This window comes from Pristiophorus japonicus, chromosome 13 (genome assembly GCF_044704955.1).
Source record: "Pristiophorus japonicus isolate sPriJap1 chromosome 13, sPriJap1.hap1, whole genome shotgun sequence".
In the NCBI taxonomy this organism is placed as follows: domain Eukaryota; kingdom Metazoa; phylum Chordata; class Chondrichthyes; family Pristiophoridae; genus Pristiophorus; species Pristiophorus japonicus.
This window is the reverse complement of record NC_091989.1, coordinates 123,580,351-123,868,708: the sequence shown is the minus strand read 5'-3', so window position 1 is coordinate 123,868,708 and position 288,358 is coordinate 123,580,351. Positions and strand designations below refer to the sequence as shown.

At 45.3% G+C, this 288,358-nt stretch overlaps 3 protein-coding genes across 3 annotated transcripts; 2 read left to right on the top strand and 1 right to left on the bottom strand.

Annotated features, from left to right (window-relative positions):
* Positions 1–45,805: 45,805 nt before the first annotated feature.
* On the top strand, positions 45,806–96,321 carry galr1b (galanin receptor 1b). Its single transcript, XM_070896923.1, has 3 exons — positions 45,806–46,998; positions 47,622–47,687; positions 95,519–96,321. Exons 1-3 carry the CDS (start codon positions 46,339–46,341, stop codon positions 95,834–95,836), a joined length of 1,044 nt encoding a protein of 347 aa, XP_070753024.1. The 5' UTR covers positions 45,806–46,338; the 3' UTR covers positions 95,837–96,321.
* A 25,499-nt stretch (positions 96,322–121,820) lies between these two features.
* On the bottom strand, positions 121,821–123,796 carry ddx28 (DEAD (Asp-Glu-Ala-Asp) box polypeptide 28). Its single transcript, XM_070897984.1, has one exon. The coding sequence runs from the start codon at positions 123,610–123,612 to the stop codon at positions 121,912–121,914; it is 1,701 nt and encodes a 566-aa protein (XP_070754085.1). The 5' UTR covers positions 123,613–123,796; the 3' UTR covers positions 121,821–121,911.
* On the top strand, positions 123,793–276,325 carry dus2 (dihydrouridine synthase 2). Its single transcript, XM_070897985.1, is given in 17 exon segments — positions 123,793–123,881; positions 135,912–136,055; positions 147,587–147,632; positions 149,804–149,895; positions 151,952–151,995; positions 155,800–155,860; positions 168,532–168,579; positions 218,661–218,726; positions 222,190–222,260; positions 229,149–229,235; positions 232,434–232,602; positions 233,663–233,784; positions 252,981–253,136; positions 255,450–255,537; positions 260,118–260,191; positions 272,186–272,364; positions 272,367–276,325. Coding segments are annotated over 16 exon segments (1,485 nt in total). The 5' UTR covers positions 123,793–123,881; positions 135,912–135,926; the 3' UTR covers positions 272,420–276,325.
* Positions 276,326–288,358: the final 12,033 nt, after the last annotated feature.

Genomic DNA, 288,358 nt, shown 5'->3' with positions numbered 1-288,358 from the left:
GGATGAGGCATTAAACTGAATCCCCGTCTGCCCTCTCAGGTGGACGTAAAAGAATCTTTGGCACTGTGTCAAAGAAGATCAGGAAAGTTCTCCCTGGTGTCCTGGCCAAAATTCAGCCCTCAACCAACATCGCTAAAAAATCATTTAATACAGATAATCATCATCATTATCATAGGCAGACCCTCGGAATCGAGGAAGACTTGCTTCTACTCTTAGCATGAGTTCTTAGGTGGCTGTACAGTCCAATACGAGAACCACAGTCTCTGTCACAGGTGGGACAGATAATCATTGAGGGAAAGGGTGGGCAGGGAGCCTGGTTTGCCGCACGCTCCTTCCGCTGCCTGCGCTTGATTTCTGCATGCTCTCGGCGACGATACTCGAGGAGCTCAGTGTCCTCCCGAATGCACTTCCTCCACTTAAGGCGGTCTATGGCCAAGGACTCACAGGTGTTAGTGGGGATGTCGCACTTTATCAGGGAGGCTTTGAGGGTGTCCTTGTAACATTTCTTTTGCCCGCCTTTGGCTCGTTTGCCATGGACGAGTTCCGAGTAGAGCGCTTGCTTTGGGAGTCTCGTGCCTGGCATGCGAACTATGTGGCCTGACCAGCGGAGCTGATCAAGTGTGGTCAGTGCTTCAATGCTGGGGATGTTGGCCTGGATGAGGACGCTAATGTTTGTGCATCTGCCCTCCTGGGGATTTACAGGATCTTGCGGAGACATCGCTGGTGGTATTTCTCCAGCAACTTGAAGTGTCTACTGTACATGGTCCACGTCTCTGAGCCATACAGGAGGGCGGGTATTACTACGGCCCTGTAGACCATGAGCTTGGTGACAGTCTTGAGGGACTGGTCTTCAAACACTCTTTTCCTCGGGCGGCCGAAGGCTGCACTGGTGCACTGGAGACGGTGTTGGATCTCATCGTCAATGCCTGCTCTTGTTGATAGGAGGCTCCCGAGATAAGGGAAGTGGTTCACGTTGTCCAGGGCCACGCCGTGGATCTTGATGTCTGGGGGGCAGAGCTGTGCAGCGAGGACAAGCTGGTGGAGGACCTTTGTCTTACTAATGTTTCGCGTAAGGCCCATGCTTTCACACACCTCGGTAAATACGTCGACTATGTCCTGGAGTTCAGCCTCTGTGTGCGCACAGACGCAGGCATCGTCCACGTACTGTAGCTCGACGACAGAGTTGGAGTGGTCCCCAAGCCCCAGCTCTAGCCCTAATAGACCCCAATAGGGGGTCTTAAAGACTTAAATCCCCACCCTAACCCCAACCCCGCGAATCGCAAAAGTTCGTGCCTACCTCAGGCCTCCTGCCACACCACACATCGGCGGCTCCCGGCTGGTCCTCCTGCGGCGACTCCTGCGGCTTGGGCCTCCCAGCTGGACCTCCTGCAGCAGCTGGATGATTCGATGCGACCTGGACCTTTCGGCTGGACCTCCTGTGGCGACTCGGCATGTCCTGGGCCTCCCGGCTGGACCTCCTGCAGCGGCTGGACGACTCCCCGCGATCTGGACCTCTCGGCTGGATCTCCTGTGGTGACTCGGCAGGTCCTGGGCCTCCCGGCTGGACCTCCTGCAGCGGCTGGACAGCTCTCCGCGATCTGGACCTCTTGGCTGGACCTCCTGTGGCGACTGGGCTGCTGGAACTGGCTATCGGGCCTCCACCTCCTCCCCCGCCCCCATCTGGAACTCTCCTTCCCCACTGATGGCCTGGTCTCCTCTCCAGCATGTGGTGAGTGCAATGGCTGTGACCCCCTTGCCCCCCCCCCATTCTGAACCCCAGTGCACCGCTGGCCCCCCCCAATGCCTGCCCGCAACCAAGCCTTGGACCACCTACCATCAAGGGTGCTACCCAGCGCCAAGCCTGCAGCCAACACCTTACTGTAGGCAATTGGGCCCATATATAGATAATAGTAGCATTGTGTATGCCATGCAAGGTTCTGAATTTAACACTATTGAGTGAGAAAATGACCTAGGTGTTATAGTGCATGAATCTCTTAAGGTTCCCTTCCTGTGCGAAAACTTTCTGCCATTTTTCATACATTGCAACAGTGACTACATTTCAAAAAGTGTGTCGTTGACTGTAAAGCGCTTTGGGACATCCTGAGATTGTGATAGATGCTATATAAATCCAAGTCATTTTTTTAAAGTAGCTAACTGGTCATGTGGTCAGATTTAAACAAAAACACTTTTACAGACTAAAACAAAATAGTTCTCAGGAGAACAGGGATATGTATCAAGCTCAGCTGACCGCAACAAAAGCTGCTATCATAGAACTAAAATGTAATTGGAGTAGATGATGTGGAATCTGTATGGGTAGACCGCGGGACAACATCAAACAAGAAATTAGGGATGCGTGCAATAAAGGTGGCTCAACCGTGGCTAACGAGGGAAATTAGGGATGGTGTTGAATCCAAGGAAGAGGCATATAAATTGGGCAGAAAAAGCAGCAAACCTGAGGACTGGGAGAAATTTAGAATTCAGCAGAGGAGGACAAAGGGTTTAATTAGGAGGGGGAAAATAGAGTATGAGAGGAAGCTTGCTGGGAACATAAAAACTGACTGCAAAAGCTTCTATAGATATGTGAAGAGAAAAAGATTAATGAAGACAAATGTAGGTCCCTTGCAGTCAGAATCAGGAGAATTTATAATGGGGAACAAAAAAATGGCAGACCAATTGAACAAATATTTGGTTCTGTCTTCACGAAGGAAGATACATATAACCTTTCGCAAATACTAGGGGACCGAGGGTCTAGCGAGAAGGAGGAACTGAAGGAAATCCTTATTAGTTGGGAAATTGTGTTAGGGAAATTGATGGGATTGAAGGCCGATAAATCCCCAGGGCCTGATAGTCTGCATCCCAAAGTACTTAAGGAAGTGGCCCTAGAAATGGTGGATGCTGTGGTGATCATTTTCCAACAGTCTATCAACTCTGGATCAATTCCTATGGACTGGAGGGTAGCTAATGTCACATCACTTTTAAAAAAAGGAGGGAGAGAAAAAACGGGGAATTATAGACCGGTTAGCCTGATATCAGTAGTGGGGAAAATGTTGAAATCAATTATTAAAGATGAAATAGCAGTGCATTTGGAAAGCAGTGACAAGATCGGTCCGAGTTAGCATGGATTTATGAAAGGGAAATCATGCTTGACAAATCTTCTACAATTTTTTGAAGATGTAACTAATAGAGTGGACAAGGGAGAACCAGTGGATGTGATGTATTTGGAATTTCAAAAGGCTTTTGACAAGGTCCCACACAAGAGATTAGTGTGCAAAATTAAAACACATGGTATTGGGGGTAATGTACTGACGTGGATAGAGAACTGGTTGGCAGACAGGAAGCAGAGAGTAGGGATAAACGGGTCCTTCTCAGAATGGCAGACAGTGACTAGTGCGGTGCCGCAGGGCTCAGTGCTGGGACCCCAGCTATTTACAATATACATCAATGATTTAGATGAAGGAATTGAGTGTAATATCTCCAAGTTTGCAGACGACACTAAGCTGGGTGGCGGTGTGAACTGTGAGGAGGATGCTAAGAGGCTGCAGGGTGACATGGACAGGTTAGGTGAGTGGGCAAACACATGGCAGATGCAGTATAATGTGGATAAATGTGAGGTTATCCACTTTGGCAGCAAAAACATGAAGGCAGAACATTATCTGAATGGCGGCAGATTTGGAGGAGGGGAGGTGCAATGAGACCTGGGTGTCATGTTATATCAGTCATTGAAAGTTGGCATGCAGGTGCAGCAGGCGGTGAAGAAGGCAAATGGCATGTTGGCCTTCATAGCTAGGGGATTTGAGTATAGGAGCAGGGAGGTCTTAATCAGTTGTACAGGGCCTTGGTGAGGCCTTACCTGGAATATTGTGTTCAGTTTTGGTGTCCTAATCTGAGGAAGGATGTTCTTGTTATTGAGGGAGTGCTGTGAAGGTTCACCAGACTGATTCCTGGGATGGCAGGACTGATTTATGAGGAGAGACTGGATCAACTTGGCCTGTAGTCACTGGAGTTTAGAAGAATGAGAGGGGATCTCATAGAAACATATAAAATTCTGATGGGACTGGACAGGTTAGATGCAGGAAGAATGTTCCCAATGTTGGGGAAGTCCAGAATCAGGGATCACAGTCTAAGGATAAATGGTAAACCATTTAGGACTGAGATGAGGAGAAACTTCTTCACTCAGAGAGTTGTTACCCTGTGGAATTCTCTACCACAGAGAGTCGTTGATGCCAGTTTGTTAGATATATTCAAGAGGGAGTTGGTTATGGCCCTGATGGCTAAAGGGATCAAGCGGTATGGAGAGAAAGCAGGAAAGGGGGACTGAGGTGAATGATCAGCCATGATCTTATTGAATGGTGGTGCAGGCTTGAAAGGCCGAATGGCCTACTCCTGCACCTATTTTCTATGTTTCTATGTTTCTATAATAGTGGATAACTGCAGTAACAATAGTAAAAGAGCCATTATGGACTGCAAAGGGCTGTTGAAGGATTCCTCAGGACAGATTGACGTGGACTCCCAGGATGTGGAAGTGGTTTTGAATGATGACCTTCCATGGGTCTTCACTCCAGTAGACAATGCGCAGGTACCAATAAGACAGTGTACAGCGACTTTAAAGTTTAAATTGTAAACGTGGATGCGGAATTATCCTGGATATAAGGCAGGTGGATGGAGTTAAGATACAGATTAGCCATGATCCCATTGAATGGTGGAACAGGCTCAAGCGGCTGAGTGGCCTACTCCTGTTCCTATGCTTCTCTGTTCCTAAGACAGAATAAGAGGACTCAAAACAGATTAGGCTGCTGGTCCTGCTGACATTCACCAAGGGTACTCAAAGAAATGGGAACTGTGCTCAGGTAGCCCTTTGCTTATATATTTAACAGCTCACTACGTCTAGAACTGTTGTCATGGAGGGAGGGAGGCCTATGTGGTGACAATATTCAAAAAGGTCAACAAGGCAGAACTTGGAAATTATAGACCCAGTAGCTTGGCTTGGTTGAAGGAAAGTTGCTCGAAGGGAACATTAGAGATCCTCTGTATGACCTTGACTGAGATGGGGTTATTATAGACTTTCAATGTGGCTTCTGGAAATGAAGTTCATGTCTTACCAACCTGACTGAATTTTTTCAGGTAGTTAGCAGGTTGATGAGTGTATGTAGTCTGGTTGAGGTATACCTGGATTTTCAAAAACCTTTTTAAAGATGCCATATAATAAGCTACTTAAGAGTCCTGTGGGATTGGTGTGCAGGTAAAAAAATTGGTTGCATTCTCGTAGACTGAGAGTTGTTATTGATGGTAGTGGTTCTGCGTGAAGACCAATTACTAGTAGATTCCTGCGATCATTGCTCTTCACAATCTTAATAAATGATTTGGACAAAAGCATTGAGGGAACTGGCTACAAGTTTACAGATACAAAGAATATTGCAAGTATTAGAACCTTAGATGAATAAAAATAATTACAATCAGATCTAGATGCAATAAGCCCATTTCTTGCAGTGTCATTTTAATATTAGCATTATGCAGGCCATTCAAGGTTCTGAGCTTAACACTATTAAATGTGAAAGTGATCTAGGTGTTATAGTACTTGAATCTCTTAAGGCTCATGATCGATGCCGTGAGGCTGCAGCAAAAGCAAATAAACTATTAGGATTAATATAAAGCATTGTATAATCATTGTATAAAAGCTTGGTTGGGCCTCATCTAGAATATTTTGTTTGGTGTTGGTTCCCCGCATACACTAAGTGATGTAGAAGCCATGAAAAAGGTTCAGAGGAAAGCCAGTAGACTAATACTTAGCTTAAAAAGCTCAGTTACCACTTTTGGCTTAAAGTGCTAAATAAATGCAAGTACTTCTTTGTTTTCAAAGAGCTCAATCAAATCAAATCAAAAGTCTAGAACCATTGTCATGGACGGAGGGAGGCCTATGTGGTGACAATATTCACCGGATGTCCCAAAGTGCTTTATAGCCAATGAAGTACTTTTTGAGGTGTCGTCGCTGTTGTAATGTAGGAAATAGTGAAAGGATTAAACTATCCATGTGGGTACACTATTTGAGTTGGATAGGTTGGCCAGGACATGTATGAAAGTTATGTAAGCATAGAACTAGGTTAGATGTCTGGAAGTTTTTCTTTTGATAGAGGGTCATCGACCTCTGGAACAAATTGCCAGCTAGGGCAATGAATATGGATCCACAGCAAGGGTTCAAAAGAGAGCTGAGTGAGTTACTAATTATATTCAATATTGCAGCTTAACAAAAGGAAGATGGGGCATTGGACGATGTGTTTCATTGATGTGAGACTCCTGGAGCAGGAGATGCCATTAACTTGTACGAATGATGTCATGGTTATTAACCCTACAGGATGAATGCAGCCTTCCATCAAAAATGCGGAACTGCACAGTATGTATAGATAATCAATATCCACTCTGACAGCTGCTGCCACCAAGGCAAGTACAGAACACAACAAAAACGCTCATAAACTACCATAATATGTATTATAAGTAGCAGATGCCATGTTGTGACTTCAAAGCTGCAATGTTGTCTTGTTTTTGAACAAAGACTTTAAATTGATGAACTGTAATCCATCTGTAGTTGTTCTTGATCACTGCACATAATAGTGTCCTAGGAATCACAAAAGGGTAAAAATAATGCTGTTTTTCAATTGGGAGCAAAAATAGAGGACTGCTGTGACCATTATGAAGCTTTTCTGCATTAGCATTATTTGCCCTTTGAAATCTTCCACGTTAAAAAGACAGCTTTTTCCTGCTCTAACAATACGCACACAAAATATATAAATATATCCACTTTATTATTCTGCAGAAACAACACAAAGAATTCATGCGGTTATATCCCAAATATATTCTTGGACACGTTGCCTCTTCTTTCCCCTCTTGAACCATCTTATTATCTATTATTTTGACAGGTTTCAAAAACATAACCAGATTTTGTTTTATTGGGCATAAAAATAAAATCTCTCCCTCTGAATGGCTTCCAATCATCCCCTCAGCCTGTTTTCTATCTACTATTATTTTCTTGTCCAATGCAGCCTGTTTCCTTCAGCAACATTTCTTACTGACAGGCATGGAATGCACTATTTGTATTATAATTGAATCAGAACAAAATAGGTCCAAAACAGACTTGAAGGAAAAGTCACATTAAAAGTGTGCCAAGATGCCACTGACACGAATTACTTTTGCAAAATACAGTTTAATATAGCCATTCTAGGAGAATACAAAGAAGCTGAACGTTCTCTGTTGTTTGATAGGGAGCTGCCTTTATAGGATTGACCCGAAGTTCCCTGGAGTCTTGCACCATTCTACGGCACGGGATTCCTTGAATGGCACTAAAGAAAGAGGAAATTATGGAGTAAGTAACTTAATAATACTCCATAATTTCTGGGACTTTTGCGCCTCTCCGCCATTACGTCCGCCAAAAATCGTTAGAAAGTAATTATCATAAAGCCCCCTCTCCACATTGAAATTAGTGGTGATGGCCATTTTCCTCCATTTAAGCCAGTTTTCACACCACTGCTATTTGACTTAAAAATGGCAGCGGCAATATTGACTTTACAACGTGTTCATTGAATCAGACTTTTACTCTCAAATGACGCTGCAATAATTTTAAGCTCCTCAGGAATGTTCTTCCTTTCAGAATACAAATAACAACACCCTCTGAGCCAAAGGCATTGCCAAGAAAGATGTTTCAGTAAAATACCTGAAGCTGGAGCAATTAGTTTGTGTGGTTCTAATAAACATCCACTAAAACACCAGAAATCCATTTTCATTAACTGGTGTATGTTTATCAGCCCTTTTAGAGTTCAAACTAGAACCAGCTTCAGAGAACATCATTTAATGGCCATTCTGTATAAGCTTGCTTTTTAGAAAAAAATGAGATTTCAATAGACCTTACAGCTCAAATGAATCATGAAATTATTCAATTAAAATAAAGTCAAATAAAAGAAATGCCACACTAGCAGCATTCCTACTTTTATATTTTTTGTTATCATTGTAAAAAATGAAGCAGTTTAATGAGAATTACAATCTAAAGTAACTTTTATTAAAAAATGTACCCGGCGATCAATTCATTCAACTTCCAATGTAAACCTACAGATTCTGACCTAGCTTCAGTATAATTCTGCACACATGATATTAAAAAAATCAAGTCCAATTGAAGAAAAATGAAGATGGTCGTTATCAGTTGTCTACCATAAACCTAAATCCGTTTATTGGCCATTGGCCACAAACTTCTGATCTGCCACTATTCGTTGTAGCGTTTCAAATCAATTTTCCAGTATAATTTGCGTCAATTCACGATTGGAGGATCAAGATCTAACTTATGGCACCAAAATCGCCGATGCAGGAAAATCTGAGATTTGGTTCTGAGTTCAGTAAAACCATCGTTGCTGCTTGCTCCTCATGGGGCGATCAATCAGTTTCTGGCTGTATATGCATTTCAAATTTAGTGGAATTAAATGTTATAATATTGTAGAGACATAAATGCAAAAGTTATCTTTTAATTTATTTTTAACCCATTGAATCTCAAAAAGACCAGCAGGATTAAAGTGGAAGAATAAGTGATGTATGCAGAGAAAAGTTACAGACTTTATAGAAAATAACACAAGAAAAATTGGCACACATTGCTTATATGTGTCCAGTTGATATTTTCTGATTTAGATAGTGGCACTGCAGTGCCCACACAGAAGGTATGAACACCATAAGTGAAGCTTAATGGACCAGCTGGTCTTTTCCTGCCCATCGTTTTCAAATCTATAGGCCCTTCTGACAGCTGGCTGTAAGGTTTTTACCTCAAATGATTACAGACATCTCAACCTTTTAAAAAAAATTGTTCCGGGATGTGGGTGTCGCTGGCAAGGCCAGCATTTATTGCCCATCCCTAATTGTCCCAGAGAAGGTGGTGGTGAGCCGCCTTCTTGAACCGCTGCAGTCCGTGTGGTGAAGCTACTCCTGCAGTGCTTTTGAGAGGGTGTTTCATGATTTTGACGCAGTGACGATGAAGAATCAGTGATATATTTCCAAGTCAGAATGGTGTGTGACTTGGAAGGGAACTTGCAGCTGATGGTACTCCCATGTGCCTGCTGCCCTTGTCCTTCTAGGTGGTAGAGGTCGCGGGTTTGGGAGGTACTGCCGAAGAAGCCTTGGCAAGTTGCTGCACTGTATCTTATAGATGGTACACACTGCAGCCACGGTGTGCTGGTGGTGGAGGGAGTGAATGTTTAGGGTGGTGGATGGGATGCCAATCACGCAAGCTGTATGGTGTCGAGTTTCTTGAGTGTTGTTGGAGCTGCACTCAACATAATGCCTACTGGACATGAGGCAAAAGCACAATACTGGCAGTAGCTGTCAATCGCAGACAGAGAGACCATAAGGAAGGTTAATGCAAGAAGTGGAGGGGAGATTACACCAGTGCTCTACTGAGGCTGATTGTTGAGACAGAGAAAGATTTAGTCTACATCTAAATCATGCTAACCCTCAGCTAAAAGTGCTTGCTGTAGAAACTGTGGCCTGAATTTTTATGGGGAAGTCGGGTTGGGAGTGGGAGTGCTCCGAAGTGGTGGGGAAACCTGGGAGAACAGCAATTTCCTATGCAAATCAGGCCCTGCCGATAAATTCGGCAGAGCCTGCGGGAAACCACCCTCAGCCAGTCAGATTGAGAGGGCACTAGACTGCAGAGAGGAGGGAGCAATTCTGTGGGGGGTCCAGAGGTGGGGGCGGCCAGAGGAGCAGGGAAGGGGCAGGGGGGTTTGATAAGGTTCTGGGCAGGACCAGCACAGGGAGAGGTGGTCAGGCAAGGATTGGGGGCCGGAGGAGCGGGAGTGGGGGGGAGGAGGCCACATAGGGGGATTGGAGGCCTGGGGGGGAGGGGGGGAGGGATTCTGATTGCAGGAATTTGGTTAGGTAGTGATGCTGGATCCAGAAGGTAAGTGTAAAGGCATTTATCTACTGGATGCAGTAGTCCTTGCCTTACTTTAGCTGGCAGGTTTCACGAGGCCTGCAAAACCCGACCAGATACAGTTAAATTCCAAATGGAGGTTAAAGCAGAGGCTTGCCAGCCTCATTATAATATTATGACCCACCTCCTGGGAGCGGGTTGGCTGCTCGGCCATTCCCGCCTCCGTTAAAACCGGAAGTGGGCGGGTTAGAGGTGGATTCTGGTCGGGATTCAGATTTTTAACACTTTAACTACCTCCATGCCCCCAACCCACCTGATTTTTTAAGTTTTAAATTCCCCCCATAGTAAAGTACTAATATTTCTCACTTTGAGCACAATTTTTTTTAATCTTAAAAACAAATGATTAAGACTTCCCCCAGGAATTTCCTCAGGGATTATTCTCCTGAACTTTGGCAGAAATCTCAGATAAATTGAATAAATGGGGTCTGGGCTGAATTTCCATTGAGGTTGCGGCGGGCGATCGGAAGGAACTTCTCGGTGATATGTTTTACATAGGCTGCGCTAAGTTGTGAACCCTATGACATTCATCAATTCGTTTTATAGTATTTACGTTGCTTTTAGCAAACATCGATCATTGTACAAAGTCCTCCGGATTTGGGTGGATTTTCAGTTTCTATGCAGCCGGTGCAAAACATACAATCATAACTGTGATGAGCTGCTCCTATTTTTTAAAATAGAAATTACGATTGTAGCTCCTCTATCAAGGAAAAGGCTAATTAATTCTTATGTGTTGCGTCATGTGTTAAAGATAATCAAAAAAAGAAGCACAGTGTTTCAATTATAGATTTAGGTAAGAAAAATACAATGGAGAACAGAAATAATTACTTTCCATCTATCTGAAGCTAATAATAATGAATCCTCTTAAATGTTTTCACATTTAAATGAAATGTTAAATTATGCAAAATCTGTGAAGCAAGACCACTACCAATGCAGTTCTGCAAATTTTGTGAATGACGCCTTAATGAATGTAAAATTTTACAGCAGATATTCTTTCTGAAATAGCAGGTAATTAATTCACCATGAGCAATGTTTAAAAAAAACTATACTAAGCCGTAATCATATATGTGTAGTATTTAATAACCACGTCATAACTCTTCAAAGCACTGTTAAAAACACTTTGCTGTTGTTTTCTATGCGTCACCAGCTGTTATTCTGCTTGATAGATATCATAGTCAGTTGCTTAATCCTTTCATCAGCATCAATGATACACAGTTAACTGCTATTAATGCTCTCTTAGTGGTCAAGACCATTCGATACAAATGGTGTTCTCAAGCCTTCTAGTGGCAGAGAAATGAGCCCTGTTATATAGAATGATCAGCTTCCGAACTCATTGAAAAATGAAATATTACTGTTAGCAGACCTTGAACAGTTCCTACACAGGAGGTGAGGAGGTCTGATGGGATTGACCACAAATGGAGCTGGTGTAGAAGCTAACTAGTAATAATTTTCCCCAAAGCTTTTTTTTTGGCGTATTTGAAGATTTACTCCCGTTTTTTGGGGGCCGAAGTACGCCAAAAAAAAAGTTCTAAGTTTCCCCACTGGATTTCTTCATTTTAGCGCGGCCTAACCTGTCTTTAGTTTTGGGATGGAGCCTTGATCTGTGCCAAAAAGATCGGGTTGCCATGGTAACTAGGGACACAATGCGAGCTGAGGCTGCAAAGTGAAACATACAGCCAGCTCTCAACACATTAAAACACATTGCATCAATTTAAAAACACGTTAAGATATATTGCAGCAACTTACCTGCCGGTCCATTCCCCCAACCGCTATATAAATCTCTCTCTCTCTCTCTCTCCTGCACTTACCTGCACTTACCTGTACCGATTTCCTTACCTGCGCCAGTTTCTTTAACTCTCCAGAAGGTTTTTCTGCAGAAGCCACATACACTGGCCTAAGCAGAATTGGAGTAACTCTCAGCTGGCCAAACTTGCTTAAATGGCCAGAATTGGTGCGGGTGGCAGGTTACGCCCCTTTTGGCTGAAAAAAAAACATAGCTAAAAAAAATTGTATCTAACTGAGTTACGCTGGTGCAAATTGATTGGGAAAACTGTGATTTTTTTAACTTAGGCCAAAAAAAGCAGCCTGCTCACAAAAAACAGCCCAAATCACTGGGGAAAATTGAGCCCAATGAGACGTGCCTCCTGAAATTAGATAAAATGACAGACTTTGTCTGCCTGAACAGTGGGAAGAATCTCCTTTAGAAAACATTCTTAAAGATGCTTAGAGGGAAGAAAGACTTGCATTATTCTGAATGGTTAAATGGAACTCCTCTTACATTTCTTCATGCAATTTCTGCTTAACTGTAATTCCCTTTAGGTTACAGAATATTTTAGCATGATTCAAAAGAAAAGAACTCTCAAGTCTCAGTAAGATTTTTCATCATCATCATTTAGATGTTATATTATGGGGAGAATTTAGTTTGAAGAGACTATTATATCTTGGTTACACTTGTTTCTGGTGTGCAGAGAACAGAACAGTTCTGGGTTGAGCAGAAGCAGAGACATAAATTTCCTAATGGCTTCTTCCGTTCCACTGTTGTAACTTTAGGAGAAGTTTGGCGGGAGAAGTCCAGAGGAAATTCCTGACCATGCTTTAAGCTAGTTATACTGACCCTTCTAAACATAAGACACTACTACATCAACAGCTGCAACAGAAACAACCAACATGCATCTTAATGTAGAATATCAGCGCAAAGTGCTTCACAGAGGCACAATCAAAAAAAAAGATGCCAAGTAGGAGATATTAGGAAGGGTGATCAAAAGCTGGGTCAAAGTGCTGGGTTTTAAAGAGGATCAAAGAAGGAGAGGGACATAGAGATACAATGGGCTTTAAGGAGAAATTCCTGAGCATGGGTCGAGGCAGCTGGAGGTATGGCCTCCAATGTACTTCCTTGGCTGTAAATATTTTGAGACATCCGGTGGTTGTGAAAGGCGCTATAGCAACATAGAAACATAGAAAATAGGTGCAGGAGTAGGTCATTCGGCCCTTCGAGCCTGCACCACCATTCAATAGGAGCATGGCTGATCATGCAACTTCAGTATCCCATTCCTGCTTTCGCTCCATACCCCTTGATCACTTTAGCCGTAAGGGCCACATCTAACTCCCTTTTGAATATATCTAACGAACTGGCCTCAACAACTTTCTGTGATAGAGAATTCCACAGGTTCACAATTCTCTGAGTGAAGAAGTTTCTCCTCATCGCGGTCTTAAATGGCTTACCCCTTATCCTTAGACTGTGACCCCTGGTTCTGGACTTACCCAACATCGGGAACATTCTTCCTGCATCTAACCTGTCCAATCCCATCAGAATTTTATATGTTTCTATGAGATCCCCTCTCATTCTTCTAAATTCCAGTGAATATAAGCCTAGTCGATCCAGTCTTTCTTCATATGTCAGTCCTGCCAACTTGGGAATCAGTCTGATGAACCTTCTCTGCTCTCTCTCAATAGCAAGAATGTCCTTCCTCAGATTAGGAGACCAAAACTGTACACAATATTCAAGGTGTGGCCTCACTAAGGCCCTGTACAACTTCCCTGCTCCTATACTCAATTCCTCTTGTTATGAAGGCAAACATGCCATTTGCCTTTTCACCACCTGCTGTACCTGCATGCCAACTTTCAATGACTGATGTACCATGACACCCAGGTCTCGTTGCACCTCCCCTTTTCCTAATCTGTCACCATTCAGACAATATTCTCCCTTCCTGTTTTTGTCACCAAAGTGGATAACCTCACATTTATCTACATTATACTGCATCTGCCATGTATTTGCCCACTCACCTAACCTGTCCAAGTCACCCTGCAACCTCTTAGCATCCTCCTCACAGCTCACACCACCACCCAGCTTAGTATCATCTGCAAACTTGGAGATATTGCATTCAATTCCTTCGTCCAAATCATTAATGTATATTGTAAATAGCTGGGGGCCCAGCACTGAACCTTGCGGTACCCCACTAATCACTGTCAGCCATTCTGAAAAGGACCCATTTATTCCTACTCTTTGCTTCCTGTCTGCCAACCAGTTCTCTATCCACATCAATACATTACCCCAATACCATGTGCTTTAATTTTGCACACTAATCTCTTGTGTGTGACCTTGTCAAAGGCCTTTTAAAATCCAAATACACCACCTCCACTGGTTCTCCCTTGTCCACTCTAGTTACATCCTCAAAAAATTCCAGAAGATTTGTCAAGCATGATTTCCCTTTCATAAATCCATGCTGACTTGGATCGATCCTGTCACTGCTTTCCACATGCGCTGCTATTACATCTTTAATAATTGATTCCAACATTTTCCCCACTACCGATGTCAGGCTAACTGGTCTATAATTCTCTGTTTGCTCTCTCCCTCCTTTTTTAAAAAGTGGTGTTACATTAGCTACCCTCCAATCCATAGGAACTGATCCAGAGTCTATAGAATGTTGGAAAATGACCACCAATGCATCCACTATTTCAATGCAAGTCTTTCTTTCTTTCTTTTAATGGAGGGGCAAAGGGATCGAGAAATGCACAAGAGGTAAGAACCAGAGGAATGGAAAGTTTGGTGGAAGGGTTTATAGGGCTCGAGGAGGTTACAGTAAAAAGGAGGGATTTAAATATGAAGATGGGAATCTTAAATTTGAGACATTGGGGGAAAAGGAGCCAATATAGGTCAGTGAGAACAGTGGGAGTTGATGCCAATTAGGATGGGGGCAGCAGAGGTTCGAATAGGCTGAAGTTTACCGGAGGTGGAGGATGGGAGTCTGGCCAAGAGAGCATTGGAATAGTTTAGTCTGGAGGTGTGTGTGTGGACTTTGGAGAGGAAAGGGAGATTAGAAATGGGCTGATTGTCTGCTAAGATAGAGGGGTCAAGGGTGGGGTTTATGAGGAGGTGGTTAATGATGGTGATTTTGAAAGAGAGGAAGACAGTGACTGAGGAGAAGTAGCCACATACCATGTCAGCTAACAGCTGGATGGTATACAAGACACAAAATAATGTTTGCTTCTGCCGTTTACACCACATTTATTTGTAAAGTCCCCATCTAGATCACAGTACAAGCCCCTCCTCATAAACCCCACCCTTGACCCCTTTATCGTTGCAGCCGACCACCCCATTTCTAATCTCCCTTTCCTCTCCAAAGTCCACGCACACACCTCCAGACTAAACTATTCCAATGCTGTCTTGGCCAGTCTCCCATCCTCCATCACCGGTAAGAACGTGGCGGCCCCGACCTGCGAGGAAAAAACAGTGGCAGGTCGGGGCCATAAAAGGCGAGCGGCCCCTGGACAGTGGTGGCATACCACTTCAGCGAGCAGCGCGAGCTGGTGCAAGAGGGTGAAACGGCAGTGAAGAGGGCGACTGGATTAGACGTCACCAAGGTCCAAGTCGTTGATTGGAGCATGGGCAGGTGAGGTCGGGCGAGGGAGCGGCGAGGTCGGAGCAAAGGAGCGACAAATGATCTTGGAACGACGAGATCGAGGCCCAGGATAGATGTGAGTTCAGGGCCCAGCAAAGGCGTGGGCCCAGGGGCAGCACGGCCAGCTCTCACTGTGATATGTGTTTGCACTCGGTCCGGGCAGCAGAGCTGGCCTCCAGTCGTCTTGGGTAACCCTTGCCACTGGACCAAGACCTAGCTCTGTCAAGCACGTGTGGTGGCTGGTGTGCAATGGCCATCACACGTTAAAAAAAATTCACGCACAGGCATCTTCCACTCGTCAACATTTAGTTCGGGACCTGGAATATTAGGTCCTTCATTGAAACACCTGTGAACTCATCACTATTTGGTGTGGAAGCAAGTCATCCTTGATACGAGGGACCGCCTAAGAGGGAAGAATATTTAGTTCTATAGGAACAAGGTGAAAACTGCATCTATATACACATGTACTCACTTTAGAATTGAGTCATTTGTGTTTTTTATGTCGTTTAAATGGTATTTCCAGCTGTAAAATCTTACCTGAATTAGAAAGAAAGACAATGCACAAAGTTTTGTGGTACTTTCAGCTTAGTAAATGGTAACTTTTAAAAAACTGACTGATTTGATTGTTCAGTTTTCTTGTTCCTCATTAGTAGTTACTGATTCAATTGAACTGCTTTTGAATTGTTCAAGTTTGGTCAATCAGGTATTTGATTGGTGGTTTAACAGATACGTCCTCATTTTGGCAATTTCACAAATGTTGCCTTATGATGTGTGACACCTTGAAGTGTGACACAACTCATGAAAGCCTTATAAAAATCCAAATTATACAGGTTGGACCTCTGTGGTCTGGCACCCTCGGGACCTGACCGGTGCCGAAACAGATAAATTTCCGGACCACGGGAGGTCACGTCGAGCCTAGTCTTACTGGTACCTGTTGACAGCGCCTGGGCTCCTGTGTCTGTGTGTGTGTGCGTGCTGGCAGCCTGTGGGTGGCTCCCTCAGCAACCGCGCACACACTCACTGATTGACAGTCGCTCCAGCCAATCGCCGCACACACTCACTGACAACTGCACCCAGCGGTGATTAATGCACTGGTTTTGTAGTGTATGGAGAAAGAGTCAGGCTGAACACTGTGAGCTCAAAATAAAGTGTGACCTTAATCTTTTATTGCAGGTCTCCAGAGTGCCTCTCCAACCTGTGAAGCACTCTTAAATACCTGTCCTCCCAAGGGATTATGAGATCCCTTGGGACTCCGGAAATGAGCCCTCTGGTGGCTATACAGAGTATATACAAGTCCACAAATATAACAACACTCCACCCCAAAGTCAGTAGTGTAACTATTTACAATGTGAGTCGATCTGGGGCCCTTCTTGCCCTGGTTGATCGTCTCGGTGTGAAGGCTGGTGTTGTTGAGTCATTTGTTGGGCCCTCGCTTGGATGCTGTGCAGCTGGCCTTGCTGGGCTGCCTGGGGGTTGGGCTCTGCAGGGCTGCTGTGGATGATGGGTTCTGCTTCATAGTCAACCGTGGTGTCAGTTGCCACTGGTGTGTGTGTTGGGGATCAAAAAAGGTAGGGTCCAAAAGGTGGGTTGCTCAGGGCAGTCCGTGAATCTGAGTTTGATTTGGTCCAAGTGTTTCCGGTGAATGAGTCCATTTGAAAGTTTGACCCGAAACACCCTTCTCCCCTCTTTGGCCACGACAGTGCCGGGAAGCCACTTGGGACCTTGCCCATAATTTAATACAAATACAAGATCATTGACTTCAATCTCACGTGACACATTTGCGCTATCATGGTATGCACTTTGTTGAAGCCGCCTGCTCTCTACCTGTTCATGTAGATCAGGGTGAGCTAACGAGAGCGTTGTCTTAAGTGCTCTTTTCATGAGCAGTTCAGCAGGTGGGATCCCAGTGAGTGAGTGTGGTCTTGTGCGGTAGCTAAGTAGGACTCGGGATAGGCGAGTCTGCAGTGAGCCTTCAGTTACCCTCTTCAAGCCTTGCTTGATGGTTTGCACTGGTCTCTCTGCCTGACCATTGGATGCTGGTTTAAACGGGGCAGATGTGACATGTTTGATCCCGTTATGGGTCATAAATTCTTTGAACTCAGCACTGGTAAAACATGGCCCATTGTCGCTCACCAGGACATCGGGTAAGCCATGTGTGACAAACATGGCCCGCAGGCTTTCAGTGGTGGCAGCGGACGTGCTGGCCAACATTATCTCACATTCAAGCCACTTGTAGTACACGTCTACAACCACAAGGAACATTTTACCCAAGAACGGGCCTGCATAGTCGACATGTACCCTAGACCACGGTTTGGAGGGCCAAGACCATAAACATAGCGGCGCCTCCCTGGGTACATTGCCTAACTGCGAGCCTGTATTACATCTGTGAATGCAAGACTCTAAGTCCGCATCGATGCCGGGCCACCACACATGGGATCTGGCTATCGCTTTCATCATTAGGGTGCCTGGGTGGATACTGTGGAGGTCATTGATGAAGGTGTCTCTGCCCTTCATAGGGACCACTACTCGATTGCCCCACAGAAGGCAGTCTGCCTATATAGACATTTCATCTTTGCGCTGTTGGAACGGCTTTATCTCTTCCTGCATTTCCACTGGGACACTGGACCAGCTCTCATGAAGCACACAGCTTTTGACTAGAGATAATGAGGGGTCCTGGCTTGTCCAGGTTTTGATCTGCCGGGCAGTGACGGGTGATTGCTCACTCTCAAATGCTTCCATAACCATGGCTAGATCTGTGGGCTGTGCCATTTCCACCCCCGTGGTGGGCAATGGCAGCCTACTGAGAGCATCGGCGCAGTTTTCTGTGCCTGGCTTGTGGCGGATGGGGTAGTTGTATGTGGACAATGTGAGCGCCAATCTCTGGAGCGGGCCGATGCATTGGTATTTATCCTTTGCTCTTGGAAAACAGGGATATAAGTGGCTTATGGTCAGTTTCCAATTCAAATTTTAGCCCAAACAGGTATTGATGCATTTTCTTTACCCCATAGACACACGCTAACGCTTCTTTTTCAATCATGCTGTAGGCTCTCTCGGCCTTAGACAGACTCCTGGATGCATAAGCAACCGATTGCAGTTTCCTGAAATCATTGGCCTGTTGCAATACACACCCGATGCCATATGACGACACATCACATGCTAGTACCAAACGCCTACATGGATCATACAACACAAGCAATTTGTTTGAGCATAACAATTTCCTCACTTTTACAAAGGCATTTTAATTGGCTTTTGCCCCAAACCCATTCGTTCCCTTTTCGTAGTAAGACATGTAGTGGTTCTAGCAGGGTGTTGAGACCCAGTAAGAAGTTACCAAAGTAGTTCAAGAGTCCCAGGAATGACCGCAGCTCTGACACATTCTGTGGCCTCGGTGCATTCTCGATTGCCTCAGTCTTCGCGTTGGTAGGCCTGATGCCGTCTGCCGCATTCCTCCTTCCCAAGAACCCCACTTCAGGCACCAGGAAAACGCACTTTGAGCGTTTTAACCTGAGTCCCACGCAGTTGAGCCGACTAAGAACCTCCTCCAGGTTCTGCAGAAGCTCGACTGTGTTCCGACCTGTGACCAAGATGTCGTCCTGGAAGACCACAGTGTGCGGGACCGACTTCAGTAAACTTTCCATGTTTCTCTGGAATATCGCCGCCACTGATCAGATTCCAAACGGGCATCTGTTATAAACAAAAAGACCTTTGTGCGTGTTGATGCAGGTGTGGGCCTTTGATGATTCCTCCAGTTCCTGCGTCATGTAGGCTGAAATGAGATCCAGCTTCGTGAACGTCTTTCCTCACGTTGCAAAGAGGTCGTCGGCTTTTGGAAGTGGATATTGGTCCTGCAGGAAGAAATAATTGATAGTTACTTTGCAATCGCCAGAGATTCTGACGGTGCCGTCTCCCTTGAGGACTGGGGCAATAGGACTGGCCCACTCGCTGAACTCAATCGGTGAGATGATGCCCTCTCTTTGTAGCCGGTCGAGCTCGATTTCTACCCTTTCTCTCATCACGTACGGTACTGCTCTCACCTTGTGATGCATGGGTCGCGCCCCCGGAATTAGGTGGATCTGCACTTTTGCTCCTTGGAATTTCCCGATGCCTGGTTCGAACAGCAGGAAATTTGTTTAAAACCTGAGCACACGAAGTGTCGTCAACGGGCGATAGCACTCGGATGTCATCCCAGTTCCAGCGTATCTTTCCCGGCCAGCTCCTGCCGAGCAGCGTGGGACCATCGCCCGGTACCACCCAGAGTGGTAGCTTGTGCACCACTCCATCGCAAGAGACCTTTACGGTAGCTCTGCCGATTACAGGAATCAGTTCTTTCGTGTAAGTTCTTAGTTTTGTGCGAATTGGAGTTAAGACTGGCCTTGAGGCCTTGTTGCACCGCAACCTTTCGAAAGTCTTTTTGCCCATGATGGACTGGCTCGCGCCCGTGTCCAGCTCCATTGACACCGGGAGTCCTTTTAGTTCAACCTTCAGCATTATCAGGGGACAATTCGTGGTGAATGTGTGCACCCCATGTACCTCTGCCTCTTCTATCAGAGGTTCTGTTTCGTCATGCTCCTCCGTGGATCTGTCCTCCTCTGGAACGTGGTGGTTTGCAGGTTTAGCAGGCCTAGCAGCTCGCCTGCACACTTGTTGGAGGTGTCCCATTGTTCCACAGCCCTTGCAAACATATCCTTTGAATCGGCATTAATGGAAACAATGATCACCCCCGCAGCACCAACAAGATGTTAATGGCCTTGCATTCATCACCCTTGATGGTGGACTCTGAGACATCTGCGGACGTGTAGCTGCAGATATGTGACCTGTCCTGTCCATTACGATTCGAAAGCAACATCACTTTGTTCACAGTACTTGTAGGAGCACTTGTGTGCTGAGAGATTTGCTTAGTATTGTCACTGGTGGCAATGAATGCCTGGCCTTACTCAAGGTTGTAGACTCTACTGTCAAAAGTACAAAAAAGTCTCTGAGCATGTGCTCCAAATGTCCTTCAAATTCACAATGTCCTGCAAGGTGTCTTAGCTCGGCGACATAACTCGCCACTTCCTGGCCTTCAGATCTTTTGTAGGTGTAGAACCGGTACCTCACCATCAGAACGCTTTCCTTCAGGTTCAAATGCTCTCGGACCAGTGTGCACAAATTGTCGTATGATTTCTCCGTGGGTTTCGCTGGAGTGAGCAGATTCTTCATGGGGCCATACATTGGTGCCCCACAGACGGTGAGGAGGATCGCTCTACGTTTAGCAGTGCTCTCTTCTCCATCTAGCTCGTTGGCCATGAAGTATTGGTCGAGTCGCTCCACAAAAGTTTCCCAATCATCTCCCTCTGAGAATTTTTCCAGAATGCCCAGTTTTCTGCATCTTTGGGTTTGCTATCTGTGTCTCGTCGCCAGTTGTAGTGTATGGAGAAAGAGTCAGACTGAACACTGTGAGCTCAAAATAACGTGTGACCGTAGTCTTTTGTTGCAGGTTTCCAGAGTGCCTCTCCAACCTTTGAAGCACTCTTAAATACCTTTGCTCCCAAGGGATTATGAGATCCCTTGAGACTCTGGGGAATGAGCCCTCTGGTGGCTGTACAGAGTATATACAAGTCCAGATACATAACAGGTTTGGTAATCTTTTATTTAACTGAGTGTTTCCAGACAACAACTAAATGCTGTGCAGTGGCTTTCTGTGCAGCGCATGTGCAGAATGCTTACGGGTCATTGCCCACAACCATGTATAAACCCCCCTCTCCCTCAGACCCAACTAATGCCGAACCATGGATGTTGCCGGACCAGAAAGTCCCGGACCAGAGAGGTCCAACCTGTATTTAGATTTTCAGAAGGCATTCAAGAAGGTGCCACCTAAGAGGTTGTTACACAAGATTAGCACTCATGGGATTGGGGGCAATATGTTAGCATGGATTGAGGATTGGTTAACAGACAGCAAACAGGGAGTTGGAATAAACGGGTGATTTTTGGGTTGGCAGTGTGTAACTGGTCAGTTAGCGCATGGATCAGTGTTTGGGCATCAGCTATTTACAATCTATATCAATGACATTTTAGGTAAAGGGACCGAGTCTAATAGATCCAAGTTTGTTGACGGTACAAAACTTGGTGGGAAAGTAAGCTGTGAGGAGGACGTAAAGTGGCTGCAAAGGGATATAGACCGGTTAAGTGATTGGACAGGAAGGTGGCAGATGGTGTATAATGTGGGAAAGTGGGAAATGATCCACTTTGGTAGGAAAAATGGAAAAGCAGAATATTTTTTAAAAGGTGAGAGACTAGTAAATGTTGATACTCAAAGGGATTTGGGTGTCTTTGTGCACAAATTACGGAAAACTAACATGCACATACAGCAAGCAATTAGGAAGGCAAATGGGATGTTAGCCTTTATGGCAAAGGGTTGGAGTATAAGGGTAAGGAAATCTTGGTGCAATTATATAGGGCTTTGGTGAGACCACACCTGGAGTACTATGTACAGCTTTGGTCTCCTTACCTAAGAAAGGATATACTTGCCTTCGAGGAGGTGCAACAAAGGTTCACTGGATTGATTCCTGGGATGAGAGGGTTGTCCTGTGAAGGGAGATTGAGTAGAATGGGCCTATATTCTTTGGAGGTTAAAAGAATGAGAGGTGATTTAATTGAAACGTATAAAATTCTTAGAGGGTTTGATAGGGTAGATTTATGGGAAGAGACTATTGATGAACATCAATTTATATTTGTAAACTAAAGTAAGACAGGTTAGATAATTTCAACTGTTTGGGTTTATTCATGAATACCCAAACAAAAACTTAAATTTATGATGCTTTTGCACCTTTTTTAAAAAAAAGGCATAAATTTCAGGAGCAGAAAATATCATAATATCACAGAGTCTACAAAGATGAACACAGGCCAGTTTCATTCACTGTAGGGTTTCCGATATTCTAATGATGACAAATGTTTCTATTTTCTTGCTTTCCATTGAAGTTTGAGATTTATTGTAATTGCTTACTTCTGTTCAGGCTATAATCTCATTAATATTGCAGGTCTGGCACATTCCCAAGAACTATGTACATGTCTTTGACTTTTATTTTATTAAGCGTCAAAGGGACAAGAGATTCTTCTTTAAAAAAAATAGAGAGGTTGGGAAATAAGTGATGCAGTTGAACCTGATAATACACACTCAAGGACACTCAAGGGAATGGATGAATGAAGAGTCAGTGAAGCATTGAAATAATTCATTTGTAACATATTAGAGACAGAGAAGTAACTGAAAGATTGGGAACTAGCTGATAAGATGTTGCTGATGCAATAATACTGAAGCATACCTCTTGAATCTATCATACTTAATCCTATAAGGAAATTTATGCCACTGGTAAGGAGTTACAGTCAAAGAGTCATCTTATATGCAAGTATAAAATCTAACAGGAGTACTTTGTAAAGAAAGTGCTCCCACAGTTATCGATGCCATCTTCTTTAATTTTTGCTTAAAAACAAAAGGGAACGTGGAAGAAGGAAGATTGTCCGCTTCTGTTGCAGGTTGATTTTCGTGCAAACTTATCATATTTATGAGGCTGTAGCTGGCTCCATTTTGGCCAAATAGTCTGCAAGGTCTCTTGCAAGGTGCTAGTGATTCACTGTGCTGTGGTGGCACAGATGATTTTGTCTTTGTGCTGATGCCTGGTATAGAACTGGTGGTTCTGTATCTTCTGGTACGGTGCTCCGAAGTCCAAAGGGTTTTGTTTCCCTTATGAAGAAAAGAAAGGGTAGATATTAGTAAAATAGCATTCATGGCATGTTTCAGTCAAAAGCAAATTCAGAAATACATATACTATAGTGCAGGTGGGATAGCGTCTGATGTAAAGGCTCGTTGCATTCTTAGTATAGTAGATTATGTTCGTAACAGTAAGGTAATGTAGACAACATCACAGAAGAAAAGGCACTTACTGAAGTCACTAGAGCATCAACCGACCTTTTCATCTTCTGTCATCCCGACAGTTCTCAAAGCTAAAGCATTTGACAACTCCATATTCTGGTTCACTCGGTTTATTTACCTCCTGTGATCTACCTCTTTCCTGGTGTGCCAGATGATATTGTAACATTTTTCATGTTATGGAACTATTAGCAGATTTGCTAATTTGTTCCTTGGATGGTGGACCTTATGTTGAACAAGCTAATGATGTTTTCCCCTGGATCTTTCCCTGCCTGTGGATCAACATAAGAACATAAGAATTAGAAGCAGGAGTAGGCCATTCGGCCCCTCAAGCCTGATCCGCTATTCAATGAGATCATTGCTGATCTTTGACCTCAACTACACTTTCCTGCACTATCCCCATATCCCTTGATTCCTTTAATATCCAAAAATCTATCGATCCCTGTGGTGAATATACACAAAGACTGAGCCTCCACAGTCCTCTGGGGTAGAGAATTCCAAAGATTCACCACCCTCTGAGTGAATAGGTTTCTCCTCATCTCAGTCCTAAATGGCCAATCCCTTATTCTGAGTCTGTGACCCCTGGTTCCAGACTCCTCAGCCGGAGGAAACATCCTCCCTGCATCTACCCTGTCAAACTCTAAGAATGTTATGTTTCAATGAGATCACCTCTCATTCTTCTAAACTCTAAAGAAAATAGGCTTAGTCGACTCAATCTCTCCTCATTGGACAATCCCCCATCCCAGGGATCAGACTGGTGAACTTTCATTGCACTCCTTAAATGGCAAGTATATCCTTCCTTAGGTAAGGAGACCAAAATTGTACACAATACTCCAGGTGCGGTCTCACCAGGGCCCTATACAATTTCAGTAAGAATTCTTTACTCATACTCAAATCCTCTTGTAATAAAGACCAACATACCATAGTCAGGTCCCTCTGAACACCAACATTTCACAATCTCTCACCATTTAAAAAATATTCTGCTTTTCTATTTTTTCTACCAAAGTGGATAACTTTACATTTTTTCACACTATATTCCATTTGACATGTTCTTACCCACTCTATATCCCCTTGAAGTCTCTTTGCATCCTCTTCACAACTTACATTCCCACCTAGCTTTGTATCATCAGCAAACTTAAATATATTTTACATTTGGTCCCCTCATCTAAATCATTGATATGGATTGTGAATAGCTGGGACTCAAACACCGATCCTTGCGACACCCCACTAGTTACAGCTTGCCAACCTGAAAATGACCTGATTGTTCCTACTCTCTGTTTTCTGCCCATTAACCAATTTTCAATCCATGCAAGTATTTTACCCATAATCCTATGAGCCCTAATTTTGTTCAATAACCTCTTATGTGGCACCTTATTGAATGCCTTCTGAATATCCAAATACACCACATCCACTGGTTCTCCCTCTATTCTGCTGGTTACAACCTCAAAAACAGATTTGTCAAACATGATTTCCCTTTCATAAATCCATGCTGACTCTGCCCAATTCTATTATTATTTTCTAAGTGCCCTGTTACCACATCCTTAATAATAGATTCTAGCATTTTCCCTACTACTGATGTCAGGCTAACTGGTCTGTATTTCCCCGTTTTCTCTTTCCCTCATTTCTTAAATAGCGGGGTTATCTCAGGTACCTTTCAATCTGCGGGAACAATTCTAGAATCTATGGAATTTTGGAAGATGACAACCAATGCATCCACTATATGTATAGCCACCTCTTTCAAAACCTTAGGATGTAGGCCATCAGATCCAGGAGATTTATCGGCTTTCAGTCCCATTAATTTCTCCAGCACTATTTTTTTACTAATACTAATTTCTTTCAGTTCCTCATTCTCACTAGACCCTTGGTACTCCATTAATTACACGAGGCTTTTTGTGTCTTATTCCATGAAGACAGATACAAAGTATTTGTTTAATTTCTCTGCCATTTCCTTATTCCCCATTATAATTTCTCCTGTCTCATCCTGTAGGTGACCCACATTTACTTTTGCTAATCTTTTCCTTTTTACATACCTATAGAAGCTTTAACCGTCTGTTTTTATGTCTCTCGCTAGTTTACTCTCATATTCTATTTTCCCTTTCTTTATCAATTTCTTGGTCCTCCTTTGCTGAATTCTAAAATCCTCCCAATCTTCAGGCATACTGCTCTTTTTGACAACATTATAAGCCTCTTGCTTTGATCTACTACTATCTTTAACTTCTGTTGTTGGCCTCAGTTGGACTAATTTTCCTATGGGGTTTTTGTGCTTTAAAGGAATGTATGTTTGTTGTAAATTATGTATTAATTCTTTAAATGCTAGCCATTGCTTGTCTACCATCATACCTTTTAATGTAGTTTCCCAATCTACCTTAGTGAACTCGCCCCTCATAACTACGCAGTTTCCTTTGTTTAGATTTAATACCCTAGTTTCGGATTTAACTAAATCCCTTTCAAACTTAATGTAAAATTCTATCATTTTATGGTCACTCTTTCCTAAGGGCCCCTTTACTACAAGGTTATTAATTAACCCTTTCCCGTTGCACAATAATAGATCGCAAATAGTCTGTTCTCTAGTTGGTTCCTCAACATACTGATCTAGAAAACCATCTTGTATACAATCAATGAATTCATCCTCCACACTATTACTGCAAATTTGGTTTGCCCAGTCTATATGTAGATTAAATGCCATGATTATTATATTACCTTTGTTACATGCACCTCTAATTTCCTGATGTATACTGTGCCTTACATTGCCATTACTGTTTGGGGGCCTAGAAACATAAGAAGATAAGAAATAGGAGCAGGGGTAGGCCATTTGGCCCCTCGAACCTACTCCGCCATTCAATAAGATCATGGCTGAACTGATCATGGGCTCAACTCCACTTTGCTGCCCGCTCCCCATAATACTTTACTCCCTTATCGCTCAAAAATCTGTCTATCTTAAATATATTCAATGACTGAGCCTCCACAGCTCTCTGGGGCAGAGAATTCCGCAGATTTTCAACTCTCTGAAAGAAGAAATCCCTCCTCATCTCAGTTTTAAATAGGCGACCCCTTATTCTGAAACTCTGCCTCTAGTTCTCGATTCCCCCATGAGTGGAAATATTTTCTCTGCATCCACCTTGTCGAGCCCCCTCATTATCTTATTTTTTTCAATAAGATGACCTCTCATTCTTTTAAACTCCAATGAGTATAGACCCAACCTACACAACCTTTCTTCATAAGTCAAACCCTTCATCTCAGGAATCAACCTAGTGAACCTTCTCTGAACTGCCTCCAATGCAAGTATATCCCTCCTTAAATAAGGAGACCAAAACAATACGCAGTACTCTAGGTGTGGCCTCACCAATACCCTGTACAGTTGTAGTAGGATTTCTCTGCTTTTATACTCTATCGCCCTTGCAATACAGGCCAACATTCCATTTACCTTCCTGATTACTTGCCATACCTGCATACTAACTTTTTGTATTAGTATGCAGTAGTCCCCTTTGTTTAAGCATAGTACGCTCGTTTGAGACACTACTTCCTCACCCTCAATCTGTATTACAAATTCAACCATACTGTGATCACTCATTCCGAGAGGATCTTTTACTAGGAGATCGTTTATTATTCCTGTCTCATTACACAGGACCAGATCTGAGATAGCTTGCTCCCTTGTAGGTTCTGTAACATACTGTTCTAAGAAACAATCCCGTATGCATTCTATGAATTCCTCCTCAAGGCTACTCCGTGCGATTTGATTTGACCAATCGATATGTAGGTTAAAATCCCCCATGATTACTGCCGTTCCTTTTTCACATGCCTCTATTATTCCCTTAATTATTGTCCGCCCCACCATGAAGTTATTATTTGGGGGCCTATAAACTACGCCCACCAGTGACTTTTTCCCCTTACTATCTCTAATCTCCACCTTCAATGATTCAACATTTTGTTCATTAGAGCCAATATCGTCTCTCACAACTGCCCTAATATCATCCTTTATTCACAGAGCTACCCCACCTCCTTTCCCTTCTTGTCTACCTTTCCGAATTGTCAGATACCCCTGTATGTTTAATTCCCAGTCTTGGCCACCCTGCAACCACGTTTCAGTAATGGCCACCAAATCATACCCATTTGTAATGATTTGTGCCGTCAACTCATTTACTTTGTTTCGAATGCTGCGTGCGTTTAGGTGAAGTATTTTAATACTAGTTTTTAAACCATGATTTTTAGTTTTGACCCCTCCTGCAGCCCTTTTATATTCATACATATTGTCCCTTCCTATCACCTTGTGGTTTACACTTACCCCAGTGCTACTCTGCTCTGTTGCCTCCTGCCTTTTGCATCCTTTCTTGGGGTTCTGTTCATCTGAGCTCTCACCCACTCTAACTAGCTCAGAGCCCTCTCCTGGGTTCCCATCCCCCTGCCAAGCTAGTTTAAAGCCCTCCCAACCGCACTATCAAAACTACCGTGAGAACATTGGTCCCGTCTCTGTTGAGGTGTAACCTGTCTGACTTGTACAGGTCCCACCTACCCCAGAAGCGGTCCCAATTGTTCAAGAAACTAAAGCCCTCCCTCCTACACCAATGCCCCAGCCACGTATTTATCTGACTAGCCTTCCAATTTCTACCCTCACTAGTACGTGGCACTGGCAGTAATCCCGAGATTACCACCTTTGAGGTCCTGGCTTTCAATCTTACTCCTAGCTCCGTAAACTCAGCTTTCAGGACCTCACCCCTCTTTCTACCTATGTTGTTGGTACTAATGTGGACCACAACCACTGGCTATTCCCCTTCCCTCCCCAGAATGCCCTGCAGTCGCTCAGTGACATCATTGACCCTTGCACCAGGGAGGCAACACACCATCCTGATGTCACTTTTGCTGCCGCAGAAGCGCCTATCTGCTCCCCTAACTATTGAATCTCCTATCACTATAGCCCTTCCCGTCCTCTTTCCCCCCCCCCCTCCGTGCAGCTGAGCCACCCACGATACTGTGGACTTGGCCCTGGCTGCACTTCCCAGAGGCATCACCGCCCTCGCCAGTAGTCAGAATAGAGCACCGGTTGTAATCTACCAAAATTGGTTGTAATCTACCAAAATTCCCTGGATTCTGGGGAGGTCCCAGCGGATTGGAAACCCGTAAATGTAACACCCCTATTTAAAAAAAGGAGGCAAACAGAAAGCAGGAAACTATAGACTAGTTAGCCTAACATCTGTCGTTGGGAAAATGCTGGAGTCCATTGTTCAGGAAGCAATAGCAGGACATTTGGAAAATAATAATTCAGTCAAGCAGAGTCAGCATGATTTTATGAAAGGAAATCATATTTGACAAATTTGCTGGAGTTTTTTGAGGATGTAACGAACAGGGTGGATAAAGGGGAACCAGTGGATATGGTGTATTTCGATTTCTAGAAGGCATTTGATAAGGTAACACATAAAAAGGTTACTGCACAAGATAAAAGTTTACGGGGTTGTGGGGTAATATATTAGCATGGATAGAGGATTGGCTAACTAACAGAAAACAGAGAATCGGGATAAATGGGTCATTTACCAGTTGGCAAACAGTGACTAGTCGGGTGCCACAGGGATCGGTGCTGGGGCTTCAACTATTTACAATCTATATTAATGACTTGGATGAAGAAACCGAGTGCAATGTTATCAAATTTGCTGATGATACAAAGATGGGTGGGAAAGCAAGTTGTCAGGAGGACACAAAAAATCTGCAAAGGGATATAGACTGACTAAATGAGTGGGCAAAAAATTGGCAGATGGAGTATAATGTGGGAAAGTGTAAAGTTATCCACTTTGGCAGAAAAAATAATAAAGCTAATTATTATTTAAATGGAGAAAAATTACAAACTGCTGCAGTACAGAGGGACCTGGGGGTCCTTGTGCATGAAACACAAAAAGTTAGTTTGCAGGTGCAGCAGGTAATCAGGAAGACGAATGGAATGTTGGCCTTCATTGCGAGAGGGATGGAGTACAAAAGCAGGGAGGTCCTGCTGCAATTGTATAGGGTACTGGTGAGGCCGCACCTGGAGTACTGCGTGCAGTTTTGGTCACCTTACTTAAGGAAGGATATACTAGCTTTGGAGGGGGTACTGAGACGATTCACTAGGCTGATTCCGGAGATGAGGGAGTTACCTTATGATGATAGGTTGAGTAGACTGGGTCTTTACTCGTTGGGAGTTCAGAAGGATGAGGGGTGATCTTATAGAAACATTTCAAATAATGAAAGGGATAGACAAGATAGAGGCAGAGAGGTTGTTTCCACTAGTCTGGGAGACTAGAACTAGGGGGCATAGACTCAAAATACGGGGGAGCCAATTTAAAACGAGTTGAGAAGGAATTTCTTCTCCCAGAGGGTTGTGAATCTGTGGAATTCTCTGCCCAGGGAAGCAGTTGAGACTAGCTCATTGAATGTATTCAAATCACAGATAGATAGATTTTTAACCAATAAGGGAATTAAGGGTTATGGGGAGCGGGCGGGTAAGTGGAGCTGAGTCCACGGCCAGATCAGCCATGATCTTGTTGAGTGGAGGAGCAGGCTCGAGGGGCTAGATGGCCTACTCCTGTTCCTAATTCTTATGTTCTTATGTTCATCCATTATCTCTGCAGCCACTTCTTTTAAGACCCTAGAATATAAGCAGTCAGGTTCAGGGGACTTGTCCACCTTTAATCCCGTTATTTTACCAATGTTTTCTGCCCTTTGCTGTTACATAGCTCTATCCAAACTGATTCTACTTCTTGATTTTCCAAGCAAAGGTCTTTTCTCTCTACTGTCTTTATCCCATCATTTATTCTCAGGGCTATTCCTCCTCCTTTTCCATTTTGCCTAACACTTTTAAAAGTTAAGTCCTGGAATATTTAGTTCCCAACCTTAACCACTTTGCAACCATGTCCCCGTAATGGCTATTAGATCAAACCTATTAATTTCTATCTGCACTATTAATTCATCTATTTTGTTACAAATGCTTCACGCATTCAGATATGGGTCCGAAATTGCCCCCCGCTAGCGGAGCCCCTATCCTGTTTCAGCTGTTTTTACCGGCGCAGTGGATGCAGTGGCCCCTTGAGCATAATTCCGTTCTTTGTTTTTTTTCCAGCGGCCCGGATGTCGGTTATAATGGGGGCGGAAGTGCGGTGGTGAGCGGAAATTCGGTAAGTAAGAGGGGTGGAAATTCGGGGCGGGCGAATTTTCTGCTGCGGTCACTCAGCATGGCGCTAATGATGTCATTGCGTTGGTGTGTCACCACAGTTCTCCCCTTCCCTTAACAAAAATATGCCATTCTTTAAGCTAGGTCCATTGGGCCACCAGGGAATGTTTCAGCTGGGCCAGAGGGGGTGCCAGGGTGTTGATGGCCTGGCCGAATCCGGGGCAATAATTGGTCAGTCCGACATGGCAGTCAAACGACAAAAGGAATTAAGATGGCGACCATGGTAGTAGGTCTCCCCTTTAATGGCAGCCACACCGCCATTTTACAAGCACTCCCAGCAGAGTGCACCGACAGAAAAAGTTGTCTGTGGCACTGAGCGGCGGGAGGAAGATTTTCCTGGCAGAATTTCACCATCGAGGGGGAACATTGGCAGTGCGCGCTCTGATGACGCACTTAGGACGGTCGTGGGGGAAGATACTGCAGGAGCGGAATTTTCAAAATGGTGGCCATTCCACTAAAAATCGGCGGCCTTTCCACTCCACAACGTGGCCGCCAACTTCTGGCGGTAACAGATTTTAAAGGAATGGGCAATTTCGGCCCCTGGTTCCTTTAGCTTTGACTTTTTTCTATTTTTCCCTGATGTCACTTTAGTCAGTGATGCCCTATTACCTCTGTTACTCTCTCTGTCGCTTCCTGACCCACTCTGCTTATTTTTACCCAAAACGCTGCTCTGCTCCAGAGCCTTGGCATTTCTCTTGCTGCTTTTAAATTTACTCTTTCCTGAATCCTCCAACACCCACTTCATTAGTTTAAATCCCTGTCTACTGCCCTAGTTACTTGATTCGCCAGGACACTGGTTCCAGCCCAGTTCAAGTGGAACCTGTCCCAATGGACCAGCTCCCTCTTTCCCCAGTACTGGTGCCAGTACCTCATGAGGCAAAACCCCTGCCTCCCACACCACTCTTTGAGCCATGCATTTAACTTTCTAATCTGCTTATCCCCATACCAATTGGTACATGGCTCAGGTAACAATCCAGAGATTATGACTTTTGAGGTTCTGCTTTTTAATTTGGACCCCAACTCCTCAAGCTCTTTCAGCAGAACCTCATTCCTAGTTCCACCTATGTCGTTGGTTCCTACTTGCACCACGTCAACTGGGTCCTCCCCTTCCCACTTCAATTTCTTCTCCATCGATGTCTTTAACTCTGGCACCGGGCAGGAAATATAACCTTCGAAACTCCCAGTCGTGGCTGCAGAGAACAGTATCTATCCCTCTGACTATACTGTTCCCTACCACAACTACATTCTCTTTCACTCCTCCCACTTGAATGGCCTCCTGCACCATGGTGCCATGGTCAGTCTGCTAATCCATCTTGCAGGCTTTTTCCCTCAATCACACAGGCAGCAAAAACCTCATTCCTGTTCGATAAGGGCAAAGGCTGAGGCTCCTCCAGCACTACACCTGGTGTCTCCTTACCTGCCTGAGTTGCAGTCACACCCTCCTGTCTCTGACCACTAGCCAGACCTGCACCACTACCGAACCTGATAAATGAGGTGTGACTGCCTCCTGGATCAAAGTGTCCAGGTAACTCTCCCCATCTCTGGTGCCCTGCAATGTCTGCACCTCCGACTCCAGCTCAACAACTCTGAGCTGAAGTTCCTCAAGATGCAGACACTTACTGCAAACGTAGTTGTCCGGGATCACAATGCTCTCCACAAACTGCAGTTGCGGCACACCACCTGCACTGACATCCCGATATGATCTTGTTCTATTTAATTAAATGTAATTACATTTGTATTTAAGTAATTTACAGTTGAGTTCCTTGACTTCTTAATTGATCTGGATTAAGTAATGGGTAATGAAATTAAATATCTACCTGTAACACAAAGCATGACAAATAGTGTGGGCAAAAATCTGCAACTCCTTCCTCCTCTTCGCCCAATTCCCACTCTTTCCAAATTCCCAAATAAACCACACTGTTTAAGACAACTCCTTTTAAGAGCGCCCTGTGCAGACCACTCTGTGCTCTGAAAGAGTATAAAAGTCAACAGTTTTTAAGAGCTATACCCAATTTAGAGTGTTAACTCAGCTCCCCTATTCCCTGTCCACTGCAGAACCAAAAATAGCTGCCCTGTTTGCTAGGATCTTGAGTACTGTGAATGATATTTCAATGTGTAAAATGAAATTTTCTAGTCGTTTCCTTTGGCAATAGCCTTCAGTTTCCAATCAATACACCTGGATTAGGAACAGCTTGTTTTTTTATAGGTGTCAAGAGGCTCATTCTCTACTTGTTAAGGTGCAAAATAGTGATTATTATGACTTTGCATTGAAACTTCATAAAAGTTACTTCAACTTTATAAATGACAGGCTATTCAGAGGATGCTCCTACATGTTCATAAATTGTTTACATTGCATAAATAATTCTTCCATTAAAAGCCCTAATGTCGGATACAAGGAAACGTTACTTTCCCTCCCACCCACATTTGACAGATTTTTCCAAAAATATACTGGTTGAGCTTGATACCAAGATTTACAGTAATAAATGGTCAAATTAAGGTGCCGTGAAATCTTTGTAAATGATCATTTCGTTAAGGGGCTAGAAAATATTGCAGAGCTACCAGCTAATGGATAAAACAAAACAAGAAATTAACTCACATTTTTTTTTTTAAATCAATACCTTCTAGTTACAAATGACCTCACCTCCTCTAGTTTAAATGAATCCAATGTGTCATTTATCTGCACCCTATAGGTTCTCTAATAAGATTACAGATATATGTGAACAAGGTGAAAAATGGGACAAGATACTGGGGGCTAAAATTCAATAGCTCCCGAAAACGGGCGCGGAGGTTGCGATGAACGATTAACATACTCCCGTTGTTTCCAATGGATGCAGCACGCCAGCTGAGCGCTGCCTGCTAATTTACATGATTGCTGCATGCAATGTGTGGCTGCATGCTTCAGCAGGGGGGCCACAGTTGGGAGAGGTTAGAACCACTCAAAGCCAGTCTGCACCTCTTAAAGGGGAGGTACATTATGGCTGGAGCATGTGATGGAAATCAGTGTGCAGGTCATTGTGAAGTGGAAAAAGAATGGTCGAGCATGGCAGAGAGCGGGCTCCAAGATTTTCTGATGCTGCACTGGAGGCCTTGGTAGAGGCAGTACAAATGAGGAGATATGTGCTACATCCACAGAGAGCCAGGAGGCCCTCCAGACAAACTCTCAGAAGACAATGGGAGCAAATATCCTTGGTGGTCAGTGTCAGGAGTCAAGCCCCGAGGACCAATGTACAGTGGCGCAAAAAGTTCAATGACATCGGACAAGTGGTCAAGGTCAATAAATGCATCTTCAAAAGCCATATCCCACCAATTGCATCACTAGCCTCAGATACTGCTCAATGCACCACACCCCCATCACTCACCTACTAACAACCTCTATCAATCAGGACATACATAACATTCATAGCTTCACCTCATCCTCACAAACTTAGCACTGCTGCAAGCATCACACCCAATCTCACAGTTTGCACACACTTCCAGCCAAACAGATTGCAACACACTCACTGACACACGTCCCTCTCCCTTGCAGAACTGGAGGCAGCAGGACCTAACCGGCGGCGGACAGGTGCAGTTGCATGTCCTTATCGCCATGGAAGGGACATCATTGGAGTGACCATTGCTGAGGCCGTGGCCAACGGTGGGGCTGAAACCAGGGAAAATGCCGTATTCTCATATCGAATCCTCCTTCTCATATCTCGCTTCCCTCCTCATCCCACAATCACTTCTGATTTACAAGTTGCAGATGTGTAAGCATGCACCTCTTACTTCCCCCTCACCTGCGTTCCCCCCCCCTCCAGCCCCCACGCTCCCCTCACCACAACTCTACCCTTGTGCCTTTCTCCTTTCAGATACCCAAGAACTGTAACCTGATCAGGCAATGGTGGAAGAGCAGGAAGACAATGATGATGAAGAAACACCATCACTCGATTTCACACTTGCAGCCAACAGCTCAGATACTGACACTGCGTGTAATTGAGAGGATAGCTTAGAGGCCGGATCAGCACATGGTGAGACATCGGGTATGAGTGGCCTATAGCCAGGGCAGTGGAAAAGGGTAGCATAGGTGCCAGCTCGCCGGAGGGCAAGGTCGCACATGACCTCTGCAGCAGAGGACGGGGATGAACACTTCGATGGAGTGGGCTACAGAAGAAGGCTGATGATATGCACAATTAAATGCTTGTTGCATTGGCAGGCCTGCCAGAAAGCCTGCATTCAATATCAAGAAGCATAGCACCAACTTGGCACAGGGCTTTGCACAGAACTTGAAGCCCATCCTTTCCAGCAGGGAAGTGGTAGCCAACTCCATTAGCACACCCAGCCATAATGTAGCGTCTGATGGCTGATGTCTCAGCTTCCATTGCAGCACATGCAGAAGCCACCCAATGTCTGGGTGCTGCAATAGAAGCTCAGACTTCCATCATGCAATATCAGCTTGCTGCCACGCAAGCTCAAACTGCTGTCATCATGGCCGTGGTTACCAGTGTTGAAAGGGGCTTGCAGGGTATCACAGCTGTCCAGTAATCCGTCCTCCAACAGGTTACTAGGAATGCTGGGCCACCGCCCTGGGGAAGTGGCAGTGGCTCCATGAAGCATGAACCTACTATCCTCTCTCAGGGTGACTGCATTTGTCCTCCCATCCCCACTGTTGTGTGTGCATGCCTGTTTACTGTGTGATGTCTGTAACACTGTTATGCCACATTGAATGTACCCTTATACTGCACACACCTACTGGTACACCAGAGGGCGCTGCTGCGGTATGGACGCCATGTTGTAAATTGGAGGCCGGTTCATATAAAAGGCTGCTTCAACTTCTGGGGAGTTTTGATGGACTGTGCAGTTCTTTTAAGGTGATTTAAACTGAGGAATGTAGCTAATACTAGCCGCACTGTGTGCCACCATAATGCCACATCTCCATTAAAGTCCACAATCATACTCAAGACGCCAATGCAAAACAGTGAAAGTAACATTTTATTCACGACACCAACGTGATGGCCGCAAATGCACAACCAAAGCCCTCCCCAGCAAATAACAAAACAACAACACAACGTCACGTAGAAATACCATCAACCACAATGAACAGAAATAATGTATGGACAAAGGGAAGTTCCATGAGTCATCCCACAGCAGCATTCATGTGGCATCTTAGGCACACATACTCCAACCAACAGGTTGCATCAAGCAATGAAATGACATATTTACATAATGAGTACATCTTTCCATATTGGGCAAAGTCTTAGCCTGACATTTCCCACCCTTCACCTTTACCCCCTCCCACGCCTAGTGCTCCTCTTCAATGTGACTCCAGTGACTACAGCAAGACTGCTGAGGGCTGCTGTAGGTGGGGCAGACAGTACAGATGGCCCACCAGGACGCCCTGGACCAGCTCTGGGCCTCGAAGGCCGGGCTGTGGACTCCACCGCCTCAGCATTGGCGGCAACAGTTTGGGATGGCTCGGCTGTAGAACGCGGCAGGTGCAAAGGTGAAGTGGCAGTGGTGGGAGCCAAAATGTTGTCATCTTGAGCAAGGACAGCACCTTCCATTTCCAGGCGCCCATGGTCACTTACATGGGGCGGAGCGTCGTGTGAGCACAACTTGCTGGCCTGCTTCAGCACGGTCACTTCCCCGTCGGACTGTGGGGAAGACAGAGAGGATGGCAGCAGTCAGTGGTTGCATGGCATCACACTGAGACTGACTCAGAGCACACTGAGCCTGAAATGCAGCAGTCTGCGAGTTCATGCCAGCAATCACTTACAGCATCACATCACAAAGTTCTTGTGTGGCTTGGGCCTGTGATGTGATTGCTGCTGCCACGTCAACCATGGCACGCGTCATCCCCTCTAGAACTCCATGATCGCTTGTTGAGCTCATCTCCCTCTGTGAGTGGGCAAGGATGGCTTCTTGGACTCCTAATAGGCACGAGCAATGCTTGAGGTGGCCTCCGCCACACACACAGTAAGTACATCGATGCTTTGTGGGACCTTCTCCAATGTACCCATGAGGTAGCGGTGCATTTGCATGGTTTCCCTGGCCATAGCCACCAGGTCCACGTTTGCCTGTCTCTCAGTGGGACTCCTGGGCTGATTCACCCTCTAGGGAGCTGGCCTCTGAGCTTCCCCTCCTGCTGGGCGTTGCTGTAGGCCACTGGGGCCAGGAGCCTCAGACTCCTCAAACGCCGCAAATTCAGGCTGTTCCACCGATGTGGTGTCCCCATTCAGTGGGACTGATGACGTCTCCCACTCAGTGAGCACACTGTCATCCCCTCCCTTGCCATCTGCCCCTGAACCATCAACATCGGGCGAGGGGAGGGGACAGGGATTTATGAGGAAGGTGGTGTTGGACATCTATATGTAAAGGGAGTAGACCACTTGATATCAGGTGTGAAGGAACTCACATAAATCGCAAACAACAACAACCACAATAAATTATATTTAAAGTAGTGAACCGTTCCAAGGAGCTTCACAGGAGTATTATGAGATTAAAAAAATTTGACACCAAGCCGCATAAGTAGAAATTAGCTTGGTCAAAGAGGTATGTTTTAAGGAACGTCTTGAAGGAGGAAAGAGAGGTAGAAAGGTTGAGAGGTTTAGGCAGGGAGTTCCAGAACTTGGGGCCTAAGTAACAGAAGGCACGGCCACCGATGGTTGAGCGATTATAATCAGGGGATGAACTATTGACCACATATCCGCAGCATTAGGCAAACGCCATTCACATACTGTCACGATCCATAGGGGGCTCTGCCTCGCCACCCACCACCGTGCGAACTGGGGTGCCCATGAGTGCCGACACTCTTTGCTCGACCTCAGGGAGGTCCTGAAGATCAGGCTCCCTGTTATATATGTAAGCACTCTAGTAATGACTCCACGAGGTAAGGTATTGTACTTGAACTATTGTGACCTGAGTCCAGTTATTGTAGCTCCTGAGTGACGATACAGTGAGGTGAGCTCCCTTTTATACTTCGTTACCTGCAGTGTGCAGGTGACCCTTAGGTCTCCACCAGTAGCACCCTCTGGTGGTAGAGATATGGTGTATACAGTGTGAAGATACATTCAGTGGTCTAATGTTACAGTACATACATTATGCATACACAATACTCCCCACCTCCGGTATGCTGCTGCTCCTGGCGATTATGAGCCATTTTTATCTACAATAACAAGAAGAAGGTGTGAGTGAGCATGCAGCTCATCATGTGGCATATGTGCCTTCCATAGTAGAGTAGCTGCTATTGTCTGGAAGTGTAAAGATGTGCATTATAATCTATGAGGCTGCACACAGAGTGTGTGGGAAGGGTAGGAGGAGGTGAGAGCCACCTAGGATTGGGGTTCAGGGTAACGTTTAGCAAACCAATATCAATAGTCAAAGGCTATTGAGAGGAGGGGTGAGAATGAATAGGGGACAAGCGGGTCCGCGCCGCCTGAATGCGCAGGGCATGGCTGGTGAACTGAGCCTGCAGCTTTCAGGTGGCTTCACCAACCCACACCATGGCCTGGAACACAGAGAAGGGGCAGCTTCCTCAAAGACTTTACATTGTGTAAGACAGTGACTTTGCAACCATGGCAGTGGTGCATTAATGTAAAGGGTACTCATCCTGACGACCCTCGTGAGGTCGTTAAACTTCTTGTGACATTGGTCGCAGTTCGTGGCACTGTGTCTCTAGCAGAGACGCCCTGTACCACCTCCCTTCAAAGCCTCCAAAAAACTCTTGGGACAGTCCTCTTTCCCCCAGGAAGATGCAAAGCAGGCCACCTCCTCTCTATACCCTGTATCAGTGCTTCAGCGGTGATGGATGTGAAGTGGCGTGCTTTTTGGCGGCCTTCCTGCTACTCCATTTTCTGGCTCTGCTCAAAGTGCACAGGTGGAACTGCGAATGTGCAAACTTATAGTATCGCACCTTAACCGTGTGGCTGAGCTTGGGACCTATCATGGGCCTCTGCGCATGCGCATTTAACCTTGCTTTTTATGCACTGCGGTTTTCACTTGGAGCGGCCGAGCACAGGTGAAGAACACCTGATTTTGCGCCCCTGATCAATGTAGCTGTGTTTCGGACGAATTTCACGGTCAGAGTTGCAAACTTTTATAGGACACTATACTTACCGCCCTGCCATGAATAACACCGCAAACTGGCCGTAACCAAATTTCTAGCCCAAATCTTTCATTTGAAAGTTGTCTCAATACATTCTGATGTTCATTGTCTCCTTTCCACAGTATTTTTGTATGTAGTTGCTGACAGTTAACCCTTTGTTCCACTGCTGTGGTTATTTTTTTGTAAAAACTTTAGGAGTGACATTAGAACTTCCTCAACAATCCAGGGAGTGGCAATGCAAAGGAAAACATTGCTATTGTGATACATAACACAATATTTCATCTCTTATGCCCTACCAACTAGAATATATTGCTCCTTGGTTGGGAATAAGAAAATAAAAACACCCATGATGAATTTTTGGGCTGAATTTTCGGCTTTGCTGTTTTCTGGGTGAAAACGGAGGCAGGGCGGGAAATTTATCACCTGATTAACGTTTGTGCTGTGTGGAGCAACTTTTGTCATTTGGCCCTTGCACAAAGGGAGGTGTAGTATGACTTTCGTGGTGCAAAAACAGGAACCTCGCCAACTAAAGTGCTGGGCCGTGCGTGCTCCAAGAGAGGCCTTGGGAGGGAGAAAAAAAAACAAAAAACAAAATTCACAAAAACATTGCCAACACCCTTACAACACAAATTGCTACAAAAATATAAAAGAATAAAAACTGGAACTTACCTTTTTTCCAGTTTATCTAATTCACCGCCGCCAGCAGGGCTGGACCGCTGTGCTTTCCCTGGCGGTCATCGCGGAGCGTGTTTCGCGGCATACGGGCCGGGTGTTTGTCGAAACTTCTGCCGCTATTGCAATGCAGCTCTCGCAAAAAACTGACCGGCGGATCGAGCCCGGACACAAAAGAGCTCACCGCCCCATCTTTCGCCGCGGAGGGTCAAAACCCAGCAAAAACCAGGTCACAAACGACCTGAAAATCCAGCCCTATTATAAACTTAAATGGCATTGGATTTGTGTTCTTCCATTAAAACATTTTCAATTTCTTATAGTTCATTCTATTATTTTACTTTGCCAGATGAAAATAATTTATTATCTGGAGTTTGAGATTGTTGGAATGATCAAACTTTTAATTACTGTTAACTGTACTTCCTGTGCAAGGGGAAAACATAAGCCATTCGTCAACTCAACAATTTGTCTTTCGTTCTCATTAAAGTTTACCTAGACTTCAATATTTAATGGCAGTGATTCATGTGGCTACAGGCATTTTATTATTGTTGATTATATTTAATAACAAAACACTAACTTGACTTTGGGAGGAGGATGGGTTAAGATCAATTCTGACAAACTTCCATGAGATAGAGATAATAGAGATCTCTGGCTTCCTTTAGTTGACCTTTACTATATTGCTTTAAAAAAAGAAGCAAAAAAACTTTTGGTAGTAAGCAAGAACATGGTGTGTGATCTTAATGAATGGTTTTAAATAACTCACATTGTTTTAAAAAATTATAAATGAATTTTACATTCAAATCTAACAACAACTCACGTGCTAAAACTGAGATTGGTTCTGACTCATAATTTGATTTAAAGTTTTACAAAGCACCCAAAATACTTATAATTGAATAAGACATTAACATTAAAAACCTAGCTGGTTTTTACAATGATCCAGTAGTTTCATGGTCACAATTACTGGTTTCATGGGAACCATTACTAGCTTTTTATTCCAGATTTATTTAATTAACTGAATTTAAATTCCCCAGCTGATATGGTGGGATTTGAACTCACATCACACAGATTACTAGTCTAGGCCTCTGGATTATTAATACAATAACATAACCACTATGTTACCATACCCCATGTGATAAAGGTACTGTGTACCAGTATATGAGACTATATTCACATTGTTTTCAGTTCTGACGAAGGGTCATCGACCTGAAACGTTAACTCTGTTTTCTCTCCACAAATGCTGCCTGACCCGCTGAGATTTCCAGCATTTTCTGTTTTTAATCCAGATTCCAGCATCCGCAGTATTTTTCTTTTGTGTTCACATTGTTTTCCACTGATTATCATTTGTAATGATATCTGTTACCAACTGCGAGGAAACCAACATGGAAAGTGATATAAGACAAAACAGATAAATTTGACACCGAGCCACAGAAGAAATTACAGCAAACGACCAAAAGCTTTGATAAAGGAGGTAGGTTTTAAGGAGCATCTTAAAGGAGGAAAGAGAGATAGAGAGGCGGAGAGGTTTAGGGAGGGAGTTCCAGAACTTAGGCCCAAGCAGCTGAAGGCACGGCCACTGATGGTTGAGCAGTTATAATCAGGGATACTCAAGAAGGCAGAATTTGAGGAGCACAGATATCTCATGGGGTTGTGAGGCTGAAAGAGATTAGAGATAGGGAGGGGTGAGGCCATGGAAGCATTTATAAACAAGGGTGAGAATTTTGAAATCAAGGCGTTGCTTAACCTGGAGTCAATGTAGGTCAGCGAGCACAGGGGTGATGGGTGAGTGGGACATGGTGCGAGTTAGGACATGGGCTGCCGTGTTTTGGATGACCTCAAATTTACATACTGTAGAACGTGGGAGCGCAGCCAGGAGTGCGTTGGAGTAGTCAAATCTAGAGGTAACAAAGGCATGGATGAGGGTTTCAGCAGTGGAAGAGCTGAGGTAGGGGCGGAGGCAAGCAATGTTACGGAGGTGGAAATAGGAGGTTTTAGTTATACCCCGGATATGTGGCCAGAAGCTCATTTCAGGGTCAAATATGGCGTGTAGTTTTCGAGCAGTCTGGTTTAGCCTCAGATAGGTGCTCGGGAGAAGGATGGAGTCAGGGGCTAGGGAACGCAGTTTGTGATGGGGACCAAAGACAATGGCTTCAGTTTTCCCAATATTTAATTGGAGAAAATTTCTGCTCATCCAGTATTGGTTGTCGGATAAGCAGTCTGACAATTTAGAAACCTTGGAGGGGTAGAAAGCAGTGGTAGAGAGGTAGAGCTGGGTGTCGTCAGCATACATGTGGATGATATCGGCAAGGGGCAGCATATAGATGAGAAATAGGAAGGGACCAAGGATAGATCCTTGGTGGACACCAGAGGTAATGATGCAGGAGTGGGAAGAGAAGCCATTGCAGGTGATTTTCTGGCTACTATTAGATAGATAAGAATAGAACTAGGCGAGTGCAGTCCCACCTAGCTAGATGATGGTGGAGAGGCTTTGTAGGAGGATGGAATGGTCAACTGTGTCAAAAGCTGCAGACAGGTCCAGGAGGATGAGGAAGAATAGTTTACCTTTGTCATTTGTGACTTTTATGAGAGCTGTTTCGATACTGTGGTAGGAGCAAAAACCAGTTGAAGTGATTCAAACATGGAGTTCTGGGAAAGATGGTCATGCATTTGGAAGGCGACAACATGTTCAAGGACTTTGGAGAGGAAAGGGAGGTTGGAGATGGGCTGGTAGCTAGCAAGCACAGTGGGGTCAAGTGTTTTTTTTGTGGAGAGCGGTGATGACCACAGAGAGGGGAACAATACCTGCGCAGAGAGAACCGTTAACAATGGTAGCTAACATGAGAGCCAAAAAAGCAAGTTGGTGGTCAACAGTTTAATAGGAATAGGGTCAAGGGAGCAGGAAGTGGATCTCATGAGTTTGTAGAGATCAAGAGGGGAGTTAATAAGATATTTAATAGAATCTATTTGCTCCCTACAGATCACTTGTAGAGATTTAAAAATCTCTAGCCGTTGTTGGAGATGAGATTGTAATGATTTGCTCTTACATCAGAATTTAAGATGAATTGAACAAAATCATTCCTCTGTTCATGTTGAGTAGCAAAGTTTCAATCTCAGGTGATCCAAGAATAACCATTTGGTCAGAATTTTTCTTTAACTAAAGTAAAAAATACTGGAAATGCAGATCAGATCAATTAACACCTGAAAGAGGAAGGCAGGTTAACGTTTCAGCTGTAATCCTTCACCAGAACTGGTACAGTCAGGCTGGAGAAGTCACTATTATAGGACTGCTGAGAACAAAATGCACCGGGGCCAAAAGAGGAAAGGGGAGCAGAGAGCAAGAAGTAGAAGTCAAAGCTGTACAATAGCTGGAGAATCCTTCTTTTTTTGTGCTCTAAATCAAAATGTGTTATAGTGCTTAGTGTCTTATTCACTGAGCTGGAAATTGTAAAGGAAGAAATTGTATTTATATAAGCACCTTTCACATCCTCAGTACATCCCAGAGTCCTTTAAAGCCAATACATTACTTTTGAAGTATGGTTATTGTTATTTTGTAGGCAAAAACAGGAGCCAACTTGCACACAGCAGTCTCACATACAATAATAAACAGTCAGTTGATCCATTTTTGGTTGATGTTAGTTGTGGGATAAATGTTAGACAGAACTTTCCTCCTCCTCAAATAGTGTCATGGGATTTCTTATGTTCACCTGAGTGTCTCCGTTTAACACCTTATCTGAACAACAGCACATCTACTGTTGCAGTATTCCCTCGGTACTGCACTGAAGTGGCAGCCTAGACTGAAAAATTGATATTCCCTAATTAAGCTGAAGAAACACTCAAACTGAATTCCTTACTTACAAACCCTGCCTGAAATTTGAGGTCATTATGAATGGAACATTATTCATGACTATCTTCACTTTTTTGCTAATGCCGGAAATCAATCGACATTATTTTGTAATATACTTATTGCAATGGCAGTTTCAGTCTTTGCTATACAGGTAATTTATGAATTTTTTTAGCAGATATTCTAATAGTAATAAAAAGAAAAGAAAGACTTGCATTTATATAGCGTCTTTTATGATTTCAGGATGTCCCAAAGCACTTTACAGCCAATGAAGTACTTTTTGAAGTGTGGTCATGTGGTAGGAAACATGACAGCCAATTTGTACACAGCAAGTTTCCACAAACAGCAATTAAACAAAAGACTAGATAATCTGTTTTAGTGATGTTGGCCAGGACACTGGGGAGAACCACTGCTCTTCTATGAAATAGTGCCATGGGATCATTTACATTTAGCTGAGAGGGCAGACGTAGATAAAGCCTTGGTTTCACATTTTATCCAAAAGACTGGACCTCCAACAGTGCAGCACTGCCTCTGTACTGCACTGGAGGGCCGGCCTAGATTTCATGCTCAAGTCTCTGGAGTGGGACTTGTACCCACAATGTTCCCATGTAGAGGCCAGTGTGCTACCACTGAGCCACGGTTAACACGAATAAATATGCTTTTGCAATGTACTAGTGTAAGAATTTCAGAGGACATGAAGAGTCAGCCACATATTGTTGAACTGGAAACATGCGTAGGCCAGACTAGGTAGATTTCCTTCCCTGAAGGACATTAATGAATGGGTTGGGGGGTTTGTAATGGTCCAGCAGGGTCCATTGTCATTTTCTGGTGCAGGCCTACAAATTACCAAATTGATTTCACAAGTTGCCCTGCTGGGATTTAAACTCACGGCCTTTGAGTTGCTCCTAAATGCTGTGCATGAATATAAAGCATCTCCCAGATCCTTTATGTGGTCTGTATTTAAACATATTTTAAAGTCTAAAACTACTTAGGCATTGCATAAAGAGCTCTCAGTCCTGGCGTGATACCACATTTAAACCATTGGTTGTCCAGCGTGACGACAGATCTGGAGCACAGATCTGATAGATATATAGAAGACAGTAAACGGTTTGGAAAACCTTCATCTGAAATAATACTTTAAATTAAACTGTGGGAGGAGGACAAGTGAGCATGGGTTCAAAATAGTAAACCATAATTTTAGGAGCAGATGGAAGCTCTTCATGCAGAGAATGATCAGCACTTGGAATGGACTTCTGAGCAGAGTGGCAGAGAAAGCCTGAATCATTCATGAAATAAATGGATGCAGCAGTGTGTGTGTGGTTGGTGAGGGGCTGTAAAATCATTGTGTGTTAATGAAGATGGGCTAAATGGCCTTCCTCACCTGTAAGCATCTTGTGATCTTCCTGATCTATTGGACACAAGGCTTGCTTATTGTGAAAGTCTGATCTACTCCTTATTTAATTGTGATAGCACATGAGGGCCTTGTCCTCCAATATAACAGTGACTGTAGACACATATTCATCGCCTCAGGAACTGTGCAGAACATAAAAGGAGTTCTCGGACTACTACACTATTCCAATGAAGCTCAACGCAAGCTCGAGGAACAGTACCTCATCTTTCATTTAGGCATTTTACAGCCTTCTGGACTCAACATCGAGTTCAACAATTTCAGAGCGTAACTGCTGCCAATCTTTTGGCTGCCTCCCCCCAGACTGTTTCTTTCTTTTTTTTCTCCTTGTCTCTAATGGCAGCTGGTCATTATCCCACCATTCACACCCTATCTTGACAAATGTTTTTCTAACTCCTGGCATCACCATTTGAATTTGGGCCATCATCTCTTTTGTCTCTCTAATCTCTCGTGTCTTCTAACCTATCACAGACCTTCCCTTTTGTTCTTTCTTCCCCTCCCCCTTTCAGTGCTCCTTAAGAATCTGTTCTTTTCGAACACTCTCCAGCTCTAAGGGTCATCGGCCCGAAACATTAACTCTACTTTCTCTCACAGATGCTGCCTGACCTGCTGAGATTTCCAGCATTTTCTGTTTTTATTCCAGAATTCGCAGTATTTTGCTTTTGCTAAGGAGTTAATGCTCGAGAGTGAATAATACTATCCGTCCATAACCAGGGGGTGCAAAGTTTGTCAGATTGATGCCTACATTACAAGAGAAGCTCTCTGATCCAATGTGTGCAGTGTGGTTTACACAAGATAACAAAGTGTATTCTGTAGATGGTTTGAATAGGATAACGCCAGGTGCAATATGGCAATCGGTATCTATTTGCCAGCACGTTTACTCTTTAAGTGTTTAACTTCTCTTCGGGAAGTGTAATGTGCATGTACGGATAGACCTGAGCGAGGTGGGGCAGAGCCAGCTGTGTGACTGGGAGCCGAGGGACCGTTCGCCCAGCAGATAACTCCATCTGGAGGGCGAGCACACGGTGTTCTTTTTGTGTCCGTCAGACTGTTCTCCTGGGAAATCAATAGTCCCGACAGACGGGAGATCATTCGTGCGGTTTCTCGTATCTCCCGGCTAGCAGACACCTAACAGTCCATAAGCGCAAATTTGTAGACACGCTCAGTGCCGAAATGATTGAGGGGGTTAAACGGAAAAGCCGCCTGCAGGTAGCAAGTCGTTTCTTTGGTGGGCGCATTGGGATTGTTAGTACTCATTCTGGAGAACTGTTTCAGCGCGCAACTTACCTGGCAAAACCTTTCTCTGGCACCAGGGTGCGGATAGATGCCCATCACTAATACGTATCCTTAAACAGTGACACACTTTAGTCTAATTATAAACTGCTGAAGTTAATTTGCATGCGTAATACTTACGTCCAGTGCGCGTAATGCATGTGTGGAGTGTGTGTTGATGCTGCAATTCACTGACTCCGGCAGGTAATAGTCGCCGCTCTGTGCTCGCCACCTGGAAACTAGCACACCGCACTCCACAGGACTGGAACGGGAAATATAGGCGAATTTCAGGCTATGGATGTAATTTACTGCGTTAGTCTTTAAAGTACCGAACGGATGGAGAACTGTATGACGAAGCGTGCATGACTATTGTAACATTGGAACTGTATTTTTGGAGAGCGGCGCTTCTCTCTGAAGGTGGAAGCTGGGATGCGGGAGGATGGAGGCAGCGAGCACCCTTGGCTCCATCGTGCTGTGGGAGCAGCACTGCTATCTGCCTGACCGTCCTCGCCAAAGTGGGGGAGCTCTTTGATTTCAGTCTGGGACATGTTACCCACTAGCCGTCCTACAGGGGCTCCTGCCTGAAGTAGCGCCAGGGAGCAGGGCTGCAGCCGGCGGGCTGAGGATGGATGCAGAGATGCTGAGCTCCCACAATGACAGCGGCTCTCGGGGCAATGGCAGCGCGGCCGGACCAGCCGGGGGGCCAGAGGTTGTGATTGTGCCCATTACCTTCGGCCTGATCTTCCTCCTGGGCATTACCGGCAACACTCTGGTGATGGTGGTGCTGGGACGCACCAAACCCAGGAAATCGCGCAGCACCACCAACACCTTCATCCTCAACCTGTGCATTGCCGACCTGTCCTTCCTCCTGTTCTGCGTCCCGTTCCAAGCCACCATCTACTCCCTGCCCGAGTGGGTCTTTGGCGCGTTCCTTTGCAAGTCGGTGCACTATTTTTTCACGGCCACCATGCTGGTGAGCATCTTCACCCTGGTCACCATGTCGGTGGACAGGTACATCGCCGTGGTGCACTCCAAGCGGCCCCCGTGCATCCGCAACAAGAGGAACGCCTCGCTGGGGGTGGCGGTGATCTGGGTGCTGTCTCTCTTGGCCGCCGTGCCGATCGGCCAGCACCAGACGCTGGTGACCGACTACCACATGGCTGTCAACAGCTCGTTCTGCTGGGAAGTGTGGCGGGGCGAAACTCCGATGCAGATCTACAAAGTGACTATCGTGATCATTGGGTACTTGCTGCCCCTGCTTTTGATATGCTGCTGTTATGCCAAGGTAATGGGAGCCGTTCACCCCACTCACAGTCATAGGGGGAAACCATGGCACGGCATCAGCCTGTCTACATTGCACTTGGACCCATTCCCGCGTTGCCAAAGAGAAGTTCATTGTTTGTGTAGAAAGCGAGACACGAAACTGCACCAAGAAATAGAATGTTAAACTAGGCAGAAGGTTTAATTTCATATTCAATTTCATATTCAGTGCAATTACAGAGTATATTAATGCTGTCTCTTAAAAAAATAAATTTTCTTTTAGCAAAATGCAACAAGTGAAAGTCTAGGAACTCTTAAGATTCCAAGGTGTGAGATTATAACACCTGGGTTGGGCGTGTCTAGTGGAGTTTAATAAAGGGTGATCTGTGATCTGACAGTATTGGGAATGTACATGCAGTCTACTTACTGTGAGCGCCTCTATACTGCACTGAAGTTGTTGAGGATCTCATGGCAGACATTCCTGGAAATGTATAACTAATCCGTTTGAAATGAAGCGTGGCGTTTACTTCAGTATTACAGTGTACATACGCTGGCCTCCTTCATTTCACCAATAGTCATCAACAAACGTGCCGCACCTTCCTTCCTTCTCAGAGCTCGCAGTTTCACGGCCTCTTTTCCTTCTTGCAGGTTTTGTTTCACCTCCACAAGAAGGTGAAGAACATGTCGAAGAAATCAAGGCGATCCAAGAAAAAGGTAAGAATGCAGCACGGACTCCAGTCTTCTGAAACCTCTCCATGGCGCGATTGCTAGCAATGTACTTTCACTCATTTATTTCTGAACATTCCACCCATGCTTGCCTCTGGTAGCTTCCCACTTATTCCGTTGTAATCCGCAACAACCCATAGTCAACTGCCTCATCTTCAAAAACAGACAGCCATACGGAAATAAATCACTAATAGTTGTAAATACGGTAGACTGACCTTTTAACATAACCAGCCCAGTTTATAATGCACTATTCTCCTGTATTGTTGAACAAATGCAGATGCCAAATATTTATCTATTGTTATTTGTGCACAGATGTCCGTTGACTATGACTAAGTGAAAATCTAGCCCAAGAGCTATTAGTCATACCATAATTATATGTACAGTATTAGTATTATTAGAACCACAAAAACAAACAATTCGTGTTCAAATGTCTCAAAATATGACCTGTTTCCCCTTAATTCTCCTTCACCTACTAATGTAGCTGGGTGTAAAACTCTTTTCTGTCAAAGTAAGAATAGGGCTGAACTCAAGTACACAATGTATTATGTAAAGTGAATAAAAAGTTACTCTTAGAAATAAATTATAGTGAGATTGAAAGAAGAGATAAAAAAGCACAATATAATGGTGGTATTCTGCTGACAGTAACTGGGCAGAGTTGGTTCAGTAACAGCATGAAAATATACATCTTAAAGTTCCATCACACTAAGCAAGCACCATTCCCCACAATGTATAACATTGCGACAAATTCTAAAAGGACATTAATATACTTGCAGAATGGGCATATAATTGACCAATTAATTTCAATATAAATAAATGTGATGGTAGATTTTGGTAGGAAGAATAAGAAGGCTGTTTGGAAAATAAGAGTGCAAATGGGGTCGAGGAACAAAGGGATCTGCGGGGTACAGATACACAAATCACAAAGTAGCAATGCAGGTTAATAAGGCCATAAAAGCAAATAAAGCACTGGGATTCATTTCTAGAGGGATAGACTTGAAAAGAAGAGTAGTTATGTTAAACTTGTATCAAAACTTGGTTAAACCACACTTTGAGTATTGTGCACAGTTCTGGTATCCACAGTATTAAAAAGTACATAGATGCACTGGAGAAGGTACAAAAAAGATTTACAAGGATCATACCAGAACTGAGAGGTTTTACTGATCGCAAAGGTTGAACAGGCCCTTTTGTCTAGAAAAGAGAAGGCTGAGGGATGACTTAATAGAGGTCTTTAAAATGATGGAGAGGTTTGATAAGTTAGATGTAGAGAAGGGGAACCAAAAACTAGGGGCCATAAATATAAGATAGTCACCAATAAATCCAATAGGGAATTCAGGAGAAACTTCTTTACCCAGAGAGTGGTGAGAATGTGGAAATCGCTACCACAGGGAGTAGTTGAGGTGAATAGCATAGATGCATTTAAGGGGAAGGTAGATAAGCACACGAGGGAGAAAGAAATAGAAGAATATGCTGATAGAGTTAGATGAAGAGGGATGGGTGGAGGCTCATATGGGGCATAAATGCTGGCATAGACCAGTTGGGCTGAATGGCCTGTTTCTGTACTGTAAGTTCTATGTAATATATTCTTCCAACACTGTACAATTATATTCCCAGATGATTCTGCCTAGTTTACACACATACATATAATGTAGAATATCCTCTCTAAGTTTGATTAGTTGATCAATTATCTCCTCCTTTCTATCTTAAATGTTATATCTTTTTTGATTTCTTCTTCTAATGTCATGTCCCCCCTGTTGGTCTCCCTGTTAAATACTGAAGCAAAGTAACTATGCAATATTTCTGCCATTTCACTGTCATTATCTGTGAATTTATCTTGGCCATATTCCTGTCCTGATTTTTCCTTTGTTATTTATGTGTCTGTGGAATACTTCACTATTTCTTTTTATATTCCTTGATAATTTAATTTTGTAGTTCTTCTTTGCTTTTCTAATTTTTTTTTACTTTCCTAACATGTTTGTATTCCCTTTTGTCATTCTTTCCTTTATTGTCTATGTATTTAGTTTCACAACCTGCGCAGCTGGAAAGGGAAAGAAAAAGAGGCTCAGTTTGGCGAAAGAGAAACCTAGAGATAAACAGCTAGGGTTACAATCTTATGATGGATTTCAGCCACAAACATATGAATTTCCACTTTTGAGTGAACTTGCAATTAACAATCTGTCAAAATGGTAGCACTACATACAAATAATTATCTTTGTAGGATTGAAAATCTCAAATCCATTTTTTTGCAACAATCATCCAAATGCTGCTAAAAAATTCATTTTGTTTTTATCGACTCTTCAAATACAAAATTATTTGGGTTGGTTCACATCTGGAATCGCTATCACAAGAAAGAATTTCTGTAGAATGCTGTTACTGCCGTTTCCCACATTACAACAGTGACTACACCTCAACAAGTACTTCATTGGCTGTAAAGCACTTTGGGACATCCGGTGGTCATGAAAGGTGCTATACAAATGCAAATGTTCCTTTTACTGAAATTCTCTTTAGATCTAATGCGGAGTTTATGTTTATTGCTTATCAATATATCATGGCAGGATTTCCTTTCAAGCCATTCCAGCAAATTTTGATTTACTACAAAGAAATAAAATGGGTCTTTTATATAATGTTGTTGTACTCAATACAGTTGCATTTAATTATTAATTAGATCTGGTCAGTGGTTAGTAATGAGTTGATGCCAGATTTAGAACAAAATTTCATAATGCTCTTTGTAGAATCATTATAGTGGTGCAGGTTGTTAAAATGTAATTGATACAGAAAAATCCCCATATAAGGTAAGCATCCCACTGAATTGTCAGGAATAGCTTTCTTGCTGTAACATTAATCTTTAGAAGATATTCTTCTACTAAACTTTATTTTACAAAGCCAATCTTGCACATTCAAACATTTACCTATTAACAGTCAAGATATAAACATATTTTGAAAATTCTTTAAAAAAATAAATGTACAGTGGTTCATATATTGTATTATTTTACCTTACATATATAGCATAGTTGTGCATATTTGTACAATTGTTTTACATACAATGGAAAGTGGTACTCAAGGCACAGGTGCACAGGAGCTATCCTACTTTTTGTAGGGGCAACGTTTGATTCGAGTCACTTTTTCAATTCATTTAGAAAATGGTGATCGTGTTCTTCGGTTTTCTACTTGAGATCAGCCTGTCTCTCATTGTTCCGGCATGTATTGTGGTATTGTTGAAGGAATACTAAGGAAGGATATATTTGCCTTGAAGGCGGTACAACAAAGGTTCACTAGATTGATTCCTGGAATGAGACGGCTGTCCTATGATGAGGTATTGTGTAGAATGGGCCTATGGTCTCTGGAGGTTAGAAGAATGAGAGGTGATCTCATTGAAACATACAAGATTCTGAGGGGGATTGACAGGGTAGATGCTGAGAGGTTGTTTCCCCTGGCTGGAGTGTCGAGAATAAGACAGGCCATTTAAGACAGAGATGAGGAGGAATTTCTTCACTCAGAGGGTTGTGAATCTTTGGAATTCTCTGCCTCAGAGTGCTGTGGATGCTGAGTCTTTGAGTATATTCTAGGCTGAAATGGATAGGTTTTTGGACTCTAGAGGAATCAAGGAATATGGAGATTGGGTGGGAAAGTGGAGTTTAGGTCATTGATCAGCCATGATCTTATTGAATGGCGGAGCTGGCTCGAGGGGCCGTATGGCCTACTCCTGCTCCTATTTCTTATGTTCTTATTTTCTTAAGATTTGTGCAAGCCACTAGGATGTAAGTTCAGACACAATACTTTCTCAGTTTTTGGTATTTTCTCAAGTGCTTAATAAACATACTTGAGGGGGAGGGGAGAATGCATCTTCTCGCTGATGAATTGTGTTACTCTGTCCGTCGCAGGCAGCTCTCACACCCCTGAAGGCAAGTCCAGCGTGTGAGAGAATCTCAGTCTTTGTAATTTACCTGATCACTGCTCAGAATGGTTGGATCAGGGGCTAGGAGCAGGAAATGTGTAGACACAATCTGGGTACATCCCCTCCAGCATTCATACAACTGGGAGGGATACCTGAATAGGTCCTATTGTATGAAGTTGAACTTACTAGCTAATGGAATATCTTCCCCTTGTGGAAAAGTTGACCTAGTCTGGTGATGTCCTCCTTGTGTTAGGTGCACTTGCAGTGAGCTCCCTGGAGTTCTTCCTTTTTGCTGACAAATCTAGTAGAATCTTTAGTAGAGCAGAGGATCCTTTCCGGATCAATAATGTTATTGCAACTATGGGATATTCCTGCACTCCTTACCAGGATATCTGAAGGGCACGTTGGAAAGGGCGGTAGATTACAAGGCTGTGGCTTCCATACTCAGCCATGAGTTCTGAGGCAATGATGTGCTCCAGGCCATATTTCCTTCAAACTGGGCTATCTAATAATAAGATCTAAGGTTTGGGAGGCCAAGATGTCCCTTGAGCTTGGAAAGTTGCAATAATTTTAACTGCTCAAAGAAACTTGAGTTATATCCCTGTCAAGGTCATGGAACTTTTGGGTTGGGACCCTGACTGGTAGTATTTTGAGTGGGTGAAGGAATCAGAGTGGCACATTCATCTTTGTAGTTCCCAGAATTACTTTGGTCAGGTTGCCCCATCGGTCTAGGTCATTACATATGCTTGCTGTGAATGGGGGAATAGTTTTTTAATTCAAGGATAACGATGTAGGGTTTACTGAAACTTTTGTTTGACTGTGCAGTGGGTGTGGCACATATAATAATACATTGTAAGCCTATAATGATGTTTAGTGTTCAGCCCCTTTAACTTGCATGCCAAAGATGCCTGCATTTGTTCTTACAGCTGTTACCAGTGGCCAGAACAAAGAGAAGGAATGTGCTGTCTGGTCCCTCATTGGAGGGAAATGTGGGGGAGGTATGGCCACTGGTGCTTCTGTGGAAGTGGGTATAAATACAGTGTTCGAAATGGATCAGTGGCAGCACTCATCTGAGTCAGAAGTTTGTGGATTCAAATCCAACTCAAAGACTTGAGCCTATAATCCAGACAGATATGCAAGTGCAGTACTAAAGGAGCACTGCACTGTCAGAGGTCCCATCTTTTGCATGAGACGTTAAACCGAAGGCCCGTCTGTCCTTTTGGGTGGATGTAAAAGATCCCATGGCACTATTTCAAAGAAGAGCAGGGGTGATATCTCCAGTGTTTTGGTCAATATTTATCCCTCAATCAACATCTCTAAAACAGATTTTTTGTCATTGTCACATTTCTGTTTGCGAGACTTTGTTGTGTGCAAATTGGTTGCCATGTTTCCTGCATTACAACAATGACTATGCTTCAAAGGTATTTCATTGACTGTAAAGCACTTTGGGACATCCTGAGGTCAAAAAGGGGCTATATAAATGCAACATTTTTCTTTCTTTACTGAGATTATTGCTTTTAGTTTTTGATTCAAAACTTGTGAGCTTTAAATTGACCCAACTATGAAATACTAATGAATGCAAATAATTTAAATGACCTTATTTGCAAACTTAACAGCTGTTAAGAGTAAAGAATGTTAATTGCAATATTTGCCCTACACAATGTCAATTATGTAAATACATTATTGTACAGAGCATACACAGATGATATGAATGAAATAGTTCATGATTAGTGATCATGACCCAATAAACAAATAACGTTTTTAACTGTACTCTTTATATAAACATATAAATAGTAAAAAGGTAGTCAAAGGAAAGGTGAGGCCAATTAGGAACCAAAAAGGACATCGTGTCAAGGCAAACGGTATGGCTGAGGTATTAAATGAGAATTTTGCATCTGTCTTCACTAAAGAAGAGGATGCTGCCAAATCTCTTAGAAAAGGAGGAGATAGTAGAGAAATTGAATAGGATAAAAATAGATAATGAGGAGGTACTTAAAATATTGGCAGCACCAAAGTAGAAAAGCCATCTGGTCTGGACAGGATGCATCCTAGATTGCTGAGGGAAGTAAGGTTGGAAATTGCGGAGGCTCTGGCCACAATCTTCCAATCCTCCTTAGATATGGGAATGGTGCCAGAGGACTGGAGGATTGCAAATGTTACATTCCTGTTCAAAAAGAGGGGGAGGGGGATAAATCCAGCAACTGTAGACTAGTCAGCCTAACATCGGAAACTTTTAATGACAATAATCCAGGACAAAATTAATTAGCACTTGGAAAAATATGGGTTAATACATGAAAACAAGCATGGATTTGTTAAAGGTAGACAGTGGGGATGATGGTAACAAACTTCAGGAGGACATAGACAGACTTGAAATTTACACAATGAAGTGTGAAGTGATTAATTTAGGTAGGAAGAATCAGGAGAGGTAATATAAACTAAATGCCACAATTTTAATGGGGGTGCAGGAACAGGGAGACCTGGAGATGTACGTACACAAATCCTTGAAGGTTACAGGACAAGTTAAGAAGACTATTAAAAAGATATACAGGATCCTTGGCCTTATAAATAGAGACAAAGCAAAGAAGTTATGCTAAACTTTTATAAAACACTGGTTAGGCACCAGATCGAGTATTGTGGCCAAATCTGGCACTATACCTTAGGAAGGATGTCACGGCCTCAGAGAGGGTGCAGAGCAGATTTACTAGAATGGTACCAACGATGAAAGACTACAGTTATGTGGAGAGACTGGAGAAGCTGGGTTGTTCTCCTTAGAGCAGGGAAAGTTAAGGGGAGATTTGATAGAGGTGTTCAAAATCATGAAGGATTTTGTGTAAATAAGGAGAAACTGTTTCCTGTGGCAGAAGGGGAGGTAACAAGAGGACACAGATTTTAAGGTAATTGGCAAAAGAACCAGAGGCAACATGAAGAAATGTTTTTTTTTTACACAGAGTTGTTATGATCTAGAATGCACTTACTGAATGACTGATGGAAGCAAATTCAATAATAACTTACAAAAGGGAATTGGATAAATACTTGAAGGAGAAATATTGCAGAGAATGTGGAAAGAACTGGGGAGTGGGGCTAATTGGATAGCTCTTTCAAAGAGCTGCCACAGGCACGATGGGCCAAATGGCCTCCTTCTGTGCTGCATCATTCTATGACTCTATGATCTACCCAATTAAGATAGCCATGCATGCAAAAACACGATCTAATAAAAGGGCATTTCACACAGGCTGCAATGCAAGCATTCTCAGTGGGATTATTGTGGCCTCTGGAACCAATTTTTGAAGATAGTTTATTCTAGGTATTGAGCCCAAAAACGTGATTATATCTCTTTAAACTCAGTCTAAATTACAACCTTGGTATTGCAATAACTGGAGTAAGAATCTCAGCAGAGATTTCTTGTGTCACAGAGTATGTTCTTTTGTGTGAAAATTTAAAACCGCTGTCACTCCTAAACCTCGATTTTTTTTTTTCCGATGAATACAGTTCAATTTTCTGCTGCTGTTTCTGGCAGAAAGCACCCAGATTAAAATACAAACATACGAACAATGACTGACAGGTAAAGACCATCTGGTCCATCGAGTCTGTCCCACACAATTGCGATACCTTGTGTATCACAACATATACACTTCGCCCCACCTGAAACACAGAAGCATAGAAACATAGAAAATAGGTGCAGGAGTAGGCCATTTGGCCCTTCGAGCCTGCACCACCATTCAATAAGATCATGGCTGATCATTCACCTCAGTACCCCTTTCCTGCTTTCTCTCCATACCTCTTGATCCCTTTAGCCGTAAGGGCCATATCTAACTTCCTCTCGAATATATCCAATGAATTGGCATCGACAACTCTCTGCGGTCAGGAATTCCACAGGGTAACAACTCTCTGAGTGAAGAAGTTTCTCCTCATCTCAGTCCTAAATGACTTACCTGTTCTCCTTAGACCGTGTCCCCTGGTTCTGGACTTCTCCAACATTGGGAACATTCTTCCTGCATCTAACCTGTCCAGTCCCGTCAGAATTTTATATGTTTCTATGACATCCCCTCTCACCCTTCTAAACTCCAGTGAATAAAGGTCCATTCGATCCAGTCTGTCCTCGTATGTCAGTCCAGCCATCCCGGGAATCAGTCTGGTGAACCTTCGCTGCACTCACTCAATAGCAAGAACGTCCTTCCTCAGATTAGGAGACCAAAACTGAACACAATATTCCAGGTGAGGCCTCACCAAGGCCCTGTACAACTGCAGTAAGACCTCCCTGCTCCTATACTCAAACCCCCTAGTGATGAAGGCCAACATACTATTTGCCTTTTTCACTGCCTGCTGTACCTGCATGCCAACTTTCAATGACTGATGTACCATGACACCCAGGTCTCATTGCACCTCCCCTTTTCTTAATCTGCCACCATTCAGATAATATTTTACCTTCGTGTTTTTGCCCCCAAAGTGGATAACCTCACATTTATCCACATTATACTGCATCTGTCATGCATTTGCCCACTCACCTAACCTGTCTAAGTCACCCTGCAGCCTCTTAGCATCCTCCTCACAGCTCGCACCGTGGTCATCTGAAAACTTGGAGATATTACACTCAATTCCTTCATCATTAATGTATATTGTAAATAGCTGGGATTCCAGCACTGAGCCCTGCGGCACCCCACTAGTCATTGCCTGCCATTCTGAAAAGAACCCGTTTTCCCAACTCTCTGCTTCCTGTCTGCCAACCAGTTCTCTATCCACGTCAGTATATTACCCTCAATACCATGTGCTTTAATTTTGCACACCAACCTCTTGTGTGGGACCTTGTCAAATGCCTTTTGAAAATCCAAATACACCACATCCACTGGTTCTCCTTTGTCCACTCTACTAGTTACATCCTCAAAAAATTCCAGAAGATTTGTCAAGCATGATTTCCCTTTCATAAATCCATGCTAACTCGGACCGATCTTGTCACTGCTTTCCAAATGCGCTGTTATTTCATCTTTAATAATTGATTCCCACATTTTCCCCACTACTGATGTCAGGCTAACCGGTCTTTCATTACCCATTTTCTCTCCCTCCTTTTTAAAAAAGTGGTGTTACGTTAGCTACCCGCCAGACCATAGGAACTGATCCAGAGTCAATAGACTGTTGGAAAATGATCACCAATGCATCTACTATTTCTAGGGCTACTTCCTTAAGTACTCTGGGATGCAGACTATCAGGCCCCGGGGATTTATCAGCCTTCAATCCCATCAATTTCCCCAACACAATTTCCTGTCTAATAAGGATTTCCTTCAGTTCCTCCTTCTCACTAGACTCTCGGTCCCCTAATACCTCCAGAAGGTTATTTGTGTCTTCCTTAGTGAAGACAGAACCAAAGTATTTGTTCAACTGGTCTGCCATTTCTTTGTTCCCCATTATAAATTCCCCTGAACCTGACTGCAAGGGACCTACGTTTGCCCTCACTAATCTTTTTCTCTTCACGTATCTATAGAAGCTTTTGCAGTCAGTTTTTATGTTCCTGGCAAGCTTCCTCTCATAATCTATTTTCCCCCTCCTAATTAAACCCTTTGTCCTCCTCTGCTGTGATCTTCTGGGAGAGGCAAAAAAACAGATAAACAACCCAGGCCAATTTGGAAAAAAACTCTGGGAAATTCCTCTCCAACCCATCTATGTGATTGAAACTAGTCTGGGAGATCACTCTGGCCATTAAATTCCCTGCAGTACTTACCTTCTGTAAGAGTTAATCTCTGCCGCTGCCAGAAACAAATCCAGCTCTCGCTTGAAGGAATTCAGTGAGTCTGCATCCACCACATGAAACGGCAGCTTGTTCCAGGGGTCTATTATTCTTTGGTAAAAGAACCACCTCCTGACGTCTAACCTAGATCGAGCCTTATACAACTTAACTTAATGTATTTAATTGAATTAAACAGTCAGCTGGAACACTGTTTATTCCCTTCATTATCGTATAAACCTGAATTAGATCCCCCCCTAAATCTGGGAGTTGTGTACAGACCACCAAACAGTAGTAGGGAGGTTGGGGATGGCATCAAACAGGAAATTAGGGACGCATGCAATAAGGGTACAGCATTTATCATGAGTGACTTTAATCTATATATTGATTGGGATAACCAAGCTGACAGCAATATTGTGGAGGAGGATTTCCTGGTGTGTATAAGGGATGGTTTTCTAGACCAATATGTCGAGGAATCAACTAGAGAGCAGACCATCCTAGACTGGGTCTTGTGTAACGAGAGAGGATTAATTAGCAATCTGGTTCTGCGGGGCCCCTTGGGGAAGAGTGACCATAATATGGTAGAATTCTTCATTAAGATTGAGAGTGACACAGTTAATTCAGAGACTAGGGTCCTGAACCTAAAGAAAATAAACTTCGATGGTATGAGACGTGAATTGGTTAGGATAGACTGGTGAATGATACTTAAAGGATTGATGGTGGATAGGCAATAGCAGACATTTAAATATCACATGGATGAACTACAACAATTGTACATCCCTGTGTGGCGTAAGAATAAAAAGGAAAGGTGACTCAACCGTGGCTAACAAGGGAAATTAGGGATGGTGTTAAATCCAAGGAAGAGGCATATAAATTGGCCAGAAAAAGCAGCAAACCTGAGGACTGGGTGAAATTTAGAATTCAGCAGAGGCAGATTAAGGGTTTAATTAGGAGGGGGAAAATAGAGTGTGAGAGTATGCTTGCAGGGAACATAAAAACTGACTGCAAAAGCTTCTGTAGATATGTGAAGAGAAAAGGATTAGTGAAAACTAATGTAGGTCCCTTGCAGTCAGAATCAGGTGAATTTATAATGGGGAACAAGGAAATGGCAGACCAATTGAACAAATACTTTGGTTCTGTCTTCACTAAGGAAGACACAAATAACCTCCCAAAAATACTAGGGGACCAAGGGTCAAGCGAGAAGGGGAACTGAGGGAAATCCTTATTAGCCAGGAAATGGTGTTAGGGAAATTGAAGGGACTGAAGGCCGATAAATCTCCAGGACCTGATATTCTGCATCCCAGAGTACTTATGGAAGTGGCCTTAGAAATAGTAGATGCATTGGTGGTCATTTTCCAACATTCCATGGACTCTGGTTCAGTTCCTATGGATTGGAGGGTAGCTAATGTAACCCCACTTTTTAAAAAAGGAGGGAGTGAGAAAACAGGGAATTATAGACCGGTTAGCCCGACATCGGCTGTGGGGAAAGTGCTGGAATCAATTATTAAAGATGTAATAGCAGTGCATTTGGAAAGCAGTGACAGGATCGGTCCAAGTCAGCATGAATTTATGAAAGGGAAATCATGCTTGCCAAATCTTTGAGTTTTTTGAGGATGTAATTAGTAGAGTGGATAAGGGAGAACCATTGGATGTGGTGTATTTGGACTTTCAAAATTCTTTTGACAAGATCCCACACAAGAGATTAGTGTGCAAAATTAAGGCACATGGTGTTGGGGGTAATGTATTGATGTGGATAGAGAACTGGTTGGCAGACAGGAAGCAAAGAGTGGGAATAAACGGGTCCTTTTCAGAATGGCAGGCAGTGACTAGTGGGGTGCCGCAGGGTTCAGTGCTGGGACCCCAGCTATTTACAATATACATTAATGATTTGGACAAAGGAATTGAATGTAATAGCTCCAAGTTTGCAGATGACATTAAGCTGGGTGGCAGTGCGAGCTGCGAGGAGGATGCTAGGAGGCTGCAGGGGGACTTGGACAGGTTAGCTGAATGGCCAAATACATGGCAGATGCAGTATAATGTGGATAAATGTGAGGTTATCCACTTTGGTGGCAAAAACAGGAAGGCAAATTATTATCTGAATGGTGACAGTTTAGTAAAATGGGAGGTGCAACGAGACCTGGGTGTCATGGCACATCAGTCATTGAAGATAGGCATGCAGGTACAGCAGGCAGTAAAGAAAGCAAATGGCATGCTGGCCTTCATAGCAAGGGGATTTGAGTATAGGAATCAGGGAGGTCTTACTGCAGATGTACAGGGCCATTGGTGAGACCACACCTTGAGTATTGTATGCAGTTTTTTTCTCCTAATCTGAGGAAGAAAATTCTTGCTATTGAAGGAGTGCAGCGAAGGTTCACCAGACTGATTCCCGGGATGGCAGGACTGATATATGAAGAAAGACAGGATCGACTAGGCTTATATTCACTGGAATTTAGAAGAATGAGCGGGAAGCTCACAGAAACATATAAAATTCTGACTGGATTGGAAAGGTTAGATGCAGGAAGAATGTTCCTGATGTTCCTAGGGGTCACAGTCTAAGGATAAGGGGTAAGCCATTTAGGACCGAGATGAGGAGAAACTTCTTCACTCAGACCTGTGGAATTCTCTACCACAGAAAGTTGTTGAGGCCAGTTCGTTCGATATATTCAAAAGGGAGTTAGATGTGGCCCTTGCGGCTAAAGGGATCAAGGGGTATGGAGAGAAAGCAGGAATGGGGTACTGAAGTTGCATGATCAGCCATGAATGGTGGAGCAGACTCGAAGGGCCGAATGGCCTACTCCTGCACTTATTTTCTATGTTTCTATGTTACACTGTTCTAAGGTAAATAGTCACAACTCTTTTAAGCTATCTTGATAACTAAGATGCTTTAGACTTGGAATTAGTCTAATGTCCTTCTTCTGCACCTTTTTCAGAGCCTCAATATCACCCACCATGTAAGGTGACCAATACTGGATACAGTATTCCAAGTGCGGCCCGACTAAGGTCTTGTACAAGGACAAAACAGTACGCTTCATCTTATACTCAATTATCCTATGGATACACCCCAACGCCCTATTTGCCCTAGCTATTGCTGCATGGCATTGCTCATGTGCCTTTAAGGATGTCTGCACTAGAATGCCCAAATCTCTTTCTATCTCCACCATCTTTAATGCCTTTACCTGGAGGGTGTATGAATGTTGAGCATTTGTCCTGGCCACATGCATAACACTGCACGTATCTAAGTTTATACATCATTTTTCAGTCATGTACCCATTCAACCAACACATTAAGATCTGCTTGAATCAGACAAGCCTCATCTACAGTTCTACAACTCGCACAGATCTTGCTATCATCTGCAAATTTGCAAGTTGTGCTGCCAACCCCTGAATCCAGATCATGAATAAAAATAGTAAAAAGCAACGGTCCCAACACTGGTGTCCTGCAAACAGATCTCCAAACAGATCCAAATCCATCTATAACTACTCTTTGCCTGTGTCCTGCCAGCCAGCTCTATATCCAGCACAATATATTTCCACAAATACCAGAGGCTCCTATCTTATAAAGAAGCCTCAGGCATATATAAATGTGGGGTAATGACTTGGTGATGTCATACATACCATTTGTCATCGTTACCATCTCATTTACAGTAAACACTAACTTTACCTCAATAAAACAGGTGTCCGGCATTGCTTGCTGCTACAGAAAAGGCAGAAGTGGATTTAAAGAGCCCAGCAATACTTTACAATAATTTGCGGAAAGCTTGTTTCTTCGCCAACTTTGGTCACTTTTTCTCTTGTTTTTTCGCTGTTGACACCTGCTTTACCATTTATCTTTGTGCCTTCTCCAGCCAATGATCAGGGTTCTACAGATGCTCCTCCAATTAACTATTGTCAGAGACCATTCCTCATACCTGCACATACATTTCATGCTCTGAAAGCACCCTTTTAATAGCAGAACCAGTGCGATATGGGTCTCCAGCCTGTTAAACCAAAGGGAAATGTTTCCCAATCTTTCAGTCAGCAACAGCTTCCCTCTTGTCTTTCACCCCAGATCTTTCTATGCTCTATGTATCATCCTGTGCATTCCCCTCTGGCATATTCTCTAATTCCCACCACTAGCTGAATGTCTCTGGGCTGGTGCTTGGGAAGAAAGAGTGAGCGATGCATAGAATGGTGTACTGTTGGGGCTCAAATTACTGGCCAGGTTGGTTTTTACCCTCTGCTGCTTCTTCATCTGAAAAATCTAGAGGACAATAAGATGAAGAGAAATTGAAATATGTTAAGAAGCAGAGCTCACATGACTTTCAGTAGAATGAATGAGACATGTGTTTCAGCACCTAGGTAATGTGGAGTACAATAGGATGACAAGGAGGGGAAGTAGAATGATGTCACAAACCTGCAGCTGGCACCTGTCCTCCAACTTCTCGGTCCAACTTGTTCTATTGCTTACATCCAGAAGAGCTTCAAAGAGATCATTCTTCAAAGCTCGCTGTTGTCTGTGTGGTAAAGGAAAGAATGATCTCTGATTCCCATGAGATGCAGTCAACCCAGGTACCTGCCTGCAGATCATAATGTGGGTGATGATAGATGCACGAAACTTAGAAAGATAGACAAATTCATGAAATTAGTGGTATAAATGAACTTTACAATAGGACTGAATGAGATGTTTTCCGCTTTTAGAACTACGGTTATAATATGAGGCTTTTATTGAGATGCTGCATGTAAGGTTGTGAATAAAGCAACATTTGCAGGTGAAGACAGGAGAGTAAAGAGTCCATGCCAACTCCTGGGCATTACTGATGAGCCCTTTAGCATCTTACCACAATAAGGGTGAGGTAGTTCTAAGTGGCAGATCTGCTTAGTACAATTCTTGGGAGATGTGGCTGGCTTCTCTTGTCTTCTCTAACCTGGCAAGGTCCTTAAACTTATTTTTATTATATTAAGTTGCAGTGTATAGGGTTGTAGACCCAGCACGGACTGGCCTGGCCATCTCCTTCCACTGGGCCTAAGTAGACCTTCTTATGAACCTTCGCTGCTCTGTTCCAAACGGGCCTCCTGCCTATCTTCACTTGGTCCAGCAGCGCTTCAGACAACCCATGGGCTTAATGTCATCCTACAGAACTAACAGACATTTCTCACTGGCAAATCTTCAGCCTGTGCTCCCAAGGCAGCTTTTAGTGTGCCTGGCCCTTTAAACTCCTGCAGGTGTTTAAATCTTGCAATAATATGTGACTTCTTGTCCCAAATGGGCAAGTTCCCAAGAGAGGATCTTGCAATATATGATGCTCGCCCCCAATATTATAATTAAGTTAACCCTAGTTCTAAAAGCAGAAAACATCTCATTTAATCCTATTGTAAATTTGATTTACGTAAGAACATAACATAAGAAGAACATAAGAACATAAGAATTAGGAACAGGAGTAGGCCATCTAGCCCCTCGAGCCTGCTCCGCCATTCAAAAAGATCATGGCTGATCTGGCCGTGGACTCAGCTCCACTTACCCGCCCGCTCCCCATAACCCTTAATTCCCTTATGGGTTAAAAATCTATCTATCTGTGATTTGAATACATTCAATGAGCTAGCCTCAACTGCTTCCTTGGGCAGAGGATTCCACAGATTCACAATCCTCTGGGAGAAGAAATTCCTTCTCAACTCGGTTTTAAATTGGCTCCCCCGTATTTTGAGTCTGTGCCCCCTAGTTCTAGTCTCCCTGACCAGTGGAAACAACCTCTCTGCCTCTATCTTGTCTATCCTTTTCATTATTTTAAATGTTTCTATAAGATCACCCCTCGTCCTTCTGAACTCCAACGAGTAAAGACCCAGTCTACTCAATCTATCATCATGAGGTAACCCCCTCATCTCCGAAATCAGCTTAGTGAATCGTCTCTGTACCCCCTCCAAGGCTAGTATATTCTTCCTTAAGTAAGGTGACCAAAACTGCATGCAGTACTTCAGGTGCGGCCTCACCAATACCCTGTACAGTTGCAGCAGGACCTCCCTGCTTTTGTACTCCACCCCTCTCACAATGAAGGCCAACATTCCATTCGCCTTCCTGATTACCTGCTGCACCTGCAAACTAACTTTTTGGGATTCATGCACAAGGACCCCCCGGTCCCTCTGCACCGCAGCATTTTGTAATTTCTCCCCATTCAAATAATATTCCCTTTTACTGTTTTTTTTTCCAAGGTGGATGACCTCACATTTTCCGACATTGTATTCTATCTGCCAAACCTTAGCCCATTCGCTTAACCTATCTAAATCTCTTTGCAGCCTCTCTGTGTCCTCTACACAACCCGCTTTCCCACTAATCTTAGTGTCATCTGCAAATTTTGTTACACTACACTCTGTCCCCTCTTTCAGGTCATCTATGTATATTGTAAACAGTTGTGGTCCCAGCACCGATCACTGTGGCACACCACTAACCACCGATTTCCAACCCGAAAAGGACCCATTGATCCCGACTCTCTGCTTTCTGTTAGCCAGCCAATTCTCTATCCATGCTAATACATTTCCTCTGACTCCGCGTACCTTTATCTTCTGTAGTAACCTTTTGTGTGGCACCTTATCGAATGCCTTTTGGAAATCTAAATACACCACATCCATCGGTACACCTCTATCCACCATGCTCGTTATATCCTCAAAGAATTCCAGTAAATTAGTTAGACATGGATTTATCTATATTTCAAATGTTTTTCCCTTTAAGATAGTACCCAGTATAGAAAAGTAACACTGAGCCACAGCACAAGGCCCACACAACCATTGCATATTCTTCAGTAAACATAATCTGTACAAAAATCTTTGTAGGCAAAATCTGTGTTTTCCAATAGTGTAGCAAAATGTGCATTACTATATATATCTGAAGTATACAAGAGTTATACACATATGATCTAAATTTTGCCTCAGTCAAGTGATGAACCAAAAGACAATCAAGTTAAATTAATGAAAATATTGGTGACAAGTGATTCAGAAGTAAGAAGTTAGTATATTAGTATGCTATTGGAAGTCTGTGCGGTTCAATGCTGCTCCAAATGATTTGTGCAGGCTAGTGTTTATAGTGGGTCATTATTGTTGCTGCAGGTAGTGTTTACTAGAACATTTATCTCCCTCATGTTTACATCAGTCAATAACTGCAGGACTTTAAAAGTTCAATTGAACCGGAATCATATATACAGCTGTGGGTTCCAGCAGTGCTCAATTCCCACAACAGAAATTGAAATGTGGACAGATCTGATAACACAAGAATGCACCCACTAGGAGATTTGTATTCTATAAAATCCCCCTCCCATTCTAATTCGTAACCATCAAACTAACCGACCAAAATGGCAGAATCCTTATCAATGAGTACTGAATGAAATATACTGTCAACATAGACAGTGCTTAATGGTATATGCTTCAATGCAAGAAGTCTAGTGAAGAAGGCAGATGAGCTGAGGACACAGATAGACACGTGAAAGTATGATATTATAGCTATTACTGAAACATGGCTGAAAGAAGGGCAGGAATGGGAGCGCAACATTCCTGGGTACAGGATTTTCAGATGAGATCGAGAGCGGGATAAAAAAAATGGGGATTGCAATATTGGTTAAAGAAACAATTCCAGCTTTGAGGAGGGATGATATATTAGAAAGATCATCAAATGAGGCCATATGGGTTGAACTGAAGAACAAAAAAGAGGCAATCACACTGCTGGGAATGTACTATAGACCCCCAAATAATCAGAGGTAGATAGAAGAGTGAATATGTCGGAACATTTCTGAGAATTGTGGTGGGAGGCATTCATAGAATAGATAGTGAGGATTCAGAGCAAATATGTTCCCACAAAGTAAAAGGGTGGGACTCCCAAATCTAGAGCCCCCTGGATGTCCAGGAGCATACTGGGCAGGATAAGACAAAAAAAGGGAAGCTTATGTCAGATACCATGAGCTAAATACTGTAGAAAGCCTAGAGGAATATCAAAAGTGCAGGAGTGAAATTTAAAAGGAAATTAGGAAAGCAAAGAGAGGGCACGAAAACATTTTGGCAGGGAAACCCCAAAGATGTTTTATAAATTCATAATGAATAAGAGGATAATTAAAGAAAGAATACGGCCTATTAGATAGCAAAATGTAACCTGTGTGTTGAGGTGGAAGACGTGGGTAAGGTTCTTAATTTCGAGTCTGTCTTCACAAAAGACAGGGAAGATGCAGACATTGTAATTAAGAAGGAGGATTGTGAAATATTAGATGAGATAAACATAGTGAAAGAGGAAATATTAAGGGGATTAGCATCTTTGAAAGTAGGTAAATCACCAGGTCTGGATGAAATGTATCCCAGAAGTTAAGGAGAAACAAGGGAGGAAATAGCAGAGGCTCTGACCATCATTTTCCAATCCTCCCTGGCTACAGGTGTGGTGCCGGAGGACTGCTAACGTTGTACCGTTATTTAAAAAGGGAGAAAGGGATAGACCGAGTAATTACAGGCCAGTCTGCCTAATCTCAGTCATGAAAAAAATTCTGAGGGATAGGAAATATCTTCATTTAGAAAGACACAGATTAATCATGGACAGTCAGCATGTATTTGTTAAGGGAAGGTCATGTCTAACTAACTTGATTGAATTTTTTGAGGAGGTAACAAGAAAGATCGATGAGGGTAGCATGTTTGATGTAGTCTACATGGATTTTAGCAAGGTCTTTGACAAGGTCCCACATGGCAGACTGGTCAGAGATCGAAGGAAAAATGGCAAGTTGGATCCAAAATTGGCTCAGTGGCAGGAAGCAAAGGGTAATGGAGTTAGCTGTGGCTCAGTGGGTAGCCCTCTCAGTCAGAAGGTTGTGTGTTCAAGACCCACACCAGAAACTTGAGCACAGAAATCTAGGCTGACGCTCCAGTGCAGTGCTGAGGGAGAGCTGCACTGTCGGAGATGCCATCTTTTGGATGAGATGTTAAACCGAAGCTTCATCTGCTTTCTCAGGTGGACTTAAAAGATCCCATGGCACTATTTCTAAGAGCAGGGGAGTTATCCCTGGTGTTCTGACCAATATTTACCCCTCAATCAACATCACAAAAACAGATTATCTGGTCATTATCACACTGATGTTTAAGGGAGCTTGTTGTGTGCAAATTGGCTACCGCATTCCCTACATTCCAACAGTGACTACACTTCAAAAGTACTTAACTGGCTGTAAAGCGCTTTTGGAATGTCCAGTGGTCGTGGAAGACACTATATAAATGTAAGTCTTTCTTTCTTTCTTTCTATGGTCGATGTGTGTACTTGTGACTAGAAGCCTGTTTCCGGTGGGGTTCTGCAAGGCCAAGTTCTAGGTCCTTTGCTTTATGTGGTATATATTAATGATTTAGACTTAAGTGTAGGGTCCATGATTAAGAATTTTGCAGATAATACAAAAATTGGCCACGTGGTTAATAGTGTGGAAGAAAGCTGGAAGATGCAGGAAGATATCAATGGGCTGGTGAGGAGGGCAGAAAAGTGGAAATGGGATTAAATCCAGAGAAATGTGAGGTAATGCATTTGGGGAGCACTAACTAAGCAAGGGAATACATAATAAATGGCAGGATACTGCAAAGTGTAGAGGAACCTTGGAGTGCATGTCCACAGATCCCTATAGGTAGCAGGACAGGTAGATAAGATGGTTAAGAAGGTATACGGGACACTTGCCTTTAAAGAGGGGGGAGCTTATGCTTGTATAAAAGCACTAGTTAGGTCACAGCTAGTGCATACAGTTCTGGTCACCACATTACAGGAAAGATGTGATTGCACTTGAGAGGGTACAGAGGAGATTTACAAGGATGTTGCAAGGACTGGAGAATTTTAGCTATGAGGAAAGATTGGATAGGCTGGGGTTGTTTACTTTGCAACAGAGGAGTCTGAGGGGTATAAAATTGAGGGGTATAAAATTGTGAGTGTAAGATTTCTAAATCTCTGGCATTAAATTGAAACAATTCGGAACAGTTTATTAAACACACACACATGCACATTTATCAGCAGTCGTCAGCTACTAATTACAACGGATACAATGTTACAATAATGATTTATTAAAAAGGTATACGTCACTTTCCTCTGGCTGGCTGGCTGAACACAGCCTGCTGTTTCAGCTGGTCTTTGAGCGGGCTTTTTACTGTGTGCCCAGGAGAGAAGGAGAGAGAGAGCAGTCTGTGCTTGGGTTTTTATATCCCTTAAGTCCATTGTTCCTCCGAAAGCCTCAGGATTAGACCTTGGTTCCAGGGCAGTTCCTTATTGGCTCTCCTCACTCATGTGTCTGCTGGAGGGCCCAGCCATCCCTAATTAAGTCAATGGCTTTCCAATACACATCTTTAAGCTCTGTCCAGCCAGAAGACAATATACACACAGAACATGCTGAAGTCTGTAAGCTTCCATTTTGAATCTTTCAAATCTGTCTTTTCGTATAATCTCATTTTTTAACATTTATACATACACAGAATCAATTTTGTCATTACTGAACACTTTTATTCTTACATGAGGGGCCTAGATAGAATAGATAGGAGAGACCTATTTCCCTTAGCAGCGAGGTCAATAACAAGGGGCATAGGTTTAAAGTAATTGGTAAGGAGAATGTTTTTCACCCAGAGGGTGGTGGGGGTCTGGAACTCACTGCCTGAAAGGATGGTAGAGGCAGAAACCCTCATCACATTTAAAAAGTACTTGGATATGCACTTGAAGTGCTGTAACCTACAGGGTTCGGACCAAAATCTTGAAAGTGGGATTAGGCTGAATAGCTCTTTTTCGGCCGGCACAGACATGATGGCCTTCTTCTTCTGTGCCATAAATTTCTATGATTCTATACTGTAATCACTGTAAAACCAGTACAAGGTGCCATGCACATAGATTCTGAAATACTCTGTGCATTCCAAACATTAATGTTCATAAATTACTTCTGGGGACTGGATTGATCCCATTAGAAATATAGCAAGATGAATTGTTGTGCTGAAACAGCTAACAGCTAGATTAGATACAGCTTCTAAGACTTGGAAATTGGATCATGAATGATTCAGGTGAAACGCACATGCCTAGTGAGGCCGGTGTCAGGACCAGGGCAAATCGGTCTGGTTAGTGTAATACTGGCGAGCTGCGGGCGACAGTCATGGCCCCAGAGGCAGCTCAGCGGTCGGGGTGGGGCGGGGGAGGGTGGGGGGCAGTAAGATTGGCCGGCTGGGGACCTAAAGAAAGAACAACTTGCATTTATATAGCGCCTTTAACAACCTCATGGCATCCCAAAGTGCTTTAAAGCCAATGACATACTTTTGGAGTGTAGTCACTGTTGTAATGTAGGAAATGCGACAGCTAACTTGCACAGAGCAAGCTCCCACAAACAGCAATGTGATAATGACCAGCTAATCTGTTTTTAGTGATGCTAATTGATGGATAAATATTGTCCAGGACACCGGAGAGAACTCCGCTGCTTGTCTTCGAAATAATGCCATGGGATCCTTTACATCCACTTCAGAGAGCAGACGGTTTAATGTCGCATCTAAAAGACGGCAGCTCCAACAGTGCAGCACACCCTCAGCACTGCACAGTGTTAGTGTAGATTTATGTGCTCAAGTCGTTGCTGGAGTGGGCCTTGAACCCACAACCTTCTGGCTCAAGGGCAAGCATGCTACCAACTGAGCCAAGGTGAGTCCAGGAAGGTGGGATGCAATTGGCCGGGTGGAAGGGTGAGGGGTGGGAATGAGAGGTATTAGGCAGTGGCCTACTCCTCCCAATTAATGACTCAATGGCAGACAGAGGACTGTCATACAAATGAGTTAAGCTATTGTACACTAACATTAGAATCATATCATAGAATAATAGAAATTTATAGCATGGAAGGAGGCTATTTAGGTCAATCATGTCCGTGCCGGCTGACAAGGTGCACATCCAAGTATTTTTTAAATGTGGTGAGGGTTTTGCCTCCAACACCCTTTCAGGCAGTGAGTTCTAGACTCCCACCATCCTCTGGGTGAAGAAATTTCCCCTCAAATCTCTAAACCTCCTACCAATTACTTTAAATCTGTGTCCCCTGGTTGTTGACTCGTCTGCTAAGAGAAACCGGTGCTTCCTATCTACTCTATCTAGGCCCCTCATAATTTTATACAACTCAAAAAGGTCTTTCCTCAGCCTCCTCTGTTCCAAAGAAAACAAACCCAGCCTATCCAATCTTTCCTCATAGCGAACATTCTCCAGTCCAAGCATTATCCTCGTAAATCTCCTCTGTACCCTCTCTAGTGCAATTACATCTTCCCTGTAATGTGGACCTCGCCGCGGCAAGGTCAGGGCGAAGGAGCGGCGAGAGACTGTGGAGGGGTATGATCGATGCCCACGGGAGGCGTGAGTTCGGGGCCAGGGTCCCAGGGGCAGCACGGGCCAGCCCACACTGTGATATGTGTGCGCACTAGGTCCGTGCAGCAGAGCTGGTCTCCAGTCATCTTGGGTAATCCTTGCCACTGGACCAAGACCTAGCTCTGTCAAGCACGTGTGGTGGCTGGTGTGCAATGGCCACCACACATTAAAAAAATCCACACACAGGCATCTTCCACCCTTGAGGATGTAGTTCGGGTCCTTCATTGAAACATCTGTGAACTCATCCATTTTTGACGTGGAAGCAAGTCATCCTCGTTTCGAGGGACCGCCTATGATGATGACTCCTCCCAGCTGCACATTGAGGTTAGTCATTTTTTTTAACTTTGTTGGCAGCCTAATAGGACCCCTAATTAGGCTGCATGTAGACCAGGTAATCCTGAATACACCAGGTCTGACATTTCCGATGCTAATAGGAAGCTGGCCCCTAATTTGACCCTCTTACCACCCATTTCCTGTCCGGAGAGCAGGCGCAACAGGGTCTAATTTCACTCCCTAATTATTTAGTCATTTACTAATATATCGGCTGAGGCTGAGGATCTTTGTATCCCACCGTGGGGAAGTTAGGGAAGCAGTGAGTAACCACACAGGAATGTTGTAAATAAAGTGTTCTGTGTCAGAATTGCAATCTGATTTCTCCACCCGAACGATTTAAAGAATTATAGAGGTAAAACAAGAAGCAAGTTAAAATACCTCTCTATGATTGCACTTGAGATTCACAAAGGATATAACCTCTAGGTGGTCTGATGGAGCATAGTGCTGTTACAGGTTGCAGGCTCACACCAACAACTCCTGCACACCTTCCTGACTCAACCAGACCATTGTGAGAAAAGGTCAAGGGTAAAGTCTAGGTGCTGCCCCACAGAACTGAAGAAAATAAATCAAAGGCCAGATCACCACAAGCGATTATGCACTTCCTGTAAATATAAAAGAAAAATTCTGCAGATGCTGGAAATCTGAAATAAAACCATAAAATGCTGGAAATATTCAGCAGGTCAGGCATCATCGACCTGAAATGTTAACTCTGCTTCTCTCTGCACAGTTGTTGCGTGACCTGCTGAGTATTCCCAGTATTATCTGTTTTTATGCCTGTTATTATATATCAGTTTGAGTATAAGCTTTCGTGACATTCCCTTAAGGTTCAATGTTTTAATTAAGTGACTGGCTAGATCCAGAAGTCAGTCTACAGATTAGAGTTTGCAAGCTGGCAGTCAGCTGTTGGATGCTGCTGAATGTAATTGTTTTCAACCATAATAAAGGAATGATATTCGTGTGTCGTTCAATCCTCCGTCGTTAGCTGGTTTTCTGCTCGACTTCTCAGCTGGTCAACAATGCATGGTGTTGAGGGATGGAATCCAAAAAGAAAATAAGAAAAAGGGAAGTTATCAATGCAAACGAAGAAGTTGAGTTCTGACGGTCTGAATCTGGAGTGGACATAGGTCACAAGCTGCTCTGTTTTGTCAGGCTTAGTAAATATTTAGCTGATGTACCTGAATGTTGCAATCTCTGAGCTGAGAGATTCTACTGTGAGAGAGTGGACCTGAGACAGAATTGACTTGCTACACTGAAATCTCTGCAGTCGGACATACGCAGGATTTGATGTCTATCATTTCAGTAATATCATCTGAGGCTGTGTAAAAGATGGGATATTATTCATCCCAAAGAATCTACTATAAATTCCAATCTCATAAAAGTCTAATTTACTGAGGTTTGTCAGTCGATGTAATCTTTTCATACATATCTAATAAAACCTGGTAGTAGTCCTGTCAACATTGCCTGTCCTCTGCTCTGCAGCTGATTCAGACGGCTTGAGTTTTTTTTATTTAGAAAGTGAGCATGGCATTTCCCATTTTCCCAGAACAAACATAAACAAGATACGTTTGGACAATTTAACCTCTCGCAATGCATATCCAACATGGCTAATTTATCCTGCCATGCTGGGAAAGATTTCCATTAAAATTCTAGCCATGCCCCACAATCAGTCACAGAATATTTTACCCTGTTTCCACTTTGTCTTTGATGCCAGCATACATGCCAAAGTGGAAAACCTATCTGATGATACGCAGAACACAATATTAACAAAACAACAACACGGCGGATGCCGACAATCTGAAACGCAAACAGAAAATGCTAAAACCACTCAGTAGATCAGGCAGCACGTGTGGGGAGAATAGACACAAGGCTGTTTCAGGTGTGGATCTGAAAGATGTGCCTCTGATGAAGGGTCCACACCTGAAATGTTAACTATGTTTCTCTCTCCACAGATACCTGCCTGCTGAATGTTTGCAGCATTTTCTGTCTTTCTTTCAAACAGTTACGTAGTAACCTAAACTGTAGGAATACTCCTCGTTCCTTCACTTGTGTTCAGAAATGCAGAAAAGAAAACATCATAAGTACATGAAGAGGAGATTGGTCGTGCTTTTCCAGGATGGTTTGGGGGTATGTTGTCTCACAAAACTTTGAACTTTGACATTAAAAATGATCTATTCTGATTAATATTATGCACTTTTCTCCGGTTAAGCAACACCTTGATTTTAAAATTATCATCCTTATTTTCAAATCCCTCCATAGCCTTGCCCCTCCCTATCTCTGTAATCTCCTCCAGCCCCACAACCCCTCTAGATGTCTGTGCTCCTCTAGTTCTGCCTTCTTGAGCACCCCTGATTATAATCGCTCAACCATTGGTGACCGTGCCTTCTATTGCCTCGGCCCCAAGCTCTGGAACTCCCTGCCTAGACCTCTCCGCCTCTCTGCCTCTCTTTCTTCCTTCAAGACGCTCCTTAAAACCTACCTCTTTGACCAAGCTTCTGGTCACCTGCGTTAATTTCTACTTATGCGGCTCAATGTCAAAATTTTTATCTCATAATACTCCTGTGAAGCGCCTTGGGATGTTTCACTATGTTAAAGGCACTATATACACTGCTTTGAGTACTGTTGGGGGGGATGACTCATCAGGGGAGGGCAGCAGCAGCCAAGTTCATGGCACTGTGGCTGGCTCTGCTGCACAGAAGGGCAGGAAAAAGATTGGGAGCGTGATAGTGATAGGGGATTCGATGGTGAGGGGAATAGATAGGCGTTTCTGCGGCCGCAACCGAGACTCCAGGATGGTATGTTGCCTCCCTGGTGCAAGGGTCAAGGATGTCTCGGAGCGGGTGCAGGACATTCTGAAATGGGAGGGAGAACAGCCAGTTGTTGTGGTGCACATTGGGACCAACGACATAGGTAAAAAAAGGGATGAGGTCCTACGAAAAGAATTTAAGGAGCTAGGAGCTAAATTAAAAAGTAGGATCTCAAAAGTAGTAATCTCGGGATTGCTACCAGTGCCACGTGCTAGTCAGAGTAGGAATCGCAGGATAGCGCAGATGAATACGTGGCTTGAGCAGTGGTGCAGCAGGGAGGGATTCAAATTCCTGGGGCATTGGAACTGGTTCTGGGGGAGGTGGGTCCAGTACAAACCGGACGGTCTGCACCTGGGCAGGACCGGAACCAATGTCCTAGGGGGAGTGTTTGCTAGTGCTGTTGGGGAGGAGTTAAACTAATATTGCAGGGGGATGGGAACCTATGCAGGGAGACAGAGGGAGACAAAAATGAGGCAAAAGCAAAAGACAGAAAGGAGATGAGGAAAAGTGGAGGGCAGAGAAACCCAAGGCAAAGAACAAAAAGGGCCACTGTACAGCAAAATTCTAAAAGGACAAAGAGTGTTAAAAAAGCAAGCCTGAAGGCTTTGTGTCTTAATGCAAGGAGTATCCGCAATAAGGTGGATGAATTAACTGTGCAAATAGATGTTAACAAATATGATGTGATTGGGATTACAGAGACGTGGCTCCAGGATGATCAGGGCTGGGAACTCAACATCCAGGGGTATTCAACATTCAGGAAGGATAGAATAAAAGGAAAAGGAGTTGGGGTAGCATTGCTGGTTAAAGAGGAGATTAATGCAATAGTTAGGAAAGACATTAGCTTGGATGATGTGGAATCTATGTGGGTAGAGCTGCAGAACACTAAAGGGCAATAAACGTTAGTGGGAGTTGTGTACAGACCTCCAAACAGTAGTAGTGATGTTGGGGAGGGCATCAAACAGGAAATTAGGAGTGCATGCAATAAAGGTGCAGCAGTTATAATGGGTGACTTTAATATGCACATAGATTGGGCTAGCCAAACTGGAAGCAATACGGTGGAGGAGGATTTCCTGGAGTGCATAAGGGATGGTTTTCTAGACCAATATGTCGAGAAACCAACTAGAGGGGAGGCCATCTTAGACTGGGTGTTGTGTAATGAGAGAGGATTAATTAACAATCTCATTGTGCGAGGCCCCTTGGGGAAGAGTGACCATAATATGGTGGAATTCTGCATTTGGATGGAGAATGATACAGTTAATTCAGAGACCATGGTCCAGAACTTAAAGAAGGGTAACTTTGAAGGCATGAGGCGTGAATTGGCTAAGATAGATTGGTGAATGATACTTAAGGGGTTGACTGTGGATGGGCAATGGCAGACATTTAGAGACCGCATGGATGAATTACAACAATTGTACATTCCTGTCTGGCGTAAAAATGAAAAAGGGAAGGTGGCTCAACCGTGGCTATCTAGGGAAATCAGGGATAGTATTAAAGCCAAGGAAGTGGCATACAAATTGGCCAGAAATAGCAGCGAACCTGGGGACTGGGAGAAATTTAGAACTCAGCAGAGGAGGACAAAGGGTTTGATTAGGGCAGGGAAAATGGAGTACGAGAAGAAGCTTGCAGGGAACATTAAGGCGGATTGCAAAAGTTTCTATAGGTATGTAAAGAGAAAAAGCTTAGTAAAGACAAACGTAGGTCCCCTGCAGTCAGAATCAGGGGAAGTCATAACGGGGAACAAAGAAATGGCAGACCAATTGAACAAATACTTTGGTTCAGTATTCACTAAGGAGGACACAAACAACCTTCCGGATATAAAAGGGGTCAGAGGGTCTAGTAAGGAGGAGGAACTGAGGGAAATCTTTATTAGTCGGGAAATTGTGTTGGGGAAATTGATGGGATTGAAGGCCGATAAATCCCCAGGGCCTGATGGACTGCATCCCAGAGTACTTAAGGAGGTGGCCTTGGAAATAGCGGATGCATTGACAGTCATTTTCCAACATTCCATTGACTCTGGATCAGTTCCTATCGAGTGGAGGGTAGCCAATGTAACCCCACTTTTTAAAAAAGGATGGAGAGAGAAAGCAGGGAATTATAGACCGGTCAGCCTGACCTCAGTAGTGGGTAAAATTATGGAATCAATTATTAAGGATGTCATAGCAGCGCATTTGGAAAATGGTGACATGATAGGTCCAAGTCAGCATGGATTTGTGAAAGGGAGATCATGCTTGACAAATCTTCTGGAATTTTTTGAGGATGTTTCCAGTAAAGTGGACAAAGGAGAACCAGTTGATGTGGTATATTTGGACTTTCAGAAGGCTTTCGACAAGGTCCGACACAGGAGATTAATGTGCAAAGTTAAAGCACATGGGATTGGGGGTAGTGTGCTGACGTGGATTGAGAACTGGTTGTCAGACAGGAAGCAAAGAGTAGGAGTAAATGGGTACTTTTCAGAATGGCAGGCAGTGACTAGTGGGGTACCGCAAGGTTCTGTGCTGGGGCCCCAGCTGTTTACATTGTACATTAATGATTTAGACGAGGGGATTAAATGTAGTATCTCCAAATTTGCGGATGACACTAAGTTGGGTGGCAGTGTGAGCTGCGAGGAGGATGCTATGAGGCTGCAGAGTGACTTGGATAGGTTAGGTGAGTGGGCAAATGCGTGGCAGATGAAGTATAATGTGGATAAATGTGAGGTTATCCACTTTGGTGGTAAAAACAGAGAGACAGACTATTATCTGAATGGTGACAGATTTGGAAGGGGGAAGGTGCAGCGAGACCTGGGTGTCATGGTACATCAGTCATTGAAGGTTGGCATGCAGGTACAGCAGGCGGTTAAGAAAGCAAATGGCATGTTGGTCTTCATAGCGAGGGGATTTGAGTACAGGGGCAGGGAGGTGTTGCTACAGTTGTATAGGGCCTTGGTGAGGCCACACCTGGAGTATTGTGTACAGTTTTGATCTCCTAACTTGAGGAAGGACGTTCTTGCTATTGAGGGAGTGCAGCGAAGATTCACCAGACTGATTCCCGGGATGGTGGGACTGACCTATCAAGAAAGACTGGATCAACTGGGCTTGTATTCACTGGAGTTCAGAAGAATGAGAGGGTATCTCATAGAAATGTTTAAAATTCTGATGGGTTTAGACAGGTTAGATGCAGGAAGAATGTTCCCAATGTTGGGGAAGTCCAGAACCAGGGGTCACAGTCTAAGGATAAGGGGTAAGCCATTTAGGACCGAGATGAGGAGAAACTTCTTCACCCAGAGAGTGGTGAACCTGTGGAATTCTCTACCACAGAAAGTTGTTGAGGCCAATTCACTAAATATATTCAAAAAGGAGTTAGATGTAGTCCTTACTACTAGGGGGATCAAGGGGTATGGCGAGAAAGCAGGAATGGGGTACTGAAGTTGCATGTTCAGCCATGAACTCATTGAATGGCGGTGCAGGCTCGAAGGGCCGAATGGCCTGCTCCTGCACCTATTTTCTATGTTTCTAAAAAGGAAAACAAACTGACTGATTTTCAACGGACCCACCAGATCGTCGCTTCCCCACAAGTTACCCCAATAATCACTCTGCCACATCCAACTTCCACCCCTTTCAAAGATACTTTTAAGCCAACCCTCTTCCCCGGAGCAGTTTATGGAGATATTGAGGCCGAACTTGGTGGACTCACCGCCTACTGTCGCCAAGTTTTCTGGGCGGTCTCCCCTCCGAGCGAGTTTGGAGGAGGTCTCCCGCCGGCGGGGAGAGAAGGCCGCTGGGGACAGCCCGCTGACGTCCACCGGCGTGCAATGCACGTAAGTGTCTTCCCGCCCGTCGAGCTGCCAGTTTGGTCTGGGCGAGGACACTGCAGCAGGGGGAAGGACCGCAGTGTGGAGGCATGTCTAACCTCAACTGTAAGCAAGAAGACCTGCAAAAAAAAGGTTAGCAAACTTTTCTTTATTTTTTTTTTTCCTAGCGATTCAGGTGGATGGGGTCCCCTGAAGATTGTCCAGTGTTTTTATTTTTTGGAAATCTTAATTTTTATCTGCTCCCCCCCTCCCTCGGCCCAACTCAATCCTCGGCGGTACTTTGCCGAGGATTGCATTTGCTGCCAAGGTTGGGATCTTCCGCCCGCTGCTGCCCATATTCAGGGCATAAGTCGCTTTTTTGCCGCCAGGCGGACTTTCCAGGACTTTTTCAACAAACTTCTGCCCTAAAGTGCCGTCAGGATCTCAGTGGTCCTTTCGGTGGTACTTGGGCGGAACTTAGCTTCCATCAGGTTCGTGGTCATTGTAACTCATTCATCCTCCCAGCCTTTCAGAATTTCTCTCTCCCCTGCTCCTGACCTCCCAGTTATTAGTAGCATTCTTTTACCCCTCTCCCCTCATTTTAACTGGCACTCATCCCCCACCCCCATCCAATCCACATCAAGCCAGTATTCTTCTTCCTCACCTTCCCCCCCAACCCCCATTAATTCTGACATTCCACCCACTCCTTGTCAGTTAATTCTGGTATTCTCTTCTCCACCCCAAAGTGCCACTTCCAGTTTGTGCCCATTTGCCTCTCTTCGTGGCCATCCATCCATTCCCTCCCTACCCTGCTCACCCTCTCCCCAACCACCCCCCTCCTCCCCAAAACCCCCTCCAACCTGAATCCCATTCCTATCTTGGTCTGTCTGCTAATAGTCCAGAGCCACAGCTTATAGCATTAATAGCAGTGATTTCAGCCACTCTATACTGTACAAAAGTCCAGAATTCTTGGCATTAGTATTAGGAATAGCAAATGTGGGGGAGAGGCCCAGTTCCGTCTTGTCAGTAACCGAACTAGAGTAGGAGCAGTTTTGAGGGGAGATGGACCTAGTCTGTGCCAATTTTGGTCATTAAATGCCAGCACGCTGTCACTATGAAACACTGAGAGTTGCCATGAATGTGCCAGCATCTTGTCATAAACAGCAAAAAAAAACTCGAAACAGATGTCTTCCCAGCATCGAAACTCACTGGCAAATACTGTGCATAAAATAATATCGTCGGTAGGCAAAGCTGCACATGGCAGGGCCTACTCGTCCACGTTCGTATGACCTGTAACCGCTCAAAGTCCGCCATCGAGGGTGAATCAAATCTCGCCTTGTTGGCATTGCAGGGGCTATCATCGGGCCCATCAATGCTGATTCAAGCAATACGTGTGCAAAGGCTTGCAACAATGGGGCACCTTCAGCGAATGTGTCCGCAACCGAGCAAGCGTGCTGCGACACACCACGTGGCTGAGGATGATCTATCCAGTGTGGATCAAGCAGCACAGGCAACTCAACCCGAGGTACAGGATGAAAAAGTGTATGGGGTACATTCTTTTACCAAAAGTCCTCCGATAATGCTGGCAGTTAAATTAAATGGGGTTCCAGTATCCATGGAATTGGACACGGGTGCGAGTCGGTCAATAATGAGCCAGAGGGCTTTCAAAAAGCTGTAGGACACTAAGGCAAAAAGACCCAAACTGAGCCCAATCAATGCGAAGCTGCGTACCTACACCAAAGAGCTCAATCCAGTCATTGGCAGCGCAGCAGTAAAGGTATCGTATGATGGAGCTGTGCATGATTTATCATTGTGGATCATTCCAGGCAATGGCCCAACGCTGTTCAGCAGGAGTTGGCTTGAGAAAATTAAATGGAACTGGAACGATATTAAAGCCTTACCATCAGTGGATGACGCTTCGTGTGCTCAAGTGCTGAGCAAGTTTCCCTCGTTGTTTGAACCAGGCATTGGCAACTTCACGGGAGCCAAGGTGCAGATCCACCTATGCCCAGATGCAAGACCTGTCCATCACAAGGCTTGGGCAGTTCCGTACATGATGAGGGAGAAGGTCGAGATCGAACTGGACAGACGTCAATGGGAAGGAATCATATCACCAGTCGAGTTCAGTCCAATTGTCCCGGTGTTGAAAAGTGATGGCACGGTCAGGATCTGCAGCAACTACAAGGTAACGATCAACCGAGTCTCGATACAGGATCAGTAACCGTAACCCAAGGCTGACGATCTGTTTGCAACGCTAGCAGGGGGGAAGTCGTTCACCAAATTGGACCTGACCTCCGCTTACATGACACAGGAGCTGGTTGAATCTTCGAAAAATCTGACGTGCATCAACACGCATAAAGGACTGTTTATATACCACCGATGCCCTTTCGGAATTCGCTCGGTAGCAGCCATATTTCAGAGAAACATGGAGAGTTTCTGAAGTCCGTCGCAAGAACCGTCGTGTTCCAAGATCACCGGTCGCGACGCCACCAAACACCTGCACAACCTGGAAGAGGTTCTACGTCATCTGGACAGAGTGGGACTCAGGCTATAAAACACCAAGTGCGTTTTCATGGCACCAGAAGTCGAATTCCTGGGGAGAAAGATTGCAGCAGACGGCATCAGGCCTACGGACTCGAAGACAGAGTCCATCAAGAATGCACCCAGACCCCAGAGTGTGACGGAGCTGCGATCATTCCTGGGTCTTCTCAACTATTTTGGTAACTTTCTACCTAATTTGAGCACATTGCTAGAGCACTTGCACATGTTGCTGAGAAAGGGTAATGACTGGGTTTGGGACAAATCTCAAGACAGCCTTTGAGAAGGCCTGGAACCTGCTATGTTCCAATAAATTACAGGTGCACTATGACCCATATAAGCGGTTAGTGCTGGCCTGCGACACCTCATCATATGGGGTCGGTTGTGTGCTCTAGCAAGTCAATGTATCAGGCGAACTCCAACCAGTTGCATACACGTCCAGAAGCCTGTCTAAGGCTGAAAGAGCCTATAGTATGGTAGAGAAGGAGGCTTTAGCATGCGTATATGGGGTTAGGAAAATGCACCAATACCTGTTTGGGCTTCGGTTAGAGCTTGAAACAGACCACAAGCCGCTCATTTCATTGTTTTCTGAGAGCAAAGGTATAAACACCAATGCCTCGTCCCCCATCCAAAGATGGGCACTGACATTATCCACTTATGATTGTCATCCGGGGTGGAAATGCCGCAGCCCGCAGACTTGCTGCTGGTCATGGATGCCTTCAAGAGCGAGGGGTCACCCGTCACAGCTCGCCAAATTAGGATCTGGACCAACCAGGATTGGTCTGCCATTCCCAGGGAAATGCAGGATGAAATTAAGCCTTATAGCCGCTGCAGAGATGAATTGTCTATTCGGTCTGATTATCTGTTATGGGGTAAGCGTGTTGTTATGCCAAAAAAAGGCAGGGAAACTTGGTGTGCGAGATTTACACAGTACCCACCCAGTCATTGACATGATGAAGGCCATTGCCAGGTCTCACGTTTGGTGGCCCGGCATTGACTCGGACTTGGAGTCATGCGTGCATCAGTGCAACACTTGCATTCAACTGAGTAACGCACCTGTGGAGGCTCTGCTGAGTCTGTGGTCATGGCCATCCAAACTGTGGTCAAGGATCCGCATAGACTTTGCCGGCCCCTTTCACTGCAAAATGTTTTTCGTGGTAGTGGACGCTTACTCCAAATGGATTGAATGCGTAATCATGTCATCCAGCATGTCCACAGCCACTACTGAAAGCCTCCGGACCATGCTCGCCACCCTTGTCAGCGACAACGGACCCTGTTTCACCAGTTCGGAGTTCCATGAGTTTATGACCCATAATGGCATCAAGGATGTCAGGTCTGTCCCTTTCAAACTCGCGTCTAACGGTCAAGTGGAGCGGTCTGTCCAAACCATTAAGCAGAGCTTAAAATGCGTGACTCACTGCTCCCTACATACCTGCTTGTCCCGCATTCTGCTCAGTTACAGAACGAGACCCCACTTGCTTACTGGGGTCCCTCCTGCCAAGCTATTAATGAAGAGAAACCTCAAAACCAGGCTCTCCCATGTACACCCGGATCTCAATGATCATGTCGAAACCAGAAGGCAACGGCAGCAATGGTACGATGATCGTGCGGCCGTATCATGTGACATTGCTGTTCATCATCCTGTGTTTGTCCTGAATTATGGTCATGGTCCAAAGTGACACGGTTTTGGCCAAGGAGGGGAACAGGGTGTTTGTAGGCAAACTGTTAAATGGCCAAACTTCCAAGAGGCACATTGACCAAACCAAACTGCGATTCGCAGACAACCCAGAACAAATTGACATCATCATCGACTAACCAACACACATACAACTATCGGTTGACCCTTGTGTCATTCATGAAGACAAACCTACCATCCCCGACAGTCCTGTCAGACATAGAAACATAGAAAAGACGTGCAGGAGTAGGCCATTCGGTCCTTCGGACCTTTGAGCCTGCACCACCATTCAATAAGATCATGGCTGATCATTCCCTCAGTACCCCTTTCCTGCTTTCTCTCCATACCCCTTGATCCGTTTAGCTGTAAGGGCCATATCTAACTCCCTCTTGAACATATCCAATGAACTGGCATCAACAACTCTCTGCGGCAGGGAATTCCACAGGTTAACAACTCTCTGTGAAGAAGTTTCTCCTCATCTCAGTCCTAAATGGCCTTATCCTAAGTCTGTGTCCCTGGTTCTGGACTTACCCAACATCAGGAACATTCTTCCCGCATCTAACCTGTCCAGTCCCGTCAGAATCTTATACGTTTCTATGAGATCCCCTCTCATCCTTCTAAACTCCAGTGTATAAAGTCCCAATTGATCCAGTATAAAGTCTCCTCATATGTCATTCCAGCCATCTCTGCTCCACAATGCAGCAATGGTCCTACTAACTCACCCAAGCTTGGATTCAAACTGAGAATATCAACCAGGGAGCGGAAGGCCCTGGACCATCTCAACTTGTAAATGCAACCTGTACCAAGAACTTTGGGAGAATGATGTTCTGTATGTTAACTGGGTTTTACCTGCCACCAGAGGGCGTGACTATCAGAGTCCTAAAGGAGGAACTGAGGAAAATCCTTATTAGTCGGGAAATTGTGTTGGGGAAATTGTTGGGATTGAAGGCCGATAAATCCCCAGGGCCTGATGGACTGCATCCCAGAGTACTTAAGGAAGTGGCCTTGGAAATAGCGGATACATTGACAGTCATTTTCCAACATTCCATAGACTCTGGATCAGTTCCTATCGAGTGGAGGGTAGCCAGTGTAACCTCACTTTTTAAAAAAGGAGGGAGAGAGAAAACAGGGAATTATAGACCGGTTAGCCTGACATCGGTAGTGGGTAAAATGATGGAATCAATTATTAAGAATGTCATAGCATCATATTTGGAAAGAGGTGACATGATAGGTCCAAGTCAGCATGGATTTGTGAAAGGGAAATCATGCTTGACAAATCTTCTGGAATTTTTTGAGGATGTTTCCAGTAAAGTGGACAAGGGAGAACCAGTTGATGTGGTATACTTGGACTTTCAGAAGGCTTTTGACAAGGTCCCACACAAGAGATTAATGTGCAAAGTTAAAGCACATGGGATGGGGGTAGTGTGCTGACGTGGATTGAGAACTGGTTATCAGACAGGAAGCAAAGAGTAGGAGTAAATGGGTACTTTTCAGAATGGCAGGCAGTGACTAGTGGGGTACCGCAAGGTTCTGTGCTGGGGCCCCAGCTGTTTACACTGTACATTAATGATTTAGACGAGGGGATTAAATGTAGTATCTCCAAATTTGCAGATGACACTAAGTTGGGTGGCAGTGTGAGCTGCGAGGAGGATGCTATGAGGCTGCAGAGTGACTTGGATAGGTTAGGTGAGTGGGCAAATGCATGGCAGATGAAGTATAATGTGGATAAATGTGAGGTTATCCACTTTGGTTGTAAAAACAGAGAGACAGACTATTATCTGAATGGTGACAGATTAGGAAAAGGGGAGGTGCAACGAGACCTGGGTGGCATGGTACATCAGTCATTGAAGGTTGGCATGCAGGTACAGCAGGCGGTTAAGAAAGCAAATGGCATGTTGGCCTTCATAGCGAGGGGATTTGAGTACAGGGGCAGGGAGGTGTTCCTACAGTTGTACAGGGCCTTGGTGAGGCCACACCTGGAGTATTGTGTACAGTTTTGGTCTCCTAACTTGAGGAAGGACATTCTCGCTATTGAGGGAGTGCAGCGAAGGTTCACCAGACTGATTCCCGGGATGGTGGGACTGACATATCAAGAAAGACTGGATAACTGGGCTTGTATTCACTGGAGTTCAGAAGAATGAGAGGGGATCTCATCGAAACGTTTAAAATTCTGACGGGTTTAGACAGGTTAGATGCAGGAAGAATGTTCCCAATGTTGGGGAAGTCCAGAACCAGGGGTCACAGTCTAAGGATAAGGGGTAAGCCATTTAGGACCGAGATGAGGAGAAACTTCTTCAGCCAGTGGTGAACCTATGAAACAGGAAGTTGTTGAGGCCAATTCACTAAATATATTCAAAAAGGAGTTAGATGTAGTCCTTACTACTTGGGGAATCAAGGGGTATGGCGAGAAAGCAGGAATGGGGTACTGAAGTTGCATGTTCAGCCATGAACTCATTGAATGGCGGTGCAGGCTCGAAGGGCCGAATGGCCTACTCCTGCACCTATTTTCTATGTTTCTATGTCACTGGCAGACAAGTGCAAGCCGTTGTATATAATGTTGGCAGCCATGCTGAATCCTCACTTTGAGAATAAATAAACTGGAGTAAGGTCATGCCTGAACTAGCTCACCGTACTTAGCCTCGTGGAGTTATTCGATACTTAATGAGGACCCTGTGTAATTGCTTGGGTTGCAGGATCCTAATGCCGCACCGGATCCTCTCAGCTGCAGAACACTCATGGCCCTATAAAATGAAAGGGGAGAAAATTGGGGCTGTTTTTTGTTAATAAGTCAATAAACTGAAGCAAAATGATACTTGATGGCAACATGGAAATAACTGATCTCAGAAATCCTTTCACCACATCTCCATGCTTCCTGTCAAACTCTCATGTTGCATTAGTTTTGCCAATGTAATGTCTGCTACACATGCTGTGCACAGTGCGTCTCAAACTATCATAGGTAATGTGCATGTGCATTAAAAAGTGATAGCAGAAGAGAGAGATGGGGTCTCTTGCTGAGAGTGCACAATGCTGAATGCAGAGTTTTGAGCATGGGTTTCAGCCCCAAGTTGTACCATAAAGAGCCAGCATAAATGAGGCATAAGCATGGATGCTGGCGGTACTGTTGCCAGCTGTGTTGACCATGACTGTTGGGAAATCCCTGCTGTGGAACTGTACAGTGAATTTTACTGTACTTATCCTCCACAACTCCCCATCACAAAAGGAAACCTGATTTCTGATTCTTTTCATTTACATTTTGAGTAGTGAAATCTGTGATCCGTTTTCATACTGTGCAGCTCTCTTTCATTCGATACCTACAGTTATTGCTGAGTAAAATCAGATTCCGTCTTTTTCTATTTTACCAATTTTGACCTACAGGAGTGCTATCACTGATTGTGGAAAATCTTTCCCAGATGCACCCTCATTATACAGCATCACACAATGTATTGAAGGCCTATTTATACAAAAGCCACCAATTCCTTTTATCATATGTATATGGAAGAAATTTACAGCGCAGAAGGAGGCCATTTCAGCCCATTGTGTCCGCACCGGCCGACAAAGAGCCGCATGGCCCTTGGTCAGCAGCCCTAAAGGTTACATATAAACCTGTGAACAATGACGGAAATGCAAAGAGCACCCAGCACAACCAGTCCATCTCACACAACTGCGACACCCCTTATACTGAAACATTCTACACTCCACCCCAACTGGAGCCATGTGATCTCCTGGGAGAGGCAAAAAACAGATAAAAACCCAGGCCAATTTAGGAAGAAAAAATCTGGGAAAATTCCTCTCCGATCCATCCAGGTGATCGAAACAAGACCAGGAGATTACCCTGGCCATATTCTATTCCCTGCAGTACTTACCATTATATCTGCAGCGTCCAACAAAAGGTCATCCAGTCTAATCCCAATTACCAACTCTAGGTCCGTAACCCTGCAGGTTACTGCACTTCAAGTGCCCATCCAACCATCTCTTAAAAGTGGTGAGGGTTTCTGCATCCACCACTCTTCCAGGCAGCGAGTTCCAGATCCCCACAACCCTCTGCATAAAGAAGCCCCCCCCCCCCCCTCAAATCCCCTCTAAATCGTCCACCAACCACCTTAAAACTATGTCCCTCGTAATAGACACTCCACCACTGGAAATAAATCCTTACTATCCATTATGTCCAGGCCCCTCAATATTTTGTACACCTCAATGAGGTCCCCTCTCAACCTCCTCTGTTCCAATGAGAACAAACCCAGCCTATCCAATCTGTCCTCTTATCTAAGATTCTCCATTCCAGGCAGCATCTTAGTAAATCTCCTCTCTGGTGCAAGCACATCCTTCTTAATAATACGGCGACCAGAACTGCACGCAGTGCTCCAGCTGTGGCCAAAGTATTATACAATTTAAGCATAACCTCCCTGCTCTTGTATTCTATGCCTCGGCCAATAAAGGCAAGCATTCCGTATGCCTTCTTAACCACCTTATCCACCTGGCCTGCTACTTTCAGGGATCTGTGGACAAGCACTCCAAGATCCCTTTGTTCATCTACACTATTAAGTGGCCTACCATTTAATTTGTATACCCATTCCTTATTAGCCCTCCCAAAGTGCATCACCTCACACTTCTATGAATTAAATTCCATTTGCCACTGCTCTGCCCACCTGACCAGTAGATTGATACCCTCCTGCAGCTATGACTTTCCTCTTCATTATCAACCACACAGCCAATTTTAGTGTCGTCTGCAAACTTCTTAATCATACTCCCTATATTCAAATCTAAATCATTGCTATATATACCACAAAAAGCAAGGGACCCTGTACTGAGCCCTGCGAAACCCCACTAGAAACATCCTTCCAGTCACAAAACCATCTATCAAATTTTACCCTTTGCTTCCTACCTCTAAGCCAATTTTGGATCCAACTTGCCACTTGGCCATGTATCCCATGGGCTTTAACCTTCATGACCAGTCTACCATGTGGGACCTTATCAAAAGCCTTGCTAAAGTCCATATATACTACATCGTACGCACTACCCTCATCAACCCTCTTGATTACCTCCTATGTCACACTTTCTATCAGTTTTCCTTTCTCCGCCCACTTCTCTCCTAAAGGCAGCCTGGGAGTAGCTATTGGTTGAAGCAGTCTGTAACCGCATCAGCAAACTGATAGCACTGTCGACGGCACCTTCTATCAAGCGGCACTTATTCACCAATAACCCGCTCACTGTTTGGGTTCTGCCAGGGCCACTCTGCTCCAGACCTCATCACAGCCTTAGTCCAAACATGGACAAAAGAGCTGAATTCCAGAGGTGAGGTGAGAGTAACTGCCCTTGACACAAAGGTAGCATTTGACCGAGTGTGGCATCAAGGAGCCCGAGTAAAATTGAAGTCAATGGGAATCGGAGGGGAAACTAGCCACTGGCTGGAGTCATAACTAGCACAAAGGAGGATGGTTTTGGCTGTTGGAGGCCAATCATCTGAGCCCCAGGGCATTGCTGCAGGAGTTCCTCAGGCCAGTGTCCTCGGCCCCAACCATCTTCAGCTGCTTCATCAATGACAGTCCCTCCATCATACGGTCAGAAGTGGGGATGTTCGCTGATGATTGCACAGTGTTCAGCTCCATTCACAACTCCTCAGAAAATGAAGTAGTCCATGCCCACATGCAGCAAGACCTGAACAACATTCAGGCTTGGGCTGATAAGTGGTAAGTAACATTCGCGCTACACAAGTGCCAGGCAATGATCATCTCTAACAAGAGAGAGTCTAACCACTTCCCCTTGACATTACCATCATCAAATCCCCCACTATCAACATCCTGGGTGTGAACATTGACCAGAAACTTAACTAGACCAGCCAGATAAATAGCGTGGCTACTAGAGCAGGTCAGAGGCTGGGTATTCTGCGGCGAGTGTCCCGCCTCCTGACTCCCCAAATCCTTTCCACCATCTACAAGGAACAAGTCAGGAGTGTGATGGAATACTCTCCATTTGCCAGGATGAGTGCAGCTCCAACACCACTCAAGAAGCTCGACACCATCCAAACAAGGCTGAAGCGTTTGCAACCATCTTCAGCCAGAAGTGCCAAGTGGTTGATCCATATCAGCCTCCTCCTGAGGTACCCACCATCATAGAAACCAGTCTTCAGTCGATTCGATTCACTCCACATGATATCAAAAAACAGCTGAGCGCACTGAACACTGAATACAGCAAAGGCTATGGGTCCTGACAACATCCCGGCTGTCATGCTGAAGACTTGTGCTACCACACTGGCATCTATCCGACAATGTGGAAAACTACCCAGGTATGTCCTGTGCACAAAAAGCAGGACAAATCCAATCTGGCCAATTACCGGCCCATCAGTTTACTCTCAATCATCAGTAAAATGAAGGAAGGTGCCTCCGACAGTGCTATCAAGCAGCACTTGCTCACCATAACCTGCTCACCGATGCCCAGTTTGGGTTCCGCCAGGACCACTTGGCCCCAGACCTCATTACAGCTTTGGTCCAAACATGGACAAAAAAGCTGCATTCCAGAGGTGAGGTGAAAGTAACTGCCCTCGACATCAAGGCAGCATTTGACCCAAGTGTGGCATTAAGGAGTCCTAGTAAAACTGAAGTCAATGGGAAACAGGGGGAAAACTCCACTGGCTGGAGCAATAACTAGCACAAAGGAAGATGGTTGTGGTGGCAGGAGGTCAATCATCACAGCCCCAGGACATTGCTGCAGGAGTTCCTCAGGGCAGTGTCCTAGGCCCAACCATCTTCAGCTGCTTTCATTAATGACCTTCCCTCCATCATAAGGTCAGAAGTGGGGATGTTCACTGATGACTGCACAGTGTTCATAGCCATTTGCTACTCTTCAGAAAGTGAAGCAGTCCATGCCTGCATGCAACAAGACCTGGACGACATTCAGACTTGGGCTGATAATTGGTAAGTAACATTGATGCCACACAAGTGCCAGGCAATGACTATCTCCAACAAGCAAGAGTCTAACCACTGCCCCTGGACATTCAACAGCATTACCATTGCTGAATCCCCCACTATGAACATCCTGGGGGTCACCATTGACCAGAAACTTAAATGGACCAGCCACATAAATACTGTGACAACAAGAGCAGGTCAGAGGCTGGGTATTCTGTGGAGAGTGACTCCCCAAAACCTTTCCACCATCTACAAGGCACAAGTCAGGAGTGTGATGGAAAACTCTCCACTTGCCTGGATGAGCGCAGCTCCAATGACACTCAAGAAGCTCAACACGATCCAGGACAAAGTAGCCCGCTTGATTGGCACCCCATCCACCACCTTAAACATTCACTTCCTCCGCCACTGACATACCATGGCTGCAGTGTGTACCATCTACAAGATGCACTGCAGCAACTCGTCAAGGTTTCTTCGACAGCACCTCCCAAATCCACAACGTCTACCATCTAGAAGGACACTGGCAACAGGCGCATGGGAGCACCATCACTTCCAAGGTCACACGCTGGATCAAAATCCTGGAACTCCCTACCTAATAGCACTGTAGGAGTACTATCACCAAAAGGACAGCAGTGGTTCAAGAAGGCAGCTCACCACCACCACCTTTTCAAAGAAAATTAGGGATGGGCAATAAAATCATATACGGGATGTGGTTTTTAAAATTTCCAAAAAAGAGTCCTGTGGTGAACACTCTTGTGCACACATGCACTATGCAAAGGCACAATAGAACAACCCTAGTATTGTCCTCTGCAGTACCTCAACTATCATGGAAGTTTATATTTGGATTTGCTGCTATCTTAAACTGCACTGGCAGATAGAACCTCTCAGAGCAAAGCTAAAATAAAGCACAATCATTTATTTTCCTGGAAGTAATCTGTGTTTTTCTTCCCAGTGTTTCCCCTTGGTGACAGTATATGGTGCACATCTTCTAGAACCTATCCTGGTGCTCCTTACAGCTGCTTCACCAGTTGATGGAGCAAGTGAAGTGGTTGGCTGCTGGTGTCTATGGGAGCCTCTTGGGATTGAGGTGACTCTGTATCTCCTTGTATTGGATCACAAGATAGCCGCAGAATGGGTTCCATGTTTGCTGCTGTGCTAACTGGCTGGCAGTGCCCACTTTCTTGCACATCTTCTGCCATTTGAGACGAGATGTGTTGAAGTAGATGTAGCAACACCTTTGAGAGAGAGGGAGCGGGTAATTATAGACCGGTTAGCCTGACATCAGTGGTGGGGAAAATGTTGGAATCAATTATTAAGGATGAAATAACAGCGCATTTGGAAAGCAGTGACAGAATCGGTCCAATTCAGCATGGATTTATGAAAGGGAAATCATGCTTGACAAATCTTCTGGAATTTTTTGAGGATGTAACCAGTAGAGTGGACAAGGGAGAACCAGTGGATGTGGTGTATTTGGACTTTCAAAATGCTTTTGACAAGGTCCCACACAAGAGATTGGTGTGCAAAATCAAAGCACATGGTATTGGGGGTAATATACTGACGTGGATAGAGAACTGGTTGGCAAACAGGAAGCAGAGAGTCGGGATAAACGGGTCCTTTTCAGAATGGCAGGCAGTGACCAGTGGAGTGCTGCAGGGCTCAGTGCTGGGACCCCAGCTATTTACAATATACATCAATGATTTGGATGAAGGAATTGAGTGTAATATCTCCAAGTTTGCAGATGACACTAAACTGGGTGGCAGTGTGAGCTGTGAGGGGGACGCTAAGAGGCTGCAGGATGACTTGGACAGATTAGGTGAGTGGGCAAATGCATGGCAGATGCAGTATAATGTGGATAAATGTGAGGTTATCAACTTTGGGGGAAAAAACACAAAGGCAGAATATTATCTGAATAGTGGCAGATTAGGAAAAGGGGAGGTGCAACGAGACCTGGGTGTCATGGTTCATCAGTCATTGAAAGTTGGCATACAGGCGCAGCAGGCGGTAAAGAAGGCAAATGGTATCTTGGCCTTCATAGCGAGGGGATTTGAGTATAGGAGCAGGGAGGTCTTACTGCAGTTGTACAGGGCCTTGGTGAGGCCTCACCTGGAATATTGTGTTCAATTTTGGTCTCCTAATCTGAGGAAGGACGTTCTTGCTATTGAGGGAGTGCAGCGAAGGTTCACCAGACTGATTCCCGGGATGGCTGGACTGACATGAGGAGAGACTGGATCAACTGGGCCTTTATACATTGGAGTTTAGAAGGATCAGAGGGGATCTCATAGAAACATACAAGATTCTGACGGGACGGGACAGGTTAGATGCGGGTAGATTGTTCCCGATGTTGGGGAAGTCCAGAACCAGGGGACACAGTCTTAGGATAAGGGGTAGGCCATTTAGGATTGAGATGAGGAGAAACTTCTTCACACAGAGAGTTGTTAACCTGTGGAATTCCCTGCCGTAGAGAGTTGTTGATGCCAGTTCATTGGATATATTCAAGAAGGAGTTAGATATGGCCCTTACAGCTAAAGGGATCAAGGGGTATGAAGGGAAAGCAGGAGAGGGGTACTGAGGGAATGATCAGCCATGATCTTATCGAATGGTAGTGCAGGCTCGAAGGGCCGAATGGTCTATTCCTGCACCTATTTTCTATGATTCTATGTCTATGTTGAGAGGCCGAAGCCTCATTCAAGCCTGCCCCAGCCATGCCCTGCTGCTGAACTATCAGTACATCCACTGCTCCGTGTGGGAACAGACCTCTGGTCGGCAATGAGGGGTGTGAACTCTACATCACGGCTCTTTCCATCCATTATGTTAAATCCTGTTGTAGGTTGGAGAACACGGCCTCTATCATAGCACAAGAAACACATTCCCACTCTAATAATATCTCTGTCACTGAAGGATCGGCTGCAGATGTCCAAGGCGTTGTAATTGACCAAAATTCCCTGGATTCTGCACAGGTCCCTGCGGACTGGAAAACCCCAAATGTAACGCCCCTATTTAAGAAAGGAGGGAGACAAAACGCAGGAAACTATCGACCAATTAGCCTAACGTCTGTAATTGGGAAAATGCTGGAGTCCATCATTAAGGAAACAGTAACAGGACATTTAGAAAATCATAATACAGTCAAGCAGAGTCAGCATGGTTTTATGAAAGGGAAATCATGTTTGACAAATTTGCTGGAGTTCTTTGAGGATGTAACGAGCAGGATGGATAAAGGGGAACCAGTAGATGTCGTGTATTTTGATTTCACTCGGTTCCTTCATCCAAATCATCAATATAAATTGTGAATAGTTGAGGCCCCAGCACTGATCCCTGTGGCATACCACTAGTTACAATTTACCAGCCTGAAAATTACCCATTTATCCCAACTCTCTGCTTTCTGTTAGTTAGCTAAGCCTCTATCCATGCTAATATATTACCCCCAACCCCGTGAACTTTTACCTTGTGTAGTAACCTTTAATATGGCATCTTATCGAATGCTTTCTGGAAATCAAAATATACGACATCTACTGGTTCCCCTTTATCCATCCTGCTCGTTACATTCTTAAAGAATTTCAGCAATTTGGTCAAACATGATTTCCCTTCCATAAAACCATGCTGACTCTGCTTGACTGTATTATGATTTTCTAAATGTCCGGCTACTACTTCCTTAATGATGAACTCCAGCATTTTCCCAATGACAGCTGTTAGGCTAACTGGTCTATAGTTTCCTGCTTTCTGACTCCCTCCTTTCTTAAATAGAGGTGTTAAATTTGCGGTTTTCCAGTCCACTAGGACCTCGCCAGAATTCAGGGAATTTTTGTAAATTACAACCACTATCCCTGCAGCCGCTTCTTTTAAGACTCTAGGATTCATGCCATCAGGTCCAGGGGACTTGTCCACCTTTAGTCCCATTAGTTTGCCTAGTACTTTGGGGCCAATTTTCCACATGGCTGGTTTTTGGCGCCGTTGTAGAGGTACGTCCGATTTTTTTAGTGTCCGACTGCGCCAAAAAAAAGTTGCAAGTTCACCGGAATAAACTTTCATTTTGGAGCGGCGCAAATTGTCCTTAAGATCTGTGGGTGGAGCTTAAGGTCTGCGCCAAAAAACTGAGGTTGCCAGGGTAATGAGGGACCTACTGAAGTGCTGAGGCTGAAAAGTGAAACTCATCTCTTAAGTTCAATAGACCCACCAATTTGACCTCTACTTCTGAAGTCCAAATTCCAGGGCAAATCTGTCTGTTACAGCAGAAGCCGTTTTTTATCATTCAAATTGTGGAAGAGTTGAAGAAACTTAAAAGGTACATGTTCTGAATGCTTCATTGTTTAAATGATCATTTATCATTTTACATTGTAGAGCGCATAGGTGGTTAATCTCATTGCAATTATAGTCCAGCCAACTGTCTGCAAAACAAGAATCCTGTTCGGGTTTAGCTTGCTGTGGTCAAAGCCAGATTGGAAAGGTAATATAGCATACACTTGACTGTATTTCATATAAACTCAAAGATACTCCAGTCCCCCAGTGTGCTGTATAACCAACAGTAATATACTCAGCATATTGTAATGCTGCTAAGAAACATTGCAGTTCTCAAAAGGGATAAGAGTTTGCTCTCCAGGAAGTGGAGTCTTGGAGAGTGAGGTGTTAAATGAATATTGCCGCTGCTATCTCGGGCCGAAAGGTTCCCCCGCCCCTGGTGCTGTGTCTTCTTCCTTCCCTCCAAAACCTCAGCTCCGCTAAAACAATGGCGTCTTCTCTGCGCCGATTTTCTCTTCTCTGTGCCAATTTTCTTAAGTGCAGGTAAGGTTTTTCTGAATGGTGCACTGTGCCATTTTTGAAAAATCCTAGTTGGCCAAACTCGCTTAAATGGCCTGAAATGATGCTGCTGACAGCCGGCAACCCCAGTAACGTCAGAAAATCGGGAACTAAAAAAAATCGTCCATAAGTAGATGGCGCAGAAACCTTGCCGAAACTTGCAGATTTTAGTCATCTCCAAAAAAAAACAGCGGATGCCAAAAAAACGGCGTAGAATGGTGGCGAGCATAGGGCCCTTTATCTCTAGTGATAGTGATTGTTTTAAGTCGTTTCTCCCCACCCCCCACAATAGCTCCTTGATTATCAATTATTGGGATGTTTTTAGTATCTACCATGAAGAACGATATAAAATATTTGTCCAAAGCCTCTGCCATTTCCCTGTTTCCCATTATTAATTCCCCAGCCCCATCCTCTAACGGATCAACATTTACTTTAGCTTCTTGTTTCCTTTTTATATGCATGTAGAAGCTCTTGCTGTCTGTTTTTATATTTCTTGCTAGTTTACTCTCATATGCTATCTTCTCTGTCTTTATCATTTTTTCGTCATCCTTTGCTGGTTTCTAAACATATCCCAATCCTCTGGCCTTCTACTGTCCTTCGCAACATTGTATGCCTTTGTTTTCAATGTGATACCATCCTTTACTACCTTAGTTCGCCATGGATGGTTCATCCTTCTCTTAGCATCTTTATTTCTCACTGGAATAAATCTTTACTGAGAGTTATGAAATATCTCCTTAAATGTTTGCCACTGCGTTTCTATGGTCTTACCCTTTAATATATTTTCCCAGTTCACTTTAACCAGCTCTGCCTTCATACCTATGAAGAAAGGTTGAGCAGGTTGGGCCTATACTCATTGGAGTTTAGAAGACTTAGAGGTGATCTTTTTGAAATGTATAAGATTCTGAGGAGGCTTGACAGGGTAGATGTTTCCATTCGTGGGAGAATCTAGAACTAGGCATAGTTTCAGAATAAGGGGTTGCCCATTTCAACCGGAAATGAGGAGGAATTTCTTCTCTCGGAGGGTTGTGAATCTTTGGAATTCTCTACTTCAGAGAGCTGTGGAGGCTGGGTCATTGCATGTATTTAAGGTGGAGATAGACAGATTTTTGAAAGAAAAGGGAGTCAAGGGTTATGGGGAGCGGGCGGGGAAGTGGAGTTGAGGCCAGGATCAGATCAGCCATGATTTTATTGATTGGCGGAGCAGGCTCGAGGGACCAAATGGCTTACTCGTGCTCCTATTTCTTATGTTCTTATGTTATCACACTCCCCACAGATGGATAGCCTCAAATTACTCCATAAAATGATCATGCTCAAATGACAACCTTCTTTTATAAGCAAGCTCTGTGCTTTGCAACTGAGGAAGGAAACAAGCCAATCTTGGGGCCAGCTCCTGCTCCTCCACTATCACATACCACGAACGAATAAAATAAACCATCCCCCTCACCTGTGCTCAGCGTTTCCTCCTCAAACTCGTTACTTAAATCCCTAAACTGGTGCTTGTAACAGGTGGAGTGGGTGATGCAGTATCCTGTCAGGTGCTTGCATCTTTGACAGCGCTGGGAACTATAGCTAGTTTTTGGAAATGGAAGAACTATTTGGCTAATTGTTGTGAAATGATTTAAGAAACGGTACAGAATGAGTAGAGAGCTAATTCTATTTTTAAATTAGGAAGGAAGAGAACTCCTATCAGAATCAATATTTGCACGGGAGCAGATTAAATCACTGCACTTTAATTAACAATGTACTAATATGGTATATTTCAAAATTGTACGGTATAATTTATAGCTAAGAATAAATATCTAATTATATTGTGCAACATTTTAAATGCAAACTGTAGAATTTACAAGGGCGTGACTATCGCTGATGGCCATTTGGCCAATTTTGAGAGTCTCATCATTGCACCCACTGGATGGCCTGTTGGTTGCTATACTAACGCTCTCCAATTGCTACGACAATAAAGATATGAGATCATCATGCATAATGCACGAAAACTTTGGGGGGAGATTTTGAGGTCTCCTGCCTGGCGGAAGTGGGGAATAGCGCCTGGAAGATCACAGGGAATAACTTAACGCTCCATTACAGCCTTCTCCATTTTGACGGGGTCCTCAGAATAGGTGACCACCTAAAGCAAGTGCATGGCTAATTTAACTATTTAAATCGGAGTCCTATGATGTCAATAGGAAGCAAAACATTGAAAGGGTTTTATCAGACACCATCATAACTTACTTTTCAATGTTTAAGTTGCTTTGCTACCTAGTGAGAAATTTAAATAGCACCGACTCCTTGGAATGATGCTGTGCTCACAAGAAGCATGGGTTGGAGAATCAGGGTTACAACCCACACTCTCTGATGGGAGCACAGAATTGTGGAATCACACCTCAGATCACCAGATAATCTCTAACTGGAGAGATGAGTTTGAAAACTTTGAGAGACTGGCAGGTGCAGTGAGTTAGCATGCTGGCCTTTTCCTTCAGAAATGTGGGTTCAGATCTGTCCTGAACAGATGGCGATAAGGATTCTCTGAGATAAGTTTGCGCTATCGCAACCCAAGGGAATTTACTTAAATTGCCCTTAATAAGGTTTTCATTGCTATACTCATAGAGGCCATTGCAAAAGTCTTACTGGTACCATGAGATTGTTCTTCTGAAGTTGGAGAAGAGGCACATTTATTGGCACTGAGTAGAGAGATTTACTCTTAACTGCTATACCTAACCTGGGTGTGCTTGATGATGATACTGGTAGCTTGAAATGGTAAAAATATTTAATTCCCTCCATTAACACTCTCATTTTGATAAGTATAAAATAGTTTTAAAGCACTTTGTTGCATGAAGTGAGAACACTTTGAGAAAGTCAAGACCTCTGTAAAAGCATTTTAAAATGGGATCCAAGACAATATAAGAGTTATCCGACTATATTGTGCACAATTTACACAATTGTGATTACCTACGTGGAAACGAGATAAAGCCGTATTCATAACTGCAATTGAATAATGTAATTGTGATTTCAGTAGTTGCACTTTATTGATGTTAATTATGAATATAAATTATTTTCCTCCCTTTACTCTCTCCACAGACTGCCCAGACAGTCATGCTGGTTGTTGCTGTGTTTCTTCTGTCCTGGCTACCGCACCATATCATAACATTGTGGGTTGTATTTGGAAATTTCCCCCTAACCAATGGAACATTTGCATTCAGAATCATCTCGCACTGTATGGTGTATGGAAACTCCTGCATCAATCCCGTAATATATGCGTTCTTGTCGGAAAATTTTCGCAAAGCCTGCCGTCAAGTCTTCACTTGCAAATTCCTTTTCCCGCGTCCCAGTGAGGAGAAGGTGGTAAGGATTCGTATGGAGAACTTTTCTACAACCCATTCGACGACAAACGCTTGAAAGCATTGCCTTTTGATGCGAGCATTGTGACCGAGCACACAGCCTATACATGTGCACTTCTGAAATCGCACATCCAGTGAGTGTGAACAGTCAAATAGACTGAATCTAGAATTCAGACATTCAAAAGGGTTGTTGATGATCATGCGAGCTGATGACTGCATTATGGTGACATGGAAGTTTGAGGTCCCAAACCAACTTCAGAAAATTAAAGTTAAATACTGAAATTGACTTTCAACCATCCGATGTGAAAGCACAATGTTAAAATGGTTCAAACAGCATCTGGAAATCCATTGGAGGCTATGAAATAGTTAATAAGCATACAAACGTGCATGCTACTGGGTGTGAACTGTTCAAGACATCCTGTGTGTGGCACAGATAACATGCGATGAGATTAAGCGTGCGTCACTAAAGAAAATTCTAAACAGATGCAAAACTTTTATCTTTTGGGAATGGTTGTGTATTGACATACCAACAATGAACTTAATACAATAACTTTAATGACCATTATGGTGTTTTATTATGTTACTATTTAACATAAAAGGTTTTGGTTGTTGTTTGAAGAACTCTGTGTCACAATTCAATCCAGATTGGCTCAGTTAGAATCCATTTAGAATTCTAAGCTAGTTTCTGAATTCACCTTGTGCAGTTTTACTTGGATTTGGATGACCTGATTTAATTTCAGCTTCCAGTCAAACTTGAAATTTGGTAGATGAAGCTTGAAATTCTGTGAAATTAAGTTCTTGAATCAGAATTCCAATAATCAAGTTAATGTTCCCACCATGCCGTGGAGTCAACTCAACAAATAATTATGATGTTGATGGTTAAATTATTAATAAATGAAAAACACTATAGCTCTATAATGTAGGCCATTGGACTGTAGTTGTGGCAGGGGTTTTCCACAGGGATGAACGTCTGAATCCAGTGATTTTGTCCACTTCAAAACAATTGAGATATCAGTCGCCACTTTGCCTGTTCCAGATTAGAGCAGTTACAGGTATTGTAAAAGATAGCACTTGCAGCAGTCAATAAAACTGATTCCAACATTGTAGAGGAATGGTTCACACGATTAATTTGATACTATTCTTTTAGTTTGAATCCAGTCCATGCTATTGGGACTGCAGCCTCGCTTTCTTAGCTGTAAAGGTCCTAAGTAAATAGATTTGGGCCGTCTCAATTCAGTTTTAAGTGGATATCAATCTGCTAATGATTTGGCACTAACTGCCAACTTCTTAAGAGCCAAAGGTGACTGTTGTGTGGAATGGTTTAATTCCACACTGCAGTAGGTAATGCTCTTGTGAGGTTGAGGAAAAGACGGTTTATAACCCATATTGTTACTGCCTAGGAATTTGTGATGTTAATAATGAGTTCCAATGGTCTCAACTGATTTGCTCACAAACACTGATGTCCGTCATCTTTATGACCACAAAAAAATCACCTCCAAAAGTGAATTAAAAAATAAAATCTGAATTCTGGGTTGAGGGCTGTAAAATCATTGTTCTTAATCTGCATTCTTCCTGATGTGATTATTTACATTGCACAGTTCAGTGACTGGAAACGCTTACCAAAGAATATGACATTGGCATTAAATGACAACAAAACACCAGATGCCAAGACACATTTTCCTTGCTTTGGGAGTTGGTGAATTTATTACTGGAAATACTGCTGGAAATTCCACCATCACCAAATATTGATACTTTCAATTTGTGAAATGTAATATTTAGATTGTATGCAGAGCACTGTGTGTGCAGTGGGTAAATAAGCTATCTCAGTGCTCGGTGTGATTAATGTTGCTTAATAGGAAAGGCTTTAATCCTGGGTCCAGCACAGAGAGTCATTCAGGCTGCAGGAAACTACAGCAAATGGGATAAGCACAGCTCCCAAAGGTATATTTTTATGATTGTTACTTCTAAATACAACCAGCAGTGATGCATTAACATCACCACCACATTGTAAAAGCAAGGAAAAAAACAACAGGTTGCTTTAAAAGAAGCAATTCACATTTGTACTTAATTAATAGTATGGCAGTAGATCTGTTTAAAAAAAAACTAATCATGATTAAAAACAAATTAATCCCATTAATTTATGATTACCATGTTAATTTTCCTGACAAAAGACCTTAGGCTTGATTTTCAAACATTTTTTGCCAGTGAGAAAATCACTAAGAAGTTTGGTTGAGTAGACCCCTATTTTTATGTCTGAATCTTAATCCCATGATTTTCCAGTCGCACTGTACTGCCTGCTAAACACATTATCACTACTCGTTAGAGAGAGCCTCATTAAACCTCCAAACCTATTCAAACAAAGGGAATTATTAGCTGGGCACAATTTTCTAACGCATTTGTGGGAGATGTACCAAAACTATTTTTGGCCCATATAAAATAGATGAATCTGCTATGTTACTACTTGGTCTTTGACAGCTTGTATCTTAAATAGTTGCTGTTTGGAGTTGACATGGTTTCATTTTTAACTTTAAAGATTACTTTTTGTGTGTTTTATTTGACGCATTTGTTTGCATTTAACTCAATTTTTGTGTTTTACCATCCTACCATTTCAGGGAGCTTGAAGCTCATTCCTCTGGGATTCCTCTTGCCCTCAAAGACATGAGTATTAGGAGAAGTTTGTGTGGACCCATCGGAGGCAGAGCTGCTTGCATCTGTAGTGGTCTCTTCCCGCCCATCCTAGTAACAGGGCCTGGCAACCCAGGCAGAGCCAAGTGGACATGTCAGAGGAGATCAGACTTCACCACCTAACTTTCACCTGGAACATCATGGGTTTTAATGGGCTGGTTCAAGGTGTTTGAAATTGGATTCTGGTTTTGGCAAAGTGGAGCTCACACCAGGAAAGCTGAACTGATCTGTCAACTAAATCATTATTCTGAACTCCTGGTCTTGTTTGCTCTTGCCACCAGGAGCTCACCAAAGGGAGGGCTGGAAACATCTCATGATTTAAATTTAAAGGAATGCAGCCACTTACCAGCAAGTGATTGCGAATGGGGGAAATATACAGTTGACCACCTTTTCACAAGAGGGAAGGAGAAGAAGTGACAGGTAAAAATAAAGTGAAGGATAATCAAGTGTCAAACACAAAATGGGGTCTGTGGCCAAGTGAATGCACCTGACCCCCTGTTTGATGACTGACACAATGCTGCAGCTTGAGGTGGATGTGGAGAGTTTAGGCTGGGCAGTGATAGAAATGAGTAGGTTCTCGTGGGTTCTCAGGGTTTTTGTCAATGAGCTGTTTAGTAGAAATACTGTGCATTGCACAGATAGATTCATTACCTTTTTAACATTTATATGAGGTAAGTGGCTCGTTAGCTGTTGGAGAAGCATTAAGAGATTGTTACAGTGGTTTCATGATTGGCTGCTTTCCACATTTATGTTATCCAATTGTACACTCAGGAAGAGCACAGTTCACAAATTAGCGTAAAACATTTGTTTCTCCCCCTTTTCTCTGACCAGAGGAAAATAATGCTTTTTATGTCTTTATTAAGTTGGAAATCTTTACAAGCACCGGGTCTATTGGATTCTTAATCCCCAGCCATAGTTGTGTATTACTTCTTAGCAACTCAACACAAATTTAACAAATGTTAATGTTTTGCAATTTACATATAGTATTGGAGTTCACAACACCATTTATCATTCGACTACCGCATATGACTAATCTATTTAGGAACCTGTACTTAAGAGACTGAATCATGACCCACATATTTTGTTAATTTAAATCCTGCCCTCGGCTCTAATCAACTTGGTTTTGCTAATCATGGAACTAGAATCGAGTGCTGCAGAGTTTAGATTGGTTGTGTTGGAAAATAAAATGCACGAGTCTCCTTTCTTCACCGCTTAAACAGCTCTGAGAACGGATCACTTTTTAATTATGATTTTCAATGGGATTTTTACTTTAATAATTAACACACTATTAAATGTGTGAGTCCAGCTCTATAGCTTTACATTATTGTGTAAGTCGAATACAAATCATTGTGTTTTTTGTTGGAATTAGTATCTTTACAATACCAAAATAAGGAAGAAACTTTATTTTGTAAGGGGAAAGCAGTTCTTGTAAAAACGAGAGTTTGAATGTTCTCCTTTGACGCCAGTTGATGTTGGATGTGATACTGTACTTTGTAAATTTGCCCTCTAAGCTTTTTTCACGGTTGTTTGGCAAGCGTGATCTCCTCACTGAGTGCAACCTGTCATCACTGTACTTGCATTATTGTCACTGAAGTATTGAGACCTGGCACTTTATCCTAGTGAAGTTTCAAATTCAGATCTAAAATCTTGACCTAGGAGTCACCTTTCACAAATATAAAAACTGAGCTGTGCGAATCTTGAGATTCCAAGAATATGTCTGAAGTGTCACGGTTATTTAATAGACACTTGCACAGTGCTGGGGCAATCATGTAGGAAATTGAGGAGACATTTGTTTAGTACTGTTTGAGAGAAAGACGCAGAAAGAGAAATCTGCAAACTGGGAATGAAAAGGCAAGTGGAGAAAGAAATCTTTGAACACAGAAGTAAAAACTTGTGCTTCTATTTTTCGAAAGCAGTTCATTGTGATAGCTTCATGATGTATTTTTGTAAATGCAGTAGGATTGATAGCCAACATGACATATTCTGCTTCTTCTACCATTTTCCATATATTGTCATACCGAATTAGGACAGTTTCTATTTCCCATGAATAACAGGCTGTCTGTTAAGACATCCAGAATGAAAAGGAGATGCATTTCTGGACACTGCAACTATAATTGTAAATAACAATTAAATGTAAACAGGGATAAGAGATGGGATTTAAAATAGTACCATTTAAATGATGTATATTTTTAACTTGCTCTTGAATAATCTCGGTAAAATAGTTAATATTGTCTACTATTTTTGGTTGTTGTAAAGAGTGCAGCCAATGGAAATGTAAAATCAAGGATCAGTATTGTTAAGCATCTTCCAATACTTCTGTTTTTAAAAGAAAACCTGCAAGCTGCCATGCTACTTTGTGAATTTCATTCATGCCTGTAGAGTGATTTTACCTTTTACTGTTTGCATGAAGGACTGAATAAGTTCCCTTTCAAAGACTTTTGGGAATGGGTACTCAGTACAAACCTGTGGTGTTTAATGTTTAAGCTTTCATGTGAAAATTGATTGTTTGGTTCTCTGGATTAACTATTCCATGATGAGACTGGTTCTGACTTTCCATGATGTTGTTCAAGTATACTATGTCTAACTTGTGAAGTGATAGTATCCAGCTGTTTATGGTTGATGTCATTCTAATGTTACTGATACACCCATTGCTGAAAATGTATTACAGTTTATTACAGAAATGATTACATGAAAATACAGTATCTGGAATAAAGTGGAACCTCAAAATAGATCAAATGAAATAAGACTTCTTTCTCAGTCTGAAGACAATTTGCTGACAATGGTTGGTGAGTTTTTGTCCCAAGCTTGCTTGTCACTCAGATCCACTTCCCTCAGATGGATTGTAGTGCCGATGTGCAAGTGTATTGGTACAGGATGGCAAGATATTGCATCGTATTTGTGATACCCTGCGCAGTGAGTTCCCAATCTCGGTCAGGAGGTGCCAAGTGGAGGTGACGTGTTCGCCCACCAGGAGGGAGAGAAACATTAGAGATAAATGAATCCTGGCACTCTAGGGGTCCTCCAAATCATCACAAAGCAGAGACTTGGTAGAAGGTTGATAGTCTGTTATTCAAAGAACAAAGATTTAAAGGAAGGAAGAAAATAGATAATCCTGAATGGAGTTTGTTATAGCGCTTTCAGATATTTTAAACCACTATTTATCTCAAGCAAGCATCCCACAATTATTATTGTTCAGGTCTCCCTTTCTTGAAATTCAGAATCATGTTAACAAATTTGTCCTGTCCCGCTCCCTTAAATTTCTTAATGAGCCATTAAGTATTTCTACCAATGCTAAACTAATTCTTTCCATAATTATTTAAGAATGGCATTTAAGTCCTATCTTAATTATCCACCACCCTCTCCTATTGTTCTTTGTGTCTTGTTTCTATGATTAAGAATGATTCTGCATTCTTATTTGTGAAGACGAGTTCTCAAATATTCTCAGCTTTCTCATTTGATTTGCCCAAAGACAGTCTAGGTGTGCAAAACAAAGTATTGAAAGTCCTTTAAGTTTCAAAAAAATAGTGCATGCTTTTATTTATATAAACTCTCTTAAATTGATTTTCTGTTCAATTTTGATGATTATTACCAAATAGAATTAGATAAACATTTCAAATTAACAGAATATTTGGAATAAAAAAATAATTTTCATGTGAACATTATTTGCTTTTGGTGCAGACAGTTCTCTGCGGGTTAAGTATACAGCAGGATAATGCAATTAACAACAACAACTTGTATTTATATAGTGCCTTTAACATAGTAAAATGTCCCAAGGCGCATCACAGGAGTGTTTTAAGACAAAACAACACAGAAGAAATTATGGCAGATGACCAAAAGATTGGTCAAAGAGGTAGGTTTCAAGGAGCGTCTTAAAAGGAGGAAAGAGAGGTAGAGAGGCGGAGAGGTTTAAGGAGGGAGTTCCAGAGCTTGGGGCCCAGGCAGCTGAAGGCACGGCCACCAATGGTTGAGCAGTTATAATCAGGGATGCTGAAGAGGACAGAATTTGAGGAGCGCAGACATCTCGGGGGCACGGGGCGGGTGGCAGTTGTGAGGCTGCAGGAGATTACAGAGATAGGGAGGGACGAGGCCATGGAGGGATTTGTAAACAAGGATGAGAATTTTGAAATCGAGGTGTTGCTTCACCGGGAACCAGTTAGGTCAGCGAGCACAGGGATGATGGGTGAGCGGGAGATGGTGCAAGTTAGGACACGGGCTGCCAAGTTTTGGATGAACTTAAGTTTACGTAGGATCATTATCATCATAGGCGGTCCCTCGTATCAAGGATGACTTGCTTCCATGCTGATAGAGTATTCAAACAGGCTCATTTAGACAGACTGTGAAAATTCACAGACCCCCAAGTCAAGGCTGTTACATGCAGTTCGGCATGTTGCATTAACTCATCAATCAACTTGACATTTTTGGACCTTGGGTAGCGAGCCAATTAAAACGTTAAAGGAATATTGATTGAGCCAATAAGGTCAAAGAAGGCAAGTTCTTTTCTGTAAATTGATCAAGGTATAAAATACAGCCATTTTGACCATATGTCTCAGTAAGACAAAGAAACTGGCAATCAGCCAGCAGTTTGTTGCTCTCTGCCAAGATTAAAAAGTTAAAACTACCATCGGAGTTCGTATTTCATTGGAAATTCAGAGATCTAACAATTTTGGCACTGCGAACAGGATCGCTGAGGAAAGAAACTGAATTTTGGACATCGGACCTACATATTGAGGTAAGGACTCCTTTTTTTTAAAAAAGTCCTCGGTCAAAAGTCTAAATTCGCCTCTCCTACGCGATTCCGAAAGCCTCCGGTTTGCGAACCCTCCGGTTGGTAGTTGGCTCGAGGTCCCATAGACGTCTAAACTTCAGCGGTGTGTTAGTTAATTAATCACCGACCTATTGATCGGCTAGCAGGCCTACGACTCGAGACCCCAGTAAAGAACTCAGTAAAGAAATAGCAGCAGGAGATAAGAGCAAAGAATTGCCTACAACTGTTAAAGGTGGGCAGGCACCACCTCAAGTTTCACTAGATTTAATTCTCGAACAGTTGAAAGAATACATAGAGCAACAATTCAACTTATCTAAAACCTGTATTAAGATCGAACAAATGTATGGAACCTCCAAAGGACAATGGTCCTTGGACGAGATTAAAAGGGTCTGGGGAAAAACGACCCGTATGAAAAATAAAGAGCGAACTAGATGGTCCCTAGCGATTATGGGCCAGATTCGAAACCGAAATGAAATTATAATGCGTTCCCAACATGATGGAGAACTGACCAGTACAAAGGATCAATTGCAAGCTGTTTGTGCACAGCTGCGACAGAAAAAGCTTGAACTTGAAAAGCTGGAAGCGGAAGTTAAAGATCTTAAAGGTGAAATTAAAGAATGGAAAAAATCATTAGGTCAAGAGACAGTAATAGGAAAAGGAAAATGTATTGATCAATTCCCAGGGTACCCATGTTTGGATAAATTAAAAGCGCAAACCCGAAGACACGACCGAGGAATAGATAGGGTTTCTGAATCCTCCGACAATACAGTGTCGGAGGAGGATGACGAATTAGGGGTACGCTTTGCCCCGTTTAAAAAAAGACGAGTTGTAGTCAAATCAGAAGAGACTGCGGATGAGGGCGGAACAAAAAAAACAAAGAGAAGGGTGTATGCAGAATACTTAGTTCATGATCCGGCAGACCCAGAGAAAATTGATAAATGGTCCAAAGAATTGCCCAATCCAAAGAAAGGGGGAGTAAAAACGTGGGACCAATTGGACCGCTTAAGAAATATATATCAACTTCATCCCTGGGACGGAGTGCAAATTTTGACCATAATGGTGCCAAAAACACAGGGAAGAAAATTGCACGACAAGGTAGATGAAGCTTTGGGGCAGAATGAGCAAGAATTAGACGCAGGATGGGAGGCGATTAAACACTGGCTGCAAGCCTTCAGTCCAGCTAAGACAGACTGGGGAAAAATTGCAGCCTGCCAACAGAAAGGAACAGAGGAGGTCCTGGAGTATGACGAGCGGTTTAGATGCACGTGGCTAGAACATTCGGGTATGAATAATACGGATGAGGAAATGGATGAACAAGTGTTTGGACCCCTGAAAGCAGCTTTCATGGCAGGTCTAAAGCCAGAACTGTCCAAAATGCTTAAGGTAGTGTTACCGGATTGGGAAGGTAGAGGAACTACCTTTGCAGCATTGGTGGATCGATGTGACCAATTAGATCGGGATATGGGAGCTAAAGTCCGAGCTGTACAGGCTATGGGATGGAAATCCCAGGATTCCGATAAACAGTCATTCGGAAAATTACCCGGAAAATGTAATTATTGTGGGAAAGAAGGTCACTGGGCCAAGACGTGCAGGGCAAAACAGAAAGGTCGTGGCTGGGGAAGAGGACGCAGCCAGGGATACAATTCAGCCAACAAGCCAGGCTTGTCACAAGATAACGACCTCATAGAAGCATTTAAGCGACTGACAATACAACAACAGAAGGAGTTACTTGGGATAGCAAAAAACGATTAGAGCCCACCCTGGCCCCCCTCCTCGCACTAATACAACAAAGGGGAGATGGGCTATATATAACTGTGAGGGTGGGCGATAAGGATGTGGACTGTCTTTTAGACACAGGGGCGGAATTAACATGCTTACCCCTACAATATGGAGACTTTTTGCCATTGGATGGTAGGGCACGTACAGCCTATGGAGTTGGGGACCATAAAATGGAAATTAAAAGGACAACACCGGTACTTATAGGGCTGGGTCCACATGAACTAACCACGCCGGTCTGGAAAGGCCCAGTAGATCAACCCCTTTTGGGAATGGACGTTCTAATCCAAATAGATTCATCGTTGCATTTCGAGGATGGTCGGGTGACATGGTCAATTAGAACTTTAAAGAAAGAAGAATTGAAGGACACCCGATATGGGCTAAAGATAAGAATGATTGTGGCCTACTCCAGATGGAGCCTGCGTCATTTACAGGGACCAAGCCTCCATGCACTAAACATTATCCCATCAGTCCAACTGCCATTCGCGGGAATCTTACCGGTTATTCATCAATTGGAGAAACAAGGGGTGCTTATTAAAACGCATAGCTCCTCCAATAGCCCCGTGTGGCTGGTACAGAAATCTAATGAGACTTGCCGTTTGACTGTTGATTATAGGAAAGCTAACCAGTGTATTGATCAAAAAGCTCCTTTGGTCGCAGATCCCTCCACCATTTTTAATGCCCTCAAACCGGAACATAAATATTTCTCGGTTATAGATATGGCCAACGGATTTTGGTCGGTGCCTCTGGCACCGGAGGTTCGACAGTGGTTTGCTTTCACTGTCCAAGGACAACAGTATACTTGGACCCGGTTACCGCAGGGTTTCCACAACAGCCCTACGGTATTCCACATGGCTTTACAAAGCCATTTGCGAGAATTACCTCCCCTGTCATCCACAGTCATCCAATATGTAGATGATATCCTGCTAGCTTCAAACATGGAAGAACAGCATGAACAAGATTTACGAGCTTTGCTGGATCACCTTTGGCTGAAAGGACATAAAGCCAGCGTCGACAAAGCACAAATATCCCACGAAGAGGTTGTATACCTGGGACAAAAGATTTCACAAGGAAAGAGAGAACTTACCCAGGATAGAACTGCAGCCATTCGGGCTGCTAAAAAACCCACCACTATTCAGGAACTAAGGTCTTTTTTGGGATTGTGTAACTTTAACAGAAATTGGATTGACTCCTTCACACAGCTTGCTCAGCCACTGAATGATATTTTAAAGGGGAAACGTGCCTCTAAAGAAGCCATCACCCTCACTAAAGAACAGCAAGAGGCCTTCCTGAGTTTGAAAAAGGCTTTGTATTCGGCACCGGTTCTGGGAATCCCCGACAGTGGTAAGCCATTTACCCTGTTTGTCCATGAGAAAGAAGGATATATAACAGCTATACTGACACAAGAACATGGGGATCGGCAAAGACCTATTGGCTATTATTCGGCAAAACTGGATGCGGTAGCCCTCGGATGGGGAAGTTGCCTAAGGGCCATGGAAGCTACATGTCGAGCGGTAATGATCACTGCAGGTCTAGTCCTCGACCAAAAGCTGATTGTCAAGTGTCCCCACACCGTACATGCTTTGCTGTCTATGAATAGAATGTCTCAGGTGATGGCAGCAAGATGGACCCGCTGGACAGCAGTTTTGGAAGCTCCTAATCTCCATATCATCCGGGCCAGCCCGGTTAATCCCGCAACTATGCTCCTGATGTCAGAATCGAGGGAGCAAGAGGGGGGAGAATGTGAAGAGCATGACTGCGTGGAGATTTTAAAAGAAACAGAAGAAGCAGCCTTAGCAGCAGAGGAGCCTCTGCACAACCCAGACCTCATCCTGTTTACAGATGGTTCCTCCTTTGTTGACTATGGTACCAGAAAAGCAGGATGGGCAGTTACAACCTTATGAGATGGTGGCAAAAGGACGTTTACCCTCAGGAACGTCAGCACAACAGGCCGAGTTACGGGCCCTGTCAGAAGCATGTCGAATAGCAGAAGGACAGACAGCTAATGTCTACACAGATTCGCGTTATGCTTTTGGAGTCGCTCACGACTTTGGTATGTTATGGCGGAAAAGAGGATTCCTCACTGCTGCTGGTACACCTATCCGAAATGGAAAAGAAGTCCGAGACTTACTGGAGGCCATACAATTACCTCAGGAAGTGTCCATCCTGAAGTGTAAGGCCCATACCAAGGAAAATACCACAGAAGCACAGGGAAATGCCCTAGCCGACCAGGCAGCTAAAGATGCCGCCTCACAGGGCGTTCCTCCAGAAGAACCAACACAGATGTGCAGATTGAAAGCACTCAGGACTCTGACACGAGACCTTCAAACAATGCAAGGCGAGTGCTCCCGAGAGGAAAAATGGACATGGATTGAGGCAGGAATTAAGCTCTGTGAAGATGGTGTCTGGAGACAAAGAGTTACCGACAAGCCAGTCGCGCCACAAGCGCTTATGCCTTTTTTAGCCCAACAGATCCACTCGTGGGGACACTTGGCCTCACAACAGATGACGGCATGGTTCCAGAAAAGCTGGTGGGGTCGGGGATTTAAAAAACATGCCCAGCTGGTAAAAGACCGCTGTGTGGTCTGCCAGAAAAATAATTCTGGACCCATCACGGTAATGCCCCAACTGAGGCCCCCTGCCCCTGTCGGACCATTCCAGCATCTGCAGGTTGATTATATATCTCTTCCTTCATGCCAAGGATACACTAACATTCTTGTCATGGTCGACAGATTCTCTAGATGGGTAGAAGCTGTCCCAACTAAAAGAGCCACAGCTAATCACACTGCAAAGGTCTTGTGTAAGGATTACATTCCCCGATGGGGAGTCCCGAGTAGTATTGACTCAGATCAGGGAACACACTTCACAGGTGCTGTCTGCCAAGAAGTCTGTAGGTTACTGAACATTACGTGGGATTTACACTGTCCTTATCATCCACAATCATCAGGACAAGTAGAGCGAATGAATCGAACTCTGAAACAACGGCTTGCCAAATATCACCAAGAAGGAACACCATGGCCCCAGGTACTACCAATAGTGCTATGTAGCATTAGGGCAACCCCGAACAGAACTACAGGTCTAAGCCCATTTGAAATTATAACAGGAAGACCCATGTCGCTGCCAGGAACTATCGATTTACGGAAAGCTGATGTTCACTTAATGAGTGATACTTTGTTATCATACTGTCAGAACTTAACCAATGCTATTAGTTCTGTTTCCCGACCAGTATCGGCAGCTTGGGGTAATCCACCCGAAGGAGGACACGACATCATCCCGGGAGTCTGGGTATATGTGAAAAAGTTGCATAAAGAACCTTTGGGTGCCAACTGGGAGGGACCTTATCAAGTGTTATTGACCACCCAGGCAGCTGTTAAAGTCCAAGGGAAGAAAGCCTGGATCCACGCTTCACACGTTAAACGAGCACCCATAACTGAAGCTGAAATCTAATAAGGACAATTACTTTTTGCGAAAATGTATAAATTTACTGTAGTATTGATTGTAGGTATTCTAGGCATAGGTCTACTTCTTACTAGCCGACCCTCTGCACCAAAGGGAAATAGTAGAGTACCAAGGGAATTACATATAAATACCTTTTACTTTTATATTGTTTGTTTATGTTGATTAAATGTTGTTGCGACCAGGCGGCTGTAGCTGCTGTCCCGCAGGTGAGACACCTTGCAGGTCCCAGCAGACTGTCTGTACGTGGCACAGGAGTATGTTATGCTTCAGAAAAGGTTGTTTACTGGTTGAATTAAGATATTGATTTGGATTAAATTGGAATAAGGTTAATTAACCTACTAAAACCAGACTTCCATTGTGGCCACGATGGAACTCGGGTTGATGTAAATTTGTGTGGAAGCTACTAGTCCGGACATTTGGCGAAACACATCAACAAATTTTAGAAGGAAACTTTATTAACATGTATGAAATTATTTTGGAGAATGTTTAACCAGTGATACCTGATGTTTTATGATTCAGTTTGTGAAAGAATCAAAGGGGGGATTGATAGAGTATTCAAACAGGCTCATTTAGACAGACTGTGAAAATTCACAGACCCCCAAGTCAAGGCTGCTACATGCAGTTCAGCATGTTGCATTAACTCATCAATCAACTTGACATTTTTGGACCTTGGGTAGCGAGCCAATTAAAACGTTAAAAGAATATTGATTGAGCCAATAAGGTCAAAGAAGGCGAGTTCTTTTCTGTAAATTGATCCAGGTATAAAATACAGCCATTTTGACCATGTGTCTCAGTAAGACAAAGAAACTGGCAATCAGCCAGCAGTTTGTTGCTCTCTGCCAAGATTAAAAAGTTAAAACTACCATCGGAGTTCGTATTTCATTGGAAATTAAGATATCTAACACATGCCAAAAAGGGATGAGTTCAAAGGTATTTCAATGAAGGACCTAATAGTCCAGATCCTGAACTACATCCTGAAAATGTGGGAGGCCAGTCAGGAGTGCATTGGAGTAGTCCAGTCTAGAGGTAACAAAGGCACGGATGAGGGTTTCAGCAGCAGACGAGCTGAGGCAATGTTACGGAGGTGGAAATAGACGGTTTTAGTTAAGCCATGGATATGTGACCGGAAGCTCATTTCAGGGTCAAATATGACACCTAGGTTGAGAAGTCTGGTTCAGCATCAGACAGATGCTAGGGAGAATAGAAAAGGAAAGGAATTGTAGGAACATAGGAATGTGTCATTCAGTCCATCAACAACAACTTGCATTTATATAGCGTCTTGAATATAGTAAAATGTCCTAAGGACTTTACAGGAATTTTATCAGACAAAATTTTTACACCAGGCCACATAGGAGACATTAAGTCCATTGTTTGGTCAAAGAGGTAGGTTTTAAGGTGCATCTGAGAGAGAGTTAGAGAGATACTGAGGTTTAAGGAGAGAATTTCAGAGTTTAAGGCCTAGACAGTTGAAGGCACAGCACCAATGGTGGAGCGATTAAAATCGGAGATGCGCAAAAGACCAGAATTGAAGGAGTGCAAATACCTTGGGGGGGTGGGACAGGGGTAGAGCTGGAGATTACAGCGATATGGAGAGATTTGAAAATGAGAATAAGAATTTTTGAACCGAGGAATTGCTGGACCGGGAGCCAATGTAGGTCAGCGGGCACAGGGGTGAACGGGACTTGTTGCGAGTTCGGATACAGGCAGCAGAACTTTGGGTGAGCTCAAGTTTATGGAAGGTGAAAGATGGGAGGACGGCCAGGAGAGCGTTGGAACATGGCATGGATGACGGTGTCAGCAGCAGATGAGTTGAAGCAGGGTTCAGAGTTATGCAAACTACGAAGATAAAAGTCGGACTCCTGGTGACGGAGCGGATATGTGGTCGGAAACTCATATCGGGGTCAAATATGACACCAAGGCTGTAATCGGTCTAGTTCAGCCTCAGACAGTTGCCAGGGAGAGGGATGAAATCAGTGGCTAGGGAATGGAGTTCGTGGCGGGGACGGAAGACAATGGGCTGGATTTTGCGGGGGGTCAGTGGGCGCGATCGGTGGCGGGTCGGGTGGAAAGTGTTATTTTCCCCAGTGGGTTGGGACAATCCTTTACCAAATGTTGGGTCTGCCAGACCTGACACACAGCGGCGGGGAAGGCAATTAAATTCATTAATGGCTTGTTAACTGCCACTCATCAATGGTTTTTTCCCAGCTTTTTGGATTCGACAGTGTTGTGTTCCTAACACAGATGAGACTGCACACAGGGTGGTTAAAGTAACAGTGACCTCAGTCTTTATTAAGACACTCCAGAGTGAGGAACAGGCCTTAGGGGCCGGCTTATATATAGTGCTCCCAAGGGATGCTGGGACCCCTTGGGACTTCAGGGGATGCGTTCACTGGTGGTTGAACGTGGGAGTGCATGCTTTACAGATACACAACAGACAGGTTGCCCACCGGTTTCCCGCTGTGCCTAGACCTCATCTGTAAAGCTGAGGCAGGAGGTCGACAGCTTCAAATGTCAAGCTAAAGCTCCCAGCTGATTGAGAAATGTTCCCTTAACCACTAGCTTCTCTAAACTGCATTTCCACTACAGATTCAGAATGTTTCAAGTCTTTACACAAGTTTCCATTCAGTCTGACCTCGTTACCTCTCCCACCATTGACAAATTGCTTCGGTCATCTCTACTTCACCTGCCATCTATTTCATAGGCATGCTTGCCCTTGAAACTCTCTCACTTTGGTCCTCAGAATCCCATCATGATCAGCCCCAACACCTGCAGCACCAATACCAACCTTCTCCACAATCAACTGATGCTGCACAGGGTATCAGCACCCGACCACATTGCTGATCGGGAGGCCAGGGATGTCCTCATCATGGCCAGATTTATTTCACTCGTTGCTGTACACTCCAGCAGCCACATGAAGCGCCAGGTTGGTACCACTCCACTCCAGCACCATAAAGCATCCCTACAATGCCCAAGCCATTCCTTTCACACTAATCACCATTGCGGAGTTATCATTATGTCTCACCATTCACTTCAATTCACTAAGCCACTTCTAAAGGTTCACACAAATCTGTCCAAGAATGTAAAGTGTTGAAAATAAAAGTTTCAATGTTGGACACCACATTAACAGAAACATTACATAAAACACCCCTTGTGTATTATTAGTTGATATGATTGCACTCGGATGAGGGGCAGCCTGAGGGGTAGTTAGTGAGATGGCGATGTGATAATATAGAGGGATGGGTGGAGGTGCAAGGTAAGTTGGAATAAGGATGTGCAGGAGTAGAGTAGGGAAAGCAGAGTGATGGGGATGTGATGAGAGCCACAGCAGATGAGGATGAGCGTAGCTTTGTACTATGGTTTCATAATCTACTGAGATTATTGAAACGATTATTGAAACGTTTGGCACTGCAGCCAGCTCCTCCTGACCACATCCTTACTTGTAACCTCCTCTGCAATGTGCAACCAGGCTGTTGATCTCCTAGGGAGGTCTCTTCTGCCCACTGGAAGGGTAGAGAACCTCCCTGCGTGCTGTGACTCCCTCCATATATGCTTATGGAGGGAATCATGGGAGAACCTGGGTGCAGCCTTGCACCTCTGTGCAGTGCTTGTCCGTGTTTGCAGCAACGAAATGCTGTCAAAATAAAGTTGGCCATGGTCCTTTTTAAGAAAACCATCTGATGATGTGTCATTAAATGACATCACAAGTCCCGCTTCTTCTAATTGGCCGGCAAACGTGGTGGGTGGGCTTAACAAGCCCAAATAAGGGAAATTCATTCTACGCAGCAGGCTGGTGCCGGCAGTGGGGTCAGGTCCCACCATCGATGTCGCCCGCCACGGTTTGTAAAACTGCGGCCAATGGTTTTGGTTTTGGTTTTCCTAATATTTACTTGGAGGAAATTTCTGTTCTTCCAGTACTGGATGTTGGACAAGCAGTGTGACAAATCAGAGACAGTGGAGGGGTCGATAGAAGTTTTGGTACGGTAGGGTTGGGCGTCATCGGCTTGCGTGTGGAACCTGATGTCATTTTCAGATGATGTTGCTGAAGGGCAGCATGTAGATGATGAATAGAAGGGGGCCAATGATAAATCCTGGGGGAACTTCAGAAATAACGGTACAGGAGTAGGACGAGAAGCCATTGCAGATGGTTCTCTGTCTACGACTGGATAGGAATGGGATCACATTCGGGTATCCCACCCAGCTGTATGACAGAGAGGCACTGCACGAGGATGGTGCGGTCAACCGTATCAAAGGCTGCAGACAGGTTGAGAAAGATGAGGAGTATAGTTTACCATGATCAGTCACACAGGATGTCATTTGTGACTTTGATAAGTGCCATTTCAGTATTGTGGCTGTGGCAGGGGCAGAAACCTAGTTTGAGGGATTCAAACATGGAGTTGTGGGAATACTATTTTGTTAGCCACTGAAAATTAGCAAGGAATCAGAAGGGATAAACATTGAACAATTAAGCCCTAGCTATAGATGAAGCCAGAAAGGCAGCATGATTAGGTTAGAATTGTGACCTTTTGTTCAAGTTTATGGAACTGTAAGAACTTACCAACTTATGCTATTATAACCAGATCGCATCCATTTGTGAAATGTGCCAATGCTTTGTTCAAAGCCATTTGCTATCAAAAGGGTTCTTTCTCAATTTATTTGTCCCACTTTCATTACATGGGATATATGGCACAAAAAAAGGCCATTTGCTGGAGTTTATGCTCCACTCTAGTCTTTCCTCATCTAAATCTATCAGCATAACCTTTGGTTCCCTTCTCCCTCATATGCTTGTCTAGCCTATATATTGGCGTGGATAGAGAACTGGTTGGCAGTCAGGAAGCAAAGAGTAGGAATAAATGGGTCCTTTTCAGAATGGCAGGCAGTGACTAGTGGGGTATCGTAAGGTTCAGTGCTGAGACCCCAGCTACTTACAATATACGTTAATGATTTAGATGAAGGAATTGAATGTACTATCTCCAAGTTTGCAGATGACACTAAGTTGGGTGGCAGTGTGAGCTGTGAGGAGGATGCCAAGAGGCTACAGGGTGACTTGGACAGGTTAGGTGAGTGGACAAATGCATGGCAGATGCAGTATAATGTAGATAAATGAGGTTGTCCACTTTGGTGGCAAAAACAGGAAGGCAGATTATTATCTGGTGACAGGTTAGGAAAGGGGGAGGTGTAATGAGACCTGGGTGTCATGGTACATCAGTCATTGAAAGCTGACATGCAGGTACAGCAGGCGGTGAAGGCGGCAAATGACATGTTGGCCTTCATAGCGAGAGGAATTGAGTATAGGAGCAGGGAGGTCTTACTGCAGTTGTACAGGGCCTTGGTGAGGCCACATCTTGAATATTATGTAGAGTTTTGATCTCCTAATCTGAGGAAGGACATTCTTGTTATTGAGGGAGTTCAGCGAAGGTTCACCAGACTGATTCCCGGGATGGCAGGACTGACATATGAAGAAAGACTGAATCGACTAGGTTTATATTCACTGGAATTTAGAAGAATGAGAGGGGATCTCATAGAAACATATAAAATTCTGACGGATTTGGACAGGTTAGATGCAGGAAGAATGTTCCCGATGTTGGGGATGTCCAGAACCAGGGGTCACAGTCTAAGGATAAGGGGTAAGCCATTTAAGGACCAAGATGAGGAGAAACTTCTTCACTCAAAATTGTGAACCTGTGGAATTCTCTACCACAGAAAGTTGTTGAGTCCAGTTCGTTAGATATATTCAAAAGGGAGTTAGATGTGGCCCTTATGGCTAAAGGGATCATGGGGTATGGAGAGAAAGCAGGAAAGGGGTACTGAAGTTGCATGATCAGCCATGATCATATTGAATGGTGGTGCAGGCTCGAAGGGCCGAATGGCCTACTCCTGCACCTATTTTCTATGTTTCGATGTCTGTTCCTACCCTTAACTGCATCTATACTATTCGCTACAACCACTCCCTGTGGTAGCGAGTTCCACATTCTCAACACTCTTTAGGTAAAAAAGTCTCTTCTGAATTCTCCATTAGATTTCTTGGTGACTTTCTTATATTGATGGCCTCTAGTCATGCTCTTCCCCATAAGTGTAAACATTCTCTCTGTATCCACTCTACCAAACCCTGTCATAATTTTAAATACCTCTATTAGGTTACCCCTCAGCCTTCTTTTTTCAAGAAACCCAGCCTGTTCATCCTTTTCTGATATGTATACCCTCGTATTTCTGGTATCATTCTTGTAAATCTTCTCTGCACCCTCCAGTGCCTCCTATATCCTTTTTATAATATGGCGACCAGAACTGTATACAATATTCCAAGTGTGGTCGAACCAAGGTTCGATACAGGTTTAGCGTAACTTCCCTACTTTGTAATTCTATATCTCTAGAAATAAACCCGTGTGTTTGGTTTGCTTTTTTTATGGCCTTGCTAACCGTGTTGCAACTTTTAATAATTTGTGTATTTGTACTCAGAGATCCTTTGTTTCTCCAATACCACCAGTTTTATCGTCCACACAGGCAAAGCTGAATCAAAATACTGTCTACTTCCCTCTCACGCTGGTGTGGTACTTATTGCGTGGGAATCTACAGCGAAGAGCCCACAGCGTGGCAGTCCATGCGTTCTTCAATGTACAGCATCATCAGTCTGCTTAAAGATTTACTTTTGTAATGGTATCTCGTCAGATTTGTCCCAAGTAAACTCTGAATTTTAATGTGCTACACAATTAAACCAGCAAGGGTTAATTGATTATAAATGTCAATGTAGAAGTTGATTTGTTTGTTGTGTAGATCCTATAATTCAGCTTCACTTAAACCCTCAAATAATTTTTTTTAATGGAAAAGCTGGGGTTTTGGTCATTAGACAGCCAGCTAGCAATGACTGAAACTGCACCACAAAAATGTGTAAGTACAAAGTTGCTGTATTATATTGATTTTGAAAAGGATGAAAATTACTGGTATGATGTAGCAGTTTGCAACTCAAAGGACTGTTAGGGTCAGTGGAATTTTAAAGGCTAGCCCATTTAATATGGATATAAAATAGGGACACACAATTTTTCTTTTGTCTCATTGAAAACTAAAGTACCCATGAAAAAGTCTTGCTGATGATGTCGGGTCAGTTACAAGTAAGAAACACCAGCACAGCAGCGGGCTTGTGGCATTTCCACGTACAGGGGAAAGACTGCAGAATGGATCACAGAGGCACAGCTCTCACATGCAGTCAGTATGCAAGAACAGCAAACGGCAAAAATACAATTTAAAATGTTACAATCACAACTGAGAACAAAGGGCTGGAATTTATTCAGCCTCCCACCACCTTTTTCGGCGCTATTTTTTCGTCCTGGGTGGAGAACCACCCGGTAGAAAGTTCATGGAAGTATTCCACCGGTGGTTTTGAAATACCGCTGGGGAGCGGCCCTCCAGCGTGCAGCACTTTCGCCCAAGCAGAAAAAACGCCAGTGAAAAACCAGTCGGAGCAGCCCTTGGAATGGCAGTAAGTATGAAACCCTGCAAAAAAAAGTCAGTTAAAGTTTAAAAAATTATTTTGCAGCAGTTCAGTAGAAAAGGGTCTTGTGAATATTTTGCAATTTTTTTATTATGGGATAAAATATTTTTGGTGTTTCCCCCCCCCCCCCCCTCCCGAAGCCCATCTCGCAGCGGTAATCGGCCTCGGACTAAAGTTGACAAGGATCGTGTTTTCCGCCGCAAATCCTCGTACAACATCGATTTTTCCCGCCGGACGGATTTATTTTCAGTTATTCATGAATTTTCTGCCGTTCTTAATAGCGTTTTTTTGGGCGGCAAATCAGCGGTGGCGGTTTTTGATCAATTTCCAGCCCAAAGGACGTTTTTACAGAATCAGAACTGGGCACAAAAACATTTTAAAAAGTAGACCTCTCGAGCTTGCTCTACCATTCAATAAGGTCATTGGTGATCTCCTACCTCAACTCCACTTTCCTGCACTGTCCCCCTATCCCTTAATATCCAAAAAAATCTATTGATCTGTCTTGAATATCCTCAAAGACTGCCTCCACAGCCCTCTGGGGTAGAGAATGTCAAACATTCACCACCTTCTGAGTGAAGACATTTCTCCTCATTTCAGTCCTAAATGGCCGACCCCTTATTCTGAGACTGTGACCCCTGGTTCTAGACTCCCCAGCCGGGAAAAACATCCTCCCTGCATCTACCCCGTCAAGCCCTGTAAGAATTTTGTATGTTTCAATGAGATCACCTCTCATTCTTCTAAACTCTGGAGAATAGAGGCCTAGTCTACGTAATCTCTCCTCATTGGACAACACCCCCCACACCCCCCTCCCATCTCAGAAATCAGTCTGGTGAACCTTTGTTGAATACTTTATGGCAAGTATATCCTTCCTTAGGTAAGGAGAACAGAACTGTACACAATACTCTATGGGCTAGAAACCCAGCTTTGGGTCATAGTTTTTTTGGCGGATAAAAAAAAAACTGATTCCGTTATGATTTCAAGACAGAACATTCAGGGGAAAAAAAAAATGGGAAAAAATCTGCCCAGCGGGAAAAATTGGCGTTGCACGAAGATTCGCAGCCTAAGCCGCAAATTTTCTGCAACTTTTCTCCAAGCCCAATACCGCTGCGAGTTGGGCCTAGGGAGGAAAACACAAAAAATATATATATTTTTTTTAAATCGCAAAACATTCACAAGACCCTTTTCTAGTGAATCACTGCAAAACAATTAAAAAATAAAACTTTCACTTACCTTTTTTTCGCAGGTTTTCATACCTACCACCGTTCCAAGGGCTGCTCCGACAGGCTTTTCCTCGGCGGGTTTTTTTACCCTATCTACGGGTCACCGATGTGGCCAAACTCGGGCGAAAGCGCTTTTTCCAGTCTTGCACGCCGACGGTCCACTCCCCAGCAGTATTTCAAAACCACTGGTGAAAGACTTTAGGGAATTTCCCGTCGCACCATTTTCCGCCCAAAACCGCAGCGCAAGGTTGATGAATTTCCAGCCCCAAGTGTGGTCTCACCAGGGCCCTATATAATTGCAGTAAGACATCTTTACTCTTATACTCAAATCCTCCTGTAATAAAGGCCAACATACCATTTGTTTTCTTAATTGCTCATGTATCTGCACGTTAACTTTCAGTGATTCGTGTACAAGGGCACCCACGTCCCACTGAACACCAACATTTCCCAATCTCTCATCATTCAAAAAACTCTGCTTTTCTATTTTTCCTACAAAAGTGGATAACTTCACATTTCTCCATATTATATTTCACTTGCCATGTTCTTGCCCACTCATTTAGTCTGTCTATATCCTCTTTGAACCCTCCTCATAACTTACATTCCCACCTAGCTTTGTATCAGCAGCAAACTTAGATATATTACATTTGGTCCCCTCAGTCAAATCATTGATATAGATTGAGAATAGCTGGGCCCAAGCACTGATCCTTGCGACACCCCACTAGTTAAAGAGTCTGCCAACCCAAAAATGACCCGTTTATTTCTACTCTGTTTTCTGTCCGTTAACCAATCCTCAATCCATGCTAGTATACTACCCCCAATCCCATGAGCTCTAATTTTGTTTAATAAGCTCTTGTATGGCATCTTATCAAATGCCTTCTGAAAATCCAAATACACCATATCCACTGGTTTCCCCCCTTATCTATTCTGGTCTGTAGTTCCCCGTTTTCTCTCTCCCTCCTTTCTTAAATAGCGGGGTTACATTTGCTACCTTACAATCTGCGGGAACCGTTCTAGAATCTATGGAATTTTGGAAGATGACAACCAATGCATCCACTATCTCTATAGCTACCTCTTTCAAAACCCTAGGATGTAGGCCATCAGGTCCAGAGAATTTATCAGCTTTCAGTCCCATTAATTTCTCTGGTACTATTCTTTCAGTTCCTCATTCTCGCTAGACCTCTGATTCTCCACAATTTCCGGGAGGTTTTTCATGTCTTCTTTCGTGATGACAAAGTATTTGTTTAATTTCTCTGCCATTTCTTTATTCCCCATTATAATTTCTCCTGTCAGCCTGTAAGGGACCCACATCTTTTCCTTTTTACATACCTATAGAAGCTTTAACCGTCTGTTTTTATGTCTCTCGCTAGTTTACTCTCATATTCTACTTTCCCTTTATCAATTTCTTGATCCTCCTTTGCTGAATTCTAAAATCCTCCCAATCCTCAGGTTTACTGTCCTGTTTAGCAACATTATAAGGCTCTTCATTTGACCCAATACTATCTTTAACTTCTCTTGCTAGCCACGGTTGGACCACTTTTCCTGTGACATTTTTGTGCCTTAAAGGAGTGTATATTTGTTGTGAATTATGTATTCATTCTTTAAATGCTAGCCATTGCTGGTCTACCGTCATACCGTTTAATGTAGTTTCCCAATCTACCGTAGCCGGATTTAACTAAATCAGTTTCAAATTTAATATAAAATTCTAGCATATTATGGTCACACTTCACTAAAGGCCCCTTTACTACAAGGTTATTAATTAATCCTCTCTCAGTGCACAATACTAGATCTAAAATAGTCTGTTCCCTAGTTGGTTCAACACACTGATTTAGAAAACTATCTTGTATACATTCCATGAGTTCGTCCTCCACATTAGGTTTGTCCAGTTTATACATAGATTACAGTCCCCAAAGATTACTGTATTACCCTTTATTACCCATGCGCCTTTAATTTTCTGATTTATATTCTGCCCTACATTACAACTACTATTTGAGGGGCAAAATATACAACTCCCACCAATGTTTTCTGCCCCATGCTGTTTCTTAGCTCCATCCAAACTGATTCTACTTCTTGATTTTCAGAACCAAGATTCTTTCTCTCTACTGTCTTTTACCCATCCTTTATTATCAGGGCTACCCCTCCTTCTTTTCCATTTTGCCTATCTCTTCTAAAAGTTAAGTATCCTGGATATTTAGTTCCCAACCGTGGCCACTTTGCAACCATGTCTCCGTAATAATTATTAGATCAAACCTAATAATTTCTATTTGCGCTATTAATTCATCTATTTTGCTCCGAATGCTTCGCGCATATAGGGCCTTTAGCTTTGACTTTTTCTATTTTTCTCTGATGTTACCGTAGTCACTGATGCCCTATTACCTTTGATAATCTGTGTCCCTTCCTGACCCACTCTGCTTATTTTTAACCAAAACTCTGCTCTGGAGCCTTAAATTTCTCTTGCTGCTTTTAAATTTACTCTTTCCTGAATCCCCCCCCATTTTCATTCGTTTAAAGCCCTGTCCACTGTCCTAGTTATTCGATTCGCCAGGACACTGGTTCCAGCCCGGTTTAAGTGGAGCCCCTCCCAATGGAACAGCTCCCTCTTTCCCCAGTACTGGTGCCATTGCTTCACGAAGCAAAACCCCTGCCTCCGACCCCACTCTTTGAGCCACACATTTAACCTTCTAATCTGTTTGTCCCTATGCCAATTGGCAATTAGCAATCCAGAGATTATTACCTTTGAGGTTCGGCTTTTTTAATTTGGACCCAACTCCTCAAACGCTCTCAGCATAACCTCATTCCTAGTTCTACCTATGCCGATGATTCCTACATGGACCATGACAACTGGATCCTCCCCTTCCCACTCCAAGGTCTTCTCCAGCCGCAAGGAGACATCCTTAACCCTGGCACCGGGCAGGCAACACAACCGTCGGAACGTTCAAGTGCTGATATTACCGCCTCTTCCCACCGGTGACAGAGGGATAAAAATGGAATAGGAAAAAAGGAAAATCAACAGAAAGGAGCATAGAAGTCGGCAGATAAATGAAAAGAAAGTGGGCATTGGAGTGAAGGATGGAGAAATGGGGCACTCCATGAAACACAAACTATATTGGGAGTTGGCTGTTGTATTTGAATTCTGCTCGATTTACTCGTACATGCCCCTCACTAGTTGCAACGCGCTGACCCAGCCTACTACACCAAAGCACAGAAAAAAAGACTTGCACTTGTATAGCACCTTTCACAACCTCAGGATGTCCCGAAGTGTTTTATAGCTAATTTGTGCATAGCCAGCTCCTACAAACAGCAATGTGATAATTACAAGATAATGTGTTTTTAGAGATGCTGGTTAAGTGCTAAATATTGGACAGGGCACCAGGGAGAAATCCCCAGGTCTTCTTCAGAATAGTGCAATGGGATCTTGGATGGGCTTCAGTTTAATGTCTCAAGCGATCTCATTGCTGCAATGGAGTGTCAGCTTAGATTTTGTGCCTCTGGAGTGAGACTTGAACCCATAAACTTCTGACTCAGAGGCGAGTGCTACCACTGAGCCATGGCTGACAATAGTTCCAATGCATAGTACTATCTTGTCCCCTTCATCCTTTCAGAGAAGTGTGAGGTGATGCACTTTGGGAGGGCTAATAAGAAAAAGGTATACACATTAAGCGGTAGGCCACTTAATAGTGTAGATGAACAAAAGGACCTTGGAGTGCTTGTCCACAGATCCCTGAAAGTAGCAGGCCAGGTGGATAAGGTGGTTAAGAAGGCATACAGAATGCTTGCCTTTATTGGCCGAGGCATAGAATATAAGAGCAGGGAGGTTATGCTTAAATTGTATAATACTTTGGTAAGGCCACAGCTGGAATACTGCGTGCAGTTCTGGTTGCCGTATTATAGGAAGGACGTGATTGCACTAGAGAAGGTGCAGAGGAGATTTACTAGGATGCTGCCTGGAATGGAGAATCTTAGTTATGAGAACAGATTGGATAGACTGGGTTTGTTCTCATTGGAACATTGGAGGTTGAGAGGAGACCTCATTGAGGTGTACAAAATATTGAGGGGCCTAGACATAGTGGATAGTAAAGGCCTATTTCCATTGGTGGAGGGGTCAATTACATAGGGGCATAGTTTTAAGGTGGTCGGTGGAAGGTTTAGAGGGGATTTGAGGGGGAGGGCTTCTTTACGCAGAGGGTTGTGGGGATCTGGAACTCGCTGCCTGGAAGAGTGGTGGATGCAGAAATCCTCACCACTTTTAAGAGATGGTTGGATGGGCACTTGAAGTGTCGTAACCTGCAGGGTTATGGACCTAGAGCTGGTAATTGGGATTAGACTGAATGACCTTTTGTTGGACACTGCAGATATAATGGTAAGTACTGCAGGGAATAGAATACGGCCAGGGTGATCTCCTGAACTAATTTCGATCCCCTGGATGGGTTGGAGGAATTTTCCCAGATTTTTTCTCCCTAAATTGGCCTCGGTTTTTGCCTCTCCCAGGAGAGGTGTACAATGTTTCAGTATAAGGGGCGGCTCATAGGTTTATATGTAACCTTTAGGGCTGCTGACCAAGGGCCGTGCGGCTCTTTGTCGGCCGGCGAGGACACGATGGGCTGAAATGGCCTCCTTCTGCGCTGTAAATTTCTATGTTTCTAAAAATCAGTTCGTATTTAACAATTTAAGCACTTTACTTCAATAAATTAAATTACAAAAGTAATTGGTACAGCAATTATCTTAATACAAATCACTCTGAAGAGAGCTCAATTCTCATTGTTTGATAATTGTGGCAGGATTTTCTTCACAGGTTGTCTGATTTCAGATTCCATACCAGGGAGGATTGCTTTTTGCCGAGCTGCAGTTTCAATTTTCTGTACTAGTTCAACGTCCCAAGGATGTGTAACAAAACTAACAACAGCGCCCAAAACCTTGCTCCCAACACGGCCCACCCGGCCAGCACGGTGGATATAATCGCACAGCGTTAGCGGAAAGTCATAATTAATAACAACTTGCACCCTCTGAGTATCCAACCCACGCGATGCAATGTCAGTGCAAAGCAGAATGTCTATTAAACCCTGCTGAAAAGTGCCAAAGATCCCGCTTCGCTTTTGAGCTTGCATATTCCCCTGCAGCCGGGAGTGTTTGATGCCGTGATCTTCCAGGACATAGCCAAGCCAATTAACAGTTGATGCACTGTTGCAAAACACCAGGACTCCAACGCCAGCTTTCTCAGCCACCAGCTCCTTTAACATCTGCAGCAAGTCGGTGGCTTTGTCTGCCCGCTTGACTTTCACAAACTTCTGCCGGACGTGCGGCATGAGGTGATGGAGCCCTTTGCTCTTTATGGTGGTGATGCTGCCCAAGTCGGTGATTTTGCCCAGGAGTTCTCCCACCCCGCCTGGAAAGGTGGCACCAGTCACCACCAGCTGGGCTTTCCTTTCCACCCCATGGGTTTCTGAGGCGTGCGAGGCGATCTGGGTGCGCTGCAGAATGTCCTCCAGCAAGTCCACGAAGCTTTCATCAAACAGGGTGTCCGCCTCGTCCAACACCAGGTGGGTGAGGTTACACAGGGCGACCAGGTCCCTCCTCAGCGCCTTGCACAGGACCCCGGGTGTAGATATCAGCAGGTCGATGGGTCCCCGGGACAGGGTTAGCTTGACGTTGCCCATCCCTCGCCCGCCGCCCACCGCCCGCACCCGCAGCCCGAGGCTGGCAGCCAGCGTCAGGGCCACCTGCTCCACCTGGTCGGCCAGCTCCCGAGAGGGCACCAGCACCAGGCTGCGCGGCCCGCTGGTGCCCGGCTCGCCGCCCTCCGAGCCCAGGCGCTGCAGGAGCGGCAGCAGGTAGCTCAGGGTCTTGCCGCTGCCCGGCTCGGCGGCGCACAGCACGTTCCTGCCCCGCAGCAGGGCCGCCATGGTCCGCGCCTGCAGGCGGGTGGGCTGCGAGATGCCCATGGTGTCCCGCAGGCAGTCCCGCAGCTCGCCGCACAGCCCCAGCTCGCCGAAGCTCGGCACCTTCCCCCTGGGCCTCTCCCGCGCCGCCTCCCGCTCCTCCCCTTCGGGCAAAGCCGGCGGCTGGCTCCGGGTGTTGTTGATGACAAAATAATCGCCGGCCGCTTTCCTGTGCTTCCAGCCGCGGGACACCAGCGGCACCTGGGCCAACTTGCCGAAGGTGTAGGCGGCGTGCTGGTTGAGCTGCGGCCGTTTGCCCATGATCAGCAGCCGCCCGGGCCTCGCCAGCCTCACCGCCGCCCCGGCCGCCCGGCTCCCCGCCGCCCGCTTCGCCCTCTCCTCCGCCCGCAGGCGCGCCCGCTGAGGGATGCGAATGACGGGCAGCTCGCCGCTGCCGGCCGACACCCAGGAGCAGCGTAGCCCCAAGCCCCCCCTCAGCAGAGCCCCGAGTCGGGCCGCCGCAGGTTCGCGGCCCCGTGGCTGGAGGCGGAACCTAGAGCCGAAGGCCAACATGCTGCCGGCCGGGTCCAGGAGAGCCGTCCCCACACGACAAGCCTGGAACGCTGGCGCCCTCGGGGTTCCGAGCCTGGAATGCTCGCGCCCTCGGGGTTCCGAGCCTGGAATGCTCGCGCCCTCAAGCTTCCATCGCGGAACGTGACGGCGCCTAGAAATGACGCGACACTTAGGCGGAAGTGATCTCTCCAAGCCCACATGTGTTTCTGGTGCGCGGCTGCTACACTGTCCCGGGCAGCAGTTTGGGGTTTGCGTTCATTGGTATCCAGGTGAGAGCTACGTTGTTATATCTCTAAGTACTCCGCCTCATCCCTTTGTGTAAAGTCAATGTTTTGTGTCACATTCTTATTTTGCGTCAATCTACACAGCAGCTCCAGGTGATCCCGGTCTGAGAGCACTGGGATTTGCAGATCATAGACTGGTTACAGCACAGAAGGAGGCCCTTCGGTCCGTCGAGCCTGTACCACTCCCCTCCCCGTAACCCTGCACAGATACTCTTTCAGATACGTATCTGTCATGTATTCAACTGTCTTGTAACCCATGTATAAGCTGACCTAAGTTGTACACTTTGAGAACACTGACCACAAGGGGCGAACTTGTGGAAGACTCCTAACCTGGACTTTCCGGTATAAAAGGGGAAGCTCCAGCCACCGTCTCTCTCTTGAGTTCTTGGTAATAAAGGTAACTGGTCACAGAGTGACTTTCTCTCAAGTATGAGCCTCGTGTGCATTTATACTATATAGTAAGGAAATATCATTGGCGACGGGAAACTGGGATTTAAACCAAGCGAGCATGGCCACTAGCAGTACAGAAGTGAGGTCCTGTGTTGGTGATGATTGGGACGACTTTATTGAGAGACTACAGCAAAGTTTTGTCACTAAGGAATGGTTGGGACAGGATTCGGCCGACAAACGCAGGGCTCATCTCCTGACGGTTTGTGGATCCAGAACATACTCCCTAACGAAGGACCTAGCGCCAGAGAAGCCGGCAGACAGGACGTTTGAAGAACTCAGTAAGTTAACTGGGGAACACCTTAAACCGGCGAGTAGCATGCACATGGTGAGACACCGGTTTTACATGCACCGGCAGCGAGAAGGGCAAAGCGTTCCAGACTTTGTGGCAGATCTCCGCCGACTGGTGAGCCTATGTAAGTTCCCAGATGCATGCAGAGCGGAGATGCTGCGAGACTTTTTTATTGAGGGCATCGGGCACGCTGGGGTTTTCAGGAAACTGATTGAGAACAAAGACTTGACCTTGGAAGCGGCGGCTCTGATAGCCCAGACAATTATCTCCGGGGAGGAAGAGACCAGAATGATGTATGACAAAAATCTTGGCTCAAATGCCGCAAACAACCAGGGAGTCAACATTGTTAACGTGGCACACAGTTCTCTAGGCAGACAAGGGCATTCGGACATGCCCCAGCATGTAGTCGAACCCAAAGGGGGAATTCAACAGAGACAATGGCTAGCTGAACGGTGATTCATGCCGTTGCAATGGACAATGGGGCCATCAACACCTATTAATGGTGCGCTTAAGGACAGTTACAGAGACAGTCAGACGATCGACTGGTAATGGACCTTTTGTTTCCAACAATGGGACCTTCAGCTCATGCTGGAGGTGTGGAGGCAAACATCCAGCCAGAGTTTGCAGATATCAGCAATATACCTGCAGAAACTGCAACGTCAGCGATCACTTGGCGCATATGTGCAGGAAGCCTGCAGCCAGGTTGATTTATGAGGAGGACAGACCCGATGTAAGCCCTATGAGGCCAAATGAACACTGGGGGAAATCGCTGGAAGCTGAAGTTCAGCGAATTCATGTGGAGCACATATACAGCTCACATACCAGGACGCCACTGATAATGATGAAAGTGCTCCTCAATGGCATCCCAGTACTAATGGAGCTAGACACGGGGGCCAGCCAGTCTCTGATGAATATCAAACAGTTCGAAAGGTTGTGGGTGTCCAAGGCCAGGAGGCCAAAATTATTGCCGATTGACGCACTGCTACGGACATATACAAAGGAGATCATTCTGGTGCAAGGCAGTGCCATGGTAGTCGTGACCCACAAAGATTCGGAGAACAGATTGCCACTCTGGATTGTTCCGGGGGACGGTCCCGCACTACTGGGGAGGAGTTAGCTTGCTGTCATGAACTGGAAATGGGGTGATGTCATTGCAATTTCTTCTGTGGAGCAAGTATCATGCTCACAGGTCTTGGACAAATTTGACTCATTATTTCAACCCGGCATCGGCACTTTCATGGGGACCAAGGTAGTGATTCACGTAAACCCGGATGCCTGGCCAGTACACCACAAGGCCAGAGCGGTGCTGTACGTGATGCGGGAAAAGATAGAATGCGAATTGGACCGCCTGCTGAGGGAAGGCATCATCTCGCCAATCGAATTCAGTGACTGGGCGAGCCCGATCGTGCCGGTGCTCAAGGTGGATGGGTCGGTCAGGATATGTGGCGATTACAAGGCCACCATCAATAGGGTGTCACTCCAAGACCAGTACCCGCTACCGAGAGCGGAGGAGCTCTTTGCGACGCTATCCGGTGGCAAACTTTTTTCAAAATTGGACCTGACCTCAGCTTACATGACCCAGGAGCTGGCGAGTGAGTCGAAGAAGCTGACCACCATCACGACACACAAGGGGTTGTTTGAGCATAACAGATGTCCGTTCGAGATTCGTTCGGCCGCCGCGATCTTTCAGCGAAATATGGAAAGCTTCCTCAAGTCAATTCCAAGGACGGTGGTTTTTCAAGACGACATTCTCATCACTGGTCGTAATACTGAAGAACACCTCCACAACCTGGAGGAGGTGCTATGCAGACTGGACCGGGTAGGCCTGCGACTGAAAAGGCCAAGTGCGTCTTCTTAGCTCCAGAGGTAAAATTCCTGGGGAAGATGGTAGCAGCAGACGGGATCAGACCTACTCTGTCCAAAACGGAAGCGATCCAGAGAGCACCCAGACCCCATAACACGACGGAGCTGCGTTCGTTCCTGGGGTTCCTGAACTATTTTGGTAACTTTCTTCTCAAATTGAGCATGCTGTTAGAGCCGCTACACGTGCTCCTACGCAAAGGTTGCGATTGGGTCTGGGGAGACAGCCAGGAAAGGGCTTTTGCTAGAGCACGCAATTTGTTATGCTCCAACAAACTGTTAACGTTATATGACCCATGTAAGAAACTTGTTTTAACGTGTGATGCGTCGTCCTATGGGGTCGGGTGTGTGTTGCAGCATGTGAATGCCAATGGTCAGTTACAGCCGATAGCTTATGCCTCCACAAGTCTGTCCCAGGCAGAAAGGGGCTATGGGATGGTAGAAAAAGAAGCGCTAGCATGTGTATATGCAGTAAAAAAAAAATGCAGTAGAACCTGTTTGGCAGGAAATTTGAGCTGGAGATGGATCACAAACCCCTAACGTCCCTTTTGGCTGACAACGAGGCCATAAATGCGAATGCATCGGCCCGCATACAGAGGTGGGCACTTACGTTAGCCGCCTATAACTACACAATTCGGCACAGACCAGGCACTGAAAACTCTGCCGATGCACTCAGCAGGCTCCCACTAGCCACCACTGAGGGGGCAGCTGAGCATGATGCTGAGATGGTCATGGGTTTTGAAGCTTTCAAAAGTGAAGGCTCGCCTGTGACAGCCCCGTCAGATTAATGTCTGGACAAATAAAGACCCGCTACTGTCTTTAGTTAAGAAATGTGTCCTGAATGGGGACTGGGCAGCCACGTACGAGTTTAAACTGTTTCATAGGTGCAAGAATGAACTCTCGATTCAGGCCGATTGCCTACTGTGGGGAAAGGGCAGAGAGGTGTTCATCAGAGAACTTCACAATGAGCACCCGGGCATTGTCATGATGAAGGCAATTGCCAGGTCACACATTTGGTGGGCAGGGATCGATGCAGACCTGGAACTTTGTGTTCGCAGGTGCAACACGTGTGCTCAGTTGGGCAACGCACCCAGGGAAGCCCCCCCCTTAACCCCTGGTCGTGACCCGCCAAGCCATGGTCACGCATCCATGTGGACTACGCAGGCCCTTTCATGGGAAAAATGTTTTTGTTTGTAGTAGACGCGCACTCCAAATGGATTGAGTGTGCCATTTTAAAGTCAAGCACATCTTCTGCCACGGCAGAAAGTCTACGGGCAATGTTCGCCGCCCATGGTCTACCGGACGTCTTGGTCAGCGACAATGGTCCGTGCTTCACAAGCACTGAATTCCAGGACTTCATGGCAGGCAATGGAATCACCCATGTCAGAACGGCACCATTCAAGCTGGCCTCAAACGGCCAGGCGGAACAAGCAGTGCAGATAATCAAACGGGATGCTTAGAATCCAAGGGGGTTCCCTACAAAGCCGCTTATCACGCCTCCTGTTGGCCAATAAATCCCGACCTCACTCGCTCACAGGGGTTCCACCCACAGAGCTGCTACTGAAAAGGACGCTCAAAACCAGGTTATCTCTTATACACCTTCTATGAAAGAAATTGTTGAGAGCAGGCGTCAGTCACAATGTGACTACCATGACAGGAATGCGAGGGCGCGATGTATTGATGCCAATGACCCTGTTTTTGTCCTTAATTATGCTGCAGGGCCAAAATGGCTTGCAGGCACTGTGATTGCCAAAGAGGGGAATAGGGTTTTGGTAGTTAAACTTACCAATGGACAAATCTGCCGCAAACACGTGGATCAAACCAAAAGGAGGTTCAGCAATCTCATAGAAGAAGCAGAGGAAGAACACGACGTAGAGTTTACTCCACCACAGGTGACTGAACACCGGAACCAAGTGGAGGAGAGCCCAGTCACTGTGGGCAGTCCAGACAGGCCTGAGGCACTGCAAACAGCAGACACTCAGGCCAGCGCCCAACAACCGGGAGCCCCAACTTAGGCGCTCTATAAGGGAGCGTAAACCACCAGAGAGACTTAACCTGTGATCCCAGTAAGACTTTGGGGGGGAGGTGATGTCATGTATTCAACTGTCATTGTATGCCATGTATAAGCTGACCTAAGTTGTACACCTTGAGAACACTGACCACAGGGGGCGAACTTGTGGTAGACACTCCTAACCTGGACTTTTCTGGTATAAAAGGGGAAGCTCCACCCACCGTCTCTCTCTTGAGTTCTTGGTAATAAAGGTAACTGGTCACAGAGTGACCTCTCAAGTATGGGCCTCGTGTGCATTTATACTGTATAGTAAGGACATATCATTATCCAATTCCCTTTTGAAAGCCACGATTGAGTCTGCCTCCACCACCCTTTAAGGTAGTGCGTTCCAGATCCTAACCACTCGCTGCTAAAAAAAAGTTTCTTATTATGCCTTTGGTTCTTTAGCCAATCACCTTAAATCTGTGTCCTCTGGTTCTCGACTCTTCTGCCAGTGGGAATAGTTTCTTTCTACCTACTCTGTCCAGACCCCTCATGATTTTGGACACCTCTATCAAATCTCCTCTCAACCTTCTCTGCTCCAAGGAGAATAACCCCAGCTTCCCCAGTCTATTCATGAATGGGATGTATTGGAGTTTGTAGAAGCTTCTTATTTTAAAATCAACATCTTTGTTTTTGAGAATTGGTGTGGATGTAGAATTCTCTTTTTTTTTTTAATCAGTACTTGCAACTGACAGTAGTCCACCTTGAGTGGCTAATGTTCAGTTCAACTACAGGTTACACTTGAGGTTAGCTAAAGAATTCAGTTCCTAGATTGAGGAGCTGTCATCATTGAATAAATATTAGGAGTGTAATTTTCAGTTATCTGAGCCAACTCAAAAAATGTTGCTCCAATTTTTTTCAGACAGCACATACTGGTAATGATTCCACTGTTTCCATTTATGGCTACTCTGGACCCATCTTTTGTTTCTTTTGTTGTCCCATTACTACCCCTTTTTGCCATGTAACATCATCCCTTTTGTCATTTAACCACTCCTGTCCTTCACCATATCACAGACCTACCCCTTTGATCTTGCTTCCCCCTTTCCCTGACTCTACTTGCTTAAAAGCTGTTGAATCTATATCATACCTGTGAGGCACAAAACTCTGGTACTGGATGCTCATTATAAAGTGACTGGGGATGATGCGAGGCACCAGAGACAGTCCAAAGATGGGTGTTGGAGGTTATAAATAATACAAACTCTGGAGTGCTGCAGTTTAAATGTTTTACTACACATTGTTCAGCACCATCTTTTGTCTTTGAATGTGTTAGTTTATTACTAGTTAGCTAACCTATTTATTTCATCCATGGTGATTATATAATATTACTTAATGAAAGACTGGTGGAATGTCCTTTCACCTCTAGGTTCTAGAGCAGTAAGCCTGAAGATTGGGAGGATTTTAGAATTCAGCAAAGGAGGACCAGGAAATTGATAAAGAAAGGGAAAACAGCATGATGGTAAACTAGCGAGAGACATAAAAACAAATGGTAAAATCTTCTATAGGTATGTAAAAAGGAAAAGATTAGCGAAAGTAATTGTGGGTCCCTTTCTGGCTGAGACAGGAGAAATTATAATGGGAAATAACGAAATGGCAGAGAAATTAAACAAATACTTTATGTCTGTCTTCACTGAAGAAGACACAAAAAACCTCCCGGAAATAGTGGAGAACCAAGGGTCTAGCGAGAATGAGGAACTGAAAGAAATAAGTATTAGTTTAAAAAAAAAGTACCAGAGAAATTAATGGGACTGAAAGCTGATAAATTCCCTGGACCTGATGGGCTACATCCTACGGTTTTGAAAGAGGTGGCTATAGAGATAGTGGATGCATTGGTTGTCATCTTCCAAAATTCCATAAACTCTAGAACGGTTCCCATGGATTGGAAGGTAGCAAATGTAACCCCGCTATTTATAAAGGAGGGAGAGAGAAAACGGGAAACTACAGACCAGTTAGCCTGACATCAGTTGGAGGGAAAATGCTGGAATTTAGTATTAAGGACGTGGTAACAGGGCACTTAGAAAATAATAATAGGATTGGGCAGAGTCAACACGGATTTATGAAAGGGAAATAACGTTTGACAAATCCGTTATAGTTGTTTGAGGTTGTAACTAGCAGAATAGATAAGGAGGAACCAATGGATTGGGTGTATTTGGATTTTCAGAAGGCATTCAATACGGTGCCATACAAGAGGTCATTGAACAAAATTAGGGCTCTTGGGATTGGGGGTAATATACAAGCATGGATTGAGGATTGGTTAACGGACAGAAAACAGAGTAGGAATAAATGGGTTATTTTCGGGTTGGCAGTCTGTAACTAGTGGTGTGCCGCAAGGATCAGTGCTTGAGCCCCAACTATTCACAATCTATATCAATGATTTGGATGAGGGGACCAAATGTAATACAGGGTATAGCCAAGTTTGCTGATGACACAAAGCTACGTGGGAATGTAAGTTGTGAGGAGGATGCATAGAGGCTTAAAGGGGATATAGACAGGCTAAGTGAGAGGGCTAGAACATGGCAAATGGAATATAATGTGGAGAAATGTGAAGTTATCCACTTTGGTGGGAATAATAGAAAAGCAGAGTATTTTTTAAATGGAGAGATTGTGAAATGATGGTGTTCAGCGAGACCTGGGTATCTGTGTACACGAATCAATGAAAGTTAACATGCAGGTACAGCAAGCAATTAAGAAAGCAAGTTATATATTGGCCTTTATTACAAGAGAATTTGAGTATAAGAGTAAATATATCTTATTGTAATTATATAGGGCCCTGGTGAGACCACACCTGGGGTATTTTGTACAGTTTTGGTCTCCTTACCTAAGGAAGGATATACTTGCCATAGAAGATTCACCAGACTGATTCTTGGAATGGGGGATTGTCAGTAGACTAAGCCTATATTCGCTAGCGGTTAGAAGAATGAGAGGTGCTCTCATTGAAAAGTACAAAATTCTCACAGGGCTTGACTGGGTAGCTGCAGGGAGGATGTTTCCCCTGGCTGTGGAGTCTAGAACCGGGGGTTACAGTCTAAGAATAAAGGGTCGGCCATTTAGGACTGAGATAAGGGGAAACTTCTTCACTCAGAGGGTGGTGAATCTTTGGAATTCTCTACCCCAGAGGGCTGTGGAGGCTCAGTCTTTGAGTATATTCAAGACAGATATTAAGAGAATTAAGGGATATGGAGTTGAGGTAGAAGATCAGCCATGTTCTTATTGAATGGTGGAGCAGGCTCGAGGGGCCGAATGGCCTACTCCAGCTCCTAATTCTTATGTTCATGGCCAGGCCTGGCCAGACTTATCTATACAGATAAGATATTGAGGTTGGAAATAACTGTTTGACCATATGCTTTAACAATCTATCAATCTTATTTAAAGTATGTGATTGGTTCTTGAGTATGGTGTGGCCGTTTTTAAAAAAAAAAGCACTTGATTGGATACAGATACCCTCTTCTGATCATTGCCGTGTTCAGCAGGTACAAAAGAAGTACAAGTTTGAGTATTTGTTGGCTGTTTCTTTGGCTTGTGATACGGTGCTCAGTTCCATTCTATTTGCAGGCCTGGCCTAAGAAAACTGCACAGTATGCAAAGGAAAAATGTGACAAAATCTTTAAATAAAACAGCAAATCTGATGTGAATAACAACTGCAGCCCAGCTAATTATTGGAATAACTTTTGTATAAATTAGAAATGTGGCACTTGAAATTATCATAAACGAATGTGTCAGAAAAACATAATCGACTGAACGTGTTGTTCAATGAGATAGTTACATTGTGAGCATCCACCTAATATTTGCTTGCTGTGACTTTCATGTAGAACTGGAATTTTGGGGGTTGAGCACTTAAGAAATAGGAGCAGGAGTAGGCCATTTGGCCCATCGAGCCTGCTCCGCCATTCAATAAGATCATGGCTGATCTGATCATGGACCCAGCCCCACTTCCCTGCCCGCTCCCCATAAGCCTTTACTCCCTTATCGCTCAAAAATCTGTCTATCACTGCCTTAAAAATATTCAAAGACCCAGCCTACACAGCTCTCTGGGGCAGAGAATTCCATAGATTTACAACCCCCTGAGAGAAGAAATTCCTCCTCATCTCAGTTTTAAATGGGCGGCCCCTTATTCTGAGACTTATGTCCCCTAGTTTTAGTTTCCCCTATGAGTGGAAATATCTTTTCTGCACCACCTTGTCGAACCCCCTCATTATCTTATATGTTTCAGAGAAACATAGAAAATAGGTGCAGGAGTAGGCCATTCGGCCCTTCGAGCCTGCACCACTATTCAATAAGATCATGGCTGATCATGCAACTTCAGTATCCCATTCCTGCTTTCTCTCCATACTCTTTGATCCCTTTAGCCTTAAGGGCCACATCTAACTCCCTCTTGAATATATCCAATGAACTGGCATCAACAACAACTCTGCGGTAGAGAATTCCACAGGTTTACAACTCTCTGAGTGAAGAAGTTTCTCCTCATCTCAGTTCTAAATGGCTTACCCCTTACCCCTTATCCTTAGACTATGTCCCCTGGTTCTGGACTTCCCCAACATCGGGAACATTCTTCCTGCATCTAACCTGTCCAGCCCTGTCAGAATTTTATATGTTTCTATGAGATCCCCTCTCATCCTTCTAAACTCCAGTGAATACAGGCCCAGTCGATCCAGTCTCTCCCCATATGTCAGTCCTGCCATCCCAGAAATCAGTCTGGTGAACCTTCGCTGCACTCCCTCAATAGCAAGAACATCCTTCCTCAGATTAGGAGACCAAGACTGAACACAATATTCCAAGTGAGGCCTCACCAAGGCCCTGTACAACTGCAGCAAGACTTCTCTGCTCCTATACTCAAATCCCCTAGCTATGAAGGCCAACATACCATTTGCCTTCTTCACTGCCTACTGTACCTGCATGCCAACTTTCAATGACTGATGTACCATGACACCCAGGTCTCGTTGCACCTCCCCTTTTCCTAATCTGCCATTCAGATAATATTCTGCCTTCGTGTTTTTGCCACCAAAGTGGATAACCTCACATTTATCCACATTATACTGCATCTGCCATGCGTTTACCCACTCACCTAACTTGTCCAAGTCACCCTGCAGCCTCTTAGCGTTCTCCTCACAGCTCACACCGCCACCCAGCTTAGTATCATCTGCAAACTTGGAGATATTACAGTCAATTCCTTCATTTAAATCATTAATGTATATTGTAAATAGCTGGGGTCCCAGCACTGAGCCCTGCGGCACCCCACTAGTCACTGTCTGCCATTCTGAAAAGGACTAGTTTATCCCGACTCTCTGCTTCCTGTCTGCCAGCCAGTTCTCTATCCACGTCAGTACATTACCCCCAATACCATGTGCTTTAATTTTGCACACCAATCTTTTGTGTGGGACCTTGTCAAAAGCCGTTTGAAAGTTCAAATACACCACATCCACTGGTTCTCCCTGGTCCACGCTACCAATTACATCCTCAAAAAATTCTAGAAGATTTGTCAAGCATTTCATAATTTGTCAAGCATTTCATAACCCTTTCATAAATCCATGCTGACTTCGACCAATCATGTCACTGCTTTCCAAATGCGCTGCTATTTCATCTTTAATAATTGATTCCAACATTTTCCCCACTACAGATGTCAGGCTAACTAGTCTATAATTACCCGTTTTCTCTCTCCCTCCTTTCTTAAAAAGTGGTGTTACATTAGCTACCCTCCAGTCCATAGGAACTGATCCAGAGTCGATAGACTGTTGGAAAATGATCACCAATGCATCCACTATTTCTAGGGCCACTTCCTTAAGTACTCTGGGATGCAGACTATCAGGCCCCGGGGATTTATCGGCCTTCAATCCCATCAATTTTCCTAATACAATTTCCCGCCAGTAAGGATTTCCTTCAGTTCCTCCTTCTCACTAGACCCTCGGTCCCCTAGTATTTCCGAAAGGTTATTTGTGTCTTCACCTCTCATTCTTCTGAACTCCAATATGTATAGGCCCAACCTACTCAACCTATCTTCATAAGTCAACCCCCTCATCTCCGGAATCAACCTAGTGAACCTTCTCTGAACAGCCTCTAATGCAAGTATATCTTTCCTTAAATACAGAGACCAAAACTGTACGCAGTATCCAGGTGTGACCTCACCAATACCCTGTACAGTTGTAGCAGGCCTTCTCTGCTTTTATACTCCATCCCCCTAGCAATAAAGGCCAACATTCCATTTGCCTTTCTGATTATTTGCTGTACCTACATACTAACGTTTTGTGTTTCATGCACAAGGGCCCCCAGGTCCCTCTGTACTGCAACACTTCGCAATTTTTCTTCATTTAAGTTGTAATTTGCTTTTCTATTGTTTCTGCCGAAGTGGATAACTTCACATTTTATGTTATGTTTAATTGCATTTTAATTAAAGTGCCTTATTATTTTTGAGAACTTCAAATGAAATCAGTCTTGACTTTAAAAAAAAAAGTTCTCTGAATCCAGGATGCCTTACAATTTCTCCCAGTGCGTAGTATTTGAGAGAAACAAACCAAAGGGAAGATTTCCATTTAACAATAGCAGAAGCATTAATGTCTTGGTCTTGCAGAGCTGCTGGTGTAGAACTGACCATGTAAGTAGAGCAAGTCTTAATACCTGTAATATTGGTTAGAAAGAAAAAAAAAGAAAGACTTACATTTATATAGCGCCTTTCACGACCACTGGACGTCTCCAAGTGCTTTACAGCCAATTAAGTACTTTTGGAGTGTATTCACTGTTGTAATGTGGAAGATTATATCTTCACCCCACCATTGCCGTCTATGCCATCAGCTGTCTGTCTAAGCTCTGGAATTCTATCTCGCCTCTCCGCCTCCTGCTTTCATCATCATCATAGGCGGTCCCTCGAAATCGAGGAAGACTTGCTTCCACTCGTGAAGTGAGTTCTTTGGTGGCTGAACGGTCCAATACGAGAGCAGGTGGGAGGGGACAAACATTCGTCAAGGGAAGGGGTGGATGGGACTGGTTTGCCGCTGTCTGCGCTTGACCTCTTCACGCTCTCGGCGTTGAGATTTGAAGAGCTCAGCGCCCTCCCGGATGCACTTTCTCCACTTAGGGTGGTCTTCGGCCAGGGACTACCAGGTGTCAGTGGGGATGTCGCACTTTATTAGGAAGGCTTTGAGGGTGTCCTTGTAGCGTTTCCGCTGCCCATCTCTTTGACCCAGCTTTTAGTCACCCCCTCCTAATAGCTCCTTTGGCTCGGCAATCATTTTTGTCTGATTACACCTTGGCGAAGCGATTTTCCCCATTATAGGTGATGTAGAAATGCAGGTGGTGGTTGCTGCTGCAAATCTGTAGACACACAGAGGAAGATTCACAAAGACTTGTTTTAATTTCCCCCCCCTCCCCCCACCAGGTTATTAAAGAAGAAATGATCAACCAAACTGTCAGCAGACTTTGTTACGGAAACAAGGTGATTCTGGCCCCCATGGTGCGTGTGGGTACTTTACCGATGAGATTACTGGCACTGGACTATGGAGCGGATATTGTATACTGTGAGGTAAGGAAAGGCTCCTGCATTATTCCACTAGTCTGCCTGGCGGGTTTGGCAATATACTGAGGTTCTAGTTTACAGGGGTAACATTTAGCATGTGTCTACAGTATCGACTAACAAGTGCCTGTCATCGTGTTTTCTACAGTGGAAGCCCATGATTGTTATTGTAGTTGTAGACTCTAATGCATGACATTGCCCCAACCCAATCCAGGGAGTGTGCAGGACTTACCCTCAGTATCCAAACGGGGGTGGGGGGTCAGCACCCCCAGTGGCAGTTGCCGACCTGAAACGTCAGTAAGGCCTGCCACTCGCTCCTCAATGTCCGTGAGTGGCAGGGTCTGAGGCGGACCACTGCCTGTCCGCACCTGCTCGCGCTGATTGTGTGACTTTGACTGCAAAGATGAAAATGGGAATGCTTACAAGAGGGTCCATCTGTTCTTGTGGCACACATAGATAACCACCAAAGCACTTATACCATACTGTCTGAATGTAATAAAGTCCTTTGTTTAATGGCCTTGGAAGTTGCACGCGCTTCATCAGGAGGACATTGAAGTGTGGAGACATCTTATGAGATCTCAGAAAGCAATCTTAATAATGTGTAAAGATCATTCATGGCAAATAGGGTGCCGAACTAAGCCTACCTATGTGTCATGCATTTTAGGAGGCAACCCACAGAGTGCTGAGAGGCACAAAAAGCATGAGGACAAATAGTGTGTCAGATTTATAATTGAAGTAATGAATGAGTGCATCAATAAAAATTGTACTCGCTCCGACAACCCTCGAAAGATCATTGAACTTTTTTCGGCACTGCATGCCATTCCTGACCACTGTGTCTGAGGCAGAGACCTCCTCAGCGATTTCCCTCCAAATGCATTTAAAAATGGATGGCAGGGGTCTAGATCCACCTCTGCGATATAACTCCTACCATCTTCTCTCCACAGCCCCCACGAGAGATTCGTTAGCCTCCTGGCTAAATCGCCTGGCATGCTGTCACCACTCCTCGTCCTCCATGATCAAAATCCAATTTTAAAATGGCTGATTCAGCCGCGGGTGTACTGCGCATGAGTGCAGCCGCACCCTGCAATGGCGTTTGTGATCGGACAGCAGACCAGAAGCGCGGGAAGAAAACATAAAATAATAAAATTTGCGCATCTGCAGAACGGACCATTTATTTTAGCACTGGAACTTTCAGTTCCAGCGCACAAATTGTGTGGTGCAACGCCAGAGTTTAGTGTTAATTCTCTTTGTGAACTTTCAATTGGCAAAAATTGCGCGCTGTGGCGCTAACGTCAACCTGACGCTAAATGTTTGATTTTGCTGCGAGTTGCATCGGGAAATGGGCGAAAACGCAAAAACCCGAAAATCCAGCCCAAAGGGTTTTAACTTGTCTTTTCTCTACAGATGCTGCCTGACATACTGTCCTTTTCTGCCACTTTCTGTTTTCAGATTTCTAGCATTTTAATTTGTTTCCTTGTCATTACTGAATGTTCAATAGATTCTATCAAAGAAGATTAAAATCTCAGCCTGAGAATCGGGGTCAGTGAGCTGGTCGAGTTGAACAGGCGATGATCCTGAACAGAAACCTATCTAAAGAAATAGAAAAAAGAAAGATTTGCATTGATGTAGCACCTTACATGACGTCCCAAAGCGCTTTACAGCCAATGAAGTACTTTTGGAGTGTAAATCACTGTTGTAATGTGGGAAATGCGGCAGTAAATTTGCGCACAGCAAGCTCTCACAAACAGCAATGTGATAATGACCAGATAATCTGTTTTTGTTATGCTGATTGAGGGATAAATATTGGCCAGAACACCGGGGATAACTCTTCTTCGAAATAGTGCCATGAGATCTTTTACGTCCACCTGAGAGGGCAGACGGGGCCTCGGTTTAACATCGCACCTTCAGCACTGCACCAGAATGTCGGCCTAGATTTATGTGCTCCTGTCCCTGGAGTGGGACTTGAACCCACAACCACTCAAAAGGCGAGAGTGCTACCCACTGAGACACAAAATACAGGTGTAGGTGCTGTATTGAACCCAGGCGGACTGGATTTATGAAGCTTTGGTCGGAGGGATTTCACATATGAAGGGACATTCTTCCTATCCTGGCACCAAATGGAAAAGCCTTGACAAGAAATAATGGGTTTTCCTCATGCTGTAATGATCTACATTGCTTGTCTTAACAGTTGCAGTTATGTGTGTACTGAGCTGTGCACATTTTGATGCTAAAATAAATGTCACTACTGGGACAGACTTGTATAAACGGAGCATGGGGAAGAGTGGCACCCGAGTGTGAAGATGGATTCCACCTGAATCATTGACCTTTCAACTGCTGTTTGACCAATTTTACATCTCCACTTTTATATTAGATTTTTAAGTGATGTGCTAAACTTGCTCTTGCTCACTCACTCTTTTGTTCACTCCCACTTTTCCTCACTCTCTTTTGTACTTTTTTTTTTCACTCGCTCTTGTTTTCATTTTCTCTCCATTCCTTCCTTCTCTCTCTTTCTGCGCAATCTCATTCTCTTTATCACTCGCCGTCAGTGAGGAGAGTCCTAGTTGCTGTGGCATGTTTCTCTGGCTTAACTATAAAACTTCTGCCATTTCAGTCATCCTGAATCGGTACATTTGTTTCCCCCTTTTCTTAAATGCCTTGGCACTTCTGCCAGAATGAGACAATGCTCCATTGTGGTCTGAGGAAAGGTTTTGCAGCTACAATTTTTCATACAATTTTCAAAACCTGGACCCAGGAGAAATCAGATTTTTTTTTAGAGTTTCAAATAGGAATGAAACTCAGAACTAAAAATATATTTCTGAACCTGCCAGAGCCTGGAATTAGTCCTGTTGGAGAAATGTTTTCACTCTTACCCATGGGAACAGTCAAATTGCAGCAACTGATAGGAGAAAAATAACGGAGGATGTGTGGCATCGAGGCACTATGTAGGGCGTGAGAAGAGGAAGGCGTATAATGAAAGGGCAAAAGTCTCCTAAGGGACAAAAATCACTGCTGCTTTGTGTGTCCCACTGCCCCAGGGTTGCCTGAATTACCAGTGATCTGTTAGAATTGAAAAACACTGGAACAGGCAAAAACTGCAGACTTCAATCCCCGAGTCCCACTGTCCAGCCACTTTATATTACACTATGTACATATTAGCTTCTTGATTGGACACTGGTGTAAGGTAGATAGTTGTACCAAACCATGGACTTCATTTGAAACCAGAGTTGCAATCCCCCACATTGTGTAGCAGTTTGAAGGGCCTGATGATATGGCTCAGACTCCAGGACTTTTGCCTATTTCACTGCCATTTGGAAAATCTTTGTCCATTCTTGAGTCAGTATTCGCTTGAAGTAAACCTCTGGTCTGATGAGAGAGTGATCTTGGTAAACCCAGTTAATGCTGGTCATTGCAAAGATCTGTGAGAAAAATGGGGAATAAAAAGATTAGAAGATGAGGAATGCATGCTGTATTTTAAACCTGAAAATGATGATATCAGTACTGTTAAAGCCTTTTGTTGCTGTCTATTTAGTAGTAAAAGGGGCCACTGTTGTTCGAATGTGACAATGAGAGGGCTTCAATCCACTATACAAATGTAAGTTCCATTAGCAACAATTTGCAGTATAAACCTCCTTATGTCTCTCAAATATCTTGAAGTACTTCATGTACAGTAGGTTAGTTTGTAGTGCAGAGACTATTCTTAAGAGGGCAAATGTGGTGGGCATTTTCTGCCTATCCAGACCACAAATAACACTCTCATAAATCGGTTTATGGTATTGGCTGAAACAGAGCTGTTAGAGAGCTCCTTGCTTTTTTTGTGAATAGTGCCGTGGGATCTTTCCCATCGGAACAGTGTCAGCCGAGATTGTAAACTTAAACTCCAGAGGGGAGCGGGGGGGCTTGAATCTGACTCAGAGGTGGGGGCTGTATCAACTGACGGTGGCAGTGACCACCTTTTAGTGAAATCACTGCAATGGGTTACTTTGTTCAGTAATGACCTGTGTGTGTGGCCTTGACTGATAGAAGTTATATTAACATTTGTATCAGATTTAAATTATAAATACTAATCCTCAGTGTTCTGATGCACAATTAAACCCATTCGGTAAATTCCATTTTGTTTATGGTAAAGAGGAAAACTATCTACGATGTGACTGAACCAACAAAGTGAGTGGAGCATTAAAGTGGTGTCCAGAATTTAGAGGTCTGACAGAAGATTTACTTAGTTCTCAAGTTGGAGAGATCCTAATAAGACCTCCCTTCCCCGGGCAGTTTCATGTCACTCAGCATAGTTGAGCTGCAGTGACAGTCCATAGGAGCAGAATTCATAGAATTGCTATGAATTGCTATGAATTCTTAAGCAAAGAACCCATGAAGCAAATACATTACACACCTTTAGGTGAGAAATTCTGTTTTATGATTGAACTGTATTATCTGTATCTGTCATCAACCAAAAACTAGCTTCTTCAGCCTCTTACCTCACCATGCTATAAGAACCACAATCTCAAAGCATTTTCCCCCAACTGTGTCGACACAGTCACTCACATTTACCATCAGCTCAGCTCTGTCAGGGGCATCTCTCACATTTAGCACAAATAGATTTCTTATCTATTCCATTCCCCTCCAAGATATCCCTGAGCCAAAAATCACTGGGTTATTTCTTCAGTTACAAATTACCCTGCATGTTCCCCCATGCTGACAAACTAGCCAGGTCTAGCTCTTCTCTCCCTCAATGTTCACTTTATAACATGCAGTAGTATTTGACCCCTGGTTTTTCTGACCTGCTTTTTATAGTCAGGCCATCTGAAATGCACAATACGAAACATTTCCAAACACTGCAACACACGAATCCTGAGAGACAGCAAAAGCTAAGGGAGGTTTAATCATGGGAAAACTGTGTAGTCAAAGGTCAGATCAGCCATGTTTCTGGCCACCCAGACTTCCACAAGAAGTCACCATTTTCAAGAGAAAAAGTCCTGTCGAACATATTCACTTCTTAAATCACCCATCAATGCACAAGACAGCTGAGTTCACTATAGTCACTATCGGCTTCATGTTGCTTTTCCCCACAGTCAAAATTACTTTCAGTCCAATCCGCTGAGCTTTATCCATTTTATTGCATTCCTAATTTACGGATAGTTGGAGTTAAGATACAGATCAGTCATGTTCTAATTGAACGGCGGAACAGGCGAGAGGGGCTGAATGGTATTGAACTAATTGGTTTATTAGCAAAGGTTTAACAATCACATTACACATTACAAGTTCATCCACCAGGCTCAAAACCACCTGCCTCATTGTGGATTCCCTGAATCCAACTTGCTGGGGTTTTATTAAGTCTTGCGACGTGACTGGCTAAATGACTCCCAACTCAACAGCTTTACAACTATTTTTGTATAACATTAAATCAAGTGTCCTCTTTTGTAAGGGCACCAGAATCCACAAATTAACAATGTAACTGTGTCAAATCAAATTAAAATTTGGTTGCCGGGGGTGATGATGCACTCCAGTCCCTCCGGTGCCCACCTCTCACGGAAGGCCATGAGCGTACCGGTGGACACTGCGTGCTACATCTCCAGGGACACCCTGTTGCGAATGTAACCACGGAAGAGAGGTAGGTAGTCTGGCTGAACGACCCCCTCGACCGCCCGCTGCCTGGACCGGTTAATGGCCACCTTGGCCAGGCCCAGGAGTAGTCCCACGAGGAGGCCCTCCGACCTGCCCGCTCTTCCCCTAGACCCCCCCGCACTGGGTGCCCATCAACAGCTATACAACTATTTTGTTGTAAACATTAATCAAGTGCCCCCTGATTAAAAGGGGGGGGGGTCACACTCCAAAAACTTTTGAAGTGCCCCTTTGTTTTTTTTTGAGGGCACCAACACACAAATTATACAAATGCCCCCGGCTAAAGGAGTGGGGGGGGGGGGGGAGGGGCACTAAGACTGACAAACTTAAACAAATTAAACTTTATACATGGTTCAAATTAAAATTTGGTTCTCGGGGGTGATGATGCACACCAGTCCCTCCGGCACCCACCTCTCGCGGAAGGCCGTGAGTGTATCAGTGAACACCATGTGCTCCATCTCCAGGGACACCCTGGCTCGGATGTAACCGCAGGAGAGAGGCAGACAGTCGGGCTGAACAACCCCCTCGACCGCCCGCTGCCTGGACCGGCTGATGGCCCCCTTGGCCATGCCCAGAAGCAGTCCTACGAGCAGGCCCTCCGACGTGCCCACACTGGGTACCCATCAACAGCTCTACAAACCTGTGAGCATAGTCTCGGGTGCATACATTACAGGTGGTTGGGGTTCTAACTGTGGCTTTTATAATTGCCAGTTTATTCCTTTTCTTTCTTTCTCAAGCTGCTGAACACCAAAGTTCCCTGGATCTTTAGCTTTGCGATTTGCTTCTCACTATTAGCAGCAGTTCTGTGACTGAGATACTGTCTCGTATCAACCCTCTGAATTTTCTGTGTCTCAGAAACTGTGAGCACCTGTTGCACTCGTTGCAATTGCCTCGTCGTTGTTGTTGTTGTTGTACCTAATGTGCAGAAAGAAAAGTAGAGCCTTAAAAGCCCCAAACCTGGTGTGTCGTTTTGTAGGATGGTTCACGTGATTGAAAGGTCGCATTAGAGGGAGCAGCGTGCGGTGGCATGGTCCCGGCCTGCAAGACCATCAGCAGGCCGGGGCCATCAGAGGGAGCAGCGTGCGGCGGCATACCACTGGAGGAGAGCGACGGTTGCGAAGTCCGGTCGCTGATTGCAGTGCGGGCAGGCACAACAGGAGGGGCAAAGGAGCAGCAAAAGTCCGTAGAGGGAAGTGACCTGGGCCCAAAAGAGGCGAGCTCGTTCCGTGCAGCAGAGCTGGTCTCCAGTTAGTCTTGGGTAATCCTTGCCACTGGACCAAGACCTAGCTCTGTCAAGCCCATGTGGTGGCTGGTGTGCAACAGCCACCACACGTTAAAAAAAATCCAAGCACAGGCATCTTCCACCCTTCACGATGTAGTTCGGGATCTGGAATATTAGGTCCTTCATTGAAACACCTGTCAACTCATTCCATTTTGGCATGGAAGCAAGTCATCCTCACTTCGAGGGACTGCCTATGGTTCACGTAGAGAAGACTGTTGGCACAGATTCATCAGCAGCATGGCCTTTCTGTGCTGTAACATTCTATGATCTTGCATAAGTTGCATATTTTGACCAATTGCTCAGTTACGGTCACCAAATCTGAGCAACTTCCAGGGGCCAAAATTGCCCCCCTCCTTAAGGTCCATTACCGGCTCCAGGAGGCGTTAATGGGGCGGTAAAGTCTATGCAACCGGGGGCTGGTCGGCCCATCCGTCTATCAGAAATTGCCCCGTCGGGCGCGTGCTGACCCCTTTCCGCCCCACGATGGAAATTGCCCCGTGGGAGCGGAGTGGCCACCGGTCACTGCCCCCGCCAGCTTTTCCTGGCGGGAAGTTGCCAGTGGCTGGGCGACGTGTCCACTCTTAAAGGGGAGGCGCACTGCCGCCACCGCCATTTTATTTTAATTGTCGGCCGACTCTGAAGTCGGCCCGACAATGGCAGCCCTGGGTTCGACCGGGCCGCCAACAGGCAGCCCGGCAACTCCTCTTGGGTGCCAGATTCCTCTTGGGTGCCGTTCTGGCGGCCCAGTGGGCACCATTAAAGTTGCTGCAGAGCTCACAGCGGCCCTCCCCTTTAACTGATGACACCGTCTGCCCAGGTGCCAACATAAAGCCGCCTGAAACACTGCCCTGACGAAATGTCACACAAAAAGAGGGCAAAATCCCGCTATGCTCCGCCCCACGGATTCGGGCGGAGAATAACTAGTTAATTCAAATTATCCGTTCCATTTGGGGCAGAGGGCAAATTTGCTCCCCCCAGTGTTTGTATCGCTATCAGCTACCTTCTGGGTCTAAGTGATTCATTACAAAGTGCGTATTGCGCTGTGATTCATGCTGGCTGTCCATGGTTAATCCATTCATTTGTAATTGTTTAAAACTTGCCACAGGGGCTGTATCGATTCAATGTATCTGTTAATTAAGTATTGGTGTGCCTTTGAAAAATCAGTCCGCACTGGCATCCCTGCCTGAAACAGCCAGCACCATATAGTCAGAACTATTCAGGCCATGTAGCATGTATATTGATTGGCAATTTTTTTGAGTCGGCAAGAATGCAGACAGACCATCCATTCATTTACAGTTTGTGATCGCATGTTCTGTTTAATCTGGGTTTTTACATCGTGTTCTTCCTGGAAATTGAATGTTGCCACATATCTTCGAGATATGACATTTGGCCATGGTATAAAATAACCCTCAGTGCATTTTATTTGCAGCAATAAAGTGACCATTTGAACAAGGAAAGCATTACTTCTATTAAGACCATGTGCGATTTAAAGGTCATACCAGCTAATTCGAAGTGCAAAGTACTCACATGGTATAATTAATTCTGGGAAAAAAAGATTTTGAACCTATAATTCTATGATTCTATAATATTTGATTTAAGCTAAGGCATCTACTTAAAATGCTCAACATTCTTAAAATGTTAAATAAAAAGAGGAAAATGTTTTGATTTATTTCTGACTTCTAGCATCTGCAATATTTTGCTTTTATTCTTTAAAAGTTCCTTTGCATTCTGTCCAAGAAAACAGATTTTAAAAACTAAGTGGGGATTAGTGAACCTTCAGTTATTCCACCATCTGTGTCCTGCTGTTTTCAATTTTAAACACAGTGGGAAGTTACACATGCTCCTATGGAGTCTGTTAAAGGCTGCATTCAGCAGTAAACCTTTTTTATTGGCTTTCAACCACTAAGTTGCTCTCTCTGGTGAAAGATCTCCTTTGGACACATTCGGGGCAGCATTCCGAGGTCACGGCCCCAGTGGGGAGCCTCCCTGTCAGCAATGCGGATTGGAAATTCGGGCAGGCGCCGTGCCTGATTTTGGGACGCTGTTGATTGGAGCATCGTACACCGTGTGCCCCCGATTTTATTCTTGGCCGTTGATGGCATCCCCACCCCCAGCATTCAAAAACGCCTACTTCGGTGTTCATCATTAAACGAGTTTCTGATTTTGAGACGGATAATTCACAGGGAAAATCGTCCCACGTTGAGGGAATTCTACCAAGTTGCAAGAATGAAGGGATGGGGGCCCTATTTTGCTTCCCCAGCATGGTGATCCGTGTAAAAAGCAAGAATGCTTTTACTTATGCTACTTGAAAGCTCAGACCTTCACCAGTGCTGCTGTACAACCAGCCGCTGTGAGCTATTTGAGGCTTCCTTGGGGTGAGCCGCCCTCTATTCTAGTTTAACGGAGTTTGCCGTGCCTCTGCTGCCTTCCACGAATCATTCAGCCAGCATCAGGCGGTTATCAAAGCAGGATTGTGTGTGTGCAGGGTATTCTTACAACTTGGTCGAATTCCCTACATGTGGGAAGATTTTCCCTGTGAATTATTCCTATCAAATTCACATACCTGGTTAATGAAGAATGCAGAAGTGGTGGTAGTGGTTATGTTACTGAACTAGTGATCCAGAGGCCAGGACTAAATCTACAGAACAAGACTTCAAGATCCCACCAATGCAATTTGAATTCAGTTTATAAAATCTAGAAATAAAAAGATAGACTGTGTAAAAAAACAAACTAAGAAGAGAACCTGCGTCTTAACTCAGTCTGGCCGATATGTGACTCCAATCCCACACCAACCTGGCTAACTCTTTAACCATACCTGCCCATCATTTATTTAAAACAAGTGATGATCTGTTCGTAACCCTATGCACAATCGCAAGGTAATTACAGATTAAGAAGGTCAAACAAACCATCTTGATTCATCCATCTAGAAAGACCCTACATACAACCTCCCCCGCCCTCCCCCCCCCCCCCCCCCCCCGCCCGGCCTTTTCAGCATCCGGTTGGTTCTTGATTGATTCCAGGGTTTATGCCTCCACTACTCTATCTGAGAGTTTATTCCACATATTGAAACATGTCTGAAGAACTCCCTGATATCAATCTTAAATTTACCTTTTTGCTTGTTTGAACCCTTATCCTACTGTAATTTGATTTTAAAGTAATGCCTGTAGTCTGAATTTACCTTTTCCCTTCCCTTAACTAACTTGCATATCTCTGAACGATCACCTTTCAGATGCCTCTTTTCTAGGCTAAAAAGGCCAAGCTTCTTCAATCTTTCCTCAGCTGTGGTTTAGTGGTTAGCACTCTCGCCTCTTAGGTCAGAGGGTTGTGTGTTTAAGTCACAATCGAGGCTGACTCTTCAGTGTAGTACTGAGGGGAGTGTTGTGCTGTCAGGTGCCGACTTTCGGATAAGGCGTTAAAGTGAGGCACCGTCTGCACTCTCAGTTGGACAGAAAATATCCCGTAAAAAGAAAGAAAAGACTTGCATTTCTATAGCGCCTTTCATGACCACGTGACGTCCCAAAGTGCTTTACAGCCAATGAAGTACTTTTTGAAGTACAGTCACTTTGTAATGTAGGAAATGCTAAATTGCGCGGAGCAGGCTCCCACAAACAGAAATGTGATAATGATCAGATAATCTGTTTTAGTGATGTTGATTGAGGGATGAATATTGACCAGGACATCAGGGATAAACCCCCAGCTCTTCTTCAGAATAGTGCCATGGGATCTTTTACGTCCACCTGAGAGAGCAGACAGGACCTCAGTTTAACGTCTCATCCGAAAGACAGCACCTCCTGACAATGCAACACTCCATCAGCATTGCACTGAGTGTCAGCCTAGATTTTTGTGCTCAAGTCTCTGGAGTGGGACTTGAACCCACAACCTTCTCACTCAGGCGAGGGTGCTACCTACCCACTGAGCCACTGGCTGATAATTCAAGGGTGCGCAGGAGTGTCCTGGCCAATAGTTATTCCTCAACCAATGGCACTGAAACAAATGATCTGGTCATTTACCTCATTGCTGTTTGTGGGATAATGCTGTGCACAAATTGGTTGGCGCATTTCCAACATTACAACGTGACTACATTTCACAAGCACTTCATTGTCTCTGAAGTGCTTTGAAATGTCCTGCGGTCAAGAAATGCGCTATATAAATGCAAGTTCTTTCTGCTTTCTAATTAAGTTACAAGCCGATGTTAGGAATAAAGCCTTTTCTCAAAGGGTGATTAATGCTTGGAACAATCTAGACAAAATTCTAGGGTTGCACAAACTGAAGTTTGACATCAACATGGCAGTGTTGGAGATCTCAACATCAGTGGGTCAAACGGATCTTTTATGTTCCTTTTCCTACATTACAACAGTGACGACACTTCAAAAAAGTACTTCATTGGCTGCAAAGCACTTTGGGATGTTCAGTGGTCAGGCAAGATGCTATATAAATGCAAGTCTGTCTTTTCTTTTTCCTTTCACTTCATACTTTTTTAATGCTCTTTCGGATAAATTAGGTTTGGTATATCACAAAGCTTTATCTGAAGCAATGCCTTTGATATTCTGTGATATTATTGTATGGGTGGGCCAATAATTCTGGGAATAGTACAATATTGCAGTCAGGCTGTGAACTTAATCATTTTTTCCACTTTAAATAGGAATTGATTGATTTGAAAATGATACAGTGTAAGAGAGTTGTGAATGGTGAGTTGACAAACTATTTTTTTCTTAACCTGACTCACCCCCTCCTTTTCTTTTAAGAATTAATATTTAAGCATTTTTCACATATTTAGCAAAAGAAGTTGACAATGAAATGAAACTTGTAGGTATTATAATATCATACATACACCAGCATTCAAAGCAGAATGTAAGTACATGAATTGGGAACCTGAATACAGTTGGGTTGCACAAAGAGGGCTAGCGTCTCCGCTTTGGGTGCAATCTTCCATGAACCAGTGCAATCGGGCAGCGTAATAGAACATAATTGTTTCCTTTTTATCTTCTTTCCATTAAAAAGTATTCCTTGGTGTCTTTGGGCTCAACTTTGGCCTAGCCCGTTTTTCAGCGCACTTACCGGAGATGCGCCGCTTTTCTCCGTTCAGAAGTGCGGCGAAAAATTTCCTTCCCACTTTGGTCGCTATCTGGCCTCCTCCCTGTGGTCGCGCAAGTCGGGAGTGGAGCCAGCATCCTGAACCGAAAACAGTGCCGGGACGTCTGCACATGCACAATGGCGTGTCCGCGCATGCGCAATAGCTCCTCGCCCCCAGCCTCTCCGTGTCTTGCTGCAGCCGCTGTGGGACCCAATGCCAGCCAAATGTTATGAGTAGGGGTGTGAAGTGGCAAATGCACGGACTGCTTAGTTTCATTTGGTCGGAAAATGCCTATTTAGGGACTTAAATTGGAAAATATATTGCTTATTGGGGAGCTGTGTGTGCATTAACAGGTGATGCAGTCAGTTTAAACAGCATGTTCCTTTAGATACCCACATTGAAAAGCCTTAATCCTACTTTGGTAAATGCATTGATTTGAAGTTTTAATCACTTTAATCTTAGAAATCACACCGGGAGGCCACTTGGCCTGGGCTAGCGGCAGGTGGGCAGGAGAACTGATTGTGCTCCTGCCTGGATGATTTCTATCAGTTCTCCTGCCCGCCTGCCCCTAGCCTAGGCCGAGTTGCCTCCCACACCGGCTGGCCCGCTGCCTTCCCAGGCCAAGCTTTAAGATTGGACTTACTTCAATTTTTTATTTGTTACTGAATTCTTAGAACTTTTTGTTTCCAAGGTTTGGTGGTTTGTAAGTCTTGGTGCTTTAGGTGCAGGTCCTCTCCGCTTCCCTTCCCGCCCCTACCCCAGGCCGAATGGCCTCCGATGTACCTACCTGCGCTGATTTCTTAACTCTCCGCAAGGGTTTTCTGAAGTGGCCACATACGCTGGCCTAAGTAGATTTGGAGTAACTATTAGATGGCCAAAGTTGCCTAAATGGGCAGAACTGGCGTAGGTGGCTGGGACCACCCCCTTTTGAGGGGAAAAAAAAGCTAAACAACAAAAATCGTAACTAACTCACTTACACTGGTGCAAATTGATTGTGCAAATGGGGATTTTAAGTTACGCCAGAAAATCAAGTTACTCCAAAAAAAATGGAGCAACTCCTGGCCAAAATTGAGCCCTGTGAGTGGTAACCTGGTGCGGTTTATTAATACAGCTAAAAATGGGTTTATCACTTATAATAAGCATTTTTAATGAGATGTCCAGTGCTGGTGAGTAACCTATTTTAAAATGACTGATAATGACTTAAAAAAACTATACTGAACCATTTAATAGTGTACATGAGTCAGTTTTAAATAAAATATTTTTTGATATGTAAATACTTTTAATATCTACCTACTAGTGCCTGTGTGTCAGAAGAAAATGATTACAATTTGAAGAGCCTTCCCGAACCAGCACAATTGATGGAATCTCGCAATTTCAACCTGGGGCCGTGGCCAATTATATGGCTGGGGCCTGATTCAGGCAAATTGAATCTTGCGCTCATGTAAAAGATTGCAAAAAACACGAGCGTAAATGGTTTTGGGCGTAACTCACCTATGTTTAAATTTCTCGATCTTTTGCACTGGTTCAGCCCATGATCGCGCTGATATAACTAACGAAAACTGGACCCCGGTATTTTGTATTCATAGGCAACTTGTTCGATGAAAATATTTGGAAATGTTGTTTGTAACAGGAATATGTACCATAGATAGCTATAAACTGTCACACAAATTGATTATCAAAGATGCCAGTTTATTGTTTTTACCTCTTCCACTGATTCCCACCAATCATTTTTACACATGCATCCATCCACTTTTCTAAGCCTGTCTTTCCATTTGTTTTGTTCAGAGGCGCTGGACACCATCGATTATGTTGCAACTGACGAGCGGGTCATTTTTAGGACCTGCGAAAGAGAAAAGAATCATGTTGTCTTCCAAATGGTGAGAAATAAACTTCCGTTCCAGTGGAAATTTGTAAAAACTACTGATGGTTTACAACAGTTGTCTATCTGGATGGATGCAATTGGTTGAGCTGAGTTAGCCCTGGATTAGTTGCACAGCTCTCTATGTCGCACACCGTTTCTAGTCTAAAAAATGGACCCTTCATATCGGTGTAATGACAAATTTAGGAGAAGGGGAATGTGAAGATATACAAAATTCCTAACAGCGATGATTTCAAGACACTGAAAATTAATGTATGCAACCCATGTTTTGAGCCATTGGGTTTGTCATTGTATCATATGTATAAGCGTAATTTTATATACAAAACATCAGTGTACTACAGATAAGACTGCGGAAAAGAGTTTCAGTGAATAGTTGACGTGCAAACTCGTAACACGAGATGGTAACAGGTGTACTTCACTACCTACAAACCCATTGGCCTAGAAATGTGGCCACGCAGTGCTCACAACAGGGCACTAGATGGCCTCCAATATGGCGGGCTGGAAGCGCATGCTCATTGCAAGCCAGCAGAAGCCCACCATATTGGTAAAGGCCAAAAAATCGGCATGCAGTGCTCACACTTCCAGATCAGCTCCTGTCACAACGCGCTCTCTGTTATCAGGAGTTCTTCTGCAAGAACAGAGTTTCTGGAAGAAATGTTTGCACGAAAGATGGAGGCTGCCCTCTCTTGTGGAGCCCACTATCTACTTATTCAGCCTGAGATTTCCCCATATTGTATCTGTTTTACAAGTATTTTTTCCTTTCATCCTTTGAAATTCTTTCCATTGCTTCTCTAGGTTATCATCTGTCAGGGATACATTAATCTGCTTTGCAGAATTTTCTCTCTTTTTAAAAATTCAACCCAATTAGATCCAAATGTCCTTCTTTCATCTTTGACACCGATTGACCGATCATTCCATCAAAGTCTCTTTCATAGCTGACATCTGAATCTAGCTGGCAGCTGGTTTCCTTGCTCCCCTGCAACAACCCTGGTGGGAGGGAAGAGCGGGGAAGAGAGACAAATATCTCCGGCATGATTTTTTCCCCCCCACTTTATTATTTTCCCGTTTGTGCTAATCCCACTTTACTAGGCCTGTTGCTGGGTATTCTTTGCCAGTATTCTGTTTTCCGAGGATTGGACAGCTGTGGATTGGCTCCTTGTCTAATCTCGGTGTGAGCCATGTTTGACATGAAGAGTCACGGTGAGGTGCAGGTGGATCCTTCTCAGTGACCTCGCTGGATCAACCTAGAGTTCTGAAATGTCTGGTCTCCATTGGTGGGAGAAATGTAACTCTTTAAAACCCTGAGAGATATCTTTACAATGAGTGATTTAGAAACGATCAGAAGGGAGGTGGTGTTGCCTTCTCGGTCAAAGATAACCAAAGCAAGAGATGAGAGTACATCAGCAGCAGCTGAATCTGTTCAATTCGGTCAATTATACTTTTTGTTTTTACTTGTACAGTGTAGAATGTTTTAAAAGAGGAAAAAAGAAAAACTTGCATTTATATAGCGTGACCTCAGGACATTCCAAGGCACTTCCGACCCGATTAAGTACTTTTTTGAAGTGTAATGTAGGAAAGGTGACAGCCACTTTGTGCACAGCAAGCTCCCACACACAGCACTGTGATAATGACCAGATAATTTGTTTTCTACATGCTGGTTGAGAGATGAATATTGGCCTTCCTTAAAATAGTGCCCTAGGATCTTTTATGAGCAAAGAATATTTACTCGAATTTACACCCCCTTGAAACTAAAGCAGCTTTAAGTGTTTATTTTAAATAGGAGGCGTCCCATTGTGAGTCTAAATAATGGTATGAGTCTCAACGAAGTTGACTACTATTTCACGACTCAGAAATAGTGCTGCGAAGAATCTGATGACATAATGCCAATGAGCCATGTCACTTTGGAGTTCACTGTGTGCTACTGTCATTTTTATTGTAAAGTAGCATCATATATATTTATTTAAGAGCTTCTCAGCACTTCAAAAGCTTTTTTTGTATTGTCTGTACCTGTCTAGAAATTAATACTTTTTTTTTCAATTTCCTTCATGTTGCAGGGCACAGCTGATGCTCAAAGAGCTCTGACCGTCGCACAGCTTGTGTAAGTCTTTAAAAGGCCAGTCACAGCTCCAGTAACTGTGCTCAAAATGAACTTGCTGTGAAGTTCTCAAAAAACAGTTACATGATAAGTGGACATAGCGGCAATAAACAATGAGGAACAGAGAGTCCAATTTAATAAAGTAAAATGTAATGAGTGACTTATAATTGGTGGAGATCGAAGCTGTAATTGGCTATTACGAACAGCCCTGTTTCTTCATGAACACATTGATGAAAGAACATTGGTGATCATGGGAACTGTCAATTTTGAATCTTGCACTAAATTAACCAGAGGCTAAATTACAGAAGGGGGGAAGGAAGCCTCCCCACTACTAAGTTGTGAAGCTGAATGTTGCACTTGGCTGTAAACAACTCTTCCCTGAAATATTCAGGTGGGAGAAAAAAACAAAACTTTGCAAAGTGCTTGTGAATATTCCTTCTCTCCTTGAGAAAATTGAAGCCAAAAATATCATTTTAAAACTTCCAAACTAAAAAGGATCTTTCCCAGTCCAGCATTCTGACTCGGTGAGTTTATCCAGTGAGTGGCTCAGCTGCACATTCCAGATCCCCAATCTATGCAGGGTTAGTCGATCTGTTGCAACTGAGCTGCTACAACAGGCCTCAGTGCCCCGGGCTGAGGGAGGAATGTAGTCCGGGCCCGCCTGTTGGAAAGTTCATTTCTGTGGATTCCAGGTGGGGACAGAATGAGGCTATGCTGTACTGCACCCCCCATGGTTAAATAGCCCATCACCATTCAGTCTCGACTTGCACATGAATTGATCCCTTGGGCGAGGTACTCGAAGGTGCCTAGTGCCCTGAAACCCATAATCATACCTCAGGAAAGAGTCAATGAATTGAAGAGGGGAGAGGAGAAAGTTGATGGAGGGAAAAAACTCCAATATGATACTCAACACAATATGTTTACTTATTAATTAGTAGTAATTCATTAATGTCACTTCGACTAGAGCACAGCTGCCATGGAGGGGTGGGGGGGTGAAGCGCCGAATCCTGGGACGTGGATTATTGATGCTCATCAAATGACAGCAGCTTCAGGGAGGGTTGGAGAGAGGAATTTCAATCATGGAGGGGCTGAGAGTCGTTTCAATCATGGAGGGGCTGAGAGTCGTTTCAATCATGGAGGGTTTGAGAGAGGAGCTTCAATCAGGGAGGGGCTGAGCGAGGAGTTTCAATCATGGAGGGGCTGAGAGTCGTTTCAATCATGGAGGGTTTGAGAGAGGAACTTCAATCAGGGAGGGGCTGAGAGGAGCTTCAATCAGGGAGGGGCTGAGAGAGGAGCTTCAATCAGGGAGGGGTTGAGAGAGGAGCTTCAATCAGGGACGGGCTGAGAGAGGAGCTTCAATCAGGGAGGGGCTGAGAGAGGAGCTTCAATCAGGGAGGGGCTGAGAGAGGAGTTTCAATCGGAGGGGCTGAGCGAGGAGTTTCAATCAGGGAGGGGCTGAGAGGAGTTTCAATCAGGGATGGGCTGAGCGAGAAGTTTCAATCATGTAGGGTTTGTGAGAGGAGCTTCAATCAGGGAGGGGCTGAGAGAGGAGCTTCAATCAGGGAGGGGCTGAGAGAGGAGCTTCAATCAGGGAGGGGCTGAGAGAGGAGCTTCAATCAGGGAGGGGCTGAGAGAGGAGCTTCAATCAGGGAGGGGCTGAGAGAGGAGCTTCAATCAGGGAGGGGCTGAGAGAGGAGCTTCAATCAGGGAGGGGCTGAGAGAGGAGCTTCAATCAGGGAGGGGCTGAGAGAGGAGCTTCAATCAGGGACGGGCTGAGAGAGGAGCTTCAATCAGGGAGGGGCTGAGAGAGGAGCTTCAATCAGGGAGGGGCTGAGAGAGGAGTTTCAATCGGAGGGGCTGAGCGAGGAGTTTCAATCAGGGAGGGGCTGAGAGGAGTTTCAATCAGGGATGGGCTGAGCGAGAAGTTTCAATCATGTAGGGTTTGTGAGAGGAGCTTCAATCAGGGAGGGGCTGAGAGAGGAGCTTCAATCAGGGAGGGGCTGAGAGAGGAGCTTCAATCAGGGAGGGGCTGAGAGAGGAGCTTCAATCAGGGAGGGGCTGAGAGAGGAGCTTCAATCAGGGAGGGGCTGAGAGAGGAGCTTCAATCAGGGAGGGGCTGAGAGAGGAGCTTCAATCAGGGAGGGGCTGAGAGAGGAGCTTCAATCAGGGAGGGGCTGAGAGAGGAGCTTCAATCAGGGACGGGCTGAGAGAGGAGCTTCAATCAGGGAGGGGCTGAGAGAGGAGCTTCAATCAGGGAGGGGCTGAGAGAGGAGTTTCAATCGGAGGGGCTGAGCGAGGAGTTTCAATCAGGGAGGGGCTGAGAGGAGTTTCAATCAGGGATGGGCTGAGCGAGAAGTTTCAATCATGTAGGGTTTGTGAGAGGAGCTTCAATCAGGGAGGGGTTGAGAGGGAATCAGGAGGCCGTGTTTGCCAGGCTGAAGGCTCGGGGGAGCAGAGGATGCAGATTGGGAAAGAAGCAGGAGGAGAAATTGCTCACAGCAAGGGGCCGGGATCGGGAATTCTCGGCCTGAAAGGGCAGTGGGAGCAGATTCAATAGTAACTCTCAAAAGGGAATTGGATAAATACTGGAAGGAAAAAAATACAGGGCTCTGGGAAAAGAGCAGGAAAAACTGGATCAACTTGACCAAAGAGCACAATGGGCAGAATGGCCTCCTTCTGTACTGTATCATTCTATGACTTTTATTTTGGAAAAAAGACAGCTAAAGCCAAGAAAAATCAATTGGGATTCCCGCTCCCAGTCACTGTCCAGTGACTCCTGATGGAAAGTGCCCATGTGTGGATTTTGGGAGAAAATGAGATTGGGTGTAGTAACACTTGGGCTAGAATTTTCTCCAGGGAGGCAGGGGGTGGGGGGGCTCTGAGGCAGGCAGGATACCCTGGAGGCCAGGTTTCCTGCAGGCCCTGCTGACTTTAACGGTGGGGTCTCGATCGGGAGGAGGGGAGTGGGGGGCTGGGTTAGGTAGGGACTCTGGATCCAGGAGCTAGGTATAAAGCCACTTGCCTCCTGGGTGCAGCAGTCCGCGCCTCGGTTTAACTGCTGGGTTTTCCGAATTGTATGAAACAGGCAGTTAAATTCAAAATGGAGGTGAAAAAATTCAGATAACACCCCCTGGAAGCGTGTTGGTCGCTCGTCCCCCATCCCGCTTCCGGCAAAACCAGGAGTGGCCGGGTTGGCAGCGGGATCAGGTTGGGAAACCCATTTTTAACACTTAACTGCCCCCACACTGTAAATCCACCTGTTTCTTTCGGGGGAAATTCCGGCCTTAGTTTCTGTAACACTCTCCCTGTCATACTTTCCTCTCTGACTTTGTTGATAACCACCCCATTGTTATAAAACACCAACTCACCTGAGCAATGTCACGGGAGATGATATTAAAAGTCCTGTGTTTAATGTGCACCTCCTGTTTGTCACACTTTCTAAATAAAGCTTTAAATAAAAATAAAGACATAAAAAATTGCATAGTGCACAAATGATGTTGTACCCTCTGTGGTACTAACAGTCTTACTGTAAAACAGTATATCCTCTCACTCGTGGTGAGCAACTCAATGGTCACCCTCTGGCCTTATATTCCGAGTCTTGTTTAGCGCACACTTGAGTGTCTCCCTTACTCTCCTCACACTAGTCATTGCACTTCGCACCTCGCTGTGCAACATTGCAGGTGATCAGTGAGTATACAAAAAAATAACTCTTATAAATGTAAGGATTATGAAGCCATAATGTTTATTCGCAGAATATTTTGCCAAGCATATATATTTTTGCAAATATATTTCTAACTTTCCATGCAGGGAAAATGATGTAGCTGGAATTGATGTAAATATGGGCTGCCCTAAAGAATATTCTACCAAGGTAAGATGGCACTTTGCTTTCACCCATCATGATGAAGTTTCCTCCAGTAAAGAATTACTGATGCTGCGTGTGATTTATAAAAATTAAATGTTTGCATCCATTATGGTGAATCAAATCTTCATTATAAACTGAACAAGTTTTGCTCATGATTCATTGGATTATGTTGCTGTATTAACCATGGTGGTGGTAGGGAGTTGGCTGCAAATTGCCCGTGGTGCAGAGGCACTTACCCCAATAAATGGCGGCTGAACTTTCTGTTTGGCAGCCCATTCTCCGCGATTGGGGTTTGTCGGAACTTAGCTGATTAGTGGTCGAGCTGCGTCACACCCTGCATCTCTCTGTTGGCAGACCTGTCAATAAAAGATGTCTGACTAACGAAGTCGGATGTAAGGCAAATGAAAATGCCCAAACCGTTTTTCTAATGGTGAATAAATAGTCAGTTGCCTCCAACAGTGCACATGCGTTCAGAGACACGTTTGGTAGCATGGTCAGCATGGTAGTAATGCTGCCGGAGACACCAGGAATCATTTGTGTGTCTGATGGCAGTGGATCCTGCTGTGGGGCCGGAACATGCTGTACTTCTGCAGCATCGTCGGTACAACTGGCAGAAGGGGTCATCTCGCACTGCTGAAAAGCTTTACCTGTCGTCTTGTCTGCCATTATCATTTCAGTAGTGACTCCTCCTCCTCCTGGATCTGCCTCTTTCAGAGGGGGAGACAGATGTCGAGACCGCACACTTCTTACCAGCTACCACTAGCACAGCTTTGTCATCAGATGGTGTTTGCGGGACAGTAATGGTCTTGCCACTCAATGCTCATCGCCACTCCCATTCTACTGAGAATTGGAGAAATACATCACGAGGGGGGTCAAATGATGATTGCAACTGGGATTCAACTCTTAGCTCTCAAGTGCCCAGTTGTTTCCATCACTAGAACTGCTAGGCTAGCCCAAATAAAAGTTCCGTTTTGAAAATTAGATTGAAAACACACGTTTAAACAAAAATAAATGTACACGGTGAGTTTACAGATACATGATGGTCTGTTAATTAGTCACAATAATGTTAAATGCATTATATGTTTGCGATAACTACAACTAATAAAATAGAGGAGTAACAATCATTTTAACATTTTATGCAATGCTGATAAAAGCATTTTTTCTGGCAATATTCTGATATAGAAAAATCATTATAAATCTCAGTTTTTCTCATTACATATTTAGTTCAACTCTATGCAAGTCTGCTTATTTTTCCTTCCCAACCCATTGCATTGTAGCAAATGGCACTTTAATTAAACATTGTGGGTTGAATTCACACATTGTGTCATAATGTTGCTTCCTTGAAATTTAAATCATGGAAAAATACAAGGCAGATTTCACTTCAAAAATGCAGATTACATTAACGTAGCAAAGACCATTATGCATTAATGTGCTAACCCTACAAGCGTCATGCTTTTTCACAAAATTGCCCTCATCTATGGACTTGGCGCTTATTTGGCAGAGAGTGCCTTTTTTTTTATATGCTCACCTTGTACTTCGACTTTGGACCATTCAGAGGTTTCTGAGCAAGATCGGAGATTGGTGTGGCTGATTCGTTGTATTACATCGAGTATAATTACATTGTTGGGTCTGACTGACTATTATTCAGACCTTCCTCTCCCTCAGTATAAAAGCAAGTTTGTTGCAGTACTCGCTGAGGGGAAACATTGGGCTGTAATTTGCAGCCCCTGCGGATGTGTCGGAGGGACTATTTGTCCAACTTCTGCCCAGCCAATGCCCGTGAAATTATTACGGCAATAAAAGCAGGCATAAGGCCTGCCTCTTTTACCAGTGTAAGACTGTTAAAGGACAGAAATTTTTTTTAAAGAATTTATACATTTAAAGACATGTGAAATAAGATGTTTATTTTTAAACCCTGTAAATTGTGAATTTATTTTTCAGAAATGTAATTTTTGTTTTAAATATTTAATTATATGCCATTTTGATTAATTTTAAAAATGCGATGTTTTGAAAAAAATTATTTTAAGTGTATGTGTATTTTGGGGGGTATTCCCAGTCATAATTATGGTGATTCCGTACATAAATGGAATCCCCATAAGCGTCAATGGGGATCCCCTTCTTTCATTGGTTGGGCTGGCCCATGTGACCCCAGGGGTGCTTTCGAACTGCCTGTGCCCCTGAGCTATGTGAGCCTCTACCCGCAAGTACCCAGAGAGGCCCAGGACTGTGAACCTCCGGGACCATCAGGTAAGTGCATAGAGATTTTGCAGGTTGGAGGCATCCGCTCGCGGGAAGCCTCCGACCGCAATTTCTACCACAATGTTGCAAAAATAATTATGTTGTAAATTGCCGCCCTGGAGGTTGTAGCTCCATACACTCTATATGAAGGCCAGATTCTACATTTCAGCTTGAATTCATCTCCACTGCAGGTAAGACTAAGGCAGCTCAGAGCGTGAGATTTGAATAATCGGACTGAAAATGATTATGTTAATTGGTTTCAAGACTCTCAAGATAATGGCACTAATAAGAACATAAGAAATAGGAACAGGAGTAGGCCATACGGCCCCTCGAGCCTGCTCCGCCATTTAATAAGATCATGGCTGATCTGATCATGGACTCAGCTCCACTTCCCTCCCCCCTCCCCATAACCCCTTATCCTCTTATCGATTAAGAAACTGTCTATTTCGGTCTTAAATTTATTCAATGTCCCAGCTTCCACAGCTCTCTGAGGCAGCGAATTCCACAGATTTACAACCCTTTGAGAGAAGAAATTTCTCCTCATCTCTGTTTTAAATGGGCAGCCCCTTGGGCTCAAATTTCCCCAGGAGTTGCCCTGCTTTTTTTGGAGCAAGTAGCTTTTTTTGGAGTAACTTAAAAATTGCAAATTTCCCCATTTAACTTGCTCCAGTGTAAATCAGTTAGCTTTTTTTTTAAGTTTAGTTTTCTCCAAAAGGAGGCGTTACCAGCTACTTGCGCCTCTTCTGGCCGTAGAAGCAAATTTGGCCAGCTAAAAGTTACTCCAGACTAACTTAGGCCAGTGTATGTGGCCACTTTTGTAGGCACAGCAAAACCTTACCTACATTTAAGAAATCAGCACAGGTAGCCAGAGATAGCAGGGTGGGGGGGGGGGGGGTGAGTTAGAGGATTCTAAAGCACTAAACACCTTCACAACATCAGCACAACATCTTCACAACATAATCAAAAATAAATGAAAGATAAATCAGCTACTGGAAGTAGAGCAGTCCTACCTTGCCGACTGCAGAACGCACCGGCTAGCCCTCCCGCCAGGGCTAGGGACGGCAGGCACGCTGTAGGGGTGAGGGATGTTTATTTTTTACAGTTGTTCCTAAATGTTGTGTGGTGCTAATGGAACATGATTCAGTTTTAATGCAAAATATATTTTATTGGAAAGTTTACAATGCACTTCAACAACAACAACAACAACAGCAGCAAATAAAGGCTGCACCCATCTCTCACCCACATCTTGGGTAATCTGCACTTCCTCATAGGGGTGGTGATGACATTGGGGGCCCAGCTTGAGTCTCAACAGAGGCTGGTGTGGGGATTGAAGTGGGAGTGGCATTTGATTGTCCGGGCTGTGTGCCCTTATTGCAGCAGCTAGCTCCCTCATGGCCCCTGTCATCGTTTGCACTCCCTCTGACATGCCCACCCTCAGTTTCCATCTCAATGCTGATATTGCTCCCGACAGTGCCGAAACCTCATCACGCACCCCACTGACGGTGGCCATGAGTGATCGGTTAAGGGCATTGGTCTCCTCACTTAATGACATAACCTGATTAACATCTGATGAACGCTGCCCCACCTGCTTTGGTCTGGAGTGGACGCATCTGGATCTTCTTGTGGATCTTCAGGGTGTTCAGCATTATCTTCTTCTGCAAAATACGACAGAACAGTCAAATGGTTAGTAGCACAGGAGGGGGCAGGATGGGTGGCATGAGTAGTCTCACGCGTGGCGGGCCATCTCAGCAGGTTGATTTGAAGGGCGACGATGCATTTTCAAGACTGACCATCACCCTCACGTGTGGGCCCAGCTTGTGCAGAGCTGATGCTGAGTCGCACCTGCAGAAAAAAAAAGGCAGCGACCCTCTGTTCCAGGGGTGTTAGTTGGTGCAGATTTGGCGACCCTCCTCCTGTTCTAATTCTTTATCTTTTTGTTGTGGGCCAATTTTTTCTGCAAAGATGAAAATATAACTTTTCACACATGGTGCGCTTCTGCTAGGTGGGACATATACAAATGGTCACAGTTACAATTACAATTCCATTTAAAAATGAAGATATTACTTACACTCACTACTTGACCAACATCCTGCCATTTCTTTTTACACTGGCTTCCAGATCTTGCAGTATTCACCCCTGCGGAGTATTCTTCTGCAACTAGATTCCAGCGTCTTCTCATTTCTTTGGGTGGCACTTTGTGGGACCACTCTTACTGATATCCAGCTCCTGTCATCTGTCCCCATAGACAGTGACTAGTTTCTCCACTTCCTCATGCAACAAATTCTTCGTTCTTGTTGCACGCTCTTGCGTCATTGGTGTATTGGAATTACACTCAGGTGATCTTGAAAATACACAGTCCTGACCTTGCATGCACCTATGCAGCACTCCTTTCCACTCCCTCAGCACCGAAAAATCACTAATCACACCGTACCTTGAAATATGGCCATATGCCAATGCTGCTGAGGCACTGAGGACGCTCTCCCTTTAAGTGGCCGATTGCCAAGGTTGCTGCTCCCTTGCGCATGCGCGCACGCTGAAACGGACATGCGTCCCCCTGCCGGCACTCGAGGACACGCTGGGCCCAAGCCCCGGCCGCCTGCGCTGAGCAAGCGCGGCCAAAGCTCCGCCCCCGCAGGTTTTGCAGCGCCACGCCACGGGACCACAACAGTGCAGGAGCGGTCAAATTAGGTGTCGGAAGACACCGATTCACGGTAAGACTCTTAACACAAGCAGACCGTCAGACTGTTAGTTTATTTTTACTTGTATACAAGGGGAGAGTGCCCTAGTGAAAGGCTTAGGGTACCAACTCCGACAATCTACAGAAATCTTGGAATATTTATACACCCAAGTAAACAACTCCTATCATATGTGATGGTTCCTCTTTTTTTTGTAATAGTGCAGAGTCTAGCAGTTAATTTAATTACCTCATCAGTGTTATCCAATGGCTACTTGTCTTAGCTACCCTTTCCTTATTTTGGGCTAACCTCTCCTTGCCCCCTGTACACACTGTCTGTTTTTTTTGGTTTACACATCCTTATTGTGATTATAATTAGACAGAGAAGACAGATGACCTTAGCTGCCATGAGGTAATGCAACCCGTGGTTTCAACTGCTGACAGCTTGTTTGGTATAGTTGCTGAAGTAAGCTCCAATTCTTAGGTTGACCAAATATAATGTCCCAGCAAGCCTTGCAATCTATGGTTGCTCTTTTTCTATCTTTCCACATAGGACGGTCATTTTTCTCCCACAAAGTTGGTGTATCACGGGTAAGTACGCCTTTCTAAGCAGGTGGGGAAATTTGGGACTCTTATTCTAAGATCGTGCCCTCTAGTTCGAGTTTCCCCCATCAGTGGAAACATCCTCTCTGCATCCACCCTGTCAAGCCCCCTCATAATCTTATACATTTCGATAAGATCACCTCTCATTCTTCTGAATTCCAATGAGTAGAGGCCCAACCTACTCAACCTTTCCTCATAAGTCAACCCCTTCATCCTCGGAATCAACCTAGTGAACCTTCCCTGAACTGCCTCCAAAGCAAGTATATCCTTTCGTAAATATGGAAACCAAAACTACACGCAGTATTCCAGGTGTGGCCTCACCAGTACCTTATATAGCTGTGGTAAGACTTCCCTGCTTTTATACTTCATCCCCTTTGCAATAAAGGCCAAGATACCATTGGTCTTCCTGATCACTTGCTGTACTTGCATGCTATCCTTTTGTGTTTCATGCACAAGTACCCCCAGGTCCCGCGTTCTTTGCAATCTTTCTTCATTTAAATAATAACTTGCTCTTTGATTTTTTTTCTGCCAAAGTGCATGACCTCACACTTTCCAATATTATATTCCATCTGACAAATTTTTGCCCACTCACTTAGCCCGTCTATGTCCTTTTGCAGATTTTTTGTGTCCTCCTCACTCACTGGTTTTCCTCCCATCTTTGTATCATCAGCAAACTTGGCTACGTTACACTCAGTCCCTTCTTTGAAGTCGTTAATATAGATTGTAAATAGTTGGGGTCCCAGCACTGATCCCTGCGGCACCCCACGAGTTACTGGTTGCCAACCAGAGAATGAACCATTTATCCTGACTTTCTGTTCTCTGTTAGTTAGTCAATCCTCTATCCATGCTAATATATTACCCCCAACCCAGTGAACTTTTATCTTGTGCAGTAACCTTTTATGTGGCACCTTGTCAAGTGCCATCTGGAAGTCCAAATACACCACATTCACTGGTTCCCCTTTATCCACCCTGTTCATTACATTCTCAAAGAACTCCAGCAAATTTGTCAAACATGACTTCCCCTTCATAAAACCATGCTGATCCTGCCTGACCGAATTTTGCTTTTCCAAATGTCCTGCTACTGCTTCTTTAATAATGGACTCCAACATTTTCCCAACCACAGATGCTAGGTTAACTGGTCTATAGTTTCCTGCTTTTTGTCTGCCTCTTTTTTTAAATAGGGGCATTACCAAATGATAATTGTCAGCTTTTTCACACAGCACTTTTTCACACAGTACAGCATTGAGCAAGTGGTTCAATGACTTTAATGTAACCCTTAGCAGTCAAGAGCAGAGGTTCCAGCAAAGGCTGGCCTTCACATAGTATCTAGACCTATTGCCTTACCATGGCACTCGGTTGGGTGATATTACCTTAAGGGACAACCGGTGGACTTTATTTTCTCTGCACCAATTATTGCTGGGGTTAAGTTCAGTGAGTGCCAGTAACCCTCTGAAGTCGCCACTATTAATTTATGAGTCTAGATTAGAGTTTCAACTGGCTATTTGATTATGCAGAACATCAAGGTCAAGCTGGAGATCCTGGGGCCGAGTTTCTGCTTGTTTATGTTCGTAGTATCAGTGGAATCAGCCGAACCAGCACAAACGATTAGGGGCATTTTAAACTTAAGTTAGGCACAAAAGCACTTGCATTCGTGTTTTGCATGATCTTTTACACTGTTTCAAGATTCAATTTGCCCAAATCGGACCTCGCCCACAAAACTGGCCACACTCCAGGTCGGGGGAGAAAGGATTAGAAGGAAATGCTGATCGGATTAGATTAGGGTGGGAGGAGGCTTGTGTGCAGCATAAACGCTGGCAGAGACCAGATGGGCCAAATGACTTCTTTCTGTGCTGTAAATTCGATGTAATTCTGTGAAATTGTGAGATTCCGACGATTGCACTTGTTTGGGAAGGCTCTTCAAATTACGCTCATTTTCTTAGGAGTACATGCACTAGTCGGCACGTTTTAATTGCGGAGACTTTGGCCACAACCTTAGATGTGGGAGTGGTGCCAGAGGACTGGAGGATTGCATATGTTAAAAAAGGGGACAGGGATAAACCCGCTAACTACAGGCCAGACAGCCTAATGTCAGTGGTGGGGAAAATTTTAGAAACATTTATCCGACAAAATTAATTGCCACTGGCAAAAATATGGGTTAATAAATGAAAGCCCCATGGACATATTAAAGGCAAATCGTGTTTGACTAACTTGATTGAGTTTTTTTTCATGAAGTAACAGAGTGGATTGATGAGGGTAGTGTGGTTGATGTGTTTATGGAATTTCAAAAGGCGTTCGATAAAGCGTCACGTAATAGACTTGTTGGCAAAATTGAAGTCCATGGGATTAAAGGGACAGTGGCAGCATGGATACAAAATTGGCTATGGGACTGAAAGCAGAGAATAGTGGTGAACGGTTGTTTTTCAGACTGGAGGGAGGTATATATTGGTGTTCCCCAGGGGTCGGTAATGGGACCACTGCTCTTTTTGATGCACATCAATGACCTGGATTTGGGTATACAGGGCATAATTTCAAAGTTTGCAGATGACCAAAAATTCGGTAATGTAGTAAGCTGTGAGGAGGATCATAACAGACTTCAGGAGGATGTAGACAGACTGGTGATATAGGCAGACACATGGCAGATGAAATTAACACCGAGAAGTGTGAGGTGATTCATTTTAATAGGAATAATGAGAAGAAGCAATGTAAACTAAATGGTACAAAGTGGGTGCAGGAACAGAAGGACCTGGGTGTGTACGTACACAAGTCTTTGTAGGTGGCAGGATAAGTTGAGAAGGCTGTTAGAATGGAATACTGGAACCGATGCTTTATAAAAGAGTGCAAAAGCAAAGAAGCTATGCTAAACCTTTATAAAACATTGGTTAGGCCCAACTGTAGTATTGTGGCCAATTTTGGACACCACATTTTAAGAAGGATGTCAAGGCCTTGAAGAGGGTGCAGAAGAGATTTATGAGAATGGTACCAGGGATGAAAGACTTCAGTTACGTGGAAATACTAAAGAAACTGGGGTTGTTCTCCCTAGAGCAGAGAAGGTTAAGGGGAGATTTGATAGAGGTTTTCAAAATAATGAATGGTTTTGCTAAAGGAAATAAGAAACAACCGTTTCCAAAGACAAAGGTTTTGGAGGGGGAAAAGTGTGATTCCCGGAATAACATTGAGTGATTTTACCTAATTTATCTTAAATAATTCTAAGTGGCAAGAGGTCTCCTCGGTGTCACAGAAGAGCGAACTGTTAATGAGATTAGAAATTGAATTACCACTCTTTAATTTTCAAAAATGAGATAGCAACTTTGCTTTTGACAGCTCAGAGATGGATTTATAATCGGTTTAATTTTGATTTTATAATGAATATCTCAAATTAGATTCTGCAATTGCAGTAGTTAACAATAATTAATGTAGCATTGAACTGTGATAGCACTTTCCAAATTATTTTAAATATACTGTTACATATTAATTATGACAACTACAAATGCTGTAAAGATATGTTTTGTCTAATGCAGGGTTCAAGCATTATCTTTAACCACTTCTTTATGAATCCAATCAGAATTGGCCAGTCCATTCCTATTGATAATAATTGAGATTCCTGACATTTGTGGAAATAAAAACCTTCATAAGGAATAGGAGTTGGCCATTCGGCCCTTCGAGCCTGCTCCGCCATTCAACAAGATCATGGCTGATTACATGCCAAGCACAGTTAGTTTACAATAGGGTGCAAAAGAAAAACTCCTACACCAAGTTCTAGCTGACACAATACATTAAAACTTAAATTTGAAGACTGTATAGAAATAGTTTTCTTTTCATGATGAGCAATAGGAATTAATTGGACTTTTACCATTCATTAGAACATAAAAAATAAGAGCAGGAGTAGGCCATTCGGCCCCTCAAGCCTGCTCCGCCATTCAATAAGATCATGGCTAATCTACCACAACTCCACTTTCTTGCTCTATCCCCATATCCCTTGGTTCCCTTAATATCCAAAAATCTATTGATCTCTGTCTTAAATATACTCAACGACTGAGCCAGAGTGGATAACTTCATATTTCTCCATATTATATGCCATTTTCCATTTCTTGCCTGTTCTATATCCCCTTGAAGCCTCTTTGCATTGTCCTCACTACTTACATTCCCACCTAGCTTTGTATCATTAATGTCCACTTTAAAGCAATTCCTTAAAAAAAAAAATTGTTTCCCTGGAATAGCATTGAGGGATTTTTACCAATTTTTATCTTAAATAATTCTGAATGGAATTAGTAGATTTTGAGGAATTGTGTTGATTTATCTTATTGGGTGTTAATGAATAGCAAAAGTCCACTCAGCAGATTTGTGCATTCTCTGTAATTTTATCGCCTAGAGTTACTGTCGGGTGGAAAGTTGCACTCTAGGCAGTTTGCGATACTGTAATATTGGGGCCAAGTTTCGGCCTGAGTTGCTCCTGATTTTTTGGAGCAACTAGTTTAGAATGGAGTATCTTAGAAATTTGAATTCTCGGCATTTAGTTTGCTCCAGTTCTAGTCAGTTAGAACAGTTTCACTTTGGAACAGAATTTTTTTTTCAAAAGGGGGCGTGCCTGGCCACTTACGCCTGTTTTCAAAGTTTGGAGGGGGAGGGGGTGGGGAGCAGGAGTGAGGGGGTGGGGTGGGGGGGAGGGGGGAGGGGAGGGGAGAGGATGGGGGAGGGGAGAGGAGGGGGGAGGGGTGAGGGAGGAGGAGGGGTGAGGGAGGAGATGGGGTGAGGAGGAAGGGGGAGGGGTGAGGGAGGAGATGGGGGGAGGGGTGAGGGAGGAAGAGGAGGAGGGGGTGGAGAGGAGGAGGAGGAGGAGGAGGAGGAGGGTGGAGAGGAGGGGGAGGAGGAGGGAGAGGAGGAGGAGGAGGAGGGTGGAGAGGAGGAGGAGGAGGAGGAGGAGGGGGGTGGAGAGGAGGAGGAGGAGGGGTGTGGAGAGGAGGAGGAGGAGGGGGGTGGGGGGGAGGGGGGAGGGAGACAGACGGGGGAGGGAGGAGGAGGAGGGAGGAGGGGTGGGGGGGAGGAGGAGGAGGGGGGTGGGGAGAGAGGTGGGTGGGGAGGAGGAGGGGGTGGGGAGGAGGAGGGGGTGGGGGGAGGAGGAGGGGGTGGGGGGGGAGGAGGAGGAGGGGGGTGAGGAGGAGGAGGGGGTGGGGGAGGAGGAGGGGGTGGGGGAGGAGGAGGAGGAGGGGGGTGAGGAGGAGGAGGAGGGGTGGGGAGGGGGAGGAGGAGAGGGGGAGGAGGGGGTGGGGCGGGGGAGGAGGGGGTGTGGGGAGGGGGGTGGGGGGAGAGGGGGGGGGGAGTAGGGAGAGAGGATAGAAGGAGGGAGGGAGGGAAGGAGGCTGAACGGCCGGGCCCAAGACTTCGGGCTGGATTTACAGGTAGATGGCATCGGGGGGAGGGGGCGGTCGCGGAGGTCCGCCGGGGCGGGGAGGAGAGTCGCGGAGATCTTGGGGGGGAGGTCGGGTCGCCGGGGGGGGGATTGGGGAAGCAGAGGTCGGGTGGGAGGAGCCTTAGTCACGCAGCCCCAGTGAGGCCATTCGGCCAGGGCTAGGGGCTGCGTGCTTCGGACCCCTCCCACACAGTTTTGGGCGCCTGGAGCTACTGCACATGCGCGCCCACTGTAGCGCATGTGCAGAGGTTCCGGCACTGTTTTCAGCGCAGGGACCTGGCTCCACCCCCCCCCCCACAGCTCATGCTGCGCTGCGCCCGGCTCCAGAGGACCTGCAGGGAACCGGAGAACAGGTAAGTTTTTTTTAGGCGCACTTTGTGGTGTGAAAAACGGGCGTCCAGGTCCGGGCTGCGCCCTTTTAGGCACGTCCCGAAACTTGGGCCCATTGTTACCGCCATGATGGGTATTCCAAATATGGGTTTAAAATCACAGTAAACATTTCCCACAAGTGAAATAGAAGCACCAATTTTGGCAATTTATTTTAAGTGTGGATCTGAATAATTCTGCATATTCTGGTAGTGGATTGGGAATTTGAAATGTGAGCAAACTGTGAGTATGAACTGGCCATAAATTGTGACTGCAGGTGAAAAGTAATCTGAGCTGTGTGATCTGATATGTCGCTCAGTGTCCTCTCCAGTTACTACTGATATGTCCATTTAATTAAATTACTAGAAGCATTGTAACCTGATTTCAGGTGTAAATCCTTTAGAATAAGATTTTGCATTTATAACATTTGTACAAATGGGACACAGTCCAACACCAATGTTTAAACACATTCTACTGCTTGAGATTGTACATGAAGGTCCCCTTTTTGTTTGCTAATTACATTCCAATGTACTATGGCAACCGATTTAGAATTGTGATTGCTGCCTTATTATTGAGGCAGAAATGCTGAATTTAATGAGTCAGAAGGTTGTGGGTTCAAGTCCCACTCCAGAGACTTGAGCACGAAAATCTAAGCTGCTACTCCAGTGGAGTACTGAGGGAGTGCTGCACTGTTGGAGGTGCTGTCTTTCACATGAGACGTTAAACCGAGGCCTCATCTGCTCTCTCGGATGAACGTAAAAGATCCCATGGCATTGTTTGAAAGAAAAGCAGGGGAGTTATCCCCAGTGTCCTGGCCAATATTTATCCCTCAATCAACATCACTAAAAGCATATTATCTGGTCATTATCACATTGCTGTTTGTGGGAGCTTGCTGATCCCAAATTGGCTGCCGCACTTACTGCATTACAACAGTGACTACACTCCAAAACGTTGGCTGTAAAGTGGTTTGGGATGTCCGGAGGTTGTGAAAGGCGCTACATAAATGCAAGTCTTTTTCTTTTATTACAGAAATATTAGAAATTTGAAATTCAGGTGAAATTCCAAAATGTTACATTAGACCTTGTGAAAAATGTTGACAGTGGCAGCTATCAACCTTAATAATGCCACTTTGCCTCCAGAGGCAGGTAGTGAAAAAAAAACAACTTGCATCTATATAGCACCTATATCACAGTAAAATGTCGCACTGTCCTCAGGCGCATCACAGAAACCGCCCCTTTAGGAGGAACTCGTGATCCCAGGGGCACTTAGACTTCATCTTGCAGTTTGGAAGGAGGAGGTTAATACTGTGCTTTGCTTGTTACTTACTGTGTAGAATTTCTTTTAATTAAGCAGCAACTAATCTTCGTGTTTTCCTTTGTATTTCTGCAGGGTGGCATGGGAGTAGCACTGCTGTCCGACCCTGACAAAATTGAAGCTGTAAGTACCTGTAGTTGCACAGCATTATCTTTAAATTGTTTCCTGTCGATCTGATAACAAATAAGGAATTGTTTTAAAAAATGCTAATTTGGCTTATTGAGGGAATCTGATATCTACGTTTCAAACCCCTTGTTGCCCATTTCTCATTGCATATTCCAAATAGCATATACATTTTAATAGGATTGTGATGTGACTGTTACAGCACGTGTTTTACAGTAAAACTTAATTTATCATCGCCAGTGTATGGACTTCTTCACAGTCCAGTTGGAGTTATACTGCGCAGTTTATGATATTGCAGAATAGCAGCTGTTGGTTCAGCTCAAGGAGGTTGTGCCATACTGTTTTGACACCACCAGTTTCTGTGTTTGGCTCGAATCTTTGTATCATTTAATTGCATGGTGACTATCTTTTGTGTAAGTTTGCACGTGCAGGTTTCTGCTTTTCCCTCCTTTGGGTTCTGTCTTGCATTTAAAAAAAGTCTTTAAAACTCCTAGACAAATGGATATTACAGATTTAATATAGTAAACTGTATTCTAACAAGGCTATTGATAGCGCAGTTTTCTAATTCGAGATACTAATGCTGATTTACAAAACTTTAGAAGAAAATATATTGTTGACCCTTGAGTTGGACCTAACCCATTACTTAGGCAGTTACGTTCCTATTGTCCACGGAGACTCAGCTGTATGTGGCAGACTTTCCTTTTCCTTTTCATTCCTCTTGTTTGAGTTTGTACTTCGTTATTGAACCTAGTCATATGCTGTTCAATCTAAAAGGGTAACAGCATGTACACATAGGGCAAAGGATGGAACCTTTGGAGAAGTTCAACAGATACAAGTTCATTTCCTCAATCTGATGGTTGATTTGCATAGCTCCAAAAAGATTGAAGTTAAGGGGTGTAAAAATGAAGAACTATCCAAAGATTGTCATTTTTGCTCTACATACTTAGGGAAAGTTTATTTTCAAACGGAAATCATTGGGTCATTGTCTGTGTTAAAGGCTGGTTTCTCTGCTGCTTCATGAGAATCACATTCTCTTGTGCTGTGACTTGAGGCCAGTTTTCACTTTCTCTCCTACCATTGGCAGCATTGTGTGCCTTGTTCTCCGAGTATACAAGGTTCTCACCACTTGGCAAATGAGGGACACTGCACTGTCGGAAGTGCCATCTTTCGGGTCAGGCGTTAAACCGAGGCCCCCTCAGATGTAAAAGTTCCCATGGTAGTATTTGAAAGAAGAGCAGACGAGTTCTCCCAGTGTCCTGGCCAATATTTATCCCTCAAACATTACTGATCATTATCACATTGCGGTTTATAGGACCTTGCCGTGCACAAATTGGCTATCGCGTTTTCTACATTACAACAATGACTACACTTAAAAAAAAAAAGTACTTTATTAGCTGTAAAGTGCTTTGGAATGTCCTGAAGTTGTGCAAAGTGCTATATAAATGCAATTTTTTTTCTCGATGTAAGCTTTATAAAAGACTGAGGTCGCTGCGAGTGATGAATAGGGCAGAGCTTTCTACATGCATCTTTGTCAGTTGTTTTCTTTATTGTATATTGGATGTGATTATCTCGCTGTCTTCGAGCTGATGAGGCTGTAACCTGTGACCCTTTTTGGAGAGTGGTGATTTGTAAGCAATATCATTGTCCAACAAGGTCAACGGAGTTATTGACTTGGTCTTCTCAGTGGGAAGTATATGGCACTCCTTGCCGATTCAGTGTCTGAGTTGATCAGTATCTGTCTGCATTGATCGGGTTGCTGCCTGACTCTCTGATGAGGTGTTAACCACTTTACTGAGAGCGGTGCCAATGGCAGAAATCCACTCGCTCATTGCAATCCTCTCTCAGATCTCCAGTGTTTTTCAAATAATATGGATTTAAAAAAAAAAACACATTGCTTGCTTTTTAAGTTGCAAGTCACATTCTAAGTTAGTGGAAGAGTTCAGGCGATGACTCTGAATTTTGAAGGATCCCCAGGTTAGTTTGGGGAGTGAAATCAAAGAATTAACTACTCTCCATCTCATTCTCGCAATCAATATTCTCTCAACCAAAAAAATGGGACCATGTCTGTTTTTCTTCAAAATTAACATGGCTTTGAACTGTGCAGTTTTGTTGAGTGAATTCAGGCATTATCCTCTTTTTCATTAAAAAAAAAGGGATTTCATCCGTATCACTTTGTTACCTCTGATTTGCTTCTCTCCACTCTCCCTGAATCGGGAATGAATCTGATTCCCTTTCAAATATCTCAATACTGATAGGCCCTGGGCGGTCAATCCGTACGGCCCCGGTCGGTCGGTGCGTAAGGCCCCAGGCGGTCAATCCGTACGGCCCCGGGCGGTCAATCCGTACGGCCCCGGGCAGTCAGTGCGTAAGGCTCCGGGCGGTCGGTGCGTAAGGCCCCGGGCGGTCAATCCGTACGGCCCCGGGCGGTCAATCCGTACGGCCCCGGGCAGTCAGTGCGTAAGGCCCCGGGCGGTCAATCCGTAAGGCCCCGGGCGGTCAATCCGTAAGGCCCCGGGCGGTCGATCCGTAAGGCCCCGGGCGGTCGGTGCGTAAGGTCCCGGGCGGTCAATCCGTACGGCCCCGGGCAGTCAGTGCGTAAGGCCCCGGGCGGTCGGTGCGTACGGCCCCGGGCGGTCAATCCGTACGGCCCCGGGCGGTCGGTGCGTAAGGCTCCGGGCGGTCGGTGCGTACGGCCCCGGGCGGTCAATCCATACGGCCCCGGGCGGTCAATCCGTACGGCCCCGGGCGGTCGATCCGTAAGGCCCCGGGCGGTCAATCCGTACGGCCCCGGGCGGTCGGTGCGTAAGGTCCCGGGCGGTCAATCCGTACGGCCCCGGGCGGTCGATCCGTAAGGCCCCGGGCGGTCAATCCGTACGGCCCCGGGCGGTCGGTGCGTAAGGCCCCGGGCGGTCAATCCGTACGGCCCCGGGCGGTCGATCCGTACGGCCCCGGGCGGTCAATCCGTACGGCCCCGGGCGGTCGGTGCGTAAGGTCCCGGGCGGTCGGTGCGTACGGCCCCGGGCGGTCAATCCGTACGGCCCCGGGCGGTCAGTGCGTAAGGCTCCGGGCGGTCGGTGCGTACGGCCCCGGGCGGTCAATCCGTACGGCCCCGGGCAGTCAGTGCGTAAGGCCCCGGGCGGTCGGTGCGTACGGCCCCGGGCGGTCAATCCGTACGGCCCCGGGCAGTCAGTGCGTAAGGCCCCGGGCGGTCGGTGCGTAAGGCTCCGGGCGGTCGGTGCGTACGGCCCCGGGCGGTCAATCCGTACGGCCCCGGGCGGTCAATCCGTACGGCCCCGGGCGGTCAATCCGTACGGCCCCGGGCAGTCAGTGCGTAAGGCCCCGGGCGGTCGGTGCGTACGGCCCCGGGCGGTCAATCCGTACGGCCCCGGGCGGTCAATCCGTACGGCCCCGGGCGGTCAATCCGTACGGCCCCGGGCGGTCAATCCGTACGGCCCCGGGCGGTCGGTGCGTAAGGCCCCGGGCGGTCAATCCGTACGGCCCCGGGCGGTCAATCCGTACGGCCCCGGGCGGTCGGTGCGTAAGGCCCCGGGCGGTCAATCCGTACGGCCCCGGGCGGTCAATCCGTACGGCCCCGGGCGGTCGGTGCGTAAGGCTCCGGCCCCGGGCGGTCGGTGCGTAAGGCCCCGGGCGGTCGGTCCGTACGGCCCCGGGCGGTCAATCCGTACGGCCCCGGGCGGTCGGTGCGTATGGCCCCGGCCCCGGGCGGTCGGTGCGTACGGCCCCGGGCGGTCGGTGCGTATGGCCCCGGCCCCGGGCGGTCGGTGCGTACGGCCCCGGGCGGTCGGTCCGTACGGCCCCGGGCGGTCAATCCGTACGGCCCCGGGCGGTCGGTGCGTATGGCCCCGGCCCCGGGCGGTCGGTGCGTACGGCCCCGGCCCCGGGCGGTCGGTGCGTAAGGCCCCGGGCGGTCTGTGCGTAAGGCCCCGGGCGGTCGGTGCGTATGGCCCCGGGCGGTCGGTGCGTATGACCCCGGGCGGTCGGTGCGTATGGCCCCGGCCCCGGGCGGTCGGTGCGTAAGGCCCCCGGGCGGTCGGTGCGTAAGGCCCCCGGGCGGTCGGTGCGTACGGCCCCCGGGCGGTCGGTGCGTACGGCCCCGGGCGGTCGGTGCGTAAGGCCCCGGGCGGTCGGTGCGTACGGCCCCGGGCGGTCGGTGCGTACGGCCCCGGGCGGTCGGTGCGTACGGCCCCGGGCGGTCGGTGCGTACGGCCCCGGGCGGTCGGTGCGTAAGGCCCCGGGCAGTCGGTGCGTACGGCCCCGGGCGGTCGGTGCGTAAGGCCCCCAGGCGGTCGGTGCGTACGGCCCCGGGCGGTCGGTGCGTAAGGCCCCGGGCGGTCGGTGCGTAAGGCCCCCGGGCGGTCGGTGCGTACGGCCCCGGGCGGTCGGTGCGTAAGGCCCCCGGGCGGTCGGTGCGTAAGGCCCCCAGGCGGTCGGTGCGTAAGGCCCCCGGGCGGTCGGTGCGTAAGGCCCCCGGGCGGTCGGTGCGTAAGGCCCCCGGGCGGTCGGTGCGTAAGGCCCCCGGGCGGTCGGTGCGTACGGCCCCGGGCGGTCGGTGCGTACGGCCCCGGGCGGTCGGTGCGTAAGGCCCCCAGGCGGTCGGTGCGTACGGCCCCGGGCGGTCGGTGCGTACGGCCCCGGGCGGTCGGTGCGTAAGGCCCCCAGGCGGTCGGTGCGTAAGGCCCCCGGGCGGTCGGTGCGTACGGCCCCGGGCGGTCGGTGCGTACGGCCCCGGGCGGTCGGTGCGTACGGGTCCGGGTGATCGGTCCGAGCAGCCCTGAGTGGTCAGTCCATACGGCCCCAGGCGGTCAGTCCTTACAAGTTGTACAACCAAGAATTGGTTGTTCAAAATAATCCAGGTTTATAAACTGTAAGGTACATGTTTGGATGATAAACCTGAATAACTATGGGCTGGCAAACAGTCAAAAATGTAACACCAAATGCTATTCTTTCACAAAACAACCTCCTTGCCTGATGTGATGTTCTGAACTTTGGACAGTTAAGTTATCTCATGAGTTAAGTTGTACAAGAAATAATGTCTAACCAAGGGATCATGTTTGCTTTCACTCCTATTCCAATTTCTTTCTATTTTGCTAAATATTTGTGTCTGTCAAAGTAAGGGATGCCTGTACTTGGAAATAGAATATTTATGTCTACATCTTTCGTCACCCATTGTCAGCAAGAGGCACATTCTGATCAGGTTAGGACAGCCAAGTAAACAGGTGTCAGACGCCGAGTCGGAAGGTTGTGGGTTCAAGTTTCACTCCAGGGACTTGAGCACAAAATCTAGGCTGACACTCCAGCGCAGTACTGAAGGAGAGCTGCACTGCTGGAGGTGCCGTCTTTCGGATAAGACGTTAAACTGTGACTCAGTCTGCCCTCACCAATATTTATCCCTCAACCAGCACCACCAAAAACAGATTATCTGATCATTGTCTTACTGCTGTTTGTGGGACCTTGTTGGGCACAAATTGGCCGCCCCGTTTCCTACATTACAAGTGACTACACCTCAAAAGTACCTCATTGGCTGTAAAGTGATGCAGGATTTACGATTCCACCAGGATTTATGGACCTAAGTGATAGAACGCCAAATAATACAACAGATTGGTAAACTAAGTTACTGTTTTATTTCATAAATAATAAAACATACAACCGGTTCCTTTGAGAGTTCCGCGTCAGGGCAGTGGAGTGATGATGCTCTGTGGTGCTTTTGTTCTTTTGTTTCTTGGCCATTCTCCAAGATGGTCTTCTGTCTTCCCAGTCGACTGCAGTGCCGAGAGGCCAGATAAGGGTCTTTTTATATCTTTCTGATGCAGGCAAGTATCAATTGATTGACCTGTCTGGTTGCAAAGTCCTTTTGCAAAGTGTGCAAAGTTCTTTTTCTGCTCGCAAAGTCTTTTGCAACAATGGCAACATGACCATCTAGATCCCAGACATTGTGCCTCCGGTGGTATTTGGAGGGTCACCATGTTCTGTAAATGCAGTGTGAGTCACATGGTTTCCAAGAAATGTTGATCTATTTCCCGTAGCATTTGGGACGTCCTGAGGTTGTGAAAGGCGCTATATAAATGCAAGTTCTTTCTTTAAACCTACCGTTACTATGCTCCAACAATGAACTTCCACCCCCAAATTTGAAGAGTAACCCCCGACTGCGATTTTATTCTGTTTCATTCAAAAAAAGAACTGGAAAATACTTGAAGGGAAAATATCTACAGGCTCTGGGGAAAGAGCAGGGGAGTTGGATTAATTGGATAGCTGTACCAAAGGGCCTCCTTGTCTGCTGTATCATTCTGTGATTCGAACCTGTTTGTTATCTCTCTGAATGAGACTGCCAATTTGGTGGCAGTTTGTGCTGAATTTGAAGACTGAGCCTATACCTGGTATGAAATGGATTAGACTGTCCACTAATTTTACATGATCCCCTTGCAGCCAGTAGAATGTTGGATAAATATATGGTTGTAAACAGAAGGGCAATAAGGTCTGTGGAACATGGTAAGAAATATCAGACTAAGAAAGGTTTAAAGGTAATAATTCAGGATGTAAAGTTAGATAGACTTTGGGGAGTTGTACTTGATTTACCTTTGTGGGAGTAGAAAGAAGCTGGGCAGAGTCCACGTCGGAATGAATTGCACATGGACAATGGAAGTACTGATTTGACTCTTCTTATTCCACATTTGCACATGCCCTTGAATTGTGCATCTACATTGAACAACTGATGAATCACATTAACATTGTGAGCTGTCAACCCTGCAGAAGAGGCAGCCATTCAGAAAAAGTTCCAAAGCTCATTCTGATCCTACTTCCTGGGACCCTAAACCATAACCAGGACTAAGTTCCTATGCCAATGTCCTAATTTGAGGATATTCCGTATGTCTGGAAATACATGGCGAAAAGACCAAACTTCAAATCGATGAGAATTAGCTATGTAGAACAAGTGAAGTCTATCCTCATTAATGTTTCAGGCTGCTAGTCCATGCTGTCCAGGACACACTATGCCCGCCTATGCAATTTTCTTCAGTTACTTCAAAAAGCACATTATCCCAGTTCAAGCAGCAGTGGCTCAGTAAAGTAGACTGCTCGGAAATTCAAGCCATTGACAATTCCTACCTGCTCAATACAATGATAGTCATTGCCTTTGGCCTGTAATTGAGTGCCCAGTCTTTTTTGTCCATTGGTTTATCTGTTGCCATCTCAAAAGCATAGTGCAGAGATCAGTGTTGAGACTGAGCCATAAACTAAAGCATTCTCTTTATTTCAAGGGATATTATTCAAGATTCCCTGGAATGGTAATGTCCATCACTTTGTAGGTTCCATCTTCACAGATAAGTATGGAAAGGTATCTGATTTCCATTTCCAAGCTATAAAGCCAATGGCCAATGCCTTGGAAAAAGTAATGGTTTTACTTGCGCTACTTCCAAATGAAAGCAAAAAAAAGGAAAAAATTGCAAAAGCTTTCAAAAAAGATAACTGGGAGGAAAAAAAGAAAAACATAAACGAGAAAGGGGCACGGCTGTGAAAACCTGCATGGTGAATGCTGCTTGTGAAAGTAGGTCTGCCGAGCCACAGGAAGCCCGGAACCAGGGGACACAGTCTAAGGATAAGGGGTAAGCCATTTAGGACTGAGATGAGGAGAAACTTCTTCACTCAGAGAGTTGTTAATCTGTGGAATTCTCTACCGCAGAAAGTTGTTGAGGCCAGTTCGTTCGGTTCGTTCGATATATTCAAAAGGGAGTTAGATATGACCCTTAAGGCTATAGGGATCAAAGGGTATGGAGAGAAAGCACAAAAGGGGTACTGAGGTTGAATGATCAGATTGAATGGTGGTGCAGACTCGAAGGGCCAAATGGCCTACTCCTGCACCTATTTTCTATGTTTCTATCATGTGATCCATTCCAGCCAATGACTGCTAAGTATATGAGTAAAGATTGGTGTTTCAGTCCCATCTAGCCTGAGGTTTCGACTGAATCAGCATTTCTGAAATAAATTGGAAAATGTAAACAATAGCACGAGACCCAGGCACGACACAACTGTGACACAGGAAGTAAGTGTGAGAGACAGTGCACACTAAATATGAATCTTACTATATTACAGATGAGTACAATCTATGGGAGTCACAAGTAAAGTTATTGTCTTGGTAAGTCGATGGTCATAGATTATGAGGGAATCAAAGGAGAACATGACTAAGTAATGTGATGGAATGGACATTTGGTGCATCAGGGGCAGATAAAGTCCATCTATGATGCAAAATATGACGTGCACTGGCCACCTGCTTCCAGAGCAGAGAAGGCAGCAAGCAGACAATCTTGCATTAAAAGCACAATGCTGTTTGTTCAGATTGTGGATTTTACACACAGATTCTTTGTATTGAAGTTGGTATTCTGTGGAGTCAGAAGTAGCATTGCTTCTCACACAGAATAAGATTTTTCACAGCAAAGGTTTGCATTTGATATTTTTTCTCCTTTGAAGTAGATAAAATTAACATAAATGCTGCTTTGATTTGTTCCTACAATGTGTGCAGTATTCTGAAAGCTATTTTTCTGATGAGCTGACAGTAATTACTATGTTGTGCCTGTTGAAATAATAGATGATGGTGCTGCCATTTAGAAGAATATTTTTCATGTTGAATCCACATTAAAATAGCCTTGAACCAGGCATTTCGCTAATGGCCTAGCCCTGACTGATCTGAAGGTTCTGTGATGACTGGCTTGCAGTGAGTCAGAGTACATGCTGTTTATAATGACAGGAGTGTTTCGCAATGTGATGCACGGTGTATTGTTGACCTCCCGTGGCATATGCTCATAGACTAGCATTGCTGAGAGTCATAAATAATTGTCTGTCTTTCTTGAGCATAATTTACATTTGACGTTCCAATGTAGTACTGTGGTACAGTTGTCCTTCTGAAGAAACTAAGACCCCCATCTGTCTTATTACCATGGTCTAGGTGGATGTCAGCTGTGGCTCATTAGTAGCACACTTGCCTCTGAGTCAGAAGGTTGTGGGTTCAAGCCACACTGCAGAGACTTGAACACAAAATCTAGACTGACATTCCATTGCAGTACTGAGGGAGTGCGGCACTGTCGGAATTGCTGTCTTTCAGCTGAGATGCTAAACCGAGGCCCCAACTGCCCCCTCAGGTGGACGTAAAAGATTCCACGGCACTATTTGAAGAAGAGCAGGGAGTTCTCCCCAGTGTCCTGGCCAATGTTTATTGCTCAACCAACATCATTAAAACAGATTATCTGGTTATGATCACATTGCAGTTTGTGGGCCCTTGCTGTGTGCAAATTGTCTGCCATGTTTCCCACATTACAACAGTGACTACATTTCAAAAAGCACTTTGTTGATTGAAATCTGCTTTGGGACGCCCTGAGGTCGTGAAAGGTGCTCTATAATTGCAAATATTTCTTTATGTAAAAGATCCCATGGCACTAATCTAAGAAGAGCAGTGAGTTCTCCCTGGTACTGACCAAGTTTCCTTCCTCGACTGATACAAAAAGAGATTAAGCGGCCATTGATGTCACAATTGTGAGAGGGATGTTACTGATGAGAATGGCAGCTACATTTGCCTACACAACAATAATTGCTGGACTTCACAGTAATTCATTGTACGTGAAGCTGAGACATTTCAATGTGATATGTGCTGGGTGTGGTTACGCTTTAAAATGCAAGAGCTGGAAACATAAATTGCTGACATAAGAGCCACAGATTTTAAAGACAATTGGGTATACTAATATGCTTCATATGTTTTGTGCACACGCATTCCCTCATCTTTGAGTTTTGTAGATTGAATAGAATAAGAGAAACCGTCTCAGAAGGCAACCAGTCGGGTGAGAGTGACTTCTCAGAACCCACAATCTCTGGCCACAGTCATTTACTATTACTTGTGGGAGATGAACCAAACTAGATCCCAGTACTTGTGGGCACGAGGCTAACAGAAGAAATGTGTAGTTAATCACGCAGACAGGCAAGCTCCTATATTATTGCATTTAGCAAATCTTGATGGTATTGCATATTCTAGAAATTGTAAATCACCCTTGGGCATAGAACCAGCAGCTTCCTAATTGTCACAGGCTGCAAACACATGTAGCAAGTCGTAGCCTGAAAAATATAAGAAAGCCCTAATAAGCTGCTGTAAGTACTAGAGAACTCCAGCCCCAGGCTCTAGAGGAAAGGCAAACCTATGTGCAGGAAAGTTGTTACAAGTATTTGTCAGCTAATATAGACCAGCTAAATTTAGTGATTTATTTTTGAATTATTTTTCATTTACTATGTAGTAAGTACATTTCAGATATACAAAATCAATAGGTCAAAGAGCAGAATGGTCGTCAAAATGTTGAAATAAAATTGAGAACTTTAATTTGTTTTTTTGTTTCTTGGTTGTTGATTGGAAGTGTTTCCTGCTTGTTTATGGTTTTTGATTGGTTTGCATTTAGTTAATTGGGTACTTGAGCCAGTCAACATTGAAGAATTGGCGATTATTTGACCACCTCATGATTTCTTTGCCCTATCAATATCTGATGCAATAGCCACACAAGACTCTTCATTTTCTAGAATCCTTTGGGGTTTCCAGTGGGTGACCTGAAAGCCCCCTTGAAAAATGGTGGATACTTGGTTAGTAGGTTGTTGTTAAAGCTAAAACTATTGGATTCCAATTTCTGCAAGAGAGATTTTGTACAATGATCTCTTCAATGGAGTCTGGGTGGAAGGAAATCTGTGCATGTGTGTGTGTATATTATTGCAAATCTGTGTGTGTATGTATGTATGTGTGTGTGTGTGTATTATTGCAAACCTGTGTGTGTGTGTGTATTATTGCAAATCTGTGTGTGTGTGTTTTACTGCAAAATCAAGTAAAAGCATAAGAGAATAAGCTCTGGCCAAGCCGGTTACTGTCTTGGTTATAGGGAGTCTGTAGGAGTAGATGGCCAGCTTAACTGATTGATGGGGTGGAGGAGTCAAAATTTATCAGGGACTTTACAGCCCTGAATATCAGGAATTGAGAAATCCATTTGATGGATGCCAAGCATATGCCTGTTTGTTATCCACAATTTTCTAATGAAGGGAGTATGTTGAACTTCAAAGTCACTTATAATGAAAATTAAAAGTATCCTGTTAGCTGTTGAGGAGAGTCGCCACCAGGAACATAAAGAATATGGTTGGTGAAGATTGTGGAAGAATGATTGAATAAAAATACACCCAAAGACGTATTCCTCAAACAGCAAGCTCAAGTATTTTAATGGTCATAGCTCACTGTTCCAAACAGTCCCTACTGGCATATACTGACTGTATGCAAGGCTGCAATATGGATCCATGGTCATATGCTTATTAATTATTACACTGTCAACATTGTAAAGTTTCCTCGGCTGTTCGATCCTAGAGGCCACAGCTTCTTATTTTTCACTTGGGTCTGTTTCCTCCTGGTACTAATCCAGTGGTGATTGTAGAATACTGAACGATGGGGAGACAACCTCCCTCATAGGGTCGTTCCCATTCTTCCAATAGTTACATCCTTCACTTACGATGATCTCTCCTATTTATCCCCTGCATCCTTGTGGTCTCTTTATTTTATACCATCTCTCTTAGTTTTTTCGTGTATGTATTTTGTTTTTTGACATCGGGTCTTAACTTTTAGCTAATTGACCTGCCACTCCATGACCTACCCAGGTATTTATAGTATGAGTATTAAGAATGAATGGCCATGCCCTGGTTTTGCCTGTTATAGTGGCATTGTAACAGTACAACTGCCCCTAGAGACATGGGTTCCCTAAAATGTGATCTCGGCTGGCTTAAATCCAATGGAAAATGAGAAAGATCCCACAAGGTAGGAATGTGGAACTTGCAACACGGGGAGTGGTTGAGGCAAATATTATCGATGCATACAAGGGGAGGCTAGATAAGCATGTGAGGGAGAAGGGAATAGAGGGTTATGTTGATAGAGTTAGATGAGGAAGGATGGGAGAAGGCTCGAGTGGAGCATAAATGCTGGTGTGGACTAGTTGGGCCGAATGACCTGTTTCTGTGCTGTATATTCTATGTAATCCTCTGTAATTCCACTTTCTGTCTCAATGGCAAACAAATCTGACATTGTCTCTTGAAAAACTTTGTCAAACTGTGGAAAGATTTTCTGAGAGAGAGAGAGAGAGAGAGGAAAGTTGCCGGAGAGAGGTTTAACTTTTGTTTATTTTTTGAGACAGAAATGTGACAAAAGTCTACCTTCCTTCCACAAAAAGATTGTTTACCAAATCCTGCAGAACTATTACGGTTGCAATAACAATTAATAAAGGAAAGCACTTGCATTTAAATAGCACCTTTCACATCCTAGAGATTTCTCAGCATGCTTCAGTCAGTTACTTACTTTGAAATGAAGTCACTGTTGTAAGGAAGTGCGTTAGCCAAACTGCACACAGCAAGAGCCCACAAGAACCCTGCTGTTCGTTTGACTTCCCCTTGCTTGTTTAATTCCCATGAGACTTTGCCCACTAACAGCAACTTCCTGTACAATGAAAACCCTCTACAGGGCATCTGGGATCTGTGTGAATAGGGCAAGCAACTGTGCATTTCCTTAACCAATCAGATTGAAGGATTAAGGATTGCACAGCGCAGTCTGAACTAGGAAGTGTCAGTTAGAAAGTGAATTCAATGTCAAATCAGGTACAGAAAGGGAAATAAAGAGATGGGAAGAAAGATTGGATTAAGAAAGAGAGAGAAAAACGAGACTGGAAGAAAAAATTTAAAAAATAAACAATTAAAAGCTGAAGGAATGAGACTCCATATTTGTAATAGTTAATTTTCAGTACCAGAGAGGTTATTTGGCAGTAATTAAGACGTATCTTAAAAGGGTACATAGACTGAAATGGACAAGCCCTAACTTTCTGTGGTGTGTTTACTTTGTGACGACAGTGGAAGTACAGGAACTTCACGCTGTTCAATGCATTTCAATGGGGAGTGCGACAGCAAGCTGCTGTTTTCACAAAGCTAACAGCAGAGCGGCACATCTCGAACAGCAACTTCCAGATTTTTGTATTTAACCACGCATCAGCCCTCGCCTGAAGTTGCTGTGCGATTAGCTCAAAAATAACAGCGAGCACCGTTAGCCTCACCTTTACTTTGACTGTCATTTCTGGCCCGTTCACTTTTTTTTTAAATGGGGAAATGCTAAATAAAAACTAGCCTGCAGCTAAGGCCAAGGCAGTTGCAACAATCAGCTGCCCATGACCATGGGAAAACTATTTGCAGGATACGGAAAAAGTTAAAAGAACTGCATGAGATACATCATAATCTCTTAAATTTCCTGTGTTCCCTGTTTTTTTAAATTTTTCTGCTCATGTACTGCAGACTGGCAGTTAATCAGCTTTATTACCCAATCAATGATGCTCAATGGAGACAGGATTCAAAATGCTTTTTAAAAAGCAGCAACTTGAAATGTTGAACTGGAAACCTTCCCATTGCTTTTTGACATATTTTGTAATACATAAGCTTAAGGACACAATATTCAGATAAAACCATCTTTGGGAAAAATAAATAAACCCAACAGATGTTTTGCAATGACTTGCTGGCAACTGTCCCAATTATGGTCCTGGCAGAGCCTTCATACTGAGAGACAGAACAGCCTCTCGTCCCATTCTTCCCTGGGCACGGCTGTTATCACATATATGTCAAGGCTGCACACTGACCTCCCAGTGAAGCATCCTGAATTAATAACTGGAGGGCACAGAAGGAGGTCAGGAAGATTTAGTTTAATTCTGCTGTTTGGAATACAGACTGAGCTGACTTGGGGTATAGCCATAGGACTTCCCCCCCCCCCCACCCACCAACTTTCAGATTAGTGTACCTAGCCCAATGAAATTACATAACATTATACATTACATGCTGTATTCGCTGTTGGAGGTATCCAGCAGGAAGTGATAGCTTTCTGCACACCATGTGAAGCACCTGCATTATTAAAGAGCTCTGGAGAGAGGTAATTAGTGGCAGGGTCCATGTGATGAATGTGCAGCTAAACAAGTCTGTGTGTATCAGGAGACTGGTCAAAGGACTGACATTATCAAGATGTCACCAGAAACTAATTTTAAACTGTTTTATCATTATTCTAAATGGGACTGTTGTGTTTTTCATGTGAATGAGGTTTGATTTATTGTATGAACTCAGTTTGGCATTTAGCCGAAGGGTCACATTTGAAGCTATGAGATAAGTTAATCTATGGAGGTAGAGTTGCATTTCCTGGATGAGTTGTACAGTACGTCCATCGACTTTCCTGTGGCAGTCTTTACCGACAAAAGGCATTTCCCATATTGTGTGTATTGTACAACATGCATTTATATATTTCCTGTTATTCCAGTGCTCATCTGCTTATACAGGGACCGCGTGGAGAATCCGGAACCCTCGGGACTGAGGCCGTTCCAGATTCCGGGCTTTGCGGGACTTTCGATCGTCTTTCTGACGTCACGAATTTGGAAACACCCGTTCGGGTATTTCCAGATTTCGGAACGTCAGAAAGCGGGGGTGGTCCCCGCCGAGGAGCTGTTCGGGCCACCAGCCCCCTCGATGAGGCTGTCGGGTGGGGCCCTGGCGCCAAGGAGCTGTTTGGGCGGGGCCCCGCCGAGGGGAAGATGTTCGGGCGGGCCGGCAAGGCGGCCCCGAGGTAAGGGCGGCGGCAAGGCCCGAAGTCGGGCAGCGGCAGGACCCCCGAGGTCGAGAGGATTAGCGGGTCCGGATTCTGGAACATTCTGGACGACCCTGCCACTGATCGGTCCAGATTCCGGAACAGTCTGCATTCCGGAACTCTGGATTTTCAACGCTGCACTCGTAATACAGTATCTACATAAATTTTATAATAAATCGGAGAAAATGTTGAATCCCTCTCAATTCACACATATTTCTGGCCTGTCAATACATTGTGTGCGTTAATTTACCCCAGCAGACATTAGTTCAGCTGTTCTGTGATGCCCAGTGCTTATTTCAGAATCCTGTGACTACAGCACAGTGCTCATGTTCCTGTTAAAGGGTTAGTGCAGAGCCAAGCTGTTTAAATCACCCTTCCCACTGGCATATTTAAATCGGCGGACTCTGGACTGATTCTGAAGAGCACGGTTGTGCTGCGACCAGCAGGCCGGATTATTGGAGGCGAGGACGTGCTCGCTTTGCCTCCCGCTCGCTCCTGTAGCTCGGGAACCCGCGGTGGGCTTTTGGAAGCTTGTTTGGCAGCCTCTGCGCGAAGCCCTCGGTGATGTGAAGACCGAGCTAAGCGGGTAGCCCGGCTGCTCAGTGCCTCCTGATGGTGCGGGGTGAACGGGCGAGTGAGGCGGGAGGCAACTGAGTGGGCAGGTGGAGCAAGGCAAGTGTATTGAAAGCTCAGAGCAGCAATGAGCAGCGTCACTTGAGGACTGTGGGGCAGTCCCCCTCCAACATGGCAGATTATCAGAGTTTTGCTGTACAAAATACTTTGTGATATTTAATAAAAAGTGCATTACACTCCACTGCTCAACACTGCAGACTTTTCAACTCTGTGGGAACATTCCTTAAAGGGGCTGCTTTTCCTAATCATTGTTGAAGGTTGTTTCCAGCTTCCATAAATTGTTGGGCCAGTGTTTGCGCCTAATGCAATTGATTGAATGGAGAATCAACCAAAAACGACAGCCAGAAGCAACAAATTGTATTTGTCCATGTAAAATTGTTGCTCTGTGTTTCACTAAACTATAAATAGTTATCGGGAATCAATGCCTGTTTTTCATTTAAAATTACAGCAAATAAGGTTGTTTGGTTTTATTAAATTAAAGTTTATTGTTTTAAGATAATTTTTCTATACCTCTTTCATCTTAACAGTGTGCTGCTTTTTTGCCAATAGGAACAGTTTAACTGCTGCAGTAATATTCAGTCCTCCATCAGTAACACAGCAGCCCTTGCTTTATAAATGTTACTAAAGTTTCACAGAGGACAACGCCACCACCGCAACACCCCCCCACCTTTCACTCCTTTGCCTTTTGTTGATGGTGCAGACCTTTCCTGGGGCACCATCCACCACCTCGCACAGGTAGCCATTATTCATGCGTAAACCTCGGTGGTGTCAGCAGACTATTTAACTATGGGAGGCCCTGCCTGCTGTGAACAGCTCTCCTGTTCACTGGATAAACTCACCGAGCCATCATGGGAGCACACTTCCTTTGGCGAGTGTTTTGGATTCAAATCGAGTATTACTGGAAATCACATTTGCTTTATTCTGATTAGAATTATTCCCTGTGATTTCTTGTAGGGCTGTATTAGGCGTAAATAATTTATAAGAGGATGTCTGTGCTGAACTACGACTTTATCCAAAATTTACAGCCTATATTTTTGTTACCAGAAGAGCAAAATTGGGATTTATTTTGTTCGCACTATAAATAGTCTGTGAATATGTAGGTCACATTCTTGTGTATTCAATCGTATTGACTAGCTATCAGCAGTGTAAGTGGGAGGAATCGATGTACGGAGGGCCTCTCTGTGTTAAGCTGCTATTTCTGTTGGGTTTTTTTGCAAGTTTTTTACAGGGCAGGATCAGGCTTTTTCAGCATCGCCGACCTTGCACCTCCTGTGTGGGATGTGCAGAGAATGTCATGTATTTCACCATCTTGCTATGACAATAGTTATGTAACTGTAACTCATGCACACTGTTACCTGTACCCTTGAAATGCACATCCTGACCACAGGTTGAGCTTGCGGGAGACACTCCTCACCTGGGTTTCCAGGTATAAAAGGGGAGGTCCCAACCAGGGTCAGCACTCTTTGGTCCTGGGAATAAAGTGAAGGTCACAGAGTGACCGTGTCTGATATATCCATGCCTCGTGTGAGTTTGTAACAAGGTGCAGAGACACTACATCTGGCGACGAGAAATGGGAATCACCGAACCATGAGGATGGCCACCGGTGGCACAGAGGAACGCTACTGTGTGGGTGAGGACTGGGACGACCTTGTGGAAAGACCCCAGCAGAGCTTTGTCACTAGGACTGGCTGGAAGAGGCAGCGGCTGACAAGCGGAGGGCGCATCTACTGACCAGCTGTGGTCCACAGACGTATGCGCTGATGAAAGACCTGCTCGCACCCCAAAAGCCAGCGGACAAGTTCTTCGAAGAGCTCAGCCAGCTGATCCGGCACATGGCCCGGCACCGGTTCTACTCTCACTGGCGTCGGGAGGGTCAGAATGTCTCGGACTTCGTGGCGGAACTGCGGCGTTTGGCCAGTCTCTGTAAGTTCTCTGATGCCTGCAGGGGGGAGATGTTAAGGGACATTTTCATCGAGGGCATTAATCATGCCAGCATTTTCAGGAAGCTCATAAAGACCAAGGATCTGACTTTAGAAGGGGCGGCGTTGATAGCTCAGACCTTTATGGCAGGGGAAGAGGAGACCAAGCTAATTTACGCACGCAGCCCTGGTTTTAACGTTGCGATGAACCAGGGAGTTAATGTTGTAAAAGTGATATAGAACCCAGAAAACAGAACCGCAGGCAGGCAAGGGCAATTCGACACCGCCCAGGCAGGCAGGCAAGGGAAATTCGACACCGCCCAGGCAGCAACAAGCTCCAAGGTGGGCCCACAACAGGGACAATGGAAAGGGGATCGGCAATTCACGCCATCACGAGGAACAATGCATCCCGTGATGGGACCATTCAGAGTGCTTAGAAACAGCCAAATGGGCCATCAGAGAGGAATGCCTGGGAATAGTCCTTTTGTTAACAGCAATCTCAGCTGATGCTGGAGATGTGGGGGTAGACACACTGCCAAAAGCTGCAGGTTCCAGCTTTACACCTGTAGGATTTGTAATGTCAGTGGACACTTGGCCAGGATGTGCAAAAAGGCATTAGCGAGGCTAGTCTACGAGACAGAGGAACCAGATGAGGGGTCTGCAATGCAGAATGAGGCCTGGGGAACAAACATGGATGTGGAAGTTCAGAGAGTTCATGTGGCTGACATCCACAGCTCATACACCAAAATGCCACCCATGATGATGAAAATCTTACTGAATGGCATCCCGGTGCACATGGAGCTGGATACGGGAGCTAGCCAGTCTCTCATGAGCACCCAACAGTTTGAGAGACTATGGCCACACAGAGCTAGTAGGCCCAAACTGGAACGCATTGAGACGCAGCTACGGATGTACACCAAAGAGATCATCCCAGTGCTGGGCAGTGCAAACTTGGTGGTGATGCATTACAGAACCGGCTGCCACTCTGGATTGTTCCAGGAAATGGCCCCGCGCTTTTGGGGAGGAGTTGGCTAGCTGAGATGAATTGGAAATGGGGGGATGTGCCCGCCATTTCATCCGTGGAGCGAAGTTCATGCTCGCAGGTCTTGCAAAAATTCGAGTCGCTGTTTCAACCCGGTGTCGGTACATTCAAGGGCACCAAAGTTGTGATACGCATCACTCTGGACGCCAGACCAGTGCACCACAAAGCCAGAGCGGTGCTGTACGTGATGCGTGAGAAAATTGAAAGTGAATTGGACAGGCTGCTCAGAGAGGGCATAATTTCGGCCATTGAATTCAGCGATTGGGCAAGTCCCATCGTTCCCGTCCTCAAAGCAGATGGCTCGGTTAGAATTTGTGGCGACTACAACGCCACCATCAACCGAGTGTCACTGCAAGACCAATACCAGCTTCCGAGAGCGGAGGACCTCTTTGCCATGCTGGCAGGTGGAAAGCTGTTCGCGAAACTGGACTTCACTTCGGCCTACATGACTCAGGAACTGGCGGAGATTCCAAGCTTCTGACCACCATCACGATGCACAAAGGATTATTTGTCTACAACAGGTGTCCGTTTGGCATTCGTTCGGCAGCGGCTATCTTTCAGCGAAACATGGAAAGCTTGCTCAAGTCCATCCCTGGAACGGTCGTATTCCAAGACGACATCCTTATAACGGATCGAGACATCGAGGAACACCTCCGCAACCTGGAGGAGGTGCTACGCCGATTGGATTGGGTATGCTTGCGGCTTAAAAAGGCCAAGTGTGTGTTTTTGATCCCAGAGGTCGAGTTCCTGGGCAGGAGGGTTGCCGCAGACGTGATCCGGCCCACTGAATCAAAAACTGAGGCGATTCGCCGGACGCCCAGGCCCAACAACACGTCAGAATTGCGATCATTCCTGGGACTTTTGAACTATTTTGGAAACTTCCTGCCGAACTTAAGCACATTGTGAGCTGTTACACATGCTCCTCCGTAAAGGTTGTAAATGGTTTTGGGGGGATTGTCAAGAACGGACTTTCAATAAGGCGAGGAACCTGCTGTGTTCCAACAAACTGTTGACTTTGTATGACCCCTGTAAAAAAAAAAAAAAACTGGTTTTAACATGCGATGTGTCATCCTACGGGGTTGGGTGTGTATTGCAGCAGGGTAACGATGATGGCTGACTCCAACCGGTGGCTTACGCCTCCAGGTCGCTCTCCCAGGCAGAGCGTGGATACGGCATGGTCGAGAAGGAGGCACTCGCGCGTGTGTACGGTGTGAAAAAGATGCCCCAGTACCTTTTCGGCAGACAGTTCGAGCGAGAAACGGACCACAAGCCGTTAACATCCCTGTTGTCCAACAGCAAGGCTGTCAATGCTAACGCACCAGTTCGTATACAGCGATGGGCCCTCACGCTGGCTGCGTATGACTATACCGGCCAGGCACCGAAAATTGCGCTGACGCACTCAGCAGGCTCCCACTCGCTGACACCGAGGGGACGTCGGAGCAGAGCGCCGAGATGGTCATGGCCATTGAGGCTTTTGACACTGCGGGCTCCCCCATCACAGCCCACCAGATCAAACTCTGGACCAACAGGGACCCCCTCCTATCCATGATAAAGGAATGTATCCTGACTGGGAATTGGGCGCCTGCACACAGGGCGTGCCCCGAGGAAGTCAGACCGTTTCAGAGACGGATGGATGAACTCTCCATCCAAGCCGACTGCCTGTTATGGGGCAGCTGGGTAGTCATGCCCCAGAAAGGAAGGGAAGCATTCATCAGGGAACTCCACAGCAAGCACCCTGGCATCGTGTTAATGAAGGCCATTGCCCGGCCACGTGTATGGTGGCCGGGGATTGACTCAGACCTGGAACGCTGGGTTCGCAGGTGCATGACATGTGCCCAGCTGGGCAATGCCCCCAGGGAGGCTCCACTCAGCCCGTGGCCTTGGCCCACCAGGCCATGGTCACGTATTCACGTAGTTCATGGGGAAAATGTTCCTGATCATAGTCGATGCATACTCGAAGTGGATCGAGTGCATCATATTGAACTCGTGCACGACATCCATCACAGTGGAGAGTCTGCATACGGTTTTCGCGACCCACGGCTTGCCGGACATCCTGGTCAGCGACAATGGCCCGTGTTTTATCAGCCATGAATTCCAGGAGTTTATGTCGGGCAATGGGATCAAGCACGTCCGGACAGCGCCGTTCAAGCCGGCTTCCAATGGCCAGGCGGAACGGGCGGTCCAAGTCATAAAGCAGGGCATGCTACGTATCCAAGGGCCCTCCCTTCAGTGCCGCCTATCGCGCCTCCTGCTGGCCTACAGGTCCCGGCCGCACTCGCTCACAGGAGTCCCACCAGCGGAACTCCTCATGAAACGCACGCTTAAAACGCGGCTATCCCTCATTCACCCAGATCTGGCAGACATTGTTGAGGGCAAGCACCAATCCCAAACCGGGCTCCATGATTGAGGCTCAAGGGGGAGGTGTATAGAAATAGATGACCCGGTATTTGTTCTTAACCATGCTTTGGGACCCAAATAGCTTGAGGGCACCGTAATTGGCAAAGAAGGAAACAGGGTCATGGTGGTCAGACTAAACAATGGGCAGATATGTCGCAAACACTTGGACCAAGTAAAGACAAGGTTCAGCATAGACACGGAGGAACCGGAAGAAGAGCATGATGAGATAGCATCCAAACCACTGCCAGCATACAAGCAACAAAAACAGCCCTCGGCATACACAGTCTCTGCGGCCAGCCCGGACAGGCCGAGGCTCAGCCACCAGAGCCACAACTGCGGCGCTCCACGAGAGAGCGTCGACCACCCGATAGATTTAACCTCTGAAACTAAAAAGACTCAAGGGGGGGAGGTGATGTCATGTATTTCACCATCTTGCTATGACAATAGTTATGTAACTGTAACTCATGCACACTGTACCTGTACCCTTGAAATGCACACCCTGACCACAGGGGGCGAGCTTGCGGGAGACACTCCTCACCTGCGTTTCCAGGTATAAAAGGGAAGGTCCCACCCAGGGTCAGCACTCTTTGGTCCTGCGAATAAAGTGAAGGTCACAGAATGACCATGTCTGATATATCCATGCCTGATATATCCATGCCTCGTGTGAGTTTGTAACAAGATGCAGAGACACTACAGAGAATTCCATAGATTTACAACCCTCTGAGAGAAGAAATTTCTCCTCATCACAGTTTTAAATGGGCGGCCCCTTATTCTAGTTCTATGGGCTAGAACCTCCACTTTGCATGCTTAACGTCCACTTAACGTCCGTTTTACCGCTGAAATGACGTATAACGTCCATATATCGCCCATTTTGGCACAAAATGGAAACTGACGGGCATTTTTAGGAAACTTTATCGCCGAGCGTTACTTTTCCCATGTGCTTAACGGCAAGAAAAAATATTATCGCCCGCCCACTTTTTTTGGGCGGTATCATCAGAATGGGTGAAATCAATGGCCATAATATCGCCTAGCCTTACTTTCCCCACGGAATTAACGCCGAGATTCAATAATACCGACCGCCCATTTTTTTTTTGTCGGATAGAGCACATTTGGCAAAACTAACGCCCAGGAGATCGCCCACTGTCACTTTCACCACCTCGCACACATCGCCCACAATATCACTCGCCCAAAAAAACGCCTGGAAAAAGTGGAACTGTTCTGAACTAATCCCAGCAGTGTGGGCGCCATTTTTAAAATCACAGGCCGCATCATTCAAAAGGCTGCTTCAACTTTGGGGGAGTTTGGATTGATTCTGGAGTTCTTCTCAGGTGAAGTGACCATCTCAACAGACATAATTTCAGACTCTGGACTATTGGGGGTTTACTGTAGATTTATTTTCGTGAGAAAATCATTGCTTCTGATCAATCGCTGTTATACTTTCAATGCAATGGGGCCAGCCATTTCTCAGCCTGCATCGATTAACACGCAGATGCTGCAGAGTGCAAATGGTTCAATGTGTGATGCACATCATTATGTCGCCAATTTAAGACGTGCAAGAATGAGGAGGAGGGCCAGACCATACACACCTCGCACTTACAGGGAAAATAAATCTTGCCTCGATGTCTCCGACCACACCTGCCCTCGGAGACTGCGCTTCCACAAAGTGGTGATCAATGAAATATGTGAGCTCATCAGGTCACATGGACATCAGTGTCGGTCGAGGTCAAGGTCACCAGGGCACTGTCTTTCTACGCGTCCGGTTCCTTTCGGGCCTCCACAGTCGAGATTTCCCCTCTGTCTCACCATGCAACCCATCGCTGCATTAGACAGGTCACGGAGGCCCTGTACGCAAGAAGGATGGACTTTTATCAGCTTCCCCATGACCACGGAGGCTCGCACTGACAGGGCTGGAGCATTCTACCGCATTACTAAGTTCCCCAGGGTGCAGGGAGCTATATAGTGCACTCATATCACCTTGCGGCCACCTTCTCAGGACCCAGAGCATTTTCATAACAGAAAAGGATTTCACTCCCTGAAGGTCCAACTAGTTGTCGACCACAACCAGATCATACTGGCAGTGAATGCCAAATGTCCGGGCACCTTCGATGAGCCTCTCATCCTGCATTAGAGTGCTGTCTCTGACATCTTTAAGAGTCAGCCACACGGACAATGCTGGATACTTGGTGATAACTGATATGGCCTAGCCACCTGGCTGATGACCCCCCTGCGTGACACCCACACGGATGGCCGAGAAGCAATATAACCGGAGCCACAGGGATACCCGCAATGTGGTCCAGAAAACAATAACTGTGCTTAAGCAGTGCTTCAGATGTCTTGACCACTCGGGAGGGGAGCTACAATACAACCCTGAGCAAGTAGCTAAATTCGTGGTCGTGTGCTCGATGCTGCACAACCTGGCTATCGGGGTGCCAAGAATTGCCAGAAGGGACTGATGCTCCACCTCAGGAGAGAGAGGAAGAGGACACAAGGGGCTGGACGCTGACCTAGGGCCAGACCATCAGGCTAGCTATACAACCATGCCCACGACCCCCTCCAGACCACAGGAAAGGGCATGTGGTGGCTACGTAGCTGCAAGACTTTTATGTGAGGAGCTGATATCTGAACGATTTGCCTGAAAGAACGTTCATGTGAGTGACAATGCTGACATACTGCTGTGTGTGTGCAGCTCAGACATCAATGGTGCCCATCATCTTGTGCCAGTTAACGTTTACGTTGATTGATGTTAAGTTGTATTTAACCCTTTCATGTTAAGGAATCACCAGTGTGTAATGGTCCAGCTATCTGAGACAATGCGCAACAAGGTAATGTTCAACAAAAAAAAATTATACCAACATTGGTCTGAAATCATAAGTATCACAGGCAACACCGCCCACACCCCACTCTTTCCACCACTGACATTAATCAAATGGTCAACTTGTCCAGCAACACAGAACACAAAGGCAAAGCAGGAGCGTGGTCCCCAGCCCCCATACATTGCAACAAATTGCATACACCCAGATAGAGATATAACACAGTCATCACCTGCGCACATGCACCTCACTTTTCTTCCGCCCCTCCTCCCTTTCTTCTCCCCACCTCTACCCCTTCCCCCTCCTCGCTCCACGGTGCCTGGCTGAGGAGCTCCTCAGGTGGTGCCTCATTGGGTGGGATGAAGGCAGATGCGGTGGTTGCACGGGTACAGGAGCGGTGGGTGCCAAGGGGGCAACATTCTCTGATGCAGAAGCAGGATCTTGGTCCTTGCTCTTATCTGTCATTCGCAGTGGTGGTGCGGAACCTAGGGGTGGAGTACCGCGCTCGGGGACCACTGGGAAGCCTGTGCCAGCAGTGTTCCTGGCTATTGCATCTAGGATCTCTGCCATCCGCGGAATGTACTCAGTCATGGTGGCCAGATGTCGGGATATGCCCCCCAATGCTTCGATGAGCTGGTCACCAATGTCTACAGTCCTCCTGGATAACTGTACCATCTCTCCGCTGTCATGTGGCGCTCGTGGAACAGACCTGCCGCGTCCACGAGGCTTCCGCGGGATCGACGCCGTCCTGGAGACAAATGGAGTGCCCTGTGGTGAGGTGCTTGGGGCCGGTACCTCCAGAGTGGAGGCGGGAATGACCGGAGGACCACTAGATGGCCTTGGGGTGGAATGGCTTCTGGAGTGTGGCGATGCAGGTTCCTCGAAGACCGCGCTCTCATCCATCGAGAACAGACGCAGCGGATTGACGGGCAAGGATCGGAGCTCCTCAGCACCAGATGTTGGATCGTCCGGAGAGTCGGGCCCCGCGCCCCCACCTTCTGGCCTCTGTGGTCTTGCCTGCGGCTGTGCTGCTGGCTGAGCTGCAAGGCGCAAATGAGGTTATTAGAGGAGAAGGGGGTGCTAGGGTCACAAGGTAAGTCCAGCACTACACACAGCGTATGCACGACAAAAACACCACCGCTCTCAAAATCATCACAGACATCACATTTCATGACTATCAACACATTTGCATGCAATGATTTTCATTAGGCCAGCCTTATTTCTATGACAATTTTACAAATCATTTATCATATATGATTGTTCGGCTATGAGTGGGTGTGGCATCTATTGACTTTACATTACGCAATGTTGTAAGCTTTACTCACATGACATCACTTCAGGGTCTGCAGATGCATCCGTGGCTGTCTGGGGGTGCTTCCTCACGAGTGCAAGCACCCGCTCCTCCATCTCAGTGATGTCGCTGGGGACTGGTGGCCCCCCACCCGTTCGCCTCTGCACGGATCTCATCATCGATAGCTTCTTCTGTAAAAGGTAACAGGACGACATGGCATGAGATCATTGCTAGGTACTGAGACAGACACTGATACAACACATAACCGACAGATGTAATCATGATTATCATGCAAATTATCTTCTTTACCTAAAGACATGCACCGTGACCGCAGGCTTTGAGTAAAACAGTCCCAGTAAAAGTGAAAGACCTCACATCTGCTGGATAGTCACTCATGACTGTTACAAATCACATTATATAAATACATAAGTACATGTAAATCAATGTAATATTTACTCTTGTGGATCCCACAAGGTCGTTCCATCGTTTGCGACGTTGGTTGCCCTCACGAACCTCGTTGGTCACCGACGAGACCACCTCTGCTATCTCGGTCCATATCTTCTGGTAGGCCTTTGGGGTGGGCTTCCCATGCCCCCCCCCCGTGTCAAATCACCCCAGTGTAACTCGACCTCCTGCAGGAGGGAGGCATTTGCCTCATCCGAGAACCTCCTGGCTCTTTTACGCCCTCCAATGTGCTCCTCTGCCACCTCACTGATCTCTCCAGCGTCAGTCTCCACAGTGTGCTGTGATGCCTCCTCCACTCTCTCCATTATAGGCCAAATTCGGGCAAATATGTGGCTGGTGACAGCTAATTTTTGTTTGCCTAGTTGCTGTGAAGCTCTACAATCTCCCTCCTTCCGTCCATAGCAGCCAGACACGCCCTCAGTCCCTCTGAGCTCCCTCTATCTCTGTCTCCTCTTCTGCGCATGTCATGATGACCCTTGACCTGAGTCACGGGAATCGAGCGTTGCCGTGCCGTTGCTAAGGACGGTGACACGTTACGGCAGAAGGTCAGCGAGATTTAACGCTACCGCCCATTTCATATCGCTCGCTGTAACGCCCATTTTCAAATATGGAGACTAGGTGGTTTGAGAATGGGCGAGAAGCCGGCGATCTGAAAACCCATTTTTACCGCCAACGCCGGAAATAACGCCCATTTTTGGATGATATGCACAAAAGTGGAAAATCTAGCCCAAGTCCCCTAGATTTAGTTTCCCCTGAGTGGAAATATCCTCTCTGCGTCCACCTTGTTGAGCCCCCTCATTATCTTATAAGTTTCAATAAGATCACCTCTCATTCTTCTGAACTCCAATGTGTATCGGCCCAAACTTCTCAATCGATACTCATATGTCAACCCCCTCATCTCCAGAATCAACCTAGTGAACCATCTCTCAACAGCCTCCAATGCAAGTATATACTTCCTTAAATACGGAGACCAAAACTGTACGCAGTACTCCAGGTGTGGCCTCACCAATAACCTGTACAGTTGTAGCAGGACTTCTCTGCTTTTATACTCTATCCCCCTTGCAATAAAGGCCAACATTCCATTTGCCTTCCTGATTACTTGCTGTACCTGCATACTAACTTTTTGTGTTTCATGCACAAGGACCCCTCTGCATTGCAATACTTTGCAATTTTTCTCTCTTTAAATTATAATTTGCTTTTCTATTATTTCTGACAAAGTGAATAATCTCACATTTTTCCACATTATACTCCATCTGCCAAATTTTTGCCCACTCACTTAGCCTGTCTATATCCCTTTGCAGATTTTTTGTGTCCTCCTCACAATTTGCTTTCCCACCAAACTTGGTTACATTACACTTGGTCCCCTCATCTAAGTCATTAATATAGATTGTAAATAGTTGAGGACCCAGCACTGATATCTGTGGCAACCCACTAGTTTTTGTTTGCCAACCGGAAAATGACCCATTTATTCCGACTCTCTGTTTTCTATTAGTCAGCCAATCCTCTATCCATGCTAATATATTACCCCCAACCCTATGAGTTTTTATCTTGTTCAGTAACCTTTTATGTGGCACCTTATTGAATGCCTTTTGGAAATCCAAATACACCACATCCACTGGTTCCCTCTTATCCACCCTGCTCATTACATCCTCAAAGAACTCCAGCAAATTTATCAAACATGATTTCCCTTTCATAAAACCATACTGACTCTGCCTAATTGAACTATGCTTTTCCAAATGTCCCACTACTGCTTCCTTAATAATGGACTCCAGCATTTTCCCAACGACAGATATTAGGCTAACTGGTCTATAGTTTCATGTTTTCTGTCTGCCTCTTTTTTTAAATAGGGGCATTACATTTGCGTTTTTCCAATCCGCTGGGACCGCCCCAGAATCCAGGGAATTTTGGTAGATTACAACCAATGCATCACTATCTCTGCAGCCACTTCTCTTAAGACCCTAGGATGTAAGGCATCAGGTCCAGGGGACTTATCTGCCTTTAGTCCCATTATTTTACCTAGTACTACTTCATTAGTGATAGTGATTGTATTAAGTTCCTCCCTATCTATAGCCCCTTGATTATCTACTATTGGGATGTTTTTAGTGTTTTCTACCATGAAGACTGATACAAAATATTTGTTCAACGTCTCTGTCATTTCCCTCTTCTCCATTATTAATTCCCCAGTCTTATCCTCTAGGGGACCAACATTTACTTTAGCCACTCTTTTTCTTTTATGTACCTGTGGAAACTCTTACTATCTGTTTTTATATTTCGTGGGCATGGTTGGAATTGCAGTGCAGGCTTGTCAGCAGGCTGAGAATACACATCTAGATATTGTTGATGTAGCCGATCTTGTGGCAAAAATAGGCTCGCTCAAGCCTCGTGTAACAGAAAATTATTTTATGTTCAAAGTGTGATTTATACATTAGCACGATTTCTTACATTACAACATTGACTACACTTCAAATGAACTTCACTGGCTGTAAAGCGTTTTGGGATGTCTTGAGGTCCTGAAAGGTGCAAATTTGTTCATTTTTTAGTATAATTTTCATGCACATATTCTTTATAGAGCAGAGGTTTGTCAGATTTATCTTTGTATGTGCACATGTGAGGGAGAGGGATCAGAAATGCACTGTAGGCTCACGGTCACAGTTATGTAAATCTGTAAGCTCCGGCAGAGCTTTAAAAGCAAAGGCAAATCTGGAAATGAATGTTTTCTTTCCCCAAACCTGTTTTTGTAAATCTTCATTTGATACCAGACGTAGAGTTACCAACTGCTTTGGGCAGGAGTCCAGCGTAATGACCGATTGGTCTCCCGAGCATTGCTGCTGGCGACTCGAGGGAAACGGTCACTGTTTGTGGAGTTCGTACTTGTGCAGTACCCCGGCTATCGTGACTTGCAGCCACACCGCCCTGTCTGAGCCTGACCGCCCTGTCTGAGCCACACCGCCCTGTCTGAGCCACAGCGCCCTGTCTGAGCCACACCGCCCTGTCTGAGCCTGACCGCCCTGTCTGAGCCTGACCGCCCTGTCTGAGCCACACCGCCCTGTCTGAGCCTGACCGCCCTGTCTGAGCCTGACCGCCCTGTCTGAGCCTGACCGCCCTGTCTGAGCCAGACCGCCCTGTCTGAGCCTGACCGCCCTGTCTGAGCCAGACCGCCCTGTCTGAGCCTGACCGCCCTGTCTGAGCCACACCGCACTGTCTGAGCCACACCGCCCTGTCTGAGCCTGACCGCCCTGTCTGAGCCACACCGCCCTGTCTGAGCCTGACCGCCCTGTCTGAGCCACACCGCCCTGTCTGAGCCACACCGCCCTGTCTGAGCCTGACCGCCCTGTCTGAGCCACACCGCCCTGTCTGAGCCAGACCGCCCTGTCTGAGCCAGACCGCCCTGTCTGAGCCTGACCGCCCTGTCTGAGCCTGACCGCCCTGTCTGAGCCACACCGCCCTGTCTGAGCCACACCGCCCTGTCTGAGCCACACCGCCCTGTCTGAGCCACACCGCCCTGTCTGAGCCTGACCGCCCTGTCTGAGCCACACCGCCCTGTCTGAGCCACACCGCCCTGTCTGAGCCTGACCGCCCTGTCTGAGCCACACCGCCCTGTCTGAGCCACACCGCCCTGTCTGAGCCTGACCGCCCTGTCTGAGCCTGACCGCCCTGTCTGAGCCACACCGCCCTGTCTGAGCCACACCGCCCTGTCTGAGCCTGACCGCCCTGTCTGAGCCACACCGCCCTGTCTGAGCCTGACCGCCCTGTCTGAGCCTGACCGCCCTGTCTGAGCCACACCGCCCTGTCTGAGCCACACCGCCCTGTCTGAGCCACACCGCCCTGTCTGAGCCTGACCGCCCTGTCTGAGCCACACCGCCCTGTCTGAGCCACACCGCCCTGTCTGAGCCTGACCGCCCTGTCTGAGCCACACCGCCCTGTCTGAGCCACACCGCCCTGTCTGAGCCACACCGCCCTGTCTGAGCCTGACCGCCCTGTCTGAGCCTGACCGCCCTGTCTGAGCCTGACCGCCCTGTCTGAGCCACACCGCCCTGTCTGAGCCACACCGCCCTGTCTGAGCCCTGTTGGTTTCCCTACTATTCGGAGCTCACCACTTTGTGAGGACGATGGCAACGGGGCTAACAACATTTTTCTGGAAACTCCATGAGTCCTTGAGAGAGCAACTGGGAGAGAGAGCGAGACACAGACTGGGGGAGGGAGAAAGAGACACACAGACTGGGGGAGGGAGAGAGCGAAACACAGACTGGGGGAGGGAGAGAGAGAGACACAGACTGGGGGAGGGAGAGAGAGAGACACAGACTGGGGGAGGGAGAAAGAGACACACAGACTGGGGGAGGGAGAGAGCGAAACACAGACTGGGGGAGGGAGAGAGAGAGACAGACTGGGGGAGGGAGAAAGAGACACACAGACTGGGGGAGGGAGAGAGCGAAACACAGACTGGGGGAGGGAGAGAGAGACACACAGACTAGGGGAGGGAGAGAGAGAGAGACACAGACTGGGGGAGGGAGAGAGAGACACAGACTGAGGGAGGGAGAGAGAGACAGACTGAGGGAGGGAGAGAGAGACAGACTGGGGGAGGGAGAGAGAGAGAGAGACACAGACTGAGGGAGGGAGAGAGAGACAGACTGGGGGAGGGAGAGAGAGAGACACAGACTGGGGGAGGGAGAGAGAGACACACAGACTGGGGGGGAGAGAGAGAGAGAGAGACACAGACTGGGGGAGGGAGAGAGAGAGACACAGACTGGGGAAGGGAGAGAGAGACAAGACTGGGGGAGGGGGAGAGAGAGAGACAGATTGGGGGAGGGGGAGAGAGAGAGACAGACTGGGGGAGGGGGAGAGAGAGAGACAGACTGGGGGAGGGGGAGAGAGAGAGACAGACTGGGGGAGGGGGAGAGAGAGAGACAGACTGGGGGAGGGGGAGAGAGAGAGACAGACTGGGGGAGGGGGAGAGAGAGAGACAGACTGGGGGAGGGGGAGAGAGAGAGAGAGAGACAGACTGGGGAGGGGGAGAGAGATACACAGACTGGGGGAGGGAGAGAGACACAGACTGGGGGAGGGAGGGAGGGAGAGAGAGAGAGAGAGAGACAGACTGGGGGAGAGAGAGAGAGACACACACAGACTGGGGGAGGGAGAGAGTGAAACACAGACTGGGGGAGGGAGAGAGCGAAACACAGACTGGAGAGTGAGAGAGACACAGACTGAGGGAGGGAGAGAGAGAGAGACAATCTCGGGGAGGGAGAATGGAGGAGGGAGAGAGAGGGAAACACATTGGGGGAGGGAAAGAGAGACACAGACTTGGGGAGGGTGAGTTCATGTCGACCTGTGATATACGCTGTTGTATAGGGGTCAAGTTTCGGCCGCCCGCTAGAACGGTGCACATCGGAGAGGCCCGCCTAATTTATAGAACAAAAATTGCGCCGAATACTTAGCTCGCGATTCTCAGATCGCTGTAGGCCCAATTCCACCTCGGCGCAGCGCAGCAGGAGCTGCTGGGACGGAGCTACAACTCTGCACCGAATACAGTGCCGGCAGCTGCGCGCGTGTGCAGTAGCTCCTGGCCCTCCCAGCGCGTCCTGTCTCCGAGGCGACGACCCTATCCCAGGCCGACGGGACGTCGCCCCTGTCCCCGGCCGTTTGGCCTGCGCACCTTATCTCGGCGGCGAGGCCCACCTGCCTGGCCTCTCGCTGGGGGCGGGCCCCACCCGAAGAGTAGGCGGCAGCAGCCCGGCATCGACTGCGTGCCGGCCCCGCCCGAAATCCTCGGCAGGGCCCGGCTTCTTCGCTGTCTTCTCTTCTCTCCCCCATCTTCTCTTCCCCCCTCCCCCCCCCCCATTTTCTTCTCTGCCCCCCCCCCCCCCGACCTTTTTCTCTGCCCCCCTCCCATCTTCTTCTCTCCCCCGCCTCCCCTCTCCCTGGTGCTGCAGTAGGTGAGAAGAAATAATTTTTAATTTGGGTGTGGGAGTCAGTAAATTGAATTAGCTTTTGGTTTTATTTTTAAAACTTGCTGTGTATTGTAAAAAATCATAAAATTGTACGAAAATTTTAGTACTGATATCAATGATGTTTTTGTTGAATCAGTGTTATTTACTTGGTGTTTCCATTGCAATAGAAACATCACAGAAGTAGTCTTTATTTAAGCGTTACTTATCCTTAAATCATCTTTTGTGTTCTTTGATTTATAAATCACGTTATTCATCTTAATATTAAACAAAAAGTCACATTTTTTATTCGGCGCGTGGTGATATTGTGACACTCAACTAAGGTAACTGCAATAACATTTTACAAACAATAGGAATATGTCACGTGATGAAGCATCATATGAGTGGTGTCATGTGATGAATGCCATATAACCAAATATCACATGACCAAATCTCCAGGGACACATCACAGCAGAGTTTTCAACCGTAACCAGAGGTTGTGAGAATGTTCTGTTTGAAAATAACTTTCTCTGGCAAATGTTATAAATGGATAGTAATAAATCTCCCGTGTGACAATGCACATGTTCTGAGGAGCAAGAGGCCTTGGAGCATGTAGGGCAGAGAGGTGAGCAAGGGTCAGGGCCGTTGGAAGGCTCAGGGAGCCAGTACTGGAGTTGGGAGGCATGGAGTCTGGGAACACAGGCGGACTGGACTGTGCAGAGCACAGGAGAGTAAAGAGCAAGGTGGCTGGTTGTGTTTTTCATCAGTTGTTTCTCCAGATGTGAGTGGTGCCAGCTAACCAGTATTATCAGTCATGTGGTCAGCAGGGACCAATCAGTAACCTGGAATGCATTCTACGCTCATTCTGTTCTATCGCCATATCTTATCGATACCAACCTTTTGTAGCACAGTTCGACTTTTAAGTTAGAAATTTACAGGTAAATTCAGTATTTGCAAAGAGGGGAACAATATTGTGACAGTGGGATTTCTCGCTGTAATGGCGTTTGGGTTGGGGGAGTAAACTTGCACAATACACAAATGCACCTGAAGCACATTAATACAACTTCTAGTATCAGGGTAAAGAAAACAGTTATTGGTCAATGGACAACGAAGAAGCCAACAAAACTTTTGTGTAGTTGCTTCAATACATTTCTTCGTTTCTGTTCAGCGGTTCGGATTTTCCTTCATGCTTTTCGTTGGGAGGTAGTTTTTTCCTTTTGCTTTCAGTTTTCTGTTCCTGTCTGTTTTTTTTTTCTTATTTCCCTCTTGGTTTCATTGTGGTTGAGGAGCTGAAAGCTTTTCTTTCCAACTTGTTTTTACGGATGTTTGAATTCCCTAGGTGATACCTGACAGGTAGGCAAGAATAGAATAATGGGCTGATGATGGATGGTAAGGTTTCTAAAACGAGCTTGCTATCTTTGACAGGCACTTCTGTCCAAAGGTACTTGTTTCCAAATCTTGGTTGTGGAAGCTTGCTAATCTATGCTTGAAATATAGTAAAACAACATCTCCATCTGTGTCGTCTGGTTCTGCGCTTTCATTGAAATGAACTGGCTAATTTATGTCTATGTCATCCATGTCTCTCATTGTTTTAAAACCAAGATCAAATCTCCCTTGATCTTCTTTTGTCCAATGAAAGATCTTCTGTCAGTATCTCTTGACAACCTTGTGCCCTGTGTCGTGGAAATAGAGTGGAGAAGCTGGGGTTGTTCTCGGAGCAGAGAAGGTTGAGAGGAGATTTGATAGGGGTGTTCAAAATCATGAGGGGTCTGGACAGATTAGATAGGGAGAAATTGTTCCCATTGACAGAAGGGTCGAGAACCAGAGGACACAGATTTAAAGTGATTGGCAGAAGAACCAAAGGCGACATGAGAAAAACCTTTTTTACGCAGCAAGTGGTTAGGATCTGGAATTTACTGCCTGAAAGGATAGTGGAGGCAGATTCAATTGTAGCTTTTAAAGGAGAATTGGATAACTACCTGAAGTAAAAAATTTTGCAGGGCTACGGGGAAAGGGCGGGGCAGTGGAACCAGCTGAAGTGCTCTTGCACAGGCTCGATGGGCCGAATGGCCTCCTGTGCTGTAATCATTCCATGATTCTAACATCCTTGTCTCTTTGTTCTGAACTCTACCTCACACACCACCATCCTTAATGTATGGTGCCCATCTCAAGGTACATTAAAGGGCAGAAGTAAAACAATAAACTCCACCAAGTAGGATGAAAAAAGGAAAACTAAAAAGTTAGAAATGAGGAGATAAAGACATGGTTGAAGAGAGACGTTTTGAGGAAGCTTTTGAAACCAGGAAGGGAGGGAGCAAGGTGGAGGAATCCAGGGAGGTAATTCTAGAGGGCAGGAAAGTAATGGCGGAAGCAACGGGTACATGTGTGAGGACATCTTGCAGGAGGAGATTGCTACGAGACACTTGAGAGTGTGAGAAGAGGTAACGGGCGATGGGTAAGTGGAATGGGGGAAAACTGGGTAAGTAAAGCAGACATCAGTGGCCCAGGAGTCTGGTGGGGAAAAAAAATTAGCCGGGCATCATGGGTAGAGACCGCCCCACCAGCACAGTGCTCCGAGGGAGTGGAGACAGGGGCCCCATGATGGGGTTGACTTATGAAGATAGGTTGAGTAGGTTGGCCTATATACATTGGAGTTCAGAAGAATGAGAGGTGATCTTATCAAAACATACAAGATAATGAGGGGGCTCGACAAGGTGGATGCAGAGAGGATATTTCCACTCTTAGAGGAAACTAAAACTAGGGGGCATAGTCTCAGAATAAAACTTAAAACTGAGATGAGGAGGAATTTCTTCTGTCAGAGGGTTGTAAATCTGTGGAATTCTCTGCCCCAGAGAGCTGTGAAGCTGGGTCTTTAACTATATTTAAGGCGGAGATTTTTGAGCAATAAGGGAATAAAGGGTTATGGGGAGCGGGCGGGGAAGTGGAGCTGAGTCCATGATCAGATCAGCCATGATCTTATTAAATGGCGGAGCAGGCTTAAGGGGTCAAATTGTCTACTCCTGCTCCTATTTCTCATGTTCATCCTGAGTACCACCACAAATGCTGGTACACACCCATCCCACATTGCTAGCACCCACTGCCAGGGAGAAAATGGAAATTATAATTAAGGTTTGAAGTTGTTAAAACCAACATTGAGACCAAAGGCTGCAAAATGCCCAACAAAAATGTGCAGTGCTGTTCCTTGAGCTTTTGTTTCAATGACCGGAGCCTTGATTTTAACCCCTCCTCGTCTGATGAGAACGGGAAATGCGATGAGTTAAAATCCGAGCAGAGTACTTGCCTCCCTCTGTGCACCGCACTCCCGCCTGTTGCCAATTTAACTTGTGAGGCTCTCGCCACAGGCAGGCAAGAGTCTCAACATTTTCAAAAGTCTGGGGGGCAGGGCCATGACGTCATTTGTATCCCGATGCTGTTTTAACCCTGGGCTGTGTAAGTCGTGGACAGTGCTGGTCACGCCAGGGAAAGTTACCAACGGATGGATCCAGGGCCAGAAGAGATCTAGCAAGGCAAGTATTTTTTTTAAGCTTTACTGGTTTTATTGCAGAGCAGGAGTGCTGCTCTGGGCTCCATAAGGAAATATCGGGGCCCCGACCACAAACTTTCCCTTTTTTCCCCCCGCTCCCCAATGACTTACCTTGGGGCCTGGGTCAGTTCCATTGAGTCCCCGGCAGCAGCTACCTGGCTCCCGAAATCCCGCTTATGCCTGCCGGCCTCCTCGACATTCCTGCCGATGTTAACGAGGCCCGGGAGTTAAAATTTGAAGCATAATGAATAAAGTTCTTCGATCAGGACTGGAGCAGGAAGCAGTGCCAATGCAGTCATCGGAAAAAGAGATCGGGGGGCGGGGAGGCTGGGGCGGGGTGGGGCTCTGATTGGACAACACATCCTATAAAAAGGTAGGCATAGCCCAGAGCTATGCGGGTTCCCATAGAGACGTCTTTAATCTGGAGGTAGTGGATTGAAAGGAAAAGCATTTTAAGGCGAGAACCAGGCGGAAGAGGGTTGTGGTTGGTTAGGAACTGGTTGGGCCGCTGTTCAAGGAAGGTGCGGAGGGTCTTCTGGTGAATGGTTTGTTCAATTTCAATTTCAATGGGCTAACCCCTCCCTATATTGTTAGTGGTCTTCTCTCTGGAAAAGGGGAGTCAGCTGATAATGTATCTCATGAGTGAACTTCACCCACAGGCTACCAACCTGTGCAACATAGCCTGCATTAATTGTTCACATGTTGTATGTGTGCTTGTCCAATATGCATAGCCTTGCATTGAAAATCTATCTACCATTAATAACTGCCTACCAATGGTTTCTATAGTTACATTAGTAATTTTCTGCTTCACCCAGTTGCAGGTTCTGGCAAGAATTCAGTTTTAATGAACAGACATGTTGATTTTGTTTCATGTCCTGTGAGGATAATACCAGGAGCTTAATGGACACACAAAATCACTGAGAGTGACTTCGGCAGATGTGATTATGCTTTGTATAAGCTCTATTAAAGAGAGAAAAGAATACTTACATTTATATAGCACCTTTCACGACCACCAGACATCTCAAAGCGCTTTACAGCAAATTAAGTACTTTAGGAGTATAGTCACTGTTATAATATGGGAAACGCGGCAACCAATCTGCGCACAGCAACTCCCACAAATAGGAATCTGATAATGACCAGATAAACTGTTTTTGTTATGTTGATTGAGGGATAAATATTGGCCAGGACACTGGGGATAACTTCTCTGATCTTCGAAATAGTGCGATGGCATCTTTTACATCCACCTGAGAGAGCTGTCAGGGCCTTGGTTTAACGTCTCATCCGAAAGATGGCAGCACAGACAGTGCAGCACTCCCTAAGCACTGCACTGGAGTGTGAGCCTAGATTTATGTGCTCAAATTCCAGGAATGGGATTAAAGTCAATTCAGTTTATTATTTTGGTCTTGGCTGTACTGAATGGAAGGCAAACACTGACAGTAACTGTCACAGAGACATGGGGCTCAAGTTTCGGACTCCCGCTAGAACGGCGCACATTGGAGAGGCCCGCCTAATTTGTAGAACAAAAATTGCGCCGAGTACTTGCCTCGTGATTCTCCGATATCTGTAGGCCCATTTCCAGGTCGACGCGGCGCAGCAAGAGCTGCTGAGGGCGGAGCTACAGCCCTGCGCCAAAAACAGTGCCGGCAGCTGCGTGCGCAGTAGCTCCTGGCCCCCCCAGCGTCCTGTCTCTGGGCGAAGGGACGTCGGCCGAGTGGCCTGACTCATCTTACCTCGTTGGCGGGGCCGCCCGGCCTCTCGCTGGGGGCAGGCCCCGCCCGAAGTCCCCGACTGGGCCCGTTCAGCTTCCCCCTGTTCATCATCTCCTCCCCCACCCCCCTCCCATTCATCTTCCTCTCCCCCCCCCCCCCCCCCCCCTCCCGTTCATCTTCCTCTCCCCACCTCTTCTCTTCCTCCCCCACCCCCCCCTTCTCCCCGGTGCTGCAGTAGGTGAATAGAAATAATTTTTTATTTATTGTGATTTTTTAATTTTTATTTTTTTTGATTGATTTATTGGTTGATTTATTGATTTATTTATCATTTATTATTGATGATGGCTCTTTATTTGTAAAAGTGATGTGTTTCATGTTTGTAAACTTCCCTTCCCCCCCCCCCCCCCTCGCCCCATCTCTCGATCCCTATGCCTGATTTCTAAGTGTAGGCAAGGTTTTTCTGAGCGTACAAAAATCTACACTTACTTCATTCTAAGTTAGTTTGGAGTAAGTTTTCGCTGCCTAAACTTGCACAACAGGCATAAGTGGCTGGACATGCCCTCTTTTGAAAAAAAAATCTGTTCTAAAATGGAACTATTCTAACTCACTAGAACTAGAGCAAACTAAATGCTGAGAATTGCAATTTCTAAGATGCTCCATTCTAAACTAGTTGCTCCAAAAAAATAGGAGCAACTGAGGCCGAAACTTGAGCCCATGGTGGTGAGGTGCTGTGGCATCTGTGTTATGAGACTAAGGGACTGCTCTTGATAACTGGACTACGCAGCTTTCAGCTAATTGGGAAAACACTCCGTGGGGTGGCTTTCTAAGTCCTGCTTTTTGTTCGTTTTTAAATTGAAGATTTTACTCTATTTAAACGTGAAGGCTGTGATACATTCTGCTCGAAACCTGACACCGTGCATGAGTCATCTGTTGACTTGCATTGGTTCATAGAGGTATTTTTAAAACCTTTTGGAGATTCATAATTGATTCCTAAACCAAAAAACTGCTAAGTTATTGCATGTATTTGACTTGCCATTGAGATCATACAATTAAATGCTTGAATTGAATAACCATGCCAAGTATTATGTCTAACAATACAGTATTAAAATCTAATGCCTTTAAATTTCACAGTGCAAATTTTGCATTAAACATATACCCTCATGATCAAAAGACGGTTTCAAGATAATATTTGTGTGCACCAAGAGTCATGTCATTTCCTCCAAGAAGTCTTGCATGCTTTAGTATGTGTAAAGAAGTGATGGAGGAATGGGTGTTTGTGTTTAAATTAACCAGCCTGGCTTCTGTATACATTGTTATCAATATTGCAATCGTGTTTAAGAACCTACAATCCTGGAAGCTTTTCAATTTTTAATGTGACTCATGCTGAAGCCATAAAAATGCTTTCAATGAAAGGGAAAACATAGTGCAAGTCTTTGCTTGATGATGGTTTTTTAATTGATTAAGATATGTAAATAAAGAACCAGAAAAATGACTTTGTTTCCTGCTGCGCCCAAAATTCTGGGCATAATTTTACACCCATTTTGAACCAGTGTAATTGCAGGAAATGATGATTTCCAGCTCTTTATCCAAGGGGTGATACCACTATAATGAGCCATGATGTGTGCTGGTGCAAGGATGAGTAGACGGGTGTAATACAGCAAGGAAATTTGGGTGTAGCATAATTACGTACGTAACACACTTGCGCCCGAATTCCCTCGCCGCCTATTTGCTTTATGTCCCGATTAATCGTCTCTCTGAGTGCAAAGACCCAGGAAATTCCAGCGCTGTAACTGTACCCATTTGTCGAATTCTATCTAAGGTTATACTCGGTCCACCACTGGGTAAGATGTATGTTAAGCAGTAATCTGAGAATCGTCAAATGAATCATCAGGTGATAAAAATGACACCAATTTTATTTTCAGTTGGATCCATACATAGAAAATAGGTGCAGGAGAATCGGCCCTTCGAGCCTACACCACCATTCAATAGGAGCATGGCTGATCATGCAACTTCAGTACCCCATTCCTGCTTTCTCTTCATACCCCTTGATCCCTTTAGCCGTAAGGGCCACATCTAACTCCCTTTTGAATATACCTAACGAACTGGCCTCAACAACTTTCCGTGATAGAGAATTCCACAGGTTCACAATTTTCTGAGTGAAGAAGTTTTTCCTCATCTCGGTCCTAAATGGCTTACCCCTTATCCTTAGACTGTGACCCCTGGTTCTGGACTTCCCCAACATCGGGAACGTTCTTCCTGCATCTAACCTGACCAATCCCGTCAGAATTTTATATGTTTCTATACTGAATGGGCTGCGGCAGCATTGCAATGGCCTTTCTATCGGAGGTTGGAGTATTGGAATGAATTCTCTTTAATAACACATTCCCTTTGAAGTTTTCTAATGAATGGAATTTCAAGTTAATGCTTAAAATCATTGTGATCATATTTGCATTTAATGATTCCATTAAGAAATGTCTGCTGTCTCAGCTTTTGGGTTGGTTTGACTTTTAAACAATGTTGGGCCACCATTCTTCAGTTGGATACAGCACCATACCATCATCTTCTGTCTTCAAAACATCCAATTAACTTAATGATCCATAGCGGTAATCTTCAGAGTATGATCTCATGTCCTTCATTTTTCCCCATTACATTGTGGTGACAGAGGTGAAACCGATGACGGTCTTGTTCCTCAAATACTATGTAAATCCAGCTCCCAAGCTACTGCACTGCCCCTGTAGCTGTGTATTGCAAAAAGCTATTCAGGCTGGGGGTCTATTGAAAATTTCAAAATTGAGATTCATAGATTTTTGTTAGGCAAGGAAATTAAGATGGCGTTAAGATACAGATCAGCTATGATCTAATTGACATCAAGTCAGCATTTGACCAAATGTAGCATCAAGGAGCCCAAGTACAACTGAAGTCAATGGGAATCAGGGGGAAAATTCTCCACTGGCTGGAGACATACCTAGCACAAAGGAAGGTGGTTGTGGTGGTTGGAGGCCAATCATTGCAGCCCCAGGACATCGCTGCAGGAGTTCCTCAGGGCAGTGTCCTAGGCCCAACCATCTTCAGCTGCTTCATCAATGACCTTCCCTCCATCATAAGGTCAAAAGTGGGGATGTTCACTGATGATTACAGTGTTCAGTTCCATTCGCAACTCCTCAGATAATGAAGCAGTCCATGCCTGCATGCAGCAAGACCTGGACGACATTCCGGCATGGGCTAATAAGTGGCAAGTAACATTCGCGTCACGCAAGTGCCAGGCAATGACTATCTCCAACAAGAGAGAGTCTAACCACCTCCCCATGATAGTCAACGGCATTACCATCACCGAATCCTCCACCATCAACATCCTGGGGGTCACAATTGACCAGAAACATAACTAGACCAGCCACATAAATACTGTGGCAACAAGAACAAATTAGAGGCTGGCTATTCTGCAGCGAATGTCTCACCTCTTGACTCCCCAAAGCCTTTCCACCATCTACAAGACACAAATCAGGACTGTGATGGAATACTCTCCACCTGCCTTTGAGTGCAGCTCCAGCAACACTCAAGAAGCAGCCCACTTGATTGGCACCCCACCTTAAACATTCACTCCCTCCATCACTGGCATGCAGTGGCTTCAGTGTGTACCATCTACAAGATACACTATAGCAACTCGCCAAGGCTTCTTCGACGGCACCTCCCAAATCTGCGACCTGTACCACCTAGAAGGACAAGGGCAGCAGGCACATGTGAACATCATCACCTCCATGTTCCCCTCCAAGTTACACACCATCCTGACTTGGAAATATATCGCCCTTCCTTCATCGTCACTGGGTCAAAATCCTGGAACTCTCTCCCTAACAGCACTGTGGGAGTACCTTCGCCTCATGGACTGCAGCGGTTCAAGAAGGCGGCTCAACACGATCTTTTCGAGGGCAGTTAGGGATGGGCTATAAATGCTGGCCTTGCCATCGACGCCTACATCCCTGAAACAAATTGTAGAAAAGGCTCGCGGGCCTGAATGGCCAACATTCCTATGACTCTGCACATGTTACTTTTCAGAGGAAAGGGAGATTCTGTAGAAAACAGACTTGTCAGTTGCGTTCGGGAAGTATGATGTTTTAAAAGAAAAATTGAGGATTTACTCAACTTATGCTCTGCATTGCAAGTTCTAAAAGTAGTATTGCTTTTGTTATGTATGTAAAACTGTAATTACCATGTCTAACCACCAGAGGGCTTATCCCCTGGAGTCCCACGGGATCCCACAATCCCTTGGGAGCACCTGTATATAAGAAAGCCTCACAGGCTGGAGAGACACTCTGAGATCTGTAATAAAGGATTACGGTCACACCTTACTTTGAGCTTGCAGTATCTAGTCTGATTCTTTATTCAAGACATAACAACTGGTGACGAAATACGAATGACAAATCCCACCACAACAATGCGGAGAACTGTGGGCATCCTGGAGAAATTTTCGGAGGGAGATGATTGGGAAACCTTCGTGGAGCGACTCCACCAATACTTCATGGCCAACGAGCTGGAAGGAGAAGCGAATGCTACCAAACGAAGGGTGATCCTCCTCACTGTTTGCGGGGCACCAACGTATGGCCTCATGAAAAATCTGCTCGCTCCAGTGAAATATCGTACGATGAGTTGTGCACACTGGTCCGGGAGCATCTATAACCACTAAGAACATTTTTCCCAAGAATGGGCCTGCGTAGTCGACCCGAAGGAAAGCGTTCTGATGGCGAGGTATCGGTTCTGCACGTACAAGAGGTCTGAAGGCCAGGAAGTGGCGAGCTACGTCGCTGAGCTAAGGCGCCTTGCAGGACATTGCGAATTTGAAGGACACTTGGAGCATATGCTGCTGCAAGTACTGTGTACAAAGTAACGTTGTTCTCGAATTGAAATGTACAGGGCAGGACTTACACACCTGCAGCTGCACGTCCGCAGATAACTCAGAGTCCACCATCAAGGGTGGTGAATACAAGGCCATTAACACCTTGTTGGCGCTGCGGGGGTGATCATCGTTTCCATTCATGCCGCTTCAAAGGATACGTTTACAGGGGCTGTGGAACAATGGGACACCTTCAATGTATGTGCAGGCGAGCTGCAAATCCTGCTAATCCTGCAAACCACCATGTTGCAGAGGAGGACAGATCCACAGTGGATCATGACGAACCAGAGCCTCAGACGGAGGAGGCAGAGGTATATGGGGTGCACACATTCACCACAAAGTATCCCCCGATAATGCTGAAGGTTGAATTAAATGGACTCCCAGTATCTATGGAGCTGGACACGGGCGCAAGCTCGTCCATAATGAGCAAAATGTCTTTCGATAAGTTGTGGTGCAGCAAGGCCTCAAGGTCAGTCCTGACTCCTATTCGTATTAAACTGAGAACGTATACAAAGGAACTGATTCCCGTAATCGGCAGTGCTACCGTAAAAGTCTCCTACGATGGAGTGGTGCACGCGTTACCACTCTGGGTGGTACCGGGCGATGGCCCCATGCTGTTCGGCAGGAGCTGGCTGGGAAAGATACACTGGAACTGGAACGACATCCGAGCGCTTTCGTCCGTCGATGATACCTCGTGCCCAGGTCCTAAACAAGTTCTCCTCGCTGTTCGAACCAGGCATCAGGACGTTCCAAGGAGCAAAAGTGCAGATCCATTTGACTCCGAAGGCGCGACCCATCCATCACAAGGCAAGAGTGGTACCTTACATGAGAGAGAGGGTGGAGATCGAGCTGGACAGGCTGCAACGAGAGGGCATCATTTCGCCGATCGAATTCAATGAGTGGGCCAGTCTGATTGTTCCAGTCCTCAAGGGAGATGGCACCGTCAGAATCTGTGGTGATTACAAACTAACTATCAATCATTTCTCACTGCAGGATCAATACCCGCTACCGAAGGCAGACGACCTATTTGTGATGCTGGCGGGAGGGAAAACGTTCACGAAGCTGGACTTGACCTCGGCCTGCGTGACGCAGGAGTTGGAGGAATCATTGAAAGGCCTCACCTGCATCAACACGCACAAAGGTCTCTTAATTTACAACAGATGCCTGTTTGGGATTCGATCGGCCGCGGCGATATTCCACAGGGACATGGAAAGTTTGCTGAAGTCGGTCCCGCGCACCGTGGTCTTCCAGGACGACATCTTGGTTACAGGTCGGGACACTGTTGAGCACCTGGAGGAGATTCTTAGTCGGCTTAATCGTGTGGGGCTCAGGCTAAAATGCTCGAATTGCGTTTTCCTGGCGCCTGAAGTGGAGTTCCTGGGGAGAAGAATCGCGGCGGATGGCGTCAGGCCCACCGATTCGAAGATGGAGGCAATCAAGAACGCAATGAGACCACAGAACGTGATGGAGTTGTGGTCGTTTCTAGGACTCCTGAACTATTTTGGTAACTTCTTACCAGGTCTTAGCACATTGTTAGGACCCCTGCACTCTTTACTGCGTAAAGGAGATGAATGGGTATGGGGTAAAAGCCAAGAAAATTCCTTTGAGAAAGCTAGGAAGCTGTTGTGTTCAAACAAATTGATTGTGTTATATGATCCATGTAAGCGTTTGGTACTAGCATGTGATGCGTCGTCGTACGGGGTCCAGTGTGTATTGCAACAAGCTAATGAATCTGGGAAATTGCAACCGGTTGCTAAGGCCGAGAGGGCCTACAGTATGATCGAAAAAAAAGCGTTCGGATGTGTTTACGGGGTGAAGAAAATGCATCAATATCTGTTCGGACTCAAATTTGAATTGGAAACTGACCATAAGCCGCTTATATCCCTCTTTTCTGAAAGCATGGGGATAAATACAAATGCATCGCCCCGCATCCAGTGATGGGTGCTCACATTGTCCACATACAACTACGCCATCTGCCACAGGCCAGGCACAAAAAACTGTTCCGATGCTCTCAGCAGGCTGCCATTGCCCACCACAGGGGTGGAGATGGCACAGCCCGCAGATTTAGTTATGGTAGTGGAAGCATTCGAGAGTGAGTAATCACCTGTTACCGCCCGACAGATTAGAACCTGGACGAGCCAGGACCCCTTACTGTCCTTAGTAAAAAAAACTGTGTACTCCATGGGAGTTGGTCTAGTGTCCCGTTAGAGATGCAGAAAGAAATAAAGCCATACAGCGGTGCAAAGATGAAATGCCTCCTATGGGTAATCGGGTAGTGGTGCCAAAAAAGGGCAGGGACACTTTCATTAGTGATCTCCACAGCACCCACCCAGGCATTGTAATGATGAAAGCGATAGCCAGATCCCACGTGTGGTGGCCCGGTATCGATGCAGACTTCGAGTCCTGCGTGCATAAATGTAATACATGTTCACAGTTAAGCAATGCACCCAGGGAGGTGACACTAAGTTTATGGTCCTGGCCCTCCAAACCGTGGTCCAGGGTCCATGTCGACTATGCAGGCCCATTCTTGGGAAAAATATTCTTAGTGGTTGTAGATGCGTATTCCAAATGGATTGAATGTGTGATAATGTCGGCAAGCAGGTCCGCTGCCACCATTGAAAGCCTACGGGCCATGTTTGCCATGCACGGCCTGCCTGATGTCCTTGTAAGTGACAACGGGCCGTGCTTTACCAATGTCGAGTTCAAGGAATTCATAACCCGCAATGGGATCAAACATGTCACATCTGCCCCGTTTAAACCAACGTCCAACGGTCAGGCAGAACGAGCAGTTCAAACAATCATGCAGAGCTTGAAGCGGGTAACTGAAGGCTCACTGCAGACTCGCTTATCCCGAGTCCTGCTCAGTTACCGCACAAGACCCCGCTCACTCACGAGTCCCTCCCACTGAACTGCTCATGAAAAGGGCACTTAAGTTAAGGCTCTCGTTACTTCACTCTGATCTACACAAGCAGGTGGATTCAACAGAATACATATCATGATCATGCAAATGTGAGACGCAAAATTGAGATAAATGATCCTGTATTTGTGTTGAACTATGGACAAGGTCCCAAGTGGCTTCCTGGCACTGTTTTGGCCAAAGAGGGGAGTAGAGTATTTGTGGTCAAACTCTCAAATGGACTCACCTGCCGAAAACACTTGGACCAAACCAAACTCAGATTTACGGACTATCCAGAACAACCCACAATAGACTGCACCTTTTTCGACCCTCCAACACACAAACAAGTGGAACCGACCCAGCGGTTGACCACGAAGCAGAACCCATCACCCGCAGCTGCGCAGCAGCCCAGCGAGGGCCCAACAAACGACTCATCAAAACCAGCATTTGCACCGAGACGATCAACCAGGGAAAGGAAGGCCCCAGGTCGACTCACATTGTAAATAGTTACACTATTGACTTTGGTGGGGGGGATGGGTGTTGTTATGTATGTAAACCTGTAAATACCATGTCTAACCACCAGAGGCCTTATCCCCTGGAGTCCCAAGGGATCCCACAATCCCTTGGGAACACCTCTATATAAGGAGGCCTCACAGGCTGGAGAGGCACTCTGAGATCTGTAATAAAGGACTACGGTCACACCTTACTTTGAGCTTGCAGTATCTAGTCTGACTCTTTATTTAATTCATAACAGCTTTGAAATGACAGCCGTGCTTCTCTGACAAGGTGTTGCCTGACAGTCAAAGCTTTACTAACTTGTGTAGAATCATAGAAATTTCAGAACAGAAAACCACTCAACTCATTGAGTCTGTTCTACCTCCATCTTGGAGATATCTGCTCTGATCTAATTTTCTTGCTCTTTCCCCATATCTTTTTATAATGCAACTATTTGTACTGCACTTTTTTGTGACAACATGCGATACACCCCACCCGTCAAGCTCCACCTCCCCGGCCTGAATCATTTCCTCCACGTGGTGCCGAGAAGCAGGACCTGGGACCAAGAGGGAGAGAGAGAGACTCTGGGGAAAGAGAGAGAGAGCGAGGGGCTGGGCAGGGGGTGGGAGGGGGCGGAAGAGAGAGAGAGGGGAGAGAGAGAGGCTGGGGGGAGAGAGAGAGAGAAAGACTGAGGGGGTAGAGAGAAAGAGACATGGGTGGGGGAGAGACACAGGTGGGGGGAATCAGAGGGAAGAGAGGGGACTCGGAAGACAGATCATGTTCTTCCAACCCCCTACAAGGGACATCGTTGGAGTGGATGATATCCATTGTCACTATTCACTTCATACCCAATAAACCTGTTAACACTCCGTACAGAAAGCCTGCCCCATCTGTGGTGGGGTGGGGCGGCAGGGGGATGGATGCACTTGCGCTGGGGTAAGGCACTTTGGCTAGGGGAGGCATGCACTTGGACTGGGGTAAGGCACTTTGGCTGGCCCTTGCTGTCTTCTGGGGAGCTCTGTCCTCTGTCGCTTCAGGAAGTCAAAGTAGATCGAATTACAATGTGCAAAGTCAGTGGGACCTTGGGATGGGCGGTTCCAATGACACATTCCTGTGAAACAAAGGGTGTGGCTTATCCCCAAGGGGACCAATCAGGGTGGAGCATGGTGGCCATTTTGGCAGTACAAATAAACACATCCATCTTTTTATTATTTGTTTGTTCTTCAAATACTGCAACGGGGCTCTCTTGTGTCCACCTGAGCGGGCGGATGGAGCCGTGGTTTAATGTCGCGTCTGAAAGACAGCATTTAGGACAGTGATAGAAAGAAAGAACTTGCATTTATACAGTGCATTTCACAACCTCACAATGTTCCAAAGTGCTTTGCAGCCAATGATGTACTTTACAAGTGTAATGACTGCTGTAATGTAGGAAACTCAGCAACCAATTTGCACACAGCAAGCTCCCACAAACAACAATAAACAGTGGCGAGATTTTTTTTTTAGTGATGTTGGTTGAGCAATAAATATTGGCCATGCTGCACTCCAGTGTCGGCTTGGATTGGATTGTGGGCTTTAAGTACCTGGAGTGCGGCTTGAACCCACAACCTTCTGACTCACAAGCAGGATTGTTAGCACTGAACCATGGCTGATACCTGCTAGTTAGTGAATATTTTATTTGAATGTTTTTTGAATGAGCCTTTTTTTAAGGACGGGACAGAAAGAAAACAGTGAAATAACACCTTGGGCTCAATTTTCCCCAGAGGTTTTTTTTGGCGTACTTGAAGAGTTACGCCCGTTTTTTGGAGGCCCAAGTATGCCAAAACACAAAGTTTTAAGTTCCCCGTTGGATTTCTTCATTTTGGCGCAGCCTAACCTGTCCTTTAGTTTTGGGGGTGGAGCCTTGATCAACGCCAAAAAGATTGGGTTGCCACAGTAACCAGGGACACAATGCAAGCTGAGGCTGCAAAGTGAAACAGCCAGCTCCCAACACATTAAAACTCATTGCATCAACATAAAAACAGAATTATTAAAGACGATCCCGCTCCCCAGCCTTAGCCCTGGCCGAAGGGCTTGCCGGTCCCGATCCCCTGCCACACCTCCCCCCACCCCCCCCAGCCCCAAATGCCTTGCTGGTCCGCTCCCCGCTCCTATCCCAGGCTGAATAGCCTCCTCCCTCCCGGTCCCCGCATCTAATTACACCCGAAAGGCTTCCCTCCAGCCCCTCTCTTCCCCCCGCAACACCCCCTTCCACACCCCCCCCCCACCTCTCTCTCTCCCCCTCTCTCTTACCTTTCCTGCTGTTGCTGTCCGGGCATCTGCTGTACTTCCCTGCCCCGATTTCCTTACCTGCCCCGATTTCCTTACCTGCACCGATTTTTTGCAGAGGCCACATACGCTGGCCTAAGCAGAACTGGAGTAACTCTCAGCTGGCCAAACTTGCCTAAATGGCCAGAATTGGCACGGGTGGCAGGTTACGCCCCCTTTGGCTGAAAAAAAACTACCTAAAAAAAATCGTAACTAACTGAGTTACGCTGGTGCAAATTGATTGGGGAAACTTTTTTTAACAGGCCAAAAAAAGCAGCCTGTTCCAAAAAAAACATGCAAATCACTGGGGAAAATTGAGCTCTATGTGAGGCCACTACACGTTAAAAAAGTCCTGTATTTGTAAACATGAAATGAATATCTTCTGTGTTTATATAATAAATACAAAAGAATCGTGTCAATTAGTTGCATCTTCAAAACATCCTGTTGGCATTTTAGACATGTTTTCACTGAGATTTATTTTAAGATTTCCTCATTTTCTGCTATGTAGTTATTTGATTTCGTGTTTCTATGGGAATGCTTTTCCCCAGAGAATATAACAGGAGAACAGTACAAAATGTTGCATATTTTGTTATATATTCACTAAGTGCTCATGGCAAAGTTGTACCTGGAGAAAAACATGACAGCTGTGTATTACCTTCAAACCTCTTGCCTCATGGAAATCCACCAATTTGGGTCTTCTCCCCATCTCAGCTACTCCCAATTATATCAAATAACATGAATGTGAATTGTCCATGGAAAGTTTGCATTGTCATGGTCACTTGCACAACTTAATTACATTTCCTGAGGGATGCAATTAAACATAAGATTTTTTTTAAACCCTACACTGATCTTTCTGCAGATACTAAAAAAAAAAGTCTAGAAGCTGAAAATGTAATGGAGTCGTCAGCACGATTCCAAAAAGAAAATTGTGCAATAGAAATGTGACTGAGAATTACTGAGTGATAAATAAGAGCAGCGTTTATTATCATGTATAAATATTATCAAAACTAAAATTCAGCCACAATGTAATAACGATCAATACATAGCTCTGTATGAGTACAAATGAGTGAATCAAAATCATTTTTATCCTAAATCTCGTGCATGTGCATTGTGAGATCTGGGTTTTCTTCACATTTAAGCCCCAAGTTTCCACATGATTTGTTCCTGATTTTTAGGAGCAACTGGTGGAGAACGGAGTATCTTAGAAATCGCAATTCTCCACATTTAAGTTTTCTGCAGTTCTAGTCAGTTAGAACAGTTTCACTTTTGAACAGAATTTTTTTTTCAAAAGGGGGCATGTCCGGCCACTGACGCCTGATTTGAAAGTTTCCACAGTGAAAACGTACTCCAAACTAACTTAGAATGGAGCATGTGAAGATTTTTGTAGAACTGAAAAAACCTTGTCTACACATTAAAAAATCAGGCGCAGGATACAAATTAGGCGTCCGGAACGGGCGGGGGGGGGGGGGGGGGGGAAAGGGAAGTCATTAAATTCTACAATAAATCCTTATTTATACTTATACAAATATTATTCACTTTGGAACAGAATTTTTTCTTCAAAAGGGGGCGTGTCCGGCCACTGACGCCTGATTTCAAAGTTTCCACAGTGAAAACGTACTCCAAACTAACTTAGAATGGAGCAAGTGAAGATTTTTGTAGAACTGAAAAAACCTTGTCTACACATTAAAAAAATCAGGCGCAGGTTACAAATTAGGCGTCCGGAACGGGGGGGGGGGGGGGGGGGAAGGGAAGTCATTACATTCTACAATAAATCCTTAGTTATACTTATACAAATATTATACAATTAATTCCAACCTGAATAAAAATTTATAAGCAAAGAAAAGATTAAATAAACCATGTTCCTACCTGTGTGAAAGTGCTTCAGGCAGGGAGAAGGCTGCAGGAAGCCTCACAAGTTGAGGCAGCCGTTCCCGACGGCAAGGGGGGGGGAGGAGGCAGTAAGGGCCCGACCCGACCGCAGTGGGGGGCAGGCAGGGAGAAGGCAGCCGTTCCCGACGGCAGTGGGGGGGGGGGGGGGGAGGCAGTGAGGGCCCGACCGACCGCAGTGGGGGGGAGGCAGGGAGGAGGCTGCAGGAAGCCTCAGAAGTTGAGGCAGCCATTCCCGACGGCGGGGGGGGGGGGGAAGGCCCCCCTGCCGTCGGTCGGGCCCGTCGGGAAACGGCTGCCTCAACTTCTGAGGCTTCCTGCAGCCTTCTCACTGCTGCAAGAAGCCTCAGTGCTGATCATGGAAGGGCAATGTGGTTTTATTAAAAAATGTTAAAAATTGAACAGCTACAAAGAACTACAAAAATGGCCGAGTGCCAATGTTTCCTTCACACTGCGCGTGCGCGAACGCTCCAACGCGCACGCGCAGGGTTGCCAGCACGAAAAAAATTCATTTAAATGGTACCCGCCCCCTCCTACTTACAAAATCGGCGCGAGTGGTAGGCTCCGCCCCCTGGGTGCCGCGCCAAGCACACATCGAGCTGCAAAGCGCTCGAGAATAGCGCGTTTTTTTTCAGGCGCCGTTTTCGGCGCGAAAAACGGGCGCCCAGCTCGGAGGGGCGCCTGTTTTGCCGCGTGTGGAAACTTGGGGCCTTAAAATGTACCTTGTAGCGGATCTGACTTGAGACTTACAAGATAGTAGCTGTGAGTGCTGTAGTTTTGCAGAGACAGCTCTGGATTTGCTGTTCTTTGGTTTGATTTTGGGCTTGGAGCTATGAACATTTTGATCTTGTGCTGTGAAGGATTCGGAGGCTCGGATCATTGAGGTTCACTGTGTTAAAGAGGCAGCATCTGGCGACTCAGATGGCCACACTGTGTGGGAGGTCACTTGTAATTTACTCCGAGGTTTGTACTGTCCTGATACAAGATTTTCAGCTGTAAGCTTTGGTGTGAATTAACACAGAGAGGTATAATGCTGTGCTATTCTGTCAAATTTAATTTGAAAAAATCTAGAAATAAAATATTATTTTTAATGCAAAAACATATAATTGTAGTTAAAGGAATAGAGCCTGGAGCTGATCAAGATTTTGATAGCATTTTTATTAATTATGGTATTAAGCTAATTTTGCATTTTTTGCCCTACCTTTTTAGATCCTTTCCACCCTTGTCAAAGGAATCTCAAAGCCAGTGACCTGCAAAATTCGAATTTTGCCATCTGTAAGTATTTGGGTGTTTATTTACTTTCTAAATGTCATGTAGTAACTTTCATGTTCATAATCCATTTTCGTTGCTTTTTCTACTTATAGAAAAGGTACAGTAGTGTAGTCGTTACTGGACTGCTAATCCAGAGAATGTGAATTCAAATCCTACCATTCAGTTTAAAAAAATATATAAATCTGGAATGGGCCCAAGTTTCCCCAGGAGTTGCTCCTATTTTTTTTGAGCAACTAGTTTTTTTTTGAGTATCTTAAAAATCGCAATTCTCCCCATTTAGTTTGCTCCAGTTTAAGTGAGTTAGTTCAGCTTTTTAGTTCAATTTTTTTTCCAAAAGGGGGCGTTGCCAGCCACTTACGCCTGTTTTGGCCATTTAAGCAAGTTTAGCCAGCGAAAAGTTACTCCAAACTAACTTAGGCCAGCATATGTGTCCACTTTCGTTTGCTTAGAAAAACTTTGCGGAGACTTAAGAAATCGTCTCACCGTCGGTGGTAGAGCCTTCTGCCTCCTCAGCCCTACTCTCTGTCTTTGCTAACCCTCTCCGCATCTCCATTTCTTGAAATTTGCTGGCGTCACAAAAGTAGGAGGTTTGGCAGACAGCGAGAAGGATTTTTTTTTAAACTACAGGAAGACATAGGTAAGCAGAATGGGCAGACAGATGATGGATGCCGTTTAATGTGGATAAATGTGAGGTGATATGTTTTGGGAGAAAAGCACAAAAGGGTGTGGATGAACAGAGACCTAATTAGCCTGAAAGTGCAGGTAGATAAAAAGAAGACCAACAGCATTTTGGGCTTTATAAATAAGGGTATAGAGAATTAATGAGTGGATATTGTGCCACAGTTATATTACCATGTGCAGTTTTGGGCTTCCCATTGTTGAATAGGAAACTGCCATAAATAGCAAACAATGGTTGTGAGGGGAGACTTGAAATGCTGGGACTATTTCCGCTGGAGCAGTTATGGCCAAGATGAGATTTAATAGAAGCTTTTAAAAAATGTTAAGGATTTTGATCGAGTGAATAGGGAAATTCGATTTGCTATGGTTGGAGAGTCCATAACGAGTCATCAATTTAAAATGGTCATCAAGTGAGTGAGGGGAGAGGCTGAAACACATTTCTTTTCACAGAGGGTTGTTAGAGCATGGAATATTTTGCCACAGAGAGTGGTTTGATTTATCCAAATCAAATTTGGATAAATATTAGAAGCAGGGGAAGATACAGGGTTGTGAGCGGAGTGCGGAGAGTGGGATTAATTTTGGATTGCTCCAACAAAGAGCTGGCACAGACATGGCCTTCGGGGCTGAACGCTGCTATGTTTTTCCTTTGTAAAATCTTCCTTGAACCTATCTTTTCAACCAAGTTTTCGGTCACTCTCTTTAATTTTTTTCTCACTGCCTCGGCATCGAGTTTCCACTTGTGAAGCCCCATGGGACACTTTTTAAAAAACATTGAAAGGGCATGCTGTTATAAGTAATTGGGTATTTTGGAGCTTCCCAAATTTGTTCTGAATATTATTTTTGTTCAAAATCTGTTTTCACATAACTACTCCCCCAGCACAGTCACAGTTTCATAGCTAGCCTTGAATGATACTTATTTTAAAACTGCTGCTGCACTATTATCATGAAGGAATACTATTTTTGAGATACCAGTATGATCTAAAATAGTCAACTTTATTAAACTGTAATTATCTCTCCAAGTTTAATACTTACACCTTCCTTACACATGCCAGAAAAGAAATTGGCAATACGGGTTGAACCTCCCTTATCCAGACCTCCCTTATCCAGAACCACCCCTCGTCCAGAACCACCCCTCGTCCAGAACCACCCCTCGTCCAGAACCACCCCTCGTCCAGAACCATTCCCGGCCACCAGGTGGCACATGCGCAGAACTCCGACATGAACAAATTGAAGTCCTTCCTCGCTGCCGACTCCCGCAATCGCTGGCCTGACCCCGTGATCCCTCACCCCCCCCCCCTGCCATGATCTCTCTGCCGCACTCCCAGCCCCAAGCCAGCCAGCCCCGATAGCCCCTTGCTCAGTATCTGTACCATCCAATTTAACGTGACCTCCCCTCATCCGGAAAAATCCCTTGTCCAGAACAAGCCAGGTCCCGAGGGTTCCGGAGAAGGGAGGTTCGATCTGTAGCATCAGCAGCACGTAGCCCCAGAGATCATTTGATCAGACATGCTCCCAAGCTTTGCTCTCTGTCATTTTCTAATTAACTGTTATAAGCATTTCTTTCAAATCGGTAAATGTTGTTCTCATCAGGGAACAGCTTGGGGATGGTCCGAGGAAGCTGAATCTGCGAGTATAGACCTAGGAAGCTCTCTTCAATCCTCTCCCACTGCAGCTTTAAATTGTCAGACTGCTTGGCTGACATCCAGTTCTGGACGAGCAGAAATACTGGGAAGACCGAAGCCATTGTTTTCGATCCCTGCCACAAACTCCGTTCCCTAGCCATTGACTCCATCCTTCTCCCTAACATCTGCCTGAGGCTGAACCACAATGTTCGCAACCTCAGTGTCATATCTGACCCTGAATTGGGCTTCCGACCACATATCCGCAGCTTAACTAAGACCATCTATTTCCACCTACGTAACATCGCCCGTCTCTGCCCTTGTCTCAGCTCATCTGCTGCTGAAGCCCTCATCCATGCCTTTGTTACCTACCTCTAGACTTGACTATTCCAGCGCACTCCTGGCTGACCTCCCACATTCTACCCTACGTAAACTTGAGGTCATCCAAAACTCGACTGCCCATGTCCTAACTCGCACCAAGTCCCACTCACCCATCACCCTTGTGCTCGCTGACCTACATTGGCTCCCAGTTAAGCAACGCCTCGATTTCAAAATTCCCATCCTTGTTTTCAAATCCCTCCGTGACCTCACCCTTCTCTATCTCTGAAATCTTCTCCAGCCCCACAACCCCCTGAGATATCTGCGCTCCTCAAATTCTACCCTCCTGAGCATCCCTGATTATAATCACTCAACCATTGTTGGCCGTGCTTCTGTTGCCTAGGCCCCAAGCTCTGGAATGCCCTGCTTAAACCTCTCCGCCTCTCTTTCCTCCTTTTAAGATGCTTAAAACCTACCTCTTTGACCAAGCTTTTGGTCACTTGCTCTAATTTCTCCTTATATGGCTCGGTGTCAAGTTTTTTGCCACAATACTACATTAAAGGTGTTATATAAATAGAAGTTGCTGTTATTGTTGGCTCAGTCGCCTCAGTAACTCCATTAAGCCAGTCTCCCCAGCAAGTCATAAGCAGTTGTTTTCTTAACAAAAATATGAAGAGAAAGCAAAATGCTGTTGTTTAAAATTCCTTTGCCATTGGGTTGGTGTCTAAAAGGGATCTTAATGACGACACTCGCTGTTTAAAGTATTACTCATTGAATTAATAATCAGAAACCAAAACCGATGCTCATCTCTCCATCTCATGATTTGTTTAAATAATTGCTTTTAATTGCAGCTAGAAGACACCATTAACCTTGTAAAACGTATCGAAAGAACAGGAGTTGCAGCTGTGGCAGTACATGGAAGGTAAAACTAAAGACTGGGCATTCCCAATTGGTTGCCAATGTCAATAGTATACAGTGAGTTGCAGGGGTATTTGCGGAGTGACATGGGCAGACAGCGTCACCTGAACCCTCTGAGAAAGCGTAGGAGATGGACTAGTTACTGCCCCCTCACTTTGGGAACTTGTCTTCAGTCCATCCCAGACTGCATTCTGGAAGTCTTGAGTGTGATTGCAAGTGGCCATGTGTTACCGCCTGCCCACACTTCAGTGCTGTTTAGTCTTACTTCGATGCCATAAGGAAACCGGATTTGGAAAATGGAAATAATGGGCCCAAGTTTCGAGCCGCGCCTAGAACGACGCAGTCCCGACCTGGACGCCCGTTTTTCGCGCCACAAAGTGCGTCGAAAAAAACCCTCCGTATTCTCCACCTCCCTGCAGGTCCTCTGGCCCTCGGCGCAGTGCAGCAGGAGTTGTAGGGGGCGGAGCTAGGACCCTGCGCTGAAAACAGTGCCGGGACCTCTGCACATGCGCTCTACAGTGGGCACGCAAGTGCAGTAGCTCCAGGCGCCTAACTGTGTGGGAGGGGCCCGAAGCACGCAGCCCCTAGCCCTGGCTGAATGGCCTCACTGGGGCTGCGTGAATAAGGCTCCTCCCACGGCCAACTCCTGCTTCCTCCCGACTCGACTCCCGCTTCCCGCCCCTGGACCGGACCCGACACCCGCTCCTCCCCCGCCCCCGGACCGGACCCGACACCCGCTCCCGCCCCCGGACCGGACCCGACACCCGCTCCTCCCCCGCCCCCGGACCGGACCCGACACCCGCTCCCGCCCCCGGACCGGACCCGACACCCGCTCCCCCCCCCCCTCCCCCCCCCCCCCGCCTCCGGACTGGATCCGACCTGACCTCCCTCTCCCTCCCTCCCTCCCTCCCCATCCCCCCGACCCGAAATGAACCAACCTCCCTCCCACCACCCCCCCGACCCGACCCAACGCCACCTACCTGTAAATCTGGTGCTGGGGATGGGCCCTGCCCGAAGTCTCAGGCCCGACCCGTTCAGCCTCCCTCCCCCTTCTCCTTCCCCCTTCTCCTTCCCCCCCACCCCCCCCAATCTCCTTCCCCCCCTCCCCCCAATCTCCTTCCCCCCCTCCCCCAATCTCCTTCCCCCCCCCCAATCTCCTTTCCCCCCCCAATCTCCTTTCCCCCCCCAATCTCCTCCCCCCCCCATCTCCTTTCCCCCATCTCCTTTCTCCTCCCTCCCCCCTTCTCCCCCTCCCTCCCCCTTCTCCCCCATCCCTCCCCCTTCTCTCCCTTCTCTCCCATCCCTCCCCCTTCTCCCCCATCCCTTCCCCCTTCTCCCCCTTCCCTCCCCCTGCTCCCCCCCTCTCTCCCTCTACCCCCCTCCTCCCTCTCCCCTCGCTGTCAGAAACACAGACACTGACAGACAGAGAATGAGAGAGACACACAGACAGACAGAGATAGAGACACTGACAGAGACACACTGAGGGGGGCATCCCAGCACGCTGTTGGAGGGCTCCCGGTGCTGCAGTCGGTAAGTAGAAAATGTTTTATTTATTGATTTAAAAAAAAAATTATTTCTTATTAATTTTTTTTGATTGATTTATTGGTTGATTTATTGATGTATTTATCATTTATTATTGATGATGGCTCTTTATTTGTAAAACTGAAGTGTTTAATGTTTGTAAACTTCCCTTTAAACCCCCCCCCCCCACTATTCCCTACGCCTGATTTGTAACCTACGCCTGATTTTCTAAAGTGTAGACAAGGTTTTTTCGAGCGTACAAAAATCTTCACTTACTCCATTCTAAGTTAGTTTGGAGTAAATTTTCACTCACGAAACTTTGAAATCAGGCGTAAGTGGCCAGACACGCCCCCTTTTGGAAAAAAAATTCTGTTCCAAAGTGAAACTGTTCTAACTGACTAGAACTGGAGCAAACTAAATGTGGAGAATTCCGATTTCTAAGATACTCCGTTCTACACCAGTTGCTCCTAAAAATCAGGAGCAAATCATGTGGAAACTTGAAGCTGGTGTGGCAGGGGATCCTCTTGAGAGTGTAGAAGGCGCTTTCCTCAACATCCAAGAGTCAGCTGGTTGTGAGTTCAAGCTGAACTCCAGGACTTGAGTACATCATCTCGACTGACTGTTCAGTGTAGTACTGAGGGGGTGCTGCATTGTTAGAGGTGTTAGTACTGAGGGAGTGCTGCATTGTTGGAGGTGTTAGTACTGAGGGAGTGCTGCATTGTTGGTGGTGTTAGTACTGAAGGAGTGCTGCATTGTTGGAGGTGTTAGTACTGAGGGAGTGCTGCATTGTTGGAGGTGTTAGTACTGAGGGAATGATGCATTGTTGGAGGTGTTAGTACTGAGGGAGTGCTGCATTGTTGGTGGTGTTAGTACTGAGGGAGTGCTGCATTGTTGGTGGTGTTAGTACTGAAGGAGTGCTGCATTGTTGGAGGTGTTAGTACTGAGGTAATGATGCATTGTTGGAGGTGTTAGTACTGAGGGAGTGCTGCATTGTTGGAGGTGTTAGTACTGAGGGAGTGCTGCATTGTTCAAGGTGTTGTCTTTTGGTTGAGACTTTAAACTGAAGCCCTCCTGGCTATTCAGGTGAGGGTAAGCGAGGAGGAGGGACCTGATTAACATTCCTTCCTCATCCATCACCATCAAATATATCATTTTATTATTTCTTGGATCTTTCTTGTGGAAAACAAAAATATTTTTATGCAATGTAAATTGAATGCTGACTTGCACACCAAGTTCTAAGGCTTCAGCTCAGTGCTGGGGTCCTTGGTCTTTTCCCTCAGTGAGGGATATTTGCTGCTTCAGCTCAGTGCTGGGGTCCTTGGTCTTTTCCCTCAGTGAGGGATATTTGCTGCTTCAGCTCAGTGCTGGGGTCCTTGGTCTTTTCCCTCGGTGAGGGATATTTGCTGCTTCAGCTCAGGGCTGGGGTACACACAGCTTTCACCTAGCCCTTCCTCATATAAACTGGCTACAAAACTTGTCCACTGTTGTTTAAAAAACAGCCTTGAAAGAAAGGGGCATTAGGCTGACATAATCATAATGTTCCTGATCTTTGATGAGGACTCAAGCAGACAGTAATGTTGTGTTAGATGTACTACAAACACACTGATTTCAGGCAATGAGATCACTAATTGCTTAAGGCAGGTTTGTTTACTCAATGAGTTGCCATTTTATATTTGAACTATATTTGAAAGTACAGGGGCTAATTTTGACGAACTGGTATAATTCAGACTTAAACGTTGAGAAGTGGGGCAAATCTAGCCATAATGGTAATGTGTGAAATCAGTTTTTCTGGGGTCAGCTCGTTTGTGTAAGTATTCACAGCTTCAAGTGTAGATTTGGACATGTGCCCAATGGCGAGACTGGAAAACTTAAAGGGAAGTGACAGAACAGGGGGATAACAATCCTTGCAAACTTTGGAAAGACTCAAAAGGCATGTAAACTCTTTGGCAGCCTTTGCTCAGGTTGAAAGGTGAGTGGGCTAAAAAGTACCAGACAAAAATTGAAGGGAAAGGAACCCAATTTGCAGGCATGAGTCTGCAGGCAAGTAACGGAGCAGGCCAGCTACCTGAGCCCCCTTTTTTAATGTCTTCTGAAGTGGTAGTGGTGCTACATGAAATAGTTGTGAGGAGGTTGCCCTGTTTACCTTCCCATGGCACCATCCCAAACAGTCAGCATGGGAGACGGAGACAGGTTTGAGGCCTTGCCTAACTGGTGACACCCCATTGCCGCACTTAGCTACAGGTGCCCTTGCAACACTTGGCACAACTCTTGAGTCTGGGTCTCTGCTGACCTGATGCTTTTGGAGAAGATTCCCCCTGGTTATTGCCAGACATGTCTGCCAATGCTTGTGGACATGGGTTGTGGGATTGCAGCCAATCAGGTTATGCTGGTTTTGGTCACCTTGGCATGATGTATTGTGACTGAGGCACTTCTAAAAGGCCATCCAATATTATGGTTAGTTCAGGACATCACGTCATATTTCTTCCATCAGGTCTGTTGTGACGGCTTCCGTTTGGAATTAGAGTTGATATATATTACCGCTAACTTAGCAGCGATCCAATGGCATGAATCTCTGTTAATTATTCCACTGTTACCAACTATAAACTGGTATACATGGCGTATAATAGAGATTAAAATTTGTCCTACTTCAGTATCAACCCTTGATTTGAAATATTTAGGTAATGGATTTTCTATCCAATGTGCCTTTTGTGTTTGCCACTAGTTTGCCCGAGAATAACTGCCCAGCGCTGCAGCCACGGAGATCATTCCTTCACCAGTACTTGTCAGACTTGCTACATTGGGGGAACTGTTGTTACTGGCATCAACTCGTTTTTTTCTGCTGTTATAAGAACAGAGTTCAGTTAGAACCACAGATATTCACTGCACAGGAGGACGACGTCCGGCCTATCGTGGCTGTGCCGGATCTTTGCTAAAGCAATTCAAAACCAATTCCAGTGCCCCACTTTCTCCCCTTACCCTTGTCCTCTACTTTGAACATTTATCCTCTTTTCCCTTAAAAGATGCAATTGTCGCTGCCTTAACTATTCCCTGTGGCAAGGCATTCCATCCTCCAACAACACTACACAAAGACATTTCTGCTAACCGCTCTGCTTTCCCTGTTGGTTACCATGTTAATGACCTCCCAACCAGTGGGAATAGTCTTTCTCTATCCAGCCAATCATAAACCCTTCAGAATTTGAAAAACCTCGATTAAATCTCCTCTTGTCCTTCTGTGCTCTAGTGGAAAGTTCCTGTTTTATTTGTTTTCGGGATGTGGGAAATACTGGCAAGGCCACATTTATTGCACATTGCTAGTTGCGCTGAGAAGGTGGCAGGAATTCTTGAGCCTGTGCAGTCTTCATGGTGATGGTGATGGTGCTTGGTGACCCAGTGGTGATGAAGGAGCAGTGATATACGACCGAGTCAGGATGGTCTGTGACTCTGAAGCAACTTGCAGGCGGTGATATTCGAATGATGCACCTTGCGGTATCTCAAATCTCTGTTTATACTTATACTTTCCCATCCCTGCTAGGTTCTACACAAAAATACCAACTTGATCAGTTTTAAATGATAGCCAGAACTTGTAGACTGTACGCCAGCAGATTTCAATGTATTTTTTAGTTCCCCCGATGGCTTAATGGGATTGTAATATGATTAGTCGACATGGTTTAATGAAAGGGAAATTGTGTTTGACAAATCGGTCAGTTTTTTAAAGATGTAACTAGTAGGATAGATAAGGGGGAACCAGTGGATGTAGACTATTTGGATTTTCACAAAGCGTTCGATAAAGTGCCACACAAGAGGTTATTACACAAAATTAGAACTCATGGGATTGAGGGTAATGTATTAGCATGCATTGAGGATTGGTTAATGACAGAAAACAGAGAGTAGGAATAAACAGGGCTTTTTCGGGTTGGCAGGCTTGGGCCTCAGCTATTTACAATTTATATTAATGACTTAGATGAAGGGACTGAGTGTAACGTATCTAAGTTTGCTGATGATACAAAGTCAGGGAGGAAAGTAAGCTGTGAGGAGGACACAAAGAGGCGGCAGAGAGATATAGACAGGTTGATTGTGTGGGCAAGAGCAGGGCAAATAGAATACAATGTGAGAAGTTGGAAGTTATCCACTTTGGTAGGAAAAACAAAGAAGCAGAATAATTTTTGAATGGTGAGAGACTGGTAAATGTTTACATTCAAAGGGACCTGGGTATCCTTGTACATGAATCACGGAAAGTTAACATGCAGGTACAGCAAGCAGTTAGGGAAGCAAATGGCATCTTAGCTTTGGTTACAAAGGGATTAGAGTACAAGAGTAAAGAAGTCTTACTCTTCTTACTCTTCTGTTCTCCTTACCTAAGGAAAGACATACTTGCCTTGGAGGGAGTGCAATGAATGTTCACTAGACTGGTTCCTGGGATGAGGGGATTGACCTATGAGAAGAGATTGAGTAGACAAGCCCTATATTCCCTAGAGTTTAGAAGAATGAAAAGTGATCTAATTAAAATATATAAAATTCTTACGGGGCTTGACAGGGTTAATGCTGAGAAAATATTTCCTCTGGCTGGGGAATCTAGAACATGGGGTCACAATCTTCGAAAAAGGGCTCGGCCATTTAGAACTGAGATGAGGAGACATTTTTTCACTTGAAGGGCTGTGAATCTTTGGAATTCTCTACTCCAGCGAGCTATGGAGGCTCAGTAATTGAGTATATTTAAGACAGAAGTCGATAAATTTTTGGGATCTAAGGGAATCAAGGGATATGGAAATCGTGCGGGCAGGTGGAGTTGAGGGAGAAGATCAGCCATGATCTTGTTGAATAGCGGAGCAGGCTCGAAGGGCCAAATGGCCTAGTCCAGCTCCTATTTCTTGTGTTGCTGCATCACGGAACCGTACAAACTAGACAATCTTAGACCAGAATGACTCCCATCTTCATCGACAACAACAACAACTACTTGCATTTCTATAGCGCCTTTAATGTATAACATTCCAAGGCGCTTCGCTGGAACGTTATCAAACAAAATTTGACACCGAGCCACATAAGAGATATTCGGATAGGTGGTCACGGAGGCAGGTTTAAAGGAGCTTTTAAAGAAGGATACAGAGGCAGAGAAGTTTAAGGAGGGAATTCCAGAGCTTAAGGCCGAGGCAGCTGAAGGTACGGCCACCAATGGTGGAATGCTGAAAATCAGGGATGCGCAAGAGGCCAGAATTGGAGGAGCACAGGAGAGAAGTGATAACTGGGAGTTACAGGGGGGGAATTTAGGACAGTGATGTCGACTGCTCCAGGTTTCTACAACAGTGAATGTGTATAAAGCACCTCGGTCTTCTCAGTAACCACACTGCAATATTTTAATGCACCTTTTCCACAGGAGAAAGGAGGAAAGGCCACAGCATCCTGTGCACTGCGACGTAATTAAAGCGGTCTCTGGCGCTGTGTCGATCCCAGTAATAGCAAAGTAAGTAAAATAAAGGAGTCCAGTTGTACAGAAAGTTAGGCCGATAGACACTACACGACTGATTTTAACTCGCAGAACACAGGCAGTAGCGGAACGACCAGCTCTTGTACACCCCACTCCAACGGAAAGGAAAATCAGGCGAGACGTGCAACAGGCGGCCAGTCCACTACCGCTGAAAGTTGAGATCAACCCTTACATATCAATAAAATATTTTGGAAATTAGTAGCCAAGCTATTTTGCAGTTCGGTATCGTATTCAATAGTAACTGTAAAATAGAACCAAAAGACTGTTTGTTTTACCTGATCAATTACAAGGTTGCACATCTCTGCCCAACCCTTTCCACGGGCTAAAATCTACATTTGAATCTAACGGAAAACCATTGAGCTAAGGTGGGTAACCTTGTTCCCCCGAGGAAAGACCCTGGCCCATGCTAGCACACTTGTCAGCAAACCTCATCTATATCCCATTTTAACAACCTGTTTAAAGACAGCTTTGAAAGTATTTTAATTAGATAGTAATTGTTTTAGTGTCTGTCAATATAATCTGTTTGGAAATAACGAATTTTCTACCTTCTGCTCAGACACTATTGTCGTAACATGGCCAACGATTTGATCTGGAGAAGTTCTTATTGTACCCTCTTACACTCAAATACAAGTACTGCGCAGTTATTTGACTTAACTCCTGGATAATGAATTTCCTTTCATCCTTCTGTGAAAATGAGATTTTGCACATTCTCGGAGTTGGATGGCACCAAGTAGAATTATGGGGTTTCTAAAATCAATTGAAACATAATAGCCAAAAGCTTGCTGGAAAAATAACGGCGAGTTCACTGCTCACACCATTTTCAATGCACAAATCGACCAGCAAGTTCAGGGGAAGAAAAGATACGCCACGAGTTGCGAATCGCCGTAACTAACTGATCGACTTACGCCGCTCGGTCGTTTGGCCCGTTATTTTTAAGAACTTGCTGGGTTTGCGCATTCAACTCGGTGCAGAGAATTGGTGCTGGTACTGAACAGAGTAAGTACCCTTTTAACAACGTGATAATTGTTAATACAATTATTAATAGTGTCAGCTGTGGCTCAGAAGGTTGTGGGTTCAAGTCCCACTCCAGGGACTTGAGCACAAAAAGAATCTAAGCTGACACTCCAGTGCAGTGCTGAGGGAGTGTTGGAGGTGCTGCTTTTCAGATGAGATGTTAAACCGAGGCCCCCGTCTGCTCTCTCAACTGGACGTAAAAGATCTCGTGGCACTATTTCGAAGGAGAGCAGGGCAGTTATCCCCGGTGTCCTGGCCAATATTTATCCCTCAATCAACATGACAAAAAAAAACAGATTATCTGGTCGTTATCACATTGTTGTTTGTGGGAGCAACTGTCTTTCCCACACTACAACAGTGACTGCACTCCAAAAACATTTCATTGGCTGTAAAGCGCTTTTAGATGTCCGGTGGTGGTGGAAGGCACTATAGAAACCGAAGTCTTTTTTTACAATAGCAATCAACCTCTCTGGCCCAGAAAGGGGACGATTTAAACTGAGAGTCTCATTCCTGCATGTAGTAAATCCTTCTTGGACTTAAAAAGTTAATTTTCTTTCTTACTTTTCCTTTGTGTCTTTTTTTCTCTCTCTCTTAATCCAATCTCTCTTTCCCTCCTTATTTCTCTAACTATATCTAATTTGACTCTTAATTCACTCTCCTTTTTCAATCCTAAATCTCAAGGTCCATTTTCAGTTTTCACTTCCAGCCATTTACAGGGCCAAAGATTTTCTAGCTGAAGGGTGCAGATATGCCCCTGCTCCAGCAAGATTTGGGCCAATATAGTGCATCTTCACATTAGTGTTAACAAAATTCAGCATGGACATTTTCACTGCTGTCTGCTTTCTGTTTGCAGTGGTCGCACAAACCCAGTGGAAAATGAGAAAGTATTCAAATAATGGGAATAACTCAATAACCCTCCTTCCGCCTCCCCTGCATCGAAAAGTAGACTTTAGATAAAATACATTTAATTGCATTACTCTGACTGTTTGAAATCGACAATAAGACCTATTATTTTGAATTAAGTCTCAATAATGGTAGCAGTGAAATGAATCTCTCTTCAAAGAGCTTTGACATTTTATCTTTTATTTCACCTGATACTTCAGAATGCTAGCGTGTGGTTTGAGTACTGAGGAATGAAGGGGAATGGGATTTGTGTTTGGTTTTTTAAAATGTCCTTTCCATTCCCGTGCTGGTTCTCGTGTACTGCAGCATTATAAAGAACAGGCCTTATACAGTCTCAACAATCTGAAGTTGCTTAATGTTTACATTACATTTGTTTTCACTAAAATTGTGCTTGGATCTATTTTTAGCCCCATTCTCCCCATTCCACTGAAATGCAAAGCTGATTTTTAATTAATCTCCGAGGAATCGTCCCCATTGATTATGTGCTGCCATATGTATAAATGTTTCCATCTAAACATTTTCAGAAGTGTCATTGTCAACAGAACATGAATATCCTGTTTGGGCCTCTAAATCAAATCGTTTTCATCTAAATGACCTCATGTAGGATTTTTAGATCACAGCCCGAATGCTCTGGATGCTGTTTCACCTAACTGCAACAAGTATCACTGCCTTCCTTATATGTTTGCTACGGTTTTACCAATTTCTTTGACAGTATTTTCCCTGTCATTCTTCCTCTCTTCTCTCCTGAAGGGAGAAACTTTCACTGGGAATATGGCCACACAAGTAGCAGTTGCCTTCCTCCATCCTGCCCTAGTAACTATTCTTCTCATGAATCAGGAGAATAATCAGATAATAATCAGACACACGCGTGCTGCTCTCTCCCTGCCACCCCCAAGTCAGGTTGCAATGACCAATTGTATTGCCACAATGATGCCCTGGGTATGGTTGGATAACTTGCCACCGACCGATGATTAAATTCATTATACAGTTTTTGTTCAAATCATTTTCAAAAACTGTATACGTCTGCATAGTTTGTACATGATTTAAAGCCTAATTCTATAAATATCTATGTACGCCAATAGGATATCAGTGGTTTGTCCAGGGATCAACATTATGTTGTCTCAGTTCCAAAGTGTTACATTGGTCAAGTAACCTGTTTCTTTTGTCTTGCTGCATTATATGTCCTGTGTGCTACACAACGTAGCATGCTGCATCACTTCAGTTGTGAATTAAAATCCGTTTCCTGTGCCCCCTCAGTGGAGGATCTCAGGAGATTATCAAAGAATTTGCGAGCATTGAAGAATTCCGCCAGGCAACAAATGCTTCTTCAGTAATGGTAGCCCGTGCAGCCATGTGGAATCCTTCCATCTTCAGAAAAGAAGGACTGTTGCCAGCAGAGAAGGTTTTAAAGGAATATCTCACATATGTGAGTATCTTTAGTTGCCACTGACTTTCAAGCAATTTAACATGCCTGATGCCAACTGTAGAAGGAAGTAATTAAAAAGAAAAAGTCTGGGGAGTCTGTACTAATCGGACTCACAATTTACCGGTTTCCCAATTGGAGCAATTCCCAAGTGTTAATAATTGGATGTTCGGCAGATTCCACAGGAGCCATGTGATGCCACAAACAAGTGGCAGGGCTGTACAGGAACTATAGGGTTAATGCTCATCTTTTTTTCATGTCAAACTTGTTGTCCATCTCTTTTTGTCTGTTTAGCTCTGTTGAAACTGTAAATTGAAACAAAATTGGCCATGGAGCCAACGACAAGTTCAGATGGAAAGGATATGGTGTATGAAACCACCCATTGCTCCACAAAAGATTAACCCATTGTCTGCCAAAAGTGCCTACACTCTGCCGAATAATTGAACAGAAATATGCTGGCAAAAGACTCTTGTCAAAATATCTCAAAGCTTTGGAAATATTTTTCCTAAATAAGAGAAATCAGAAAATTGTAATTTCTATAAGACTGTCCTTATTTGAGATATGACTGAATGGCCGATCACTCTCCACACACCTTTCATTCTATCGACATTCATAGTCTTCTCAGTGTTTTGTAAACGTGAATGTTACTCATCGAAACTCAACAGAAAAATGGTGACAGCGATAGAAATTAATTTCAGCCGACTGTAGCCAGCGTTTCCAGTGGCTCAGCGGTTTGTAACTGTTTTGGCCGGGGATCCAAGTTTTAATCCGAGCTTTGCCCACCATTCAAATTAACCTGACTCAGGGAGTGCAGCAGTGACCCCTAAAGGGGAACCGTAAAGGAGGGGAAAGGTTGGTGTAATTATTTCAGATAAACTGCTTTTAATGCAAATGTTCGATATTAAAATAACTGAAATCTATATAAACATTACTATAGATAAGTTTACAGCAGTTGAACCACCTGTAAACTAATGAGCTGAGATTTGTAAAGCAATATGCATTTTGATAGAAAACTTGAACCTTAGAAAAAGGATCGATGTGATTATTCTATTTTGTTCTCCAGGCAGTTAGATATGACAGTCATTACTCAAATACTAAATATTGCCTCTGCCAAATGCTGAGAGAGAAGTTAGAATCGGCCCAAGGGAAAAAGTTGCACGCTGCACAATCGAATGCGGAGATCTGGTGAGTATTTCATTTTGTTTATAGATAGAGGAGAAAACTACAGATGCAATATGACTAAGAATGTTTTGCTCATACAAGAGGAGAATCATGTGCTACAGAAACTCAAAGCAGTCTTCATTTGATTCCATTTTATTCACACTTCAAGTCCTAGTTACGGTGTGTGGAACATTAGTAGGCCATTCAACCCCTCGAGCCTGCTCTGCCATTCAATGAGACCTTGGCTGATCTGTACCTCACCTCCGTTTACCCACCTCGGCTCCAACTTACCTAACAAAAAATCTATCCATCTCCATCTTTAAAGCTCCATTTGATCCAGCATCCACAGCCTCTTGGGCAGAGATGTCCAGATTTCTACTACCCTTTGTGTGGAAAAAGTGCTTGCTGATTTTGCGCTTGAATGACCGAGCTCTAATTTTAAAATGATGTCCCCTTGTTCTTGATTCCCCACCTGCTGTGCCACTATATGAATTTCTTGCTTCACTAAACAGAGCTAATGTGCTAGAAGCCTCTGCATACTTTAAGTGATCTTTTTCAGGCCTCTGATGAACACTGCCTCTATTGTGTCCCTTTGTTTGAGAAGTAGCTTGTTCCATTAGAGGATTTTCTGTTTTATTAAAATGCAATTGATTTTTTTAATGTAATTTTTAAAAATTCAATGAACAGAAAATAAAACCCTCAATTGAATGTCTCATTATGAAAGAAACCAATCTGATATTTGAAGTCAGCACACTACACACATCATTCAAATCCTGCTCAACCAAACTACTGGCATCTGTGTGACAAAACAGACATTGAGATGTACAGTTTTGTCAATGTTGACTGGAAAATGTAATCCAAATGAGTCAAGGACTTTAAAAAAAAATTTGTTCATGGAATGTGGGCGTCACTGGTAAGGCCAACATTTATTGCCCATCCCTGATTGCCCTTGAGAAGGTGATGGTGAGCCGCCGCCTTGAACCGCTGCAGTCCATGTGTTGAAGGTACTCCCACAGTACTGTTAGAGAGGGATTTTGACCCAGCGACGATGAAGGAATGGCGATATACTTCCAAGTCAGGATGATGTGTGACATGGAGAGAAACTTGGAGGTGGTGGTGTTCTCATGTGCCTGCTTCCCTTATCCTTCTCGATGACAAAGGTCACGGGTTTGGGAGATGTTGTCGAAGAAGCCTTAACAAATTGCTGCAGTGCATCTTGTAGATGGTACACACTGCAGTCACGGTGCGCCGGTGATGGAGGGAGTGAATGTTTAAGGTGGTGAGTGGGGAGCCAGTCAAGCGGGCTGCTTTGTCCTGGATGGTGTCGAGCTTCTTGATTGTTGTTGGAGCTGCACTCATCCAGGCAAGTGGAGAGTATTCCATCACACTCCTGACTTGTGCCACAGTATTTATGTGGCTGGTTCAGTTAAGTTTCTGGTCAATGGTGACCCCCAAGGATGTAGATGGTGGGTGATTTGGCGATGGTAATGCCGTTGAATGTCAAGGGGCGGTGGTTAGATTCACGTGTTAGAGATATTCATTGCCTGGCACTTGTGTGTCATCAATGTTACTTGCCAATTATCAGCCCAAGCCTGAATGTCGTCCAGGTTCTTGCTGCATGTGGGCATGGACCGCACGCTGCTTCATTATCTGAGGAGTTGCGAATGGCACTGAACACTGCAGTCATCAGCGAACATCCCCACTTCTGACCTTATGATGGAGGGAAGGTCATTGATGAAGCAGCTGAAGATGGTTGGGTCTAGGACACGGCCCTGTGGAACTCCTACAGCAATGTCCTGGGGCTATGATGATGGATCCCAACCACCACAGTCATATTCCTTTGTGCTAGCTATGACTCCAGCCTGGAGAACGTTTTCCCCCTGATTCCCATTGACTTCAGTTTAACTCGGGCTACTCAGTCAAATGCTGCCTTGATGTCAAGGTCAGTCACTCTCACCTCACTTCTGGAATTCAGCTCTTCTGTCCATGTTTGCACCAAGACTGTAATAAGGTCTGGAGCCGAGTGGTCCTGGCAGCACCCAAACTGGGCATTCGGTGGGCAGGTTATTGGTGAGTAAGTGCCGCTTGATAGCACTGTCGATGACACCTTCTGTCACTTTGCTGATGATTGAGAGTAGAATGACGGGCGGTAATTGGCCGGATTGGATTTGTCCTGCTTTTTTGTGGACAGGACATATCTGGGCAGTTTTCCACATTTTCGGATAGATGCCAGTGTTGTAGCTGTACTGGAATAGCTTGGCTAGAGCGCGGATAGTTCTGAAGCACAAGCCATCAGCACGACAGCCGGGATGTTGTCGGGGCCCATTGCCTTTGCTGTATCCAGTGCGCTCAGCCATTTCTTGATAACATGTGGAGTGAATCGAATCGGCTGAAGACTGGTTTCTGTGACGGTGGGGACCTCCGGAGGAGGCCGATATGGATCATCCACTCTGCACTTCTGGCTGAAGATGGTTGCAAATGTTTCAGCTTTGGCTTTTGCATTCACGTGCCGGGCTCCGCCATCATTGAGGATGGGGATATTCATGGAGCCTCCTCCTCTCGTTAGTTGTTTAATGGTCCATCACCATTCATGACTGGATGTGGCAGGATTCTGCACCCCTTATTGAACCAAGGTTGGTCCCTGGCTTGATGATAATGGTAAAGTGAGGGATATGCTGGGCTACGTGGTTACAGATTGTGGTGGAATACAATTCTGCTGCTACTGATGGCCCACAGTGTCTTATGGATGCCCAGTTTTGAGCTGCTAGATCTGTTCTGAATCCCATTTATCACGGTGGTGATGCCACACAACACGATGCAGGATTCCCTCGGTGTGAAGCCGGGACTTCGTCTCCGCAGTGACTGTGTGGTGGTCACTGCTACCAATGCTGTCATGGACAGGTGCATCTGTGATTGGTAGATTGGTGAAGACGCGAGCTAAAATAAGTTTTTGCCTTGTGTTGGTTCTCTCACCACCTGCCGCAAGCCCAGTCTGGCAGTTATGTCCTTCAGGACTCAGCCAGCTTGGTCAGTAGTGGTGCTACTGAGCTACTCTTGGTGATGAACATTGAAGTCCCCCACCCAGAGTGCATTCTGTGCCCTTGCTACTCTCAATGCTTCTTCTAAGTGATGTTCAACATGGAGGAGTTCTGATTCATCAGCTGAAGGAGGGCGGTAGGTGGTAATCAGCAGGAGATTTCCTTGCCCATGTTTGACCTGAAGCCATGAGACTTCATGGAGCCCGGCGTCAATATTGAGGACTCCCAGGGCCACTCCCCCCCTGACTATACCACTGTGCTGTCACCCCTGGTGAGCTGTTCTGCCGTTGGGACAGGACATACCCAGGGATAGTGATGTAGGAATCTGGAACATTGGCTGAAAGGTATGATTCTGTGTGTATGACTATGTCAGGTTGTTGCTTGTCTAATCTGTGGGACAGCTCTTCCAATTTTGGCACAAGTCCTCGGGTGTTGGTGAGGAGGACTTTGCAGGGTCGACTGTGCTGGTTGTGCCGTTGTCGTGTCCGTAGCTGGTGGTGAGGTTGATGCCGGGAGTCTATCCGTATTTTTTCTTCTTGTTTTTCGTAGTGTGTTTTTTTACAACTGAATAGCTTGCTGGGCCATATCAGGGGCTGTGGTTCTGGAGTCACATATAGGCCAGGCCAGGTAAGGACGGCAGATTTCCTTCCAGAAAGGACATTAATGAACCAGATGGGTTTTTATGACAATCCGATAGATTCATGGTCACCATTACTGACACGAACTTTATTTCCAGATTTATTTAATTAACTGAATTTAAATTCCCCAGCTGCCGTGGTGGGATTTGAACTCGCGTCTCTGGATCATTAGTCCAGGCCTCTGGATTACTAGTCCAGTAACATAACCACTAAGATACCGTTCCCGTTTGTGCTATTTGTTAATGGTGCATTGAATTACTGTGACATTCGCCTGCTGACATCTCATCAAATCAACCTGCAAGCACTTCATTTTAATAAACCATAGATGATTCAATTGCATAATGAAAATCACACTGCTTTGGTTGAACTCTTTCATGTTCCCCTAAGCAGTAGAGAATAATGAATTTACTGTCGGTGTAATGAGAGATTGCAAATAAGTAATCAGATTGCTGAATTAGATAAGAGGGAAATTAACTTGCGGTGATGAACTTATAGAGTTGTAATATTATCGTCTACACCTATTAGAACATTTACTTCTTTATTTTGTCAGTGCTCTTTGATTTTAAAGCCTAAAGTTCGCTCTAGGTTCAAATTCCTTTTACCAGTTTTAATAAATGTACCTATTCATTACCCAAAGATGCTGCTAAAGTGTTACTGAACAGGTTTTGCCCTGTCAGGATTTGTTTCACTCAACCTTGCCACACGTTATCTGGGTTATAACAGTCCATGGGGAAGAAATTCAGGAGCATCCCCGTTTGGGACGCTAACTTTTAAAAGTTGAAAACACTCCTGGCTGGCCTCCCACATTCTACCCTACATAAACTTGAGGTGATCCAAAACTCGGCTGCCCATATCCTAACTCGCACTAAGTCCCACTCACCCATCATCCCTGTGCTCGCTGACCTACATTGGCTCCCGGTTAAGCAACGCCTCGATTTCAAAATCCTCATCCTTGTTTACAAATCCCTCCGTGGTCTCGCCCCTCCCTATCTCTGTAATCTCCTTCAGCCTCATAAACAACCCCCCCGCCCCCACACCCCCGAGATGTCTGAGCTCCTCAAATTCTGCCCTCTTGAGCATCCCTGATTATAATCGCTCAACCATTGATGGCCGTGCCTTCCCCTGCCTGAGCCATAAGCTCTGGAACTCCCTCCCTAAACCTCTCCGCCTATCTACCTCTCTTTCCTCCTTTAAGACACTCCTTAAAATCTACCTTTTTGACCAAGCTTTTGGTCATCTGCAGTAATATCTCCTTATGTGGCAAATTTATTTGTTTTGTCTTATAACACTCCTGCGAAGTGCCTTGGGACATTTTACTATGTTAATGGCGCTATATAAATATAAATTGTTATTATTGTCTGCTGCTGTTTTCTACATTAATGAACTAAGGTTGCCACCTAATGGCACAGATGGAGAATTGCAATCTAGGTTGGTTTTATGTGGGGTGGGAAAGCAATCCTCCTGTTTGCCGGTACAGATTTCATGTTGCCCTGTTTATAATTCCATTACCTTCATCTGATTTCAGAATAATAAGAAAAGTACTGGCTTTTTAAAATCATATTTAGATTTAATTATTACAAGTGATTTCTCATGTTCAAATTATCAGAGTTGTTTTACTCAGCCAGTTTTATTTGAAACATAGAAACATAGAAAATAGGTGCAGGAGCAGGCCATTCAGCCCTTCTAGCCTGCACCACCATTCAATGAGTTCATGGCTGAACATGAAACTTCAGTACCCCCTTCCTGTTTTCACGCCATACCCCTTGATCCCCCGAGTAATAAGGACTTCATCTAACTCCCTTTTGAATATATTTAGTGAATTGGCCTCAACTACTTTCTGTGGTAGAGAATTCCACAGGTTCACCACTCTCTGGATGAAGAATTAAGGCTTTATGATATAATTGCTAAGAACCTTTAAACAAGCCCAGTCTTTATGTTTTGTGAGAATGCAGCGATGCAGAAGCGTGTTTAATTGTGATTGACATTCTGGTATCGTGTGTTTGTAGTCAAACAAGACACGGTGGGAACCACGGGGAACAGAGTGTGCAATAGACACATACGGAAACGTTGGGTTCCAGTTTTATGAGTTTCCTTTGGCTCTGTTGAATTCAGACTTTGTCTTAATCCTTTTATTAACTGTGCCTCCTTAAAACAAAGGGCCACGTGCACATTTATTTTTGTGTCAATGACATTGGGGCAACCCCGAGTCATTTTTAACATCAATTTAAAAAGAGGCAACTGAAACAACTCCTCCGGTAAATCCCATAGATAAATAACAAGGTGAATGACATCATCAGACAAGGTTAAACCTCAAAAGGACAAGGTTTGTCTAGTATTTTTCCACAAAGACAGTGGTCCTTTAAAAGAGATAGCGATATCAATATCTATATAGATATCTGCCTATCTCTGTCTACAAAAACACAGAGGAAGGCAAAACAGTTGGAAGAGACGTGGGTTTGGATTTTCAGTTGCCTAACGTCTCAGTTAGCGGCCAGAGGGGGCGTTAATGGGCGCGTAAGAGGTTACCGACCGGGAGCACAGATTTTAGTGCCCCAACGGAAGATTCATTAGAGGTTCACCGGGGGCACAAACCAGTAGCCGCCCGGCTGCTGACTATCATTCCGATCATGATGTAATCCTGGTGCAACGCCCACGCTTGCAACCCAATCACTAAATTCGGTGTGGCCGCCTCATTTAGTGTCCGCCACTAGTCACATCTGAAAAAACAGTCGTTACAACCTTCCACAGTCGTTAATTGGTGGCTACTTAAAGGGATGGGGAAACGCTCCCCTCAGAGGTCACAGTCAGTGCAACATTTACACACAGCACGGTGCTTGAGCCTCCGAGTTTGCAGCGGCAGACAGACATAACAGTTCAGCTTGAGAAAAAGTCATTACGAAAACTTTAATGGGGGCACCACTAATTCATCAGTGTCGCATTCTACATGCTCTAGCAAGACGTTGTGATGAGAGAAACGTTGTTGGCCATGTCGGCAACCGAAGGAGGAGGGCCCCTAGACATCGGGGCAGGAGGCCTTACCTCACGGCTTTACCGGCGGCAACGCTCATACCCGGACCTGTCTGAGGGGAAGTGTGTCAGAAGGCTACACTTCCCAAAGGAGGTAGTTACAGAGATATGCCATCTCCTGCAGACAGACCTGCAGCCTCACATCGGCACCAGGACTGCGCTGCCCGTCTCAGTGAAGGTCATGGTGGCACTCGCATTCTATGCCTCCGGCTCCTTCCAGGCTGCACCAGGGGACGTATGCAGCATCTCACAATTCACAGCACATCGCTGCATCCGCAACGTCACACAGATTCCCTACACATGCAGAATGGACTTCATTACCTTCCCGATGACCAAGGAGAAAGAGGATGAGTGCGCATGTAGGTTTGCCAGGATAGCGGGCTTCCCGAGGGTTCAAAGAGAAATTGATTGCACGCACATGGCCTTTCGAGCACCATTCCAGAATGCAGAGGTCTTCAGAAACAGAAAGCGATACCACTCCCTAAATGTGCAGCTGGTGTTAGACCACACACAGCTCATCCTCGCAATCAAAGCTCGCTATCCTGGAAGCGGACATGATGCATATATCTTCCGGGAGAGCACTGTGCCTCGACTGCGGGGTCATTGTATTTCTTGCGAATTTGAGTCGCTGCCCTGACCACCATGCCGCTGATAGGGACGTGCTGGGCCATCTCCCTCCACAGCCTCCTGAATACCCTTGGCGGTGGTCCTCGTCCCCCTCCAGGCTGTAGCACATTGTTGCGCCTCTCCACAGCCTCCAACAAAACCTCAAGGGCCGTGGCTGAGAAGCGGTGTGCTCTCTGCCTTCCTCCTTGCTCCTCCATTTTCCTGCTCTCAGGTCAGTGAGGAGGTGGAGCTGTGCATGCGCATACTTACCTTGCCGCGCCTTTAAGAGTCTGCTTTTCCCGGGATCAGAATCAGAGATCGGACATACGGAATTATTCGGAAAAATTTAGTACCAGTATTTTCATTAGCCCGCCTCCCCTCCGCCCCCCCCCCCCCCCCCGCCCTGCCCGCCCAGGTCAAGTGTTTAATGACTGATTTAGTGCCCCCTTCAGCACTTCATCCAATTCCGACAAATTTCTCGGCGCTAAAATTACCGCTCCACCTGGGTTAACGCCACAACAGAGGCGCGACCGAATATTCTACCCCTTGCTCTTTAATACCATGACTGCACAGAGCGTGAAACTACATTGCAACCGGCTTTATGTACAGGCTTTCCATTTGAAATGTTTAGATAGATAGTTTCAATGTTAAATGTTGACTAAAAATATGCCCAGAAATCATGACAGAAGGAAATAGATACACACACAAGATTTTTGATTATATACTCCAATAGTCTTTTTGGCGTAACAGGAACAAAATTAAAAACTCCACCAATAGAAATCCATTTATTTAATACTGTACGCCATAAATTTACTGTGAATTTTATTTAATGCAGAAAAGTATTCTGCCTGTGGTGTCCAATTGCACACTCCATTATTTACATGTGAGACGCTATCTGAAATGAGGAAAAAGTGCATGTTTTAATCTCCAGTCCTTGAGGTGTTCCTGGAGAACATGTCTAAAACACTTACTTATGGCTGTTATGTTTTGATTTTTGCTGAAGTCTAGCTTGTAATTCTGTCACGTGAAGTGACATGAATCAATAAACCAACAGAAAACAAATTGTACTTGCTCAATTTTTAATTTCCATTCTGTTTATTGCGTATACTAAAATACTCTCCAACCGTACTGCCAGTGACCAAGAACTTCAATAAATAAACTTCTCAATGTTGCATAACAATATGATCTGAATTATTTCACATTTTTTGGACGATATGGGGATATATATTTTTTTATTCTTTCCGGGATGTGGGCGTAGCTGGCGAGGCCAGCATTTATTGCCCATCCGTAACTGCCCTTGAGAAGGTGATGGTCAGCCGCCTACAACTGCTGCAGACCTTGTGGTAAAGGTACTCCCACAGTGCTGTTAAGGAGGGAGTTCTAGGATTTTGACCCAGCGGCATGAAGGAACGGTGATATATTTTCAAGTCAGCATGGTAGAAACATAGAAAATAGGTGCAGGAGTAGGCCATTCGGCCCTTCGAGCCTGCACCACCATTCAATAAGATCATGGCTGATCATTCCCTCAGTACCCCTTTCCTGCTTTCTCTCCATACTCCTTGATCCCCTTAGCCATGAGGGCCATATCTAACTCCCTCTTGAATATATCCAACGAACTGGCATCAACAACTCCCTGCGGTAGAGAATTCCACAGGTTAACAACTCTCTGAGTGCAGAAGTTTCTCCTCATCTCGGTCCTAAATGGCTTAGTCCTTATCCTTAGACTGTGTCCCCTGGTTCTGGACTTCCCCAACATCGGGAACATTCTTCCTACATCTAACCTGTCCAGTACCGTCAGAATTTTATATGTTTCTATGAGATCCCCTCTCATCCTTCTAAACTCCAGTGAATACAGGCCCAGTCGACCCAGTCTCTCCTCATATGACAGTCCCGCCATCCCGGGAATCGGTCTGGTGAACCTTCGCTGCACTCCCTCCATAGCAAGAACGTCCTTCCTCAGCTTAGGAGACCAAAACTGAACACAATATTCCAGGTGAGGCCTCACTAAGGCCCTGTACAACTGCAGTAAGACCTCCCTGCTCCTATACTTAAATCCCCTAGCTATGAAGGCCAACATACCATTTGCCTTCTTCACCGCCTGCTGTACCTGCATGCCAACATTCAATGACTGATGTACCATGACACCCAGGTATCATTGCACTTCCCTTTTTCCTAATCCGCCCCCATTCAGATAATATTCTGCCTTCATGTTTTTGCCTCCAAAGTGGATAACCTCACATTTATCCACATTATACTGCATCCGCCATGCATTTGCCCACTCACCTAACCTGTCCAAGTCACCCTGCAGCCTCTTAGCATCCTCCTCTCAGCTCACACTGCCACCCAGCTTAGCGTCATCTGCAAAATTGGAAATATTACACTCAATTCCTTCATCCAAGTCATTGATGTATATTGTAAATAGCTGGGGTCCCAGCACTGAACCCTGCGGCACCCCACTAGTCACTGCCTTTCATTCTGAAAAGGACCCATTAATCCCGACTCTCTGCTTCCTGTCTGCCAACCAGTTCTCTATCCACGTCAGTACATTACCCCCAATACCATGTGCTTTGATTTTGCACACCAATCTCTTGTGTGGGACCTTGTCAAAAGCCTTTTGAAAATCCAAATACATCACATCCACTGGTTGTCCCTTGTCCCCACTCTACTAGTTACATCCTCAAAAAATTCTAGAAGATTTGTCAAGCATGATTTTCCTTTCATAAATCCATGCTGACTTGGACCGATCCTGTCACTGCTTTCCAAATGCGCTGCTATTTCATCTTTAATAATTGATTCCAACATTTTCCCCACTACTGATGTCAGGCTAACCGGTCTATAATTACCCATTTTCTCTCCCTCCTTTTTTAAAAAATGGTGTTACATTAGCTACCCTCCAGTCCATAGGAACTGATCCAGAGTTGATAGACTGCTAGAAAATGATGACCAATGCATTCACTATTTCTAGGGCCACTTCCTAAAGTACTCTGGGATGCAGACTATCAGGCTCCGGGGATTTATCGGCCTTCAATCCCATCAATTTCCCTAACACAATTTCCCGCCTAATAAGGATTTCCTTCAGTTCCTCCTTCTCACTAGACCCTCAGTCCCCTTGTATTTCCGGAAGGTTATTTGTGTCTTTCTTCATGAAGACAGAACCAAAGTATTTGTTCAACTGGTCTGCCATTTCTTTGTTCCCCATTATAAATTCACCTGAATCTGACTGCAAAGGGCCTATGTTTGTCTTCACTAATCTTTTCCTCTTCACATATCTATAGAAGCTTTTGCAGTCAGTTTTTATGTTCCCAGCAAGCTTCCTTTCATACTCTATTTTCCCCCTCCTAATTAAACACTTTGTCCTCCTCTGCTGAATTCTAAATTTCTCCCAGTCTGTCAGGCTTGCTGCTTTTTCTGGCCAATTTATATGCCTCTTCCTTGGATTTAACACTATCTTTAATTTCCCTTGCTAGCCACGGTTGAGCCACCTTCCCCGTTTTATTTTTACTCCACACAGGGATGTACAATTGTTGAAGTTCATCCATGTGATCTTTAAATGTTTGCCATTGCCTATCCACCGTCAACCCTTTAAGTATCATTTGCCAGTCTATTCTAGCCAATTCACGTCTCATACCGTCGAAGTTATCTTTCCCTAAGTTCAGGACCCTAGTCTCTGAATTAACTATGTAATTCTCCATATTATGGTCACTCTTCCCCAAGGGGCCTCGCACAACAAGATTACTAATTAGTCCTTTCTCATTACACATCACCCAGTCTAGGATGGCCAGCCCTCTAGTTGGTTCCTCGACATATTGGTCTAGAAAACCATCCCTAATACAGGCCAGGAAATCCTCCTCCACCGCATTGCTACCAGTTTGGTTAGCCCAATCTATATGTAGATTAAAGTCGCCTGCAGACTTTTATTTTCTGCCCCATTAGTACTCTCATCTATATGTTGCCACTGGGCGACATCATCCGGAAACACTGTCAGTTTCCACATGAATGCTGATGACACCCAGCTCTACCTCAATACCACTTCTCTCAACTCCTCCACGATCTCTAAATTGTCAGACTGCTTGTCCGGCAGCCAGTTCTGGATGAGCAAAATTTTTCTCTAATTAAATGTTGGGAAGACTGAAGCCATTGTTTTCGGTCCCCACCACAAATTCTGTTCCTTAGACACTGGCTCCATCCCTCTCCCCAACTCTTGTCTGAGGCTAAACCAAATTGTTCCCCTTGGTGTCATATTTGACCCTGAAATGAACTTTTGACCACATAAAACTTGACTATTTCAACACACTTCTGGCTGGCCTCCCACATTCTATCCTACGTAAACGAGAGGAGATCCAAAACTTGGCTGCCCGGTTAAGCAATGCCTCGATTTCAAAATTCTCATCCTTCTTTTCAAATCCCTCCATGACCTTGCCCCTCCCTATCTCTGTAATCCCCTCCGGCCCCACAACCCAACCCACCCCGCCCCCCAGCGAGATGTCTCTGTTCCTCTAATCCTGCCGCCTTGAGCAACCCTGATTGTAATCGCTCAACCATTGGTGGCCATGCCTTCTGTTGCCCAGGCCCTAAGCTCTGGAACTCCCTGCCTAAAGCTCTCCGCCTCTCTTTCCTCCTTCAAGACACTCCTTAAAACATAAATCTTCGACTAAGTTTTTGGTCACCTGCGGTAATTTCTATCGCATAATACACCTGTGAAGTGCCTTGGGACGTTTCACTACGTTAAAGGTGCTATATAAATACACGTTGTTGTTGTTGCACTTAAGTTCTGCACTATTAAGGCTCCAAGCTCTGGAATTTGGTGTGGTGTGTAACTTGGAAGAGAATTTGCAGGTGGTGGTGTTCCCATGCGCCTGCTGCTCTTGTCCTTCTAGGTGCTAGAGGTCGCAAGTCTGGGAGGTGCTGCCAATGGAGCTTTGGCGAGTTGCTGCAGTGCATCTTGTAGATGGTACGCACTGCAGCCACGGTGCGCCGGTGGTGGGGGGAGTGAATGTTTACGGTCGTGGATGGGGTGCCAATTAAGCGGGCTGCTTTGTCCTGGATGCTGTTGAGCTGCTTGAGTGTTGTTGCAGCTGCACTCATCCAGGCAAGTGGTGAGCATCGCATCCTGACTTGTGCCTTGTAAATGGTGGAAAGGCTTTGGGGAGTCAGGAGGTGAGACACTTGTCGCAGAATACCTAGCCTCTGACCCGCTCTTGTTGCCACAGTGTTTATATGGTTGGTCCAGTTAAGTTTCTGGTCAATGGTGACCCTCAGTATATTGATGGTGGGGGATTCAGCGATGCTAATGTCATTGAATGTCAAGGGGAGGTGGTTAGACTCTTGCTTCTTGAAGGTAGTCACTGCCCCCCACTTGTGTGGTGTGAATGGTGCTTGCCACTTATCAGCCCAAGCCTGAATGTCATCCAGGTGTTGCTGTATGCGGGCACAGACTGCTGAGGAGTTGCGAATGGAACTGAACACTGCAACCTTCAGTGAACATTCCTACTTCTGACCTTATGATGGAGGGAAGGTCATTGATGAAGCAGCTAAAGATGATTGGCCTAGGACACTGCCCTGAGGAACTCCTGCAGCGATGTCCTAGGGCTGAGATGATTGACTTCTAATCACCACAGCCATCTTCCTTTGTGCTAGGTATGACTCCAGCCAGTGGAGAGTTTTCCCCCTGATTCCCATTGACTTCAGTTTTACTAGGCCACACTTGGTCAAATGCTGCCTTGAAGTCAAGGTCAGTCACTCTCACCTCACCCCTATGCAATTCAGTTCTTTTGTCCATGTTTGAACCAAGGCTGTACTGAGGTCCGGAGCTGAGTGATCCTGTGGAACCCAATCTGAGCATCAGTGAGCAGGTTATTGGCAAGTGCCGCTTGATAGCACTGCTGACGACACCTTATATCACTTTGCTGATGATTGAGAGTAGACTGATGGAGCGGTAGTTGGCTAGATTGGATTTGTGCTTTTTGTGGACAGGACATACCTGGGCAGTTTTTCACATTGTCGAATAGATGGCAGTGTTGTAGCTGTACTGGAACAGCTTGGCTAGAGGTGCGGCTAGTTCTGGAACACACGTCTTTAGCATGACAGCTGGAATATTGTCGGGGCCCATAGACTTTGCTGTATCCAGTACGCTCAACCATTTCTTGGTATCACGTGGAGTGAATGGAATTGGCTGAAGACTGGCTTCTGTGATGGTGGGGATCTCAGGAGGAAGCCGATATGGATCATCCATAAGGCACTTCTGGCTGAAGATAGTTGCATATACTTCAGCCTTGTCTTTTGCTCTTGTATGCTGGGCTTCGACTCATTGAGGATGGGGATGTTAATGGAGCCTCCTCCTCCCGTTAGTTTAATGGTTCATTCACGACTGGATGTGGCAGGACTGCAGAGCTTTGATCTGATCCATTGATTGTGGGATCGCTCAGCTCTGTCTATAGCATGCTGCTTCCACTGTTTAGCATGCATGTAGTCCTGTGTTGCAGCTTCCCCAGGTTGACACCTCATTTTTAGGTATGCTTGATGCTTCTGCACTCCTCATTGAACCAGGGTTGGTCGCCTGGCTTGATGGTAATGGTAGAGTGAGGGATATGTCGAGCCATGAGGTTACAGATTGTGGTGGAATACAATTCTGCTGCTGATGATGGCCCACAGCGCCTCATGGATGCCCAGTTTTGAGCTGCCAGATCTGATCTGAATCTATCCCATTTAGCACTGTGGTAGTGCCACACAACACGAAGAAGGGTGTCCTCATTGTGAAGACAGGACTTTGTCTCCACAAGGACTGTGCGGTCATTGCTACCAATGCAGTCATGGACAGTTGCATCTGCGACAGGTAGATTGGTGAAGATGAGGTCAAGTAGGTTTTTGCCTTGTGTTGGTTCTCTCACCACCCAGCGCAGGCTCAGTTTGGCAGCGATGTCCTTCAGGAATCGGCCAGCTCCGTCAGTAGTGGTGCTACCGAGCCACTGTTGGTGATGGACATTGAAGTCCCCCACCCAGAGTACATTCTGTGTCCTTGCTACCCTCAGTGCTTCTTCCAAGTGGTGTTCAACATGGAGGAGTACTGATTCATCAGCTGAGGGAGGGCGGTAGGTGGTAATCAGCAGGAGGTTTCCTTGACCATGCTGGACCTGAAACCATGAGTCTTCATGGGGTCTGAAGTCAATGTTGAGGGCTCCCAGGGCCACATACTCCCGACTGTATAACAATGTGCCGCCACCCTGGTGGGTCTGTCCTGCAAGTGGGACAGGACTTACCCAAGGATGGTGATGGATGATTCTGGGACATTGGCTAAAAGGTATGATTCTGTGAGTTTGACTATGTCAGGCTGTTACTTGATTAGTCTGTGGGGCATCTCCCAATTTTGGCACAAGTCCCCAGATGCTAGTGAGGTGGTCTTTGCAAGGTCGACTGGGTTGGGTGTCCGAATCATGTCCGAAGCCGGTGCTGAGATCGATGCCGATTGGGTTTTTTCTGATAGTTTCTCATAGTGCTTTGTTACAACTGAGGTTGTAAACAGCCAGGTTGCTGAGATACTGGATGAGATTAAAAAATAGATAGAGAAGGTACTGAAAAGGCTGGTGGTAATTAAAGTGGATAAATCACTCAGTCTGGATGGGATGCATCTTAGATTACTGAGGGAAATGAGGGCAGAAATTGGGGGGTGTTGGCCACAATCTTCCAATCCTCCTTCGATACAGGGCTGGCACCAATGCAAATGTTTCATCCTTGTTCAGAAAAAGAAAGATAAACCTGGCAATTACAGGTCAGTCAGTTTAATGTTGGTGGTGGAGAAGATTTTAGAAACAATGGCCCCAAGTTTCGTCCCGCGGTGAAAACGGCGCACCTCCGAGCTGGGCGCCTGTTTTTCGTGCCGAAAACTGCGCCTAAAAAAAAGTCCGATATTGGAGCGCGATGTCTGCTTGGCGCGGCGCAGCAGGGGGCGGAGCCTAACACTCGCGCCGATTTTCTAAGCAGCAGGGGGCGGGTACAATTTAAATTGGCCTTCGTGGTGCCGGCAACCCTGCGCGTGCGCGTTGGAGCGTGCGCGCAGTCTCACAAACATTGACACTCAGCCATTTTTTAAAATACTGCAGAAAAAGTGAAGATTTGTTTCTTGGACCCCTGCAAAGGCTTGTAATTTAATTTTTTTTGATATTTCTGTGTGTGAGGGAGTGCTTTTAGCAGCACTGCTGAATAAATCACCTGCTGAAATCAGTGAGTTCAGCTTTTCACTGCTAAACTTGCAGAACCGGTGCTGCATTGGTGCATGCAAATTAAGGACTGTGTGATTGGAGAAATAAGAGTGCCAATTCAACTTTGCAATAATACGTGGTGTTGACAATCCAGCACCCATTCTGCAAATTTAAATATAAAACTGTCGATGTGGCTGCCTCTCCCTGTCCAAATGGCCTCAGTCCCCCTCACAGCTCGAAGGCTGCTGCTGTATCTTCGGCTGCCGGCCAGCCACTGACGCCGCTGCTATCTCATGGCCGAATGGCCTCATCGGTCTGCTGCTGATTCTTCGGCTGCCGGCCAGCCACTGACACCGCTGATATCTCATGGCCGAATGGCCTCGGGTCCGTCCGATCTGCTTCTTCGCGGCCAGCCACGAAGAGAATGAAGGCCTGCCTCAAGCACTGCAAGCTCAGCTCGAAGCTTGCTGCCGCTGCCGTCGAGACACTGACGCCAGACCCCTGCCTGTCTCCAACATGAAAGGCCTGCCTGAAGCACTTTCACCCAGGTAGGAACATGGTTTATTTAATCTTTTCTTTGCTTATAAATTTTTATTCAGGTTGGATTTATTTGTATAATATTTGTATAAGTATAACTAAGGATTGATTGTAGAATTTAATGACTTCCCTTCCCCCCCCCTCCCCCCCCCACCTCGTTCCCTATGCCTAATTTGTAACCTACGCCTGATTTTCTAAAGTGTAGACAAGGTTTTTTCGAGCGTACAAAAATCTTCACTTACTCCATTCTAAGTTAGTTTGGAGTAAGTTTTCACTCACGAAACTTTGAAATCAGGCGTAAGTGGCCGGACATGCCCCCTTTTGAAAAAAAATTCTGTTCCAAAGTGAAACTGTTCTACCTGACTAGAACTGGAGCAAACTAAATGTGGAGAATTCCGATTTTTAAGATACTCCGTTCTACTCCAGTTGCTCCTAAAAATCAGGAGCAAATCATGTGGAAACTTGGGGCCAATAATCCGGGAGAAAATTAATAGCCACCTGGACATGCATGAACTAATAAAGGAGAGCCAGAGCGGATTTGTTATGGGCAAATCATGTTTGACTAACTTGATTGACTTTTTGATGAGGTAACAGAGAGGGTGGATGAGGGCAGTGCAGTGGATGTGTATATGGACTTTCATAAGGCGTTTAATAAAGTACCACATGTTAGGCTTCTTCGCAAAATTGAAACCCATGGGATAAAAGGGGCAGTCGCAGCATAGCCACAAAATTGGCTACGGGATAGAAAACCGAGAGTTATGGTGTGGCTGTTTTTCGGACAGGAGGGAGGTAAACAGTGATGTTCCCCAAGGTTCAGTACTAGGACCACTGTTGTTTTTGATGTACATTAAGACTTGGACTTGGGCACAATTTCAAAATTTGCAGATGAGTTGAAACTTGGAAGTGTAGTAAACAGTGAGGAAGATAGTAATAGACTTCAAGAGGACATAGACAGGCTGGTGGAATGGGCGGACAAATAGCAGATGAAATTCAACGCGGAGATGTGTGAGGTGATACATTTAGGTAGGAAGAATGAGGAGAGACCATACACACTAAATGGTAGTGTTTTAAAGGGGGTGCAAGAACAGAGACCTGGAGGTGGATGTGCACAAATCTCTGAAGGTGACAGGACAGGTTAACAAAGCAGTCAATAAAACATATGGGATCCCAGGCTTTATAAATAGAGGTGTAGAATACAAAAGCCAGGAAATTACCTACATTTTTTAAACCTACATTTAAAAAAAAAACTATTTCGGCCGCAGCTGGAGTATTGTGTCCAATTCTGGACATCACACTTCAGGAAGGACGTGAAGGCTTTGGAGAGGGTACAGAAGAGATTTACTAGATTATGGCTCCAGTGATGAGGGAATACAGTTACTTGGATAGACTGGAAAAGCTGGGGTTGTTCTGTCCCCTTGGAACAGAGAAGGCCGAGCGGAGATTTGATAGAGGTGTTTAAAATCATGAAGGCTTTGGATAGAGTAAACAAAGAGAAACTGTTTCCAATGGCTGAAGGATCGATAACCAGAGGGCACAGATTTAAGGTGGCTGGCCAAAGAACCAGAGGCAACATGAGGGAAAATGTATAAATGCAATGAGTGGTTAGGATTTGGAATGCACTGCCTGAGGGTATTGGGTACAGATTCAATTGTAGCCTTCAAAAGTGAATTGGAAAAGATTGCAGGGATATGGGGAAAGAGCGTGAGAGTGGGACTAACTGGATTGCTCTTCTAAAGAGCCGGCGCAGACTCGATGGGCCGAATGGCCTCCTCCTGTGCTGTACTATTCGATGTTTCTGTGAATTTTCGGAGCTTGTGCTGCCGATAGGATGTCCTCTCTGCCAGTAGGAGGCATCACAAGTTCAGGCGTGCACTGCCCAAAATGTTCCGTCCGTTAATTTTAACGGACAGAAAGTGGGCTGTGCATGTCCGAATTTCCAATACAGGAAGGCAAGTCTCCCTGCTGAGAGTGCAAGTAGGGAAATATTCCCACTCTATGTCCATTTGGGTTAAAGCACTCAGCAGAACAGCAATGGATTTTTGTCCTTCCATCTCTACTCCAGGGACTTGAGCGCACAAATCTAGGCTGACACTCCAGTGCAGTGCTGAGGGAGCGCTGCACTGTTGGAGGTGCCATCTTTCAGATGAGACGTTAAACCGAGGCCCCGTCTGCTCCCTCAGGTGGAACTAAAAGATCCCATGGCACTATTGTGAAGAAGAGCAGGGGAGTTATCCCCGGTGTCCTAGCCAATATTTATCACTCAATCAACATAACAAAAACAGTTTATCTGGTCATTATCACATTGTTCTTTACGGGAGCTTGCTGTGTGCAAATTGGCTGATGCGTTTCCCTCATTACAACAGTGACTACACTCCAAAAGTACTTCATTGGCTGTAAAGCGCTTTGAGATATCTGGAGGTCTTTCTTTCTAACGTGGGTTGGGTCTGAAGGGAGCATTTTCCACTATCTAAAAGAAAAAACTTACATTTACATAGTGCTTTACACATTCTCAGTACGTCCCAAAGTTCCTCACAGCCAATGCTTTTGAAATCTAGTCACTGTTGTTATATAGGCAAATGCAACAACCAATTTGCACACAGCAAAGTCCCACGTACAGCAGTGAGATAAATGACCAGATAGTCTATTTTTAGTGATGAAGGTTGAAGGAAAAGTGTTGGCCAGGACACCGGGAGAACACCCTTGCTCCTCTGCAAACAGAGCCATGGGATCATTTATGGCAACCTAAGAAGGCAGACGGGACTTTGCTTTTATGTCTCATCTGAAAAATGGCACCTCTGACAGTGCAGCACTCCCTCATTACTGCACTCCAGTGTCAGTCTAGATTATGTGCTCAAGTCCTGGAGTAGGGCTTGAACCCACAAGCTTCTGACTCAAAGGCCAGAGTGTTGCCACTGAGACAATCTTAACACTGGAGTGAATCACTGGTGGAAACAACCCTGTCACTATAAGAATAATTTGAGGTGATCGCACAGGAAGCATGTCAAACCATAAAGCGTATTGGTTTAAATGTAATTCCTTCCTGCCCCCTCATAGCATATTGGTACAAAAAAGCAAAATTTGCTAAGCATTGGATTTGTAATCTGTTAAAATGCAATGGGTTTTTGTGACTAACATTAAAGCCCATTTGGTAACCATGGCTGCATTCTTCCTATACACAGTGAGGCTTTTGAAATGATTGAATATTATAAAGAAGTTATGGCTTGCTTGGAAACAAAGAGGGACATGCTGAATGCAAGAACTCAAGAGAAATCCGAACAGCAACCTGGGGATAACGGATCTACTGATGCTGTACAAATGGCAGTCAGGTTCAACAAGTAAGGCTGCAATGCATTTACAATTATTAGAATAGGATATTACATTTTTGGGGTGCCCTGCGCATTGGGCTGGACTTTCCACTTAGATCGCTAGGGCCCAAAAAACGGGCGATGTTGCAGCTATCATCAGGGGAAAGTCCAGCCCATTGACTTTCAGAATGGGTATCAAATTTCAATATGTAATTTTATTTATAAGCTTAAATGGTGTAGTTTGACCCTCCCGCCAATGTGCCCTCTTATCAGTGGCGAGGTCCCACACTGTCCGCTCACCAGCTGTTGACGCTGGAAGAGATACCGCGTGTGCTGTGCGGCCATGCAGCAAATTTAAAGGGCCCGTGCAGGCCCGCTCACTGGATTTAAATTAAACTGTATTATAAAATCGGGTGTCATGGAGAAGTGAAACTATTTTGCTGAATGCCATCAGGGCTTTCTGATGAAAGTCCATTTTTAATCATACATCAAATATATGGAGTCAGTCGAATGATGGGGAATTCTGTAGAACCGGTGCTTTTTTTTTTAGTGGCATTTTGAAAACCCCTCATCAATGTTCCCTCTATTTTTTTGTTTCCCTGCACAGGCCCTTTAACTGGCTGCGCGGCTCATGCAGACTTTTGCGCATGCGCGTTTTCTTCCATGTAAAAGCCGGTGAGCGTCCTGTACAGGACCTTCAGACAGCTGTGCAGCTCAACGGGAACATTGCCCCTCACCTGAGTCACTGTAATGTCCCCGAACAAGCTGTTCTAAACTGGTAGTTGATCATTTTTCAAAGACCAATAGGAAAACGTTGATAGCAGATTTGAAGCCTTAAATGTAATTAGATTCTCCCGGTATTTCAATATTAATTTATCAGGTTTATTTCGATTTTGACTGTGCCCATTAACTTGATGCACTTTGTCTTCAGGTTTACTTTTCAAAATGTTAAACCGAAGATAGATTTACTCAGTCAGTCCAATAGACCGCCAAGACATTTAGCTGTTGATTAGCAACACTTCCTGCCTTGACATGACCATGTCGGCCTATGATCTGCCCTTTAAATGGCTTTTAAAAAATAGAATTTTTGAGGTCTGTTTTTACCACTTTCTTCCAAAGTGGACAGAGTGAGTCAGGAGGAAATAGGATATGGGTAAGAAAATGGGTTTCAAAGCTAATTTTCTCAGACGGATAGTAGGATAATGATGTTTATATTAGGTTAGAGTGGATAAAATTCAAGTTGACGGGCCTCTCCCAGTGGCTCAGTAAGGTTGTCCAGTGGGTAGATGAACATACGGAACAGGAAGATACCAGGTTTGACACCCCCACCCACCCCCCCAGCTTACTGACTTACTGGATCTCAGCTGAGGCATCTTTAGGTTCAGTGCTTATGGATTGGGAGAGAGGAAAATCATCTAGGGTTCATTTCCCGATCACTATCCAGAATCTACTGCGGGAAAGACTTGGGTCTCGTCCAGAAGTGTCCGTGAACTGCTCCAACCACCAATGTGGCTCAAAAATAATACTGAAGCCTCAGACTGAAGCAAAGTTCCGTCAGTTAAATTAAAGATATTTTCTTGAATCTGGACACAGAATTGTGTTTCTTTACTGAGGCACCACCTATGTGAATATGCCGTGTAGCTTCTGGCTGAGTCAAAGGTTCAAATTTAACAAGCTGTGAAGATGGGAATTTTACGTGAATTATATACACATGGGGAAATGCTCTTCTCTGTCCTGGCAGTAGAGAATCTTTTCCACTGCCTGCTCTGCCCAGAGTGGGTAGTAATGGCATTCTGTCCTACTGCACATAAATCATCACTGGAATACAGCTTGCATTGTGTTCTCCCCAAACTAAGAGTTTCAGAAATTAATGCTAGTATTTGTGTTCTGTGAAGGAAAAGCTGGAATGAACCTGATACAAAACAAAAAAAGGAAAATGGCTGGTGGAATGTAGAAGTAACTGCTGCCACTGACCATCGTCCACTAACCATTTTTCCATCATTCTCCATGTTTTCCAACTGGCAGGAGGAGCCCGTTGGCAGATTTAAAGACCATTTAACGAGAACTGTAGCTACGTTAGTTTGCCAAAGAATGTAAGCATGTTGTCTTGGATAACTGCAAAGCATCCATAAACCGGTTTCGTGAGCCCAGTATCAGATGTCCTTTCTTTAAGCTGTGCACCATGTCTAATAGAATGTTCAAAGAATGACCTGTCCAGCAAATGTTTTAATAAATATTTGGGTGTTTTTTTGTCGGCCCAACACAAGTCTTCATAGTATGAAAATAAAATAATTGTGCAGCATTCATATTTCTAAAGTGACGACGTTGCGTTGTTTCCTCCAGGCGTGATTACCCACTTCAAATCACACCCAAAATGGTACTACTTGAGTGGTGTCGAAAACAGAAGCTTCCTCAACCAGTGTATGAGACAGTAAGTTTTAAACCATTTGTTTGTACCGTAATTGACTTTTTCTCACAGGCAAAAATGCTTTTAACTAGGTTTTCCATTGGTATGATAAAGGAACACTGATTACCGAGACGATCGACAAGGGAGCTAAAAGCCCCAGATCATCTCACCCTATAAATAAGTGTACTATTGACTTTACGAGGGAGTAATGTTATGTATTTAACCCTTGGCAACCTATATCACACCACCACCAGAGGGCCTACCTGTTGGAGTCCCGGGGCTGCCTGGGATCCTTGTTCTGGAGTTAGAATGTTATACTGTCCCATGTTTAAATCCAGCTGATCAGAACTGGTCATTAATTATTACGCTCATAATAAAGGATGAAACTGAATACCATAAGCATTGAGTAAGTGTGACCTTAGCTCCTTTAATTAGACTCCAGAGTGCAGGTACCGTGTGGGTGGCCTGCTTCTATACCATGCTCCCAAGGGATGCTGGGATTCCTTGGGACGCCAACAGGTAGGCCCTCTGGTGGTGGTGTGATATAGGTTGCCAAGGGTTACATACATAACATCACTCCCTCGTAAAGTCAATAGTACACTTTTTTACAGGGTGAGACGATCTGGGGCTTTTCGTTCCCTTGTCGATTGTCTCGGTACAAATGCAGGTGTGGCTGAGTTGGTTGGTTCTTCACTGGGCTGCTGGGTAGCCGGCCTTGCCGGGCTGCTGGGGATGGTGAGTTCGGCTTCGTGGTCAACCATGATGTCGGTTGCCACTTGTGTTTGTGTTGGAGGGTCGAAGTTGGCGGTGTCCTCTTCGGGTTGCTCGTAGCTGTTAGTGAACCGCAATTTGATTTGGTCCAAATGCTTTCTGCACGCTAGTCCATTGGCCAATTTGACCTGAAACACCCTACTCCCTTCTTTGGCTATGACCGTGCCAGCGAGCCATTTGGGACCATGTCCATAATTGAGTACAGACACAGGATCATTGACCTCAATATCGCGTGACAAATTTGCGCGATCATGGTACATGCTTTGTTGGTGCCGCCTGCCCTCGACGTGATCATGGAGATCAGGGTGGACAATAGAGAGCCTTGTTTTGAGCACTCTTTTCATGAGCAGCTCAGCTGGGGGAACCCCGGTGAGCGAGTGGGGTCAGGTGCGGTAGCTGAGCAGAACTCGGGACAGTCGGGTCTGCAGGAGCCTTCCGACATGCGTTTCAAGCTTTGCTTGATGGCCTGAACTGCCCGTTCTGCCTGGCCTTTGGATGCGGGCTTGAACGGGGCAGATGTGACGTGCTTGATCCCATTGCGGGTCATGAATTCCTTGAGTTCAGCACTGGTGAAACATGACCCATTGTCGTTGACTAGGACATCAGGCAGGCCGTGTGTGGCAAACATGGCTCGTAGGCTTTCGATGGTGACGGTGGACGTGCTTACAGACATTATTACACATTCAATCCATTTTGAATAAGCATCCACAACAACCAAGAACATTTTGCCTAGAAATGGGCCCGCATAGTCAACGTGGATCCTAGACCACAGTTTGGAGGGCCACGACCACAAACTAAGCGGTGCCTCTCTGGGTGCATTGCTCAATTGAGAGTAAGTGTTGCACTGGCGCACGCATGACTCTAAATCTGAGTCGATGCCGGGCCACCACACATGGGATCTGGCTATGGCTTTCATCATTACAATGCCTAGGTGGGTGCTGTGTAGGTCATGTATGAACAATTCTCTGCCTTTCTTGGGCAAGACCACACGATTACCCCACAAAAGACAGTCCACCTGTAAGGACATTTCGTCTTTGCACCTATGGAACGGCTTCATCTCTTCCTGCATTGACGCTGGACCAGCTCCCATGGAGGACGCAGTTTTTTTTTACCAGGGACAGTACAGGATCCTGGCTGGTCCGGGTCCTGATCTGGCGGGCTGTAACGGGTGACTTTTCGTTTTCGAATGCATCCATCACCATGAGCAAGTCTGCAGGCTGTGCCATTTCCACACCAGTGATGGGCAATGGTATCCGACTGAGAGCATCGGTGCAGTTCTCTGTGCCCGGTCTGTGGCAGATTACATAGTTGTATGCCGACAGCATGAGTGCCCATCTTTTCACTCGGGGAGTTGTTGGCCTGTGGGGTTCCCTGCCGCGGAGAGTTGTTGATGCCAATTCATTGGATGTGTTCGGGAGGGAGTTGGATGTGGTCCTTGCGGCTGGGGGGGTGTGGAGGGGGCGTGGGGGGAGGTGCTAGGGTGGGTGATCAGCCATGATCTTGTTGAATGGCGGTGCAGGCTCAAGGGGCCGAATGGCCTACTCCTGCATCTATTTTCTCTGGTTCTATGATGCGGGCAGAGGCATTGGTGTTAATCCCTTTGCTCTCTGAGAATAGCGATATGAGCGGCCGAACAGTGTGGGGCCGCCCTGGCACGATCCATAGTGGTTCGTGCACCGCTCAATCATCAGAGACTTTGACTTCTGCGCAGTTCTTTGGTGTAAGTTCTTAGCTTGGTATGAATGGGGCTGAGCTTGGGCCTGTGTGCCTTGTTGCACCACAGCCTGTCGAAAGCCTTTTTGCTCATTATGGATTGACTCGCATCGTGTCCAGTTCCATGGATACTGGAATTCCGTTCAGTTCAACTTTTAACATTATTGGTGGACATTTCGTGAAGGTGTGTACCCTGTACACTTCTGCCTCCTCGGTTCGAGTCTCTAGTTCAGCCTGGTCCACCGTGGATCGATCTTCTTCTGCAACGTGGTGGTTTGCAGGGTTTGCAGCTCGCCTGCACATTCACTGGAGGTGTCCATTGTTCTGCAGTCATCGCACGCATAGTGCTTAAAGCGGCGTTGCTGGGGCCGATGATCACCTCCACAACACCAACAAGGTGTTAACTGCCTCGCATTAACGATTGATGGTGGACTCTGAATCATCTGAGGTCGTGCAGCAGCCGGCATGTACGTTCTGCCATGTATATTTCTGCGCCAAAACGACGTTACTTTGTGTACAGCACTTGCCGAAACCCCTCTATGCTGCAAAATTTGTTTGGTGTTATTGCTGGTGGACATAAATGCCTGGGCTATTGTTATGGCTTTGTTCAGATTTGGTGTTTCAACAGTCAATAGTTTGCGAAGAATTACCTCATTGCCAATGCCAAGCACAAAAATGTGTCTCAGCATTTGTTCAAGGCATCCATCAAATTCGCAATGTCCTGCAAGGCGCCTTAGTTCGGCGACGTAGCTCGCCACTTCCTGGCCCTCCAACTGTAGAACCGGTACCTTGCCATCAAAACGCTTTCCTTAGGATTTAGGTGCTCCCGGACCAGCGTACACAATTCTTCATAGGATTTGGTTGTTGGTTTTACCGGAGCTAGAAGATTCTTCACGAGGCCATAGGTTGTTGCCCCACAGACGGTAAGGAGGATCGCCCTTCGTTTGGCAGCGTTCTCATCCCCCTCCAACTCATTGGCCACGAAGAATTGGTCGAGTCACTCCGCGAAGGCCTCCCAATCATCCCCTTCTGAGAACTTCCCCTGGATACCAACTGTTCTTTGCATTTTCGCATGGTTGTTCGTTACCTCGTCGCCAATTATTACGCTCATAATAAAGGATGAAACTGAGTACTGTAAACAATGAGTAAGTGTGACCTTAGCTCCTTTAATTAGACTCCAGAGTGCAGGTGCCGCGTGGGTGGCCTGCTATATACCATGCTTCCAAGGGATGCTGGGATCCCTTGGGACTCCAACAGGTAGGCCCTCTGGTGGTGATGTGATACAGGTTGCCAAGGGTTAAATACATAACATTAATGATCAGTTTGCTGCAGATAGAAGTTGAACAACTTTTGTTCTTACAAAAATTGAATCTTTAGCATGGGAAAAAGTTATTGATCACATTTTCTCCAAAGTTGAGAAGTGCTACGTGGAGATCATGGACAGTTCTGCAATAAGGAACATGAGGAACTAGGACAACACCACACATGATTTGGAAACTTTAAGATGATTTTTTTAAATAAGATAGGTCAAATAACAAATAAATCACACATTTTGCAGTGGGGCAGCACATAGGTTGTAGGAGCCCACACTTTATACTGGGGTGTTCCTTTCATTTGCCCCATGATAACAGGACAGACTTTGGCACTTAACAAAAAGAAATTCTGATATAACTAAGATGCTTAACTGGAGGTTTTGTTATTTGCTAAGTACAAAGATCTTTCAATGGATTATTTAACTGGATCAAAAGCAAAATACTGCGAATGCTGGAAATCTAAAATAAAAACTGAAAATGCTGGAACCACTGAACAGGTCAGGCAGCATCTGTGGTGCGAGAAACAGAGTTAACGTTTCAGGTCTATGATTTTTCGTCCGAACTGGAAGAAGTTCTTTCCTCCCCTCTCGTCCTTTTCCCAGCCTCTACAATTGCTTAAAAACCGGTGCACCTCGAACTTCTTCCAGTTCTGATGAAAGGTTTCTGTTTCACGCTCCACAGATGCTACCTGTGATCTGCTGAGTGTTTCCAGCATTTTCTGTTTTTATTTAACTGGGTATTTTGTCCTGTGCTCAGTACAAAGACCTTCAGACAGGTTATTTAACTGGGTGTTTTGTCTTGTGCTAGGTACAAAGACCTTCAGACAGATTATTTAATTCAGTCGTGACAGTAGCAGAGAAAAACTACAAGTCCTCCTATTGGTAAGTGATGTGGAGGTTGATTCTCTGCCTCCCACTAAATCTGGTGAAAAATCAAGTTTGGCTCAAATGTCCACCAATTGCTTTTGTCCACTCCATGTTAACCTTTGCTTTCCAATTAGTTGGTGAATTATTAGTGCCGATCCAGTCCACTTTAAACTGATTTTTTTTTTGCTGTTTCCTCATGCACTGAATTTAAACTAACTGTAACCTAGTCTAAACACACCACCTGTGGAGATACAAGTTCTTATTTAATTCATGACCGACGATATAGTAACAAAGGACTTTACGGAAAACAACTTTGCAGACACTTGAGCCAGTAAACAAAACCATGCTAAAAGATTAGCGAGGAAAAAAACTACAGATTAAGTGAAAATATTTACATTTGTGCTTTAAAGAGCTTGCATTACAGTGTGAGGATCAACTGAGAACATGCCTTGTGAAATATCAGAAGGTGCCGTTTAAAAAAACTTGTAAAACCTACCAGAATTATAAGATGTAGAAAATGGGTCAGATCCTTGTTCAAAGAGGTAGAATAGCTGGGACATGCTCAGTTCTACCCAGATCAATTGGTTCTCTAAGGCCATTTCTCATCTTTCAAAGTAATCTATTGATCTTGAAATGTTCCTGGCCAGTTGCTGCAGGCAGTTGGTGTAGATCCTGCAGCCCACTGATGTTCCACTAGTTTTAGATACTTTGCTTTTACATTTTTGCAACAATACAAAACCCCTTTGATGGGATCGGTTGTGACTGGGCAGGATTTTGTGCCCAGAAGAAAGTATTAAGCTGTTTGACGGGTATGTTAGATGAGATTTTAGTGTCTGTTTGATATTTGCAATAAATGCAGTTTCTGCTGTTTGTTGCGTTCAGAAGTAAATGCAATCTCATTTGGTAGAATAAATGGATCGCTTTTCATAGATTAAATTGTTCGACCCATCTCATTCTGGTTTAAAAAAAAATGTTTTTGTGTATCATCAAGGGAAGGGAATGGAACTCTTCTCATTTCAGGCACCCAACATCAGCATCGTAAACCCAATTCAGATATCGAGCAGCCAGGCCCAAAGTAAAGCTCCATCTACCTCAGCTCCTACTCTACCAATGTGACATTCTTTCAATTTCCCAGCCTCAGCCAGCCATTTTGTGGCATCTCGTGAGTAAGGCTGCCAATTCATGCTGAATTAAGACAATTCTGTGTTGTAGGCCCATGCCTACTAGGAACTGGATTAAAATTGCCCAAACTCACTTGACGTAAGACCCTTGCAGCCAGCAGACAGAGCCTTACATTTAATCTGAGCTGCATTTAAACTGAGGTCCCAGAGGTGACAAGCCAATAATGAACCTGCTGCACCATCTAGTGACCTTATGCAGGTGAATTCTGATTGGATGGCTTATTTTTCTTCTGGTGAAACATTGGGGAACTGTTACCGCAGGTCTGCTTGGCAGCACGGCAGAGAATGGCAGATGAACTGTTATTTTTCATCTGTCCACGTGGCCTCTCTGCAACTTGGGAGAGTTCTCCTCCACAAGTATTCAGAGTGGCCTCTACACTTGTAACTTGTTCAGTTGTCGACTTTTTTGTAATCTCAAATGATGGGAGTTGTTGAACTCGTACAGTATTTGTACAGATTAGAATTCGTTGGGGTGGTATTCTTTGGCTGACGGTTTGGGGCACGGGCACAACACCATGGAGTAATTGACTCTGGGTTTTTAACTGAGTTCCCAGTTTTAGCTGCATCACTGCTGGGAAGAATAGAGCATTCCCCTTCACCCTCCACAATGTGCAGTTGATTAGCATTGTGTAGCCTAACTGTCCAGACCAGAGGCTCCCAAATCGGAGACGTGGACTGTGCTATATTGTAAGTTAGGCATGCTACAATTGGCTTTCTTGCCCTTGGGTTAAGGAGAAAATAGACCACGGGTTCCATTCTTGGTTAGCCATCCAAGACTCCCTGCTAGTGAGTTCCGGCGGGGGAGGACACAATCAGCTCAGAATGAGGCCCTCCCGCTCCCCCATTCGAGATCAGATAACATGCTGACACTCAGTATCCAGACCCATTCGTGAGTAATGTCCACTTGGGTAATGTACCAAATCGCATCTGGTACCCATGCAACTGTACCCCAACGTTGATGCCCATGGGAGAGCACGAACTGTTGGGAAGGAAAGGATGAGCTGACCAGAGGCCAGGTGCTGTCCCACAGAAGGACGGATTACTGGAGACCGAATCAGCTCTGGCCTAGACCGCACACGTCCTGCCAATCAGTTCCCAGAAGCACTGAGTCCTTGGAGCTGATTGCCCATTGCCTTGGCCGTGATGATGCATGGTCCTAGTGGGGGAAGGGAAGAAAATAGCTTTAAAAATAACTTATTCTCACAGAACCAAAGAACAAAATAGTCCACTGGTTATGTGTGTAAATTTAAATTATCCACTTAAATTGTTAAGTATCCTAAGAAATGTTTAGGCTTCCAAAATCTCTCAATCCATTTTCTCTTTCAGTTTTTATGTGATTGTGTTAAAGCAATTCCATAGGCTCAATTTTCCCCAAGCCCGTTTTCTGATGTATTGCCAGAGTTACACCCGTTTTTCTAGGCCAGAAATGCACCAGAAATATTTTGCCAAAGTTTCCCCGATGTATAATTCAAATTTGGTGCCGCGCAGTGTGTCCAGTCGCCTCGGGGGGGGGTGGGGCCTGCTGTCTGCGGCGAAAAAGCGATGCCGCACCTTCTGCGCATGCACGAAAAGAAAATTTACGTTTTTGACGTTATTTCAATGGACACGCATGCAGAGTACAGCTCCAAGATGGCAATCGGCAAGAGCCAGTTGTGTGTGTGTGAGGAGTGTTGTGTGAGAGCATTGGAAAAATCGCAGCTGCAGCAATACAAGATGCAACGCGGTGCAAGGACCAAGAATTTCTTACAGGATGAAGTGGAGGCCGAGTTACTGTGATTGAGGGCAGATGGCAGGAGCTGGACACCAGCAGAGGTCACATAAAAGATACAAAGAAATGAAGAAACGCTGGAACCAAGTTGCAGAAGATTACTGTGCAATGGTGACCACCACGAGATCTGGAGGCCAGTGAAAAAAGAGGTGGGCGGACCTTGGTCAAGTAGTTAGTGTAAGTAATATTTTCATTTATTCAATGGAATTGCAATTGTAAATGTGACCAGCTGTGTATGTCCCACCCAGCAGAAAGACACCCTCTCTTTTTAAAAAAAAAAAAAATGCATTTTCATCTTTGCACAGGAAGGTGGCACATAATAAAAGTGAAAGAACTCGAACAGGAGGAGGCCCGGAAAATCTGCAGCCACTGACACCCTTGGAAGACAGGGTCGCTAATTTGATGGGTCCTGCCTGGAGAAAAGCAACCACCACTGCACAAGCTGGGCCCACACTCGAGGGAGAGGGTAAGCCCTGCAAATTCCAGCCTGGCTTTGCTAAATGTTAAGTACTGCGTGGGCTAGCCATGCTTCGGTTCACGGGGATGTCTCCATCAGCTACACTTCGGTTGATACAATGTATGAGCCTACTTCATGCCACCCACCCTGCCCCCTCTGCTGCTAACCATTTGTCTGTTCTGTTACATTTTACAGAACTTGAGGCCGACCATGACGATGCAGCAGAAGGTTCAGATGAGGACAAGCCTGAAGAGGAGAACATCTTCCAATCCCACCCTCCAGACCAAGAACATGAGGCTGAGGGGGAGCGGGAGGGGATGGAGATGGATGAAGCCCCCACTGTTTTACTGACTTTGGTGGAGGTGCAGGTGCCGCCCGTTGAGGGGCCAGCCCCTTCCGTGACTAGTGGTTTGTGTGTTGGTGGGACATTCCATGGTTTCCTAACGTTCGAGGCTGCGGATCCCAGTGGTGTGGTGCAGGGAGGCACACCCAGGGCCCCACCTTCCGAGGCTGAGGGTTCCAGTAGTGGGGTGCAGCGAGGCACACCCAGGGCCCCAGCTTCCGAGGCTGAGGGTTCCAGTAGTGGGGTGCTGCGAGGCACACCCATGGGGAGGAGGGGAAGGAGAGCTCAACAGATCTAACAGATATGGTTCAGATGATGGCAATGAGTGGGGAGAGCATTGATCTTACACGATCACTCCTGGACACCATCAGTGGGGTGGGTGATGAGGTCGCGGGACTGTCGGGAGAAGTAACAGCAATATCACGAGAAATGGGAACGATATCCGGGTCCATCAGTGAGGGAATATCTCAGTCAACTGAAACTATGTCTGTGACCATGACAGACAGAATGTCATATGTAGCTGATGCACTGTCAGTGAACATCAGGGAGGGAATGTCAGAGATGGTGCAAACACTATCACTGAACATGAGGGAGGGAATGTTACAGGTCATTGAGATACTGTCAGGGCGCATGAGGGACGGCATGCTGGAGTTAGCTGCTGCAATAAGGGAACACGCCCTGACCTCGCGCAATGTGCGACATGTTGTATTCCGGTCAGCTTCCGTCCGGGTTACGTGTAGGGGTGTTATGAGCCAGGTGGCGAGGCTGTACCCTTTGTCTCCCAGTACCCAGCTCTGCCCTTCTGGCTGCTGTTGAAACATGGCAGATATAACGCTCTCACGTAGGATGAATGCACCATGGGTGCTCCCAGGGTATCTTGCATCAACTGACATGATGCAGTGCATGTCACACACGAGCTGTACATTAATGGAGTGGAAGCCTTTTCTGTTCCTGTACATCTTGGAATCCTCGAAAGGTGCTCACAAGGCAATGTGGGTACAATCAATGCAGCCCTGTACCTTTGGGAAGCCAGCAATCCTGGAGAAGCCCACAGCCCTGTCACGTATTGCTTGGGTGGTCATAGAAACATAGAAAATAGGTGCAGGAGTAGGCCATTCGGCCCTTCGAGCCTGCACCACTATTCATTAAGATCATGGCTGATCATTCACCTCAGTACCCCTTTTCTGCTTTCGCTCCATAACCCTTTAGCCGTAAGGGCCATACCTAACTCCCTCTTGAATGTATCCAATGAACTGACATCGACAACTCTGCGGTAGAGAATTCCACAGGTTAACAACTCTCTGAGTGAAGAAGTTTCTCCTCATCTCAGTCCTAAATGGCTTACCCCTTATCCTTAGACTATGTCCCCTGGTTCTGGACTTCCTCAACATCGGGAATATTCTTCCTGCATCTAACCTGTCCAGTCCTGTCAGAATTTTATATGTTTCTATGAGATCCCATCTCATCCTTCTAAACTCCAGTGAATACAGGCTCAGTCGATCCAGTCTCTCCTCATATGTCAGTCCTGCCATCCCGGGAATCAGTCTGGTGAACCTTCACTGCACTCCCTTAATAGCAAGAACGTCCTTCCTCAGATTAGGAGATCAAAACTGAACACAATATTCCAGGTGTGGTCTCACCAAGGCCCTGTACAACTGCAGTAAGACCTCCCTGTACCTATACTCAATTCCCCTAGCTATGAAGGCCAACATACCATTTGCCTTCTTCACCGCCTGCTGTACCTGCATGCCAACTTTCAATGACTGATGTACCATGACACCCAGGTTTCGTTGCACCTCCCCTTTTCCTAATCTGCCACCATTCAGATGATAGTCTGACTTTGTGCTTTTGCCACTATAATGGATAACCTCACATTTATTCACATTATACTGCATCTGCCACACTTTTGCCCACTCACCTGACCTGTCCAAGTCACCCTGCAGCCTTTTAGCATCCTCCTCACAGCTCACACCGCCAGCCAGCTTAGTGTCATCTGCAAACTTGGAGATATTACACTCAATTCCCTCATCCAAATCATTAATGTATATTGTAAATAGCTGGGGTCCCAGCACTGAGCCCTGCGGCACCCCACTAGTCACTGCCTGCCATTCTGAAAAGGACCCGTTTATCTCGACTCTCTGTTTCCTGTCTGCCAACCAATTCTCTATCCATGCCAGTACATTACCTCCAATACCATGTGCTTTGATTTTGCACACCAATCTTTTCTATGGAACCTTATCAAAAGCCTTTTGAAAGTCCAAATACACCACATCCACTGGTTCTCCCTTGTCCACTCAACCAGTTACATCCTCAAAAAATTCTAGAAGATTTGTCAAGCATGATTTCCCTTTCATAAATCCATGCTGACTTGGACCGATCCCATCACTGCTTTCCACATGTGCTGCTATTTCAGCTTTAATAATTGATTTCAACATTTTCCCCACTACTGATGTCAGGCTAACCGGTCTGTAATTACCCGTTTTCTCTCTCCCTCCTTTCTTAAAAAGTGGTGTTACATTAGCTACCCTCCAGTCCATAGGAACCGATCCAGAGTCGATAGACTGTTGGAAAATGATCACCGAAGCATTCACTATTTCTAGGGCTACTTCCTTAAGTCTTCTGGGATGCAGACTATCAGGCCCCGGGATTTATCGGCCTTCAATCCCATCAATTTCCCTAACACAATTTCCCGCCTAATAAGGATTTCCTTCAGTTCCTCCTCCTCACTAGGTCATGGGGAGCTTTATGTAGTCATTCCTCCGTGCATATACTGCAGCTGTCACCTGTTGAATGCAGACATGTGTTGCATGTTGAGAGATGGCACACACATCCCCAGTTGTAGCTTGTAACGATCCAGATAGAATGAAAGTGCAGCTGTAACCTTCACTTCAACTGCCAATACAGTCCTCCTGGCGCTTCTAGGTTGCAGGTCTGCTTTCACCAACTGACAGACCTCAGTTACAACTTCTTTGTGGAAACGCAGCCTTCTGACACAGTCCTTAGTCTGCATCACTCGGGTGCAGATACGAACGCCTGTCTCGATATACCCGATATATTTCTGCCCAGCACCCTACAGGCTCTGATGGTCCTCATGCGATGACATTGAATCAGTTGTCTCCTCTCTTTCCCCCCCCCACCCCCAAACTCATTGCCGTCTTGTGCCTAGTGCAGCAGCCTTCCGATCACTACCTCGCTCCCTGGGCTTAGTGCAGAAGCCTTCCGATCGGCACCTCCCCCCCCCCCCCACCCCGGGGCTTGTTTTCCAGCCGGGCCCCCGTGTCCAGACCCAGTGCTGATTCTGATGGCCGACGCTACGACCCCCCCTTCCAGCCCTGCTTCAGAAAACTTCAGAAATCCAAGAAACTGCCGTGTACTCCGTTGAAAGGTAAAAAAAAAGTTGAACTTTATTATGGCTATTTCAAGTGTTCTTGACTCCCTCCAAAAACTTTGATGAAAAACAATGGCGTCTTTCAGCGCGGATTTGTCAATGTGCGTTGCTTTCTGTTAACTCACCAGAAGGTTTTTCGGGAGTGGCCAGATACGCCGACCTAGGATAAAAATATGTTGGGCAAACTGCAAAAAAGACTGTAAACTGGCGCAGCCTATAACCTAGGAAAAACGTAACTAAAGCAGTTACGCCGGCACAGATTCCAGGGGGAAACTTTGAATTAAATCATTACGCCAGAAAAAACAGCGCACACCAAAAAAACGACGCAAATGACCCGGGAAAATTGAGCCCTCATAAACCTTTGCTTCACAGTGTATAGATTTAATTCTAGCTGCGCACTTTGAAAATGTAAAAAATCTTTAGCCAGATAGTTTGAAAAAGCACCTCCTGATGTTGAACAGTAGGGGGCTGTCATTCCTTCCATGTCAGATAATAAATCCTGTCTCAAACATCACAGCATAGGGATTTTGACTCGAGGTACTGACTCAAATGTTGAGCAGGTTAAAGATGTGTAACAGCCAGAGAACAGACTATGCTGACGTGTAGTTAAAGATGTCACTCTTACTCTCGGGGATATATTTATTAACTGCTTTCACTGACAGTTGAGTGTGATGAAATAAATATCAACGCAAATGAATAAAAAGTTTAGGTTTATATAAGAAAAACCAACCGCATTTCCAGTTTTATAAATGGGATCTAAAGTACAAGAGTAAAGAAGTAATGATAAATTTATACAAAACATTTTCTCGACCACCATTAGTACTGCTTGCTGATTTGGGAGCCTCATTATAGAAAAGACAACAACAAATTGCAGTTATATAGTGCTTTTAACATAGAAAAACATCCCAATTTGCTTCACAAGGGGAAAAATGGACATCGATCCCAGGAAGGAGGAATGATCAAAGGTTTGGATAAAAAGATAGTTTTAAGGCAAGCGTGAAGCACAAGAGACCGAAGTTAGAGAAATGAAGAGTTTGAGAGGCAAGGCTTGTACTGCTGGAGAAGGTTATAGAGATGTGGGAGGGAGGCTGTGAAAGGATTTAAACAAGGATGAGCAGTTCAAATTTGAGATATTGTTGAACTGCAAGCCAGTGTGAGTCAGTGAGCACTGGCTGCATGATGTTATGGAGGTGGAAGTAGGTGATCTTTGGATGGAGAGACTATGAAGTCGGAAGCTTACCTTGGGGTCAAGTGGGATACCAAGGTTTGGTTCAGCCGGCGACAGTTTCTGGGCAGAAGGTTAGAGTCGGTGGAAAGATTACGAAAGATTACGGAATTTGTGGCAGTAGTCAAAGACAATGGCTTAGGTCTACCCAAGGTTTAGCTGGAGAAATCTGTGGCTCAACCAAGACTAGATATTGGACAAGCAGTCCTGCAGCACAGAGGCAGTGGAGGGCTCATGAATGTGGTGGAGAGGGAGCTAGGTGTCATCAGTGTAAATGTGGAAGCTGACCCCATTATGCTCCAAGGGGCAACATGGAAGCAAGGAAGAGAATGGGGTCAAGGATATATCCGTGGGTGACTCTGAAGGTGAGATTGTAAAGATGGGAAGAGAATGCACTATGGCCACAGTCATTGAAGACTGGCTCTGCATTCTGGGTTGACATCCAGAAAATATCTTTTGAGACTTTGATTAGGACCATTTCAATGCTGTCGGTGGATACCTGATTGGAGAGATTCAAACGGGGTGTTGCATGAGAGAAGGGCACGGATTTGGGAAGCAATAAAACGTTCAATGATTTGAGGAGAGAAAGGACTGTTTGGAGATGAGTTAGTTTGTCAGGACAGTGGGGTTGAGGGTGCAGTTTTTTCCGGAGTGGGGTGATGATGATGGTTTTGAAAGGGGGGGACAGTGCCCAAGGAAAACATTATATTTGAAACTGAGGAAGATACAAACTGAATGGGGAGCTTGATGCACTGGGAATAACTTTGGATTGCTCTAGTTGTTGTTTTCATATCTTCCCTTGGAGAATAGTGGTAGGATTCTCAAACTGATTATAACAGTCTGACAGGCTGCAATCTAAAGGCTTCTTCCATGGCTGTAACCATCGTTATACCAGCCAATAGGGTGATTAGTCCGATACGGTGGGAGCGTTTTATGGGCTCTCACAACCTATACGATGAGGAGTGGGCCGCCCACATCTGCCGGGCGTGAGTATCTCACTGGATTTCACCCCCGAATGCAGAGCCAGAGCTCCTGTCTCCAATCACCAGGATTGTTTATATTCGGATTCAAGCCCCGCACCTTCTGATTCAGAGACAGGAATACTAGCATTGAGTCAAAGGCTCGCTTCCATCACTCTCCAAGAGCCATGATAGGCTGTAAGCGCGTGTGATTCCATATGTTTTGGATTTCTTACCATCACTTGGCTTCCAGAAACTCTAAAGCTCAGATATTAAATATGGTCATTTATAAATGTATCCGGAATTTTTTTTTTTGGTAAGGGAGGACAGTTAGTTTTCTTTGACTCGAATTTGAAGATTAATTCCAGATTTAATCACAGTACTTGGGCCCTTTGGGGCTCAATCTTGTGTATTTTACTGGTCTGAAAATTTGCATTAGGTTTGTCCGGTTGATGTGTCACCATGCAATGCTATGGAGCAACACAGCACAGGTTTACACCACCTTCTCACACAACTGATGCTACCTGGGCTTCATAAAGACAGATGAACTGAAGTGCTGCCCCACAGGGCAGGATGGTGCAATTGACTCCTCCCAGCAGTCAGGCACAGAACAGCAGTGGGCATACAACCTAGTTGCTCACCCACCTCGCCAGCTGAGGAGTATTGTGTAATGCACCAAAGCACTGGGGGGGTGGGTGGGGGGGGGGGAAGGAAACAATAGAAGTTTAAAAGATTCAACTATTTGTTTTCCAGCTGAGCAGACAGATGAGATGTTATCTGACCCTGACTCTGCCCAGCCAGTTAATCCTAACGTTGGCATGCTTCCCTGGCCTTTCTTGCCTGGTGCAATGTACAAGGGTAAAGTGTGACTATTTATAGTCCAGCAGCAGCAAATAACTGAACACCAAGCAAATGATTAACATAAAAAAAGAACTCTAACAACAATCCCATTGTCCTCCTGACTTCTGTCTTGATGTTCACCCAGTTACTGACCTGGAGTTTACCCCATACTGAAAGTTTAGCAAAATCGCTCTTTATTTGTATGTATTCATTAATTAATTACTAAAGGCCTATTTTGCTTTGAGAAAATATGACCTCCTTAATAAAATATTTGCCCTTCATGGTTTGAATCAGAAAATGCTGTAATCTATTTGAGTGAGGGTTGGTTTTTATTGGGTTCATATGCGCAAATCATAACTGGTCATATGCAGCAGCTCTGTGGAAAGCACGCCTTACTTGTTTCATTGGTGAGATGCACATGTTCACGGTAGCATTTATGCGACTGGTTCAAAGTAACATTTAGTTCCGATCATCTTTTCATTCAAATTCAAGTATCTTATTGGAGCTATTGCATTATACACTAGGGAGCCGAAATTCAGGGTCTCAAAGAAGAGACCCGTTAATACCCGTTTGCGGCAGCCATTCCTAAAAATCGAATGGCCGCCGCTTTGGGGTCAACAGACTGAACCAACCTAAATTCAGGTCAGGGACCCCATTCTGCCCAAGTAGTCACACTGCCAATGTTGAGCAATAAAAAAATATTTACCAGCGATTTTCAGCTGAACTCATCGATCCCCTGCCGTGCGGTGCCCCCAGAAGGTTTTTCTGCCGGTGCACCATCTCCGCACTGAGTGCAGCCCAGCAGCTTAAAGGGAAGGGATCACAGCTGCAATGGAAATATTTTTGACGGCTGACTTGCCGATCGGCCGGTAAAATACTGGCCCCAGGTTCAGCCGGGCTGCCAATGGGCAACCTGGCACCCCCTCTTGGGTGCCAGGCCGCTGGCCCAGCCGAAACCCTCCTTGGTGGCCCAGTGGCCAAAGTTAAAAAATGATCGAATCTCTCCCCTTTAACGGAGGGGAGAGAGCGTGGTGACGCACACGCGCTGTGAGGTCACCACGATTCCACCGCTGATTGACAGCGGTGGAGGCCCCGACCGACCCATTTTCAGCCAGTCAGCCTGTCTGTAGGACTTTGAAAAAATGTCAAAGTCCTGAAAATGGATCTACTCACCGCATCAGGAGTTCCAGCAGTGGGCATCAGTTAAAAACTCATAGGTGCACCAGCTTTCTGAGGCACCTGAATTTCGAGCCCTAGATATCCAAATCAAAATGTCTTTGTATAAATGTTGGCTTTGCCAGGTAGTAAGGATTTTTATATGAATATTGTCAAATCAATTGCTCGAATTTGGCTTCGAAAGAATTTCGGACCAATTATATCATTTTTGTTTATCTATCCCCAATTTTCATCCCTTTTCACCTGTGACTCGTGTAGGCTTGTACTTCCTGAACCTCAACCAAGTGATCCTTCTGCGTGTGTGAGTTTAGACTAAACATTAGCAGGCTATTCCACTGTATAGGTCATCACAATCAGAATTGACTTTGGCCTTGCCTGACGTCCACACACGTGCACCTCTAGTGAGCATGGACCACTGGATAGACATGGGTTAATAGCCAGGCTGATTTCCCCATTTTCGATTACGTGTTTGTCCGATCAATGGTTAAGCTCCTGTCAAAATGCAGATAAAAATATCCTATCACATCACTTGCGTGCATTAACATAATGAAAGCCCCAGACAGCTGTTGCAGCTGTTCTCCCTCCTCAGTGTACAGTGATGCCTGTTTAAACAGACTCATTTTTCATTATAACCTTAAAATTACCCTCATTATTTCTCTCTTCCTTTCTTAGGGATAAAACAAAGAAGGTAGTGGAACAGTCCACAGCTATTGTGTGCCTGCGATCTCTTGGAATCTCTGAGGGAAGATTGTGTGACGGAGAAAACCTGAAGCACAAGCGAAAAAGAGACGAGGAGGAGGTCTCCAACGGCACAGAAACTACCGATACCACCTCTCTGGACACTAATAAAAAGAACAGTCCCTCACCAATGAAACTATAACTGACGTCACAGCTGCAGTGCAATAAGTTGGAATTGTGTGAAGTAGCTTGCGCAACGCAAAAGTCGTTTTATATATTTGTTTAATCGGCCAGTACTTCCTCCTTGTTCTTTCTGTGGCCAATCTCCGTGAACTCCATAGATTTTGCTGAAATGTTGTTTTAATATGGTGGCCACCTGCCTCCGGCCCGAGGGAGACCCTGGTCTGCCAGAGAAACTGCAGCGAGGGCGAAGGTGTTTGATTGCTTTCCCTAGTGGTTTATGCCTTACACAAATACCTGCATCGAGTTTTCAGCCCATTAACCATGCCAGTGAGTACCATTTAATACCTTTTAGATGTGGCATCATTTGACCATTCTATGGCTTCATTTACCACCTGGAAATATTTATTTAACATATAATCTTACACTTGGCCGCCATAACAATAACAGACTTTTTCTGTTTGCCTTACCTCCCCCACCCCCGCCGCCCATGTATTTTCTTTATAGGTTTGGGTTGACTTTCTTCTATATCTTCCTGTATAAACAATGTGTGAACATACCGAAAAAGTATAGAAACAAACACTCCTCGGTGTGTTTTTATGCATATTTATACTGACAAAATGCTGGTTCAAAGTGATGAAAATATTATTTATGTTAATTTTATTTCATTTGCCTTTTCCGTCTTTGTTCGCTTCTATTTCTGATTCTATCTTTTCTTCACTTCCCTTCTGTCTCTTTTCTTTCCTGAGTTTCCATTTATTCTCTCTCTCTCTCTCTCTCTCTGCCTCTGTGCAGTTTGATTGAGCTGCCCCCCTCACTCCTAAGGCACAGGTTTGCCATGTTTAATTCAGTCTCTCATCAGCATTGAGAGTCCCCTTATGCCAGTTTTTATGTATTATTTGAGTACTTGCTGCAGCTTGAACAAAGCGTACCTTTCTAACAAATGCATTGCCGTGTTGAAATTTCAGCACTTGACATCATTGTGTAGGTGACCATGAGCAGTCTGAGAGTACTTTCCCCATAACTACTTTTTTAATGGGAATCCAATACTGCCAATGAATCAGTGTACAGAATAGAGCTCTGCAGTGTTGCATATTGACGTCTGTGCCTTAAGCTTATACTCTAACGGGGCATTAGGTTTAAAATGACAGCAAAGCTGCAGCATTCTATTCTACACTACGGAAGAATGCTCAATGTAATGGCGGTAAGTTGAAGAACTTTCTTATCTCATCACGCTGCGCTCCAGACCTCACGGTTGATCTTATCATCAATATTTCTTTTATAACACATTATAAGGTTAATTCTGCAATCCTGTGCTCCTAAAGGGAAACTGTACACGAAGTGAGTGCGGATCAGAGATGTAACTAAAACACTAAATCCCTAATTCAATGACCTGTGAACTTGAGTTTCCCACTGTGATCGTGGGAGCATGGCATTTGTTCTGCATCAATGGACCCTTCTATAACTAAAAAACGGGAGTGCTTTGAACCGATTGAAAATGTGCTGAGAGCTTCTTGTTCCTAATCTGGTTGGTTAATGAATGCTCTGACTTTATACATAGGAACATAAGAAATAGGAGCAGGAGTAGGCCATTCGGCCCCTCGAGCCTGCTCCGCCATTCAATAAGCAAATGGCTGATCTGATCTTGGCCTCAACTCCACTTTCCTGCCTGTTCTCTATAACTCTTGACTCCAGTTATGTTAACATTGAAGATATTGACGAGTCAATTCTAACCTGTTGAAATCGGCGGTAACGGGGCGATAAAGGTCTGAAAATGGGCTCAGTAAACTTAGACACCCCATTAACCTTGACAACCTGCCCGTTACCACTGGGCAACTGAAGAAACCTGCCTATTTCTGGCGGTAAGCACCTTTTAAGATGTGTGAATCAGGGTCATATGACATACACAGGACCCCGATTGCCAATTTTGGAGTTCTCCATCAGACCCCACAAAAATAGTGCGGGCCGCTGTCAGGCCAGGTTCTTCTCCCACCCCCACCCCAACCCCAACCCCCAACTCAACTTCACCTCCCCACGACCCTCCCAGGACCGACCTGCAGCTGCCACTGACCTCCCCATGGCTCAAAATCAGCGCGCTGCCTCAGGACGTCCCATGTAATTTTTGAATGGACTATCTCACAGCTCATAAAGTAAAGATGGTAATACTCATTTAGAACCTTAATCTTTTGACATATTTCCTACTCGGTCGGAAGCGTGTCTCCAGAGTACGCCGCCGACCCGAAAAAAAATCCGAACCTACCTGCTGGCTCCCGGGCTTCGGAGAATTTGGGTCCTTGGCCTGCGTAAAGATCCACAGATCCCAGGGACGCAGGCAGCTGGGAAGCACCCTTGGAACCACATGGGCCAGATCAATCAATTAGAAAGGAGGATATCTCATCATGCTTATGGGGATTCCATTTACGAACAGAATCCCCATCATCAAATGAGGAATCCCAAAATAATTTACACAACTGGAATAAAAATAAATGTTTCCATTTTTGCATTTAATTAAAAGTCTCTTTAATGAAGCATTTACAATAAAAATGACATTTTTTGAAAAATAGTTTTACTCTGGGCCAAAATGTACATCAACTAATTTTAAATGTTTGTGGATGATTTTTACATTTTTAATTTAACATTTATATTAGCCCTTACGCTGGCGAAAGCATGTCCTTAGGTCTGCTTTTACCAGGCATAAGGGTTTTGTGGGCAGAACTTGGGCAAATAGCCCAGTGAAAGTGATTTTTGCGTCAGTTTGGATGATCTGTCATGGCGAATCTTGACCGATCGCAAGTTGTGGGTTCTCGCGTCCAATGTTTTTGCTTTGACTTTTTTTCCTCCAAATAACTATTGCAACATTTTGATGAGAGCAGAATCTAATCCGATATCAGCAATGGTTGCTACTAATAAGCTGTAGTAATGGCACTGGCTTGTTGAAGAGTTTACTGGCATGGGTCCAACATTATTAGTTAATTCGATGCATTCTTAATTGAAATAGCTCATCTAAATGCATGTTAAAACATAATGCATTTTATTTTGCAAATCATCAGCATCCAAGTAAACTGTTAAATAAGAAACAGTTGCTCATTCTATATTGGTTCATTGAAAGAAAAATATTAATTACTTGCTGTAGATATGGTCATCTTTATTCTTTGAAGGGAATTCAACCTCCATATCAAGCAGGATGTTGGCATTGTCCCATGAGGGGGCAGGGGGGAGAGCCCATGAGAACATGCCCCTTTAAGAAACTTGTCCCCTGTACAATCAGGATTGCACTCTTTAGTTCTTTGACCAGGAGATTCATCAGCGAGCAGAGTAACTCCAAGCTTGACCACATCAGAAAGAAATATTAACAATAACAACTTGTTATCTTTGGAACATTTCACCAAACACAAATTACCCCAGTAAAGTGTGGGTGGAGCTGCAGGAATCTCCACAGGCCCTGCCTCTGAGAAAAATGGCAAATTAATCGGAGTGGAAATTGAGTCCTCTGCCGCCCCCCCGCCCAACCATTCTACCAGTAATGGCCATGGAGCTTGACCGGGCAATTTCTTCAGCTGCAATGGAGGTGGGTAGCAGGTGACAGTGGATTAACAAAAGAAATTGCTGTGCCTGTATAGCTGCAGTAAGGATATATAGGCACAATATCCCTTTGCAGCTGTGGAGCACTCAAAAATATTCCTGCACCATAAGCTCTTGGGCACTCCCAGTCTGAAGTGTGTGGGGCGGCGGGGGGGGATCCCGTCTATCCATTTTTTCCCATTTTATATTATGCTCCTCACATTGGATGGCATTTGTAATACAGTAAACAAATGCTCAAGTGTAGGGTTTAATTAGTGTACATACCTGTGTAATGGACTTACCATTAGTTTATAAGCATCTGCTTAGTTGGTTCGAGACATATTGTAAATGTATACTATACTGTAAAATCACAATAAAATCTGACGAACAAAACAGGTCCTTGGTTGAGCTGTAGTATTCCATGATGTGTGGTGTGCACCCACAAATTCATCCTGCACTTCAAAACCCATTGATGGAGTTGTCTTCTGATGAACCACACACAGTTTGGGCTGTGAAATGAATCGCCTATGCAGAGATGAAACTATTCTTCATGAATGTGCAACTCTGAACTCGATGTGTCTTCAGGTTTTCTTAAAAAGATTATTGCATAAAATATTGAAACCTATTTATAAAAATTGAGATGTGGGTAAAAGTAGACAATGAATATGTGTATATTTTATTTGTGCTATACTTGACATCCAGATCATGTTGGTTAATATAGGATTTTTTGCATATTGAATTACAAAATGCATGCTCATATTTTAGAAGAGGATGTTTACCAAATCCTGAGGAAGAATGTGGTGTCCTCATGAAAAGGTTAAGGTAGGTCAACTTTCCTCTTATTTCTGGTGCATCTTCACCTTTGCTCTTGCTTAAAAGACCTTTGAGGTCACCTGGCTACTTTTTATAGTCCTTCTCAGATTTTGTTTTTGTTGGGCAGCTGAAATCTCGTGAGTTTAATGCTCTCCTGTGGGCAATTATGGGCTTAAAAAGCTTTTTTTATAATTTACATTACAAAATCGCTCATTTTGGCCTCCAAAATACGAATAGAATTGGGAAATTTGTATTACATAATAGGCATGTGAGCAAAATTGAAGCCCATGGGACTAGATTTTACACTTTTGTGCTTATCGCCGAAAAATGGGCGTTATTTCTGGCGTGGACAGTAAAAATGAGTTTTCAGATCGCCAGCTTCTCGCCCATTCTCAAAGCACCCAGTCTCCATTTTTTAAATTGGGCGTTACCGCAAGCGATATGAAATGGGTGGACGCGTTAAATCTCGCTGACCTGCCATAAAGCGTCGCCGTCCTTAGCAATGGCATGACAACGGTCGATTCCCGCAATTCAGGAGGTCAAGGATCATCATGACATGCGCAGAAGAGGAGACAGAGAGGGAGCTGAGAGACACTGAAGGCATGTGTGGCTGTGGTGCGCGCTTGTTTGGCTGTTGTGGGAGGCACGAGGGAAATTCACCACCAGCAAAAAGCCTACTAAGCATCAAAAACATAGTTGGCACTGAGTTTTTGTCCAACAAATATATAACATGGAAGGGATACTGGAGGCCCTAGAGCTGGTAGCCAGGAACACTGGTGGCAGAGGGCTCCCAGTGGTCCCGGATCCGGCACGGCACTGCACCCCAAGGTGCTGCACCACCATTGCCAACCACACGAGAGCCAGGAGCAACATCTTGCTTCTGGCTCGGAACACGTTCCCACCTCGGGACTGTCCTCTTCCGTATCTGTCCAAGCAACGGTTCGGCTGTCATTCCCTCCCCCCCCTTCAATGAAGCATCGCCTGAGGAGCTCCTTGGCCAGGCGGCTTGGAGTCGGGGGGAGGGGGTGGGGGAAGGGTTGGTTTTTACAGAAATACTGATGATTTCAGACAACTGTTCGGTTTAAATGTTTTTTACTGAACAAAACCTTGTTGCGCATTGGCTTAGATAGCTGCACCATTACATGCTGCCGATTTCTTATCAAAGGGTATAATTACACTTAACTTCAATCAACTTAAACTTTAACTGTCACCAAGGTGATGCCCACCATTGATGTATGACCTGCACACCCAGCAGTGCGTCACCCTTGTAAATAACACCAACGTTCTTTCAGGCAAAGCTCTCATTGATGAGCTCTTGACGTAAGGCTCTTGCAGCTATCATGCCACCACGAGCCCTTTCATGCGGTCTACAGGGGGACAGGGGCATGGCTTCAGCATCAGCCTGATTGAGCCAATGTCAGCGTCCGCCCCCTCTTCTCTCTGGTGAGGTGGACTGTCAGATTCATCAGGCGATTCTTGTCCCCTCCTGATAGCCAAGTTGTGCAGCATGGTGCACACCACCATGAATTGAGCTACCTGCTCAGGGTGGTTTTGGAGCTCACCTCGTGAGTGGTCCAGGCATCTAAAGTGCTGCTTAAGCACTCCAATGGTTTTCTCCACGATATTGCGAGTGGCTCTGTGGCTCTCGCATCGCCTCTCTGCTTCGGTGTGGGTGTCACCCAGGGGGGTCATCAGCCAGGCCATATCCTTTGTCCCCAAGCATCCAGCATTGACCTTGTAGCTGATTGTTAAACAAGTCAGATACAGTGCTCTCACGCAAGATGTGAGCAACATGGATGCTGCCCAGAAATTTAGCATTCACTGCCATTATAACCTGCTGGTGGTTGACAACGAGTTGGACATTCAGGGAGTGGAATCCTTTGCAGTTCCTGAAAACCTCTGCATCCTGAAAAGGTGCCCGCATCGCGATGTGTATACACCTATTGCTCCCTGCACCTTGGGGAAGTTTGCAATTCTGGAGAATCCTAGAGCGATCTCACTCTATGCCTCCTTGGTCATAGGGAAGCTGATCAAGTCCCTCCTGCATGCGTACAGGGCTTCAGTGACCTGACTAATGCAGCAATGTGTGGCATGCTAAGACAGACTGCAAATGTCACCAGCTGAGGCCTGAAAAGAACCCGATGCGTAGAACGACAGTGCCACGGTGACTTTGCCCTCGACGGACAGTGCAGTACTGATGGTGCTGGCAGGCTGCAGATCTCCCCTTATGAACTGTCATACCTCAGTGACAACCTCTTTGTGGAAGCACAGTCTCCGAAGGCAGGTGTATCAGGCAAGTCGAGGTAAGACTGCTTCTCCCTGAACTTGTGGGGGATGTAACGTCTGGTCCTCCTTATCAGTCTGGCATGTCTTACATTGGGCACATAATGCTTCGGCCATCTCAAGTCTGCAGCATGTAATTGGTCCTCGAGAGGATGAGAAAGGACAGGACCCATTGCAGTAGCTCTCTGTTTTCCATCGATTGGTCACAAACAATGAATGTCCTGACGATGAACACCTATTAAATTACAGTATGGTCAAGATGTTTGTACAGATGTTCACATCAACTCCAACAACCTCCAGAGTACAACCGAACTCCCCCGAGGTTGAAGACAGCAGCCTTTTCAAGGATGCAACATGTGATGTAGAACATGGCATCCATAACGCTGTGATTAGTTCCGGTTAGTTCCACTTTTTCCAGGCGATTTTTTGGGCGAGCGATATTGTGGGCGATTATGTGTGCGAGGTGGTGAAAGTGACGCTGGGCGATCTCATGGCTGCTAGTTTTGGCAAATATGATCTTTACGACAAAAAAAAGTGGGCGGGCGGTATTATTGAATCTCGGCGTTAATTCCGTGCGGAAACTAACGCTGGGCAATATTATGGCCATTGATTTCGCCCATTCTGACGATTCCGCCCAAAAAAAGTGGGCAGGCGGTATTATTTTTTCCGCACAAGGTGGAAAGTAACACTCGCGATAAGTTTCTGAAAAATGCCCGTCAGTTTCCATTTTGTGGCCAAATGAGCGATATACGGGCATTATACGTCATTTCAGCGGTAAAATGGGCGTTAAGTCGGTGTTAAGCATGCAAAAAAAAAAGTGGAAAATCTAGCCCATGTATAAAAGCAGCAGTAGCAACATGGGATACAAAATTGGGTAAGGGATAGAAAACAGGATTATGAAGGGCTGGAGGGAGGTCTACAGTGTTGGTCTTCAGGATTCAGTGCTGTTTTTGATATACATTGATGACTTGGAATTAGTGGGGTACAGGGCACAATTTCGAAATTTGCAGATGACACAATACTTGGAAATATAGTAAGCAGTGAGGAGTCAAGAGAACATAGACAGGCTGGTGGAATGGGCGCACACATGGCAGGTGAAATTCAACAGAGAGAAGTGTGAGGTGACGTGTTTTGGTAGGAAGAATGAGGAGAGACCATACAAGCTAAATGGTTCAATTTTAAAGGGAATCCAAGAACTGAGATCAACCAGGAGGTGTTTGTACACAAATCTTTGAAGGTGGTTAACAAAGCAGTTAATGAAGCACGTGGGATCCTGGGTTATATAAATAAAGACAAAGGCCAGAATTTTCCTGACCTTGGCAGGTCCGGACCCCGCTGCTGGCTCCTTCCCGCTGTACAAAATAAACTTACCTGAATGGGGCCTGGTGTTTCTGGGATTTCTGCAGCTCTTCCATTGAAGTTAACAGTGGACAAGTGAGAGAACCTCTGCAGAAATTCACCCTAACGTCTCAGACGGAAACATTTAATTCGTCATATTCAGGGACTGAAAGCAAATTGAACCAGTGGAATGAGTGATAGGAATGATATTGTTACAGCTGATGACTTGATTTAATGTGTGTTGTGTATCTGTAAAGCATGCACTCCCATGTTCCGCCACCAGGGAGCGCATCCCCTGAAGTCCCAAGGGATCCCAGCATCCCTTGGGAGCACTGTATATAAGCCGGCCCCTAAGGCCTGTTCCTCACTCTGGAGTGTCTTAATAAAGACTGAGGTCACTATTACTTTAACCTCCCTGTGTACAGTCTCATCTGTGTTAGGAGCACAATAACTGGCGACGAGTATACGAATCCAACGCAAAGATGCAGCAAACTGTGGGAATCCTGGAGAAGTTCTTGGAGGGTGAGGACTGGGAAGCCTATGTCGAACAGCTAGACCAGTACTTTGTAGCCAACGAGCTGGATGGAGAAGGAAGCGCTGCAAAAGGAGAGCGGTCCTCCTCACGGTCTGCGGGGCACTGACCTATAGCCTCATGAAGAATCTTCTGGCTCCGGTGAAACCCACAGATAAGTCGTATGAGGAGCTGTGTACACTGGTTCGGAAGCATCTTAACCCGAGGGAGGGCGTGCTGATGGCGAGGTATCGGTTCTATACGTACCAGCGATCTGAAGGTCAGGAAGTGGCGAGCTACGTCGCTGAGCTAAAGCGACTTGCAGGGCAATGTAAGTTTGATGGCTACCTGGAGCAAATGCTCAGAGACTTTTTTGTACTGGGCATTGGCCATGAGACCATCCTACGAAAACTTTTGACTGTAGAGACATCGACCCTCAGTAAGGCCATTGCGATAGCACAGGCGTTTATGTCCACCAGTGATAACACCAAACAAATCTCTCAGCACACAAGTGCGAGCAATGTTCATAAATTAATTGGAACTGTGTTTGCAAGCAGAAATGTATAGGGCAGAAACCCTGAGTCTGCAACTGCCAGCAGGCCTCAGGTGATCCAGATGACTCAGAGTCCGCAACAAAGGATGAATGCAAGGCAATTCACACCTTGTTGGCGTTGTGGAGGCTTCCATTCAGCCTATTCATGCCACTTCAAAGGGTATGTTTGCAAGAACTGTGGAACAATGGGGTACCTCCAACGAACTTGCAGAAGAGCTGCAAGCTTTGCAAAACCTGCAAACCACCACGTGGCAGAGGAAGATCAGTCCATGGTGGATCAAAGCAATTTTGAGCCTCAGAGAGAGGAGGCAGATGCTGAAGTACATGGGGTGCACAGATTTTCGATGATCTGCCACTCTCGATTGTCCCAGGCAATGGCCCCACACTGCTTGGAAGGAGCTGGCTGGGCAAAATCCGCTGGAACTGGGATGACATCCGAGCGCTATCACATGTCGACGAGGCCTCATGTACACAGGTTCTTAACAAATTTCCTTCCCTTTTTGAGTCAGGCATTGGAAACTTTTCCGGGGCGAAGGTGCGGATCCACTTGGTCCCAGAGACACGACCCATTCACCACAAGGCGCGAGCGGTACTTCACATGATGAGGGAGAGAGTGGAAATCGAGCTGGACAGGCTGCAACGCGAGGGCATCATCTCCCCAGTAGAATTCAGTGAGTGGGCCAGCCCGATTGTTCCAGTACTCAAAAGTGATGGCACGATCAGGATTTGCGGCGTTTATAAAGTAACTATTAATCGTTTCTCGCTACAGGACCAATACCCGCTACCTAAGGCAGACGACCTATTTGCGACGCTCACCAAGCTCGACCTGACTTCGGCCTACATGACGCAGGAGCTGGAGGAGCCTTCGAAGGGCCTCACCTGCATCAACACGCACAAGGGACTGTTCATCTACAACAGATGCCCGTTTGGAATTCGATCGACTGCAGCGATCTTCCAGAGAAACATGAAGAACCTACTCAAGTTGGTACCACGCACGGTGGTTTTTCAGGACGACATATTGGTCACGGAGCGGGACACCATCGAGCACCTACAAAACCTGGAGGAGGTCCTCCAGCGACTGGATCGCGTGGGGCTGCGGCTGAAGAGGTCGAAATGCATTTTCATGGCAACAGAAGTGGAGCTTTTGGGGAGAAAGATTGCGGCGGACGGCATTTGGCCCACAGACACCAAGACAGAGGCTATCAGAGGCCACAGAACGTCATGGAGCTGCGGTCGTTCCTGGGACTCCAACTATTTTGGTAACTTCCTACCGGGGTTAAGCACCCTCTTAGAGCCCCTACATGTGTTATTGTGTAAAGATGAGAATTGGGTATGGGGGGAAAAAAACAAGTAATTGCTTTTGAGAAAGCCAAAAACATTTTATGCTCCAACAAGCTGCTTGTATTGTATAACCCATGTAAAAGACGTGCTAGCATGTGATGCGTCGTCGTACGGAGTCGGGTGTGTATTACAACAAGCTAACGTTGCAGGGAAGTTGCAACCTGTCACCTATGCCTCCAGGAGCTTGTCTAAGGCCGAGAGGGCCTGCAGCATGATTGAGAAAGAAGCATTAGCGTGTGTGTTCGGGGTAAAGAAAATGCATCAGTACCTGTTTGGCCTCAAATTTGAGCTGGAAACCGATCACAAGCCCTCATATCCCTGTTCACTGAAAACAAGGGGATAAATACTAATGCCTCAGCCCGCATACAAAGGTGGGCACTCGCGCTATCAGCGTATAACTATACAATCCGCCACAGACCAGGCACCGAGAACTGTGCGGATGCTCTCAGTCGGCTACCATTGCCCACCATGGGGGTGGAAATGGCACAGCCTGCAGACTTGTTGATGGTGGCGCAGCCCACAGACTTGTTGATGGTCATGGAAGCGTTTGAAAATAATAAATCACCTGTCACGGCCCGCCAGATTAGGACTTGGACCAGCCAAGATCCTCTGCTGTCCCTAGTAAAAAATTGTGCACTGCATGGGAGCTGGGCCAGCATCCCCGTTGAAATGCAAGAGCTAATCCAGCGGCGAAAGGACGAGCTGTCCATTCAGGCAGACTGCCTGTTGTGGGGTAACCTCGTAGTGCTACCCAAAAAGGGCAGGGAGACGTTCATCTCGGATCTCCACAGCACACACCCGGGTATAGTAATGATGAAAGCGATAGCCAGATTCCACGTGTGGTGGCCCGGTATCGACTCTGACTCAGAGTCCTGTGTACAGCAATGCAGCGTGTGTGCTCAGTTGAGCAACGCGCCCAGAGAGGCACCACTAAGTTTGTGGTCCTGGTCCTCCAGACCATGGTCGAGGATCCATGTCGACTATGCGGCCCATTTCTCGCTAAAATGTTCCTGGTGGTGGTGGATGCTTATTCAAAATGGGTTGAATGTGAAATAATGTTGGGAAGCACTGCCACCACCACCATTGAAAGCCTGAGGGCCATGTTTGCCACCCACGGCCTGCATGACATACTGGTCAATGACAATGGGCCATGTTTCACCAGTGCCGAATTTAAAGAATTCATGACCAGCAATGGGATCAAACATGTCACCTCGGCCCCGTTTAAACCAGCCTCCAATGGGCAGCCAGAGCGGGCAGTACAAATCATCAAACAGAGCCTCAAACGAGTCACAAAAGGCTCACTCCAAACCCGCCTGTCCCGAGTACTGCTCAGCTACCGTATGAGACCCCACTCCTCACAGGAGTGCCCCCGACTGAGCTACTCATGAAAAGGACACTTAAAACTAGACTCTCACTGGTTCACCCCAACCTGCATGATCAGGTAGAGAGCAGGCGGCAGCAACAAAATGTAAACGATGGTCGCGCCACTGTGTCATGGGAAATTGATCTGAATGACCCTGAGTATGTGCTAAACTATGGACATGGTCCCAAGTGGATCACGGGCACGGTGATAGCTAAAGAAGGGAGTAGGATATTTGTAGTCAAACTAGACAATGGACAAATTTGCAGAAAGCACCTGGACCAAACGAGGCTGCGGTTCACAGACTGCCCTGAACAACCCACAGCAGACACCACCTTTTCTGAGCCCATAACACACACGCAAAGGATCAACGACACCACCCCGGACCAGGGAATTGAACCCATCACGCCCAACAACCCAGCAAAGCCAGGCTCACCCAGCAGCCCTGCAGGGCCAACAACACGCCAGCCCAGCGAGGGCACAGCCAACACACCAGAACAGACATTTGTACCGAGGTGGTCCACCAGGGAAAGAGGCTCAAAACCGCCTCACCTTGTAAATAGTTTTCACTTTGTCCTTAGGGGGGAATGATGTTGTGTATCTGTAAAGCATGCACTCCCATGTTCTGCCACCAGGGAGCGTATCCCCTGAAGTCCCAAGGGATCCCAGCATCCCTCTGGAGCACTGTATATAAGCCAGCCCCTAAGGCCTGTTCCTCACTCTTAATAAAGACTGAGGTCACTGTTACTTTAACCTCCCTGTGTGCAGTCTCGTCTGTGTTTGGAACACAATAATGTGTAACTGGACAATCACAGTATGCTGCATTATTCTCTGATTATATGAATTGGACATTTTCAACCACAATGAATCAGTGGCCCTGATTATATAAGAACTTTAAATGATGAACAAAAATGGGTAGTTAACTTAAATTGACTGTTTCTTAACAACTTCAAAGCTACATGACCTTTCAAAGAGGTATATATTTATTCCAAACATTCAACTGACCACTCAAAGTTTTACTTTTTCTTGCAAGAGGCAAATTCATTAATTTTGCTCTTCTGTTACGTTTTGTTAATTTCTCAGAGTTGTCACTAAAATGTCCAATATTCAGTTCCCAAACAGATGGGAGAACTCACTTTAGAAGGTTGTACCATGGTAAAGCAACAACTCATCATTTTGACTTCCCCCATCCCTTGAAAATCTCCTCTCCTCTTTGGCATTTGTTTCCCACCTGACAATGATATCAAAAACCCATCCTCCAGAAGCCACGCTGCCCTTGTGTCTTGGAATGATGCTGTGTGAATGTCGGCATACAAACTCTTACTGCAGGGATCTCCAACCTTTTGTAACTGAGAGCTGAATAACATTGGAAAAAGTCAGGGAGTGAGCTGCATGTGATTACGCAGTAAAACAAGGGCCCATGCACAAAAAAACAAAACCCAAACAACAACTTCTTGCATGTGTATATAGCACCCTTAACGCAGTAAAACATGCCAAGGTCCTCCACAGGAGCATTACCAAATAAAATTTGACACCAAGCCACATAAGGAGTTATTAGGAGAGGTGACCAAAAGTTTGGTCAAAGAGGTAAGTTTTAAGGAGCGTCTTAAAGGAGGAGAGAGGGTTGGAGAGGTTTAAGGAGGGAATTCCAGAGCTTAGGGCCTAGGCAATTGAAGGCATGGTCGCCAAAGGTGGAGTGATTAAAATTGGAGATGTGCAAGAGGCCAAAACTGGAGGAGTGCAGAGATTTTGGAGGGTTGAAGGCTGGAATAGGTTACAGAAATAAAGAGGGGTGAGGCCATAAAGGGATTTGAAGACCAGAATGAGAATTTTAAAATTGAGACGTTGCCGGATTGGGGGTCAGTGAGCACAGGGGTGATGGGTGAACGGGACTTGGTGCACCTTAGGATAAGGACAGCAGAGTTTTGGAAGTTTATAGAAGGTGGAAGATGGGAGGTCAGCCAGGAGAGCATTGGAATAGTCAAGTTTAATGGTAACAAATGGATGAAGGTTTCAGAAGCAGATGAGCCGAGGCAGGGTGGAGACATAAAGTGAGACCCAATACACACACGAGAGCTCTTACACCAAGAACAGCAAAACCCCATCCACAAAAAAGCAAGACCATGCTCCTTTCCCACAAATACTTCTTTTTCCCCAAATCGTGGTGCTCCTCTTATATTAGATCCTTTGGTGGCACGTGTGCAAATTAACTTTAGAAGGGACTGGGGCAAAGGCTAGTGCAGAAGATAAGATAAAATGAAACATGAAATTCTCGGTTGTTTCGCATACAACTCATCTACCACAAGGCCTGATTTGTTGTCATTACTAAATCCCCTACTTCCCATTGCAGATCCTCACTCTGCGATGCCTTCACTCACTTTGGGCAAAAACAACTTTACCGGGGGAATTTGCCAGCTTCAACACAAACATTTTGCAGCAGTGATTAAGGACCTTCATAAGATTGCACAAGTGACTGATAATCATTGTGATACTATCTAGATCCTTGGCTCTGGATGACGATGCACTTCAACAAATATTAGTGCAGCACGAGGAGTGGGAGTGAATCTTCAGTTAATGAAAATTGCAGGGCCAGGACCACAGGTCAATGCTGCACCCTGATTGGCCACAATGCACCAATCGGGGAGCAGACTTTTCCAGTCCTTCAGACCCAGGAACTTTAAACAGCTTGAAGGTGCTGAAGTCAGCTTTGTGCACAAGCGCAAAGAAGAATGGAGCCAGCAAAAGCTTAGTGGGCTGTATCTTGGACACCAATGGCTTAATGCATTTATATGAAATTCTTTTGTCCACTATTGTGAAAAGACTAATCCTTGCATTAAAATAGCAAACAGGGGAATATGAACACATCAAGCATTTTATGCTAATAGCCATGCAGCATAATTTCAAGACTATTATATTGTGACAGACTCCATACACAAACCTGGTAAATTTTGAGTTGAAGATATAGTGTTCACAGAAACAACAACAAAGCAGTAGTTCAAATACAGTTATTGGTGTTGCAGTTCTTGAGAATTGTTGCTTAATTCGAAAATAAACTTCACCTTGTTTGGTGAGTTGAAGTATATTGCTTATTTTTCCCCTTACAACACCCAACAGTCATGTGGTGTGCAACCTGACATCTATGCCCTCATCAGGAGAAGGGATGTCGATGCCAGGGAATGGACAAGTTTTCTACTTTAGTCACCCAGTGTTCATCCAGCATTACAAGTTCCCAGGTCAAGAATTGTACGACCATTGGATAGAAAATTGGATGTGTGAGGACACAAAAAATCTACAAAAGGACATAGACATGCTCAGTGAGTGGGCAAAAAATTTGTCAGATGGAGTATAATGTTGGAAAGTGTGAGGTCATGCACTTTGCACTTTGGCAGAAAACATCAAAGAGCAAGTTATTATTTAAATGGAGAAAGATTGAAAAGTGCTGCAGTACAGCGGGATGTGGGGGTACTTGTGCATGAAACATAAAAGGATAGCATGCAGGTACAGCAAATGATCAGGAAGGCCAATGATATCTTGACCTTTATTGTGAAGGGGATGGCGTATAAAAGCAGCGAAGTCTGCTGCAGCTATACAAGGTGTTGGTGAGGCCACACCTGCAATACTGCGTACAGTTTTGGTTTCCATATTTACGAAAGGACATACTTGCTTTGGAGGCAGTTCAGAGAAGGTTCACTAGGTTGATTCCGGGGATGAGGGGGTTGACTTATGGGGAAAGGTTGAGTAGGTTGGTCCTCTATTCATTGGAATTCAGAAAAATGAGAGGTGATCTTATCGAAACGAATAAGATTATGGGCCCAAGTTTCCACATGATTCGCGCCTGATTTTTAGGAGCAACTGGTGGAGAACGGACTATTTTAGAAATCGCAATTCTCCACATTTTTTTTTCTGCAGTTCTAGTCAGGTAGAACAGTTCTAGTTTAGAACAGAATTTTTTCTTCAAAAGGGAGCGTGTCCGGCCACTGACGCCTGATTTGAAAGTTTCCACAGTGAAAATGTACTCCAAACTAAAGTAGAATGGAGCCAGTGAAGATTTTTGTAGAACTGAAAAAACCTGTTCTACACATTAAAAAATCAGGCGCAGGTTACAAATTAGGCGTCCAGAACGAGGGGGGGGGGAAGGGAACTCATTAAATTCGACAATAAATCCTTATTTCTACTTCTACAAATATTATACAAATAAATCCAACCTGAATAAACATTTATAAGCCA

What these genes read in the sequence shown, in the direction of transcription:
- ddx28 (XM_070897984.1), bottom strand. Translation starts at nt 123,612, where the DNA reads ATGTTGGCCTTCGGCTCTAGGTTCCGCCTCCAGCCACGGGGCCGCGAA.
- galr1b (XM_070896923.1), top strand. Translation starts at nt 46,339, where the DNA reads ATGGATGCAGAGATGCTGAGCTCCCACAATGACAGCGGCTCTCGGGGC. An exon ending in TATGCTGCTGTTATGCCAAG is followed by an intron (nt 46,999 to 47,621) that starts GTAATGGGAGCC and finishes TCCTTCTTGCAG; the next exon opens with GTTTTGTTTCACCTCCACAA. An exon ending in CAAGGCGATCCAAGAAAAAG is followed by an intron (nt 47,688 to 95,518) that starts GTAAGAATGCAG and finishes CTCTCTCCACAG; the next exon opens with ACTGCCCAGACAGTCATGCT.